Consider the following 246,281-nt stretch of genomic DNA (forward strand, 5'->3'; position numbering starts at 1 on the left):
CTGGGATCAGCAGGTGACAAGTCTGGCCTATTAGTGACTACTGTAATTTAGCAGTAACTGCTGTCCCTACAGGACCTACTATGCCCGCAGAGCAACAAGCAGTGATGTCATCACTCTCACTGCTGATGTCATCATGCCTTACATTGTACCTGACACATTCTTTTTTGGGTCGGAGTCTATCAGTGCGGCACATGGAGAATTGGCGACCTTTGCCCCCTCTTCCAGTAGCTCCACATCTGTCAGATTGAGGGCTATCTCCTGGGTACAGCTCCCTCTTCAGATCACACACAGTGTCACTTTGATTCAGATATGGGCTCTGGCTTGGTTGGGGAAGCCGTTCTTTTGGTGTTTTTCAGGTCGTCTAGGGTCATTGTTGTGGTAAAAAGTGAAGATCCTCTTAATTTTCAACTTTTCAGCAGAAAACCTGGAGGTTTTCATGTAAAATTGACTAATATTTGAAAATCTTCATAATTTCCTCCCCCTTAACTAAAGCTCCAGTTTCAGCTGCTGAAACACAGCCCAAAAGCACAATGATGCCTCCACCATGCCTCACTGTGGGGATGGTGTTCTTTTAGTGATGCTCAATGTACGCTTTGTGTCAAACAAACCTTATATAAATATGGCCAAAGAGTTCTCCTATGGTCTCATCAGACCATAACACATTCCATGCATGCTTTTGATAGACATGATGTAGGTTTTGGTGAATTTCCTGCAGCTCCTTTAATGTTGCTGTTGGCCTCTTGGCAGCCTCCAGGACCAATCTTTTTATTATCTTTCATTAATTTTTGAGGGACATCCAGTTTTAAGTAATGTCACTGCTGTGCCAAATGTAAGCCCCTTCTTGGTGACGTCTTCACAGTGTCCATGGTAGATCTAATGCCTTGAAAATGTTTTTCTACTTCCTCCTGACTGGTAACTTTCCACAGTGAGATCCTTTTCTGTGCTGTCAGTTGTTTATGGACCAGAAAATGTCAGGAACATCCTCCTAAAACAGCAAAACTTTCTCTGGGGTTAATCAGAATCCCTGTACATAATCTTAGCCGTGCACGGACTACTATTTAATACGAGGGCAAATGCGATTGGCGAATTCCGAACACACCCACATCCCCAATTATAAGAGGGTGTTCACACTTATGCAACCACGTTATTTAAGTTTTGTTCTTTTTATTATCGCCCAGTGGTTTGTTTTTTTTCAGTGGATTTGTAGAGATTATGGGTGACATTAAAGGTGGAAAATGTTCTGAAATGATTTCTTTTCGGCTGATTTTTTTTTATAAGACAAGAAAACAGAATTTTAACAAGGGAGTGTAGACTTTTTATATCCACTGTATATCACTCTCCTGTATGGGAGAGTGATGATGATGAGAAACCCGTTGAATAATGAGGAATCGGTGGAGAAATCTTCTGTCATTTATTTATTGCAATCTCCAATCACAGTTTTAGAAAACGAAAGTGCAGGAGTGGGTGACTCCGGGGGACAGGTGACTCCAGGGAATAAGTGACTCTGGGTACCGGGTGACTCTGGGGGACAAGTGACTCCCGGGGACAAGTGACTCCGGAGAACGGGTGACTCTCGGGGACAAGTGACTCCTGGGGACAAGTGACTCTGGGGACCGGCTGACTCTGGGCACAAGTAACTCCCGGGGACAAGTAACTCTGGAGAACGGGTGACTCACGGGGACAAGTGACTCTGGGGACCGGGTGACTCTGGGGACAAGTAAACTCCCGAGGACAAGTGAATTTGGGGACCGGATGACTCTGGGGGACAAGTGACTCCCGGGGACAAGTGACTCTGGGGAATGAGTCACTCTGGGGGACAAATGATCCCACGGGCAGGTGACTCGGGAGGGAGGGTGACTCCGGGTGACAAGTGACTTCAGGGGGGTGAGTAACTCCAGAGAGCAGCAGGTGACACTGGGAGGCGAGTGATTCTGGGGTACAAGTGGCTCTGTGGGGGGCTGGTGACTCCAGGGGCCAGATGACTTTGTAGGACAAGTGACATCAGGGGGTGGATGCCTCCAGAGGACAATTGACTCTGGTGATTTCAAGGGGTGGGTGACTCCAGTTGATACTAGATAATGGATGTTCCCTGAGGGGGACGCACTCCGAGGCCCTGGGCAGGGGACACATGTTTTGGGGGCTCGACACAGGGAACTGTGTATTTAGCGATGGATATCACATATAAGGTGCCTAATACATGAGACATCCAGAGACAGAGCGAGAGAGAGAGAGTGCTTAGAGTCCCAGGAGTATCAGAAAACGACAAAGAGGGAGACAGATAGAGATGAGACAGACAGGGAATACACATGGAGAAGAGAGATGTAAGAAAAGAGGCCACACAGTGTATAGACAGCCATGTAGACAGAAGACTGCCTGCACGCCTGGGGGCCGCCATGTTGTGGCGTGACATCTCTATTTGTATAAGAGGTGCACGCGGCTTCCATCACAGCTGTTCCTGCCCAATTTGTCACCCCCTTCGGCCACCAGACATCTGGCAAGAGGGAGTCCGGGCTGGTAGAGAGAGGAGACAGCCCCCGTGGAGTTAGGATAGTGATTGTCGGAGCAGTTTTCCCGCGCCGTCACTGACTGTTTCCTGCGGGAGCGCAGCTGCTGGCGCAACTCCATGACCCGCTCTTCTTTCTGCATGGAAGGGAAAAGGTAACAGTGATACCGAGCTGACGGTGGCGGACAATGTGGCAAACATTAAATCTTTGCTTAAAATACCGCCCCCCCGATAAAGGACGGTCCCGGAGGCTAGTCACTGACATGAGCACCAACCGTAGCACCGATGACTATGCATGCCTCTGTGCGTCCCCATAAGATTAGTGAAAGCAGAAAAGGCAACCCAAATTTTCAGTATCTCACAATGTTCAAGATCTCTGCTTGCTGTAATTGCATGGAAATAATCTGCAAAGATGGCGGCCCTTGTCCATATACATAATGATATTGATTAGACAGAGGGTGGTCCGCTCCACTGGGGACCCCCCTTTATAATAGAGGTCTTCTCCATACCACGTGGGACTCATTAGAATGGCCGCCATGTGACACTACATTGCTGCCATCGGCGTCTACCGGCAAAATCATCTGCTTGCTTTAGTTATCGAAAGTGAGACCAGGGCCAAATCTGCCGCAGTGCCGCGTTCTTGAGGGGGTGGTCTCTGATGAGGAGGCTAAAAGTCACGCAAGCAGAGATCTTACAGAACGATACGACCAATATAGAAAAGCACAAGACGGTGAGCGCATAACGTCCGAGCCGTCACCTCCGCGATGATCCTGCCCAGCTCCTGGTTCTCTCTCTCCAGCAGCCGTGATTTCTCCTCCTCGTTATTGTTGGTGGACGATCCGGTCTTCAGCGTGTCCTGCTGCTCCGACTGCCATTCCCCTCGAGTAATGAGACGTCTCATCTGCAGATACAAAAGATATCGGGGCTGAAGAGACATCTTGAGACTCCATCAGACAGACAGATTGCGTTGCTGATGTAGTTTCTTCCAAGGGTCGTGCTGGAACAGGAGAGAATCCTCCCCAAAACCGTCACTATAAAGTGACACTGGGGCAGATTATCTGTATTCTGTGGCATTAAATTATTCCTGTCCACACGTTGGGAGACATTTACCCTTTTTTTGCACCTATGAACCTGTGTAAGGCCTTGATTCTGTGTGAAGAGCTGTGGTTTTTATTGATACCATTTTGCAGTATGTACAACGTTCCAATGGAGCCAATGCAAACTCACAGCAGCAATCGTGCCATTGTCACTCCTCTCCCTGCTGTTATAGCATGAAGCCGACTGTTTACTACAGCTGGCATCCCATGGGTGTGGAGCTGCCCGGCTCATGATACAACGGCACCTGATGTCTGACGTTCCTACACTGGACCTTCCTATAGGCTGCAATAACGACACGCTTTACGGCACTACAGCTGCCACCTGACATTGAGCAGAATGCTGGACAATAGAAGACCATATTTGACTTATAACACCTCAGGGATCAATGTTCATATAGCAATTAGCTTAAGAAATTAAATTATGTATAAAATAAAAGAAAATGTTATATCAAAAGGAAGTCATTTCCAAAACGCGCGTCGGGGTTCAGAGGTACAGGTACAGGTACAGATCTCCATTGTTTAATTGTTTTTGCATTTAGCACAATGCACTTTGGGTACTATATGGAGTTTCTGTTGCTTATTTTTTTTACATTGCTGCACTTTAATTGTCTCTAAAAGGGTTTTTCTCCTTTTTACTTATTGATTTAATGATATTTATTAATAATTAATGTTCTCTATTTAAAAAAAAAAAAAAATAATAATAATAATTTTTTCACTTAATCTTTGGAGATTTATAATACCCTTACTAGGATCCCACATATCTCCATTATATATGGCCTAATATATTGTTGTGGATTCTTTTTATCCTCGGGTCCACCATCTATACTATTGATTAGATTTGCAGTTTTCATTTTTTTTAACATTTTTAGCTTGTATAATTTGTCCTGATACGTGCACACAATTTCTTTTAGTTATCTAAATAAAGATACATATTTTAATTATAGAATCTTGTCTGGACTTTCATGGTTTTTCCATAGTTTTGGTGGATGGTTTCTTCCCATATTTGAGCTATTTCCGCAAATAGCGGCTCTGTTATATGAGGTTTTGAGGTTCCGTTAAAAACACGCAAGTGAGAAACCATACGCAGAAACAGAAAGATTCTACCATTTCCTTTTTAAAAAAGCACAGAGACCCCGAGCTGAGCCGTGTAAACTGAAGCTCATGCATTATTCTCCAGCACATCTAAGAGGTGTCAGGGTTGTTCCTGCTCAGCGCTCTGAAGATTTCTTGATTTGTGGACATCAAGATTTATATGACGGCAATAAACCAAGAGTTAAATGTGTCTGACGGGAGATGAAGTAATATAGACAGGAACATGAGAACACGATGCGGCCTGCGCTGCGCACTCCTGTACAATTGATCTGCAGCTTATTCCAATCCTCCTGTGATTTCCTGACATCACGTTCCAAACCACTTGTCTGCCTGAGCGATGAGTGAGGTGTAACTATAGATCCGTACTGCCGGCACCAAACCCGACCATTAGCATTGTTACTGCAGGAGAGCGATTCTCTGCTTATACCACCATGCTAGTTATTGGGGCAGCACATAAAATCTGCAGCACATCCTCACATATATGATGTAAATGATGCTCCAGAGCTGCACTCACTATTCTGCTGGTGCAGTCACTGTGTACATACATTACATTACTGATCCTGAGTTACATCCTGTATTATACCCAGAGCTGCACTCACTATTCTGCTGGTGCAGTCACTGTGTACATACATTACATTACTGATCCTGAGTTACATCCTGTATTATACTCCAGAGCTGCACTCACTATTCTGCTGGTGCAGTCACTGTGTACATACATTAGATTACTGATCCTGAGTTACATCCTGTATTATACTCCAGAGCTGCGCTCACTATTCTGCTGGTGCAGTCACTGTGTACATACATTACATTACTGATCCTGAGTTACCTCCTGTATTATACTCCAGAGCTGCACTCACTATTCTGCTGGTGCAGTCACTGTGTACATACATTAGATTACTGATCCTGAGTTACATCCTGTATTATACTCCAGAGCTGCGCTCACTATTCTGCTGGTGCAGTCACTGTGTACATACATTAGATTACTGATCCTGAGTTACATCCTGTATTATACTCCAGAGCTGTGCTCACTATTCTACTGGTGCAGTCACTGTGTACATACATTACATTACTGATCCTGAGTTACCTCCTGTATTATACTCCAGAGCTGCACTCACTATTCTGCTGGTGCAGTCACTGTGTACATATATATTACATTACGGATCCTGAGTTACATCCTGTATTATACTCCAGAGCTGCACTCATTATTCTGCTGGTGCAGTCACGGTGTACATACATTACATTACTGATCCTGAGTTTCACCCTGTATTATACCCCAGAGCTGCACTCACTATTCTGCTGGTGCAGTCACTGTGTACATATATATTACATTACTGATCCTGAGTTACCTCCTGGATTATACTCCAGAGCTGCACTCACTATTCTGCTGGTGCAGTCACTGTGTACATACATTACATTACTGACCCTGAGTTACATCCTGTATTATACCCCAGAGCTGCACTCACTATTCTGCTGGTGCAGTCACTGTGTACATACATTACATTACTGATCCTGAGTTACCTCCTGTATTATACCCCAGAGCTGCACTCACTATTCTGCTGGTGCAGTCACTGTGTACATACATTACATTACTGACCCTGAGTTACATCCTGTATTATACCCCAGAGCTACACTCACTATTCTGCTGGTGCAGTCACTGTGTACATACATTACATTACTGATCCTGAGTTACCTCCTGTATTATACTCCAGAGCTGCACTCACTATTCTGCTGGTGCAGTCACTGTGTACATACATTACATTACTGACCCTGAGTTACATCCTGTATTATACCCCAGAGCTACACTCACTATTCTGCTGGTGCAGTCACTGTGTACATACATTACATTACTGATCCTGAGTTACCTCCTGTATTATACCCCAGAGCTGCACTCACTATTCTGCTGGTGCAGTCACTGTGTACATACATTACATTACTGATCCTGAGTTACCTCCTGTATTATACCCCAGAGCTGCACTCACTATTCTGCTGGTGCAGTCACTGTGTACATACATTACATTACTGATCCTGGGTTACATCCTGTATTATACCCCAGAGCTGCACTCACTATTCTGCTGGTGTAGTCATTGTGTACATACATTACATTACTGATCCTCAGTTACATCCTGTATTATACCCCAGATCTGCACTCACTATTCTGCTGGTGCACTCACTGTGTACATACATTACATTACTGATCCTGAGTTACCTCCTGTATTATACCCCAGAGCTGCACTCACTATTCTGCTGGTGCAGTCACTGTCTACATACATTACATTACTGATCCTGAGTTACCTCCTGTATTATACCCCAGAGCTGCACTCACTATTCTGCTGGTGCAGTCACTGTGTATATACATTACTGATCCTGAGTTACCTCCTGTATTATACCCCAGAGCTGCACTCACTATTCTGCTGGTGCAGTCACTGTGTACATACATTACATTACTGATCCTGAGTTACATCCTGTATTATACCCCAGAGCTGCACTCACTATTCTGCTGGTGCAGTCACTGTGTACATACATTACATTACTGATCCTGAGTTACATCCTGTATTATACCCCAGAGCTGCACTCACTATTCTGCTGGTGCAGTCACTGTGTACATACACTTGTGCTCAAACGTTTACATACCCCGGCAGAATTTTTGCTTTCTTGGCCATTTTTCAGAGAATGTGAATGATAACACCAAAACTTTTTCTCCACTCATGGTCAGTGGTTGGGTGAAGCCATTTATTGTCAAACTACTGTGTTTTTTCTTTTTCCCCGGCCTACTAGATGGTAAGTAACACATCCAGACAGTTTGAGTCTGAGCTTGTCACCATCCAGAATTGTGAATGCTGCTCTGGAGAATAATACAGAATGTATCTCAGGAATCGTTATAGTGAGGATTTGAGGAGAGAGGTTGATAAACGACCATATCTGAAAAGGTTTCTCACCTTTGGAACAAATAATACAACCAGTGTGATGTAGGCTGAAAAGACGATGGCCAGCGAAGAGAAAGCGAAGGAGGCGTCTTGTTGACTGCTGAGGATCATGGTGACTGGCGCCGTGATCAGACACAGGACCTGCAGAATAACATGGCAGGTGAGGACGTGAATGGTGGGTGTCTGCGAGGGCTTCATTCATGCCAATCAACCAGGAGGCCACAATAAGACCATACATGACCCCTCATTGCAGTAGGGGCCGCAGACCGTAGATTTAGGATCTTGTAGACTGAATTTAGTAGATTTATGATTTAATTTAATATTTGCAAAAACGAGTCTTTTCTATGGAGGATCAGCGATTCAACGTGACAACGAGCTTCAACCCGAGAGCTGTGGAATCTAAGACAACCGGTTATGTGAGAGGCTGGAAAAATGAGCGGATTAAGAAATCTCAGAGTGAGGTGTATGGTGCAACGGGACATATTTTGGATTACACCCAAGGGGAGTGATGCATATACTTTATACATAATATACTTTATACATTTGTGTTTTCATTGGGTGCAAGCCATAATCATCGACATTAACAGAAATAAACACGTGAAATAGATCACTCTGTGTGTAATGACTCTATAGAATATAGGAGTTTCACTTTTTGTATTGAAGAACGGAAATAAATTCACTTTTTGATGATATTCTAATTTTGGGAGAAGCACATGTATTTATATATACAGTACAGACCAAAAGTTTGGACACACCTTCTCATTTAAAGATTTTTCTGTATTTTCATGACTATGAAAATTGTACTTTCACACTGAAGGCATCAAAACTATGAATTACCACATGTGGAATTATATACTTAACAAAAAAGTGTGAAACAACTGAAATTATGTCTTATATTCTAGGTTCTTCAAAGTAGCCACCTTTTGCTTTGATGACTGCTTTGCACACTCTTGGCATTCTCTTGATGAGCTTCAAGAGGTAGTCACCGGGAATGGTCTTCCAACAATCTTGAAGGAGTTCCCAGAGATGCTTAACACTTGTTGGCCCTTTTGCCTTCACTCTGGGGTCCAGCTCACCCCAAACCATCTCGGTTGGGTTCAGGTCTGGTGACTTTGGAGGCCAGGTCATCTGGTGTAGCACCCCATCACTCTCCTTCTTGGTCAAATAGCCCTTACACAGCCTGGAGGTGTGTTTGGGGTCATTGTCCTGTTAAAAAAATAAATGATGGTCCAACTAAACGCAAACCGGACGGAATAGCATGCCGCTGCAAGATGCTGTGGTAGCCATGCTGGTTCAGTATGCCTTCAATTTTGAATAAATCCCCAACAGTATCACCAGCAAAGCACCCCCACACCATCACACCTCCTCCTCCATGCTTCACGGTGGGAACCTGGCATGTAGAGTCCATCCATTCACCTTTTCTGCGTCGCACAAAGACACGATGGTTGGAACCAAAGATCTCAAATTTGGACTCATCAGAGCAAAGCACAGATTTCCACTGGTCTAATGTCCATTCCTTGTGTTCTTTAGCCCAAACAAGTCTCTTCTGCTTGTTGCCTGTCCTTAGCAGTGGTTTCCTAGCAGCTATTTTACCATGAAGGCCTGCTGCACAAAGTCTCCTCTTAACAGTTGTTGTAGAGATGTGTCTGCTGCTAGAACTCTGTGTGGCATTGAGCGGCTGTTACCCTGCGATTTCTGAGGCTGGTGACTCGGATAAACTTATCCTCAGAAGCAGAGGTGACTCTTGGTCTTTCTTTCCTGGGGCGGTCCTCATGTGAGCCAGTTTCTTTGTAGCGCTTGATGGTTTTTGCAACTGCACTTGCGGACACTTCCAAAGTTTGCCCAATTTTTCGGACTGACTGACCTTAATTTCTTAAAGTAATGATGGCCACTCGTTTTTCTTTACTTAGCTGCTTTTTTCTTGCCATAATACAAATTCTAACAGTCTATTCAGTATGACTATCAGCTGTGTATCCACCAGACTTCTGCTCAACACAACTGATGGTCCCAAACCCATTTATAAGGCAAGAAATCCCTCTTATTAAACCTGACAGGGCACACCTGTGAAGAGAAAACCATTCCCGGTGACTACCTTTTGAAGCTCATCAAGAGAATGCCAAGAGTGTGCAAAGCAGTCATCAAAGCAAAAGGTGGCTACTTTGAAGAACCTAGATTATAAGACACAATTTAAGTTGTTTCACACTTTTTTGTTAAGTATATAATTCCACATGTGTTACTTCATAGTTTTGATGCCTTCAGTGTGAATTTACAGTTTTAAGGGTATGTGCACACGTTGCGGATTCTCTGCGGATCCGCAGCATTTTTTGCGGTGCAGAAACGCTGCAGATCCGCAATTGATTTACAGTACAATGTAAATCAATGAGAAAAAAAAATGCTGTGCACACTTTGCGGAAAATCCGCTGCAGAAACGCTGCGGTTTAAAAGAAGTAGCATGTCACTTCTTTTTTGTGAATATGCAGCGTTTTTGTACCCATTCCATTATAGAAAATTGCAGGGGTTAAAAACGCAGCAAATCCGCAAGAAAACCGCCACAAAACCGCACAAAAAAACGCGACAAATCCGCAGGTGCGTTTTCTGCCAGGAGAATCAGAATCTGCACCAGAAATTCCTAAGCCTAATCCGCACATAGCCTTATAGTCATGAAAATACATAAAAATCTTTAAATGAGAAGATGTGTCCAAACTTTTGGTCTGTGCTGTATATATATAGGACTGTAAGTAATTTTAGGCAAGTGGGGAAAAAATGCCGCAAAGTAATAATGCTTTCATGAAAAGAAGTGATAATAATTTATTTGTGTCAATTAAAACAAGCAAAGTGAATGAACAAAATAGAAATCTACATCCCATCAATATTTAGTGACTGCACATTGTCTTCAAAACAGCATTAATTCTTTTAGGTGGGCTTGTCACAAAGTCAGGGATTTTGTAGGACTATGTAGGTGAAAACACAGTAATTTTCAGAAACAGAAGCAGCTTTGTAGGAGACTTCAAAACTGGGTGAGGAACAGACAAACTGTCACAATGGTGAGGTTGTGGAAGACAGTATCATGATTATGATAAAAACTAGAAAGATAATGAGCGCAAAATGGTATTATCTGGGTTAAAAACTAAAAAATTAAACCAAGGAATATGCTCACCTTCAACGGTTGTGAAGGGCACAATTCCTGTGAACACTGAAGAGACTCGCTGCTGAAGATCCACAAAGAGACATGAAGTATCACAGGTCATAAACCATAGCAATACTGGGCATAGCACCAAGACACAAGGTAGTTATATTGCATCAGCAATGTCTCTCACAGACGTGGGTTTCTAAACGTACTAGTCAATCTCTTTTGAAGACGCACCAAGAGATTGGCAACCTTGAGGGCCATAGATGCAGTGGTTGGCCAATGAAACTTAGTGCAGCAGGTGAGACACATGTTATTTGTCTTCATAATAGGAAGATGTCCAGCAGTGCCATCAGCTCAGAACTGGCAGCAAATGGTCAGACCCAGCCTCACCCATGTACTGAGGAATATGGCCAACAGTGATTTTTATGAGAGATGTACAAAAATTAAATTTTGTACATAGGAACAAGGCCAAGTGACACAACTATGCACGAAAAGATAAGTGTGACAAATGTGACAAAGCAGATTGTTCTTAGAAGGGCTCAAGAACGGCACGATAATGAGGGTCTGCAAGAAGAGTGATGGACGGTGGAGGGTCGTGCCAAGTTTTTGGCTGCATTTCAACAAATATAGTTTGGGATTTGGTCAGGATTAAGAAATCCCGATAGATTCTTATCCATCATGTAATACCACCAGGAGGCATCTGATCGGCTCCAAATTTATCCTGCAGCCGGACAACGACCTCCAACATCGTGCCAATGTCAGTAAGAACGAGGAGTCCTGGGGGTGATGATCCGGCCGCACAGAGCCTTGATGACACTTCATCCAGTCTGTCTGGAATCACATGAAGAGATGGAAGGATCCGCACAAGCCTCATACACAGAAGATCTGGGGTCAGGCCTCTGAGATGTTTGGAACAACCTCCTGCCGAGATCCTCCATATATAATGTACAAGTGATGAGAAAAAGTGATGATGTTAAAGAGCGGTCCCCCAATACTGATGGGATTTACATTTCTCTTTTGCTCTTTCACTTTCCATGTTGTTAATTGATTCAAACAAACTATCAACATTTCAGTTTTTTAAAACATTCTTACTTTGCAAACGTTTTAGGCAGGTGTGGAAAAAAATATCATGTACATTACGCATGTATTACAAACATATACAGATAATAAAGCTGCTATTTTTTTTGACAAACCCAAGTATTTTTCAGTGCTCAGTGTTCATTCTCTGCAAACCATCAGACGGGCAATTTTCGGGTGGATTGATTTCCTATTGATCCCTGTGACACTTGGTTATTTCTCTGCTCACCGATAACTCGAGGACAGACGCGGTGACATCGGTACAGATGATTTCTAGTCCCATTTCCTACACTAGACGGTAAAAAGAACGAACACACCTCATTTTCTTGCTCTCGATACTCACAGCTACATTGTATATGGCCATCCCCACCGCACGGTGGTCATTGATTTTCTCAGTGGAGACGCTCTTTGTTTCGTAAGCTAGAAAGATACCGAGCAAGAGCAGGAGACCCTTGGAGCCGTACACAATACCTGGGAACAAGAAGAAAAGCGATGAAGATGTAAAAGATTGAAGAAGATCCGGGACGTAGAGAAGACGAAGAACAAAGGAACGGTGCAAAATAACACAAGCGTCACAGTGATACGATGGTATCTCGTCGCGGAGAATGAACTCTTCTGCCCATCGTGGATTATCGGCCGATCACGTGATGACAGTGATGCATAATTACAGACACGGTAAGGCCCAAAATTGGGGCAATTAAGCCTCGTTCCCACAATCCCATCACCCCAAGACAAAACGCCCACTTTATGGATCCATGTAGAAAAGCCGCGGAGACACCATCACGTGTTTCTCAACGCAAGCAATAAATAGCCAGGTCTTTCACCGGGAAGGAACAACCACGGGAAGGGCAGCATCCAAAAAGGAAAACCACCTATGCCAAAACATGGTTTCCATCCACAGACAGCTGTTTCGGGGTATTTGCCCCTCATCAGTGTGGAGTAGGAAACTGGCTATTAGGAGCAGTGCCTAGTAAAAGGACTATAGACATAAGGATGAATGACCTCGGGGAGGTCAAAACATCCAACACCGCGGAGACACCATCACGTGTTTCTCAACGCAGTGATCCAGAACACTGCTCCCATCGCTTGCGTTGAGAAACACGTGATGGTGTCTCCGCGGCTTTTCTACATGCATTTGCATATTTCCCATAAGGGATGGGGGCAGTGTTCTGGATCACTGCGTTGAGAAACACGTGATGGTGTCTCCACGGTGTTGGATGTTTTGATCTCCCCGAGGTCATCCATCCTTATGTTTATAGTCACTTTATGGATCCAATCATGGGATTGTAATTCTTCTCTGTTGACCCCAGAAACTATCCACATGAATGGCTGATCCTCACCGAGCCACGTGTTCATCTTCACAGAGCTGCAGTGCTCCAGCTGAGGCAGGATGAGGACATCAAGGTCTCCCCGGGGTTCTTCTTTAGTGAACTCCTAGGATGGACGAAGAATAATGTACATTTATGCAAGAGACAATATTTCAAAATCCTTTTATTAAAAAAAACAAACATGTCCTTAATAGGTCCTGGTTCTCCTTGCGAAGATCCGGCAGCTCCGGCAATGCTTTCTGGAGAAAAATGCTAATTAGCTCTACTTTATAAGAAAGAATCGGTTTTCTAGTGTCACCTGTAGGTCAACATAGGGCAAATTTGCAATTGTAAAATTACAGAAATTTTACTAGAATGAAATTGAATCTGTTTTTTTTGGAACATATATGGTTGGACAGATTCAGATTGGGAAGGTCTCATGAGTTCTGGAGACTTGGGGAAAGGGTGAAATACTGCCTTGGTCGGACTGCATGGGTGTAAATTGTAATTTTTCCAACTGTCCTATTCATTTGATTGGGGCTTGCCCCCTCTATAGGGAACTACACCCACTGAAATAAGTGGTCGATACACGACGCATGGACAGAAAGCATCTTATGAAGGCCGTCTCACCTCAATAGTGCGCTGCAGGGGATCCACTATTTGCCAGATCCCAAAGGTTATTACATCCAGGCCGAGGAGTAGTCCAACTGTACTATACAGCTTCCAGGGCTCCAGGGTCTGTGACTGCTGTTAGTAGCAATAATAAGAAATTCCAAACGTAAAACATAGGAATAATGACCCAATAATAGCACACGTATGTCATATCATGTTATATCATCTCCTTATCTTGTTTTGAATGTCCGAGCACAGATGAAACCATGTAAACAATGGATAAAAGTGGAATAAGCAGGGGCGGAGTTATTCTCTAAGCAGGGGAGGAGCATAATCACCTAATTTGTCTCATTTTTGGAAGAGGGAATGGAGCTAGAATTATTATTTTGGTGTATTATAATTCCCCTTCACCCTGGCAGTAAGGAGAGTACAAGAAGAATGTGTTTTTCCTACTTAAGAATTGGCCCTTAAGGTTATACTATAATAGGGCAGTAATGTACAGTGCAATGATTTATAAATATAATATCAATGTTAACTCAGATACGTATTACTGCAGAGCGATTAATATACTATATCAGAAGCATTGGTTATCAACTCAAAATGCAGATAATTATCACAAGCTCAGACAACATGTGTCGCCCCCCAGTGGCCGTTTCAGTAATTTCTGAAAATTAGATGATTATTGTACATTGGGAAGATAAAGGGCCATGTCTGGCCTGTTCATGACCCTTGAAGCCGGGACCTCCAGTGGATTTTCATCTTTCTCAGTAATCACTAGAATCCATTAGACAAATGACTATGAGTGGAGTGATTAATTATCCATCTTTTCTTTTTTAATATATATTAGAATGTTTTTTTTTGTTTTTTTTTAAATATATATATATATATATATATATATATAATTATTTCTTCCCTTGATGAGACCTGAGATGCCATTATTGCCCGATACATCTGGGTAACAGCCCGAATATGAATACTTATTAATATGATGATATCCTCTGTGCTGCTGACAGGGGCTGTGGTATCCCGCTGCCTACCTATGTGAGGTGTGCTGACAGAATCGGGTTAAGAAGTGCGCTGTGCGATCAAGCACGACAGTTTCGCTCTGCTACGTCTAGATTTCTGCAGACAGACCTGACCTAGGGCTTCCTACTAGACATCCACAAGTGTAAAGGACCAGAGCATCGATTCCAGGTGAGCTGTCACATCGGGGCATTCTGGATAAACCGCTAATATGAGATCAGGGCGAGCGGAAAACACGTTAACTACATTGTAGGAATGCGATCCACCCTTTTCTGCCACAATTCTGGCATGCCTTTCCCATTGATTACAATGGGTAAACCTGCCCTCTGTGTCCTTTTTGTGCTGCTTCCTGCCCGACAACTTTAAGACTGAGATTAGTGAAACACCCTGCTACCTCTCCTCTATTAATACGTATACGAATGGGACCAGAGGGCCCTCAACCATTATTATAGGGTCGGTCTGGGTTCAGTTTTTAAGGATGGAAGAAAAAGTTTGACATTCAGGCCAGTCTTTTTCCATTGTAAAAAACGGACACCAAACAGACCCCATAATAATCATTGATGCCCCTCTGCTTCTGTTTGCATAACTGATGGAACAGGTGACTTACTCTGATTGTTCTACAAAATAAGACCCAAGTACCTTTCTTCGCCTTAGATAGTGGAAAATAAAAGTTGTTATACGTCGCTGCCTTCCAGCAGAAGTATAAATGTCGGGAAACACGCGGAAGCCCAGGACCCAAACACGGCAGAGATACGCGGCTCACGGTGTGCACTGTGCTGTGCTGGTCAGTGCCGCTAACAACAAGGACGGAACAACATACGGGAGATTTATCGAAAAATCAACAGTAATGGCCTGTTTGGCTGCTAAAGGAAACTGAATCTTTTACTGATGAGGGGCAGAGATCTGATGGTCTTCTAAAATAGAGGGCAAATCTCCCCAGAAATGCTTTTTCTACATTTTTGTAACCTGTATGACAATTGTCCCTAATTTGTTGGAACTGTCCAGAGATTTCAGAATTACAAATGCAGCGTCCCACAAAAAAGTGACAATGTTCTCATAAACAATGTCGGGTTGCAGAGGGACCGGATTTGAACAAAAAACGTCATTACGCTTCCAGTGTTGGTCACTAAGATCTAATGTATGTATAAACAGGGGGTCGGTCTGGGGGCTGAGCTTGGTATAAATGGGGGGGGTCTTGGGTCTGTAAGAAAGGCGGTCTGGTCTGTTTGTATGTCTATACACAGGGTCTCAGTCTAGGGTTTGCATCTTTTTTTTGGCCACAGTTACCAGCATTGGGGCTAGCAATTTAAGGGGCGCTATTCTCCCAACTGGAAACGCCCTAATCTCAAGCAAACAAACTCACTTTGGGGGAGATCTCATAAACGTCACCCCTATTGATCCCAGGACACCACAAATCTTGGGATGTAGTTTCTGAAAAACTGGGATATTCCCGACAAATTTTGTCCAGTAGCCATGTATGAGTGCATTAGGAATTTAGTCTAAGATCCATATTTACTTCAGAGACTATGTTTCGGGGGTCTCCCGCAGGGGTGGACATACCATTAGTGCAACCTTTACAGACACACAGGGGCCCAAAAGGTAAGGGGGCCCATTTCCACATCTAAAACAGGTGGAATTTTGCATTCTGATGAATTATTGGACCACAAAGGCACCATATACCGTTCTTGCACAGGGGTCCTCTTCTGCCTACATTTGCTAGTGGTCTCCCTTGTACATTTTTTGGGATCTAGAGCATAGTATATACTTATTTATACTTTGATTAATCCTTTATTGCAGAGTATAGCAGGACTGAACATGTACATTTGGTCACTTAGGGTGCTAGTTTGCTGTGGCGAAACTTGAATCTTGTGGCACTGGGCCCCAATGCAAAAGCTCCAATGGAGCCACAAATTATTTCAAGTCTTTAATAGTAATGGTCTTTCCATATGAAGCAAAAGGTCCTTTTGGGCCGCCCTAAACTTCAGGGCCTGCCCGGGTGCAACCCCAGGTGCAGCTATTATAGTTACGTACCTGCTAGATTGTATAGAATTGAAGGATATAATAATAATAATTTTATTTCTATAGCACCAACATATTCTGCAGCACTTTACATTTTGGTGTACACATATATACAACCAGGCGGTACACTAGGGGTCGGGGGCTTACATTTTAGGAGTCTGGTCTGCAGTGAGTGATGAAGGGGTCATACGTATTAGTATGACTTGTGCTCATATTCCATAATTTGGGGACGCATCTATTTAATTGAACACAGTATAAGACCAAAACTGCCACCGTCCTAATTCCAAAAGATGTCAACCTTAATGGAGGGGTTCAGAATCATTTTCACTGTTAGGCCCTAGAATCCTCATTCTACTGCAGCTTAACCTTGTTGTCCATGGCAACCAATCACACGTCAGCTTTCATTTTAGAAACCACTCTGGAGAAATGAAAGTTGTGCTGTGATTGGTTGCTATGGGTAACAAGTCCAGTTTCTGAGGCCTAGTAAAAAGCATTAAAGCCTGCCGTCCAGTCCATATAAATGTATATAATTTAATGTATAATCTTTATCAGCATAAAATATGAAAACCCTAATGTACAGAAATGTGGAACATCTTGTCCGTAATGTATTTTTTCGTATAATTGGAAGCTCTGCGGATGCATTATCCCGAGCCCGGGCCCCGCAGACAGGAGTTGTGTTTTATAAGAAGTTGCTCTGTGGATTAGGTGCTGCAGATTACATTCCTCTGAGATTCATCAAACAGCCCAAAAACATTATCTTAAAGATGACAACTACAGTGTAATGAAAAAAAGCAAAATCGGAGATTTATGACCCTATAAGAGCGCGGCACGGCCTGGGATAAGGCGCAACAAACTGGGAGCCGCTTACCAAAATACATTAATAACGGCACAAGACAAAGTGGCCGTCGTACGGGAAATGAGGACATTAGTGAGATAAGCCGTTATAAATCACCGCTATCCTAATAACCTGGAATCCTGCGCTCCGGCCTGCAGACATGGCGGCTGCGATAAGGATTTTAAGATTGAGCAGGTTATATACACTGCTCCGAGGCCACGTATATAATCTGTAGTATTACCGCCATATACTGGTATATTGTCCGGTTACCTGTCTGGTTTATGTATGTACAATCGTTATTACTCAAGGTGCACGGGATATTGTCCAGGATATTAATTAGTCATGGAAACCTCAAAATGCAGATTGTCACTACCAAGGTCAAATTATAGGGTGGGCACAGAGGGTGCGTCCCATTACCATAATTGTCAGAAACTTAGAATTAGGCAGATATTTGCTAAGAATAAAATTACATATCCCCCCAAAAAGGCAGGCAGTATTATAGCAGTTACAGTGGGTACGGAAAGTATTCAGACCCCTTTAAATTTTTCACTCTTTGTTTCATTGCAGCCATTTGGTAAATTCAAAAAAGTTCACTTTTTCCTCATTAATTTACACTCTGTACCCCATCTTGACTGAAAAAAAAAACAGAAATGTAGATTTTTTTTGCAAATTTATTTAAACAGAAAAATTGAAATATCACATGGTCATAATTATTCAGACCCTTCGCTCAGACACTCATATGTACGGTAAGTCACGTGCTGTCCATTTCCTTGTGATCCTCCTTGGGATGGTTCCACTCCTTCATTGGAGTCGAGCTGTATTTAATTAAACTGATAGGACTTGATTTGGAAAGGTGCACACCTGTCTGTATAAGACCTCACAGCTCACAGTGCATGTCAGACCAAATGAGAATCATGAGGTCAAAGGAACTGGCCAAGAAGCTAAGAGACAGAACTGTGGCAAGGCACAAATCTGGCCAAGGTTACAACAGAATTTCTGCAGTTCTCAAAGTTACTAAGAGCACAGTGGCCTCCTGTTATGGACCTGGTGGTTAGGAGCACCCGGCACGACCTGATAGTTAAACTGACACAGGACTAGCTCTGGGATGTGGGAGCTCTGCTGACCGCAACCCCTAATCCTATCACAACAACTAGAAATAGCCGTGGAGCGTTCCTGACTCTCCCTAGACGCCTCTTCACAGCCTAAGAGCTAGCTAGCCCTAGAAATAGAAAATAAAGCCTACCTTGCCTCAGAGAAATTCCCCAAAGGAAAAGGCAGCCCCCCACATATATTGACTGTGAGTAAAGATGAAAGTCACAAAGGCAGAAATGAAAACAGGTTTCAGCAAAGGGAGGCCAGACTTACTAAACAGACAGAGGATAGGAAAGGTATCTTTGCGGTCAGCACAAAAAACTACAAAAGACCATGCAGAGTGTGCAAAAAGACCTCCGCACCGACTAACGGTGCGGAGATGCCACTCTGCATTCCAGAGCTTCCAGCTAGTAAGGCAAAATCATGATATCCAGCTGGACAAGGCAACAATGAACAAATAATAACTGGCAGGAACTTAGCTTCTGCTGGAGCAGACAGGTCACCAGAAAGATCCAAGAGCGAACTGAACAAATGCAGGAACATTGACAGCTGGCATGGAGTAACGATCTGAGTGGAGTTAAATAGAGCAGCCAACCAAAGGATAAATCACGTCACCTGTGGAAGGAACCTCAGAAGCAGCAGCTCCACTCACAGCCACCAGAGGGAGTCCATGGACAGAACTCGTCGAAGTACCATTCACGACCACAGGAGGGAGTTCGATAACAGAATTCACAACAGCCTCCATAATCCTTAAATGGAAGAAATTTGGGACCAGCAGAAGTCTTCCTAGACCAGGCCATCCAGCCACACTGAGCAATCGTGGGAGAAGAGCCTTGGTGAGAGAGGTAAAGAAGAACCCCAAGATCACTGTGGCTGAGCTCCAGAGATGCAGTAGGGAGATGGGAGAAAGTCCCACAAAGTCAACTATTACTTCAGCCCTCCGCCAGTCAGGGCTTCATGGCAGAGTGGCCTGACGGAAGCCCCTCCTCAGTACAAGACACATGAAAGCCTACATAGAGTTTGCTAAAAAACACATGAAGGACTCCCTGACTATGAGAAATAAGATTCTCTGGTCTGATGAGATGAAGATAGACCTTTTTGGTGATAATTCTAAGTGGTATGTGTGGAGAAAACCATGCACTGCTCATCACCTGCACAGTACAATCCCAACAGTGAAACATGGTGGTGGCAGCATCATGCTATGGGGTATTTTCAGCTGCAGGGACAGGACGACTGGTTGTCATTGAAGGAAACATGAATGCGGCCAAGTACAGAGATATCCTGGATGAAGACGTCTTCAGACTTGGCTGAAGATTCACCTTCCAACAAGACAATGACCCTAAACACACAGCTAAAATAACAAAGGAATGGCTTCAGAACAACTCTGTGACCATTCTTGACCGGCCCAGCCAGAGCCCTGACCTAAACCCAATTGAGCATCTCTGGATAAACCTGAAAATGGCGTCCACCAACGTTAACCATCCAACCTGACGGAACTGGAGAGGATCTGCAAGGAAGAATGGCCGAGGATCCCCAAATCCAGGGGGAAAACTTCCCAAGTAGACTCATGGCTGTACTAGCTCAAAAGGTGCTTCTACTCAATACTGAGCAAAGGGGCTGAAGACTTATGACCATGTGATATTTCAGTTTTTCCTTTTTTATAAATTTGTAAAAATTTCTACATTTCTGTTTTTTTTCAGTCAAGATGGGAGGCAGAGTGTACATTAATGAGAAAAAATGAACTTTTTTGAATTTACCAAATGGCTGCAATAAAGCAGAGAGTGAAAAATGTAAAGAGGTCTGAATACTTTCCGTACCCACTGTGTATTCTTGTACATAACAGCAGTATTATAGTAGTTATATTCTTGTACATAGGAGCAGTATTATTGTAATTATATTCTTGCACATAGGAGCAGTATTACAGTAGTTACTTTCTTGTACATAGGTGGTCAGTATTATAATAGTTATATTCTTGCATATTGGGGAATAGTATTATAGTAGTTATATTTTTGTACATAGGAGCAGTATTATCTATATATATAATCGTCTAAGGGTCACTACCGTCTGTCTGTCTGTCACGGAAATCCCCCGTCGCTGATTGGTCGCGGCCGCGAATTCGCCCCTTCTTACTCTCTGTCAGTGCCCCCTCCAGTCAGCGCTCACACAGAGTTAATGGCTGCGTTACACCGCGTTATGCCGCGATGTAACGCAGGCCGTTAACACTGCTACTAACCCTGTGTGACCAACTTTTTACTATTGATGCTGCCTCCATAGTAAAAAGATCTAATATAAAAAATAATAAACAAAATAAAAAATCATTATATACTCGCCATCCGTCGCCTTTCCCGCTGCTCCTCGCGACGCTCCTGTCCATGCATTGCGGTCTCACGAGATGATAACGTAGCGGTCTTGCGAGACCGCTACTTCATCATCTCGCGAGACCGCAATGCATTCTTGGGACCAGAGCGTCGCGAGGAGCATCGGTAAACGCCTGGGCTGGATCCGGAGCCGACGGAAGGTGAGTATACAACTATTTTTTATTTTAATTCTTTTTTTTAACAGGGATATGGTACCCACATTGCTATATACTACATAGGCTATGTTAGATGGGCTGTGTTATATACTGTGTCATATACTACGTCTCTGTGCTATATACTACGTGGCTGTGGTATATATTATGTGGCTGGGCAATATACTACATCGCTGTGGGCTGTGTTATATACTGCGTAAGCTGTGTTATATACTACGTGGCTGTGCTATATACTACGTGGCTGTGGTATATATTACGTGGCTGTGCAATATACTACATTGAGGTGCTCTATACTATGTGGCCTGTGTTATATATTGCATGGGCTGTGTTATATACTACGTGGCTGTGCTATATACTACGTGGCTGTGCAATATGTTATGTGGCTGTGAAATATATTACGTGGCTGTGCAATACATTACGTGGCTGGGCAATATACTACATGGGCGCTGTTATATACTGCATGGGCTGTGTTATATACTGCGTGGGCTGTGTTATATTCTACATCTCTGTGCTATATACTACGTGGCTGTGGTATATATTACGTAGCTGGGCAATATACTATATCGCTGTGCTCTATACTACGTGGCATGTGTTATATACTGCATGGGCTGTGTAATATACTACGTCTCTGTACTATATACTACGTGGCTGTGCTATATACTATGTGGCTGTGCAATATATTATGTGGCTGTGCAATATATTACGTGGCTGTGCAATATATTACGTGGCTGGGCAAAATACTACGTGTCTGTGCTATATACTATGGGGGCTGTGCTATATACTACGTGGGCTGTGCTATATACTACGTGGGATGTGTTATATACTACGTGGGATGTATGCTACTTGGCTGTGCTATATTTCTCTGCTGTATCTGTGCATCATGAATCGTGGTATGTGTTAAAGAAAGGGGCCCACTGAGACTCTTTCGCCCTCAAAAACCTGGAGCAGGCCCTGGCTTCACTGATTGTTCGTGGCCGGGCATGACCAATCAGCGACAGGTGCAGTCCGGCAGCGAATTGACGAGGAATTTGAACCACGCTTCGCTATTTGGTCGCGCCCGGCCGGCCAAATCCTGTGTATAAATTGCATTATTCTGAAAACTGTACATACACAGGATCAGTATTACAGTAGTTATACTCTTGGACATATGGGCAGTATTATAGTAGTTATATTCTTATACATAGGGAGCAGTATTATAGTAGTTATATTCTTGTATATAGGAGCAGTATAATAGTAGTTATATTCTTGTACATAGGGGGCAGTATTATAGTAGTTCTATTCTTATACATAGGGGCAGTATTATAGTAGTTATATTCTTGTACATAGGAGCAGTATTATAGTAGTTATATTCTTGTACATAGGGGGCAGTATTATAGTAGTTATATTCTTGTAAATAGAGGCAGTATTATAGTAGTTATATTCTTGTACATAGGAGCAGTATTATAGTAGTTATATTCTTGTACATAGGAGCAGTATTATAGTAGTTATATTCTTGTGCATAGGAGCAGTATTATAGTAGTTCTATTCTTATACATAGGGGCAGTATTATAGTAGTTATATTCTTGTACATAGGAGCAGTATTATAGTAGTTCTATTCTTATACATAGGGATCAGTATTATAGTAGTTATATTTTGTACATAGGAGCAGTATTACAGTAGTTATATTCTTGTACATAGGAGCAGTATTATAGCAGTTATATTTTGCACATAGGGGTGGTATTATAGGAATTATTTTATTATACATAGAGGCAGTTTTTTAGTAGTTATAGTCTTGTATATATCAGAGGCAGCATTGTAGTTCTATTCTTTTCGATGTTATAGCAGCATTAAAATAGGTAAAGAAGACATATTTATTTCAGTTTCTCAGGAAAATAGCAGGATTTTGAGAACTATGTCTAAAGCAGATACGATCTCCTCCCCCCACATTATTGGCAGCTCATTAAAATTTAATTACCCAGCAGGGGGCGCCACTGAGGAGATATTTCTCCTGTGCTAGAGAGAATAGAGAATCTGTGCAGCACAGTGTGGCAGATGTGAATAATAAAACAAATGCGGTATATTTACTGCACCCACAGTTGGGATTGAAGTTGCACTTTCATAATGATTTAAAGGGCAAGGCGCGCACTCTATAACAATTAAGAGGCTGATCATCAGTAATTGGTTGTCAGGGTTTTTTTTCCCACTGTGCCAAAATATATCAATCGTAAAGATTGCGGCAGATGCCGCAGCACAAAAGGATTCAATAGAAACCAACAGCTCAGCAACTGTTTCATAGATTGGTAATAATAGCCCAGGATCCTAGCGCACTAGCCGCCCCCCCACCACACAATCCGCTCCGAGGCGGAGGCAGCAGATCGTTACCGCGGCTGAATGTATCACCAGAGGAATGGAAGAAATTGGACAGAGATAAGAGAAGATGGAGACACACGAGGCCCCTGACTGTACAGCATGACCAGAGGGGACAGACTCGAGATCGGATGATGCCAGCGTACCAGACGCCGTGTGCCGCAACCAGCTGTTATTTGTCAAACTCCATCCCGAGAACCGTTCTTCTATATTAAGTCTGATCGCCGTCATTTCCTCCGCTATCCGTCCTCATGATGAGGTGCGGCGCTAATGATCCTCAATCTATACACCATGGAGATGCGGAGGGGGGGATGCAGATGCACGTGTGAAGCTCCTGCATTGCGTTGCTGTCTGTTACCATGGAAACACGATGCAAAAGGAAAATATAGCTCGTCGCCAACCAGCCGCCCCCCCCAATGCTTCTCAATTTGCCTCAATAGTCTGATTCCTCCTGTCATCCTCATCTCGCCATGCCCGTCAGTACCACACAGATCCAAGAGAAGAGACAGAGAGGATCGCATTTAAAGCGGACCTGTCACCGCGTCAGAAGCCGCCAGTTTCTGCTCTTATTTCCTTCCCGCTGCTCCCCTGACTATTCTGTTTTTTACCCTTTCTAAATCCACCGTACAGTCCCGGAGATACGGGCCTTTTTTAGTTAGCGCCAATTTTTATTGCCTTTAGGAATTGGGCGTGGCTCGCAGGGTAATTTATGCAAAACAAGCAAAATACACACCCCCAAGGAATAATGTCGGCCATGCCCCCTTTAATAAATACCAGAATTAATGGCGCTAAATAAAAAGGATCATATTTCTGGAACCGGATTAAAAAAAACTAAATAAAGAACATGTAATCAGGGGAATAAAATAAGCGGAAAAACCGCCCACTTTAGATGTGGTGACAGCTCTTCTTAAAAGGGCGACTTCAATGATTTTTTTCCCAATTATATAGAAGGAAATAATGGTGTTCTCATTAGGTTTCTTCTCCAGATATGGATGTTACTGGGGAAACGAGAATTTGCTCAGGTCCTTATGGCTCCCCAGTAATTCCTTAGGCTCAATTCCCTCTTTCTTAAAGGTAAAGTGTCATCATCTATCCTAATTGGCCCCCTAAAGTGCCAATTACGGGACTAAAATAGCTTCCCGCTCTCTGGGTTAGATGACATATTTCTTACAGATTAACTCCTTAGAAACATAAGAAGCTCAGGTCCTTGGGAGTCCGGAGCGAGGATGGACACACGTTCATGCAATGGCTTTTTGGGGGCCATTTACGGCGTGTAATTGCTCCTGATACAAGATGATTTCATGCACACAGCCATAATTGTGGGTCGGAGTTGCACTGGTCGATACTACGACACTTGAGCTTAGCAGAAAAGATTTGTCCTGCTTTAGCCCGGCGTCCGGTCCTCCGTGAGCTGTCTTTACATATGGCGCTGCCATCATGGGTGCCTCTTACATTTACTTGGCCCCGAGTCGTCATTACGCCGTGGGTGTGATATATGTCATGACAGCGTGTGAGACCTATACGTTCACAAGAGACAGCGTCCCAATCCCGACTGTGGAAGTGAAACCAAATTTATTCTACCATACACCAAAGTGACAACGTTTCAACCTTCAAAAGGTCTTTATCAAGTGATTGATAAAATCCTTCTAAAGATCGAAACGTTGTCACGTTTGTGTATTGCGGAATACATTTCGTTTTACCGTCACCCGGGATTTGGACGCTCTCTTGTGAATGTACTGGACTATCTTCAGGTGGGTTCCTTAGAGTTTCTGACCTTGCGATCTCATTACAGAGTGCTGACGAATGCCTTTTTTTTCCTAGCGTGTGAGAGCTGGAGACTAGTGCCGAGAATGCCGGGCCGAGGAGAAACAACAAAATACACAAAAATATGGAAGATGAGAACAAGAAAAGTTCTGCTCAACATCTCTGTCCCACCCTCAGGAATGACGCCATATCGTGAGGAGCTGCCCACTTTTGGGTGTGATTTTTATAATTTTGGGACTAGGAAACGCCTGAATTTAGGTCTGTTGGTAATTATGTAAGTACCTGACTGGTGGAGGGACCCTAAAAGAACCCGTGACCCCAACATTTTAGTGCTAAAACTGCTAAAAAAGGAAATCACTGAATCCTCACCCATCCCTTGTAGATTGTGAGCCCTCGCGGGCAGGGTCCTCTCTCCTCCTGTACCAGTCGTGCCTTATGTTGTTTAAGATTACTGTACTTGTTTTTTATTATGTATACCTCACATGTAAAGCGCCATGGAATAAATGGCGCTATAATAAATAATAGTAATAATAATAATTGAGCTCCTCTAAATAGAGGGAGAAATCAGAATGCGCTAGTATAAAACATTGCACGGAGCAGCAGAGGCGTAAAGGTAGCAGTCTCATCTGAGAGGTGGTCTCCATTGGGCCCTAATACCCTTCTGTTAATTAAGAAGACATCAGTATTATAACTGGTACATGGTAGAAAGGGGTCCTCTTGGAAGTTTTGCGGTAGGGCCAAGAGCTCCATGTTACCCCCTCTGCAGATAAGCCACCATAGCAGCAAGTCTCAGAATTGTGAGAAGCCATCACCACCAGCCTTGCTCTGGATCAGCTCTTGGAAACCTGACGCTCGTTCATCACTGCCGTTTTATAAGCGCCCTCTAATGTTATTCTCCTTTCTGACCCAAGGCGTTCAATGTCCAATATGTAAACCTACACCCCCGCACCCCCGACTCAATCGTCATTTCATCAGGATCTGCTGACGTTGCCCGCTCCACTGATTCACCACAGGAGATGCCTCGCTGGAGACACGGCCTTCTCTCTGTAATGAGAGGGGGCGGCTGCTTCATCTTCTAATATTATTATAATTGTTATTAAGTCCCTGTATGTCTGTAGGGCAGACAGTCCCGTGCGGAGGATTTATGGGCTCTGGATCAGTGGAGCTTACAATTGAAGTCTTCCACATCGCGCTTTGGAAAGACAATTTATATGAAGTCAATCAGCTTTTCAGGATTTTTTGGGCCTATCTGGAGGAAACCCTCGGGGACATCCCATAACGACGCAATGAGAATATACAATATATTATAATGTGCAAATACCCCGGATTCAGTACTGGAAAGAGTGAGGGTGATGCAAAAGTCAATGACGCTTCATTAACTACCGCAGTGTAATCATGGACACCAGTAGGCTGGCAACTAAACTGGTGAACACCCGGCTAAGGCTTTCATGAGTAAAAGGACACTCGGACATTAGGAGCTTAGGAAGTCTGAGCCCCAAACTACCAGATACCAGGGAATATGGCACCAAACCATTGACATCAAGGGAATAGAGTCCCTGATTTAAAATTCAATTTACTGGTGGTGAAAGGTGTGTGACACCAGTTTTCGGGTGTCCAAATTACTGGACATAAAAAAAGACAATGAGACCTCATAGAATGGTGCACTAGATCAATAGATCCTAAACTAGAGAACTCCAGAATCAGGACTATCCAACCAGTGGACACAAGGGAAATGGACACCAGTAAATAGGACACAATTGTTGCATCAGCAGACTATAAACTACTGGGCACCATGACGGAGGAACTAAATAAGCGAACACCAGAATCTAGGTCACGAATCCAGTGTGCACAAGGGAATGGTGCTCGAAACCAGTGGATACCAGTAAATGTGGCATTACATAAGCAGATCCAGCACCAAAAACTTAGGGAACTAAACATCTGGACACCAGAATCTGAGCCACCACACCAGTATCTATAAGGGAATGAGGCACCAAACCAGTGGACACCAGTAAATGAGATACTTGATCATTGGACACTACACCATTGGGTACAAAAGGATTTATAACCATAGATAGTTGGACACCAGAATTTGGGCAACTAAACCATTAGCCATAATTAAATGAGGAACTTAACTACTGAACAACATAGACTAAGGGAATAGACAAGTAAATGAATAAAACTGGGTCACCAAACTGTCCACTAAATGGGGCATTGAATCACCTGATCCTAAACCACCGAGCCACAAGGACTGAGAAAGCAGGTAAGTGTACATTAATGTCAGGGCCAACAAACCAGTGGACAAATGTATTGAGTCATTATACCAATTGAAACCAGTAAGTGAGACACTAAATCACAATATCAGTAGAAATTAAACCACTGGGCACCAAGGATTAAGAAACTACACTTAGAGGACACCATAATCTGGGTGAACAAACCAGTGAGCACAGGGGAATGAAGGACCAAACCAGTCTAGCACAAAAGTACCAATGAAGCACCAAACCCAGTCATGGAGTGCTTAATCACACATTCTTAAACTCACGGAACAAAGAACTTAGGGAATTAGACAACCGTACACTAGAAACATAGAAGAGGATTCTTTACTGTTAGGGCAGTGAGAATCTGGAATTGCTTGCCTGAGGATGTGGTGATGGCGAACTCAGTCGAGGGGTTCAAGAGAGGCCTGGATGTCTTCCTGGAGCAGAACAATATTGTATCATACAATTATTAGGTTCTGTAGAAGGACGTAGATCTGGGGATTTATTATGATGGAATATAGGCTGAACTGGATGGACAAATGTCTTTTTTCGGCCTTACTAACTATGTTACTATGTTACTATGTTACTAAAATGGACCTCCAAATTGGTGGACACCAATAAATGTGGCACTGGATCATTAAATCCCAATAAAATGGGAACAAAGAAGTTAGGGAACTAGACATCTTGACACCAGCATATGGGCTATCAAACCAACATACATGAAGGAAAGAGCCACTAAACTGTTGAAAACCATTAAATGAGACACTAAATCATTGGACATTAAACCATTGGGCACCAAGAAATTAATTAGCTGGACAACTGGATACCTTCATTTGGCAACCAATCTATGAGACATAAATGAAGAGGCAAAAAAACATTAGACACCAAGAACTAGACAAGTAAACACCAGAAACCCCAAATTCCATCCTCAACCAGTAGACAACTAGAATAGAATCTGTGAGACCAGACCTTTGGACATACCACATAGTGAGGAAAGAAACAAGCAGGCATCATAATGTGGGCCACTTCCCTGCTGAACAACAGTGAATGGGACACTTAATCACTAGATCCCCAAACCCTGGGGACCAGGGAATGAAAAACTAAACAAGTGGACACCATATTCTGGGCCACCAAATCAGTGAACACAAGGACGTGAATCACTAAATCACGCGATACCAGTAAACTGGAAAACAGACCAGTACACAGTAAACTACTGGGCACGAAGGACTGAGGAACTAGCCAACTGGACACCATAATATAGGTCACCAAACCAGTGTACACTAGATCAGTAGATTCAAAACCACTGAGCACCATGTACTGAGGATTGAGCCAACTGGGCACCGAAATTTGGTTAATTCAACCATTAGACATGAGGGAATGAGGCACCAATCCATGGTACCTCATGGACTGAGAAAGTAGACAAGTAAACAACAGAATATGGGCTACCACACTGGTGGACACCAGTAAATGAGACACTAAATCACCAGATTCTAAATCATTGGATGCTAGGGACTGAGAAAGGAGGTAAGTGGACAACTGAATCTAGGACATCAAGCCAGTGGACCCAAGGAAATGATGCACCAAAATGTTAGACATCAGTAAATGGGACACTAGATCATTGGACACTAAACACCAAGAAAATAAAGAACTCAGCAACTGGGTGCAGAACTTGGACAACCAAACTGCGAGACATAAGGGAATGAGGCACCAACACACTGGATACCATGAACTGAGGAACTAGACAACTGGGCATCAGAATGTGGTCCACCAAACTAGTGGATACAATGGAATGAGGTATGAAACCACTGGACACCACAGACTGATTGGGGACTGATTGTTCTGCACATCAGGGACCATAGCGCTAACCACGCAACCCAAGGCACCAGTTTAACGACACGAGAAATATCCTGGACTAGAGCTATGGTGATAGGTGCTCATATGTCTTCTCCCGGCAATGTCCCTTAATCTTTCTAGGTCTCGTTCTCCCCTTCTCACATCCCAGTTATGGTCCCGCGGCTCCCCACGGACCTATAGTATTGTTATAAGATATCGGAAGAGATGCATTATCTCATTAATAAGTAAACATTTGTCTCATCTTTGATCTAACGAGCTGAATCCTTGCCAAAAACAATATATATATATTCATATATTAATAAAAACGTGAAGTTCTCCAGAGAATACTGAGATTCCTACAAAGCAATTGTATAAATAATTGTCGGTTTCACTTGTCCTCAACCACAACAAACCATTAACCTGTAGGACACGAGACGGCATGAAAACAGGCCGAGAACCACGTAGATTTACGAGAGTTCTGCCCCGTCATGGCCTCTGGTGATCCCTTCTAAAAGATGGCAGTGAGCCCCCATGTCGTTGACTCCTGACTCACACCTGGACCCAATGGTCTTCTACTGGGATAGACGCCGCCATCATCGGCCATCATGTTTTGTTTTGAAGGATTCCAGTATATTCGCCTCAGTGGACGATGTACATTATTCACGCCGTGCCCCAACCGAGGGCATCTGGCCTATGATATACGCTGATAACGACATTATAGAGACCACCACCGACATAAGGCCAGGTTAATTCTCCACACAGGCCGCACATAATAAAATAATCACATCCCCACAGTCACACGTCGTTCTGCCAGCCGTGAAATTATATCAATTTTCCATGTATTTAGCATAATTACCAGCAAGACCATCATTAAAAAAAAAACCCCTTCATGCAATTAAAATTAGCCAACGCGTCAACCTTCACTTGTATCTCTAGTTATTGCACATATTAAATACATCCAGGTAGTGGGAGGCACTGCAGCACCACATGGTAAAAGAAACAAAAAACGTGAAAAACTGCATGCTAACACATAAAGTAACCAAAAAAATGCAAAAAACATTTGCGTCCTTGGCTCACAAGAGGAGATGAAACACATGGATGTCATTTCTTACAGTCTAGATATTTGTATTGAGATATAAGAAACATAAACAAGAAATATCAAGACAACATCGCCACCTAGTGGCCAAATTCTCAGGAAATTCTAAATTCATTTTTCATATTTTGCTTCGGGGGCCCTCAAGATTTGGACTGAGCCACATAACCCCAGCGGTCGTCCCCCGTCCCTTGCAGATGATTACATATTATTAGGGTTATTGTCTCCTTACCTTCCTCCTCTCCTTTTTGTCGTCCTTTTTGGTGAATGCCGTATGGATCCACCAGATCTTGGTGAACATGCTGCCGTACGCCAGGCTGAATCCGAGACCCAGGAGCCAGAGACGGGCCTGGGGGGCGCAGAAGAAGATAGCGGAGGTGAAGGAGGCGACCAAAGGAGATTTCAGCTATCACTGTTGACCTGTGACTCTACAATTTCCAGCATGCCTTGACTGCCATTAACGGGGTATTCTCATCTCCAAAATGCCAGTCCTCCATCCTCGCACTAGTTGCCCCCTAACCTCCATCCTATGTCTTGTAGGAGACGAAGGCGGCCTCATCCTCCGCTTGCCAAAGCTCCCAGCAATAGATGGGCATGCCCCCTCCAGGTTGAGTCCTTCGCAGCTGACCTCCCTCTCCCCATCACACTCATTGTGTCCTCTTACCTGGCACACCAGCGGGAAATGCCACGTCTCAATGTGATGTCCATCGAGACCAAGAGGGAAGACAGCGGCGAGCGCCAGAATGCACCCGGCGGCCGTCACGTCGTTCAGATGGGGCTGTGAGTTTTGGATGTACCTGCAGGGAAGAGACAGACCCACATGAGATTCCTCAGACCTGTCACTCAAGTGCTCCGTAGAGCGTTGTCCCCTTTTAGTATATAAAAAAATTCACCAGTGGAATATACGGATGTAGCAGAGCCGGGTCTGTCATCTCGCTTTTAAGCCCTGTATCATTTTTGCATTGCATCTTTGCTTAGTGCTACATTGGCTCCAAATGGGTTTGTCACACAGCTTTCCGAGAGTCCTGAATGGCACTTTATTTGCCTTCAAAGAGGCTGGGAAAGCTGGGTGAACGTCACCTGTGCAGACTGCCAATCACAGCCACACTGTGTCACCCAGCTTTCTAAGCTGCCCTCTCCAAGTGAAATTTAAAAAAAATGCAAAAATAGAATAGTTTATGTCTTTATCCAGACAGGATAAGATTACTGCTGGGAGCGGCTTTCCGCTCTACAGAATGTTTCCATTCATTGGCAGCAAGCAGAGTTCTGGAATAAGTCTAGTAGAAAGTTGGAAAACTGTTCATGATTCCGTTATTAACCCTGCTGTTCTGTTCGGTCTGGGGAGACCTATTTTGAACTTTGGTATTTTTTGGGGTGTTCAAGATGCGGTTCTGAAACTTGTGGTTGATTGACTTAAATGAGGATGGGTCGGTCGGCCACGGGTTTCAGAGCCGCATCTTGAATATTTTAAAGAATATTGAAGTTCAAAGTCGGTCATTTTTGACCAACAGAACAGCAGGGTTAAAGGGGTGATACGAAATATAAGACTTATGACCGGTAAATGAGGGTACGAGCGGTGGGGGGTCCAAAAGCTGGAAGACCCACCAATCCCAAGAATGGGGGTCCCAAAGTCATGTATGAATGGAGCAATAGTGCACAGGCCTGAAAACTTCTCCATTCACTTCAATGGGACCACCGCTCCCACAGGCAGTGGATGGGGTGGTGGTCACACATAACAGAGCGGAAGGAGGAGGAAGACGCCTACAAAAGCAGCACAGCATGGGGACACCACAAGTACCACCTAGACGTGCGGTGTGGACCCTCACTATGGTGCCAGCTTGGTGGAGTACGAGGACTGGGGGCCAACGTCTCATTTCATCCCAGACTCACCTCACGTGACTATTGTAGATGTTGAAGGACAGACAGACAAATCCCAAGAGAATCCCGAGCCCCGCAAGAACGGACACAGAAATGAAGAGTTTCTGAGAGACGTATCGGAAAGTGATGATCACCTTGGTGTGATCAGCAGGAGGAGAACCACCTACAAAGGCAGGAAAGAGAGGGTGAGAAAGACGAGGTCGGGGGAGAACGTGAGGGGAGAAAGACGAGGCCGGAGAGAATGTGAGGGAGAAAGACGATGCAGGGGGAGAACGTGAGGAGAAAAAGACGAGGCAGGGGGAGAATGTGAGGGGAGAAAGATAATGCAGGGGGAGAGCGTGAGGGGAGAAAGACGAGGCCGGGGGAGAACCTGAGGGGAGAAAGACGAGGCCGGAGAGAACGTGAGGGAGAAAGATGAGGCCGGGGAGAACGTGAGGGGAGAAAGACGAGGCAGGGGGAGAATGTGAGGGGAGAAAGATGAAGCCGGGGAGAACGTGAGGAGAGAATGACGAGGCCGGCGGAGAACGTGAGGGGAGAAAGACGAGGCCGAAGAGAACGTGAGGGAGAAAGACGATGCAAGGGGAGAACGTGAGGAGAGAAAGACGAGGCAGGGGGAGAATGTGAGGGGAGAAAGATGAAGCCGAGGAGAACGTGAGGAGAGAAAGACGAGGCCGGGGGAAGAACGTGAGGGAAGAAAGACTATGCAGGGGGAGAACGTGAGGAGAGAAAGACGAGACCGGGGAGAATGTGAGGGGAGAAAGACGAGGCCGGGGAAAAAGTGAGGGGAGAAAGATGATGCAGGGGGAGAAGGTGAGGAGGGAAAGACGAAGCCGGGGTAGAACGTAAAGGAAAAAGATGAGGCCGGGGGAGAACATGAGGGGAGAACGTGAGAGGAGAAAGACAAGGCAGGGAGAGAACGTGAGGGGAGAAAGACTAGGCCGGAGGAGAACGTGAGGAGAGAAAGACAAAGCCGGGGGAGAACGTGAAAGAAAAACACGAGGCCGGGGGAGAACATGAAGGGAGAATGACGAGGCCGGGGGAGAACGTGAGGGGAGAAAGACGAGTCAGGGTGAGAACATGAGGGAGAACGTGAGGAGGGACCAAAATAATCTCTGCTGATAATATATTTGTACAAAGTGTGAGAAGGTGAAATTAGAGGGACAGAAATAATCCCAAGTGATAATGTATGTATGACATGTGTTAGGAGGATGACGAAGAGGGATCGAAATATAATCCCTGGTGATAACACACAGGAAGGAGAAATATAATAGGCCACATCTTGGTCATTGCGTTCTGGTGTCTCCTGCAGTCCCATTTACCCTGGTGTATAACATTCGGCCCCATTAACACCCCCAGGAGTATAACATCCGACCCCAATACCCCCCAGTGAGATATTATCCAACCCCATCTCCCTAGTGATATAACTTCCAGCCCCTTTTTCACCCCCAGATGTATGGCATCTGACCCCACTTCCTCCCATGTGTAACATCGGGCCCCATTGCCCCCCAATGAAAGAACATCCAGTCTGTTGCCCCAAGGGTATAACCTTCAGCCCCCCGCCATGTTGTTTGCCCTTACTAAACGTGACATATCAGCCGATGGTGCAGAGCTCACTATACCAGCACGGTCCTGCAATAGGAGCCACCAGGGGAACAAGTCCGTCCATGACATTTCTTCCTCCTGAATCTTCCCCCATCACCTGTGAGTAATATTATTGAAAAGTGGAAGGAACCGCAGCAACTCAGCCACGAAGTGCAGACCCTGTAACATTACAGAGCGGGGGGCCGAATGCTAAGGTGCAGAGAGAAGAAAAGTCACCAACACTCTGCTGACCCCATAACTACAGAGTCCAGACCTCCTCTGGTATCAGCATAAATGCTGCGCCCCCGCCGGGAGCTTCATGGCCGAGTAGCTGCAGACAGCCGTACATCACCAAGCACAATGGCGAGTGTCAGATGGAGTGGTGTAAAGCCGCCACCACTGGACTCTGGAGGAGACGTGTTCTGTGCAGTGACGGATCACACTTCTCTGCGTCTGATGGAGGAGTCTGGGTTTGGGTTCAGGAGACTGGATTTGGTGATTCCAGGAGGTCATTACCCCTGACTGCTTTGTGTTGCTGTACAGATTGTGGAGGAGGATGGTGCTATGGGGTCGTTATTATGGCTCCACCTCAGCCCCTTAGTTCCAGAATTTGGATATAGAATGCGAGGTCATGAAAACTCCTATGGGTATAATGTGGAGGAATATCAATACTTGTGAGCTATACCGTGACAGAGAGGGACCAGGCAATCATGGCGTCTGGTTATCTGAACTTCTGAACTGGCTAGAACTGCTTCACTATCATACTAAACAGTGTAGGTTTTCTTTGATTTGGCAGTGCTAGGGTTAATCAGTTCAGTTAATCTCCTGGAGCTCTCCATCATGAATTGCCTCATTTGTTCTGTGCTGGACACTCCCCTCTGGCATATATGCCTGCCTCTGGCATTTGAGAATTGCCAGTGAAAGTTAATTCTGCCTGGTTTGGAGTTGTTCGGGTGTTTCTGTGTGGAGTTTGTTTGTGTGTTCATCCTCTCCGATTTGTTTTCACCTACTTTACACTCCTCTGTGTTCCACCCTGTTGTTTGGTGAGTGTATTTTGTATAATTGCAGTTTTCATTTATCCCTGTTTGTCTTCCCTGGTCTGTTTGGTTAGTGTAATCCTATACACTTCAGCCTCACGCCATCCTAGGTAGAGGAGGGAGCAAATAATGGTAAGTCAGGAGCATAGCAGGGCACGTGACCCCAGCGTCTCCAACTTCAGGGGTAATCTGGGGGACAGGGATAGGCTAGGGAGATCCCTAATGTGAGGGATAGGGAAGGAGTTCCTTTCCCCGACAAATCCTGCAACAGTACTGTGATAAAATATATAAATAAATATAAAGGGACGGATACAATCCCTGGTGATAGTATACATTTAATAAGTGTAAGGTGCTCAAGAGAGAGGAGCAAATTGGATAAAAAGGTGTCAAGTGGACTTGAAAGGGCTATTAAGACAGATCCGAGAGTAAGGTCCGGTTTGAGCACTCACCTATCCACTTGTCATTGTTATACCATGAGAGGTTGTCCTTTGTGCTGTCATAATAACCAATCTTCTTGTAGAGTCCACCTGGAACACAAAGGACCCCGTATTATATGAACATATTAAGGAATTTTCTCTAGAGCACCAACAATGAACGGTTACTCCAGTATGAACCACCATTGGCTTTAAGGCTATGATGGATGAAAGGAGATATCACTCATTGGCGTCCATTATAAAATATAAGCTGTTACAAAATGTGCATGAGACCAACTGCAAAAATGATTTTTAGCCCCAAATACGTGCAGTTAAATAAAAAAAATAATAATTGTCTACAAAGATGGACAACTTCATCAAGGTGGCCTTATTCTACAAAGGACTGTTCTATGATTTTATAATCAGTCCTTAGTAAAGATGATGAAGTTTATGGCCAGCGTCACATACCTTGTAGCTGTTCAATAAGTGTCCAGGCCATACGTGACCCACTTGCATCAAAGACTACGTGACCCTGGAAACAGATGGAAAGAATAGGTGATAAAATACGAAGAAGACGCCAATCTGATGTGTGCTGGTTTATATGATCACCAGTGTGCACAGAGATCGGCGGCTGCATACGCCACAAGGATGAGTTATTCCCAGGCACAACCAGACGGTCGGCAAATGCATGTTATAAAGAACGGATCAATAACCTAGAACATGCAGTTTTTGTGACTTATTGATCCATCCATCATGGAATTTATATGAAGAATATGAAAAAAAAGGTGTGTGCACTGACCAGGTCTCTCCGCACAGTCATGCGGTTTTTATAAGAGAATTTAATTGTGAGGCAAATGCGCAGTCTTCGAAGGTATAATTTTTTTTCTTGGTCTACAAATATGAGAATGTAATCTAGGAGTAAGCTCAGCATTTGGGCCAATGGGCAGTGTCCAGAGGCCTGGCAACTGAGAAGGCCCATTGTTCCTATCGTCTGAATAGCCCAGGTGGTCCTAGGGTTGCCCTGTTCTTGGGTGAAGCAATTTTGGAAAAGGACCATTGCCTGTTTACGTATGAGGGAAAATATATGCTGAGATCACTACAGATGCATCCAGCAAACCAACACTTGGGTATCAAGAGTATGTTTTCCTGGAGAGAACCATTAAATGTTAAAAAATTGAACTAATAAAACTAAAGAATTCGAAATCAGCATGGCTTCATAAATGTCAATGAAACTTTGGACTCCTATTGCAAACATGGCAATATTGACTTCCTCGTAAAAATCAATGGCGCTTGAATAGATGCTAAGTATTCATCAGCTCCGTACAATACCATGAAGTCAAGATGAGCGCCATGAAATGCCATAGTTTAAACGGTGATGTGCCTATTTGAAGATCATAGCGTAGAAGATTGTGCTACATCATTTGGCAGTCCAAGAACAAAGCAGATCTTCAATTCCAATGAAGGAGACATTATTTATCCGCAAAATATGATGTATATAAAGAGATAAGCATAGAAGAGAAAAGCCTCAATATAAAAAAAGAAACAAAAATAATAAACGGAGGAGACTCACTGAAACGCCATCAAAGGAGGATGAATTCATGGCCTTGTAGATCTCCCGGCTGATGTTATCATTGTTATAGTTGAAGTCTTCTAGTCGGAGACCTTTCTTTGATAACTCATAAGCTGTTTTATTAAGGGCAAGTGCAAGCGCCCAGATAGCATCATAAGCAAGAGGAGCCTCCTGAAGACCTCCGACCCCTTCTGGGTCCTTGCCAAGACGTTTCTGAAGCTTGTCCATAAACTCCTGGGATGTCTACAAGAAGAAGACCACACTTGAGTCAAAAAGATTGCAGATTAATTAAAGGGTGAAATAGAAGTATATGGAGGCCATAGTTACCATATTGGATATACCACGGGTATTTTCTGGGTTCAACATGACTATTTCTGTGGTTACATGACCCTCAACGGCCCGAGTCATCTCCTCCACCGTGCAGTTTATAGCTGGATCCGGTGTCTTGAACCAGTTATCGGCGTACCAACCAATCAGAAACCAGACGTACTTCTTACCAAAGAGACGCTCTTTGTAGACCTAAAAGAAGGAGATTTTTGTTTTAAATTTAAGACAACTAAAAAAAAACTATGGTTGAGCAAGAATAAACGTAGGGGAAAAAAAGTGGACTACACACAAGTCCAAAAGAATAGTCTAAACAAAATTCTTAAAGATCAGATTTTGAGAGCTAATGTAAATAACATGACAAAGAGATGAAGGTGTTGACTTGTCTCCAACTTTTCCCCAGATTTTAATCAGATTGATTATTTTGTCACGGAAGCCACACCGAGCAACACACATGGTACCTACAGGACCTGCTGCTAGAATCTTGGTGAAAACACCACTCTAGAGGTTTTGTGATGCCCATGCCTCAAGTGGTGGCCTACTTAATATTGGGTATTTAGTTTCAATGTATTGTCCGAATGGTGTATACATTATGTTGTCAGAATTTTTTTTTTTATTTTTGGAGGAAATTCTCTTATTTTCTTAAACCATACATACAGAAAACCAAAGAACTGGAGCTACAAGAAGGTGGCAATGTTGAACCGTTTCAAGATGAAGACAAAAAAAATGTTGTTCTAATAATAACCAAAGCAAACACCTCTCAGGAAATAAGTAATGTCTAATTTTACCTCACAAAAGACCTTCCGTGCCTCGGTTTCATAGAACAATCCAACGATTATTCTAGCATCTTGTCTCTGAAATATAAGATAAGAATGATAAGTTAGAAGCTAAATATTGGAACGAAAACTGAACGGAGAAAATGAGGAGAGAAAGCGAGAAGAGACTGTCACACGGAATAGGGCTGAGTACAGTACTGACCAGGAAAGGAGTCAATTATTGTGCTCCAGTCCTACCCATTGACCAAAGGTGAGTCTCCCAAAAAGGACAATCACTTCTAATTCCTACCAGCAAGAAGTTCCCAAGTGACAATGAGTACGACAGTCCATACCTTGAGATTTTTTACTGGAACAGTGGGGTCAGAGAAGAAGCTCTGGCGGAACGTGATTTCAATGCCGGCTTCCTTCACTCGTTCCTCTAGGTCATCCAGAGTCTGGACAGAAAGGGAAGGAATTAATCAGCAAGGCCAAATGAAAGGTGGAACACGTATTATAATTACAATGGCCTGGGGGACTATTCAAGAACAGCTTCGGACTATTAAGATGATAATGAGCTTCATGATATTATAAGACGGCCATTGTGATACGTTCTCACCTAGATTTGAAGCCTTGGAGATCTACCGATGCTTCATTCAAGTTTAGAAACACTGAGGAACTTTAGTGGCTAAATGATTTGGACTTAATTATTTTTTTAATATCGTGTTCGTATAATTTCATAAAAGCATCTAATAAAACTTTAGGGGTGGATAATGGCACATTGGGCTAGCTTTCATGTTATGTGTTTAGGCAGCTTTGGACCCTCAGGCCAGCTGCATATGGTACTTGGCAAGAGCGGGATTCACAAGTAGGATGTAGCCACCCATAGTGAAAGTTGGTGGTACTTTTGGTAGTATAACATGTAAATATTAAAATATGACTTCAGACTTTTTAGACAGAAACATATAAAAACATATGTAGAATAACACATTTTTAAGGATTTTTTCCTCTAGAGAGACTTGGGTTACACAATGATATTTTTTCTGATATTTTTTGGTAATCTTTACTCACAGAAGTAAAGACCTCAGTCGTTTGCTGAATGGTCGCAATCTTAGTCCATCCCCACTTTTTGAAGAGTTGGACCCTGGTAGGATTGTGCAAGGTTGCAGATGGATGTGTGCGGAAGAAGGTCGGGAATCTTTGACGGTTAGAGAGCGCCGGTGAACTGGAGCCATAAGAAAGCTGGAGGGTGAGGAGATCAATTATATGAGATTAGGTACACTCATGGGGGGTGTTGGAGAAGAGAAAGAGAATGATTATGGTTATGGTGAAGAGTAAAATGGTGAAAATGAGAGAAGAAAGATAAAATCAGTAATAACACATCATTGTAGAATATAGTTAATATACTGAAAGGAAGTTAGAGAGTAATCGAGCAATAGGAGAGCAAAGAAAAGAGATAGAAAAGAAAGGTAAGCAAATAGAGAAAGAGAAAGGAAGAAATATCGAAAAAGAAATAATGAATGAAAGGAAGTCAGCGAATAATCAAGTAATAGGAGAACAAAGAAAGAGATAAAGGAAAGAGCGACAAAGGAAGAAATAAAGAAATATAGAAAAATAAATAATGAGTGAAAGAGAGAAGAAAAAGGAGGGAGAAGAAAAAGAAAAAAGAAAGATCAAAATGAAAGAAAAGAGAAAAGAATCTAAAAAGACAGACTGTAAGGACGCAGGGAAAGAGATGAAGAATAGTTAACACACTGTAAAAAAATAAAACTAGAACAAAGGCAAAACAAAATGATGAGATGTGAAGAATACCATAGAAAGTAAGATGAATAGTAGGAAGGTGCAGAGGGATAAATGGGGCTGTCGAGGAGGCAGCGGAAGATAATGAAAGAAGAGTAGCGGGTGACAGGGGCTAATTAGGGGCAGAAGAACAAGAACTAGAAGAAGGATGAACAAGAGAAGAAAAATAAGAGAGCAGCAGACTGGAGAAAACAAAAAAAGAGAATCAAGATAAGGAGATCAGAGGAACCAAAGAGAAGATCAGTGGAAGAAGATCAACACCAGTGGTAAACCACTGCGGATGGACGGGAGCCCAGGAGAAGAGGAGAAGTGGAGGAATGAGGGAAAGAAGAAGAAACCAAGAGACCTGGCGGCTGAATGGTGAAGAAAAGAGGGAAAACAAAGAAAGTGCTGGAGTGGCCAGAGAAGCTCCTCACCACAATGAGATGCCACATGCGGGCCGCCTCTGCCACCAGAGTGGAGACACTGCTGCACCCTGGCATCAGCATGATCTTTATGGGGTCATTGTACAGCAACTCATACAGGTGGCGCGTTGCCTGGCCGGGGTCACACTAGAGAGGGCAGACAAATATGAGACGGCAGAATTAGAGTCGAAGCTCTGACTGTCACAACTAAACTGATAGAAAGTGGATGATGAGAGTGCTCTCCCTCCTCAGCCTCTCCTGCTGCCTTCCATCTCCTGTTTTTGTCTCTCTCCCCATCTGTCTCTTTCTCTCCCCCCTCTCTGCCCATTCCTCTCTCTCACTCTCTCAATCTATCTCTTTTCTCCGGAATATTTTACCCTTTCCTCCGTTGCCGTGGTAACAGTGAGAGAGCTGAGTGGAATAATGAGAGCGCAGGGGGTAATCCTGTGAGAGAGCCTGGCTGCACCCCCTGCGCTCCCTCTCCCCCCTCAGAGATAGTCTTAGTAAAGGTCACACAGTCTGTCCAAGCCCCCCTGTGGTGGTCTCACTCCTGTCACAGCTGTCTCTCACTTTTCCCCTGCGGTCTTCCATCCTGTCACTCTCGCCACCTCCTCCTCCTCACTTTCTCTTTTGCACTTTTGTTCTTCATCCTTCTCACTTTTATTTTGGCATCTTTTATGCTTTCTTTGCTTTATTTTTTTAGTCACTGCCTAATGAAGCAGTCTCTCCAGTAGTATCTCTTATAGTCAATGTTCACCTCTGTCACCCACAGCCTGTCGGGGTGTCCAGGACCGGACCGTACAGGTGTATATATACAGGTGTGCCACAAGAGACTGGTAACCACTTATCACCACCGTAAATCCTTCACCCACCAGCACCACCACAACCACCTCTGCCACCACCTCTACCAATACCACCGCCACCACCACCAATACCACCACCACCCCATTACCAGCACTCACCTGGCTGTCATGGTGAATAAGTCTAAGTTCATACTCCGGCAATATATCCCTTCTGTTGTTGACGTCCTCCAGGGCCATCTGTGCGGCTGGGTGACAGGCCTGTCCCCCAGGCCATCCCCCACTCATGGGGAAGAGAGCGCCCACGTGCAAGGCTTTCTTACCTGAGACCGCATCACAGAGCAAGAGAGTCAGCACAGGCACACAGAGAGACAGAGACATGGCCAGTGGGGGAGACATCATCATTGGGGAAGTGGGGAGAACAAGGGTAACAGGAGGCCGGAGAGATTGGGTATAGGGGGAGACATCGTATACGCAGACACAGGGAAAAGAAGTGCGAGAGGGTTAAAAGGTGCGAGAGTGCAAGTGATGGGGACAAGAGAGCGCAAGCAAAACACACCAAAAAATATTAAACAGATGGCAAAGACGTTAAGGCACAAAGATCAACAGGAAGCAGAAAGAACAGGTGGAATCATGAGACTGACAGGCACACGAGAGTGCAATTAGACTGTCAGGAAGGAGCGATGTACTGAATGGAATGCCTGGGATCAGTGAATGGAAAAGAATGGAAAAGAGAAATCCAGAGAGATAGCCAGTGACTAAATTAGACAGGCAGTGTCAGTGTGCAGCAAGACAGCCCACGGATGTGGCAGGAGAGCACCGCAGCATCTGCACGATTCCTGATTTAATTCTGCAGTCTAGAGAACGACAGAGAGATGGAGAGAGGGAGCAGGAGGAGGAGACGCAATGATGTCACCCACGCCGAAGGGAGCGAGGGATTACAAAGAGAATGGGAAATGAGAGAGGGGGGAGAGAAAAAGATGGGGCTGCGATAGGGGCAGAGGGAGAGCAATGGATACAGGACCGAGGTGTCAAACAGATGACAGGTGACGGCGAAGAAGGGAGTATGACACCATGCAAGCGCAGGTAGCAAAACATACAGAGACAGATGCAGCAGTGCGAAATGCGTTGACTAACTCTTTGCAGCTACATAATTTGTGCATCCTTCTTTCTCTCCAAGTTAAGGTAACACAGCACCAAAAATGTCATCATGAGTAATGACAAACTCTGCTTTGGTATAAACCTATTAGTGCAAAGACCAAAAGAAACAACGTAAGCCAAGAAAAAGCTCTAAAAATGTGGTAGTGAGTAGATGAAATCAACGCAAAGACCCTGAGAGTCTAGACTAAGCCCCCAAAAACACAGGAGAACTCATAAAAAATGAAGATACATAAAGATGAAACTAGAAAAAGCATACAAGTCACTGAAGATGTGTTATAGCCCTCAAAATATTGTAACATGGACATCAAGTAGACTGGATCCTTGAATAGATCCAGAAGAACCTTCCGCTTTACTTCTCACCAAGGACCAGACTAAAGCTTTATCTTATTTTGGGCACTTGGACAAAGAGTGAATGAGGAAGAAGACACAACCAGAAAAATGTTCACTATACAAAGCAGAACTCATTCTGATCAAATGAAGGAAAGGAGGAAATCGTTGTCCAGGGTTGTCCACCGATATCCAAGACCTCAAGAAATGACACAACTTTCAAGAGACTCCAGTACCTGAAATACTATATCCAGACACAATATCCCATAACCAACTCTTGAGACGGTGGAGTTGTGGAGACTCTCAATATAATAAGTCATGAATAGACCGCTGTAACATCTGAAGACAGACGAATGACCAACCAGGAGAAAACCTCACTCGTATAGCCACAGTGAAACTAAGAAGCATTAGACGACAGGGCAGAGAGGGGACTATGATATAGAAGAAACTAAACAACTCATTATTGTGGAAAAGAAGTGGAAGAGTAAGCAAAATAAGAAGAGGTAGCGAGAGAAGACACGAAACAAGAGGAAATAAAAAAATATGTGGAAAAAGAGGAGAAATTGCAGGAAATATAAAGGAGGTAATGATGCAAAACTGATGAAAAATGAAAAAAAGAGATAAAAGAGGTAGAGTGAGAAAAAAAGGGGGTGCAGAAAAAAATGGACCATAATGATGAAGAAGAAGAAAGGACCGGAAAGGGGAAGACGACGTTGGAGAAAAAGAGAAAGAAGGGGTTAAGAATAGGAAGAGAAACAGAGAGAGACGACGACGATGATGATGATGATGATGATGATGATGATGATGAAAATGAAAGGAAAGCAGTAAAAGTAAAGGATGAATGAGGAGAGGCAAAAAAGGAGAAAATGTAAGGAAAAATAGGAAGGCGAATAGGATGAGGAATTGTGGAAAGAGGATAGAAAGGAGGGAACTAATAGGAGAAAAATAGGAAGCAGATGAAAGAGGTGAGAACACCATGAAGATAAATAACTAATGGTAAAGACGAAGAAAAAGATGGTAGAAAAGATAAAAGAAAAAAGGATTGAAACTTAAACTGGGCAAATAAAATAGTAAATAAGTGGATGAGAAAAGGAAGATGGATGATAAAAATAAGAAGGGAAGGAAGCGGAAGAATGAGAAGAGTAAGACAAGGAAGAAAAAGAGAAAAGGAATGGCAAAAGAAGAGGAAAAACAAGAAGACAAGGATGACAAGGAAGAAAACAAACAGAGAAGGGAATAAAGAAAAGAAATAAGAGAAAGATGGAGAAGAACGAGAGGAGCAAAAGATTAATAAAGGAACGGAATGAAATTAAAAAGATGCATGAAAGCAAAAATAGGAAGAAGTTTATAAAGGGAAGAAGTGGAAGATGAAGAGTAAAAGGATGATAAAGTAAACAAGTGGACGATGGAGAAGAACAAGGCAACGAGAACAATTAAAGGAAAAAAGATGAAGAAAAGGATGAAATAACAATAGAGCAAGATGAAAAAATGAGAGTGAGAATGGTGGTAGAAATATTCATATATTTGTAGGAAATCATAGAAATCTTGATCCTGAAAGTTCAGCAAATCCCTTCTGTAAACACCAAGAAGCTGATGCCAGATGTCAGTAAATAGTTTACATGACTCTTGGTAAAATATAGAAGAAAACTGTAAAGACAATTCTATGTCGAAGATGGGGAAGGGTCTGGAATGGTGGGAAACCACGAAAAGAGGCACGAGAGAACCACAAGAACCAGCACTGGCGATACAGCAGATTAATGAAGTGACGGGGCCTGGAAGTATCTGCTCCCCATACATGTGTGCCCCCTCCCAATCGTTCTCCTTCATTCAATTTGTATTTAGGTCAAAGGGATTTTTGCAGAATCTTCTACAATCTCTGTACACGGAGGGAAGTAAGGAGTGTTACTGGGACAAGACTAGAAAGTGATGTGGAAAGAAAGACGACCAAAGGGGACCAACCAGACAGACAACATCAGTGCTCCAAATCCTGCTGGGGCTTGTGGTTACCATAAAGAATGAAGTCTAGTGCCACAATGTCTATTATCTTCAAAAGGACAAGAAAAGACGAGGGAGAGCAACTACCGGGAATCCCACACAGTCACTACCCTGATTGCAAAGTCATGGACATCACAACATGCTACATACTGCTGTCACATTAATTGCTGAAGATCTTACACCAATGTATGTCTACAGGAGCAGCATTATAGTAGCTATATTCTTGTACATAGGAGCAGTATTATAGTAGCTATATTCTTGTACATAGGAGCAGTATTATAGTAGTTATATTCTTGTACATAGGGGCAGTATTATAGTAGTTATATTCTTGTACATAGGAGCAGTATTATAGTAGTTATATTCTTGTACATAGGGGCAGTATTATAGTAGTTATATTCTTATACATAGGAGCAGTATTATAGTAGTTATATTCTTATACATAGGAGCAGTATTATAGTAGTTATATTCTTGTACATAGGGGCAGTATTATAGTAGTTATATTCTTATACATAGGGGCAGTATAATTGTAGTTATATTCTTGTATATAGAGGCAGTATTATAGTAGTTATATTCTTGTACACAGGAGCAGCATTATAGTAGTTATATTCTTGTACATTGGGGGCGGTATTATAGTAGTTATATTCTTGTACATAGGAGCAGTATTATAGTAGTTATATTCTTATACATAGGAGCAGTATTATAGTACTTATATTCTTGTACATAGGAGCAGTATTATAGTAGTTATATTCTTATACATAGGAGCAGTATTATAGTAGTTATATTCTTATACATAGGAGCAGTATTATAGTATTTATATTCTTGTACATAGGAGCAGTATTATAGTAGTTATATTCTTGTACATAGGAGGCGGTATTATAATAGTTATATTCTTGTATATAGGGGCAGTATTATAGTAGTTATATTCTTGCACATAGAGGGCAGTATTTTAGTAGTTATATTCTTGTACATAGAGGGCAGTATTGTAGTTATATTCTTGTACATACGGGGCAGTATTATATTAGTTATATTCTTGTACAAAGGAGCAGAATTATAGTAGTTATATTCTTGTACATAGGAGCAGTATTATAGTAGTTACATTCTTGTATATAGGAGCAGTATTATAGTAGTTATATCCTTGTACATAGGGAGCAGTATTATAGTAGTTATATTCTTGTACATAGGAGCAGTATTATAGTAGTTATATTCTTGTACATAGGGGCAGTATTATAGTAGTTATATTCTTGTACATAGGGGCAGTATTATAGTAGTTATATTCTTGTACATAGGAGCAGTATTATAGTAGTTATATTCTTGTACATAGGGGCAGTATTATAGTAGAGCAAAAAAAGGAGAGAAGCCAGCGCAGCCTAAGGTTAAGACGCAATACATAAAGTGCAAATGCACATATTAATTTCTAACTGTATTTTCAAAATGAGACATTTAGCAAACAATTGATCAATTCTTTGAGCCACCCCGCCTCTTCACGGCAATCTCATATTGGGGCAGTCCTACACTACGTTTTTTATATAAGTAAGTGGCTGACCACCACTGTTGCCGTGCGCCGCGCCTGGTTATGTGCGCCATTCTTTCTGTGTCTCAGTGATTGATAGGCTGCTGTTCACATACAGCAGCCCTGCCCTGCCTCAGGCTTTGTTTAATTATGCACCTGTGCCTCAGCCTGTTTCACTCTTCATCTGTGGCTCTAGATGAGCAGTGTGGAGGTTGGATCCGAAAAATGTCTGTCTGGACCTGGTCAACCTTTATCCTCGCTTGCCTACTCTGGCGCCATGGGGGTGACTCAGTATATGCTCCAGGTACAGCATGTTTTTAATGTGGTCTTGCATTTAGTTCATTTAGGAGGCCTTTATGGCACAGCGAATATAAAAAACGTAGTGTAGGACTGCCCCAATATGAGATTGCCGTGAAGAGGCGGGGTGGCTCAAAGAATTGATCAATTGTTTGCTAAATGTCTCATTTTGATAATACAGTTAGAAATTAATATGTGCATTTGCACTTTATGTATTGCGTCTTAACCTTAGGCTGCGCTGGCTTCTCCCCTTTTTTTGCTCCAGTATTATAGTAGTTATATTCTTGTACATAGGGGCAGTATTATAGTAGTTATATTCTTGTACATAGGGGCAGTATTATAGTAGTTATATTCTTGTATATAGGGGGCAGTATTATAGTAGTTATGTTCTTGTACATAGGAGCAGTATTATAATAGTTATATTCTTGTACATAGGAGCAGTATTATAGTAGTTATATTCTTGTACATAGGGGCAGGGCCGCCATCAGGGCATGACAGCCGTGACTGGCGTATGGGGCCCGGTGAGCAGAGGGGGCCCGCATCGGGCCCCGTCTCATCTGGTCACCGGGCCCCCCCTGCAGGCGCTGCGGCAGCGGCACACTATTGACGTGCGGGCCCGCGCCCGCACGTCAATAGTTAACAGCCGCCAGCCAGTCTGAGGCTGGCGGCTGAATAGGGCTGCAGTGCGCACTCGCCGCCGCCGGCGTCTGACGTCATTGTCAGCCGCCGGGCCCGGCGGCGAGTGCGTCTGTGTGGAGCCTGGAGAGGGAGCTTCACCCGGCGCTGGAGCTTGGCCAGGTAAGAAGTTGTGTTTTTTTTTTTTCTTTGAGAGCTGCTGCGATCCAGGGGGGCCCGGGGGGCAGGATGATGGACACACAGGGGCAGAAATGCTGGACACAGGGGCAGAATGGTGGACACAGTGGGGCAGAATGGTGGACACACAGGGGCAGAAATGCTGGACACAGTGGGGCAGAATGGTGGACACAGTGGGGCAGAATGGTGGACACACAGGGGCAGAAATGCTGGACACAGTGGGGCAGAATGGTGGACACACAGGGGCAGAATGGTGGACACACAGGGGCAGAATGGTGGACACACAGGGGCAGAATGGTGGACACACAGGGGCAGAATGGTGGACACACAGGGGCAGAATGCTGGACACACAGGGGCAGAAATGCTGGACACAGTGGGGCAGAATGGTGGACACACAGGGGCAGAATGGTGGACACACAGGGGCAGAATGGTGGACACAGTGGGGCAGAATGCTGGACACACAGGGGCAGAAATGCCGGACACAGTGGGGCAGAATGGTGGACACAGTGGGGCAGAATGCTGGACACAGTGGGGCAGAAATGCTGGACACAGTGGGGCAGAAATGCTGGACACAGTGGGACAGAATGGTGGACACACAGGGGCAGAATGGTGGACACAGTGGGGCAGAATGCTGGACACAGTGACACAGGGGCAGAAATGCCGGACACAGTGGGGCAGAATGGTGGACACAGTGGGGCAGAATGCTGGACACAGTGGGGCAGAAATGTGGACACACAGGGGCAGAAATGCTGGACACAGTGGGGCAGAAATGCTGGACACAGTGGGGCAGAAATGCTGGACACAGTGGGGCAGAAATGCTGGACACAGTGGGGCAGAAATGCTGGACACAGTGGGGCAGGATGCTGGACACAATGGGGGCAGGATGCTGGACACAGTGGGGCAGAAATGCTGGACACAGTGGGGCAGAAATGCTGGACACAGGGGCAGAAATGCTGGACACAGTGGGACAGAATGGTGGACACACACAGGGGCAGAATGCTGGGCAGAAATGCTGGACACAGTGGGGCAGAATGCTGGACACACAGGGGCAGAAATGCTGGACACAGTGGGGCAGAAATGCTGGACACAGTGGGGCAAAAATGCTGGACACAGGGGCAGAAATGCTGGACACAGTGGGACAGAATGGTGGACACACACAGGGGCAGAAATGCTGGACACACAGTGGGGCAGAATGCTGGACACAGTGGGGCAGAATGCTGGACACACAGGGGCAGAAATGCTGGACACAGGGGCAGAAATGCTGGACACAGGGGCAGAAATGCTGGACACAGTGGGGCAGAATGCTGGACACACAGTGGGGCAGAATGCTGGACACACAGTGGGGCAGAATGCTGGACACACAGTGGGGCAGAATGCTGGAGACAGGGGCAGAAATGCTGGACACAGTGACAGGGGCAGAATGCTGGACATTGGGGCAGAATGCTGGACACAGTGGGGCAGAAATGCTGGACACAGTGACAGGGGCAGAATGCTGGACACAGTGACAGGTGCAGAATGCTGGACACAGGGGCAGACTGTGAGACCCAAGGGCAGAATGCGAGACACGGGGCAGAATGGAGATACGGGGCATGATTGGAGACACGGGGCAGGATGAGAGACATGGGGCATGACTGGAGACAGATGGGGCAGGATTGGAGACAGATGGGGCAGAATGGAGACACAGGGGGCATGATTGGAGACAAGTGTCAGGATTGCAGACATGGGGGCATGGTTGGAGACATAGGAGGCAGAATGGAGACATGGGGCATGACTGGAGACACTGGGGGCAGAATTGGAGACAGATCGTGCAGGATCATGGGGCAGGATGGAGACAGATGGGGCAGGATGGAGAGATCACATGGGGCGATCATATGGGGCAGGATAAGGAGATCATATGGGGCAGAATGGATACTCATGAGGGCAGGATGGGAGAATATCTGGCTGACGCCAGGAATGAGACACACGGGGCCAGGCTGGGTGATATTATTAATACCATAGGGGCTAATTTAGGGATATTATTACTGCAGTGATGTATTTATTTTATTTTTTGAGTATACTGTTTTAAATGGGGGGCGGTCCTGTTACTGTATAGAGTGATACTATGTCGCCTTCTTCATGTGGTGTAATGTAGAAGTTGTGAAAAATTAAGTAATGTGTTCTGCAAGCGGAGCTCGAGATAACTGTGTTATTTCCTGCAGAGAGAAGTCCTGGCTGGATGAAATGATGGCGGTCTGTGCTGGATGAAAGATGAAGGACTTCACCTAGAGACGTCACTGGTGAGTCAGTGTGTTACCTATACACTGACACTATACACTGTATACAGAGCTCCTGTGTATAATTTCACTAGTGATCACTATATTATCTGTACACAGACACTGCATACTAAGTACAGATCTCCTGTGTATAATGGCACTTATGGTGATAGTATGGTGCTTTTTAAAAAATTACTGATCAGAATTGTAGTATTCAGTCACTATGTGGTGGTAATATGTGGTCTGGACATGGTGTTGTGGTATTTGTTCCTTGTATGTGATATTATTCGATCACTGTGGTGGTAATATGTCATCTGGTCATAGTGCTGTGGTATTTGTTCCTTGTATGTAGTATTATAGGTCATTAATTATTAATTAATATGTGCATTTGCACTTTATGTATTGCGTCTTAACCTTAGGCTGCGCTGGCTTCTCCCCTTTTTTGCTCCAGTATTATAGTAGTTATATTCTTGTACATAGGGGCAGTATTATAGTAGTTATATTCTTGTACATAGGGGCAGTATTATAGTAGTTATATTCTTGTATATAGGGGGCAGTATTATAGTAGTTATGTTCTTGTACATAGGAGCAGTATTATAATAGTTATATTCTTGTACATAGGAGCAGTATTATAGTAGTTATATTCTTGTACATAGGGGCAGGGCCGCCATCAGGGCATGACAGCCGTGACTGGCGTATGGGGCCCGGTGAGCAGAGGGGGCCCGCATCGGGCCCCGTCTCATCTGGTCACCGGGCCCCCCCTGCAGGCGCTGCGGCAGCGGCACACTATTGACGTGCGGGCCCGCGCCCGCACGTCAATAGTTAACAGCCGCCAGCCAGTCTGAGGCTGGCGGCTGAATAGGGCCGCAGTGCGCACTCGCCGCCGCCGGCGTCTGACGTCATTGTCAGCCGCCGGGCCCGGCGGCGAGTGCGTCTGTGTGGAGCCTGGAGAGGGAGCTTCACCCGGCGCTGGAGCTTGGCCAGGTAAGAAGTTGTGTTTTTTTTTTTTCTTTGAGAGCTGCTGCGATCCAGGGGAGCCCGGGGGGCAGGATGATGGACACACAGGGGCAGAAATGCTGGACACAGGGGCAGAATGGTGGACACACAGGGGCAGAATGGTGGACACACAGGGGCAGAATGGTGGACACACAGGGGCAGAATGGTGGACACACAGGGGCAGAATGGTGGACACACAGGGGCAGAATGCTGGACACACAGGGGCAGAAATGCTGGACACAGTGGGGCAGAATGGTGGACACACAGGGGCAGAATGGTGGACACACAGGGGCAGAATGGTGGACACAGTGGGGCAGAATGCTGGACACACAGGGGCAGAAATGCCGGACACAGTGGGGCAGAATGGTGGACACAGTGGGGCAGAATGCTGGACACAGTGGGGCAGAAATGCTGGACACAGTGGGGCAGAAATGCTGGACACAGTGGGACAGAATGGTGGACACACAGGGGCAGAATGGTGGACACAGTGGGGCAGAATGCTGGACACAGTGACACAGGGGCAGAAATGCCGGACACAGTGGGGCAGAATGGTGGACACAGTGGGGCAGAATGCTGGACACAGTGGGGCAGAAATGTGGACACACAGGGGCAGAAATGCTGGACACAGTGGGGCAGAAATGCTGGACACAGTGGGGCAGAAATGCTGGACACAGTGGGGCAGAAATGCTGGACACAGTGGGGCAGAAATGCTGGACACAGTGGGGCAGGATGCTGGACACAATGGGGGCAGGATGCTGGACACAGTGGGGCAGAAATGCTGGACACAGTGGGGCAGAAATGCTGGACACAGGGGCAGAAATGCTGGACACAGTGGGACAGAATGGTGGACACACACAGGGGCAGAATGCTGGACACACAGTGGGGCAGAAATGCTGGACACAGTGGGGCAGAATGCTGGACACACAGGGGCAGAAATGCTGGACACAGTGGGGCAGAAATGCTGGACACAGTGGGGCAAAAATGCTGGACACAGGGGCAGAAATGCTGGACACAGTGGGACAGAATGGTGGACACACACAGGGGCAGAAATGCTGGACACACAGTGGGGCAGAATGCTGGACACAGTGGGGCAGAATGCTGGACACACAGGGGCAGAAATGCTGGACACAGGGGCAGAAATGCTGGACACAGGGGCAGAAATGCTGGACACAGTGGGGCAGAATGCTGGACACACAGTGGGGCAGAATGCTGGACACACAGTGGGGCAGAATGCTGGACACACAGTGGGGCAGAATGCTGGAGACAGGGGCAGAAATGCTGGACACAGTGACAGGGGCAGAATGCTGGACATTGGGGCAGAATGCTGGACACAGTGGGGCAGAAATGCTGGACACAGTGACAGGGGCAGAATGCTGGACACAGTGACAGGTGCAGAATGCTGGACACAGGGGCAGACTGTGAGACCCAAGGGCAGAATGCGAGACACGGGGCAGAATGGAGATACGGGGCATGATTGGAGACACGGGGCAGGATGAGAGACATGGGGGCATGACTGGAGACAGATGGGGCAGGATTGGAGACAGATGGGGCAGAATGGAGACACAGGGGGCATGATTGGAGACAAGTGTCAGGATTGCAGACATGGGGGCATGGTTGGAGACATAGGGGGCAGAATGGAGACATGGGGCATGACTGGAGACACTGGGGGCAGAATTGGAGACAGATCGTGCAGGATCATGGGGCAGGATGGAGACAGATGGGGCAGGATGGAGAGATCACATGGGGCGATCATATGGGGCAGGATAAGGAGATCATATGGGGCAGAATGGATACTCATGAGGGCAGGATGGGAGAATATCTGGCTGACGCCAGGAATGAGACACACGGGGCCAGGCTGGGTGATATTATTAATACCATAGGGGCTAATTTAGGGATATTATTACTGCAGTGATGTATTTATTTTATTTTTTGAGTATACTGTTTTAAATGGGGGGCGGTCCTGTTACTGTATAGAGTGATACTATGTCGCCTTCTTCATGTGGTGTAATGTAGAAGTTGTGAAAAATTAAGTAATGTGTTCTGCAAGCGGAGCTCGAGATAACTGTGTTATTTCCTGCAGAGAGAAGTCCTGGCTGGATGAAATGATGGCGGTCTGTGCTGGATGAAAGATGAAGGACTTCACCTAGAGACGTCACTGGTGAGTCAGTGTGTTACCTATACACTGACACTATACACTGTATACAGAGCTCCTGTGTATAATTTCACTAGTGATCACTATATTATCTGTACACAGACACTGCATACTAAGTACAGATCTCCTGTGTATAATGGCACTTATGGTGATAGTATGGTGCTTTTTTAAAAATTACTGATCAGAATTGTAGTATTCAGTCACTATGTGGTGGTAATATGTGGTCTGGACATGGTGTTGTGGTATTTGTTCCTTGTATGTGATATTATTCGATCACTGTGGTGGTAATATGCGGTCTGGTCATGGTGTTGTGGTATTTGTTCCTTGTATGTGATATTATTCGATCACTGTGGTGGTAATATGTCATCTGGTCATGGTGTTGTGGTATTTGTTCCTTCTATGTGATATTATTGGGCATTTTAAAAATTGAAAAATAAATAAAAATATACCTAAATTGTATTGCATATTTTAACAAATATTTAATAGGTTACAGCAGAGTAGGGCCCGGCCAAAAGTGTCTACCGTGTTATGGTGGCGGCTTAAAAAATCTTTTGGCCAAAACACAAGCTGCCTGCTATATGTGTGATCTGGTGATGGGAACTGTTAATGTGTGATTGGTGAGAAGTGGAGTTTTTCCAAGAGAGAGCGGTGGGACTGTGGACAGTTCGAGGGGTGGAGCCTGGAGGCGGGGCTGGGTTGGAGCCTGGGCGGAGTCTCAAGGGGGCCCCGAAAATTTTGCCAGTATGGGGCCCCGAAATTTCTAGTGGCAGCCCTGCATAGGGGCAGTATTATAGTAGTTATATTCTTGTACATAGGGGGCAGTATTATAGTAGTTATATTCTTGTACATAGGAGCAGTATTATAGTAGTTATATTCTTGTACATAGGGGGCAGTATTATAGTAGTTATATTCTTGTACATAGGGGCAGTATTATAGTAGTTATATTCTTGTACATGGGAGCAGTATTATAGTAGTTATATTCTTGTACATAGGAGCAGAATTATAGTAGTTATATTCTTGTACAGAGGGGCAGTATTATAGTAGTTATATTCTTGTACATGGGAGCAGTATTATAGTAGTTATATTCTTGTACTTAGGAGCAGTATTATAGTAATTATATTCTTGTACATAGGAGCAGTATTATAGTAGTTATATTCTTGAACATAGGAGCAGTATTATAGTGGTTATATTCTTGTACATAGGAGCAGTATTATAGTAGTTATATTCTTGTACATAGGAGCAGAATTATAGTGGTTATATTCTTGTACAGAGGGGCAGTATTATAGTAGTTATATTCTTGTACTTAGGAGCAGTATTATAGTAGTTATATTCTTGTACATAGGGGGCAGTATTATAGTAGTTATATTCTTGTACTTAGGAGCAGTATTATAGTAGTTATATTCTTGTACATAGGAGCAGTATTCTAGTAGTTATATTCTTGTACATAGGGGGCAGTATTATAGTAGTTATATTCTTGTACTTAGGAGCAGTATTATAGTAGTTATATTCTTGTACATAGGGGGCAGTATTCTAGTAGTTATATTCTTGTACATAGGAGCAGTATTATAGTAGTTATATTCTTGTACATAGGAGCAGTATTCTAGTAGTTATATTCTTGTACATAGGGGGCAGTATTATAGTAGTTATATTCTTGTACTTAGGAGCAGTATTATAGTAGTTATATTCTTGTACATAGGGGGCAGTATTATAGTAGTTATATTCTTGTACTTAGGAGCAGTATTATAGTAGTTATATTCTTGTACTTAGGAGCAGTATTATAGTAGTTATATTCTTGTACATAGGGGGCAGTATTATAGTAGTTATATTCTTGTACTTAGGAGCAGTATTATAGTAGTTATATTCTTGTACATAGGGGGCAGTATTATAGTAGTTATATTCTTGTACTTAGGAGCAGTATTATAGTAGTTATATTCTTGTACTTAGGAGCAGTATTATAGTAGTTATATTCTTGTACATAGGAGCAGTATTATAGTAGTTATATTCTTGTACATAGGGGCAGTATTATAGTAGTTATATTCTTGTACATAGGAGCAGTATTATAGTAGTTATATTCTTGAACATAGGAGCAGTATTATAGTAGTTATATTCTTGTGCATAGGAGCAGTATTATAGTAGTTATATTCTTGTACATAGGGGCAGCATTATAGTAGATATATTCTTGTACATAGGAGCAGTATTATAGTAGTTATATTCTTGAACATAGGAGCAGTATTATAGTAGTTATATTCTTGAACATAGGAGCAGTATTATAGTAGTTATATTCTTGTGCATAGGAGCAGTATTATAGTAGTTATATTCTTGTACATAGGGGCAGCATTATAGTAGTTATATTCTTGTACATAGGAGCAGTATTATAGTAGTTATATTCTTGAACATAGGAGCAGTATTATAGTAGTTATATTCTTGTACATGGGAGCAGTATTATAGTAGTTATATTCTTGTACATAGGGGCAGTTTAATAGTGGTTATATTCTTGTATATACTGGCAGTAATATATTAATAATAATTATCATTATTAGAATTGGAAGGACATGAAATCTCTGCTCCATCATTGGAGTATCTGATATTTAGTAAAAAACTGTGATTTTAATATTAGCTGTGACTGGAATTACCCTTTAAACCATTAGAGGAACTCTCCATTATAGAGCAGTCCTTGTGTGCAGAGTCGCTCCGCTCTACTGTCTGCCATTCCCCGTGCGTCACACAGCAGCAGGGGTTAATTACTAATTAATTACTGAGACATATTTGCTGCGGGTTGTTGAGTGCTGCTTTACAGCAGAGAGGTGAAGACCACAGGCAGCCATGTTTGCCATTGGGGGGTGTAATAACCGGCCGGGCTGGGGAGTATTGGGCCTGTAAAATGGCTTCTAGTTCTGGAAACTGACAGCTTCTGCAATGTGTGAGTGCTGCCAGCGTGTTACACACATGTAACCTGCAGCCAATAAAACACTAAAAAGCATTACGTGACCTGAAAATGCACCGGCATAAAAATGCATAAAATGCCCCGGTACCAGCAACTGGAAATGGGCCACATGCCGCAGAAGCCGAGCAGCCATGTGCTCAGCTATGAATATCTGTCCCTGGATGGTGGAGCAGGAACACATAGTGATACCGACGCTCTCCACAGGAAACACAGATTACTGCCATAGTGGGCCTCAATGATCAAAACAGAAAGCAAAACTGCCTTTTGTTGCTCGTAGCAACCAATCAGAGCACAGCTTTCACTTCCCAAACAGCTTTGGTAAAATGAAAGCTGCACTATGATTGGTTGTTGTGGTCAACAATGGCAGGTCTCTTTTTACAGAGGGGATTTGCACCAAAATTCAGAGTTTTTTTTTAAGAGTGATTTATCAATGAATTCCTGGTGGATAGAGGGTCCCAGGTTTACGTAGAGTCCAACTCACTTTTGATCTTCCTTTCTCAACTTTCAAGAGTTCTTTGGTCAACAGCGTTATATCTGGATTTTTTTTTTCAGGTTCGAGCTGTAGTTTTTATCATCACCATTTTGGGGTTTTTACGATCTCTTTTTATATATTTTTGTTTAGAAGTGACCATTTTAGTTCTTTTGACTGCTGACCATATTGTGTATTAGTTTGGACAGATACGCATGAGGTGACGCCAAATATGTTTATTACTATTTTTTAGGTTTAATTTAGATTTTGGGCAAAAAAAATAAATAAATAAATAAATATATATATATATATATATATATATATATATGTATATATATACAGTGGGGCAAAAAAGTATTTAGTCAGTCAGCAATAGTGCAAGTTCCACCACTTAAAAAGATGAGAGGCGTCTGTAATTTACATCATAGGTAGACCTCAACTATGGGAGACAAACTGAGAAAAAAAATCCAGAAAATCACATTGTCTGTTTTTTTAACAATTTATTTGCATATTATGGTGGAAAATAAGTATTTGGTCAGAAATAAACAATCAAGATTTCTGGCTCTCACAGACCTGTAACTTCTTCTTTAAGAGTCTCCTCTTTCCTCCACTCATTACCTGTAGTAATGGCACCTGTTTAAACTTGTTATCAGTATAAAAAGACACCTGTGCACACCCTCAAACAGTCTGACTCCAAACTCCACTATGGTGAAGACCAAAGAGCTGTCAAAGGACACCAGAAACAAAATTGTAGCCCTGCACCAGGCTGGGAAGACTGAATCTGCAATAGCCAACCAGCTTGGAGTGAAGAAATCAACAGTGGGAGCAATAGTTAGAAAATGGAAGACATACAAGACCACTGATAATCTCCCTCGATCAGGGGCTCCACGCAAAATCCCACCCCGTGGGGTCAGAATGATCACAAGAACGGTGAGCAAAAATCCCAGAACCACACGGGGGGACCTAGTGAATGAACTGCAGAGAGCTGGGACCAATGTAACAAGGCCTACCATAAGTAACACACTACGCCACCATGGACTCAGATCCTGCAGTGCCAGACGTGTCCCACTGCTTAAGCCAGTACATGTCCGGGCCCGTCTGAAGTTTGCTAGAGAGCATTTGGATGATCCAGAGGAGTTTTGGGAGAATGTCCTATGGTCTGATGAAACCAAACTGGAACTGTTTGGTAGAAACACAACTTGTTGTGTTTGGAGGAAAAAGAATACTGAGTTGCATCCATCAAACACCATACCTACTGTAAAGCATGGTGGTGGAAACATCATGCTTTGGGGCTGTTTCTCTGCAAAGGGGCCAGGATGACTGATCCGGGTACATGAAAGAATGAATGGGGCCATGTATCGTGAGATTTTGAGTGCAAACCTCCTTCCATCAGCAAGGGCATTGAAGATGAAACGTGGCTGGGTCTTTCAACATGACAATGATCCAAAGCACACCGCCAGGGCAACGAAGGAGTGGCTTCGTAAGAAGCATTTCAAGGTCCTGGAGTGGCCTAGCCAGTCTCCAGATCTCAACCCTATAGAAAACCTTTGGAGGGAGTTGAAAGTTCGTGTTGCCAAGCGAAAAGCCAAAAACATCACTACTCTAGAGGAGATCTGCATGGAGGAATGGGCCAACATACCAACAACAGTGTGTGGCAACCTTGTGAAGACTTACAGAAAACGTTTGACCTCTGTCATTGCCAACAAAGGATATATTACAAAGTATTGAGATGAAATTTTGTTTCTGACCAAATACTTATTTTCCACCATAATATGCAAATAAAATGTTAAAAAAACAGACAATGTGATTTTCTGGATTTTTTTTTCTCATTTTGTCTCCCATAGTTGAGGTCTACCTATGATGTAAATTACAGACGCCTCTCATCTTTTTAAGTGGTGGAACTTGCACTATTGCTGACTGACTAAATACTTTTTTGCCCCACTGTATATTCTACATTCTTTATTGGAATTGAACCAGGAATGACTAGATCGCCTGTATGATACACTGTCAAGGCGCCGTATAAATCGGACCGAAATATGCCCGCAGCGCACGGACTGGTAGCTCTCCTGAGCCAGGCATGACTGCGGCATGCATTTCTGTGTAGCTGTCACACTCGGGAGAGCCGCTGGCCAATCCGCGAATTGCAGGCAGATTTTGGCCCGATTTATACGGCTGTCTGACTTTGACCCAATACGGAAGAGCACTGTAAAATTACCGGTCTTCCATAAAGACCAGACACTCTCTGAGCTTCGTAGTTGTTCAAACTTGACCTTTTTTACGCCCCTCGCTGCTACAACAACCCATTGGCAAGTTGCAGTCATATTGTGGAGGAGCAGATGGACATCAGAAGAGACACCTCCTTCCATTTTCAACATTTTTAAATGCCTTTGTCACACTTGACTGTGGCATCTAAGAGGTTAAACTGTTGCGATTGGGTTTCGGCAGTATGACACAGCTCTGAAGCCCGCTTCACACATGTGCGCACAACCGCAGTACATTTATGGTGGAGGTCACAAATTCAAACCGGGTTCTTTGGAAGTCATGGGCCCCGTGCACTTGCCTTGGCTTGGCTTGTCACCGGCCCTACATTTTACTCCTAATGAATATGAAGCACCAGTCTTATAAATCTTCCACTATGTGTACTGGGCAGGGCGTAGGGGCAGAGAACAGGCAGGTATTGTCCATGCACCTGGCAGACAGGGTCGTTTCTACAGTTCAAGAGCACAGGTTTCGGTCTGAGGGCGTAATTCATGGGAACTGTCAGATATGAGGATTTTGGGTTGACGTCACCTAAATGGTTGGCAGCTAGTCCCATTTCTACTCTCTCTATGTATTATGAATACCATAGCTCAAGTAACTGCCCAACCCCCCAATTAAGTAACTACTCTCCCCCAAAAAGTAAGCAACATGAGCGGTGGTCTTCCTGCTGAGGCCACCAACGATCCAATACAACAGGAACACAAGGCCTGACATCGGGAACACAAGGCCAGACATCGGGAACACAAGCCCAGAAGAGAACACAAGCCCAGACCAAAAAGTCTTCATGTCAGGGCTCCTAAGCAAAAGGTGTATGTCCTACTTGCCCTAAAACACACCTGGTCCCACATCTCCAAGTTTGAGGTTCAGTTTAGGGGCAACTTTCTCAAAAATTGGTCAACACTTTTGGCAAAAAACAAAACAAAACATGTTTGAATAATTTTCTTTGGGAATATTTTCCCCCACTGTTTAGATCACAAAAAAATAGAGAAGTCCAATCCAACACTGGGTCTATGTATTCCATCGGAAGACTGGGGTAGTCAAGAAGGGTGTAATAATATTTGTATTGCAGGTGATGTTGGGTTAATGTCAACCAACTTCAGGGTGCAATTAGCACAAGGGGTATATTGAGTCTCTGGGGCGCAGCATTTGTGTGTGAGTATGTGGAGGTGAAGTAATGATCAGGACGCCATACACCAGGTCTTGCTGTTTTTGCAGCTCTATGATTTCGAGCTGAAATGAATCTTGGATTGTGATGAGCAGCTCGATTTCATTGGTTCCCCCGCGCGTCATCTGATACTGCAGCAAAAAGCTTTAAAGTCCTGGACTTACTGCATTATATCCAAGTGTAAGAACAAATGTAATGACATTAAAGCAGAAGTTCTTAACCCCGTCCTCCCAGGGACCCAACCAGACCGATTCCCGTACTGCAGGTAAGCTCAGACCAATGCATTTAAAGGGCAAGTCCACCAAGCAAAACACAGATTGTCCCTGCACAGTTTGCACCAGGAGATCCCTGCACTGCAGGTCGCTCTTTCTTTTAAAATATTTATATACATTTTTCCAGGATTCTCGAAATTTCGTGATCATATTAGGTGGAGGGAAGGAAGTTACTACCAGTCTTGGTGCTGATGATGGTGCACAGACAGGTTGTTGTAACTTGTGCAGTCTCCATAGCTGTCAGCATTAGAGAGGAGAAGTAACAGACTCAAGCATCAAATTTCCATTTTTGAAGAGCTGTGATGACTAAAACAAAGGAGTTGGATCCACAAGGATCCCACAATTAAGAAAAAATAGCAGAACTGTGTGAAATGGTCCAGAGGAAAGAAGACAATGAAGACAATGCTATCCTCACCTATGTAGAGTTTTGGGCTGATGCATGTGGCAATGCCGTACATACAAAAACACAAAGCCCATATGGGCCCGTATTATGGTCTCCTAAGCATTTCACGTGGCTTTAGGAGGGTCACATGGGCCATAGAAATGTTGAAAGTCTTCAAAAAGTGGTTCGGGCAAATTCCCACAGCTCATTTCCAAGGATTTTTTTGTACATCACTACTAAAAGATTCTCTTGGGTCCTCATTATGACCACAGTATTAGGCTATAATCTGGCCATTTCCCATTCGGACCTCATTATCACCACAGTATTGGGCTATATATCTGGCAATTGTACCTCCATCCCTCATTATAAGCACAGTATTAGACTATATATCCGGCCATTTCCCCTTCAGCCCTCATTATAAGCACAGTATGAGGCTATATATCTGCCATTTCCCCTTCGGCCCTCATTATCACCACAGTATTAGACTATATATCGGGCCATTTCTCCTTCGCTCCTCATTATAACCACAGTATTTGGCTATATTTCAGCCATTTCCCCTTCGTACCTCATTATAACCACAGTAATATTAAAAACATTAAAAAGCATAATAATAGGCTTGATATCTGGCCATTTCCCCTTCAGCCCCCATTTTACACACAATATTAAGCTATGTATCGTTCATTTCCCTTTGGTCCCCATTATAAAGCACAGTATTAGACTATATATCCGGCCATTTCCCCTTCAGCCCTCATTATATCCACAGTATTAGACTACATATCCGGCCATTTTCCCTTCGGCCCTCATTATAAGCACAGTATTAGTCTATATAGCGGCCATTTCCCCTTCAGCCCTCATTATAAGCACTGTATGAGGCTATATATCCGCCATTTCCCCTTCGGCCCTCATTATCACCACAGTATTAGACTATATATCGGGCCATTTCCCCTATGGCCCTTATTATAAAGCACAGGATTAGGCTATACATCTGTCTATTTCCCCTTCGGACCTTATTAGGCTATCTCAATATTAGGCTATATCTCTGGCCATTTCCCCTTCGGTCCTCATTATAACCACAGTAATAGACTATATATCACCCATTTCCCCTTTGGCCACATTATAAAGCACAGTATTAGGCTATATATTGCCCAATTCCCCTCATCCCCCATTATAACCTCAGTATGAGGCTATATATCGGCCATTTCCCCTTCGGCCCCCATTATAACCACTGTGTTAGGCTATGTATCATCCGTTTCCCCTTCGGCGGCGCCATTATAACCACAGTATGAGGCTATATATCGGCCATTTCCCCGTCGTCCCCCATTATAACCTCAGCATGAGGCTATATATTGGCCATTTCCCCTTCAGCCCCCATTATAACCACATTATCAGAATATATTTCCCCTTCAATCTTCATTATAAAGCACAGTATTAGGCTATATATCTGGCAATTTCCCTTTCGGCCCTCATTATTATTATTATTATTATTAATTATTTATATAGCACCATTAATTCCATGGCGCTGTACATGAGAAAGGGTTACATACAGAGTTATAGATATCGTTTACAGTAAACAAATTTACGGTGACAGACTGGTACAGAGGGGAGAGGACCCTGTCCTTGCGGACTTACATTCTATACAATCTGCAATAAGCTTCATGTGATTCACGACCTTTTTCTCTCCCGCAATCTTGCCTTCCTTGGCCTCACAGAAACATGGCTAACACCCTCTGACACCGCCTCCCCTGCTGCGCTGTGTTACGGAGGCCTCCACTTCACCCACACCCCTCGACCCGGCAACAAACATGGTGGAGGAGTGGGTCTTCTCCTTTCTTCAAACTGCACCTCTAACCCAATCCCACCTCTTCCCTCCCTTATCCTCCCCTCTTTTGAAGTCCATTCTGTCCGCATCTACTCTACCTCCAACCTCCAAGTGGCCGTCATATACCGACCTCCGGGCCCGGCCACTGCCTTTATTGACCAATTCTCCACCTGGCTTCTTCACTTTCTCTCTGCTGACACTCCCACCATCATCATGGGTGACTTCAACATCCCCATTGATACCCTTCAGTCAACAGCCTCCAAACTTCTGTCCCTTACCTCATCCTTTGGACTTACTCAGTGGTCCTCCGCAGCCACCCACACAGATGGGCATACACTAGACCTGGTATTCACCCATCTCTGCTCTCTATCTAACTTCACCACCTACCCTCTCCCTCTATCCGACCACCACCTGCTCACCTTCTCATCCCTGTCCTCCTCACCAATCATCCATATCCAGCAACATGCGCACCCACGCAGAAACCTTGCACACCTAGACACCCACACACTCTCTAACTCCATCCTACCACTGGCATCCATATTCTCACTCCACGACACAGACAGTGCTGCTGCTTTCTACAATGCCACTCTCGCATCAGCTATTGACACGGTTGCCCCTCTCGTCCATGGCAGAGCACGACGTATCAATAGACAACCTTGGCATAATAACACCACCAAAAAGCTAAGGCAAGTGTCCAGGGTTGCGGAGCGGCGTTGGAAGAGCACACACTCGCAAGACGACTTCACTGTATTCAAACAAGCAACACTCGCTTTTAAATCTGCACTCACCTCTGCTAAACAGGCCTACTTCACAACCCTCGTATCTTCCCTATCCCACAACCCCAAACAGTTATTCAAAACATTTAACTCCCTCCTCCGCCCCCCACTGCCCCCTCCAACCTCCCTCATCTCTGCTGAGGACTTTGCCACACACTTTAAAAATAAGATCGACCAGACAAGGCAAGACTTTATTGTTCAACCACCACAACCCCTTTGTATACCAGACCAATGCCCAAACCCCATAACCTCCCTATCCAACATCACTGAAGGGGGACTTAATTGTCTCTCCTCTCCAAATCCCACCTCACCACCTGTGCGCTTGACCCCATCCCATCCCACCTCCTCCCCAACCTCACCACCACACTTATCCCATCCCTAACCCACCTCTTCAACCTATCACTAACTTCTGGCACCTTCCCCTCTGCGTTCAAACATGCCACAATCACGCCTATCCTTAAAAAGCCAACCCTCGATCCAACTGCTATGTCCAGCTATCGCCCAATATCGCTGCTCCCATTTGCTTCCAAACTCCTGGAGCAGCACGTCCATGCTGAACTCTCCTCCCACCTCTCATCCAACTTGCTGAACTCTCCTCCCACCTCTCATCTAACTTGTTGTACGACAATCTACAATCTGGTTTCCGCCCCCATCACTCAACTGAGACTGCCCTGACCAAAATCACTAACGACCTACTTACCGCCAAAGCTACTGGACAATACTCTGTACTCCTCCTTCTAGACCTGTCCTCTGCTTTCGACACAGTTGACCACTGCCTCCTACTACAGATCCTCTCCTCCTTTGGCATCAAAGACCTCGCCCTATCCTGGATCGCCTCGTACCTTTCCAACCGCACATTCAGCGTTTCCCACTCCCATACTACCTCCTCATCCCACCCTCTCTCTGTTGGAGTCCCCCAAGGCTCTGTTCTAGGACCCCTACTCTTCTCAATCTATACACTTGGCTTGGGACAACTCATAAAGTCCCATGGATTCCAGTACCACCTCTATGCTGACGACACTCAGATCTACCTCTCTGGCCCAGACGTCACCGCTCTGCTGTCCAGAATCCCAGAGTGCCTATCAGCCATATCCTCCTTCTACTCCTCTCGCTTCCTCAAACTCAATGTGGACAAATCTGAACTCATCATCTTTCCTCCATCCCACAAATCTTCCTTACTTGACCTATCTATCGCAGTCAATGACATCATGCTTTCCCCTGTACCCGAAGTCCGCTGCCTCGGAGTAACCTTCGACTCTGCCCTGTCCTTCAAACCACACATCCAAGCTCTTTCCACCTCCTGTCGCCTCCAGCTCAAAAATATCTCCAGGATCCGTCCTTTCCTCAACCCCCAATCTACTAAAATGCTTGTGCACGCCCTCATCATTTCCCGCCTTGACTACTGCAACATCCTTTTCTGTGGCCTCCCTGCTAACACCCTTGCACCTCTCCAGTCAATCCTTAACTCTGCTGCCCGACTAATCCATCTCTCTCCTCGCTACTCCTCCGCTTCCCCCCTCTGCAAATCTCTTCACTGGCTCCCATTCCCTCAGCGTATCCAGTTCAAATTGCTAATATTGACCTACAAAGCCATCCACAACCTGTCTCCTCCATATATCTCTGAACTAATCTCTCGATATCTTCCCTCACGTGACCTCCGGTCCTCCCAAGACCTCCTTCTCTCCTCCACACTTATTCGCTCCTCATCCAATCGCCTCCAAGACTTCTCCCGAATATCCCTCATCCTCTGGAACTCTCTGCCCCAACATGTCCGACTATCAACCACAGTCGGATCCTTCAGACGGAACCTGAAAACTCATCTCTTCAGGAAAGCCTACAGCCTGCACTGACACCGCTGCTGCCTCATCACCAACGAAGCTACCGCCTCACCAACACCGGAGCTACCGCCTCACCAACACCGGAGCTACCGCCTCACCAACACCGGAGCTACCGCCTCACCAACACCGGAGCTCCTGCAACCCTCAACCTACTGTCTCCTTCCCCATAATCCTGTAGAATGTAAGCCCGCAAGGGCAGGGTCCTCGCCCCTCTGTATCAGTCCGTCATTGTTAGTTTGTTTACTGTATGTGATATTTGTAACTTGTATGTAACCCCTTCTCATGTACAGCACCATGGAATCAATGGTGCTATATAAATAAATAATAATAATAATACAATCAGCAGTAGCAGTCAGATGACAGGCCACAATAATAGTTGCAAATGATTCACAATTCTGCACCCTACATTGCACTCTATATCTTGTATTAGGTCTTTATATTGACTCAAAATTCACAGGAGATATTGAATACCATTTTAATGAACAGTAGGTGGTACGTTATTTATATTAGAACTACAGTATGAAGCTATATATTGGCCATTTCCCCTTCGGCCCTCATTATAACCACAATATTTCTGACCATTTCCCATTTGTCCTTCATTATAAAGCACAGTATTAAGGTACCTTCACACATAACGATTTAGTTAACGATATCGTTGCAACATCACGCTTTTTGTGACGTAGCAACGATCCCGCTAACGATCTCGTTATGTGTGACAGCGACCAACGATCAGGCCCCTGCTGGGAGATCGTTGGTCGCTGGGGAATGATCAGGACCTTTTTTTGGTCGCTGATCACCCGCTGTCATCGTTGGATCGGCGTGTGTGACGCCGATCCAGCGATGTGTTCACTTGTAACCAGGGTAAATATCGGGTTACTAAGTGCAGGGCCGCGCTTAGTAACCCGATATTTACCCTGGTTACCATTGTAAAAGTAAAAAAAAAAAACTGTACATACTCACATTCCGATGTCTGTGACGTCCCCCGGCGTCAGCTTCCCTGCACTGTGTCAGCGCCGGCCGTAAAGCAGAACACAGCGGTGACGTCAGTATTAGGCTATATACCTGGCCATTTCCCCTTCGGCCCTCATTATAAGCACAGTATTAGTCTATATAGTGGCCATTTCCCCTTCGGCCCTCATTATAAGCACAGTATTAGTCTATATAGTGGCCATTTCCCCTTCGGCCCTCATTATATCCACAGTATTAGTCTATATAGTGGCCATTTCCCCTTCGGCCCTCATTATAAGCACAGTATTAGTCTATATAGCAGCCATTTCCCCTTTGGCCCTCATTATAAGCACAGTATTAGTCTATATAGCAGCCATTTCCCCTTCTGCCCTCATTATAAGCACAGTATTAGTCTATATAGTGGCCATTTCCCCTTCGGCCCTCATTATAAGCACAGTATTAGTCTATATAGCAGCCATTTCCCCTTCGGCCCTCATTATAAGCACAGTATTAGTCTATATATATATATATATATATATATATATATATATATAACCATGTATAAGTATATAAGGGGACAATACAAATATCTCGCTGAGGATCTGTTTATACCAAGGAAGGTGATGGGCACAAGGGGGCATTCTTTGGGTCTGGAGGAGAGAAGGTTTTTCCACCAACATAGAAGAGGATTCTTTACTGTTAGGGCAGTGAGAATCTGGAATTGCTTGCCTGAGGAGGTGGTGATGGCGAACTCAGTCGAGGGGTTCAAGAGAGGCCTGGATGTCTTCCTGGAGCAGAACAATATTGTATCATACAATTAGGTTCTGTAGAAGGACGTAGATCTGGGGATTTATTATGATGGAATATAGGCTGAACTGGATGGACAAATGTCTTTTTTCGGCCTTACTAACTTTGTTACTATGCTACTATATAGCAGCCATTTCCCCTTCAGCCCTCATTATATCCACAGTATTAGTCTATATAGTGGCCATTTCCCCTTCGGCCCTCATTATAAGCACAGTATTAGTCTATATAGCAGCCATTTCCCCTTTGGCCCTCATTATAAGCACAGTATTAGTCTATATAGCAGCCATTTCCCCTTCTGCCCTCATTATAAGCACAGTATTAGTCTATATAGTGGCCATTTCCCCTTCGGCCCTCATTATAAGCACAGCATTAGTCTATATAGTGGCCATTTCCCCTTCAGCCCTCATTATAAGCACAGTATTAGTCTATATAGCAGCCATTTATCCTTCGGCCCTCATTATAAGCACGGTATTAAGCTATATACCTGGCCATTTCCCCTTCAGCCCTCATTATAAGCACAGTATTAGTCTATATAGCAGCCATTTCCCCTTCGGCCCTCATTATAAGCACAGTATTAGTCTATTTAGCAGCCATTTCCCCTTCAGCCCTCATTATAAGCACAGTATTAGTCTATATAGCAGCCATTTCCCCTTCTGCCCTCATTATAAGCACAGTATTAGTCTATATAGCAGCCATTTCCCCTTCTGCTCTCATTATAAGCACAGTATTAGTCTATATAGTGGCCATTTCCCCTTCGGCCCTCATTATAAGCACAGCGTTAGTCTATATAGTGGCCATTTCCCCTTCAGCCCTCATTATAAGCACAGTATTAGTCTATATAGCAGCCATTTCCCCTTCTGCCCTCATTATAAGCACAGTATTAGTCTATATAGTGGCCATTTCCCCTTCGGCCCTCATTATAAGCACAGCGTTAGTCTATATAGTGGCCATTTCCCCTTCAGCCCTCATTATAAGCACAGTATTAGTCTATATAGCAGCCATTTCCCCTTCTGCCCTCATTATAAGCACAGTATTAGTCTATATAGTGGCCATTTCCCCTTCGGCCCTCATTATAAGCACAGCATTAGTCTATATAGTGGCCATTTCCCCTTCAGCCCTCATTATATCCACAGTATTAGTCTATATAGCAGCCATTTCCCCTTTGGCCCTCATTATAAGCACAGTATTAGTCTATATAGTGGCCATTTCCCCTTTGGCCCTCATTATAAGCACAGTATTAGTCTATATAGTGGCCATTTCCCCTTCAGCCCTCATTATAAGCACAGTATTTGTCTATATAGCAGCCATTTCCCCTTCAGCCCTCATTATAAGCACAGTATTAGACTATATAGTGGCCATTTCCCCTTCAGCCCTCATTATATCCACAGTATTAGTCTATATAGCAGCCATTTCCCCTTCGGCCCTCATTATAAGCACAGTATTAGTCTATAGAGCAGCCATTTCCCCTTCGGCCCTCATTATAAGCACAGTATTAGTCTATATAGTGGCCATTTCCCCTTCTGCTCTCATTATATCCACAGTATTAGTCTATATAGCAGCCATTTCCCCTTCGGACCTCATTATAAGCACAGTATTAGTCTATATAGCGGCCATTTCCCCTTCGGCCTTCATTAGAACCACAGTATTAGTCTATATAGCGGCCATTTCCCCTTCGGCCCTCATTATAAGCACAGTATTAGTCTATATAGCAGCCATTTCTCCTTCGGCCCTCATTATAAGCACAGTATTAGTCTATATAGTGGCCATTTCCCCTTCTGCTCTCATTATATCCACAGTATTAGTCTATATAGCAGCCATTTCCCCTTCGGACCTCATTATAAGCACAGTATTAGTCTATATAGCAGCCATTTCCCCTTCGGCCCTCATTATAACCACAGTATTAGTCTATAGAGCAGCCATTTCCCCTTCGGCCCTCATTATAAGCACAGTATTAGTCTATATAGTGGCCATTTCCCCTTCTGCTCTCATTATATCCACAGTATTAGTCTATATAGCAGCCATTTCCCCTTCGGACCTCATTATAAGCACAGTATTAGTCTATATAGCGGCCATTTCCCCTTCGGCCTTCATTAGAACCACAGTATTAGTCTATATAGCGGCCATTTCCCCTTCGGCCCTCATTATAAGCACAGTATTAGTCTATATAGCAGCCATTTCTCCTTCGGCCCTCATTATAAGCACAGTATTAGTCTATATAGTGGCCATTTCCCCTTCTGCTCTCATTATATCCACAGTATTAGTCTATATAGCAGCCATTTCCCCTTCGGACCTCATTATAAGCACAGTATTAGTCTATATAGCAGCCATTTCCCCTTCGGCCCTCATTATAACCACAGTATTAGTCTATATAGCAGCCATTTCCCCTTCGGCCCTCATTATAACCACAGTATTATTCTATATAGTGGCCATTTCCCCTTCTGCTCTCATTATATCCACAGTATTAGTCTATATAGCAGCCATTTCCCCTTCGGACCTCATTATAAGCACAGTATTAGTCTATATAGCGGCCATTTCCCCTTCGGCCTTCATTAGAACCACAGTATTAGTCTATATAGCGGCCATTTCCCCTTCGGCCCTCATTATAAGCACAGTATCAGTCTATATAGCGGCCATTTCCCCTTCGGCCCTCATTATAAGCACAGTATTAGTCTATATAGCGGCCATTTCCCCTTCGGCCTTCATTAGAACACAGTATTTGGCTTTGTTTTCACAATTTTTTTGTGACACTGATTAACGACAAGTTCAGGAAACTCTATGTTATTGGGAAAGTCTTTTCCTGAAAAGTTTTACAAAAGTTTTTTTTTCAGTGCAGTGCAGATCCCATCAGGAACAGTATCCAAGACGCCACTTGGGACGTATTATTTTCCCCACCTGGTGCTTTTTAAACCTTATTCAGGAAACAAAAACACTCTCAAAACTTCACATATCAGCAGCAAATTGTTTTCAATATTAACAAGTTGACAACAGTTTTCAACAACCTTTGGAGTAACATTTCCAAAACTCTTAGAACAGTGGTCTCCAACCTGTGTGTCTCCAGCCGTTTAAAAAAAACAACTCTCCGCACGCCCAGACTGTCAATGACTGGGCACTGGGAGTTGTTGTCCCAAAATAACTGGCGAGACACAGACTGGAGATGGCCTTAGAGCATTAACAGGTGACATTGGGCCACCAGAGTAAAAATGGTCAACTGGGAATGTAAACCCGCTGGGAGCAGAGTCTAACTAATAGGTCCTTCATCCCTCCTAAAACCCTCGACAGGTGGTTCCCTAAGAGAATTAGCGGGTTTCTACGTTTTTGCTAGAAATTTCTGAAACGCCATTGAACTAGAGAACCCATGTGGCAAGGGTAGTGGTCGTCAGAGGTCATCATCAGGGCATGGTGGGCATAGAGCAAGACATGTATAAACTATGAGGAGCCTGGTCAGATGTTCTCCACGGCACACGGGAACCTAATGGACCTCTTTTGCCCAGACCCTAAGTGGTGTGGGAACCTTATGAGGCTTTGGACACTTGGCTATTGGCTGAAGACAGGAGCATGTCACCCCACACTGGCACGCGACCCAACATCAGAGCGGCACAATGCAGAACTTGAACAGAAACCTGACCATCGGGAGGGAGGATTGCTACGTGGAGGATCCTCGGGAACATTAGTGGTGGTTTCTTGACTAAACGTTCATTATTTCCAGAAAACACATGAACCCCAAAATCAATATTGACTTCAGAGCAGGGAACGTTCCTCCTGCGCTGACGTATCGTGCAGATGCTTTTGCAGAGTGAAAAGAAAAATGAATGGAATTGCTTCAATGAAATGCTCCATCAGGTCCATTATAGATGGATGTTAGCGAGAGGGGGGAGGTGGAACCAGATAGAACATTGCCCCCCAGACGCACGTGACCCGAGCTACGTTCTCTCCAGGAGCCGGTCACCCACGGGAATAAGACCATCCAATTAAATGAAAGACGAAAGAGGACGGCGTCTACATGTGTTTACGCGGACTGTGATCGCTGGGTTACAGGAAGGCGGACTACCGGGAGCAGCATGTGGCGAACAATAAATCACATATATATAGCTGCGGCCGGCAGGATGGAGGACGCGGGGCGGCGTTACTTAATTAGATCAGTGCTCTTCACATCCAGCCAAGGAGACGGAGAAGCCACTAATGGACGCTGCGTAGTAGGCCCCCCGATAGGCCCCGAATCCGCCGGGAGACATGTTTTATCTTTTTTTAATGGCCCGGTCTGAATCGCTCTCTACTTTTCTAGAATTACGCCATCAACCTCGGCCATTCTCAGCCCTCGATGATCCAACACCCGGGCAACTATGGGCAATTCTTGGCCGGTAATGGCCACCAGGACACGAGAAGTGTCCACCAGAAAAGAAAACTCAACCAAAAAACTTTGCAAATTAGGAAAATTAAGCCAGAAAAAAAAAACACAGGAAGTGCCGCCATATTGACATTTCCTATTCTCGCGACAACAAGAATGGCGGCAAGGATGTGACACAGGGCACATCGCCCCCTCCTGTTATCGGGGACACTAAACACATCCCAATAGCCAAGGAGCAAAAGCAGGCCAAAAATGAAAATAAAATAGCGCCACTCTTATTTACAGGCTGTGTCTGGTAGTGCAGCTCTTCCACATTCCCTTCAATACCGCAATACCAGATACAGCAAAAGCACAAGAATGGCGCCGTCTCTGGGATAAAAAAAAGCAGATCCTTTTCATTATCCAATATAAAGATTTAATTAACCCCTTCAGGACTGGGCCAATTTTTCCTCCGCTTCTTCTAAGAGCCGTAACTTTTTTACTATTTTTCCATCCCTGTAGTCGTACAAGGGCTTGTGGTTTTTTTTTTTGTTTGTTTGTTTTCATTTCTCGTATTTATAAAACTTTTTTTGTTACTTTTTTATCAGTTTTAGTATTTTTAAAACCATTAATTTAGATTTTTTTTGTTTTTAGTCCCCCTTGAGGACTTGAATCATTTGATCACTTATTCTATCTATACTGTAATACTTTATTATTGCGGTATACAGTACAGACCAAAAGTTTGGACACACCTTCTCATTTAAAGATTTTTCTGTATTTTCATGACTATGAAAATTGTACATTCACACTGAAGGCATCAAAACTATGAATTAACACATGTGGAATTATATACTTAACAAAAAAGTGTGAAACAACTGAAATTATGTCTTATATTCTAGGTTCTTCAAAGTAGCCACCTTTTGCTTTGATGACTGCTTTGCACACTCTTGGCATTCTCTTGAGGAGCTTCAGGAGGTAGTCACCGGGAATGGTCTTCCAACAATCTTGAAGGAGTTCCCAGAGATGCTTAGCATTTGTTGGCCCTTTTGCCTTCACTCTGCGGTCCAGCTCACCCCAAACCATCAGGTCATCTGGCGTAGCACCCCATCACTCTCCTTCTTGGTCAAATAGCCCTTACACAGCCTGGAGGTGTGTTTGAGGTCATTGTCCTGTTGAAAAATAAATGATGGTCCAACTAAACGCAAACCAGATGGAATAGCATGCTGCTGCAAGATGCTGTGGTAGCCATGCTGGTTCAGTATGCCTTCAATTTTTAATAAATCCCCAACAGTGTCACCAGCAAAGCACCCCCACACCATCACACCTCCTCCTCCATGTTTCACGGTGGGAACTAGGCATGTAGAGTCCATCCGTTCACCTTTTCTGCGTCGCACAAAGACACGGTGGTTGGGACCAAAGATCTCAAATTAGGACTGATCAGACCAAAGCACAGATTTCCACTGGTCTAATGTCCATTCCTTGTGCTCTTTAACCCACACAAGTCTCTTCTGCTTGTTACCTGTCCTTAGCAGTGGTTTCCTAGCAGCTATTTTACCATGAAGACCTGCTGCACAAAGTCTCCTCTTAACAGTTGTTGTAGAGATGTGTCTGCTGCTAGAACTCTGTGTGGTATTGACCTGGTCTGTAATCTGAGCTGCTGTTAACCTGCGATTTCTGAGGCTGGTGACTCGGATAAACTTATCCTCAGAAGCAGAGGTGACTCTTGGTCTTCCTTTCCTGGGGCAGTCCTCATGTGAGCCAGTTTCTTTGTAGCGCTTGATGGTTTTTGCAACTGCACTTGGGGACACTTTCAAAATTTTCCCAATTTTTCAGACTGACTGACCTTCATTTCTTAAAGTAATGATGGCCACTTGTTTTTTTTTACTTAGCTGCTTTTTTCTTGCCATAATACAAATTCTAACAGTCTATTCAGTAGGACTATCAGCTGTGTATCCACCAGACGACTGCTCAACACAACTGATGGTCCCAACCCCATTTATAAGGCAAGAAATCCCACTTATTAAACCTGACAGGGCACACCTGTGAAGAGAAAACCATTCCCGTGACTACCTCTTGAAGCTCATCAAGAGAATGCCAAGAGTGTGCAAAGCAGTCATCCAAGCAAAAGGTGGCTATTTTGAAGAACCTAGAATATAAGACATAATTTCAGTTGTTTCACACCTTTTTGTTAAGTATATACAGGTCCTTCTCAAAAAATTAGCATATAGTGTTAAATTTCATTATTTACCATAATGTAATGATTACAATTAAACTTTCATATATTATAGATTCATTATTCACCAACTGAAATTTGTCAGGTCTTTTATTGTTTTAATACTGATGATTTTGGCATACAACTCCTGATAACCCAAAAAACCTGTCTCAATAAATTAGCATATTTCACCCATCCAATCAAATAAAAGTGTTTTTTAATAACAAACAAAAAAACCATCAAATAATAATGTTCAGTTATGCACTCAATACTTGGTCGGGAATCCTTTGGCAGAAATGACTGCTTCAATGCGGCGTGGCATGGAGGCAATCAGCCTGTGACACTGCTGAGATGTTATGGAGGCCCAGGATGCTTCAATAGCGGCCTTAAGCTCATCCAGAGTGTTGGGTCTTGCGTCTCTCAACTTTCTCTTCACAATATCCCACAGATTCTCTATGGGGTTCAGGTCAGGAGAGTTGGCAGGCCAATTGAGCACAGTAATACCATGGTCAGTAAACCATTTACCAGTGGTTTTGGCACTGTGAGCAGGTGCCAGGTCGTGCTGAAAAATGAAATCTTCATCTCCATAAAGCATTTCAGCCGATGGAAGCATGAAGTGCTCCAAAATCTCCTGATAGCTAGCTGCATTGACCCTGCCCTTGATGAAACACAGTGGACCAACACCAGCAGCTGACATGGCACCCCACACCATCACTGACTGTGGGTACTTGACACTGGACTTCAGGCATTTTGGCATTTCCTTCTCCCCAGTCTTCCTCCAGACTCTGGCACCTTGATTTCCGAATGACATGCAAAATTTGCTTTCATCAGAAAAAAGTACTTGGGACCACTTAGCAACAGTCCAGTGCTGCTTCTCTGTAGCCCAGGTCAGGCGCCTCTGCCGCTGTTTATGGTTCAAAAGTGGCTTTACCTGGGGAATGCGGCACCTGTAGCCCATTTCCTGCACACGCCTGTGCACGGTGGCTCTGGATGTTTCCACACCAGACTCAGTCCACTGCTTCCTCAGGTTCCCCAAGGTCTGGAATCGGTCCTTCTCCACAATCTTCCTCAGGGTCCGGTCTCCTCTTCTCGTTGTACAGCGTTTTCTGCCACATTGTTTCCTTCCAACAGACTTACCATTGAGGTGCCTTGATACAGCACTCTGGGAACAGCCTATTTGTTGAGAAATTTCTTTCTGGGTCTTACCCTCTTGCTTGAGGGTGTCAATGATGGCCTTCTTGACATCTGTCAGGTCGCTAGTCTTACCCATGATGGGGGTTTTGAGTAATGAACCAGGCAGGGAGTTTATAAAAGCCTCAGGTATCTTTTGCATGTGTTTAGAGTTAATTAGTTGATTCAGAAGATTAGGGTAATAGGTCGTTTAGAGAACCTTTTCTTGATATGCTAATTTATTGAGACAGGTTTTTTGGGTTATCAGGAGTTGTATGCCAAAATCATCAGTATTAAAACAATAAAAGACCTGACAAATTTCAGTTGGTGGATAATGAATCTATAATATATGAAAGTTTAATTGTAATCATTACATTATGGCAAATAATGAAATTTAACACTATATGCTAATTTTTTGAGAAGGACCTGTAATTCCACATGTATTAATTCATAGTTTTGATGCCTTCAGTGTGAATGTACAATTTTCATAGTCATGAAAATACAGAAAAATCTTTAAATGAGAAGGTGTGTCCAAACTTTTGGTCTGTACTGTATATCTTTCTCCTATGCCTGGACTTCATAGGTGAGATGGCGGTGACAGGGGTGCTGACGGGAGGTCATGTGCGCGCACCCACAACAGACATACAGTATAAAGACTGCGGTCAGTGATTGGCAGCGGCATCAAAATGGTTAAACAGCTCCGCTCCAAGTCCATGCTTTTACAGAACGGCGCCGCCTATATGTATCAGGCCTTGGACTCTGAGTCGGCTCCATTCACCGCACGCTGCTGTAACGTATGCTTAACCCTATATGCAGCTGTGACTGGTCACTGTATGCCGGCGTTTGAGCACTACATGGCGGTATTATCACTGCACTGTATGACATTATTATTAAGGGGGAAAGAAATCATTTTTTAGTGGAAATCCTCTAGGAATTATGCCAATTTTTTGCCCCGATTATCTCTAGTGATTGGGGATTACGTAGCTTTAACTGTAAAGAACCCTTCTGAATATTGATGACGGAGCCGCGCTTCCTCCGCTCGCACATTACATCCCTGCTCAGCTGCATCGGTCTATGTATTAATAATTCACGCGGCCGTGATCTGGACTGACCCCGTACGTACGGTATATACACTGAGAACATCACATCTGAGACGGCGGCTTCTCCTGGCTGATTATATTTATCCATTATCACATCCCAAATATTCACCATACGGACGACCGCTAAATACTAATAAAGAGCAGAGCTGAAATCTCACCGCACACATTACATAACGGTCTACCATGAAATCCGCAGAATAGTGAGTGCCGCTCTGGGGTATAATACAGGATGTAACTCAGGATCAGTAATGTAATGTATGTACACAGTAACTGCACCAGCAGAATAGTGAGTGCAGCTCTGGAGTATAATACAGGATGTAACTCAGGATCAGTAATGTAATGTATGTACACAGTGACTGCACCAGCAGAATAGTGAGTGCAGCTCTGGAGTATAATACAGGATGTAACTCAGGATCAGTAAGGCTACGTTCACACTAGCGTTATGCTAGTGTGCGTCAGGTTAGCGTCGGGCGACGCAGCGGCGACGCACGCGTCATGCGCCCCTATACTTAACATGGGGGACGCATGCGTTTTTGTTTGTTGCGTTGTGCGACGCATGCGTCTTTTTTGCCGCAAGCGTCGGACCAAGAAAACGCAACAAGTTGCATTTTTCTTGCGTCCGATTTTCAGCAAAAAACGACGCATGCGTCGCAAAACGCAGCGTTTTTGCGTGCGTTTTGCCGTGTTTTTGCGTGCGTTGTGTCGTCGATGCAGCAGCGCACAACGCTAGTGTGAACGTAGCCTTATGTAATGTAAGTACACAGTGACTGCACCAGCAGAATAGTGAGTGCAGCTCTGGGGTATAATACAGGATGTAACTCAGGATCTGTAATGTAATGTATGTACACAGTGACTGCACCAGCAGAATAGTGAGTGCAGCTCTGGGGTATAATACAGGAGGTAACTCAGGGTCCGTAATGTGTGTACACAGTGACTGCACCAGCAGAATAGTGAGTGCAGCTCTGGGGTATAATACAGGATGTAACTCAGGATCTGTAATGTAATGTATGTACACAGTGACTGCACCGGCAGAATAGTGAGTGCAGCTCTAGAGTATAATACAGGATGTAACTTAGGATCAGTAATGTATGTACACAGTGACTGCACCAGCAGAATAGTGAGTGCAGCTCTGGAGTATAATACAGGAGGTAACTCAGGATCAGTAATGTAATGTATGTACACAGTGACGGTACCAGCAGAATAGTGAGTGCAGCTCTGGGGTATAATACAGGATGTAACTCAGGATCTGTAATGTAATGTATGTACACAGTGACTGCACCAGCAGAATAGTGAGTACAGCTCTGGGGTATAATACAGGATTTAACTCAGCATCAGTAATGTAATGTATGTACACAGTGACTGCACCAGCAGAATAGTGAGTGCAGCTCTGGAGTATTATACAGGATGTAACTCAGGATCAGTAATGTAATGTATGTACACAGTGACTGCACCAGCAGAATAGTGAATACAGCTCTGGAGTATAATACAGGAGGTAACTCAGGATCAGTAATGTAATGTATGTACTCAGTGACTGCACCAGCAGAATAGTGAGTGCAGCTCTGCAGTATAATACAGGAGGTAACTCAGGATCAGTAATGTAATGTATGTACACAGTGACTGCACCAGCAGAATAGTGAGTGCAGCTCTGGGGTATAATACAGGATGCAACTCAGGATCAGTAATGTAATGTACGTACACAGTGACTGCACCAGCAGAATAGTGAGTGCAGCTCTGGGGTATAATACAGGAGGTAACTCAGGATCAGTAATGTAATGTATGTACACAGTGACTGCACCAGCAGAATAGTGAATGCAGCTCTGGAGTATAATACAGGAGGTAACTCAGGGTCCGTAATGTGTGTACACAGTGACTGCACCAGCAGAATAGTGAGTGCAGCTCTGGGGTATAATACAGGAGGTAACTCAGGGTCCGTAATGTGTGTACACAGTGACTGCACCAGCAGAATAGTGAGTGCAGCTCTGGGGTATAATACAGGATGTAACTCAGGATCTGTAATGTAATGTATGTACACAGTGACTGCACCGGCAGAATAGTGAGTGCAGCTCTAGAGTATAATACAGGATGTAACTCAGGATCAGTAATGTATGTACACAGTGACTGCACCAGCAGAATAGTGAGTGCAGCTCTGGAGTATAATACAGGAGGTAACTCAGGATCAGTAATGTAATGTATGTACACAGTGACGGTACCAGCAGAATAGTGAGTGCAGCTCTGGGGTATAATACAGGATGTAACTCAGGATCTGTAATGTAATGTATGTACACAGTGACTGCACCAGCAGAATAGTGAGTACAGCTCTGGGGTATAATACAGGATTTAACTCAGCATCAGTAATGTAATGTATGTACACAGTGACTGCACCAGCAGAATAGTGAGTGCAGCTCTGGAGTATTATACAGGATGTAACTCAGGATCAGTAATGTAATGTATGTACACAGTGACTGCACCAGCAGAATAGTGAATACAGCTCTGGAGTATAATACAGGAGGTAACTCAGGATCAGTAATGTAATGTATGTACTCAGTGACTGCACCAGCAGAATAGTGAGTGCAGCTCTGCAGTATAATACAGGAGGTAACTCAGGATCAGTAATGTAATGTATGTACACAGTGACTGCACCAGCAGAATAGTGAGTGCAGCTCTGGGGTATAATACAGGATGCAACTCAGGATCAGTAATGTAATGTACGTACACAGTGACTGCACCAGCAGAATAGTGAGTGCAGCTCTGGGGTATAATACAGGAGGTAACTCAGGATCAGTAATGTAATGTATGTACACAGTGACTGCACCAGCAGAATAGTGAATGCAGCTCTGGAGTATAATACAGGAGGTAACTCAGAATCAGTAATGTAATGTATGTACTCAGTGACTGCACCAGCAGAATAGTGAGTGCAGCTCTGGAGTATAATACAGGAGGTAACTCAGGATCAGTAATGTAATGTATGTACACAGTGACTGCACCAGCAGAATAGTGAGTGCAGCTCTGGGGTATAATACAGGATGTAACTCAGGATCAGTAATGTAATGTATGTACACAGTGACTGCACCAGCAGAATAGTGAGTGCAGCTCTGGAGTATAATACAGGATGTAACTCAGGATCAGTAATGTAATGTATGTACACAGTGACTGCACCAGCAGAATAGTGAGTGCAGCTCTGGAGTATAATACAGGATGTAACTCAGGATCAGTAATGTATGTACACATTGACTGCACCAGCAGAATAGTGAGTGCAGCTCTGGAGTATAATACAGGATGTAACTCAGGATCAGCAATGTAATGTATGTACACAGTGGCTGCACCAGCACAATAGTGAGTGCAGCTCTGGAGTATAAATAAAGATTAATACAGGATGTAACTCAGGATCAGTAATGTATGTACACATTGACTGCACCAGCATAATAGTGAGTGCAGCTCTGCTCAGCTGTTGCTCTAGTAATTGTGGGTGCAGTCCCCACTGTTCCTGCTGTGTGCTCCTGAGAAACACCACCTCTCTACCTGGGGACCTGCTCTCTCTCTTATCCAGGGAAGGAGTGGGTTTCCTGGGATGAGCAATAGAGACAAGTCCCAGGCTTCTGTTTCCCGGACCAGGCTGGCGGGGGGCAGAAGGAACCAGCAACCGGCCTGCACACCAGAAGACTCGGGGGTGGGACGCTCCACCAGGAGTTGCAGCAATGCGGCTCCTACTCCCCCTGGGTCTACGGAGACCCAGAGTAGCCACAAGGCTTCCAACATGGAGGAGAAACCTGCAAGCATGCATGATGGCAGTCCTTACGGAGGAAAGCTGAGTGCTCACGGAGGTGAGGTCAACCTCACTGAATGTTAGGGGCTTCAGAGACCAGGAATTATGTGTTCACCTATGGCTCCCGAGTCATGAGCCACCTCCGTGAGTATGAAGAAGTGAATAAGATTATCAGAAGGCTTCGGGAGAAGTTGTGCTGCACAAACAACAAAGCTGCAGGTGCCTCCAAACCGAGGAAGACGCAACTCCAGGCGGAGGTAAAGAGACTGCAATATGAACTTATTGAGCTGCAGGATTAGCTCGCTGTATGAAGCCCGCTGCCCAGCCTCTGCTGTGGATCCGATGCAAATTCACGAGGAGAGTACAAAGTGAGGTAGGGAGGCGCAGAGCTCCATCTCTGCTTGTAGTAGTGGGGATGTAGCAGTAGGTGCATCAGCCAAGAGGTTGGCGGCGGGCATACGGTCAGGCCACGATACAGTGGTGCACACTTCAGTGGGGAGGCCCAGTGTCGGAGGCAGCTCCAGTAGCCTTGGCGCCCCTGAATGCTGTTGCTGCTGATCACTTCATTGAGAAGCTGCGGGAGTGTGAGGGGGTTGCTGGGGCTGGGAGTTCCAGCCCTCCCACCAAAAGCCTATTCTGTGTTGGCACCAATGGTCAGCAAGATCCTGATACTAAGGATCAGCAGCGCCTCACAGTAGCTAAGGATCAGCGGCTCCTAGTAGGAACTGTGAATCAGCGGAAATTACCAACTGATGGTGAGAGCACACTTAAGACCAGGTCACCTTCAGTTCTGTGGAGGAAACTGAGCCCCTTGTGCCTGATAATGGGGAGGTCAACATGTTACCCCCTGTTGTAACTGGCCCAGCAATACTGAATGTGGTGGTGGGTGTGAATGAGGAAAAGTCTGTGTCTAGTGGCATGGTTGCTGGTTTGTTTAATGGTGAGGGGGTTATGGAGGTGGGTAATACTGTTACTGTTCGACTTGATGTGGTCACTGGTCTGGTTGCCCCCCGATGGATGCAGCACCCATCAGGAGTTATGCCGCTGTCACCTCCGGGGGAAATAGGGTGTTCTCCTTGTCTTTGGGCAAGGGATGTTGCAGTGCCATCTCCTGGAGGCTCTAAGGAAGGGGGAGAGATAACTAATGGTAGAGGGTCGAGAGGTTGATCTAACCTTCTGGACAGGGAGGCATGGCCTCGGGGCCTTCCGAGAGCAAAATGGGGGGATACAGTGTGGTCCCTTCCAACAGCTGGGCTAGGCAGTGTGTGTAGGAATGTGGTCCGTCTTTGGTGGAGGGGCAGTGATGCGTGTCCTCCAAGGTCTAAGGTTGTGGAGCTCCTGCTGAAGATGGGCTTCAAGGCGATTGACATCTACACTTTGATACATCCTTTCCATTCCATGCCTGAGTTTGATGTCAGCTTTGTTCGGCCAGAGGGGCTTGAGCTCTTCTGGTCAAAATATGATTTGGCAAAAAATGAGCCTGGCTGGCGACACTTTGCCATTCAGGCGGTGTCTCGCCAAAACCAAGTCAAGAAAGTGACCATGATGACTTGTAACGAGTCGCTTTCTTATTAAGACATCATGATGTGGTTTGGCCGGTATGAAGAGGTGGTAGAGGTGCAAAAAAAACCCATGATGAGTTTGGTATCTGGTCAGGGGCCTGGACGTTTATGGTAAAACTTAAGCGTTCAGGTGGTACGGTTGCCCACATTCCATAAACTGCCTTCCTGGGTAGGGATCGTATCCTGGTCTTCTATCGGGGGCAGCCGAAGCTCTGTCATAGGTGCGGTGACCCCACACACTTCAGTGCAAACTGTACTCTGCAGAAATGTGCATTGTATGGGGATATCGTCCATCTTGCTGTATCTTGTGTAGAGATTAGGTGCCACCTGTATGGTGAGTTAGGTCACCCAATCAGCTGTTGTCCTCGCTCCTTCGCTAATGCAGTCGTGACCCCGGTGGAAGAAAGCGGTGAGGTCGCCACTTCCTCAGAGTCCTCCCATTATGAAAGTATGTATGAGGATAATATGTAGTGGCTAGAGTACAAGCATAAGCTCGGCACCAAAAAGAAGAGAAAAAAGGGAGATAAAACATCTCCCGCTCTGAATAAGGAAGGAAAAACTGACTCCCCTCTGGTTGGTCTTTCAAACCAGTTCCAAGCCCTTGAAAACATCTCTTCCTCTGAGGAGGAAGCTGAGGGTGAGGTTCCGGCTTCAGCGGGGCTTACAGGGGGTGCCGAGTCTCCTTCTTCTGGGAATACAATGTCCTTGGAGGGAGGAACTAGCCTAGAGTCTGGAGACGAGGACGATGAAAAGAAAAAACATGTGGGAATGGACACCTCTGTGTCGTTAAAGAGGGGGAAGAGTTCCTCCTCTGAGGCAGAGGATAAGGGGAGTGTGAAGAAGAATGTCATATAACTCAATCACCATTGATGGCGGTAACCACTCCGTTGACGCTGGCATCCATTAATTTTGTCAGCATAAAGTCAAAAACAGCCAGATATGTGGCCTTTGATGTTCTCAGCCTGGTTGAAGCTGACATTTTCTTTTTGCAAGAGACCAGGCAGCCAAACATGGCAGACATGTTTAAAGCTAAGAGGGAGTGAAGGCTGGGGCCCTTCTATTGGTCTCTTGCGGCAGAGCCCTATAACAGAGTTGCGGTCCTTTTCACTGCACTAGTGAAATGTCGACAGGTTATTGAGTTAGAAATGGGGAGGTGTCTGATCTTAGATGTCTTCATGAAGGAGCAAGAGCTCAGTATCATTAACATCTATCCAAATCTAAGTGGGACCGGAAGTGTCTCTTTATGAGGATCAAGCCCTACCTTTGGCAGGTTGTCTTTGGACAGGACTTCAACACTGTCACGAGGCCCCAAGATAGAGGAGGTTCCAGAGTCAAGCTGACTTATGATAGCGTCGCCATTAACAGTATACCTAGCTAGGCTCGCCTGGTGGATGTCCACATTCAGCACACCCCAGGCCACGAGGGGTCCACCAATCATAGAGGTAACTGTAGGTCCAGAATAGAAAGGTTTCATTTAAAGGAGGGAGCTATCTCTCCAGCAGTGTCTGTTGTTGAGGTGGAGTTCTCCGACAACTGTTTAATTTTGTTTTCTCTGAAATTTAAAGACACCCACCGGATGGGAAGAGGCTTTTGGAGGCTCTATTCGTCTCTCCTGGAAAAAGCGGAGATAAGACAGTCCTTTGAGGATTTTCTTGAGAGCCAGGTACCCTTACTCAATCTTTGTAATAGTAAGTCAGAGGGGTCGGAGATGTTCAAGAAAAGGGTGGCGGAATTCTTCCTCCAGCTTTCAAGCCTCAGAACTCTGAGCAGGAATCGCCTGTATCAGGGTCTGAGGAGAAAACTCGAGCATCTTGTCTCAACTGGAGATAACCTCGAGATTTCCAGAATTAAATCTTTGCTTATGAGGTGTCAGTATGATAGACACCTATTTTTGTTTTTTTAGAGGGATTACGGGAAGTACCGCTCGCCCAACCCTTACAGAAACTGCAAGATGTCAGTGAATAGTAAAGTAGTTACAGGACTGGTCGACAGTACGGGGTCCCTGAGGCGATCTAGATCAGGGATCCTGGAGGATGTCAGATCCTTCTACTCGCACCTCTTGGGGAAGAGGGATCTTGATTGCTATGAGATGTTGGCTTTCCTAGCTGAAGCCGTCCCCGAACCAGGGGTAGACCCTTCTCTTGATGTTTTGACAAAGATGATCAGGGAAGAGGAAGTTAAGTTGGTGATTGAAGGGCTTGCCCTAAACAAATCAACTGGTCAAGATGGCTTAACATCTGAGCTCTATAAGACCCTTAAGGATGTTTTGGTCCCCTCTTGACTGAGGTATTTAATGAGTGTCTTTCCACAGGAACTCTGCTGAAGTCAATGAGGAGGTCTGCCCTGATCATTTTGTCAAAGGGTAAGGACCCATCTTGCATTGAGAATTGGCATTGCATTGCGCTTCTCAATGCAGACAGGAAGGTCCTGGCAAAGGTGCTGTTTAATCGGCTGGTGAAATTTGCACCCTATCTCCTTTGAGAGGCCCAGCATTGCTGTTTCACGCCGCAGCACATTTAATGCTGTTCTGTGTCCGAGAGGCAGTGGAGCTGGTCACTAGAAGGGGTACAAGCTGTCACTGGACCAGGCAAAAGCATTTGATCGGGTTAATCATGAGTACCTTTGGTCTGTCCTTCTGAAATATAGCCTGCCAGGGGGAGAAGGCTGTTATTTGGCTTAAGACCTTGTATGGTGGGGCAGAGTTTCCTGCTTGTGGTTGGATTAGCAGCTCTTTTGAGGTTGGGTCTGATGTTTGCCAGGGTTGTCTCTTGAGCCCGCTGCAATTGACCCACTTCTTTGGAGGGTGGAGTGGACCGTTGGCCGTGATGGACCGGGTAACACCAGAAGCCACTCTGAGTGTTGATGTCACTGTTTTTGTTTCTTCTCACAAGGAGGCAGGGTGGCTGATGTCAAAGGTAGATCGCTACTTAGAGGCATCTGGGTCCAAGATCAACTGGGATAAGTGTGAGAGTCTCTGGCTGGGAGGAGATCCTGGTTTTGATTTCCTGGACACCCTTCCAGGAACCAAAGTCTCTGCAAAAGTCCTTGGCATTGAATTTGGCCAGAGGGATTACCCCAAACAAAATTAGGACAGCAGGCTAGAGATCGCCACTCAGAAGGTGAACCAATGGAAGGGTTGGTCTTTGATCCTAAAGGAAAGGGTAAACCTGATAAAAACTTACTGCTCCCTTTACTGATTTATCTGGGCAGTTTGTGCATCTTGCCGGAGCCTCTCTGGACTCGGATCTACAGTTTGTTCTTCCAACCGTTATGGGGGAATACTGAACCTGGTCAAGAGGGAGGTCACTTACTGTATGAGGGGACTAGGAGGGTTGGGTATGGACAACCCTGTGGTATTCCTTGTGGATACCTTCATTAAGATTAACATTGCAAACCTCTGGAAAGAGAAGGCTCATCCATGGGTATTCCCCTGTATGGGATGGTTTCAGCTTTTTTCCAGGAATGGGAGACAGGAGGGCAAGTGAAGGATCTTCGCACACCGCATGGACATCTTCCAGCTTACGCTACCTTGGTTCTGAAGGTAATTCGCCAGTGGGATCTGGGAATGTGGGAGATCTGGACTCTGCCAAAGAAACTTCTTGACAATAGGGTTCTGTTGACTCATTTCCAGAAGACTCTGGCACTTAGGGACCCAAGTCAGGATCTTGGCGTCGGTTTGCATCTTGTGAATTCTATCAGGATCCTCTCAAAGTTTTGGGACTTTGCTTGGCGCTGCTTCCATGGGAAATTGTGTGTAAGGGGCAATCTGAAGTGTAGGAACTGTCCTCGGAAGCATTGTGGTACCGTGCTGCAAAGCATGGACCACTTCCTGCTTCGTTGTCTTTTTAACACAGAGGTGTACAACAGGGTGGGGGGCCCTATTGGCTGGCCGGTCTCTATTATGCGGAATGGGCCTATGGAGCATTCGGAGACCTTGGTGGTCGGGACTGCTGCATCTTATTTCTAGTTAGCGCAGTGGTTAGGTATCACATGTGGAACGCACGGTGCTTAGTATCGACGCAATGGAAAATCCTCTCAGTGGAAGATGTGTTTAGGACCATACTAGGTGACCTGGTGAAGGTGCGCTCTCTGGAGTATGGGAGACTGGGCGCACGGAGGGCAGCTCTCCTCTGGAGGGGCTTTTCTTTTAGTGTGCCCTAGTCTGGTCATCTCCTTTCCTGGTGGTGGGCTGCTGCTGACACTGTAGATTTTTGTTTGATTATTATACAGTGATGTAGGGCTGCAGGCACCGAACTTCGGCTTTGTTACTTGTGGTTATTGTAGTGTGTGCTGCTGTACATAGGAATATAGATTTGGGTGTGTTAGGTTGGGTGGTGGGAAAAGGGGGGAGGTGGGATTATCTTGTGATACAATGGGGTGTTTGGGTGAAAACTGGCACTGCCTGATCTGACCTATGGATGTTGGACATGGACTGATCCATGAGACGCAGGACCAGCTCTTAGGTCAGTGCGGGGGTTGGGAATGGTGGGCTTGAGTGTGGGATGGTGGTTAGCCCTAGTCTTGTATATATTTGTAAAGTTTATGGTTACTTTACAAAATAAATAATTAAGTAAAAAAAAATAAGTTTATGTATAGTTTTAGTTTACTATTGTTTATTTTGCTATTATTTTGTTTGGTGGCCGGACCAGAAGGTGACAGTACCGTATTTTCCGGCGTATAAGACAACCCCCCAACTTTTCCAGTTAAATTATAAAATCTTCTTAAAAGTCGGGGGTCTTCTTATACGCTGTCATCTTACAGGGCAGGTGCGGACCAATCTGCATATGGTGGGGGGGGGAGTGGTCCCGATGATGAATGGAGGGGGCGTCTCACAGGGAAGGTGTAAGTAGAGTATCCCCCTATTACCTCATTGTGGCAGCGATGCTCTCTGCGGGTCTCTGTGCTGGGGGGTGGTGGTGGCTCTTTGTGCAAGGGCTCCGCTAGCATTTCCAAAAACGCCCAGAGGCCCGGCAGCTCCATTGCTGTGATGCGGTGGCCTCCGGGAAAATGGCCGCTGGAGTGGCCCTTTCTCTTCGTCATCGGGACCACTCCCCCCACCACCATATGCAAATTGGTCTCCACCCGCCCTGTAAGAGAACACCCAGCGTATAATATGACCCTCGATGTTTAAGATTTTCAGGGGTTAAAAGGTGGTCTTATACGCTGGAAAATACGGTAATTATTAGTTATTATCCTGTATATGTGTGAGAGGATAGAATGAGCGGCTGGACCAGTGTTCATTATAAAGATAATTTTCTGGTTTATATTTGCTTTGTTTCTGTTATTATTATGTCTTTCATTTTTATAATATAAAATCTACAGGATGTAACTCAGGATCAGTAATGTAATGTATGTACACAGTGACTGCACCAGCAGAATAGTGAGTGCAGCTCTGGAGTATAATACAGGATGTAACTCAGGATCAGTAATGTAATGTATGTACACAGTGACTGCACCAGCAGAATAGTGAGTGCAGCTCTGGGGTATAATACAGGATGTAACTCAGGATCAGTAATGTAATGTATGTACACAGTGACTGCACCAGCAGAATAGTGAGTGCAGCTCTGGAGTATAATACAGGATGTAACGCAGGATCAGTAATGTAATGTATGTACACAGTGACTGCACCAGCAGAATAGTGAGTGCAGCTCTGGAGTATAATACAGGATGTAACGCAGGATCAGTAATATAATGTATGTACACAGTGACTCCACCAGCAGAATAGTGAGTGCAGCTCTGGAGTATAATACAGGATGTAACTCAGGATCAGTAATGTATGTACACAGTGACTGCACCAGCAGAATAGTGAGTGCAGCTCTGGGGTATAATACAGGATGTAACTCAGGATCAGTAATGTATGTACACAGTGACTCCACCAGCAGAATAGTGAGTGCAGCTCTGGGGTATAATACAGGATGTAACTCAGGATCAGTAATGTAGTGTATGTACACAGTGACTGCACCAGCAGAATAGTGAGTGCAGCTCTGGAGTATAATACAGGATGTAACTCAGGATCAGTAATGTAATGTATGTACACAGTGACTGCACCAGCAGAATAGTGAGTGCAGCTCTGGAGTATAATACAGGATGTAACGCAGGATCAGTAATGTAATGTATGTACACAGTGACTGCACCAGCAGAATAGTGAGTGCAGCTCTGGGGTATAATACAGGATGTAACGCAGGATCAGTAATATAATGTATGTACACAGTGACTCCACCAGCAGAATAGTGAGTGCAGCTCTGGAGTATAATACAGGATGTAACTCAGGATCAGTAATGTATGTACACAGTGACTCCACCAGCAGAATAGTGAGTGCAGCTCTGGGGTATAATACAGGATGTAACTCAGGATCAGTAATGTAATGTATGTACACAGTGACTGCACCAGCAGAATAGTGAGTGGAGCTCAGGAGTATAATACAGGAGGTAACTCAAGATCAGTAATGTATGTACACAGTGACTCCACCAGCAGAATAGTGAGTGCAGCTCTGGAGTATAATACAGGAGGTAACTCAGGATCAGTAATGTAATGTATGTACACAGTGACTGCACCAGCAGAATAGTGAGTGCAGCTCTGGGGTATAATACAGGATGTAACTCAGGATCAGTAATGTAGTGTATGTACACAGTGACTCCACCAGCAGAATAGTGAGTGCAGCTCTGGGGTATAATACAGGATGTAACTCAGGATCAGTAATGTAATGTATGTACACAGTGACTGCACCAGCAAAATAGTGAGTGCAGCTCTGGAGTATAATACAGGAGGTAACTCAAGATCAGTAATGTAATGTATGTACACAGTGACTGCACCAGCAGAATAGTGAGTGCAGCTCTTGGGTATAATACAGGAGGTAACTCAGGATCAGTAATGTAATGTATGTACACAGTGACTCCACCAGCAGAATAGTGAGTGCAGCTCTGGAGTATAATACAGGAGGTAACTCAGGATCAGTAATGTAATGTATGTACACAGTGACTGCACCAGCAGAATAGTGAGTGCAGCTCTGGGGTATAATACAGGATGTAACTCAGGATCAGTAATGTAGTGTATGTACACAGTGACTCCACCAGCAGAATAGTGAGTGCAGCTCTGGGGTATAATGCAGGATGTAACTCAGGATCAGTAATGTAATGTATGTACACAGTGACTGCACCAGCAGAATAGTGAGTGCAGCTCTGGGGTATAATACAGGATGTAACTCAGGATCAGTAATGTAATGTATGTGCACAGTGACTGCATCAGCAGAATAGTGAGTGCAGCTCTGGGGTATAATACAGGATGTAACTCAGGGTCAGTAATGTAATGTATGTGCACAGTGACTGCACCAGCAGAATAGCGAGTGCAGCTCTGGGATATAATACAGGATGTAACTCAGGATCAATAATGTATGTACACAGTGACTGCACCAGCAGAATAGTGAGTGCAGCTCTGGGGTATAATACAGGATGTAACTCAGGATCAGTAATGTAATGTATGTACACAGTGTCTGCACCAGCAGAATAGTAAGTGCAGCTCTGGGGTATAATACAGGATGTAACTCAGGATCTGTAATGAAATGTATGTACACAGTGACTGCACCAGCAGAATAGTGAGTGCAGCTCTGGGGTATAATACAGGATGTAACTCAGGATCAGTAATGTAATGTATGTACACAGTGTCTGCACCAGCACAATAGTAAGTGCAGCTCTGGGGTATAATACAGGATGTAACTCAGGATTAGTAATGTAATGTATGTACACAGTGACTGCACCAGCAGAAAAGTGAGTGCAGCTCTGGGGTATAATACAGGATGTAACTCAGGATCAGTAATGTATATACCCAGTGACTGCACCAGCAGAATAGTGAGTGCAGCTCTGGGGTATAATACAGGATGTAACTCAGGATCAGTAATGTAATGTATGTACACAGTGACTGCGCCAGCAGAATAGTGAGTGCAGCTCTGGGGTATAATACAGGATGTAACTCAGGATGAGTAATGTAATGTATGTACACAGTGACTGCACCAGCAGAATAGTGAGTGCAGCTCTGGGGTATAATACAGGATGTAACTCAGGATCAGTAATGTATATACACAGTGACTGCACCAGCAGAATAGTGAGTGCAGCTCTGGGGTATAATACAGGATGTAACTCAGGATCAGTAATGTATATACACAGTGACTGCACCAGCAGAATAGTGAGTGCAGCTCTGGGGTATAATACAGGATGTAACTCAGGATCAGTAATGTAATGTATGTACACAGTGACTGCACCAGCAGAATAGTGAGTGCAGCTCTGGGGTATAATACGGATGTAACTCAGGATCAGTAATGTATGTACACAGTGACTGCATCAGCAGAATAGTGAGTGCAGCTCTGGAGTATAATACAGGATGTAACTCAGGATCAGTAATGTAATGTATGTACACAGTGACTGCACCAGCAGAATAGTGAGTGCAGCTCTGGGTATAATACAGGATGTAACTCAGGATCAGTAATGTAATGTATGTGCACAGTGACTGCATCAGCAGAATAGTGAGTGCAGCTCTGGGGTATAATACAGGATGTAACTGAGGGTCAGTAATGTATGTGCACAGTGACTGCACCAGCAGAATAGTGAGTGCAGCTCTGGGGTATAATACAGGATGTAACTCAGGATCAGTAATGTAATGTATGTACACAGTGACTGCATCAGCAGAATAGTGAGTGCAGGTCTGGGGTATAATACAGGATGTAACTCAGGGTCAGTAATGTAATGTATGTACACAGTGACTGCACCAGCAGAATAGTGAGTGCAGCTCTGGGGTATAATACAGGATGTAACTCAGGATAAGTAATGTATGTACACAGTGACTGCACCAGAATAGTGAGTGCAGCTCTGGGGTATAATACAGGATGTAACTCGGGATCAGTAATGTAATGTATGTACACAGTGACTGCACCAGCAGAATAGTGAGTGCAGCTCTGGAGTATAATACAGGATGTAACTCAGGATCAGTAATGTAATGTATGTACACAGTCACTGCACCAGCAGAATAGTGAGTGCAGCTCTGGGGTATAATACAGGATGTAACTCAGGATCAGTAATGTATATACACAGTGACTGCACCAGCAGAATAGTGAGTGCAGCTCTGGAGTATAATACAGGATGTAACTCAGGATCAGTAATGTAATGTATGTACACAGTAACTGCACCAGCAGAATAGTGAGTGCAGCTCTGGGGTATAATACAGGATGTAACTCAGGATCAGTAATGTAATGTATGTGCACAGTGACCGCACCAGCAGAATAGTGAGTGCAGCTCTGGAGTATAATACAGGATGTAACTCAGGATCAGTAATGTAATGTATGTACACAGTGACTGCACCAGCAGAATAGTGAGTGCAGCTCTGGGGTATAATACAGGATGTAACTCCGGATCAGTAATGTATATACACAGTGACTGCACCAGCAGAATAGTGAGTGCAGCTCTGGGGTATAATACAGGATGTAACTCAGGGTCAGTAATGTAATGTATGTGCACAGTGACTGCACCAGCAGAATAGCGAGTGCAGCTCTGGGATATAATACAGGATGTAACTCAGGATCAATAATGTATGTACACAGTGACTGCACCAGCAGAATAGTGAGTGCAGCTCTGGGGTATAATACAGGATGTAACTCAGGATCAGTAACGTAATGTATGTACACAGTGACTGCGCCAGCAGAATAGTGAGTGCAGCTCTGGGGTATAATACAGGATGTAACTCAGGATGAGTAATGTAATGTATGTACACAGTGACTGCACCAGCAGAATAGTGAGTACAGCTCTAGGGTATAATACAGGATGTAACTCAGGATGAGTAATGTAATGTATGTACACAGTGACTGCACCAGCAGAATAGTGAGTGTAGCTCTGGGGTATAATACAGGATGTAACTTAGGATCAGTAATGTAATGTATGTACACTGTGACTGCGCCAGCAGAATAGTGAGTGCAGCTCTGGGGTATAATACAGGATGTAACTCAGGATCAGTAATGTATATACACAGTGACTGCACCAGCAGAATAGTGAGTGCAGCTCTGGGGTATAATACAGGATGTAACTCAGGATCAGTAATGTAATGTATGTACACAGTGACTGCACCAGCAGAATAGTGAGTGCAGCTCTGGGGTATAATACGGATGTAACTCAGGATCAGTAATGTATGTACACAGTGACTGCATCAGCAGAATAGTGAGTGCAGCTCTGGGGTATAATACAGGATGTAACTCAGGATCAGTAATGTAATGTTTGTACACAGTGACTGCGCCAGCAGAATAGTGAGTGCAGCTCTGGGGTATAATACAGGATGTAACTCAGGATGAGTAATGTAATGTATGTACACAGTGACTGCACCAGCAGAATAGTGAGTACAGCTCTAGGGTATAATACAGGATGTAACTCAGGATGAGTAATGTAATGTATGTACACAGTGACTGCACCAGCAGAATAGTGAGTGCAGCTCTGGGGTATAATACAGGATGTAACTTAGGATCAGTAATGTAATGTATGTACACTGTGACTGCGCCAGCAGAATAGTGAGTGCAGCTCTGGGGTATAATACAGGATGTAACTCAGGATCAGTAATGTATATACACAGTGACTGCACCAGCAGAATAGTGAGTGCAGCTCTGGGGCATAATACAGGATGTAACTCAGGATCAGTAATGTAATGTATGTACACAGTGACTGCACCAGCAGAATAGTGAGTGCAGCTCTGGGGTATAATACGGATGTAACTCAGGATCAGTAATGTATGTACACAGTGACTGCACCAGCAGAATAGTGAGTGCAGCTCTGGGGTATAATACAGGATGTAACTCAGGATCAGTAATGTAATGTATGTACACAGTCACTGCACCAGCAGAATAGTGAGTGCAGCTCTGGGTATAATACAGGATGTAACTCAGGATCAGTAATGTAATGTATGTGCACAGTGACTGCATCACCAGAATAGTGAGTGCAGCTCTGGGGTATAATACAGGATGTAACTCAGGGTCAGTAATGTAATGTATGTGCACAGTGACTGCACCAGCAGAATAGTGAGTGCAGCTCTGGGGTATAATACAGGATGTAAATCAGGATCAGTAATGTAATGTATGTACACAGTGACTGCATCAGCAGAATAGTGAGTGCAGCTCTGGGGTATAATACAGGATGTAACTCAGGGTCAGTAATGTAATGTATGTACACAGTGACTGCACCAGCAGAATAGTGAGTGCAGCTCTGGGGTATAATACAGGATGTAACTCAGGATCAGTAATGTAATGTATGTACACAGTGACTGCGCCAGCAGAATAGTGAGTGCAGCTCTGGGGTATAATACAGGATGTAACTCAGGATCAGTAATGTATATACACAGTGACTGCACCAGCAGAATAGTGAGTGCAGTTCTGGGGTATAATACAGGATGTAACTCAGGATCAGTAATGTATATACACAGTGACTGCACCAGCAGAATAGTGAGTGCAGCTCTGGGGTATAATACAGGATGTAACTCAGGATCCGTAATGTAATGTATGTACACAGTGACTGCGCCAGCAGAATAGAGTGCAGCTCTGGGGTATAATACAGGATGTAACTCAGGATGAGTAATGTAATGTATGTACACAGTGACTGCACTAGCAGAATAGTGAGTACAGCTCTAGGGTATAATACAGGATGTAACTCAGGATGAGTAATGTAATGTATGTACACAGTGACTGCACCAGCAGAATAGTGAGTGTAGCTCTGGGGTATAATACAGGATGTAACTTAGGATCAGTAATGTAATGTATGTACACTGTGACTGCGCCAGCAGAATAGTGAGTGCAGCTCTGGGGTATAATACAGGATGTAACTCAGGATCAGTAATGTATATACACAGTGACTGCACCAGCAGAATAGTGAGTGCAGCTCTGGGGTATAATACAGGATGTAACTCAGGATCAGTAATGTAATGTATGTACACAGTGACTGCACCAGCAGAATAGTGAGTGCAGCTCTGGGGTATAATACGGATGTAACTCAGGATCAGTAATGTATGTACACAGTGACTGCATCAGCAGAATAGTGAGTGCAGCTCTGGAGTATAATACAGGATGTAACTCAGGATCAGTAATGTAATGTATGTACACAGTGACTGCACCAGCAGAATAGTGAGTGCAGCTCTGGGTATAATACAGGATGTAACTCAGGATCAGTAATGTAATGTATGTGCACAGTGACTGCATCAGCAGAATAGTGAGTGCAGCTCTGGGGTATAATACAGGATGTAACTCAGGGTCAGTAATGTAATGTATGTGCACAGTGACTGCACCAGCAGAATAGTGAGTGCAGCTCTGGGGTATAATACAGGATGTAACTCAGGATCAGTAATGTAATGTATGTACACAGTGACTGCATCAGCAGAATAGTGAGTGCAGCTCTGGGGTATAATACAGGATGTAACTCAGGGTCAGTAATGTAATGTATGTACACAGTGACTGCACCAGCAGAATAGTGAGTGCAGCTCTGGGGTATAATACAGGATGTAACTCAGGATCAGTAATGTAATGTATGTACACAGTGACTGCACCAGAATAGTGAGTGCAGCTCTGGGGTATAATACAGGATGTAACTCGGGATCAGTAATGTAATGTATGTACACAGTGACTGCACCAGCAGAATAGTGAGTGCAGCTCTGGAGCATAATACAGGATGTAACTCAGGATCAGTAATGTAATGTATGTACACAGTCACTGCACCAGCAGAATAGTGAGTGCAGCTCTGGGGTATAATACAGGATGTAACTCAGGATCAGTAATGTATATACACAGTGACTGCACCAGCAGAATAGTGAGTGCAGCTCTGGAGTATAATACAGGATGTAACTCAGGATCAGTAATGTAATGTATGTACACAATGACTGCACCAGCAGAATAGTAAGTGCAGCTCTGGGGTATAATACATGATGTAACTCAGGATCTGTAATGAAATGTATGTACACAGTGACTGCACCAGCAGAATAGTGAGTGCAGCTCTGGGGTATAATACAGGATGTAACTCAGGATCAGTAATGTATGTACACAGTGTCTGCACCAGCAGAATAGTAAGTGCAGCTCTGGGGTAAAATACAGGATGTAACTCAGGATTAGTAATGTAATGTATGTACACAGTGACTGCACCAGCAGAAAAGTGAGTGCAGCTCTGGGGTATAATACAGGATGTAACTCAGGATCAGTAATGTATATACCCAGTGACTGCACCAGCAGAATAGTGAGTGCAGCTCTGGGGTATAATACAGGATGTAACTCAGGATCAGTAATGTAATGTATGTACACAGTGACTGCGCCAGCAGAATAGTGAGTGCAGCTCTGGGGTATAATACAGGATGTAACTCAGGATGAGTAATGTAATGTATGTACACAGTGACTGCACCAGCAGAATAGTGAGTGCAGCTCTGGGGTATAATACAGGATGTAACTCAGGATCAGTAATGTATATACACAGTGACTGCACCAGCAGAATAGTGAGTGCAGCTCTGGGGTATAATACAGGATGTAACTCAGGATCAGTAATGTAATGTATGAACACAGTGACTGCGCCAGCAGAATAGTGAGTGCAGCTCTGGGGTATAATACAGGATGTAACTCAGGATGAGTAATGTAATGTAAGTACACAGTGAATGCACCAGCAGAATAGTGAGTACAGCTCTAGGGTATAATACAGGATGTAACTCAGGATGAGTAATGTAATGTATGTACACAGTGACTGCACCAGCAGAATAGTGAGTGTAGCTCTGGGGTATAATACAGGATGTAACTTAGGATCAGTAATGTATGTACACTGTGACTGCGCCAGCAGAATAGTGAGTGCAGCTCTGGGGTATAATACAGGATGTAACTCAGGATCAGTAATGTATATACACAGTGACTGCACCAGCAGAATAGTGAGTGCAGCTCTGGGGTATAATACAGGATGTAACTCAGGATCAGTAATGTAATGTATGTACACAGTGACTGCACCAGCAGAATAGTGAGTGCAGCTCTGGGGTATAATACGGATGTAACTCAGGATCAGTAATGTATGTACACAGTGACTGCATCAGCAGAATAGTGAGTGCAGCTCTGGAGTATAATACAGGATGTAACTCAGGGTCAGTAATGTATGTGCACAGTGACTGCACCAGCAGAATAGTGAGTGCAGCTCTGGGGTATAATACAGGATGTAACTCAGGATCAGTAATGTAATGTATGTACACAGTGACTGCATCAGCAGAATAGTGAGTGCAGCTCTGGGGTATAATACAGGATGTAACTCAGGGTCAGTAATGTAATGTATGTACACAATGACTGCACCAGCAGAATAGTGAGTGCAGCTCTGGGGTATAATACAGGATGTAACTCAGGATCAGTAATGTAATGTATGTACACAGTGACTGCACCAGAATAGTGAGTGCAGCTCTGGGGTATAATACAGGATGTAACTCGGGATCAGTAATGTAATGTATGTACACAGTGACTGCACCAGCAGAATAGTGAGTGCAGCTCTGGAGTATAATACAAGATGTAACTCAGGATCAGTAATGTAATGTATGTACACAGTCACTGCACCAGCAGAATAGTGAGTGCAGCTCTGGGGTATAATACAGGATGTAACTCAGGATCAGTAATGTATATACACAGTGACTGCACCAGCAGAATAGTGAGTGCAGCTCTGGAGTATAATACAGGATGTAACTCAGGATCGGTAATGTAATGTATGTACACAGTGACTGCACCAGCAGAATAGTGAGTGCAGCTCTGGGGTATGATACAGGATGTAACTCAGGATCAGTAATGTAATGTATGTGCACAGTGACTGCACCAGCAGAATAGTGAGTGCAGCTCTGGGGTATAATACAGGATGTAACTCAGGATGAGTAATGTAATGTATGTACACAGTGACTGCACCAGCAGAATAGTGAGTGTAGCTCTGGGGTATAATACAGGATGTAACTTAGGATCAGTAATGTATGTACACTGTGACTGCGCCAGCAGAATAGTGAGTGCAGCTCTGGGGTATAATACAGGATGTAACTCAGGATCAGTAATGTATATACACAGTGACTGCACCAGCAGAATAGTGAGTGCAGCTCTGGGGTATAATACAGGATGTAACTCAGGATCAGTAATGTAATGTATGTACACAGTGACTGCACCAGCAGAATAGTGAGTGCAGCTCTGGGGTATAATACGGATGTAACTCAGGATCAGTAATGTATGTACACAGTGACTGCATCAGCAGAATAGTGAGTGCAGCTCTGGAGTATAATACAGGATGTAACTCAGGGTCAGTAATGTATGTGCACAGTGACTGCACCAGCAGAATAGTGAGTGCAGCTCTGGGGTATAATACAGGATGTAACTCAGGATCAGTAATGTAATGTATGTACACAGTGACTGCATCAGCAGAATAGTGAGTGCAGCTCTGGGGTATAATACAGGATGTAACTCAGGGTCAGTAATGTAATGTATGTACACAGTGACTGCACCAGCAGAATAGTGAGTGCAGCTCTGGGGTATAATACAGGATGTAACTCAGGATCAGTAATGTAATGTATGTACACAGTGACTGCACCAGAATAGTGAGTGCAGCTCTGGGGTATAATACAGGATGTAACTCGGGATCAGTAATGTAATGTATGTACACAGTGACTGCACCAGCAGAATAGTAAGTGCAGCTCTGGAGTATAATACAGGATGTAACTCAGGATCAGTAATGTAATGTATGTACACAGTGACTGCACCAGCAGAATAGTGAGTGCAGCTCTGGGGTATAATACAGGATGTAACTCAGGATCAGTAATGTATATACACAGTGACTGCACCAGCAGAATAGTGAGTGCAGCTCTGGAGTATAATACAGGATGTAACTCAGGATCGGTAATGTAATGTATGTACACAGTGACTGCACCAGCAGAATAGTGAGTGCAGCTCTGGGGTATGATACAGGATGTTACTCAGGGTCAGTAATGTAATGTATGTGCACAGTGACTGCACCAGCAGAATAGTGAGTGCAGCTCTGGGGTATAATACAGGATGTAACTCAGGATCAGTAATGTAATGTATGTACACAGTGACTGCACCAGCAGAATAGTGAGTGCAGCTCTGGGGTATAATAAAGGATGTAACTCCGGATCAGTAATGTATGTACACAGTGACTGCACCAGCAGAATAGTGAGTGCAGCTCTGGAGTATAATACAGGATGTAACTCAGGATCAGTAATATAATGTATGTACACAGTCACTGCACCAGCAGAATAGTGAGTGCAGCTCTGGGGTATAATACAGGATGTAACTCGGGATCAGTAATGTAATGTATGTGCACAGTGACTGCACCAGCAGAATAGTGAGTGCAGCTCTGGGGTATAATACAGGATGTAACTCAGGATCAGTAATGTAATGTATGTACACAGTGACTGCACCAGCAGAATAGTGAGTGCAGCTCTGGGGTATAATACAGGATGTAACTCCGGATCAGTAATGTATATACACAGTGACTGCACCAGCAGAATAGTGAGTGCAGCTCTGGGGTATAATACAGGATGTAACTCAGGGTCAGTAATGTAATGTATGTGCACAGTGACTGCACCAGCAGAATAGCGAGTGCAGCTCTGGGATATAATACAGGATGTAACTCAGGATCAATAATGTATGTACACAGTGACTGCACCAGCAGAATAGTGAGTGCAGCTCTGGGGTATAATACAGGATGTAACTCAGGATCAGTAATGTAATGTATGTACACAGTGACTGCGCCAGCAGAATAGTGAGTGCAGCTCTGGGGTATAATACAGGATGTAACTCAGGATGAGTAATGTAATGTATGTACACAGTGACTGCACCAGCAGAATAGTGAGTACAGCTCTAGGGTATAATACAGGATGTAACTCAGGATGAGTAATGTAATGTATGTACACAGTGACTGCACCAGCAGAATAGTGAGTGTAGCTCTGGGGTATAATACAGGATGTAACTTAGGATCAGTAATGTAATGTATGTACACTGTGACTGCGCCAGCAGAATAGTGAGTGCAGCTCTGGGGTATAATACAGGATGTAACTCAGGATCAGTAATGTATATACACAGTGACTGCACCAGCAGAATAGTGAGTGCAGCTCTGGGGTATAATACAGGATGTAACTCAGGATCAGTAATGTATGTACACAGTGACTGCACCAGCAGAATAGTGAGTGCAGCTCTGGGGTATAATACGGATGTAACTCAGGATCAGTAATGTATGTACACAGTGACTGCATCAGCAGAATAGTGAGTGCAGCTCTGGGGTATAATACAGGATGTAACTCAGGATCAGTAATGTAATGTATGTACACAGTGACTGCACCAGCAGAATAGTGAGTGCAGCTCTGGGGTATAATACAGGATGTAACTCCGGATCAGTAATGTATATACACAGTGACTGCACCAGCAGAATAGTGAGTGCAGCTCTGGGGTATAATACAGGATGTAACTCAGGGTCAGTAATGTAATGTATGTGCACAGTGACTGCACCAGCAGAATAGCGAGTGCAGCTCTGGGATATAATACAGGATGTAACTCAGGATCAATAATGTATGTACACAGTGACTGCACCAGCAGAATAGTGAGTGCAGCTCTGGGGTATAACACAGGATGTAACTCAGGATCAGTAATGTAATGTATGTACACAGTGACTGCGCCAGCAGAATAGTGAGTGCAGCTCTGGGGTATAATACAGGATGTAACTCAGGATGAGTAGTGTAATGTATGTACACAGTGACTGCACCAGCAGAATAGTGAGTACAGCTCTAGGGTATAATACAGGATGTAACTCAGGATGAGTAATGTAATGTATGTACACAGTGACTGCACCAGCAGAATAGTGAGTGTAGCTCTGGGGTATAATACAGGATGTAACTTAGGATCAGTAATGTAATGTATGTACACTGTGACTGCGCCAGCAGAATAGTGAGTGCAGCTCTGGGGTATAATACAGGATGTAACTCAGGATCAGTAATGTATATACACAGTGACTGCACCAGCAGAATAGTGAGTGCAGCTCTGGGGTATAATACAGGATGTAACTCAGGATCAGTAATGTATGTACACAGTGACTGCACCAGCAGAATAGTGAGTGCAGCTCTGGGGTATAATACGGATGTAACTCAGGATCAGTAATGTATGTACACAGTGACTGCATCAGCAGAATAGTGAGTGCAGCTCTGGGTTATAATACAGGATGTAACTCAGGATCAGTAATGTAATGTATGTACACAGTGACTGCACCAGCAGAATAGTGAGTGCAGCTCTGGGGTATAATACAGGATGTTACTCCGGATCAGTAATGTATATACACAGTGACTGCACCAGCAGAATAGTGAGTGCAGCTCTGGGGTATAATACAGGATGTAACTCAGGGTCAGTAATGTAATGTATGTGCACAGTGACTGCACCAGCAGAATAGCGAGTGCAGCTCTGGGATATAATACAGGATGTAACTCAGGATCAATAATGTATGTACACAGTGACTGCACCAGCAGAATAGTGAGTGCAGCTCTGGGGTATAATACAGGATGTAACTCAGGATGAGTAATGTAATGTATGTACACAGTGACTGCACCAGCAGAATAGTGAGTACAGCTCTAGGGTATAATAAAGGATGTAACTCCGGATCAGTAATGTATGTACACAGTGACTGCACCAGCAGAATAGTGAGTGCAGCTCTGGAGTATAATACAGGATGTAACTCAGGATCAGTAATATAATGTATGTACACAGTCACTGCACCAGCAGAATAGTGAGTGCAGCTCTGGGGTATAATACAGGATGTAACTCGGGATCAGTAATGTAATGTATGTGCACAGTGACTGCACCAGCAGAATAGTGAGTGCAGCTCTGGGGTATAATACAGGATGTAACTCAGGATCAGTAATGTAATGTATGTACACAGTGACTGCACCAGCAGAATAGTGAGTGCAGCTCTGGGGTATAATACAGGATGTAACTCCGGATCAGTAATGTATATACACAGTGACTGCACCAGCAGAATAGTGAGTGCAGCTCTGGGGTATAATACAGGATGTAACTCAGGGTCAGTAATGTATGTGCACAGTGACTGCACCAGCAGAATAGCGAGTGCAGCTCTGGGATATAATACAGGATGTAACTCAGGATCAATAATGTATGTACACAGTGACTGCACCAGCAGAATAGTGAGTGCAGCTCTGGGGTATAATACGGATGTAACTCAGGATCAGTAATGTATGTACACAGTGACTGCATCAGCAGAATAGTGAGTGCAGCTCTGGAGTATAATACAGGATGTAACTCAGGATCAGTAATGTAATGTATGTACACAGTGACTGCACCAGCAGAATAGTGAGTGCAGCTCTGGGTATAATACAGGATGTAACTCAGGATCAGTAATGTAATGTATGTGCACAGTGACTGCATCAGCAGAATAGTGAGTGCAGCTCTGGGGTATAATACAGGATGTAACTCAGGGTCAGTAATGTAATGTATGTGCACAGTGACTGCACCAGCAGAATAGTGAGTGCAGCTCTGGGGTATAATACAGGATGTAACTCAGGATCAGTAATGTAATGTATGTACACAGTGACTGCATCAGCAGAATAGTGAGTGCAGCTCTGGGGTATAATACAGGATGTAACTCAGGGTCAGTAATGTAATGTATGTACACAGTGACTGCACCAGCAGAATAGTGAGTGCAGCTCTGGGGTATAATACAGGATGTAACTCAGGATCAGTAATGTAATGTATGTACACAGTGACTGCACCAGAATAGTGAGTGCAGCTCTGGGGTATAATACAGGATGTAACTCGGGATCAGTAATGTAATGTATGTACACAGTGACTGCACCAGCAGAATAGTGAGTGCAGCTCTGGAGCATAATACAGGATGTAACTCAGGATCAGTAATGTAATGTATGTACACAGTCACTGCACCAGCAGAATAGTGAGTGCAGCTCTGGGGTATAATACAGGATGTAACTCAGGATCAGTAATGTATATACACAGTGACTGCACCAGCAGAATAGTGAGTGCAGCTCTGGAGTATAATACAGGATGTAACTCAGGATCAGTAATGTAATGTATGTACACAATGACTGCACCAGCAGAATAGTAAGTGCAGCTCTGGGGTATAATACATGATGTAACTCAGGATCTGTAATGAAATGTATGTACACAGTGACTGCACCAGCAGAATAGTGAGTGCAGCTCTGGGGTATAATACAGGATGTAACTCAGGATCAGTAATGTATGTACACAGTGTCTGCACCAGCAGAATAGTAAGTGCAGCTCTGGGGTAAAATACAGGATGTAACTCAGGATTAGTAATGTAATGTATGTACACAGTGACTGCACCAGCAGAAAAGTGAGTGCAGCTCTGGGGTATAATACAGGATGTAACTCAGGATCAGTAATGTATATACCCAGTGACTGCACCAGCAGAATAGTGAGTGCAGCTCTGGGGTATAATACAGGATGTAACTCAGGATCAGTAATGTAATGTATGTACACAGTGACTGCGCCAGCAGAATAGTGAGTGCAGCTCTGGGGTATAATACAGGATGTAACTCAGGATGAGTAATGTAATGTATGTACACAGTGACTGCACCAGCAGAATAGTGAGTGCAGCTCTGGGGTATAATACAGGATGTAACTCAGGATCAGTAATGTATATACACAGTGACTGCACCAGCAGAATAGTGAGTGCAGCTCTGGGGTATAATACAGGATGTAACTCAGGATCAGTAATGTAATGTATGAACACAGTGACTGCGCCAGCAGAATAGTGAGTGCAGCTCTGGGGTATAATACAGGATGTAACTCAGGATGAGTAATGTAATGTATGTACACAGTGAATGCACCAGCAGAATAGTGAGTACAGCTCTAGGGTATAATACAGGATGTAACTCAGGATGAGTAATGTAATGTATGTACACAGTGACTGCACCAGCAGAATAGTGAGTGTAGCTCTGGGGTATAATACAGGATGTAACTTAGGATCAGTAATGTATGTACACTGTGACTGCGCCAGCAGAATAGTGAGTGCAGCTCTGGGGTATAATACAGGATGTAACTCAGGATCAGTAATGTATATACACAGTGACTGCACCAGCAGAATAGTGAGTGCAGCTCTGGGGTATAATACAGGATGTAACTCAGGATCAGTAATGTAATGTATGTACACAGTGACTGCACCAGCAGAATAGTGAGTGCAGCTCTGGGGTATAATACGGATGTAACTCAGGATCAGTAATGTATGTACACAGTGACTGCATCAGCAGAATAGTGAGTGCAGCTCTGGAGTATAATACAGGATGTAACTCAGGGTCAGTAATGTATGTGCACAGTGACTGCACCAGCAGAATAGTGAGTGCAGCTCTGGGGTATAATACAGGATGTAACTCAGGATCAGTAATGTAATGTATGTACACAGTGACTGCATCAGCAGAATAGTGAGTGCAGCTCTGGGGTATAATACAGGATGTAACTCAGGGTCAGTAATGTAATGTATGTACACAATGACTGCACCAGCAGAATAGTGAGTGCAGCTCTGGGGTATAATACAGGATGTAACTCAGGATCAGTAATGTAATGTATGTACACAGTGACTGCACCAGAATAGTGAGTGCAGCTCTGGGGTATAATACAGGATGTAACTCGGGATCAGTAATGTAATGTATGTACACAGTGACTGCACCAGCAGAATAGTGAGTGCAGCTCTGGAGTATAATACAGGATGTAACTCAGGATCAGTAATGTAATGTATGTACACAGTCACTGCACCAGCAGAATAGTGAGTGCAGCTCTGGGGTATAATACAGGATGTAACTCAGGATCAGTAATGTATATACACAGTGACTGCACCAGCAGAATAGTGAGTGCAGCTCTGGAGTATAATACAGGATGTAACTCAGGATCGGTAATGTAATGTATGTACACAGTGACTGCACCAGCAGAATAGTGAGTGCAGCTCTGGGGTATGATACAGGATGTAACTCAGGATCAGTAATGTAATGTATGTGCACAGTGACTGCACCAGCAGAATAGTGAGTGCAGCTCTGGGGTATAATACAGGATGTAACTCAGGATGAGTAATGTAATGTATGTACACAGTGACTGCACCAGCAGAATAGTGAGTGTAGCTCTGGGGTATAATACAGGATGTAACTTAGGATCAGTAATGTATGTACACTGTGACTGCGCCAGCAGAATAGTGAGTGCAGCTCTGGGGTATAATACAGGATGTAACTCAGGATCAGTAATGTATATACACAGTGACTGCACCAGCAGAATAGTGAGTGCAGCTCTGGGGTATAATACAGGATGTAACTCAGGATCAGTAATGTAATGTATGTACACAGTGACTGCACCAGCAGAATAGTGAGTGCAGCTCTGGGGTATAATACGGATGTAACTCAGGATCAGTAATGTATGTACACAGTGACTGCATCAGCAGAATAGTGAGTGCAGCTCTGGAGTATAATACAGGATGTAACTCAGGGTCAGTAATGTATGTGCACAGTGACTGCACCAGCAGAATAGTGAGTGCAGCTCTGGGGTATAATACAGGATGTAACTCAGGATCAGTAATGTAATGTATGTACACAGTGACTGCATCAGCAGAATAGTGAGTGCAGCTCTGGGGTATAATACAGGATGTAACTCAGGGTCAGTAATGTAATGTATGTACACAGTGACTGCACCAGCAGAATAGTGAGTGCAGCTCTGGGGTATAATACAGGATGTAACTCAGGATCAGTAATGTAATGTATGTACACAGTGACTGCACCAGAATAGTGAGTGCAGCTCTGGGGTATAATACAGGATGTAACTCGGGATCAGTAATGTAATGTATGTACACAGTGACTGCACCAGCAGAATAGTAAGTGCAGCTCTGGAGTATAATACAGGATGTAACTCAGGATCAGTAATGTAATGTATGTACACAGTGACTGCACCAGCAGAATAGTGAGTGCAGCTCTGGGGTATAATACAGGATGTAACTCAGGATCAGTAATGTATATACACAGTGACTGCACCAGCAGAATAGTGAGTGCAGCTCTGGAGTATAATACAGGATGTAACTCAGGATCGGTAATGTAATGTATGTACACAGTGACTGCACCAGCAGAATAGTGAGTGCAGCTCTGGGGTATGATACAGGATGTTACTCAGGGTCAGTAATGTAATGTATGTGCACAGTGACTGCACCAGCAGAATAGTGAGTGCAGCTCTGGGGTATAATACAGGATGTAACTCAGGATCAGTAATGTAATGTATGTACACAGTGACTGCACCAGCAGAATAGTGAGTGCAGCTCTGGGGTATAATAAAGGATGTAACTCCGGATCAGTAATGTATGTACACAGTGACTGCACCAGCAGAATAGTGAGTGCAGCTCTGGAGTATAATACAGGATGTAACTCAGGATCAGTAATATAATGTATGTACACAGTCACTGCACCAGCAGAATAGTGAGTGCAGCTCTGGGGTATAATACAGGATGTAACTCGGGATCAGTAATGTAATGTATGTGCACAGTGACTGCACCAGCAGAATAGTGAGTGCAGCTCTGGGGTATAATACAGGATGTAACTCAGGATCAGTAATGTAATGTATGTACACAGTGACTGCACCAGCAGAATAGTGAGTGCAGCTCTGGGGTATAATACAGGATGTAACTCCGGATCAGTAATGTATATACACAGTGACTGCACCAGCAGAATAGTGAGTGCAGCTCTGGGGTATAATACAGGATGTAACTCAGGGTCAGTAATGTAATGTATGTGCACAGTGACTGCACCAGCAGAATAGCGAGTGCAGCTCTGGGATATAATACAGGATGTAACTCAGGATCAATAATGTATGTACACAGTGACTGCACCAGCAGAATAGTGAGTGCAGCTCTGGGGTATAATACAGGATGTAACTCAGGATCAGTAATGTAATGTATGTACACAGTGACTGCGCCAGCAGAATAGTGAGTGCAGCTCTGGGGTATAATACAGGATGTAACTCAGGATGAGTAATGTAATGTATGTACACAGTGACTGCACCAGCAGAATAGTGAGTGTAGCTCTGGGGTATAATACAGGATGTAACTTAGGATCAGTAATGTAATGTATGTACACTGTGACTGCGCCAGCAGAATAGTGAGTGCAGCTCTGGGGTATAATACAGGATGTAACTCAGGATCAGTAATGTATATACACAGTGACTGCACCAGCAGAATAGTGAGTGCAGCTCTGGGGTATAATACAGGATGTAACTCAGGATCAGTAATGTATGTACACAGTGACTGCACCAGCAGAATAGTGAGTGCAGCTCTGGGGTATAATACGGATGTAACTCAGGATCAGTAATGTATGTACACAGTGACTGCATCAGCAGAATAGTGAGTGCAGCTCTGGGGTATAATACAGGATGTAACTCAGGATCAGTAATGTAATGTATGTACACAGTGACTGCACCAGCAGAATAGTGAGTGCAGCTCTGGGGTATAATACAGGATGTAACTCCGGATCAGTAATGTATATACACAGTGACTGCACCAGCAGAATAGTGAGTGCAGCTCTGGGGTATAATACAGGATGTAACTCAGGGTCAGTAATGTAATGTATGTGCACAGTGACTGCACCAGCAGAATAGCGAGTGCAGCTCTGGGATATAATACAGGATGTAACTCAGGATCAATAATGTATGTACACAGTGACTGCACCAGCAGAATAGTGAGTGCAGCTCTGGGGTATAACACAGGATGTAACTCAGGATCAGTAATGTAATGTATGTACACAGTGACTGCGCCAGCAGAATAGTGAGTGCAGCTCTGGGGTATAATACAGGATGTAACTCAGGATGAGTAGTGTAATGTATGTACACAGTGACTGCACCAGCAGAATAGTGAGTACAGCTCTAGGGTATAATACAGGATGTAACTCAGGATGAGTAATGTAATGTATGTACACAGTGACTGCACCAGCAGAATAGTGAGTGTAGCTCTGGGGTATAATACAGGATGTAACTTAGGATCAGTAATGTAATGTATGTACACAGTGACTGCACCAGCAGAATAGTGAGTACAGCTCTAGGGTATAATACAGGATGTAACTCAGGATGAGTAATGTAATGTATGTACACAGTGACTGCACCAGCAGAATAGTGAGTGCAGCTCTGGGGTATAATACAGGATGTAACTCAGGATCAGTAATGTATATACACAGTGACTGCACCAGCAGAATAGTGAGTGCAGCTCTGGGGTATAATACAGGATGTAACTCAGGATCAGTAATGTATGTACACAGTGACTGCACCAGCAGAATAGTGAGTGCAGCTCTGGGGTATAATACGGATGTAACTCAGGATCAGTAATGTATGTACACAGTGACTGCATCAGCAGAATAGTGAGTGCAGCTCTGGGTTATAATACAGGATGTAACTCAGGATCAGTAATGTAATGTATGTACACAGTGACTGCACCAGCAGAATAGTGAGTGCAGCTCTGGGGTATAATACAGGATGTTACTCCGGATCAGTAATGTATATACACAGTGACTGCACCAGCAGAATAGTGAGTGCAGCTCTGGGGTATAATACAGGATGTAACTCAGGGTCAGTAATGTAATGTATGTGCACAGTGACTGCACCAGCAGAATAGCGAGTGCAGCTCTGGGATATAATACAGGATGTAACTCAGGATCAATAATGTATGTACACAGTGACTGCACCAGCAGAATAGTGAGTGCAGCTCTGGGGTATAATACAGGATGTAACTCAGGATGAGTAATGTAATGTATGTACACAGTGACTGCACCAGCAGAATAGTGAGTACAGCTCTAGGGTATAATACAGGATGTAACTCAGGATGAGTAATGTAATGTATGTACACAGTGACTGCACCAGCAGAATAGTGAGTACAGCTCTAGGGTATAATACAGGATGTAACTCAGGATGAGTAATGTAATGTATGTACACAGTGACTGCACCAGCAGAATAGTGAGTGTAGCTCTGGGGTATAATACAGGATGTAACTAAGGATCAGTAATGTAATGTATGTACACTGTGACTGCGCCAGCAGAATAGTGAGTGCAGCTCTGGGGTATAATACAGGATGTAACTCAGGATCAGTAATGTATATACACAGTGACTACACCAGCAGAATAGTGAGTGCAGCTCTGGGGTATAATACAGGATGTAACTCAGGATCAGTAATGTATGTACACAGTGACTGCACCAGCAGAATAGTGAGTGCAGCTCTGGGGTATAATACGGATGTAACTCAGGATCAGTAATGTATGTACACAGTGACTGCATCAGCAGAATAGTGAGTGCAGCTCTGGGGTATAATACAGGATGTAACTCAGGATCAGTAATGTAATGTATGTACACAGTGACTGCGCCAGCAGAATAGTGAGTGCAGCTCTGGGGTATAATACAGGATGTAACTCAGGATGAGTAATGTAATGAATGTACACAGTGACTGCACCAGCAGAATAGTGAGTACAGCTCTAGGGTATAATACAGGATGTAACTCAGGATGAGTAATGTAATGTATGTACACAGTGACTGCACCAGCAGAATAGTGAGTGCAGCTCTGGGGTATAATACAGGATGTAACTTAGGATCAGTAATGTAATGTATGTACACTGTGACTGCGCCAGCAGAATAGTGAGTGCAGCTCTGGGGTATAATACAGGATGTAACTCAGGATCAGTAATGTAATGTATGTACACAGTGACTGCATCAGCAGAATAGTGAGTGCAGCTCTGGGGTATAATACAGGATGTAACTCAGGGTCAGTAATGTAATGTATGTACACAGTGACTGCACCAGCAGAATAGTGAGTGCAGCTCTGGGGTATAATACAGGATGTAACTCAGGATCAGTAATGTAATGTATGTACACAGTGACTGCACCAGAATAGTGAGTGCAGCTCTGGGGTATAATACAGGATGTAACTCGGGATCAGTAATGTAATGTATGTACACAGTGACTGCACCAGCAGAATAGTGAGTGCAGCTCTGGAGTATAATACAGGATGTAACTCAGGATCAGTAATGTAATGTATGTACACAGTCACTGCACCAGCAGAATAGTGAGTGCAGCTCTGGGGTATAATACAGGATGTAACTCAGGATCAGTAATGTATATACACAGTGACTGCACCAGCAGAATAGTGAGTGCAGCTCTGGAGTATAATACAGGATGTAACTCAGGATCGGTAATGTAATGTATGTACACAGTGACTGCACCAGCAGAATAGTGAGTGCAGCTCTGGGGTATGATACAGGATGTAACTCAGGATCAGTAATGTAATGTATGTGCACAGTGACTGCACCAGCAGAATAGTGAGTGCAGCTCTGGGGTATAATACAGGATGTAACTCAGGATCAGTAATGTAATGTATGTACACAGTGACTGCACCAGCAGAATAGTGAGTGCAGCTCTGGGGTATAATAAAGGATGTAACTCCGGATCAGTAATGTATGTACACAGTGACTGCACCAGCAGAATAGTGAGTGCAGCTCTGGAGTATAATACAGGATGTAACTCAGGATCAGTAATATAATGTATGTACACAGTCACTGCACCAGCAGAATAGTGAGTGCAGCTCTGGGGTATAATACAGGATGTAACTCGGGATCAGTAATGTAATGTATGTGCACAGTGACTGCACCAGCAGAATAGTGAGTGCAGCTCTGGGGTATAATACAGGATGTAACTCAGGATCAGTAATGTAATGTATGTACACAGTGACTGCACCAGCAGAATAGTGAGTGCAGCTCTGGGGTATAATACAGGATGTAACTCCGGATCAGTAATGTATATACACAGTGACTGCACCAGCAGAATAGTGAGTGCAGCTCTGGGGTATAATACAGGATGTAACTCAGGGTCAGTAATGTATGTGCACAGTGACTGCACCAGCAGAATAGCGAGTGCAGCTCTGGGATATAATACAGGATGTAACTCAGGATCAATAATGTATGTACACAGTGACTGCACCAGCAGAATAGTGAGTGCAGCTCTGGGGTATAATACAGGATGTAACTCAGGATCAGTAATGTAATGTATGTACACAGTGACTGCGCCAGCAGAATAGTGAGTGCAGCTCTGGGGTATAATACAGGATGTAACTCAGGATGAGTAATGTAATGTATGTACACAGTGACTGCACCAGCAGAATAGTGAGTACAGCTCTAGGGTATAATACAGGATGTAACTCAGGATGAGTAATGTAATGTATGTACACAGTGACTGCACCAGCAGAATAGTGAGTGTAGCTCTGGGGTATAATACAGGATGTAACTCAGGATCAGTAATGTATATACACAGTGACTGCACCAGCAGAATAGTGAGTGCAGCTCTGGGGTATAATACAGGATGTAACTCAGGATCAGTAATGTATGTACACAGTGACTGCACCAGCAGAATAGTGAGTGCAGCTCTGGGGTATAATACGGATGTAACTCAGGATCAGTAATGTATGTACACAGTGACTGCATCAGCAGAATAGTGAGTGCAGCTCTGGGGTATAATACAGGATGTAACTCAGGATCAGTAATGTAATGTATGTACACAGTGACTGCACCAGCAGAATAGTGAGTGCAGCTCTGGGGTATAATACAGGATGTAACTCCGGATCAGTAATGTATATACACAGTGACTGCACCAGCAGAATAGTGAGTGCAGCTCTGGGGTATAATACAGGATGTAACTCAGGGTCAGTAATGTAATGTATGTGCACAGTGACTGCACCAGCAGAATAGCGAGTGCAGCTCTGGGATATAATACAGGATGTAACTCAGGATCAATAATGTATGTACACAGTGACTGCACCAGCAGAATAGTGAGTGCAGCTCTGGGGTATAACACAGGATGTAACTCAGGATCAGTAATGTAATGTATGTACACAGTGACTGCGCCAGCAGAATAGTGAGTGCAGCTCTGGGGTATAATACAGGATGTAACTCAGGATGAGTAATGTAATGTATGTACACAGTGACTGCACCAGCAGAATAGTGAGTACAGCTCTAGGGTATAATACAGGATGTAACTCAGGATGAGTAATGTAATGTATGTACACAGTGACTGCACCAGCAGAATAGTGAGTGTAGCTCTGGGGTATAATACAGGATGTAACTTAGGATCAGTAATGTAATGTATGTACACTGTGACTGCGCCAGCAGAATAGTGAGTGCAGCTCTGGGGTATAATACAGGATGTAACTCAGGATCAGTAATGTATATACACAGTGACTGCACCAGCAGAATAGTGAGTGCAGCTCTGGGGTATAATACAGGATGTAACTCAGGATCAGTAATGTATGTACACAGTGACTGCACCAGCAGAATAGTGAGTGCAGCTCTTGGGTATAATACGGATGTAACTCAGGATCAGTAATGTATGTACACAGTGACTGCATCAGCAGAATAGTGAGTGCAGCTCTGGGTTATAATACAGGATGTAACTCAGGATCAGTAATGTAATGTATGTACACAGTGACTGCACCAGCAGAATAGTGAGTGCAGCTCTGGGGTATAATACAGGATGTAACTCCGGATCAGTAATGTATATACACAGTGACTGCACCAGCAGAATAGTGAGTGCAGCTCTGGGGTATAATACAGGATGTAACTCAGGGTCAGTAATGTAATGTATGTGCACAGTGACTGCACCAGCAGAATAGCGAGTGCAGCTCTGGGATATAATACAGGATGTAACTCAGGATCAATAATGTATGTACACAGTGACTGCACCAGCAGAATAGTGAGTGCAGCTCTGGGGTATAATACAGGATGTAACTCAGGATGAGTAATGTAATGTATGTACACAGTGACTGCACCAGCAGAATAGTGAGTACAGCTCTAGGGTATAATACAGGATGTAACTCAGGATGAGTAATGTAATGTATGTACACAGTGACTGCACCAGCAGAATAGTGAGTACAGCTCTAGGGTATAATACAGGATGTAACTCAGGATGAGTAATGTAATGTATGTACACAGTGACTGCACCAGCAGAATAGTGAGTGTAGCTCTGGGGTATAATACAGGATGTAACTTAGGATCAGTAATGTAATGTATGTACACTGTGACTGCGCCAGCAGAATAGTGAGTGCAGCTCTGGGGTATAATACAGGATGTAACTCAGGATCAGTAATGTATATACACAGTGACTACACCAGCAGAATAGTGAGTGCAGCTCTGGGGTATAATACAGGATGTAACTCAGGATCAGTAATGTATGTACACAGTGACTGCACCAGCAGAATAGTGAGTGCAGCTCTGGGGTATAATACGGATGTAACTCAGGATCAGTAATGTATGTACACAGTGACTGCATCAGCAGAATAGTGAGTGCAGCTCTGGGGTATAATACAGGATGTAACTCAGGATCAGTAATGTAATGTATGTACACAGTGACTGCGCCAGCAGAATAGTGAGTGCAGCTCTGGGGTATAATACAGGATGTAACTCAGGATGAGTAATGTAATGAATGTACACAGTGACTGCACCAGCAGAATAGTGAGTACAGCTCTAGGGTATAATACAGGATGTAACTCAGGATGAGTAATGTAATGTATGTACACAGTGACTGCACTAGCAGAATAGTGAGTGCAGCTCTGGGGTATAATACAGGATGTAATTTAGGATCAGTAATGTAATGTATGTACACTGTGACTGCGCCAGCAGAATAGTGAGTGCAGCTCTGGGGTATAATACAGGATGTAACTCAGGATCAGTAATGTAATGAATGTACACAGTGACTGCACCAGCAGAATAGTGAGTACAGCTCTAGGGTATAATACAGGATGTAACTCAGGATGAGTAATGTAATGTATGTACACAGTGACTGCACTAGCAGAATAGTGAGTGCAGCTCTGGGGTATAATACAGGATGTAATTTAGGATCAGTAATGTAATGTATGTACACAGTGACTGCACCTTCAGAGTAGTGAGTGCAGCTCAGCTGCTGCTCATTGTGTTGATTGTGGGTGCGGTCGCTGCTGAACCTGCAGTGTGCTCCTGAGCTCCAGAGAACCACCATCTCTCCACCCGGGGACCTGCTCTCTCTCTTACCCAGGGAGGGAGTGGGTTTCCTGGGATGAGTGAGGGAGCCAAGTCCCAGGCTTCTGCTTCCCGGACCAGGCTGGCGGGGGGCAGAAGGAACCAGCAACCAGCCTGCACATCAGAGGATTCGGGGGTGAGACGCTCCACCAGGAGTCGCAGCAATGTGGCTCCTACTCCCCCCAGGTCTGCAGAGACCCAGAGAAGCCGCAAGGCTTCCATGGAGGAGAAGCCTGCTAGCGTGCATGATAGCGGTCCTTCCGGAGGAAAGGTGAGTGCTCACGGAGGTGAGGCCGACCTCACTGAGGAGGGTTGGGCGCTGCAGAGACCCCGGGAGTCTGTGTCCACCTATGCCTCCCGGGTCATGAGCCACCTTCGTGAGTATGAAGATGCTAGCAAGACCTTGAGAAGGCTCCGGGAGGAGCTGCGCTGCACAAGCGCTAAAGCTGCAGGCGCCTCCAGACCCAGGAAGACGCAATTCCAGGCGGAGGTAAAGATTCTGAAGCTTGAAATTAATGACCTGGAGGTAAGAAAAACATTTATTCGAGAAAAAAGTGGACCATTTAAAGAAAAGCTTATAAATGAAGACAGATTCAGAGAAATGGCTGATAACAGAGAGCAAAGGCAGATGGGGCTGCAGCCTGAGTGCCAGGTGGATGATGATGATGATGAGGAGGAGGATGACCAGCAGAAAGCTCCACCTGGCAGCCCTCTTAGCCACTCAGAGGCCACGTGCAGCGAGCTCCCTGCTGGACAGGCGACAATGACATCTCGTCGCAGTTCTGCTGGCTCTGGGGAGGACAGTGACATCGGCCAGGGAGGGGCGCTAATGGCAGAGATCAAGCTGCTGGAGTCCCCAGTGTGCCTTCAGAACTTCCATCTTGGTGATGATTTACCAGAGGAGGCACCTGGGGGCCAGAAGAAAAAGGCAAAGAAAACCACCAAGCCAAAGCTGCAGGAAGCGGTAAGCTATGTATATGCCCCCCTCCCTGTACCCCCTGAGTCGGCTGCAGGGTCAGCTCGCTGTATAAGCCCCGTTGCCCAGCCCAGCCCGGGTTCTGCTGTGGATCCGGTGCAAAGGCGCGGGGAGATTACAGAGCACGGTAATGAGGCGCAGAGCTCCGTCTCTGCTTGTAGTAGCGGGGACGTAGCAGCAGGTGCATCAGCCGAAAGGCTGGACAGTGAGGGCGGCCCGGCGGCGGGCATACGATCAGGCCACGATACTGTGGTCCGCTCCTCAGTGGGAGGGGGGAGCGGCCCGGTGTCGGGGGCAGCTCCGGTAGCCTCGGTGCCCCTGAATGCTGTTGCCGCTGATCACTTAGTTGAGGGGCGGCGGCAGTGTGAGGGGGTTACCGGGGCTGGGAGTTCCGGTCTTCCCAAAGTCCTATTTTGTGTTGGTGCCGCTGGTCAACAAGATCCTGATGCTAAGGATCAGCGGTGCCCCACAGCAGCTAAAGATCAACGACGCCTGGTAGCAACCATGAAGCAGCGGAAAATATTAACTAATGATGCGGAGGGCACACAAAAAACCAGGGGTGAGGTCACCTCCAGTTCTGTGGAGGAGACTCAGCCCCTTGTGCCTGATGATGCGGAGGCCAAAGTGTCACCCCCTGTTGTCACTGGTCCAGCAGGAGTGAATGTGGTGGTGGGTATGGATGCAGAAAACTCTTTGTCTAGTGGTGTGGTTGCTGGTTTGGTAGAGGGTGAGGGGGTTATGGAGGTGGGTAATGGTGATGCTGATGGTGTGGATGTGGTCACTGGTCCGGTTGCCCCCCCGGTGGTGGCAGCGCCTGTCAGGAGTTATGCCGCTGTCACCTCCGGGGGAAATAGGGCATCCTCCTCGTCTCCGGGCTCTGGGGACGGCATGTTGCAACGGCGTCTCCTGGAGGCTCTAAAGAGGGGGGAGAGATCACTAATAGTAGAGGGTCGAGAGGTTGATCTATCCTTCTGGATAGAGAGGCATGGCCTCGGGGCCTTCCGAGAGCAAAGAGGGGGGGATACAGTGTGGTCCCTCCCAACAGCCGGGCCGGGTAGTGTGCGTAGGAATGTGGTCCGTCTTCAGTGGAGGGGCAATGATGCGTGTCCTCCAAGGTCTAAAGTTGTGGAGCTCCTGCTGAGGATGGGCTTTAGTGCGATTGACATCTACGCCTTGATACATCCCTATTCCACACCTAATTTTGATGTCAGCTTTGTTCGGCCGGAGGGGCTTGAGCTCTTCTGGTCGAACTATGAGTTGACAAAAAATGAGCCCGGCTGGCGAGACTTTGCCGTTCAGGTGGTGTCTCGCCAAAACCAAGTCAAGAAAGTGACCGTGATGACTTGTAACGAGTCACTTTCTTGTTATGACATCATGACGTGGCTTGGCCGGTATGGAGAGGTGGTAGAAATGCCAAAGAAAAACCGTGACGAGTTTGGTATCTGGTCAGGGGCCTGGACGTTTATGGTAAAACTTAAGCGTTCAGGTGGTACGGTTGCCCACATACCATCATCTGCCTTCCTGGGTAGGGATCGTATCCTGGTCTTCTACCAGGGGCAACCGAAGCTCTGTCACAAGTGCGGCGACCCCACACACTTCAGCGCAAACTGCACTGTGCAGAAGTTTGCATTGTGTGGGGATATCGGCCATCTTGCTGCATCTTGTGTGGAGATTAGGTGTCACCTGTGTGGTGAGTTAGGTCACCCATTCAGCCGTTGTCCTCGCTCCTTCGCTAATGCAGTCGTGACCCCGGTGGGAGAAAGCCGTGAGGCTGATTCTGCTGGGGAAGGGACTAGCAGGGGTGAGGGAGCTGAGGGGCCAAGGAAGAAAAGCAATAAAAAGACGCCTGCACAGCTAAGGCGTCTAGACAAGCGCAGACAGGATAGGGAGCTGGGCGAGCCTCGTACTACTGGGGCGGCCCCTGTCCTGGATGCCAGTCTTGCTGCTGAGGCCCCGAGGGATGATGAGTTGGATGAGGAGGTCAGGAGGATCCACAGGGAGGAAAGTGCCACTGCCTCAGAGTCCTCCCATTATGAAAGTATGGATGAGGATAATAGGCAGTGGCTAGAGGACAAGCGTAAGCTCGGCACCAAAAAGAAGAGAAAGAAGGGAGATAAAACATCTTCTCCCGCTCTGACCAAGGTACCTAAGGAAGGAAAAACCGACTCCCCTCTGGTTGGTCTTTCTAACCGGTTCCAAGCCCTTGAAAACATCTCTTCCTCTGAGGAGGAAGCTGAGGGTGAGGTTCTGGCTTCGGCGGGGCTCACAGGGGACGCCGAGTCTCCTCCTTCTGGGAATGTAAGATCCTTGGAAGGAGGGACTGGCCCAGAGTCCGGAGACGAGGACCAAAAAAATAAAAAACACGTGGGAATGGATACTTCATTGTCATTAAAGAGGGGGAAGGATTCCTCCTCTGAGGCAGAGGATAAGGGGAGTGGGAAAAAGAAAGCCATCTAACTCAATCACCAGTGATGGCGGTACCCACTCCGTTGACGCTGGCGTCCATTAATGTCGCCAGCATAAAGTCAAATACAGCTAGATTTGCGGCCTTTGATTTTCTCAGCCGGGTTGAAGCTGACATTTTCTTTTTGCAAGAGACCAGGCTGCCAAACATGGCAGATGTGTTTAAAGCTAAGAGGGAGTGGAGACTCGGGCCCTCCTATTGGTCTCTTGCGGCCGAGCCGTATAGCGGAGTGGCGGTCCTTTTTACCGCACCGGTGGAATGCCGACGGGTTATTGAGTTAGAAATGGGGAGGTGCCTGATCTTAGATGTCCTCATGAAGGGACAAGAGCTCCGGCTCATCAACATTTATGGTCCCCAATCTAAGTGGGACCGGAAGTGTCTCTTTATGAGGATCAAGCCCTACCTTTTTACAAGTCGGCAGGTTGTCTTTGGAGGGGACTTCAATGCTGTCACGAGGCCCCGAGATAGAGGAGGTTCCAGAGACAAGCTGACTTATGATAGCGTCGCCCTTAATAGTATAGCTAGTGAGGCTCGCCTGGTGGATGTCCACATTCGGCACACCCCAGGCCACGAGGGGTTCACCTATCATAGAGGTAACTGTAGGTCCAGAATAGATAGGTTTTATTTAAAGGAGGAAGCTGTCTCTTCAGCAGTGTCTGTTGTTGAGGTGGAGTTCTCCGACCACTGTTTAATTTTGTTTTCTCTGAATGTTACAGAGACCCTCCGGATGGGAAGAGGCTTTTGGAGGCTCAATTCGTCTCTCTTGGAAGAAGCGGAGATAAGACAGTCCTTTGAGGAATTTCTTCAGGGCCAGGTACCATTACTGGATCTTTGTAGTAGTAAGTCAGAGTGGTGGGAGATGTTTAAGGAAAGGGTGGCGAGATTCTTCCGCCAGCTCTCGAGCCTCAGGAGTCTGAACAGGTACCGTCTGTATCAGGGTCTGAGGAGGAAACTCGAGCATCTTGTCTCAACTGGAGGTAGCCGCGAGGAGATCTCCAGAGTGAAATCTTTGCTTATGAGGTGTCAGTACGATAGACACGCATCTTTGGTTTTTGAGAGGGATTACGGGAAGTACCGCTCGCCCGACCCTTACAGAAACTGCAGGATGTCAGTGAATAGTAAAGTGGTTACAGGACTGGTCGACACTGCGGGGTCCCTGAGACGATCCAGATCAGGGATCCTGGAGGTTGTCAGATCCTTCTACTCGCACCTCTTGGGGAAGAGGGATCTTGATTGGGATGAGATGTCGGCTTTCCTGGCTGAAGCTGTCCCCGAACCAGGGGTAGACCCCTCTCTTGACGTTTTGACAGAAATGATCAGGGAAGAGGAAGTTCAGTTGGCGATTGAAGGGCTTGCCCCCAAAAAATCGCCTGGTCCAGATGGCTTAACATCTGAATTCTATAAGACCTTTAAGGACGTTTTGGTTCCCCTCTTGACTGAGGTATTCAATGAGTGTCTTTCCTCGGGCATTCTGCCGAAGTCAATGAGGAGGTCTGCTCTGATCATCTTGTCAAAGGGTAAGGACCCGTCTTGCATTGGGAACTGGCGTCCCATAGCGCTTCTCAATGCAGACAGGAAGGTTCTGGCAAAGGTGCTGTTTAATCGGCTGGTGAAATTTGCACCCCGACTCCTTTCGGGGGCCCAGCATTGCTCTGTTCCAGGCCGCAGCACATTTAGTGCTGTGCTCAGTGTCCGAGAGGCAGTGGAGCAGGGTAGGGCTGGTCACTGGAAGGGGTACATGCTGTCACTGGACCAGGCAAAAGCGTTTGATCGGGTTGATCATGAGTACCTCTGGTTCGTCCTTCTGAGATATGGCCTGCCCGGGGGGTTTGTTGATTGGCTTAAGACCTTGTACAGTGGGGCAGAGAGTTTCCCGCTTGTGAATGGTTGGATTGGCAGCTCTTTTGAGGTTGGGTCCGGTGTTCGCCAGGGTTGTCCCTTGAGCCCGCTGCTGTACGTGTTTGCGATTGACCCTCTTCTTAGGAGGGTGGAGCGTGGACCGTTGGCCGGGATCGGGATGGACCGGGCAGCACCGGAAGCCACTCTGAGGGTGGTGGCGTATGCCGATGATGTCACTGTGTTTGTTTCCTCTCATGAGGAGGCAGGGTGGCTGATGTCAGAGGTAGATCGCTACTCGGAGGCATCCGGGTCCAAGATCAACCGGGATAAGTGTGAGAGTCTCTGGCTGGGAGGAGGAGATCCTGGTTTTGATCTCCCGGACACCCTTCCAGGACCCAAAGTCTCTGCAAAAGTCCTTGGCATCGAATTTGGCCAGGGGGATTACCCCAAACAAAATTGGGACAGCAGGCTAGAGATCGCCACTCAGAAGGTGAACCAATGGAAGGGTTGGTCTTTGACCCTAAGGGAAAGGGTAAACCTGATCAAAACTTACCTGCTCCCTTTACTGATTTATCTGGGCAGTGTATGCATCTTGCCGGAATCTCTCTGGACTCGGGTCTACAGTTTGTTCTTCCAACTGTTATGGGGGAATAGACTGAACCTGGTCAAGAGGGAGGTTACTTACCGTACGAGGAGACTAGGAGGGTTGGGTATGGTCAACCCTGTGGTATTCCTTGTGGATACCTTCATTAAGATCAATATCGCAAACCTCTGGAAAGAGAGGGCTCCTCCGTGGGTATTCTCCTGTAGGGGATGGTTTCAGCCTTTCTTCCAGGAATGGGAGACAGGAGGGCAAGTGAAGGATCTTCGCACACCGCATGGACATCTTCCGGCTTACGCTACCTTGGTTCTGAAGGTAATTCGTCGGTGGGGTCTGGGAATGTGGGAGATCAGGACTCTGCCAAGGAAACTCCTTGACAATAGGGTTCTGTTGACCCATTTCCAGAGGCCTCTGGCGCTCAGGGACTGCCCAAGTCGGGATCTTGGGGTGGGTTTGCATCTTTTGAATTCTATCAGGATCCCCTCGAAGTTTTGGGACTTAGCTTGGCGCTGCTTCCATGGGAAACTGTGTGTGAGGGACAATCTGAAGTGTAGGAGCTCTGAGGACAGGAATTGTCCTCGGGAGCATTGTGGTACCTTGCTGGAAAGCATGGACCACTTCCTGCTTCATTGTCCCTTCAACACAGAGGTGTACAACAGGGTGGGCGCCTTCATTGGCTGGTCTCGGCTGGCCGGTCTCTCCTATGCGGAATGGGCCTATGGAGCATTCGGAGACCTTGGTGGTCGGGACCGCTGCACCTTATTTCTAGTTAGCGCAGTGGTTAGGTATCACACGTGGAACGCACGGTGCTTAGTATCGACGCAACGAAAAATCCTCCCAGTGGAAGATGTGTTTAGGACCATACTCGGTGACCTGGTGAAGGTGCGCTCTCTGGAGTATGGGAGACTGGGCGCGCGGAGGGCCGCTCTCCTCTGGAGGGGCTTTTCTTTTAGTGTACCCTAGTCTGGTCATCTCCTTTCCTGGTGGTGGGCTGCTGCTGACACTGTAGATTTTTGTTTTGTTTGATCATTATACAGTGATGTAGGGCTGCAGGCGCCGAACTTGGGCTTCGTGATTTGTAATTATTGTGGTGTGTGCTGCTGTATATAATGTATATATTGTATATAGGGATATAGATTTGGGTGTAGGTGTTAGGTTGGGTGGTGGGAAAAGGGGGGAGGTGGGATTATCTTGTGGGACTATGGGACACTGGGTTGTTTGGGGGAAAACTGGCACTGCCTGATCTGGCCTATGGACGTTGGACATGGACTGAGGCATGAGACGCAGGACCAGCTCTCAGGTCAGTGCGGGGGGTTGGGAATGAAGGATAGCTTAGTATTGTATATATTTGTAGTTATTTTATTTAAAAAAAAAAGTTCATGTATATAGTTTTTGTTTGCCATTGTTTATTTTATTTGTTATTTTTGTTTGGTGACCGGACCAGAAGGTCAAAGTAGTTTTTCTGTATATACTGTATAATATGTGTGAGAGGAGAGAATGAGCGGCTGGACCAGTGTTCAGTATACTGATTATTTTCTGGCTAATATTTTTGTTATGTTTTCTGCTATTATTATTGTTATGTTTTTCATTTTTATAATAAAAGATCTACAGGATGTAACTCAGGATCAGTAATGTATATACACAGTGACTGCACCAGCAGAATAGTGAGTGCAGCTCTGGGGTATAATACAGGATGTAACTCCGGATCAGTAATGTATATACACAGTGACTGCACCAGCAGAATAGTGAGTGCAGCTCTGGGGTATAATACAGGATGTAACTCAGGGTCAGTAATGTAATGTATGTGCACAGTGACTGCACCAGCAGAATTGCGAGTGCAGCTCTGGGATATAATACAGGATGTAACTCAGGATCAATAATGTATGTACACAGTGACTGCACCAGCAGAATAGTGAGTGCAGCTCTGGGGTATAATACAGGATGTAACTCAGGATGAGTAATGTAATGTATGTACACAGTGACTGCACCAGCAGAATAGTGAGTACAGCTCTAGGGTATAATACAGGATGTAACTCAGGATGAGTAATGTAATGTATGTACACAGTGACTGCACCAGCAGAATAGTGAGTGTAGCTCTGGGGTATAATACAGGATGTAACTTAGGATCAGTAATGTAATGTATGTACACTGTGACTGCGCCAGCAGAATAGTGAGTGCAGCTCTGGGGTATAATACAGGATGTAACTCAGGATCAGTAATGTATATACACAGTGACTGCACCAGCAGAATAGTGAGTGCAGCTCTGGGGTATAATACAGGATGTAACTCAGGATCAGTAATGTAATGTATGTACACAGTGACTGCACCAGCAGAATAGTGAGTGCAGCTCTGGGGTATAATACGGATGTAACTCAGGATCAGTAATGTATGTACACAGTGACTGCACCAGCAGAATAGTGAGTGCAGCTCTGGGGTATAATACAGGATGTAACTCAGGGTCAGTAATGTAATGTATGTGCACAGTGACTGCACCAGCAGAATAGTGAGTGCAGCTCTGGGGTATAATACAGGATGTAACTCAGGATCAGTAATGTAATGTATGTACACAGTGACTGCATCAGCAGAATAGTGAGTGCAGCTCTGGGGTATAATACAGGATGTAACTCAGGGTCAGTAATGTAATGTATGTACACAGTGACTGCACCAGCAGAATAGTGAGTGCAGCTCTGGGGTATAATACAGGATGTAACTCAGGATCAGTAATGTAATGTATGTACACAGTGACTGCACCAGAATAGTGAGTGCAGCTCTGGGGTATAATACAGGATGTAACTCAGGATCTGTAATGTAATGTATGTACACAGTGACTGCACCAGCAGAATAGTGAGTGCAGCTCTGGAGTATAATACAGGATGTAAGTCAGGATCAGTAATGTAATGTATGTACACAGTCACAGTACCAGCAGAATAGTGAGTGCAGCTGTGAAGCATAAGGGAGTTTTCATTTTCCTGAAACCAGCACAGGTAACTGACAGCGATGGGAGTAGGAGTGCACAGATGGACAGTTTGTCTATTACATACAAGACATCAGCGACTATAGGAGATGAATACAGAGTAGAAAATCTTAAACTGCAACATTTCTGTACAGCAGTGTTCCCCTAGTCTGGTCCTCAAGAGCCACCAACAGGTCATGTTTTCAGGATTTCCTTAGTATTGCACAGGTCATTGAATGCTTGCCTGTCCAAGTGATGCAATTATCACCTGTGCAATACCAAGGAAATCCTGAAAACATGACCTGTTGGTGGCTCTTGAGGACCGGACTTGGGGAACACTGCTGTAGTGCAACATGCAATGGTCCAGAAATTCTGTTGGCCCGGACTCTCTACGGCAGACCTTCAGTTCCCGCCGGATAGCAGAGTTACATCTGTCAATGAACAGCCTCATTACTTTGCAAAAGGGACCATTCTTTTCAGACAATCCCTGGGCTGCGGTCTTCTGTGCGGACAACCTTCTGATGGACGTTGTGGTTTTCTTCTCCGCTTGCTGTCAGTGAACTGGAACATTTGCTATTGATATTTAGAGGCCGAGTAAAACTGATCGGTGCTGGGCTTAGAACAAGATGCGGATCTTATTAACTGGGACAGACTTGGTGTTTAGACTTAAAGGGAACCGGTCACCTGAATTTGGCGGGATCGGTTTTGGGTCATATGGGCGGAGTTTTCGGGTGTTTGTTTCACCCTTTCCTTACCTGCTGGCTGCATGCTGGCCGAAATATTGGACTGAAGTTCATTCTCTGTCCTCCGTAGTACACGCCTGCGCAAGGCAAGATTGAAAAAGGCGTGGGATCCCTCGACATTTTATTAACCAGCAGACGGAAAGCAGACAGCTAGGGACCGATGTTTACAACCTGGGAAGGGGGTATTGCCCATGGAGATTCCTAGGCTATCAATATCAGCTTACAGCTGTGCACTAAGCTTTACTGGTTATTAAAATAGGGGACCAGTTAAAAATAAAAAATTACATAGGATCCCCCTATAATTAATAGCCAGCAAAGGCTAGGCAGACAGAAGCGGGCTGCTATTAACAGGCTAGGAAGGGGGCCATGGATATTGGACCCCTCCCAGGCTAAAAATATCAGCTATAATTTTAATTCTGTTACAGGGGACATTGGCTTCAGTGGACTGGGTGAGGACGTGAGTATAGCTGGTTTGGTTTAATTTAGATTCATTCAAGGAGTCTGTGTCATTATAAAGGACTTTATTTTGGGTGTGGTATTTTATACAATATCACTATGGGGTTAGTATTGGGGGCATCTTATAGATGGCTCTCCATTACTAACCCCTGCGCTTGATGTCACCTGACAATACAAAGGTGACATCAATCCCCCCCAACTATCACCCCACTTGCCACCGCACCAGTACAAGTGGGAACAGCGAAACTAAGTGCCAGAATTGCCACATTTTATGCATTTCTGGGGCAGCTGAGAGCTGTTGTTTATAGCCAGGGAGGGGCCAATATCCATGCACCCTTCCTAGGCTATTAATATTAGTTTGCAGCTGTCTGCCTAGCCTTTGCTGGCTATTAAATTTAGAGAGACCCTACATCATTTTGTAGGGGGGAGTCTCTCAATTTAAAAGCCAGTAAATACCAAGTACAGAGCTGTGAGCTGATATTAATAGCCTGGGAAGCTCCATGGGTCTCAGCCCAGAACTGTCTGCTTTCCCTCTGCTGGTTAATAAAATGTTGGGGGATCCCACTCCTTTTTTTCTGAAAGGCATTTACAAAAAAAAAAAAAAGGTACAGTAAACTACATACAAAACACTGATTATATATCTCAGTCACATATATATATATATATTGTATCTACCTATATATCTATCTAATCTCTCTATATCTATCGCTATACCCTGAATAATGTTTCCATGGAAAACTATGTAAATGACAGAATTGCTCTATGTGAAAGCTCATGTTAAAATTGCTTTGCAATCAGATCACATTCACATGAAAATCGGATGTCATGTGTTACAAAAGTGTTACAAATCGAACTGTACTCGCATGAAAATTGCATGACACTCGTCCCACTTTTCCTTTTTTTTTCACAGTGATGGGTATAAGCCCTAAAATGAATTATATGCAGGGAAAATTTCCACCTGAGATTCTGGCGCCAAGTTCAGCTCTGCTACATCTGTGCAACTACCACCAGGACTCCACGATAAAAAGGACTAACAAAACGATAGAAAAACAATGAATGGAATGAAGCAAGACACGTGGGGAAGGACGCGCAGGACGCACGGACAGATGCACAGACACATGGGGAAGAACGCACAGGACGCACGGACAGATGCACAGACACATGGGGAAGAACGCACAGGACGCACGGACAGATGCACAGACACATGGGGAAGAACGCACAGGACGCACGGACAGATGCACAGACACATGGGGAAGAACGCACAGGACGCACGGACAGATGCACAGACACATGGGGAAGAACGCACAGGACGCACGGACAGATGCACAGACACATGGGGAAGAACGCACAGGACGCACGGACAGATGCACAGACACATGGGGAAGAACGCACAGGACGCACGGACAGATGCACAGACACGGAGGGAAGGACGCGCAGGACAGACAGACAGACTTACGTGACGTGTCCGGGCGTCTGACTGCAGCGGTAGCCAAAGAGACAAGAGACGACGGGTTAGAAAGTGACGGCGAAGTCATATTAGGAAGCCATAATGCCTTGTAATCTGGGGCCCCAACTACACCAGGGCCACAGTGAGTGACCAATCAGATCGCTGCTCTCATTCCCTAATGTGCCTTATTATGGAGAAAGCTGGAATTTGATTGGTTACTCGCCCCGCTCTGTCTCACTAGTGATGTCAGGACCCCAGGGCGAGTTCGGGGGCTTCTTAAAGGGATTCTAAAAGTGGAGGTGAAGTCAACCAGAACGTGTAGTGCTCCAGTTTCCAGCTTCTGAGCACCGATTTTTGTGACCGCAGCTGCAGGGAGACGGCAGCTTTTCTTACATTTGCTCCATGCGAAATAGATTAGTCATGCCTGCTCTATACGGCCAGGACAGGAGCAGACGTGACCAATCAATCCTGCAGGGATCACAGCTGTGCAAACCAGAGGAGCAACGTCCTGAGCCTAAATCTGATTATTACACGGCCTGCGGCTTCCCGGGCCAAGACAAAACTACAACTCCCAGCATGCCCTCTTAGACACAGGCTGTGACACATGCTGGAAACTGTAGTTTTGCACTCACTGGATCTGGAAAAGTGCTCCTCATCCTAGGCAGGCGTGGAAGAACCGGTGAATATTCTGTATATATTGTGCACTTATGTAATGGAATAATGTGAAGACACGAGACGACGCCGGCGGCTGACATCAGGTTTATTGCTGCTGCAAAAGAATAAACTGGAAAAGCAAAATAATCCCATTAGTCACAAAACTTACACCAGAGCGGCCCCTAGTGGTGACTGCAGGTTAGTGCAGGAGGGCGACACCTCCCAGAATAGCTACAACTCCCATTATCCCAGCTGAAAGCTCAGGTCAGATAATACTCAGCAGAGATCTTAAAAAGGGTGACAAATTGACACAAAATATGGCAGAAAAAAAAATCGATGAAATTGTCATTAGACGAGAAGAGACGGGAAAATACTGAAGTGTTATCACTATGGAGTCCCAGCTGCAGCGCTGCTGAGGGTCTGTGACAGTGGTGACCGGTCAGCCGCACACTGGATACGCTGGGGTCTTGTATGGTGCGGACCCGTCCTCTGCAGATCTGGGGGATCAGACGGAGTCACTCACCTGCTGACCACACGGGAGGAGATGAGGGTCCGCAGCAGGCCGCCATAGTGTCCGATGCCCCTCGCCCCTGGCACAATCATTCCCCAGGGTCATTGTAACAAAAGTCTGAGCCTTCTGAGCTGAGGGGGTTAATAACTGGTAGGAATAGTGAATGCTGTGGGGGGTCTCAGAGGGTAATGCATTTCTATTCCCGTCTTCTATGGGATGTGAAGCTAAAAGGGATTCTCCATACACAAGGAGATGACGAATATGATGGCTGGGGGTCTGACTGCGGAGACCCCCACTGACCCCGAGAGCGGGGCACACGCTCATCACCGCTCTCAGGATCGGTGGGGGTCTCAGCAGCCGGACCCGCAGGACATGTGCAAAAACAGAGATACACATAAATAATTTAGAGTGGTCCCAAGATGTAGTAAGCAGCCATACTGCCCCCCCCCCCCCCCACACACAAGTGTCCGCCGCTGCCCCACCACCACCCACACAAGTCTCCACCGCTGCCCCATCACCTCCCACACAAGTGTCCGTCGCTGCCCCACCACCTCCCACAAGCGTCCCCCAGACAACCCCCCAACTCACAAGTGTCCGCCGCTGCCCCACCACCTCCCACAAGCGTCCCCCAGACAACCCCCCAACTCACAAGTGTCCGCCGCTGCCCCACCACCTCCCACAAGCGTCCCCCACACAACCCCCCAACTCACAAGTGTCCGCCGCTGCCCCACCACCTCCCACACAAGTGTCCGCCGCTGCCCCACCACCTCCCACACAAGTGTCCGCCGCTGCCCCACCACCTCCCACACAAGTGTCCGCCGCTGCCCCATCACCTCCCACACAAGTGTCCGTCGCTGCCCCACCACCTCCCACAAGCGTCCCCCACACAACCCCCCAACTCACAAGTGTCCGCCGCTGCCCCACCACCTCCCACAAGCGTCCCCCAGACAACCCCCCAACTCACAAGTGTCCGCCGCTGCCCCACCACCTCCCACAAGCGTCCCCCACACAACCCCCCAACTCACAAGTGTCCGCCGCTGCCCCACCACCTCCCACACAAGTGTCCGCCGCTGCCCCACCACCTCCCACACAAGTGTCCGCCGCTGCCCCACCACCTCCCACAAGCGTCCCCCACACAACCCAACTCACAAGTGTCCGCCGCTGCCCCACCACCTCCCACAAGCGTCCCCCACACAACCCCCCAACTCACAAGTGTCCGCCGCTGCCCCACCACCTCCCACAAGCGTCCCCCACACAACCCCCCAACTCACAAGTGTCCGCCGCTGCCCCACCACCTCCCACACAAGTGTCCGCCGCTGCCCCACCACCTCCCACACAAGTGTCCGCCGCTGCCCCACCACCTCCCACAAGCGTCCCCCACACAACCCCCCAACTCACAAGTGTCCGCCGCTGCCCCACCACCTCCCACACAAGTGTCCGCCGCTGCCCCACCACCTCCCACACAAGTGTCCGCCGCTGCCCCACCACTTCCCACAAGCGTCCCCCACACAACCCCCTAACTCACAAGTGTCCGCCGCTGCCCCACCACCTCCCACACAAGTGTCCGCCGCTGCCCCACCACCTCCCACACAAGTGTCCGCCGCTGCCCCACCACTTCCCACAAGCGTCCCCCACACAACCCCATAACTCACAAGTGTCCGCCGCTGCCCCACCACCACCCGCACAAGTCTCCGCCACTGCCCCACCACCACACACAAGCGTCCCCCACACAACCCCCAACTCACAAGTGTCTGCCGCTGCCCCGCCACCACCCCACACCAGTGTCTGCCGCTGCCCCGCCACCACCCCACACCAGTGTCCGCCGCTGCCCCACCACCACCCACACGTGTCCCCCACGCAGCCCCCTCTCCATCTACGTGTAAGCCAATATCCCACAAGTGTCTGCCGCACTTCCCGCACCACCCACATGTGTTCGCTACGCAGCCCCCTACCCTCAAGTGTCAGCTACACTGTCATAATGCCTAAATCTAAAGGGCCCCAATGCAACGCCAGTAGCAGGGCCCCCCTGTATAATGTGGGCATCTTATGTCGCCTTCTGCCCCCACAACCACCAGGGCCTGAATGCAGTTTCTACATCTGCACTGTGACCCTCTCCCTACAAGTGTCAGCCCCCACTAGCCCACCAGGGGCACCACTCCTCTCCTTATCTCACCAGCGCTGCAGACTCGCCGCCCACTGTGGACTGCTACATGCGCCATTGTCTTGAGACGACAGATCATAGGTTCTCGCTGTTCTTCAGTCTGGAGATAGTGGCTGGAGTCGCACATCTGAGGGATTGGATGAATCGCCATGCATCTGTCTGGTCATGCTGGGACTTGTAGTTCCACAACAGATAGAACTACTGGCTGCAGAACACTGCATTCATCACCAGAGGGCAGCGACAAACCACCAAATCAGAGGAGAACTTAACAGGACGGGGGCGCGTATCACCAGTGCGAGGGCAGGAGCCCCGACATCACAGGGTGCACATATAATATGTAGTGAGCGTGAATGTAGAATACACAGAGGCTGAAGAAACAGAATTCTGCTGGAAAACTGCCGCATGCCGGCTACAGGGGGTGATTAGTTTTGTACTCGGGTCCAGTAATGGGCGTAGGTCGCTCTGAAAAAGATCTTTATGTTCAGAAATGTAAAAAAACAAATTAGTTGAACTCACTTTTATGTGGGGGGGGGGGGGGGGGGGTGAAAACTATTTCTAGGCCTCATGTGTCAAAGTTGTCCCTTAAAAAAACAAGCAAAAAGCTGCAGTGTCACATGATTGTTAGTCCTCGGGGGAGGAGCTCTGTCTTGTGTTTCTTGATTTGCCGTGTCATGCTCCGCCCCTGCAGCGCCGCACTAGGTGTAACAGTGACTCCATGTTACGCCGGAATCACACGTCCGTATATTTCCGGTACCGGAGATATCAGTGTCCATGTGTACTACTTGTGGCAACCGTGCGCTGCATTAGTACCACACGGACAGCCGCCGGGGAAGAAGCGCTACAGTAAGCGCTGTTCCCCGGTGGCTGGTGCTGAAGCCGGCTGTCATCATTCTCCCCTGCTCTGCCGGCAGAGGAGAATGATGAGAGCCGGCTTCAGCACCAGCCGCCGGGGAACAGCGCTTACAGTGGCGCTTCTTCCCCGGCAGCCGTCCGTGTCACACAGAGGACAAAGTGTGTTCTCCGTGGGCATGTGTGTGGGACGTTTTGCCGTCCATGCGGATGACAAAAACGGACATGTGCACATGTTTTGCCCACGGACACACGGTCTGTGGAAACACACTGACATGTGCACGTGTCTCCGGTACACGTGAAACCAGTCACCACACGTACCGGAGATACTGATGTGTGAAAGGGGCCTTACAAGGAATGGCTCCTTTAAGACATTTCTTGCAGCTTTAGAAAAAAAATAAAGAATAAATAAAAAGTTCTAGAACATTCCAATAAAAAAAAAAATAGTTGTCAACATCTCCGATTGCTGTCAGCAAATTGAACCAAAGAGATTTTTAGACTTTGGTTGAAAACTAAAATCAGTTCACTGACAACAAGTAGACATCCGAAAAAGAGTGTCATCATGCAATGGACAGATTAACCCTTCATAGTCGCCCCATCATGCCTCTTCCATGTCTCACCTTGGCAGGTGGGTTTGGGGTGGTCCCACTTCCCGGACTTTGTGCACATGCTATGGCTGGATCCTACCAGTAAGAAGCCGGGGTCACATCTGAATCGGACGTTCGTCCCCTCTATCGGGACGCGTCCCGCCATGTTGTGCTCTACGTCTCCATTCTCCAGCTTCAAGTGCATCCGAGGACAGGTGGGGACTGCGGAGGGAAGAGGAGCCATGAGCGCAGAGGAGCAGCAGAGTCAGGCCAGAGCCACGAGCCGGACCGGCCAGAAGACGGGCGAGCAGAAGGCAAACAGCGGCACACTGAGAAGTGCACAAAGCTAAGCAACTATAATCTAGGCAGCAGCGGAGCAACCTACAGCGGACCTTACTGTCAGAAACGGGATTGCCCCCCACCAATATCCATTTACAGCAGTGCAGCGATGGGACGCTGTATATCAGAGGAGTCTAGGACTCAGGATGGACAGCGACATCACCAACCCCAACTAGTAAACTCCGCCCCGACTGTGACATCACAAGCCGTCCCCAAAATAACACTGCCCTCTCACATTATGACATTTCTGTACTGCCCACCTGTGACATCACCAGCTTCCTACAGGTAACACCTCCTTGCCATAAAACACCGCCCCTCACTGTGTGACATCACCTGTCCTTCCCGGATAACACCGCCCCCACTGTGTGACATCACCTGTCCTTCCTGGATAACACCGTCCCCCACTGTGTGACATCCCCTGTCCTCCCCGGATAACACCGCCCCCACTGTGTGACATCACCTGTCCTCCCCGGATAACACCGCTCCTCACTGTGTGACATCATCTGTCCTCCCCGGATAACACCGCTCCTCACTGTGTGACATCATCTGTCCTTCCTGGATAACACCGCCCCTCACTGTGTGACATCACCTGTCCTTCCTGGATAACACCGCCCCCCACTGTGTGACATCACCTCTCCTTCTCGGATAACACCGCCCCTCACTGTGTGACATCACCTGTCCTTCCCGGATAACACCGCCCCTCACTGTGTGACATCACCTGTCCTTCCTGGATAACACCGCCCTCCACTGTGTGACATCACCTGTCCTTCCCGGATAACACCGCCCCCACTGTGTGACATCACCTGTCCTTCCTGGATAACACCGTCCCCCACTGTGTGACATCCCCTGTCCTTCCCGGATAACACCGCCCCCCACTGTGTGACATCACCTGTCCTTCCCGGATAACACCGCCCCCCACTGTGTGACATCACCTCTCCTTCTCGGATAACAGCGCCCCTCACTGTGTGACATCACCTGTCCTTCCCGGATAACACCGCCCCCCACTGTGTGACATCACCTGTCCTTCCTGGATAACACCGCCCCCCACTGTGTGACATCACCTGTCCTCCCCGGATAACACCGCCCCCCACTGTGTGACATCCCCTGTCCTTCCTGGATAACACCGCCCCTCACTGTGTGACATCACCTGTCCTTCCTGGATAACACCGTCCCCCACTGTGTGACATCCCCTGTCCTTCCTGGATAACACCGTCCCCCACTGTGTGACATCCCCTGTCCTTCCTGGATAACAGCGCCCCTCACTGTGTGACATCACCTGTCCTTCCTGGATAACACCGCCCCCCACTGTGTGACATCACCTGTCCTTCCTGGATAACACCGCCCCCCACTGTGTGACATCACCTGTCCTTCTCGGATAACACCGCCCCCCACTGTGTGACATCACCTGTCCTTCCTGGCCATAAAACACCGCCCCTCACTGTGTGACATCACCTGTCCTTCCTGGATAACACCGTCCCCCACTGTGTGACATCCCCTGTCCTTCCTGGATAACAGCGCCCCTCACTGTGTGACATCACCTGTCCTTCCTGGATAACACCGCCCCTCACTGTGTGACATCACCTGTCCTTCCCGGATAACACCGCCCCCCACTGTGTGACATCACCTGTCCTTCCTGGATAACACCGCCCCCCACTGTGTGACATCCCCTGTCCTTCCTGGATAACAGCGCCCCTCACTGTGTGACATCACCTGTCCTTCCCGGATAACACCGCCCCCACTGTGTGACATAACCTGTCCTTCCTGGATAACACCGTCCCCCACTGTGTGACATCCCCTGTCCTTCCTGGATAACACCGCCCCCACTGTGTGACATCACCTGTCCTTCCTGGATAACACCGCCCCCCACTGTGTGACATCATCTGTCCTTCCTGGATAACACCGCCCCCCACTGTGTGACATCCCCTGTCCTCCCCGGATAACACCGCCCTCCACTGTGTGACATCACCTGTCCTTGCTGGATAACACCGCCCCCCACTGTGTGACATCACCTGTCCTTCCTGGATAACACCGTCCCCCACTGTGTGACATCCCCTGTCCTCCCCGGATAACACCACCCCCACTGTGTGACATCACCTGTCCTTCCTGGATAACACCGTCCCCCACTGTGTGACATCCCCTGTCCTCCCCGGATAACACCGCCCCTCACTGTGTGACATCCCCTGTCCTTCCTGGATAACACCGCCCCCACTGTGTGACATCACCTGTCCTTCCTGGATAACACCACCCCCACTGTGTGACATCACCTGTCCTTGCTGGATAACACCGCCCTCCACTGTGTGACATCACCTGTCCTTCCTGGATAACACCGCCCCCACTGTGTGACATCCCCTGTCCTTCCTGGATAACACCGCCCCCACTGTGTGACATCACCTGTCCTTCCTGGATAACACCGCCCCTCACTGTGTGACATCACCTGTCCTTGCTGGATAACACCGCCCTCCACTGTGTGACATCACCTGTCCTTGCTGGATAACACCGCACCTCACTGTGTGACATCCCCTGTCCTTCCTGGATAACACCGCCCCCCACTGTGTGACATCACCTCTCCTTCTCGGATAACACCGCCCCTCACTGTGTGACATCACCTGTCCTTCCCGGATAACACCGCCCCTCACTGTGTGACATCACCTGTCCTTCCCAGATAACACCGCCCCCACTGTGTGACATCCCCTGTCCTTCCTGGATAACAGCGCCCCTCACTGTGTGACATCACCTGTCCTTCCTGGATAACACCGCCCCCCACTGTGTGACATCACCTGTCCTCCCCGGATAACACCGCTCCTCACTGTGTGACATCATCTGTCCTTCCTGGATAACACCGCCCCTCACTGTGTGACATCACCTGTCCTTCCTGGATAACACCGCCCTCCACTGTGTGACATCACCTGTCCTTGCTGGATAACACCGCACCTCACTGTGTGACATCACCTGTCCTTCCTGGATAACACCGTCCCCCACTGTGTGACATCCCCTGTCCTTCCTGGATAACAGCGCCCCTCACTGTGTGACATCACCTGTCCTTCCTGGATAACACCGCCCCCCACTGTGTGACATCACCTGTCCTTCCTGGATAACACCGCCCCCCACTGTGTGACATCACCTGTCCTTCTCGGATAACACCGCCCCCACTGTGTGACATCACCTGTCCTTCCTGGATAACACCGCCCCCCACTGTGTGACATCACCTGTCCTTCCTGGATAACACCGCCCCCCACTGTGTGACATCACCTGTCCTTCCTGGATAACACCGTCCCCCACTGTGTGACATCCCCTGTCCTTCCTGGATAACAGCGCCCCTCACTGTGTGACATCACCTGTCCTTCCTGGATAACACCGCCCCCCACTGTGTGACATCACCTGTCCTTCCTGGATAACACCGCCCCCCACTGTGTGACATCACCTGTCCTTCCTGGATAACACCGCCCCCCACTGTGTGACATCACCTGTCCTTCTCGGATAACACCGCCCCCACTGTGTGACATCACCTGTCCTTCCTGGCCATAAAACACCGCCCCTCACTGTGTGACATCACCTGTCCTTCCTGGATAACACCGCCCCTCACTGTGTGACATCACCTGTCCTTCCCGGATAACACCGCCCCCCACTGTGTGACATCACCTGTCCTTCCTGGATAACACCGCCCCCCACTGTGTGACATCACCTGTCCTTCCTGGATAACACCGTCCTCCACTGTGTGACATCACCTGTCCTTCCCGGATAACACCGCACCTCACTGTGTGACATCACCTGTCCTTCCTGGATAACACCGCCCCCCACTGTGTGACATCACCTGTCCTTCCCGGATAACACCGCCCCCCACTGTGTGACATCACCTGTCCTTCCTGCATAACACCGTCCCCACTGTGTGACATCCCCTGTCCTTCCTGGATAACACCGCCCCCCACTGTGTGACATCACCTGTCCTTCCTGGATAACACAGCCCCTCACTGTGTGACATCCCCTGTCCTTCCTGGATAACACCGTCCTCCACTGTGTGACATCAGCTGTCCTTGCTGGATAACACAGCCCCTCACTGTGTGACATCACCTGTCCTTGCTGGATAACACCGCCCCCACTGTGTGACATCACCTGTCCTTCCCGGATAACACCGCCCCCACTGTGTGACATCACCTGTCCTTCCCGGATAACACCGCCCCCACTGTGTGACATCACCTGTCCTTGCTGGATAACACAGCCCCTCACTGTGTGACATCACCTGTCCTTCCTGGATAACACCGCCCCCACTGTGTGACATCCCCTGTCCTTCCTGGATAACACCGCCCCCACTGTGTGACATCACCTGTCCTTCCTGGATAACACCGCCCCCACTGTGTGACATCACCTGTCCTTCCTGGATAACACCGTCCTCCACTGTGTGACATCACCTGTCCTTCCTGGATAACACCGCCCCCACTGTGTGACATCACCTGTCCTTGCTGGATAACACCGCCCCTCACTGTGTGACATCACCTGTCCTTCCTGGATAACACAGCCCCCACTGTGTGACATCACCTGTCCTTCCTGGATAACACCGCCCCCACTGTGTGACATCACCTGTCCTTCCTGGATAACACCGCCCCCACTGTGTGACATCACCTGTCCTTCCTGGATAACACAGCCCCTCACCGTGTGACATCACCTGTCCTTCCTGAATAACACTAAAAGCATTCCAACTAAAGAGACCCTTGTGGGGGGAGGCTCCTGCTGCAGACAGTTGCCTTACAGCTAGATCTTATCTGAGTCTCGTGAGGAGGGAAAAATGGATGGTCTGTCAGGACACAAATACCTTAGATTCCTGACAAATTTAATTGCAGATTTTTATCTACATTGCTCACAGATTTAATCTTTAAATTAGACAAAAGCAGAAGGTGATGGGGGCTGCGCACAGCGTCCTCCCTACATTTAGTGCGTACGTCTAAAAATCCTCTCACATACACACAATGTCTCCAGAGAAGCTCACTGCCCAAACTGAGGCCAAAAGTCTGCCCTCCGACCTCCACATGGGCAGAATACACTAACAATGAAGAAAGAGGAGGAGATGGCGCCACCTCCATAGAAACAGATACAGAAGCATCGCAGAGCAGGCAGAGGGAGCGCTGCCCTGCATCGGCCAGCAGAGGGAGCGCTGCCCTGCATCGGCCACAGCAGAGGGAGCGCTGCCCTGCATCGGCCACAGCAGAGGGAGCGCTGCCCTGCATCGGCCACAGCAGAGGGAGCGCTGCCCCGCATCGGCCACAGCAGAGGGAGCGCTGCCCCGCATCGGCCACAGCAGAGGGAGCGCTGCCCCGCATCGGCCACAGCAGAGGGAGCGCTGCCCCGCATCGGCCACAGCAGAGGGAGCGCTGCCCCGCATCGGCCACAGCAGAGGGAGCGCTGCCCCGCATCGGCCACAGCAGAGGGAGCGCTGCCCCGCATCAGCCAGCAGAGGGAGCGCTGCCCCGCATCAGCCAGCAGAGGGAGCGCTGCCCCGCATCAGCCAGCAGAGGGAGCGCTGCCCCGCATCAGCCAGCAGAGGGAGCGCTGCCCCGCATCAGCCAGCAGAGGGAGCGCTGCCCCGCATCAGCCAGCAGAGGGAGCGCTGCCCCGCATCAGCCAGCAGGGGGAGCGCTGCCCCGCATCAGCCAGCAGAGGGAGCGCTGCCCCGCATCAGCCAGCAGAGGGAGCGCTGCCCCGCATCGGCCAGCAAAGGGAGCGCTGCCCCTCTTATAGCTGTAGAGATCACACATCCAAAACTTACACGGGTCACTCGGCTTGTTGGGTGGCATGCAGCGGTGGCAGGCAGCGGTGGCGCACGGCTCCGCACCTTTAATGTCAGTGACACACAGATAATCTCCAAGACGTGGCAGCAGCTTCATCAAGTCTGATCAGAATGTTAAACTAAGAACCTCATGTTCAGTTTTGTAGACATTTGTTTAGTGGAATTAGATCAACGTATAGGTTTTGGATGTGTGGTCGCGGCTTTCTATACGCTATGGTATATTATATATGGTATACAGCTCCGTAAAAAATTAAGAGACCACCACATTAAATCCCGGTCATGGGCAGCCCAATCTCCAGACCTGAACCCCATTGACAACCTCGGGAATGTAATCAGGATGATAAATAGTCAGAAGCCATCAAACAAAGAAGAACTGCTGACATTATTGCACCAGAAGTAGTGTGAAAGACTGGTGGAAAGCTGCCAAGACGCATGAAGTCTGTGATTAAAAATCATGGTTATTCCACAAAATATTGATTTCTGAACTCTTCCTGAGTTAAAGCATTAGTGTTGTTGTTTCTAAATGATTATGAACTTGTTTTCTTTGCATTTCTGAGGTCTGAAAGCACTGGTTATTTTTTTTTTTTTAATTTTAACCATTTCTCCTTTTCAGAAAAAAAAAATACGAAATGTATTGCTTGGAACTTCGGAGACATGTTGTCAGAAGTTTATAGAATAAAAGAACAATTTACATTTTACTCAAAAATATACCTATAAAGAGAAAATCAGACGAACTGAACATTTTGCAGTGATCTCTTAATTTTTGCCAGAGCTGTATAGTGCGGCTCTACTCGCCCTCCGGCAGAGAGTATTCTCCACATCATCCAGCCCTGGATCCAGACATCTATCACTAGACCCGGGGAAGGACTGGGGGTGGGAGAGCCAGATCCAAGGACTGAGGGTGGGAGAGCCGGATCCAAGGACTGGGGGTGGGAGAGCCGGATCCAAGGACTGGGGGTGGGAGAGCCGGATCCAAGGACTGAAGGTGGGAGAGCCGGATCCAAGGACTGGGGGTGGGAGAGCCGGATCCAAGCACTGGGGGTGGGAGAGCCGGATCCAAGGACTGGAGGTGGGAGAGCCGGATCCAAGGACTGAAGGTGGGAGAGCCGGATCCAAGGACTGAAGGTGGGAGAGCCGGATCCAAGGACTGGGGGTGGGAGAGCCGGATCCAAGCACTGGGGGTGGGAGAGCCGGATCCAAGGACTGGAGGTGGGAGAGCCGGATCCAAGGACTGGGGGTGGGAGAGCCGGATCCAAGGACTGGGGGTGGGAGAGCCGGATCCAAGGACTGGAGGTGGGAGAGCCGGATCCAAGGACTGGAGGTGGGAGAGCCGGATCCAAGGACTGGGGGTGGGAGAGCCTGATCCAAGGAAACTGGGTGTGGGAGAGCCGGATCCAAGGACTGGGGGTGGGAGAGCCGGATCCAAGGACTGGGGGTGGGAGAGCCTGATCCAAGGAAACTGGGTGTGGGAGAGCCTGATCCAAGGAAACTGGGTGTGGGAGAGCCGGATCCAAGGACTGGGGGTGGGAGAGCCGGATCCAAGGACTGGAGGTGGGAGAGCCGGATCCAAGGACTGGGGGTGGCCCTCGGAGTTACACATTAGGTGCCGAGAATGGTGGGGGAGCAGAGCAGGGATCTGCTGACTTGTACTTACGGCAGCGGCTAGGTTTGTCCATATCCGTCCATGTCCCGTCCCGCTGGCACTTTCGTACTTTTGGCCCAGAAATCTCCCGCTCCCCTCGACAAACAAATTCAATCTCATAATCCACCGGGAGATATTCAACCGCTTTTACCTGAGAGAGAGTCAGGCCCCGGTAACGTATCCCCCCGTCCCGAGGGGGGTGTATGATACGGCAGCCTGCAACGACACAGAGGGGACAGCACAGCATGACATCCTGACATCCTCCTCTACAGCTGTGCGCAAAAGTTTACATACTCCAGGAGAATTTGGTTTCCTTGCCCTTTTTTTCAGAAGATATGAATTATAACACCAAAACTTTTTCTCCATTCATGGTTAGTGGTTGGGTGAAGCCATTTATTGTCAGACTGCTGTGTTTTCTCTTTTTAAATCATAATGACAACCCAAAACATCCAAATGACCCTGATCAAAAGTTCACACACCCTGGTGATTTTGGCCTGATAACATGCACAGAAGTTGACACAAATGGGGTGAATGGCTACTAAAGGTAACATCCTCACCTGTGACCTGTTAGCTTGTAATCAGTGTGTGTGCATGAAAGCCGACTGTTATGAAAGGTAATTCAGTACCACAATGGACATAGAGGTCAGCGCACATACAGTGACCTGGCAATAACCCAAAAAACAAGAACGAGCTCTGAGACGTGGGAACTCTGTTGACCTCAATCCCTAATGCTCTCCAACCACACTAAAGGCAGCCGTGGATTGCGCCTAACGCTCCCTATGCAACTCGGCACAGCCTGAGAAACTAGCTAGCCTGAAGATAGAAAATTAGCCTACCTTGCCTCAGAGAAATACCCCAAAGGAAAAGGCAGCCCCCACATATAATGACTGTGAGTTAAGATGAAAAGACAAACGTAGAGATGAAATAGATTTAGCAAAGTGAGGCCCAACTTTCTGAACAGAGCGAGGATAGGAAAGGTAACTTTGCGGTCAACACAAAACCCTACAAAAACCACGCAAAGGGGGCAAAAAGACCCTCCGTACCGAACTAACGGCACGGAGGTACACCCTCTGCGTCCCAGAGCTTCCAGCAAGCAGTAAAAAACAAATTGACAAGCTGGACAGAAAAAAACAGCAAACAAATAGCAAAGAGGAACTTAGCTATGCAGAGCAGCAGGCCACAGGAACGATCCAGGAGGAAACAGGTCCAATACTAGAACATTGACTGGAGGCCAGGATCAAAGCACTAGGTGGAGTTAAATAGAGCAGCACCTAACGACTTCACCACATCACCTGAGGAAGGAAACTCAGAAGCCGCAGTACCACTTTCCTCCACCAACGGAAGCTCACAGAGAGAACCAGCCGAAGTACCACTTGTGACCACAGGAGGGAGCTCTGCCACAGAATTCACAACAGCCGACTGAGTTTCTGGGATCCAGACAGACTCTTGCATCTTTCATCCAGCCACTGACGTTTCTGGATTGTGAGTCATGGTGAAAGCAAAAGAATTGTCAACGGATCTACGGGAAAAGGTAATTGAACTGTATAAAACAGGAAATGGATACAAAAAGATATCCAAGGAATTGATAATGCCAGTCAGCAGCGTTCACACTGTGATTAACAAATGGAAAATCAGGGCTCTGTAAAAACAAAACCACGGTCAGGTAGACCAACAAAAATGTCGTCTACAACTGCCAGGAAAATTGTTTGAGATGCAAAGAAAAACCCCAAAATGACATCAGCTGAAATACAGGACTCTCTGAAAACTAGCAGTGTGGCAGTTTCAAGATGTACAATAAGGAGGCATTTCAAGAAAAATGGGCTGCATGGTCGAGTCACCAGAAGTAAGCCATTACTGTGCAAATGCCACAAAGTATCTCGCCTACAATGTGCAAAACAGCACAGAGACAAGCCTCAAAACTTCTGGAACAAGGTAATTTGGAGTGATGAGACCAAAATTTAACTTTTTGGCCACAACCATACACGTTACATTTGGAGAGAGGTCAACAAGACCTATGATGAAAGGAACACCATTCCTACTGTAAAGCACGGAGGTGGATCGCTGATGTTTTGGGGATGTGTGAGCTACAAAGGCACAGGAAACTTGATCAATGTTGAAGGAAATATGAATGCAGCACGTTATCAGCAAATACTGGAGGCAAATTTACAATCATCAGCCCGGAAGCTGCGCATGGGACGTACTTGGACGTTTCAACATGACAACGATCCAAATCACAAGGCCAAGTCGACCTGTCATTTGGCTACAGCAGAACAAAGTGAAGCTTCTGGAGTGGCCATCTCAGTCTCCTGACCTCAGTATCATTGAGCCACTCTGGGGAGATCTCAAGCGCGCAGTTCATGCTAGACAGCCCAGGAATTTACAGGAATTGGAGGCTTTCTGCCAAGAAGAGTGGGCAGCTTTACCATCTGAGAAAATAAAGAACCTCATCCACAACTACCACAAAAGACTTCAAGCTGTCATTGATGTTAAAGGGGGCAATACACGGTATTAAGAAATGGGGTATGTGAACTTTTGATCAGGGTTATTTGGATGTTTCGGGTTGTCATTATGATTTAAAAAGAGAAAACACAGTAGTTTGTCAATAAATAGCTTCACCCGACCACTGACCATGAGTGGGGAAAAAGTTTTTGTGTCATCATTCATATTCTCTGAAAAAAAGCCAAGAAAGCAAAAATTCTGCCGGGGTATGTACATTTTTTAACACAACTGTATATTCCGACATCTCTATTCCCCCCGGCCCTTCTTCTATATCCTGACATCTCCATCACACCCCTGTGGTTCTCGTCTATATCCAGATATCGCTATCCCCGCGTCCTCCTCTATATCCTGACATCTTCATCACACCCCGGTTCATCTCTATATCCCAACATTTCTATCTCCCCTGGTCCTCCTGTATATCCCGACATTTCTATCTCCCCTGGTCCTCCTCTATGTCCCAACATCTCCATCACATCCCGGTTCTCCTCTACTGTATATTCGGACATCTCCATCACACCCAGGCCCATCGTAAGAAATCTGTGGTCCTCCAATATATCCCAACATCTCTATCCCTCCCGGTCCTCCTTTATATCCTGACACCACACCAAGGCCCATAGTCAGACATCTCCAACACACCCCGGTCCTTCTCTACACTCTATGTCACATCCGGACCCGCCTGTAGATCCCGACATCTCATCACCCGGCCGTCCTCTAGTCGGACACCTATGTCACATTCTGGCCCTCCTCTATAGTCTGACATCGCCATTCCCCCTGGTCCTCCTCTATATCCTGATATCTCTATTCTCCCTAATCCTCATCTTTATCCTGACATCTCCATTCCCCTCCCCTTGTCCTCCTCTCTATATCCTGACATCTTCATTCCCTCCTAGTCCTCCTCTCTATATCCTGACATCTCCATTCCCCTCCCCCATTTCTCCTCTATATCCATACATCTACACGCCCACCTGGTCCTCCTCTCTATATCCTGACATCATCCACTGCACCCCCCTTCATCCTCCCTATGTCCTGACATCTCCATTCCTCCCCACTGTCCTCCTCTATATCCATAAATCTTCACACCCTCCTGGTCCTCCTCTTCATATCCTGACATCTCAACTCTCTCCCTAGTCCACCTCTCTATGTCCTGACTTCTCCACTCCCCCCCGGTTCTCCTCTCTATATCATACACCTCCACTCCCTCATGGTCCTCCTCTTCATATCCTGACATCTCCTTTCTCCCTAGTCCACCTCTCTATGTCCTGACATCATCCACGCCCCCGCCACGGTTCTCCTCTCTACGTCCTGACACCTATGACATATGACATCATGTCTTGGTTCCACCTTCTTCAGATCTGACATTTGTCGGCCCCATCTGGAGCCTTCACCTGCGTCCTCGCATCTCACCTGTTGTGCTGTTATTCACTGATCCATAGACAGGAGACAGCAAGAGAGCGAAGAAAAGATGGAGGCTGCGAAACATCTGGAGGAAGAGATAGAGAATGAGAGTAAGAAAGTGATGATAGGAGAGAAAGAAGAGGAGGAAAATGGGAGATGGACACAAATGGAGATGCAGGTTTGCACAGGTTGGAGACAAGCAGGGTTAGATGGAGATTTTTGCAGGGAGTAAATACGGGTGTTGAAGACCCTCAGGCCGATAGTGCCAGGTCATAGCATGAGCTGAAGGGACAAACAATACCTTCCCAATATTCGCTCCCACAGAGTATGACACCATCTTGGATGCAGCCAGGGCCGGCCTTACGTAAGATGTCCGGTATGGGCCCTTTTATTAACCTCCCCCATATGGTATACTGACACATAGTGCACATGTAACAATACTATATAATGAGTCACTGTCAAATAGTGCCGCCATACACTAACCCAGAGGAATACATAATGCATATGTAAATCCCGCCATATTGTGCTCCAATTCCATCATACCGTGACCTTATAACATGAAGTCATGTAATGACAGCACCGTGTAAGGTCTTAAAAGGATAATCCGGTTCCGCTCAGGTCCTCAACCACGCTGTGACGTCGAACCTGAGTGCGCAGCGTGTACCGTCATCCTGTACCAATAGGACAAATGCGCAAAATCTGAGTCAGCGGACGTCTGTAGACGTCACATTACCGGAATACCCCTTTAATAACATGTGCCGCCCCCTGAGCAGGGACGACCGATGCCACCACACGGGTCGTACACCCCTCATCACGACTCCCACCCCCATCATGTAATCCTCCGGCAGGGACGTCACACTCACCTTTGTCTTTTTCGGTCTTTTACGCCGTACCGCAATCACATGCTCAGATTGACGTCCACGTCACATGATGAGCAACATGGAAACTGGGGAAAAAAAAAACGGAAGAAAGAGCGAGAAATGGGGTTTTTATTACTTCATCCATTTTCAGTAACTTCGCCAGTTTTCATGAATCCCGGACGCCCCTCTAGATTGGCGCGAGACGGCGACGCTGGCCACAACACGACGACATATCGCTGTATGCTGCTGCTCTATCGCAACATAAAGGTGCCGTATCGCAACCTGAAAATTATCACGAACGCAACCAGCGAGTTACAAATTGTCCCCCTGGTCCCGACTCGGCTCGCTTGCATGATATTGATGTCTAGCAGCAGTGTACAGAGAGTTTCATGGCGTGACCAAAGGCGCAATGTAGCACCTTCCTTAAAGCCTCTGTGCAGTGTGATGTGGAGAGTGCCCACTATAAACTACCTCTCCCAGAACCCCCTCCTTCTCCAGGTCAGAGTAGACACCCCCAGGGGAAGGGGGGGGTGCACAGACATAGTATGGCGATACTTAGATTATTGTAGTGGTATAGATCAATAAATGTGTTTTATCCGCTTCGGCCTGTGTTTAGGTTTATATCTGCTGCCCTAGAGTTTTGTTGCCCATAGCAACCAATCACAGCACAGCTTTCATTTTACCAGAGCTGTTTAAAAAAATGATAGCTGAACTCTGATTGGCTGCGATGGAGCACAGAGACAGTTTCTTTTTCGGATGGCACATATGAAGGTCCGGATGTATTGGCATTGTGTCGATGGGTAGGAAGCGGCCATTGTAACAGATATTGGCAAATATTCACGCGTCACCATTAGAGGTTTAATGGCTGGCACCTCTCAGAGAGGAGGACGGCTGTGCCCGTGTGCGCCAGAGAGGACAGGGCGACCATGAGGCACGCCGCCGTCTTACTGCCCAGGCGGTATCTACTGAGCATGTGCGACCTATCATTATAGAAGGACAGAGTATCCACGGGCGGCCAGATAAGAAAAGCCTCCGCCGTGCAGGTTTTATGGAGGGCATCGCACGTTTCTGGAAATCGATTGTTAATATTTTTACGATTGCTATTGTGGGAATAGCTGCACCTACAGTCTCCATCGGACGTTGTGATCGACGAGGGGGCGGCTGCAAGACCACCGAAGAGGCAGAACACGGCGGGGTCACACCAGTGCCACGGCGGGGTCACACCAGTGCCGCTCCGGTGATCCTACTGGTGGAAGGGTTCACCTGCACATCGCTATAGTCACCGAACAGTCGGGGGGCACAGAGGCAGCGAGCGCGGTGGTCCCTGCACCCAAACCCCACAGATCAAAAATTCAGACATGTCACGGAAAAAGTTGTATGAAACAATGTTGGGGGTAGTAGTCATTGTCCAATAGTAGAGCTGACCCTGGCTTCAGGTTCTCCTCGGCGGCGCAGGACACATCTCCACCCGTGTTTATCATGGCGGTAAATATCCGCCCAAGGACAAACGTCTCCGGTTGCACCACGGCTGGATACACGATCTACATCCGGACCGCTGCCAGCTACAATCATAACGGAGACCCCCGGGAACAGGATCGGAGGATCGCGCCTCCATGTCTGAGCGGAAGGGGGAACAAAGTGCAAGAAAAACAGACCTCCGTGACTCCGCCACACACGCACGCTCCTCTTACACTCCTGCGCACGCCTCTACTCCCAGTGAGGTATACATGTACACTGCCACACTACAGACCGTACACTGCCACGCCACAGACCATACACTGCCACGCTACAGATCGTACACTGCCACGCCACAGACCATACACTGCCACGCCACAGACCGTACATTGCCATGCCACAGACCGTACACTGCCACAGACCGTACACTGCCATGCCACTGACCATACACCGCCACAGACCGTACACTGCCATGCCACTGACCATACACCGCCACAGACCGTACACCGCCACGGACAGTAACTGCCACGCTACAGACCATACACCGCCACAGACCATACACCGCCACAGACCGTACACTGCCACGCCACAGACTGTACACTGCCACGCCACTGACCGTACACTGCCACGCCACAGACCGTACACTGCCACGCCACAGACCGTACACTGCCACGCCACGGACCATACACCTCCACAGACCGTACACTGCCATGCCACTGACCATACACCGCCACAGACCGTACACCGCCACGGACAGTAACTGCCACGCTACAGACCATACACCGCCACAGACCATAAACCGCCACAGACCGTACACTGCCACGCCACAGACTGTACACTGCCACGCCACTGACCGTACACTGCCATGCCACAGACCGTACACTGCCACGCCACAGATCGTACACTGCCACCCTACAGACCGTACACTGCCATGCCACAGACCGTACACTGCCATGCCACAGACCGTACACTGCCATGCCACAGACCGTACACCCCCACAGACCGTACACTGCCACGCCACAGACCGTACACTGCCATGCCACGGACCATACACGGCCACAGACCGTACACCGCCATGCTTACAGACCATACACTGCCATGCCACAGACCGTACACGGCCACGCTACAGACCGTACACGGCCACAGACCATACACCGCCACGCTACAGACCATACACCACCACAGACCATACACCGCCACGCTACAGACGGTACAATGCCATGCCACGGACCATACACTGCCACATTACAAACCGTATACTGCCACGTTACAGACCATACACTGCTACACCACACACTGCCACATTAGACAGTACACTGCCAAGCTACAAACTGTTCACTGCCACGTTAGACCATACACCACCACACCACAGACCGTACACTGCCACTGGACAAGAATTATATCGCTCCGAGATAACGTTAGTAAAATCACCAAAGTATATGAAGCAAGAATACACCGGAGTATTACAGGTCACCTATGTGATCTGTATACAGCATGTAAGCAGGGGTTGTGGTATATACCCTCTATACAGCAGGACCGCGTCACATGTAGTGTGTGGCCATAGTATAGAGCCTATACAGAAGGTGTAGTATATTCTATATACAGTGTAGTCAGAGTGTGTACACGATGTATATAGCATATGTCTACAGTAGCTTCCACGACCCATGTATATACCACTATGTATACAGTATATATCATAAACCATATATACCCACTCTGGTTGTACACAGTATATACCCGCTCTGGGTGTGCACAGTATATACCCGCTCTGGGTGTGCACAGTATATACCCGCTCTGGGTGTGCACAGTATATACCCGCTCTGGGTGTGCACAGTATATACCCGCTCTGGGTGTGCACAGTATATACCCGCTCTGGGTGTGCACAGTATATACCCGCTCTGGGTGTGCACAGTATATACCCGTTCTGGGTGTGCACAGTATATACCCGCTCTGGGTGTGCACAGTATATACCCGCTCTGGGTGTGCACAGTATATACCCGCTCTGGGTGTGCACAGTATATACCCGCTCTGGTTCTATACAGTATATACCTGCTCTGGGTGTGCACACTATATACCCGCTCTGGGTGTGCACAGTATATACCCACTCTGGTTCTATACAGTATATACCCGCTCTGGGTGCACACAGTATATACCCTCTCTGGTTCTATACAGTATATACCCGCTCTGGGTGTGCACAGTATATACCCGCTCTGGGTGTGCACAGTATATACCCGCTCTGGGTGTGCACAGTATATACCCGCTCTGGGTGTGCACAGTATATACCCGCTCTGGGTGTGCACAGTATATACCCGCTCTGGGTGTGCACAGTATATACCCGCTCTGGGTGTGCACAGTATATACCCGCTCTGGGTGTGCACAGTATATACCCGCTCTGGGTGTGCACAGTATATACCCGCTCTGGGTGTGCACAGTATATACCCGCTCTGGGTGTGCACAGTATATACCCGCTCTGGGTGTGCACAGTATATACCCGCTCTGGGTGTGCACAGTATATACCCGCTCTGGGTGTGCACAGTATATACCCGCTCTGGGTGTGCACAGTATATACCCGCTCTGGGTGTGCACAGTATATACCCACTCTGGTTCTATACAGTATATACCCGCTCTGGGTGCACACAGTATATACCCGCTCTGGGTGTGCACAGTATATACCCGCTCTGGGTGTGCACAGTATATACCCGCTCTGGGTGTGCACAGTATATACCCACTCTGGTTCTATACAGTATATACCCGCTCTGGGTGCACACAGTATATACCCTCTCTGGTTCTATACAGTATATACCCGCTCTGGGTGTGCACAGTATATACCCGCTCTGGGTGTGCACACTATATACCCGCTCTGGGTGTGCACACTATATACCCGCTCTGGGTGTGCACACTATATACCCGCTCTGGGTGTGCACACTATATACCCGCTCTGGGTGTGCACACTATATACCCGCTCTGGGTGTGCACACTATATACCCGCTCTGGGTGTGCACACTATATACCCGCTCTGGGTGTGCACACTATATACCCGCTCTGGGTGTGCACACTATATACCCGCTCTGGGTGTGCACACTATATACCCGCTCTGGGTGTGCACACTATATACCCGCTCTGGGTGTGCACAGTATATACCCGCTCTGGGTGTGCACAGTATATACCCGCTCTGGGTGTGCACAGTATATACCCGCTCTGGGTGTGCACAGTATATACCCGCTCTGGGTGTGCACAGTATATACCCGCTCTGGGTGTGCACAGTATATACCCGTTCTGGGTGTGCACAGTATATACCCGCTCTGGGTGTGCACAGTATATACCCGCTCTGGGTGTGCACAGTATATACCCGCTCTGGGTGTGCACAGTATATACCCGCTCTGGGTGTGCACAGTATATACCCGCTCTGGGTGTGCACAGTATATACCCGCTCTGGGTGTGCACAGTATATACCCGCTCTGGGTGTGCACAGTATATACCCGCTCTGGGTGTGCACAGTATATACCCGCTCTGGGTGTGCACAGTATATACCCGCTCTGGGTGTGCACAGTATATACCCACTCTGGTTCTATACAGTATATACCCGCTCTGGGTGCACACAGTATATACCCTCTCTGGTTCTATACAGTATATACCCGCTCTGGGTGTGCACAGTATATACCCGCTCTGGGTGTGCACAGTATATACCCGCTCTGGGTGTGCACAGTATATACCCGCTCTGGGTGTGCACAGTATATACCCGCTCTGGGTGTGCACAGTATATACCCGCTCTGGGTGTGCACAGTATATACCCGCTCTGGGTGTGCACAGTATATACCCGCTCTGGGTGTGCACAGTATATACCCGCTCTGGGTGTGCACAGTATATACCCGCTCTGGGTGTGCACAGTATATACCCACTCTGGTTCTATACAGTATATACCCGCTCTGGGTGCACACAGTATATACCCTCTCTGGTTCTATACAGTATATACCCGCTCTGGGTGTGCACAGTATATACCCGATTTTTCCAAAGCGTTTGATACCGTGCCGCACAAGAGGTTGGTACACAAAATGAGAATGCTTGGTCTGGGGGAAAATGTGTGTAAATGGGTTAGTAACTGGCTTAGTGATAGAAAGCAGAGGGTGGTTATAAATGGTATAGTCTCTAACTGGGTCGCTGTGACCAGTGGGGTACCGCAGGGGTCAGTATTGGGACCTGTTCTCTTCAACATATTCATTAATGATCTGGTAGAAGGTTTACACAGTAAAATATCGATATTTGCAGATGATACAAAACTATGTAAAGCAGTTAATACAAGAGAAGATAGCATTCTGCTACAGATGGATCTGGATAAGTTGGAAACTTGGGCTGAAAGGTGGCAGATGAGGTTTAACAATGATAAATGTAAGGTTATACACATGGGAAGAGGGAATCAATATCACCATTACACACTGAACGGGAAACCACTGGGTAAATCTGACAGGGAGAAGGACTTGGGGATCCTAGTTAATGATAAACTTACCTGGAGCAGCCAGTGCCAGGCAGCAGCTGCCAAGGCAAGCAGGATCATGGGGTGCATTAAAAGAGGTCTGGATACACATGATGAGAGCATTATACTGCCTCTGTACAAATCCCTAGTTAGACCGCACATGGAGTACTGTGTCCAGTTTTGGGCACCGGTGCTCAGGAAGGATATAATGGAACTAGAGAGAGTACAAAGGAGGGCAACAAAATTAATAAAGGGGATGGGAGAACTACAATACCCAGATAGATTAGCGAAATTAGGATTATTTAGTCTAGAAAAAAGACGACTGAGGGGCGATCTAATAACCATGTATAAGTATATAAGGGGACAATACAAATATCTCGCTGAGGATCTGTTTATACCAAGGAAGGTGACGGGCACAAGGGGGCATTCTTTGCGTCTGGAGGAGAGAAGGTTTTTCCACCAACATAGAAGAGGATTCTTTACTGTTAGGGCAGTGAGAATCTGGAATTGCTTGCCTGAGGAGGTGGTGATGGCGAACTCAGTCGAGGGGTTCAAGAGAGGCCTGGATGTCTTCCTGGAGCAGAACAATATTGTATCATACAATTATTAGGTTCTGTAGAAGGACGTAGATCTGGGTATTTATTATAATGGAATATAGGCTGAACTGGATGGACAAATGTCTTTTTTCGGCCTTACTAACTATGTTACTATGTTACTATGTTACCCGCTCTGGGTGTGCACAGTATATACCCGCTCTGGGTGTGCACAGTATATACCCGCTCTGGGTGTGCACAGTATATACCCGCTCTGGGTGTGCACAGTATATACCCGCTCTGGGTGTGCACAGTATATACCCGCTCTGGGTGTGCACAGTATATACCCGCTCTGGGTGTGCACAGTATATACCCGCTCTGGGTGTGCACAGTATATACCCGCTCTGGGTGTGCACAGTATATACCCGCTCTGGGTGTGCACAGTATATACCCGCTCTGGGTGTGCACAGTATATACCCGCTCTGGGTGTGCACAGTATATACCCGCTCTGGGTGTGCACAGTATATACCCGCTCTGGGTGTGCACAGTATATACCCGCTCTGGGTGTGCACAGTATATACCTGCTCTGGGTGTACACAGTATATACCTGCTCTGGTTGTATACAGTATATACCTGCTCTGGTTGTATACAGTATATACCTGCTCTGGGTGTGCACAGTATATACCTGCTCTGGTTGTATACAGTATATACCTGCTCTGGGTGTATACAGTATATACCCGCTCTGGGTGTATACAGTATATACCTGCTCTGGTTGTATACAGTATATACCTGCTCTGGTTGTATACAGTATATACCCGCTCTGGTTGTATACAGTATATACCTGCTCTGGTTGTATACAGTATATACCTGCTCTGGTTGTATACAGTATATACCTGCTCTGGTTGTATACAGTATATACCTGCACTGGTTGTATACAGTATATACCTGCTCTGGTTGTATACAGTATATACCTGCTCTGGGTGTATACAGTATATACCTGCTCTGGTTGTATACAGTATATACCTGCTCTGGTTGTATACAGTATATACCTGCTCTGGTTGTATACAGTATATACCCGCTCTGGGTGTGCACAGTATATACCTGCTCTGGTTGTATACAGTATATACCCGCTCTGGTTGTATACAGTATATACCTGCTCTGGTTGTATACAGTATATACCTGCTCTGGGTGTGGACGCTCCCGCCGTCTCCCCGGTCGCCGCCGTCTCTCGCTCCGGAAGTTGTGCTCGGTGCCGTCTCTCGCCGCCGTCTCCGCCTCTATGTGCTCGGCCTCATTGTCGGAGACTGTCTCCTGCGCTCTGTGTCAGGCCTCCTCCTCCATGCGATGGCTCAGCAGACAGGCTGTCTCTAGCTGCCCGGCTGTCTCATCCCGCTCCTCCTCCCCCTCTCTTTCTCTAGAGCTGTCTGTCTCTCTCCTCCCTTCTCTCCTCCCTCCTCCTCCTCCTCCTGTCTCTTTACATCAGCCTCCTCCCGAGAGACGGGCAGCCACACAGAGAGAGACGGGCAGCCACACAGAGAGAGACGGGCAGCCACACAGTCAGAGAGACGGGCAGCCACACAGTCAGAGAGACGGGCAGCCACACAGTCAGAGAGACGGGCAGCCACACAGTCAGAGAGACGGGCAGCCACACCGAGAGACGGGCAGCCACACAGAGAGAGACGGGCAGCCACACCGAGAGACGGGCAGCCACACCGAGAGACGGGCAGCCACAGTGAGAGACGGGCAGCCACACCGAGAGACGGGCAGCCACACCGAGAGACGGGCAGCCACAGTGAGAGACGGGCAGCCACAGTGAGAGACGGGCAGCCACACAGAGAGAGACGGGCAGCCACAGTGAGAGACGGGCAGCCACACTGAGAGACGGGCAGCCACACAGTCAGAGAGACGGGCAGCCACACCGAGAGACGGGCAGCCACACAGAGAGAGACGGGCAGCCACACCGAGAGACGGGCAGCCACACCGAGAGACGGGCAGCCACACAGAGAGAGACGGGCAGCCACAGTGAGAGACGGGCAGCCACACCGAGAGACGGGCAGCCACAGTGAGAGACGGGCAGCCACACCGAGAGACGGGCAGCCACAGTGAGAGACGGGCAGCCACAGTGAGAGACGGGCAGCCACAGTGAGAGACGGGCAGCCACAGTGAGAGACGGGCAGCCACAGTGAGAGACGGGCAGCCACACAGAGAGACGGGCAGCCACACAGAGAGACGGGCAGCCACAGTGAGAGACGGGCAGCCACACAGAGAGACGGGCAGCCACAGTGAGAGACGGGCAGCCACAGTGAGAGACGGGCAGCCACAGTGAGAGACGGGCAGCCACACAGAGAGACGGGCAGCCACAGTGAGAGACGGGCAGCCACACAGAGAGAGACGGGCAGCCACAGTGAGAGACGGGCAGCCACACTGAGAGACGGGCAGCCACACAGAGAGACGGGCAGCCACACCGAGAGACGGGCAGCCACAGTGAGAGACGAGCAGCCACAGCGAGAGACGGGCAGCCACACAGAGACGGGCAGCCACAGTGAGAGACGGGCAGCCACAGTGAGAGACGGGCAGCCACAGTGAGAGACGGGCAGCCACACAGAGAGACGGGCAGCCACAGCGAGAGACGGGCAGCCACACAGAGAGACGGGCAGCCACACCGAGAGACGGGCAGCCACACCGAGAGACGGGCAGTCACACCGAGAGACGGGCAGCCACACCGAGAGAGACGGGCAGCCACACCGAGAGAGACGGGCAGCCACAGTGAGAGACGGGCAGCCACACCGAGAGACGGGCAGCCACACAGAGACAGGCAGCCACACAGTCAGAGAGACGGGCAGCCACACTGAGAGACGGGCAGCCACACTGAGAGACGGGCAGCCACACAGAGACAGGCAGCCACAGTGAGAGAGAGGGGCAGCCACACAGAGAGACGGGCAGCCACACAGAGAGACGGGCAGCCACACAGAGAGACGGGCAGCCACACTGAGAGACGGGCAGCCACACAGAGACAGGCAGCCACACAGTCAGAGAGACGGGCAGCCACACTGAGAGACGGGCAGCCACACTGAGAGACGGGCAGCCACACTGAGAGACGGGCAGCCACAGTGAGAGAGACGGGCAGCCACACAGAGAGACGGGCAGCCACACAGAGAGACGGGCAGCCACAATGAGAGACGGGCAGCCACACAGAGAGACGGGCAGCCACACAGAGACGGGCAGCCACACAGAGAGACGGGCAGCCACACAGAGACGGGCAGCCACACAGAGACGGGCAGCTACACTGAGAGACGGGCAGCTACACAGAGAGACGGGCAACCACAGTGAGAGACGGGCAGCCACACAGAGAGACGGGCAGCCACACAGAGAGACGGGCAGCCACAGTGAGAGACGGGCAGCCACACAGAGAGACGGGCAGCCACAGTGAGAGACGGGCAGCCACAGTGAGAGACGGGCAGCCACAGTGAGAGACGGGCAGCCACAATGAGAGACGGGCAGCCACAGTGAGAGACGGGCAGCCACACAGAGAGAGACGGGCAGCCACAGTGAGAGACGGGCAGCCACACAGAGAGAGACGGGCAGCCACAGAGAGAGACGGGCAGCCACAGTGAGAGACGGGCAGCCACACAGAGAGACGGGCAACCACAGTGAGAGACGGGCAGCCACACAGAGAGACAGGCAGCCACACTGAGAGACGGGCAGCCACACAGAGAGACGGGCAGCCACAGTGAGAGACGGGCAGCCACAGTGAGAGACGGGCAGCCACACAGAGAGACGGGCAACCACAGTGAGAGACGGGCAGCCACACAGAGAGATGGGCAGCCACACAGAGAGACGGGCAGCCACACAGAGAGACGGGCAGCCACAGTGAGAGACGGGCAGCCACAGTGAGAGACGGGCAGCCACAGTGAGAGACGGGCAGCCACAGTGAGAGACGGGCAGCCACAATGAGACGGGCAGCCACAGTGAGAGACGGGCAGCCACAGTGAGAGACGGGCAGCCACACAGAGAGAGACGGGCAGCCACAGTGAGAGACGGGCAGCCACACAGAGAGACGGGCAACCACAGTGAGAGACGGGCAGCCACACAGAGAGACGGGCAGCCACAGTGAGAGACGGGCAGCCACAGTGAGAGACGGGCAGCCACACAGAGAGACGGGCAGCCACACAGAGACGGGCAGCCACAGTGAGAGACGGGCAGCCACAGTGAGAGACGGGCAGCCACACAGAGAGACAGGCAGCCACACCGAGAGACGGGCAGCCACACAGAGAGAGACGGGCAGCCACAGTGAGAGACGGGCAGCCACACAGAGAGAGACGGGCAGCCACAGTGAGAGACGGGCAGCCACACCGAGAGACGGGCAGCCACACCGAGAGACGGGCAGCCACAGTGAGAGACGGACAGCCACACTGAGAGACGGGCAGCCACACTGAGAGACGGGCAGCGACACAGAGAGACGGGCAGCCACACTGAGAGACGGGCAGCCTCAGTGAGAGAGACGGGCAACCACACTGAGAGACGGGCAGCCACACAGAGAGACGGGCAGCCACACAGAGAGACGGGCAGCCACAGAGAGACGGGCAACCACACAGAGAGAGACGGGCAGCCACACAGAGAGAGACGGGCAGCCACACAGAGAGAGACGGGCAGCCACACAGAGAGAGACGGGCAGCCACACAGAGAGAGACGGGCAGCCACACTGAGAGACGGGCAGCCACACTGAGAGACGGGCAGCCACACTGTGAGACGGGCAACCACACAGAGAGACGGGCAACCAGAGAGACGGGCAGCCACACAGAGAGACGGGCAGCCACACAGAGAGACGGGCAGCCACACAGAGAGACGGGCAACCACACAGAGAGACGGGCAACCAAAGAGACGGGCAGCCACACTGAGAGACGGGCAGCCACACTGAGACGGGCAGCCACACAGAGAGACGGGCAGCCACACAGAGAGACGGGAAGACACACAGAGACGGGCAACCACACAGAGAGACGGGCAGCCACACCGAGAGACGAGCAGCCACACAGAGAGAGACGGTCAGCCACACTGAGAGACGGTCAGCCACACTGAGAGACGGGCAACCACACAGAGAGACGGGCAACCAGAGAGACGGGCAGCCACACTGAGAGACGGGCAGCCACAGTGAGAGAGACGGGCAGCCACACAGAGACAGGCAGCCACACAGAGAGACGGGCAACCACACTGAGAGACGAACAGCCACACTGAGAGACGAGCAGCCACAGTGAGAGACGGGCAGCCACACAGAGAGAGACGGGCAGCCACACAGAGAGAGACGGGCAGCCACACTGAGAGACGGGCAGCCACACTGAGAGATGAGCAGCCACACTGAGAGACGAGCAGCCACACTGAGAGACAGGCAGCCACACTGAGAGACGGGCAGCCACACTGAGAGACGGGCAGCCACACTGAGGGACGGGCAGCTACACTGAGGGACAAGCGGTGATGCAGAGATGGTCTGCGAATAGAGGAGATTGTGGCTGCAGGAGCAAAATAGGTCCCCTAGTAAATGAGGGAAAAACAGGATATAAAAAATACATGCAGAGAGGAGGATATGGGGGATATACACTGCTCAAAAAAATAAAGGGAACACTAAAATCCCACATCCTAGATATCTCTGAATGAAATATTCCAGTTATAAATCTTTATTCACTACATAGTGGAATGTGTTCAGAACAATAAACCCTAAAAATGATCAACGTAAATCACAACTAATATCCCACGGAGGTCTGGAGTTGGAATGAGGCTCAAAATCAAAGTGGAAAATTAAGTTACAGGCTGATCCAACTTCAGTGGAAATGCCTCAAGACAAGGAAATGATGCTCAGTAGTGTGTGTGGCCTCCACGTGCCTGTATGACCTCCCTACAATGCCTTGGCATGCTCCTGATGAGGCGGCAGATGGTCTCCTGAGGGATCTCCTCCCAGACCTGGACTAACGCATTCGCCAACTCCAGGACAGTCTGTGGTGCAACGTGACGTTGGTGGATGGTGCGAGACATGATGTCCCAGATGTGCTCAATCGGATTCAGGTCTGGGGAATGGGCGGGCCAGTACATAGCTTCAATGCCTTCATCTTGCAGGAACTGCTGACACACTCCAGCCACATGAGGTCTGGCATTATCCTGCATTAGGAGGAACCCAGGGCCAACCGCACCAGCATATGGTCCCACAAGGGGTCTGAGGTTCTCATCTCGGTACCTAACGGCAGTCAGGCTATCTCTGGCGAGCACATGGAGGGCTGTGCGGCCCACCAAAGAAATGCCACCCCACACCATTACTGACCCACTACTAAACCGGTCACGGTGAAGGATGTTGCAGGCAGCAGATCGCTCTCCACGGCGTCTCCAGACTCTGTCACGTCTGTCACATGTGATCAGTGTGAACCAGCTTTCATCTGTGAAGAGCACAGGGGCGCCAGTGGTGAATTTGCCAATCCTGGCGCTCTGTGGCAAATGCCAATTGTCCTGCATGGTGTTGGGCTGTGAGCACAACCCCCATCTGTGGACATCGGGCCCTCAAGCCTTCCTCATGGAGTCGGTTTCTAACCGTTTGTGCAGACACATGCACATTTATGGCCTGCTGGAGGTCATTTTGCAGGGCTCTGGCAGTGCTCCTCCTGTTCCTCCTTGCACAAAGGCTGAGGTAGCGGTCCTGCTGCTGGGTTGTTGCCCTCCTACGGCCTCCTCCACATCTCCTGGTGTACTGGCATGTCTCCTGGTAGCGCCTCCAGCCTCTGGACACTACGGTGATAGACACAGCAAGCCATCTTGCCACAGCTCGCATTGATGTGCCATCCTGGATGAGCTGCACTACCTGAGCCACTTGTGTGGGTTGTAGAGTCCGTCTCATGCTACCACGAGTGTGAAAGCACAACCAACATTCAAAAGTGACCAAAACATCATCCAGAAAGCATTGGTACTGAGATGTGGTCTGTGGTCCCCACCTGCAGAACCACTCCTTTATTGAGGGGGTCTTGATAATTGCCAATAATTTCCACCTGTTGTCTATTCCATTTGCACAACAGCATGTGACATTGATTGTCAGTCAGTGTCGCTTCCTAAGTGGACAGTTTGATTTCACAGAAGTTTGATTTATTTGGAGTTATATTCTGGTGTTTATGTGTTCCCTTTATTTTTTTGGAGCAGGGTAGTATGCATACCCTGTGAACTTTTCCACATTTTGCCATGTTACACCCACAAACACAAATGTATTTTATGTGATGCTAACACAAAGTAGCAAGTATTTGTGACATGTAAAGGAAATGATACAGGGTTTTCTGAAAATTGTGAGGTGCATTTATATTCAGCCCCCTGGAGTCTGATACTCCTCCATAAAATTCTGAGTGACCAATTGTCTCCAGAAGTCACAAAATTAGTAGATTGCGTCCAACTGTGTGAAACTTCATCTCAGTAAAACTACAGCTGTTCTGTGGAGGCCTCAGAGGTTTGAAAACATTAGGGATTAACCCCTTCCCGACCTGTGACGCAGCATATGCGTCATGGTGGGATTTCTTTCCTGCAGGTCGGGTGACCGGGGTCACTGAAAGGTCACCCGACCCGCAGATACAGGAGGACTTGTACTTCACCCCGGTGGGGGGGTGGGCTTTGCCCCCCCTGTGGCTACAATCGCTCTGATTGGCTGTTGAAAGTGAAACAGCCAATCAGAGCAATTGTAATATTTCACCAATGAAACTTGGTGAAATATTACAATCCAGCAATGACCAATGCTGCAATATCATCGACCATGGCTGGAGACCGCGATTTGCCCCTGCCACCGACTGACAGCGGCGATCTGCTGCCACCGTCAGTCTTTCCTCTCCTCCGACCTGTCCTCCGCTGCCCTCCTCTTTCCTCTGTTCTGTCCTCCGCTCCCCCCGCGGTCCGATCCCACCCCCCGGTACCTCCCGAATCCCAGTGTCCATCCGTCTTCCCTCATGGGCGCCGCCTCTTCCGGCAGATTCATTAATTCATTCATTCCAGGTACATTTTGATTACTGTGATAGACAGTAATAAGTTCCCTGGGGGGTCTAGTTTCCAAAATGGAGTCACTAGTGCGGGAGCCCAATGTTTAGGCACACAAGGGCTCTCCATACGCTAACGATTGGAGCTAATTTTCCATTCAATAAGTCAAATGGCGCTCCTTCCATGAGAAATCGCTGGTCAATTTTTAACCCTTAACTTCCTAACAAAAAAAATTTTGCTTCCAAAATTGTGCCGATGTAAAGTAGACATGTGGGAAATGTTATTTATTAACTATTTTGTGTCACATAACTCTCTGGTTTACCAGAATAAAAATTCAAAATTTGAACATTGCGAAATTTTCAAAAATTTTGCCAAATTTTCGATTTTTTTTCACAAATAAATGCAAAAATTATTGATGTAAATTTACCACTAACATGAAGCCCAATATGTCACGAAAAAACAATCTCACAATCGCTAGGATCCGTTGAAGCGTTCCTGAGTTATAACCTCATAAAGGGACAGTGGTCAGAATTGCAAAAAACGGCCAGGTCATTAACATGACAGCATCATGTAAACCAAGGAGCCCACCAGACAGGTCAGGGATAAATAGTAACCCCCAAAGAATGAAATTGGACACAGGAACGTATCAAATAAATATTTATAATTAGAGCAATTCATAAAAACATAAAATACAAAAGGCAAAAAAGAAAATTTATAAAAAGGGGGAAGGAGAAAAGCGACATCTAAGTGCTAATAATTGTTAGCAACAACTGGTGCTAACAATTTTCTGGATTGACAGATCTCCATGTGTCACAGTAATGATGGACGATGGGTTCTCTTTGCTTCAGTGGTTCTTACCATATTGTGGCTTAGAACAGTTGTGTGGGGCTGTGGACCAACACCGCCTCTGCACATCACACCCAATGGTCGCACTTTCTGGTGGCCGACGGTGATTCCACCTAGAAACTCTTGACGAGACAACTGTCCATCGGAACAAATGTGTGACAACCTGATGAAGCGGTCATCAGAGTAATAGGGGGGTAAACGAGGAATCTGAACATGTACTTGCTCTCCTTCCATCTGGATTCTACTTGCCCATTATTTTGGTAGGCCTTGGCCCAGGAGTGGTAAGTCCGAGAGCGCGTGTTCCCATCTACAGGGGTTGACGGCAGATGGGCAAACACATTTTGATCAGACTGTACGACAAGACCCTCAAGTCTGTAAGTATAAAGTATATAGCTGTATACGATTCAGCTCGTAGTGCAGCTGTATAGGTTTGGCTATAGAATGTGAAGGTGTATGCAGAGTATATAGCTATATACACTGTGCTTCTCGCTGGTGATCCGCAGTCATAGGGTCGCCCTACGGACAATTCTCCATAGTTATCGTAGAGAGTGAGGGTTTTCCTCCTGTGCGATGGCGAAGGACGATGATATTCCTCACGTAGACACAGATCCACCAGATCACGCAGGAGAGCAGCGGTGACGGACCCTCGCCCCGATACCACCGCTCACTGGCACATTATTGGTCGCATAGTATAACAGTCCTCACGCGTCGCCGTAATATTTCGCCGTCTCACACGTGACGGATGGGACCTGCCGACAAAGAAAAGCCGCCGTCTGTATCGCTTTAAGGAGCCGATCCTGAATACCAGGAGACGGAGCTGTCAGTGTGCGGTACCACATCGCCCGCTGTGCCAGCCTGATCACTACCAGCTCCTGCTGCTCCTACACGCCGCCTCGCGCCTCTGGCGTCTTCACAAATGACCTTCCCTGCAGAGCCGCCGGTGCCCTCCGGGATGTGGGTCACTGTGTACAGATGTGATATATTCCATCTTACCTGCCCACGTGCAGCTTCTCAGAGCTAACGAGCAAAGATCCCGCTGCACCTTACAGAAAGCCGTCCACGCTGATACGATGCCCTGCACACTGTGGCGTGTATGTACAGCGTATTAATGTCTATGGGAGAGGGCAGTGATCCAACTCTATAGAAGGTCCGCACAACTGTGTGCCACATGTGTACACTAACCTACCCCTAGCGGGGGCTGGAGGCACCTATGAGACTGTCACATGCAGGCCGGAGACACAGAGCCGCTCTGAGCATTACCGTCCGTACTTGGACAGCAAAATACACGTGTGAAAGCAGTCTTATCAGAACAATGCTTCTTTCCCCACATATCAGCCACTTCTCTTCCCCAACTGTCCTCTGAACTCATCATTCACTGAAAAACTGCTAAAATCCATCTTAATCCAGACAAGTTGGACACCTCACTGAGAGATCAGATTACAGCTGCCTATTGAAATTGACGGAGAGGGGAGTAGCAAAGTGAGACACTGCAAATTTGTTTTATAAACCTGTGCGCTGGTTTCACAGCTACACTGATCAGTAATGATGTATAATGTCCTCCATGCTGCTTCATTCTAGTAAACTTTTTATCTCAGTCTAGTGTTGGATTCACAGCTACACTGATCAGTAATGATGTACAGTATGTCCTCCATACTGCTGCATTCTAGAAAGATTTTTATCTCAGTCCAGTGTTGGATTCATAGCTACACTCATCCATAATGATGCATAATGTTCTCCATACTGCTACATTCTAGTTTTTTTTCTCAGCCCAGTGCTGGATTCACAGCTACACTGGTCAGTAATGATGTATAACGTCCTCCATACTGGTTCATTCTAGTAAGCGTATTATCTCAGTCCAGTGTTGGATTCATAGCTACACTGATCATTAATGATGTATAATGTCCTCCATACTGCTGCATTCTAGTTTTATCTCAGCCCAGTGCTGGATTTACAGCTACACTGATTAGTAATGATGTACGACGTCCTCCATACTGCATTCTAGTAAGCTTTTTATCTCAGCCCAGAGCTGAATTCACAGCTACAATTCTTTGTACTGCTATACAATGTCCTATATGCTGCTGCTTCTGAACATCTGGAGCCAGGAAAGCAGGAATCTGTCAGTGTACCCACCCAAATACTTATTTTTTATTTGACTTTTCTCTGAAAATCCTGGCTTTACAGGAGCCGATGAAGGACAGAGATAGACGTTAAACAAGTAGATAGGAAGGTGCGCTGGACTGCTGGTCATGCGCTGAATGCCTGGGCTTAGTTTGCACAGTCCTTGTGTGCTGGCTACTTCCGACAGTCCCATAGAGAGAGGATGGGGTATAGATCAAGTATGTGCACATCTGGGCTGGAGAGGCCAGTTTTTGGGTTCTAGGGTGTCCTAACTTACTGGGTTAGGAATATCCCTTTACACAGTACCAATACAAGCCCAGTGACATGCTCGTTGTGTCCGGTGCACCGCGCCTGCTGCCGGTGGACTCCATAGTCCCTTTACTTCGTAGTGCAGATAGGCCGGCTCGGATCAGCTGCATGTTTGGCACCGCCATCTTATCACACGAAGGGGGGATGCGATGACCCCTGACATTCTTTTTTGCCTCTTTCATGTGGACTGGGCGTTAGACAGGTTGTCCGCTACTTATAAATATTGTAAGAAAGGTGCAATGGTGGTGCTAAAATCTACAATGAAAAACTCTTATTGTACTGCCGCCACTTCACAGTACTGCCGTCAGTGTCATACACTTCCGCTACCAGCAGAGGGCGTCAGGTGACCACTGCAGCCAAACAGTCACTACTGATTGGCTGCTGTCGTCACCTGACAGGCCGAAGACCAAGAGGCGACATCAGTAGCTGTAAGGAGCAGCAGTGGGGTCCATTACGGGGGTACATCTGTTTCAGCCCCCTCGTGGGCCCATGGTTAGTAGTAGGGGATAACCCTTAAACCCGAGGCTTCTTCACCTCAGTCAGTATAATAAGCATTTGTCAGGGGTCGGACCGCGTTACCCCACATCTGCCGTGGTCACATGACGAGCGCGGGGGTCTCAGCACTCTACAGCGACACCACAACGTATTTATTGAGAGTGACATAGCGCTGCATCAAACAGAGACAGTTCTCATAGCAGCGAGACGCGTCCTCCTCCTCCTCCATGTGGACGTCCATGTCCTCCATGCTGAAGAAACGTCCTCCTGTTCCGGCTACAAACACTTCCCTACTCCTAGAAGCTTTCTGCTGGAAAATGTCAATGGATTAGATTCAGGTTTGTGGCTTCTCCTCCCGGTTAGTTGTGTTACTCCCCTTCTCCACAACATCGCATGATCAATGAAGACCTCCATCTCTTCTAGCCTCGTCGCCCCCCCCCCACTAGTCTAACAGAACAAACCCCAGCCCCCTCCCCCAGCCCAGCCCAGCCCCCCCCCGGCTCACAGACTGACGCTCCTGTTATGTCTGAACAGCCCTGCGCTAGCTCTGCCCCCTCCTCGCTCCCGGCCGCTGCTGCTGTCGACCTCCTCGGGATCGGTGTCCCTCCCGTCCAAGCTGGTCACGTCGCTCAAACCTCTCAAGTGCTCCACAGAGTCGCTTTTCTGCAGATCGGACGCGATGGTCTGCAGGCTGAGGAGGGAGACCGTGTCTGCCGGCGGGCCCATTTCCCCTTCTATTATAGAGGTGGGGGCTTCGGCTCCGAGAGGTGGGGCCCGAAGTGTTAATAGGGGCCCGTGCGTGCGTCGGGCGTGGATCTCCTCGCTGATCAGCTCCAAATTACGCAGAGTCCCGGAATATCGCAGCTTTGCCTGAGACACCTTGACTTCCAGAGACGTGACCCGAGCCTTGTGTTCCTGCAAGACAATGGTAAAGATCGGGGTAAAGGGGTATCCCACTGCAAAATGTATAAGCACTGGACAGGTGACCGTTAGATCTATGGGGGTCCCATGGCTAGGACCCCCACTAATCACCAGAATGAGGGGCTGAATGTACAGAGGCTCCATTCACCCACAGAAGAGCTGGGAATGGTGGGGGTCTTACTGGCCGGACCCCGATTCAATGCTTATGGAGGTGATCATTTATGGGCTTACCCCTGCAACAATAAGGTAAGTATCCAGCCCGGACCTCGTCCTGCTCATACAGCTGCGGCCTGTGATAGCGCAGGAGCCATCAATATCATATGTACGCCCATCTTCCATGGCGCTAGGACATACGCTGGGGGTCCGAGCTCTTAACACTCCCCCACCCCCACACCGATCCTGAACATGAAGCGTTGCTCCCCCTTCTGAATAGCACAGGAGCAGCTATGCGAACAGCGAAGGACACAAAACCTCAGACGACCCGTCACTCGCCACAAATATTATTATTTTTACCTGATGTAAATGCCGCTGTTCTCCTGAATCCGGCGTTGTCTTTCTTTTTTTCCTGCGCCTTTCTGATCCTGAGATATGGCCTCCTCTTCCCTGTAGGTGAATCTAGCTTTGTTACCAAGTGGGCGTGGTCATCAACTTGTCAATGGACTCTTTTAAACAGACCACTCCCACTTGTCTAAAGAGAATATACAGGGAAAGAAGAGGCCCTATCTCAGGAACGGATAGGAGCAGGAAGAAAAGAAGCACAGCGCCGGATTCAGGAGAACAGCGGCGTTTACACCAGGTAAGAACATTTTATAGGAAGTGCCAGCTCCGCTATAAACAATCGCTGCGTCCCATATTTATTTTCAGGATCTCTGGGAGTCGGCCCCCCACGATCATAAAGTGCAAACGTACCCTATATATAATGGAAATGACCCTGTGTCTGTAGTCCGTTCAGCTTCTGAATGAAGAACGGTCACTGACAGCAAGCAGGGATCCTAGCACGAGCGTTATATCAGAAAGATGCAGAGGTTTTCTTACTGCAGCACTGGAGCTCCGATAACACAAGACTGGAGCGGCCCTTTAAGAACGGTATAAGATCCTGAGGCCTGGTACCGCTCGCAGAGACGTGATCGGCCCCGCAGGTGTAATGCTCTGTGGTTATGGGGGCGAGGCGCATCCTTCTCCGCCAGCCGAACAAATCCACGAGACCGCGCCGATCCGCTCTACTTATCTGCTTCCTCTGTGCCGGAGCCCGTACACTTAAGACTGGGGGAGGGGCAGGATCATAGGGAAACAGAAACGTGCTGCCGACCCCAGCCGGTGTACAGAAGCGAGGCTGGCCTGCAGATTTAGGGTCATTCTTTATGAGCGAGTGGGATGTTGGCGCTGCGCTGTGTCCACAACCTTACTATAGACCCACTTCATCTCATGAGGCACCGAGTGAGACACTGCAGCTGCATCCCCCTCCTCCCTCTCTATATCCGCTTTTCCACTAGATGGATTTTCCATGATTAATTCTTTGCCCTGTGGGGGTAACTCTCGCTTGCACAGACCTCCAAGAAGTGCTTGATGTCAACAAATGAAGATTGGTGAGAATAATATCAGTCCTGATTACATCCAGCGGCATGGCTCCTTACTAGAGAGCGTTCTAGTAACATAGTAACATAGTTAGTAAGGCCGAAAAAAGACATTTGTCCATCCAGTTCAGCCTATATTCCATCATAATAAATCCCCAGATCTACGTCCTTCTACAGAACCTAATAATTGTATGATACAATATTGTTCTGCTCCAGGAAGACATCCAGGCCTCTCTTGAACCCCTCGACTGAGTTCGCCATCACCACCTCCTCAGGCAAGCAATTCCAGATTCTCACTGCCCTAACAGTAAAGAATCCTCTTCTATGTTGGTGGAAAAACCTTCTCTCCTCCAGACGCAAAGAATGCCCCCTTGTGCCCGTCACCTTCCTTGGTATAAACAGATCTGATACACTGTAACAAACCATGCAGCTGCGGCAGCGTCACACTCAGAAAGCGCAGCCCTGGACTTTACATTAGAGACATCACTCACCTCCAGCACAGTATTAAACTGCGCCTTCAGCTCAAAGTATGGACGACTCTTGATGATGACGCGTTTCAAGCTTTTCTGCAACGTCTGAACTTTGGCTTCAGCTTCGTGACACTGACGCGTGACCCTCTGGTGCTCGTACTCACTGCGCAGCCGCTCCTCCTCGGCCTCGTTCACCTGTTACCAGAAGACAATAGGTAAGAGGAAAAACGGGAAGTCGACAATCCACAACGCTAACAAAATTCAGATTTGGTGGCTCAGCCTTTGGGTACGATGATCCCCAAGTCGTGCGCCCAAAGGCTGAGCAAGAGATCCCCAATCCTGTTATATGGCATAGCCAAATCCAAGCCAGCAATCACATGCCGTGTAAGCAATAATGCCAACCATGGTTACCACAGCCACATATCACAACGCTGCGCACGAACACTGTGCAACAAATGTGATGTGCGCAGCAAAGAGAACTTCACTTTGTATCCATTTTTCTGGAGAGATTAAGGTCACTCTGTTCATTTTTCTTTTTTGCTTCCTACTCTTCAGACCCATCTTCTCTGAGATTCCCGCTTGTGGGGCTGCAGACTCATAACTCAGTGGGCTTTTCCCGTGAGGATGCAGGGTCAGTGATAAGTTAGTGTTCCCTCTGGAACTGCAGACTTAAAGCTCATATAGTGTTCCCTCTGGAACTGCAGGCTCAGATATCAATGGGTTTCCCCTATGGAGCTGCAGGATTAGAGATCAGTGGGTTTTCCCTATGGAGCTGCAGGCTTAGAGATCAGTGGGGTTTCCTTATGGAGCTGCAGGATTAGAGATCAGTGGGGTTTCCTTATGGAGCTGCAGGATTAGAGATCAGTGGGGTTTCCTTATGGAGCTGCAGGATTAGAGATCAGTGGGGTTTCCCTATGGAGCTGCAGGATTAGAGATCAGTGGGGTTTCCCTATGGAGCTGCAGGATTAGAGATCAGTGGGTTTTCCCTATGGAGCTGCAGGATTAGAGATCAGTGGGTTTTCCCTATGGAGCTGCAGGATTAGAGATCATTGGGTTTTCCCTATGGGGCTGCAGGATTAGAGATCAGTGGGTTTTCCCTATGGAGCTGCAGGATTAGAGATCAGTGGGTTGTCCATGTGGAGCTGCAGGATTAGAGATCAGTGGGTTTTCCTTATGGAGCTGCAGGATTAGAGATCAGTGGGTTTTCCCTATGGAGCTGCAGGATTAGAGATCAGTGGGGTTTCCCTATGGAGCTGCAGGATTAGAGATCAGTGGGTTTTCCCTATGGAGCTGCAGGATTAGAGATCAGTGGGTTTTCCCTATGGGGCTGCAGGATTAGAGATCAGTGGGTTTTCCATGTGGAGCTGCAGGATAAGAGATCAGTGGGTTTTCCCTATGGAGCTGCAGGATTAGAGATCAGTGGGTTTTCCCTATAGAGTTGCAGGATAAGAGATCAGTGGGTTTTCCCTATGGAGCTGCAGGATTAGAGATCAGTGGGTTTTGCCTATGGAGCTGCAGGATTAGAGATCAGTGGGTTTTCCATGTGGAGCTGCAGGATTAGAGATCAGTGGGTTTTCCATGTGGAGCTGCAGGATAAGAGATCAGTGGGTTTTCCCTATGGAGCTGCAGGATTAGAGATCAGTGGGTTTTCCCTATAGAGTTGCAGGATAAGAGATCAGTGGGTTTTCCCTATGGAGCTGCAGGATTAGAGATCAGTGGGTTTTCCCTATGGAGCTGCAGGATTAGAGATCAGTGGGTTTTCCCTATGGAGCTGCAGGATTAGAGATCAGTGGGTTTTCCCTATAGAGTTGCAGGATTAGAGATCAGTGGGTTTTCCCTATGGAGCTGCAGGATTAGAGATCAGTGGGTTTTCCCTATAGAGTTGCAGGATAAGAGATCAGTGGGTTTTCCCTATAGAGTTGCAGGATAAGAGATCAGTGGGTTTTCCCTATGGAGCTGCAGGATTAGAGACCAGTGGGTTTTCCCTGAGTGCTCTCTCCCTCAGAGCACCAGCAATCACTACCAGCATCTCCTATTTAGCCTCCCAAGCAGCATAATCAACACTGCTCAGGAACATGGTACAACATGATATTAAAGTATTATGTGTACATCTGTCAAGGAGAAAAATATTTTTTGCTTTGTATTTATGTGCCTGGATAGGTAAAGGTAGCTCTTGGATTTCTGTTGTGCTTTCTATTTATAACACTCATTTTCTGTGAGATTCCCTTATGCATGTGGCTCAGTGGGCTGCAGGCTCAGAGTTCAGTGGGAATTCCATGTAGATTGGTAGGCTTAGAGCTCAGTGAGTGTTCATTGAGGGACCACAGGCTTTGAGCTCAGTTGGCGTCACCCGAAGAGTTGAGGGGTGAGAGCTTAGTAGGCATCACCTGAGAAGCCGCAGGCTGAGAGCTCAGTGGGCATCACCCCAGGAGCTGCAAACTGAGCAGTCAGTTGGCATCACCCAGGAGCTGCAAATGGAGCACTCAGTTGGCATCACCTAAAAGCTACAGGCTGAGAGCTCAGTGGGCATCACCCCAGGAGCTGCAAGCTGAGAGCTCAGTGGCGTCACCTGAGGAGCCACAGGCTGAGAGCTCAGTGGACATCACCCCAGGAGCTGCAAGCTGAGAGCTCAGTGGCGTCACCTGAGGAGCCACAGGCTGAGAGCTCAGTGGGCATCACCTGAGCTGCAAGCTGAGAGCTTAGTGGGCATCACCTGAGGAGCTGCAAGCTGAGATCCCAGTGGGCATCACCCCAGGAGCTGCAAGCTGAGGGCTCAGTGGGCATCACCTGAGAAGCCACAGGCTGAGAGCTCAGTGTGCATCACCCCAGGAGCTGCAAGCTAAGAGCCCAGTGGGCATCACCTGAGGAGGTGCAAACTGAGCGCTCAGTTGGCATCACCTAAAGAGCTGCAGGCTAAGAGCTCAGTGGGCATCACCTGCAGAGAGGAAGGCATCCCTATGTAGTTGTAGGCTGAAAGGATGATCTTTGTGGAAATGCAGACAGAACCCAATGGGGATCCACTGTGGAGCTGCAGGCCCAGAATCTGCTGGGCAATCTATGTAAAGCTGCAGGACCAAAGAACCGATGGCTTTACCCATAGGGCTGCACACTCAGTTCTCAGTGGTGATCCAGTGGTTGTTCCTTACAGACAAGGCTTGGTGTACAGAAGTCTACATAAAAGTTGAATATACAGAACATTAGAATATAGTTAATATAAACCATTAAAAAAGTTGTTGCAAATCTTACCATAACCTATAAGGGACCTGAGATGAGCGCGATCACTGCAGTATTCACTCTTACAGTAAAATTTGGGGATCTGAATTCATTACGTACAAAAAGTAGGTACAATCCCATAACCCTGGTGCGCCCTCCCCCGCTCTGACCTTGCAGGTTGCGTGGTTCAGCATTTCCTGCCATGTCGGGTCCAGCCTGTTCTTGTCGGCAGTGACTCCTTGCTCGGCCACAAACACCATCTCGCGGGCCGCGGCGTGCATGCTGACCGCCCTCTCGTACCGCAGAGCTGCGCTGTGCGTGTCCTGCTGAGCCTGAGATTAAAAATAAATCAGATGTTGGGTTATTCTCCAGTTTCTGGCCCTTTAACCTTCCACATTACTAGAAAATATTGGCGGATTGTGCAACTTTCCAAATAAATATAACAGTATTTTATAATAAGTCGTGCTGAAAGCCTACATCGCTTCGTACAATTGAATGCACTCTATTGCTTTCTGCTAGCAGTCAGCACACAGGCTATTATACACATACAGTATATACACGTGCATGGGGCGGACATTTCTGGGAACCATGAAAATTTAATTTCTCCTTCCGGTTAGTGGCTCCGAGTATAAACCTGCCGCTGATCATCCTCTCCCCTGGAGCCGAGGGGACGCTACCTCCTTGGCCAGTCTCCGGGCTTCATAGTACGGTCTGGCTTTTTCGATGCAGGCTCCAAGCTGAGTAGCCAAAGAGTTCAGGCGCCGGGCAGACTCGGTCAGTATTCGGCGGTAGGCAGTGCGGGCATCCTGCAGGGGGCAGCGTGCAAAAAGTCAGTGCTCTGCAGGCCGACGCCGAGATACAGAAGGATGGATGGCGGACAGCAGCACTTACGTCCAACTGCAGCTCCAGCTGGTTAATCTCCTCGCTCGCCTGGTTCAGACGCTCTAATTCTTCCTGAGGAACAAGACGAAAAATCAGCGGAGGAGACAGAGACCGAGGGGAAGGGGGAGCGTCAGAGCACTGGCGAAAATGATGACTGTCACAGCTGCACACGAGGGAGCAGACGGGGCTGCGCTGGGAGCACGGCGTCACCTGTGCTGGGGGCCCCCACGTAGTGGGACCCCGACAGATCAGATAAGGCATCTCTCCGACATACACCATCAATAGGCTGGGAGAGGATTGGGCAGCCAGGAGCCAAATATTAGGGCCGGGAATCAGTTCCCAATACCCGACCCCAACCCTCCGAGGGTGGGCAATACCCACTATCTATCCGTAGGTTTCATGTCTCACACCCGTGCACCCCAACCGCAACAGCCTCCGCACGCAGGAGCGGTCACTGATTATCGTCCTTCCCATCATCTTCCTCCAGCAAGTGCCGACTACAAGGATAACCAAGGACATTATACAGAAGCCGATTCTATAATGTTGATGTCACCAGTGCCCATTGCTCTGGGCATCACTGGGTCCCAGTAATCAGACATGGGTGGGGATTCCTTTAGTATTCTGCACCCCTTTTATGGGACCATTGGGAAGTAAATATACCTGTATCCTGGGGTCCAGCTCCTCCTCCACTTCTCCCTCGTCTTTCTTCCCCTCCCTGGTGCTGCTGGTGGCTTTCTTGATCTCGGCCTCTCCATGTCCCGGCAGCTCCACATGGATGCTTCTCTCCCCCTCAGCTCCAGGCGTGGGCAGCCTCTCCCCACTGGGGGGTCCTTGTGTGACCTCCATAACGGGCAGCTCAGCCGTGCATGGTACCGCGACAACTGCAAAACAGGAAAGCAGGAAAGGTACCAAGCTGGCGGGGTGTAACCAAAACTGTGTAATGGTGGACATCTCCAACCATCACCACCCCAACATCTACATGGACCCCTCGCTCCTCCACAGATCCAACGCACTGATTATTATATACTTACGAGTACAGGCGGCTCCTAGTGATCCCCTCCCCCACTGTATACGGATGTCCTCCAGTACAGGCGGCTCCTAGTGACCCCCTCCCCATTGTATACGGATGTCCTCCAGTACAGGCGGCTCCTAGTGATCCCCTCCCCATTGTATGTGGATGTCCTCCAGTACAGGCGGCTCCTAGTGACCCCCTCCCCATTGTATACGGATGTCCTCCAGTACAGTCGGCTCCTAGTTACCCCCTCCCCCACTGTATACGGATGTCCTCCAGTACAGGCGGCTCCTAGTTACCCCCTCCCCCATTGTATACGGATGTCCTCCAGTACAGGCGGCTCCTAGTGATCCCCTCCCCCACTGTATACGGATGTCCTCCAGTACAGTCGGCTCCTAGTTACCCCCTCCCCCATTGTATACGGATGTCCTCCAGTACAGGCGGCTCCTAGTGATCCCCTCCCCATTGTATACGGATGTCCTCCAGTACAGTCGGCTCCTAGTTACCCCCTCCCCCACTGTATACGGATGTCCTCCAGTACAGGCGGCTCCTAGTTACCCCCTCCCCCATTGTATACGGATGTCCTCCAGTACAGGCGGCTCCTAGTGATCCCCTCCCCCACTGTATACGGATGTCCTCCAGTACAGTCGGCTCCTAGTTACCCCCTCCCCCATTGTATACGGATGTCCTCCAGTACAGGCGGCTCCTAGTGATCCCCTCCCCATTGTATACGGATGTCCTCCAGTACAGTCGGCTCCTAGTGACCCCTCCCCCATTGTATACGGATGTCCTCCAGTACAGTCGGCTCCTAGTGACCCCTCCCCCATTGTATACAGATGTCCTCCAGTACAGGCGGCTCCTAGTGACCCCCTCCCCCATTGTATATGGATGTCCTCCAGTACAGGCGGCTCCTAGTGATCCCCTCCCCCATTGTATACGGATGTCCTCCAGTACAGGCGGCTCCTAGTGACCCCCTCCCCCACTGTATACGGATGTCCTCCAGTACAGGCGGCTCCTAGTGATCCCCTCCCCCACTGTATACGGATGTCCTCCAGTACAGGCGGCTCCTAGTGATCCCCTCCCCCACTGTATACGGATGTCTTCCAGTACAGTCGGCTCCTAGTGACTCCCATTGTATACAGCTGTCGTCCAGTACAGGCGGCTCCTAGTGATCCCCTCCCCCATTGTATACGGATGTCCTCCAGTATAGGCGGCTCCTAGTGACCCCCTCCCCCACTGTATACCGATGTCCTCCAGTACAGGCGGCTCCAAGTGACCCCCTCCACCATTGTATACGGATGTTCTCCAATACAGTCGGCTCCTAGTTACCCCCTCCCCCGTTGTATACAGATATCCTCCAGTACAGTTGGCTCCTAGTGACCCCCTCCCCCACTGTATACGGATGTCCTCCAGTACAGGCGGCTCCTAGTTACCCCCTCCCCCACTGTATATGTATATCCTCCAGTACAGTCGGCTCCTAGTGACCTCCTCCACCATTGTATATGTATATCCTCCAGTACAGTCGGCTCCTAGTGACCTCCTCCCCCATTGTATACAGATATCCTCCAGTACAGGCGGCTCCTAGTGATCTCCTCCCCCATTGTATACGGATGTCCTCCAGTACAGGCGGCTCCAAGTGACCCCTCCCCCATTGTATGTGGATGTCCTCCAGTACAGGCGGCTCCTAGTGACCTCCTCCCCCATTGTATATGGATGTCGTCCAGTACAGGCGGCTCCTAGTGATCCCCTCCCCCACTGTATACGGATGTCCTCCAGTACAGGCGGCTCCTAGTGATCCCCTCCCCCACTGTATACGGATGTCTTCCAGTACAGTCGGCTCCTAGTGACTCCCATTGTATACAGCTGTCGTCCAGTACAGGCGGCTCCTAGTGATCCCCTCCCCCATTGTATACGGATGTCCTCCAGTATAGGCGGCTCCTAGTGACCCCCTCCCCCACTGTATACCGATGTCCTCCAGTACAGGCGGCTCCAAGTGACCCCCTCCACCATTGTATACGGATGTTCTCCAATACAGTCGGCTCCTAGTTACCCCCTCCCCCGTTGTATACAGATATCCTCCAGTACAGTTGGCTCCTAGTGACCCCCTCCCCCACTGTATACGGATGTCCTCCAGTACAGGCGGCTCCTAGTTACCCCCTCCCCCACTGTATATGTATATCCTCCAGTACAGTCGGCTCCTAGTGACCTCCTCCACCATTGTATATGTATATCCTCCAGTACAGTCGGCTCCTAGTGACCTCCTCCCCCATTGTATACAGATATCCTCCAGTACAGGCGGCTCCTAGTGATCTCCTCCCCCATTGTATACGGATGTCCTCCAGTACAGGCGGCTCCAAGTGACCCCTCCCCCATTGTATGTGGATGTCCTCCAGTACAGGCGGCTCCTAGTGACCTCCTCCCCCATTGTATATGGATGTCGTCCAGTACAGGCGGCTCCTAGTGACTTCCTCCCCCACTGTATACAGATGTCCTCCAGTACAGTCGGCTCCTAGTTACCCCCTCCCCCACTGTATACGGATATCCTCCAGTACAGTCGGCTCCTAGTGACCCACTCCCCCATTGTATATGGATGTCCTCCAGTACAGGCGGCTCCTAGTGACTTCCTCCCCCACTGTATATGGATGTCCTCCAGTACAGTCGGCTCCTAGTGATCCCCTCCCCCACTGTATACGGATATCCTCCAGTACAGGCATCTCCTAGTTACCCCCTCCCCCACTGTATACAGATATCCTTCAGTACAGTCGGCTCCTAGTTACCCCCTCCCCCACTGTATACAGATATCCTTCAGTACAGTCGGCTCCTAGTTACCCCCTCCCCCATTGTATACTGATGTCCTCCAGTACAGGCGGCTCCTAGTGACCCCCTCCCCCACAGTTAAACATGGATTTCTCCTCTATGCACACATAAAGCCAAACACAGAAATAAGTAGTTAAAGGAGAAATGCATTGTGGGAGCTCACTAATAGTTGAACTGGAACACCTTGTCAAGAGGTCATGTGAGGAAACACCAGCCGTGAGGAAGTGTCTGTGACCATCAGGTGTTTTCAGAGGCAGTGTCAGTGCACAACTCCATACAGGGCTGCGTCTATTCCACTACTGTCCTAAGCCAGACTATCGCAGGAAGCACACGGTGACCATCCATCATTGCTGCTAGTCATGAAGGTCCATCCATTCTGGAAAATCGCTAGAACCGTGAAAGTATCCTCTAGTGCAGTCATGACAACCATCAAGCACTAAGATTAAACTGTTGCAGAAAAGAAAGACCAAGAATGACCTCTGCTGCAGAGGATAAGTTCATCAGAGTTTCCTGCATCAGACAAAGCACATTGACAGCGCCTCAGATAACGGCCCTCATGAATGATGCACAAACATCAAGTATCAGACACTTCTTAACATCAGCTGTCCAGAGGAGACTGCGAGAAGCCGCTACTGAGGACAACAAACAAGAAGAGACTTGTATGGACCGAGCAACACAAGGACCGGACATCAGAGCACTGGAATCTGAGCACTGGAATCTGTACTGGGGTCTGAGGAGCCAAAAAGGGAGATTTTTTGGAGCAACCATCTTGTCTTTGTGAGATGCAGAGAAGGTCAACAGATGCTTCCTGTGTGTCTTGTGCCCACGTGAAGCATGGAGGGAGGTGTTATTGTGGGGGGCCCTGCTGGTGATGATGGGGGGTTCTGCTGGTGATGCTGTGGATGATTTATTCCAAATTCAAGGAACTTCCCCAGTATATTGACCACGCTCTGCAGTACCCGCCATCACATCCAGGAATCTGAGGAGTAACGTCTTCTGCACCTTCTCACCGGTTTTGCTGCCTTTAGTCTGAATCTACGACGTGCACATTCCAATAAAGCCACTGTGTGAGCAGGTGCATGTACTGTACACGGAGGTCTCCAGCAGTCACTATATACTGGGGGGTCTCCAGCAGTCACTATATACTGGGGGGGGGGGGGTCTCCAGCAGTCACTATATACTGGGGGGGGGGGTCTCCAGCAGTCACTATATACTAGGGGGGTCTCCAGCAGTCACTATATACTGGGGGGGTCTCCAGCAGTCACTATATACTAGGGGGGGGGTCTCCAGCAGTCACTATATACTGGGGGGTCTCCAGCAGTCACTATATACTGGGGGGGGGGGTCTCCAGCAGTCACTATATACTGGGAAGGGGGGTCTCCAGCAGTCACTATATACTAGGGGGGGGGTCTCCAGCAGTCACTATATACTGGGGGGTCTCCAGCAGTCACTATATACTGGGGGGGGGGGGTCTCCAGCAGTCACTATATACTGGGGAGGGGGGGTCTCCAGCAGTCACTATATACTAGGGGGGTCTCCAGCAGTCACTATATACTGGGGGGGGTCTCCAGCAGTCACTATATACTGGGGGGGGGGTCTTCAGCAGTCACTATATACTAGGGGGGTCTCCAGCAGTCACTATATACTAGGGGGTCTCCAGCAGTCACTATATACTGAGGGGGTCTCCAGCAGTCACTATATACTAGGGGGTCTCCAGCAGTCACTATATACTGGGGGGGTCTCCAGCAGTCACTATATACTGGGGGGGTCTCCAGCAGTCACTATATACTGAGGGGGCTGCTGCGTTCACTATACACGGGTCTCCAGCAGTCCCTATATACTGGGGGGGGGGGTCTCCAGCAGTCACTATATACTGGGGGGGGGGGGGGTCTCCAGCAGTCACTATATACTGGGGGGGGGGTTCCCCAGCAGTCACTATATACTAGGGGGGTCTCCAGCAGTCACTATATACTGGGGGGGTCTCCAGCAGTCACTATATACTAGGGGGGTCTCCAGCAGTCACTATATACTGGGGGGGTCTCCAGCAGTCACTATATACTGGGGGGGTCTCCAGGAGTCACTATATACTGGGGGGGTCTCCAGCAGTCACTATATACTGGGGGGGCTGCAGCGTTCACTATACACGGGGGTCTCCAGCTTTCACTATATACCCGGGGGGGGGGGGGGGAAGGGGGGGGTGTCTCCAGCAATCACTATATACTGGGGGCGGGTCTCCAGCTGTCGCTATATATTAGGGGGTCTCCAGCCGTCACTATATACTGGGGAGGTCTCCAGCCGTCATTATATACTGGGGGGGGGGGGGCTGCAGCATTCACTATACACAGGGGGGTCTTCAGCTGTCACTATATACTGGGGGGGTCGCCAGCAGTCACTATATACTGGGGGGGGGTCTCCAGCTGTCACTATATACGGGGGAGGTCTCCAGCCGTCACTATATACTGGGGGGGTCTCCAGCCGTCACTATATACTGGGGGGGGGGGTCTCCAGCCGTCACTATATACGGGGGAGGTCTCCAGCCGTCACTATATACTGGGGGGGTCTCCAGCCGTCACTATATACTGGGGGGGTCTCCAGCCGTCACTATATACTGGGGGGGGGGGGTCTCCAGCCGTCACTATATACTGGGGGGGTCTCCAGCCGTCACTATATACTGGGGGGGTCTCCAGCCGTCACTATATACTGGGGGGGTCTCCAGCCGTCACTATATACTAGGGGGGTCTCCAGCTGTCACTATATACTGGGGAGGTCTCCAGCTGTCACTATATACTAGGGGGGTCTCTGGCTATTATGGGGTACTCTGTAGTCGTAGTGTACAGGGTCTCTGGTTATTATGGGGGTCTCTGGCAGTCACTATATACTGGGGGGGGGTCTCCAGCTGTCACTATATACTAGGGGGGTCTCTGGCTATTATGGGGGTCCTCTGTAGTCACAGTGTACAGGGTCTCTGGCTATTATGGGGGTCTCTGACAGGCACTATATACTAGGGGGGTCTCTGGCTATTATGGGGGTCCTCTGTAGTCACAGTGTACAGGGTCTCTGGTTATTATGGGGGTCTCTGACAGGCACTATATACTAGGGGGGTCTCTGGCTATTATGGGGGTCCTCTGTAGTCACAGTGTACAGGGTCTCTGGCTATTATGGGGGTCCTCTGTAGTCGTAGTGTACAGGGTCTCTGGCTATTATGGGGGTCTCTGGCAGGCACTATATACTAGGGGGGTCTCTGGCTATTATGGGGGTCCTCTGTAGTCGTAGTGTACAGGGTCTCTGGCAGTCACTATATACTAGGGGGGGTCTGTGGCTATTATGGGGGTCCTCTGTAGTCACAGTGTACAGGGTCTCTGGCTATTATGGTGGTCCTTTGTAGTTGCAGTATACAGGGTCTCCAGCTGTCACTATATACAGGGGGGTCTCTGGCTATTATGGGGGTCCTCTGTAGTCGTAGTGTACAGGGTCTCTGGTTATTATGGGGGTCTCTGGCAGTCACTATATACTAGGGGGGTCTCTGGCTATTATGGGGGTCCTCTGTAGTCGTAGTGTACAGGGTCTCTGGTTATTATGGGGGTCTCTGGCAGTCACTATATACTAGGGGGGTCTCTGTAGTCGTAGTGTACAGGGTCTCTGGTTATTATGGGGGTCTCTGGCAGGCACTATATACTAGGGGGGTCTCTGTAGTCACAGTGTACAGGGTCTCTGGCTATTATGGTGGTCCTTTGTAGTTGCAGTATACAGGGTCTCCAGCTGTCACTATATACAGGGGAGTCTCTGGTTACTATGGGGGTCTCCAGCAATCGCTGTGGACAGGGGGACTCAGTTGCTATATATGGGGGTCTCTGGTTATTATGGGGGTCTCCAGCTGTCACTATATACAGGGGGGTCTCTGGCTATTATGGGGGTCCTCTGTAGTCGTAGTGTACAGGGTCTCTGGTTATTATGGGGGTCTCTGGCAGTCACTATATACTAGGGGGGTCTCTGTAGTCACAGTGTACAGGGTCTCTGGTTATTATGGGGGTCTCTGGCAGTCACTATATACTAGGGGGGTCTCTGTAGTCACAGTGTACAGGGTCTCTGGCTATTATGGTGGTCCTTTGTAGTTGCAGTATACAGGGTCGGGTCTCTGGCTATTATGAGGGTCCTCAGTAATTCAGCCCTGGTTGTGACTGTAGCACCGGAGCTGGCAATGCTAGGACTTGTAGTTCCCCGGCCCCTGCCTCACAGCTGATGCCCCCGGGCCCTGCCCGCCAGTGAAAGCCATACACCCACCTGCGCCCGCTTCTTAGGCCATCCCAGGTCAGAACTCCGCGGTGACGTCACGGAGCGGTGAATGACGTCACTCTGCCCGCCGGTGCCGTGTTGTGCTTGCACCCAGTTGCCTGGGATCTAGGCGGCGTCCGGTCACCCGGAACCGGAAGTGCGACCGGGGTTCTCCTCCGTACGGCAAGATGGCGGAGCCCCGTGTGAGCCCCGTACAGCGGAGACCGCGGCCGAGACACAGACCCCAGAGATGTCAGACGTGACCCCCGGGGAGAGCGTCAGCGCCTGTTACCATAGAAACCGCCCGCCATGTTTCCTCCACCGGCTGCTGCGTCTGTGAGAACTACAACTCCTATAATGCCTCCTGTCACTCACAAAGAAGCTGTATCTAATCCTGATACATAAAGAAGCTGTATCTAATCCTGATACATAAAGAAGCTGTATCTAATCCTGATCCATAAAGAAGCTGTATCTAATCCTGATACATAAAGAAGCTGTATCTAATCCTGATATATAAAGAAGCTGTATCTAATCCTGTGATATATAAAGAAGCTGTATCTAATTATGAGATATATAAAGAAGCTGTATCTAATCCTGTGATATATAAAGAAGCTGTATCTAATCCTGTGATACATAAAGAAGCTGTATCTAATCCTGTGATACATAAAGAAGCTGTATCTAATCCTGTGATACATAAAGAAGCTGTATCTAATCCTGTGATACATAAAGAAGCTGTATCTAATCCTGATACATAAAGAAGCTGTATCTAATCCTGATACATAAAGAAGCTGTATCTAATCCTGTGATATATAAAGAAGCTGTATCTAATCCTGTGATATATAAAGAAGCTGTATCTAATCCTGTGATACATAAAGAAGCTGTATCTAATCCTGATACATAAAGAAGCTGTATCTAATCCTGATACATAAAGAAGCTGTATCTAATCCTGTGATATATAAAGAAGCTGTATCTAATCCTGTGATATATAAAGAAGCTGTATCTAATCCTGTGATATATAAAGAAGCTGTATCTAATCCTGTGATATATAAAGAAGCTGTATCTAATCCTGATACATAAAGAAGCTGTATCTAATCCTGTGATACATAAAGAAGCTGTATCTAATCCTGTGATACATAAAGAAGCTGTATCTAATCCTGATACATAAAGAAGCTGTATCTAATCCTGATACATAAAGAAGCTGTATCTAATCCTGATACATAAAGAAGCTGTATCTAATCCTGATACATAAAGAAGCTGTATCTAATCCTGTGATATATAAAGAAGCTGTATCTAATCCTGTGATATATAAAGAAGCTGTATCTAATCCTGATACATAAAGAAGCTGTATCTAATCCTGATACATAAAGAAGCTGTATCTAATCCTGATACATAAAGAAGCTGTATCTAATCCTGATACATAAAGAAGCTGTATCTAATCCTGATACATAAAGAAGCTGTATCTAATCCTGATACATAAAGAAGCTGTATCTAATCCTGTGATATATAAAGAAGCTGTATCTAATCCTGTGATACATAAAGAAGCTGTATCTAATCCTGTGATATATAAAGAAGCTGTATCTAATCCTGTGATATATAAAGAAGCTGTATCTAATCCTGTGATACATAAAGAAGCTGTATCTAATCCTGATACATAAAGAAGCTGTATCTAATCCTGATACATAAAGAAGCTGTATCTAATCCTGATACATAAAGAAGCTGTATCTAATCCTGATACATAAAGAAGCTGTATCTAATCCTGTGATATATAAAGAAGCTGTATCTAATCCTGTGATATATAAAGAAGCTGTATCTAATCCTGTGATACATAAAGAAGCTGTATCTAATCCTGTGATATATAAAGAAGCTGTATCTAATCCTGTGATATATAAAGAAGCTGTATCTAATCCTGTGATACATAAAGAAGCTGTATCTAATCCTGATACATAAAGAAGCTGTATCTAATCCTGATACATAAAGAAGCTGTATCTAATCCTGATACATAAAGAAGCTGTATCTAATCCTGTGATATATAAAGAAGCTGTATCTAATCCTGATACATAAAGAAGCTGTATCTAATCCTGTGATACATAAAGAAGCTGTATCTAATCCTGATACATAAAGAAGCTGTATCTAATCCTGATACATAAAGAAGCTGTATCTAATCCTGTGATACATAAAGAAGCTGTATCTAATCCTGATACATAAAGAAGCTGTATCTAATCCTGTGATACATAAAGAAGCTGTATCTAATCCTGATACATAAAGAAGCTGTATCTAATCCTGTGATATATAAAGAAGCTGTATCTAATCCTGTGATATATAAAGAAGCTGTATCTAATCCTGTGATACATAAAGAAGCTGTATCTAATCCTGATACATAAAGAAGCTGTATCTAATCCTGTGATACATAAAGAAGCTGTATCTAATCCTGATACATAAAGAAGCTGTATCTAATCCTGTGATATATAAAGAAGCTGTATCTAATCCTGTGATATATAAAGAAGCTGTATCTAATCCTGATACATAAAGAAGCTGTATCTAATCCTGATACATAAAGAAGCTGTATCTAATCCTGATACATAAAGAAGCTGTATCTAATCCTGTGATATATAAAGAAGCTGTATCTAATCCTGTGATATATAAAGAAGCTGTATCTAATCCTGTGATACATAAAGAAGCTGTATCTAATCCTGATACATAAAGAAGCTGTATCTAATCCTGTGATACATAAAGAAGCTGTATCTAATCCTGATACATAAAGAAGCTGTATCTAATCCTCTAGTACACAAAGAAGCTGTATCTAATCCTGATACATAAAGAAGCTGTATCTAATCCTGATACATAAAGAAGCTGTATCTAATCCTGTGATACATAAAGAAGCTGTATCTAATCCTGATACATAAAGAAGCTGTATCTAATCCTGATACATAAAGAAGCTGTATCTAATCCTGATATATAAAGAAGCTGTATCTAATCCTGATACATAAAGAAGCTGTATCTAATCCTGTGATACATAAAGAAGCTGTATCTAATCCTGATACATAAAGAAGCTGTATCTAATCCTGATACATAAAGAAGCTGTATCTAATCCTGTGATACATAAAGAAGCTGTATCTAATCCTGATACATAAAGAAGCTGTATCTAATCCTGTGATACATAAAGAAGCTGTATCTAATCCTGATACATAAAGAAGCTGTATCTAATCCTGTGATATATAAAGAAGCTGTATCTAATCCTGATACATAAAGAAGCTGTATCTAATCCTGTGATATATAAAGAAGCTGTATCTAATCCTGTGATATATAAAGAAGCTGTATCTAATCCTGATACATAAAGAAGCTGTATCTAATCCTGATACATAAAGAAGCTGTATCTAATCCTGTGATATATAAAGAAGCTGTATCTAATCCTGTGATATATAAAGAAGCTGTATCTAATCCTGTGATACATAAAGAAGCTGTATCTAATCCTGATACATAAAGAAGCTGTATCTAATCCTGTGATACATAAAGAAGCTGTATCTAATCCTGATACATAAAGAAGCTGTATCTAATCCTGTGATACATAAAGAAGCTGTATCTAATCCTGATACATAAAGAAGCTGTATCTAATCCTGTGATATATAAAGAAGCTGTATCTAATCCTGTGATATATAAAGAAGCTGTATCTAATCCTGTGATATATAAAGAAGCTGTATCTAATCCTGTGATACATAAAGAAGCTGTATCTAATCCTGATACATAAAGAAGCTGTATCTAATCCTGTGATACATAAAGAAGCTGTATCTAATCCTGATACATAAAGAAGCTGTATCTAATCCTGTGATACATAAAGAAGCTGTATCTAATCCTGATACATAAAGAAGCTGTATCTAATCCTGTGATATATAAAGAAGCTGTATCTAATCCTGTGATATATAAAGAAGCTGTATCTAATCCTGATACATAAAGAAGCTGTATCTAATCCTGATACATAAAGAAGCTGTATCTAATCCTGTGATATATAAAGAAGCTGTATCTAATCCTGTGATATATAAAGAAGCTGTATCTAATCCTGTGATACATAAAGAAGCTGTATCTAATCCTGATACATAAAGAAGCTGTATCTAATCCTGTGATACATAAAGAAGCTGTATCTAATCCTGATACATAAAGAAGCTGTATCTAATCCTGTGATATATAAAGAAGCTGTATCTAATCCTGATACATAAAGAAGCTGTATCTAATCCTGTGATATATAAAGAAGCTGTATCTAATCCTGTGATATATAAAGAAGCTGTATCTAATCCTGATACATAAAGAAGCTGTATCTAATCCTGATACATAAAGAAGCTGTATCTAATCCTGTGATATATAAAGAAGCTGTATCTAATCCTGTGATATATAAAGAAGCTGTATCTAATCCTGTGATACATAAAGAAGCTGTATCTAATCCTGATACATAAAGAAGCTGTATCTAATCCTGTGATACATAAAGAAGCTGTATCTAATCCTGATACATAAAGAAGCTGTATCTAATCCTGTGATACATAAAGAAGCTGTATCTAATCCTGATACATAAAGAAGCTGTATCTAATCCTGTGATATATAAAGAAGCTTTATCTAATCCTGTGATATATAAAGAAGCTGTATCTAATCCTGATACATAAAGAAGCTGTATCTAATCCTGTGATATATAAAGAAGCTGTATCTAATCCTGTGATATATAAAGAAGCTGTATCTAATCCTGTGATACATAAAGAAGCTGTATCTAATCCTGATACATAAAGAAGCTGTATCTAATCCTGTGATACATAAAGAAGCTGTATCTAATCCTGATACATAAAGAAGCTGTATCTAATCCTGTGATACATAAAGAAGCTGTATCTAATCCTGATACATAAAGAAGCTGTATCTAATCCTGTGATATAGAAAGAAGCTGTATCTAATCCTGTGATATATAAAGAAGCTGTATCTAATCCTGATACATAAAGAAGCTGTATCTAATCCTGATACATAAAGAAGCTGTATCTAATCCTGTGATATATAAAGAAGCTGTATCTAATCCTGTGATATATAAAGAAGCTGTATCTAATCCTGTGATACATAAAGAAGCTGTATCTAATCCTGATACATAAAGAAGCTGTATCTAATCCTGTGATACATAAAGAAGCTGTATCTAATCCTGATACATAAAGAAGCTGTATCTAATCCTGTGATACATAAAGAAGCTGTATCTAATCCTGATACATAAAGAAGCTGTATCTAATCCTGTGATATATAAAGAAGCTGTATCTAATCCTGTGATATATAAAGAAGCTGTATCTAATCCTGATACATAAAGAAGCTGTATCTAATCCTGTGATATATAAAGAAGCTGTATCTAATCCTGATACATAAAGAAGCTGTATCTAATCCTGTGATACATAAAGAAGCTGTATCTAATCCTGATACATAAAGAAGCTGTATCTAATCCTGTGATACATAAAGAAGCTGTATCTAATCCTGATACATAAAGAAGCTGTATCTAATCCTCTAGTACACAAAGAAGCTGTATCTAATCCTGATACATAAAGAAGCTGTATCTAATCCTGATACATAAAGAAGCTGTATCTAATCCTCTAGTACACAAAGAAGCTGTATCTAAGTCTGTGTCACACATGAAGGTGTATCTGCGTCACACTCAGCGTCGGGAAATACGGTCCGTATTTTACATGCGTAATACGCAGAAAAGTCCCCAAAATAGTGATCCGTATGTAATCTGTAGGCAGGGTGTGGCAGCGTATTTTGCGCATGTAAACTTCCGTATGGCATCCGTACAGCGAGATTTTCTCGCCGGCTTTCAAAATGGATATAGAATTGATCCATGGGCTCAAATATTCATGAAAACATATATACAGTCTATATATATAATTGCCTAAGGGTTTTTCCGTCTGTCTGTCTGTCTGTCTTTCTGTCTGTCTGTCCTGGAAATCCCGGCTCTCTGATTGGTCGAGGCCGCCAGGCCTCGACCAATCAGAGACCGGCACAGCATCGACGTAGAAATCCCGCGTCTCTGATTGGTCGAGGCCGCCAGTCTGATTGACACTTCTATATTGATCAGTCCTCCTGACACTTCTATATTGATCAGTCCTCCTGACACTTCAATATTGATCAGTCCTCCTGATACCTCTATATTGATCAGTCCTCCTGACACTTCTATATTGATCAGTCCTCCTGACACTTCAATATTGATCAGTCCTCCTGACACTTCTATATTGATCAGTCCTCCTGATACTTCTATATTGATCAGTCCTCCTGACACTTCTATATTGATCAGTCCTCCTGATACCTCTATATTGATCAGTCCTCCTGATACCTCTATATTGATCAGTCCTCCTGATACTTCAATATTGATCAGTCCTCCTGACACTTCTATATTGATCAGTCCTCCTGACATTCTGTATTGATCAGTCCTCCTGACACTTCTATATTGATCAGTCCTCCTGACACTTCTATATTGATCAGTCCTCCTGACACTTCTATATTGATCAGTCCTCCTGATACCTCTATATTGATCAGTCCTCCTGATACCTCTATATTGATCAGTCCTCCTGACACTTCTATATTGATCAGTCCTCCTGACACTTCTATATTGATCAGTCCTCCTGATACCTCTATATTGATCAGTCCTCCTGATACCTCTATATTGATCAGTCCTCCTGACACTTCTATATTGATCAGTCCTCCTGACACTTCAATATTGATCAGTCCTCCTGACACTTCTATATTGATCAGTCCTCCTGACATTCTGTATTGATCAGTCCTCCTGACACTTCTATATTGATCAGTCCTCCTGATACTTCTATATTGATCAGTCCTCCTGACACTTCTATATTGATCAGTCCTCCTGATACCTCTATATTGATCAGTCCTCCTGATACCTCTATATTGATCAGTCCTCCTGACACTTCTATATTGATCAGTCCTCCTGACACTTCAATATTGATCAGTCCTCCTGACACTTCTATATTGATCAGTCCTCCTGACACTTCTATATTGATCAGTCCTCCTGATACCTCTATATTGATCAGTCCTCCTGATACCTCTATATTGATCAGTCCTCCTGACACTTCTATATTGATCAGTCCTCCTGACACTTCAATATTGATCAGTCCTCCTGACACTTCTATATTGATCAGTCCTCCTGACACTTCTATATTGATCAGTCCTCCTGATACCTCTATATTGATCAGTCCTCCTGACACTTCTATATTGATCAGTCCTCCTGATACCTCTATATTGATCAGTCCTCCTGACACTTCAATATTGATCAGTCCTCCTGACACTTCTATATTGATCAGTCCTCCTGATACCTCTATATTGATCAGTCCTCCTGACACTTCTATATTGATCAGTCCTCCTGACATTCTATATTGATCAGTCCTCCTGACACTTCTATATTGATCAGTCCTCCTGACACTTCTATATTGATCAGTCCTCCTGATACCTCTATATTGATCAGTCCTCCTGACACTTCTATATTGATCAGTCCTCCTGATACCTCTATATTGATCAGTCCTCCTGACACTTCTATATTGATCAGTCCTCCTGACACTTCTATATTGATCAGTCCTCCTGACACTTTTATATTGATCAGTCCTCCTGACACTTCTATATTGATCAGTCCTCCTGACACTTCTATATTGATCAGTCCTCCTGATACCTCTATATTGATCAGTCCTCCTGACACTTCTATATTGATCAGTCCTCCTGACAATTCTGTATTGATCAGTCCTCCTGACACTTCTGTATTGATCAGTCCTCCTGACACTTCTGTATTGATCAGTCCTCCTGACACTTCTATATTGATCAGTCCTCCTGACACTTCTATATGATCAGTCCTCCTGACACCTCTATATTGATCAGTCCTCCTGACACTTCTATATTGATCAGTCCTCCTGACACTTTTATATTGATCAGTCCTCCTGACACTTTTATATTGATCAGTCCTCCTGACACTTCAATATTGATCAGTCCTCCTGACACTTCTATATTGATCAGTCCTCCTGACACTTTTATATTGATCAGTCCTCCTGACACTTTTATATTGATCAGTCCTCCTGACACTTCAATATTGATCAGTCCTCCTGACACTTCTATATTGATCAGTCCTCCTGACACTTCTATATTGATCAGTCCTCCTGACACTTTTATATTGATCAGTCCTCCTGACACTTTTATATTGATCAGTCCTCCTGACACTTCAATATTGATCAGTCCTCCTGACACTTCTATATTGATCAGTCCTCCTGACACTTTTATATTGATCAGTCCTCCTGACACTTTTATATTGATCAGTCCTCCTGACACTTCAATATTGATCAGTCCTCCTGATACCTCTATATTGATCAGTCCTCCTGACACTTCTATATTGATCAGTCCTCCTGACACTTCTACATTGATCAGTCCTCCTGACACTTCTATATTGATCAGTCCTCCTGATACCTCTATATTGATCAGTCCTCCTGACACTTCTATATTGATCAGTCCTCCTGACACTTCAATATTGATCAGTCCTCCTGACACTTCTATATTGATCAGTCCTCCTGACACTTCTATATTGATCAGTCCTCCTGACACCTCTATATTGATCAGTCCTCCTGACACTTCAATATTGATCAGTCCTCCTGACACTTCTATATTGATCAGTCCTCCTGACACTTCTATATTGATCAGTCCTCCTGATACCTCTATATTGATCAGTCCTCCTGACACTTCTATATTGATCAGTCCTCCTGACACTTCTGTATTGATCAGTCCTCCTAACACTTCTATATTGATCAGTCCTCCTGACACTTCTATATTGATCAGTCCTCCTGACACTTCTATATTGATCAGTCCTCCTGACACTTCTATATTGATCAGTCCTCCTGACACTTCTATATTGATCAGTCCTCCTGACACTTCTATATTGATCAGTCCTCCTGATACCTCTATATTGATCAGTCCTCCTGACACCTCTATATTGATCAGTCCTCCTGACACCTCTATATTGATCAGTCCTCCTGACACTTCTATATTGATCAGTCCTCCTGACACTTCTATATTGATCAGTCCTCCTGACACTTCTATATTGATCAGTCCTCCTGATACCTCTATATTGATCAGTCCTCCTGACACTTCTATATTGATCAGTCCTCCTGACACTTCTATATTGATCAGTCCTCCTGATACCTCTATATTGATCAGTCCTCCTGACACTTCTATATTGATCAGTCCTCCTGATACCTCTATATTGATCAGTCCTCCTGACACTTCTATATTGATCAGTCCTCCTGACACTTCTATATTGATCAGTCCTCCTGACACTTCTATATTGATCAGTCCTCCTGACACTTCTATATTGATCAGTCCTCCTGACACTTCTATATTGATCAGTCCTCCTGACACTTCTATATTGATCAGTCCTCCTGACACTTCAATATTGATCAGTCCTCCTGACACTTCTATATTGATCAGTCCTCCTGACACTTTTATATTGATCAGTCCTCCTGACACTTCAATATTGATCAGTCCTCCTGATACCTCTATATTGATCAGTCCTCCTGACACTTCTATATTGATCAGTCCTCCTGACACTTCTATATTGATCAGTCCTCCTGACACTTCTATATTGATCAGTCCTCCTGACATTCTATATTGATCAGTCCTCCTGACACTTCTATATTGATCAGTCCTCCTGATACCTCTATATTGATCAGTCCTCCTGACACTTCTATATTGATCAGTCCTCCTGACACTTTTATATTGATCAGTCCTCCTGACACTTTTATATTGATCAGTCCTCCTGACACTTCTATATTGATCAGTCCTCCTGACATTCTATATTGATCAGTCCTCCTGACACTTCTATATTGATCAGTCCTCCTGATACCTCTATATTGATCAGTCCTCCTGACACTTCTATATTGATCAGTCCTCCTGACACTTTTATATTGATCAGTCCTCCTGACACTTTTATATTGATCAGTCCTCCTGACACTTCAATATTGATCAGTCCTCCTGACACTTCTATATTGATCAGTCCTCCTGACACTTCTACATTGATCAGTCCTCCTGACACTTCTTTATTGATAAATCCTCCTGACACTTCTATATTGATCAGTCCTCCTGACACTTCTATATTGATCAGTCCTCCTGACACTTCAATATTGATCAGTCCTCCTGACACTTCTATATTGATCAGTCCTCCTGACACTTTTATATTGATCAGTCCTCCTGACACTTCAATATTGATCAGTCCTCCTGATACCTCTATATTGATCAGTCCTCCTGACACTTCTATATTGATCAGTCCTCCTGACACTTCTGTATTGATCAGTCCTCCTGACACTTCTATATTGATCAGTCCTCCTGACATTCTATATTGATCAGTCCTCCTGACACTTCTATATTGATCAGTCCTCCTGATACCTCTATATTGATCAGTCCTCCTGACACTTCTATATTGATCAGTCCTCCTGACACTTTTATATTGATCAGTCCTCCTGACACTTTTATATTGATCAGTCCTCCTGACACTTCAATATTGATCAGTCCTCCTGACACTTCTATATTGATCAGTCCTCCTGACACTTCTACATTGATCAGTCCTCCTGACACTTCTATATTGATCAGTCCTCCTGACACTTCTATATTGATCAGTCCTCCTGACACTTCTTTATTGATAAATCCTCCTGACACTTCTGTATTGATCAGTCCTCCTGATACCTCTATATTGATCAGTCCTCCTGACACTTCAATATTGATCAGTCCTCCTGACACTTCTATATTGATCAGTCCTCCTGACACCTCTATATTGATCAGTCCTCCTGACACTTCAATATTGATCAGTCCTCCTGACACTTCTATATTGATCAGTCCTCCTGATACCTCTATATTGATCAGTCCTCCTGACACTTCTATATTGATCAGTCCTCCTGATACCTCTATATTGATCAGTCCTCCTGACACTTCTATATTGATCAGTCCTCCTGACACTTCTATATTGATCAGTCCTCCTGACACTTCTATATTGATCAGTCCTCCTGACACTTCTATATTGATCAGTCCTCCTAACACTTCTATATTGATCAGTCCTCCTGATACCTCTATATTGATCAGTCCTCCTGACACTTCTGTATTGATCAGTCCTCCTGACACTTCTATATTGATCAGTCCTCCTGACACTTCTATATTGATCAGTCCTCCTGACACTTCTATATTGATCAGTCCTCCTAACACTTCTATATTGATCAGTCCTCCTGACACTTCTATATTGATCAGTCCTCCTGACACTTCTGTATTGATCAGTCCTCCTAACACTTCTATATTGATCAGTCCTCCTGACACTTCTATATTGATCAGTCCTCCTGACACTTCTATATTGATCAGTCCTCCTGACACTTCTATATTGATCAGTCCTCCTGACACCTCTATATTGATCAGTCCTCCTGACTCTTCTATATTGATCAGTCCTCCTGACACTTCTATATTGATCAGTCCTCCTGACACTTCTATATTGATCAGTCCTCCTGACACTTCTATATTGATCAGTCCTCCTGACACTTCTATATTGATCAGTCCTCCTGACACCTCTATATTGATCAGTCCTCCTGACACTTCTATATTGATCAGTCCTCCTGACACTTCTATATTGATCAGTCCTCCTGACACTTCTATATTGATCAGTCCTCCTGACACTTCTATATTGATCAGTCCTCCTGACACTTCTATATTGATCAGTCCTCCTGACACCTCTATATTGATCAGTCCTCCTGACACCTCTATATTGATCAGTCCTCCTGACACTTCTATATTGATCAGTCCTCCTGATACTTCTATACTGATCAGTCCTCCTGACACTTCTATATTGATCAGTCCTCCTGACACTTCTATATTGATCAGTCCTCCTGACACTTCTATATTGATCAGTCCTCCTGACACTTCTATATTGATCAGTCCTCCTGACACTTCTATATTGATCAGTCCTCCTGACACCTCTATATTGATCAGTCCTCCTGACACTTCTATATTGATCAGTCCTCCTGACACTTCTATATTGATCAGTCCTCCTGACACTTCTATATTGATCAGTCCTCCTGACACTTCTATATTGATCAGTCATCCTGACACTTCTGTATTGATCAGTCCTCCTGACACTTCTATATTGATCAGTCCTCCTGACACTTCTGTATTGATCAGTCCTCCTGACACTTCTGTATTGATCAGTCCTCCTGACACTTCTATATTGATCAGTCCTCCTGACACTTCTATATTGATCAGTCCTCCTGACACTTCTATATTGATCAGTCCTCCTGACACTTCTATATTGATCAGTCCTCCTGACACTTCTATATTGATCAGTCCTCCTGACATTCTATATTGATCAGTCCTCCTGACACTTCTATATTGATCAGTCCTCCTGATACCTCTATATTGATCAGTCCTCCTGACACTTCTATATTGATCAGTCCTCCTGACACTTTTATATTGATCAATCCTCCTGACACTTTTATATTGATCAGTCCTCCTGACACTTCTATATTGATCAGTCCTCCTGACACTTCTATATTGATCAGTCCTCCTGACACTTTTATATTGATCAGTCCTCCTGACACTTCTATATTGATCAGTCCTCCTGACACTTCTATATTGATCAGTCCTCCTGATACCTCTATATTGATCAGTCCTCCTGACACGTCTATATTGATCAGTCCTCCTGACACGTCTATATTGATCAGTCCTCCTGACACTTCTATATTGATCAGTCCTCCTGACACTTCTATATGATCAGTCCTCCTGACACTTCTATATTGATCAGTCCTCCTGACACTTCTATATTGATCAGTCCTCCTGACACTTCTATATTGATCAGTCCTCCTGATACCTCTATATTGATCAGTCCTCCTGACACTTCTATATTGATCAGTCCTCCTGACACTTCTATATTGATCAGTCCTCCTGACACTTCTATATTGATCAGTCCTCCTGACACTTCAATATTGATCAGTCCTCCTGACACTTCTATATTGATCAGTCCTCCTGACACTTTTATATTGATCAGTCCTCCTGACACTTCAATATTGATCAGTCCTCCTGATACCTCTATATTGATCAGTCCTCCTGACATTCTACATTGATCAGTCCTCCTGACACTTCTATATTGATCAGTCCTCCTGACACCTCTATATTGATCAGTCCTCCTGACATTCTATATTGATCAGTCCTCCTGACATTCTATATTGATCAGTCCTCCTGACACTTCTATATTGATCAGTCCTCCTGACACTTCTATATTGATCAGTCCTCCTGACACTTCTATATTGATCAGTCCTCCTGACACCTCTATATTGATCAGTCCTCCTGACACTTCTATATTTATCAGTCCTCCTGACACTTCTATATTGATCAGTCCTCCTGACACTTTTATATTGATCAGTCCTCCTGACACTTCTATATTGATCAGTCCTCCTGACACTTCTATATTGATCAGTCCTCCTGACACTTCTGTATTGATCAGTCCTCCTGATACCTCTATATTGATCAGTCCTCCTGACACTTCTATATTGATCAGTCCTCCTGACACTTCAATATTGATCAGTCCTCCTGACACTTCTATATTGATCAGTCCTCCTGACACTTCTATATTGATCAATCCTCCTGACACTTCTATATTGATCAGTCCTCCTGACACTTCAATATTGATCAGTCCTCCTGACACTTCTATATTGATCAATCCTCCTGACACTTCTATATTGATCAGTCCTCCTGACACTTCTATATTGATCAGTCCTCCTGACACTTCTGTATTGATCAGTCCTCCTGATACCTCTATATTGATCAGTCCTCCTGACACTTCTATATTGATCAGTCCTCCTGACACTTCTATATTGATCAGTCCTCCTGACACTTCTATATTGATCAGTCCTCCTGACACTTCTATATTGATCAGTCCTCCTGACATTCTATATTGATCAGTCCTCCTGAAACTTCTATATTGATCAGTCCTCCTGACACTTCTATATTGATCAGTCCTCCTGACACCTCTATATTGATCAGTCCTCCTGACACCTCTATATTGATCAGTCCTCCTGAAACCTCTTTATTGATAAATCCTCCTGACACTTCTGTATTGATCAGTCCTCCTGATACCTCTATATTGATAAATCCTCCTGACACTTCTATATTGATCAGTTTTCCTCACACTTCTATATTGATCAGTCCTCCTGACACTTCTATATTGATCAGTCCTCCTGACATTCTATATTGATCAGTCCTCCTGACACTTCTATATTGATCAGTCCTCCTGACACCTCTATATTGATCAGTCCTCCTGACACTTCTATATTGATCAGTCCTCCTGATACCTCTATATTGATCAGTCCTCCTGACACTTCTATATTGATCAGTCCTCCTGACACTTCTATATTGATCAGTCCTCCTGACACTTCTATATTGATCAGTCCTCCTGACACTTCTATATTGATCAGTCCTCCTGACATTCTATATTGATCAGTCCTCCTGACACTTCTATATTGATCAGTCCTCCTGATACCTCTATATTGATCAGTCCTCCTGACACTTCTATATTGATCAGTCCTCCTGACACTTTTATATTGATCAGTCCTCCTGACACTTTTATATTGATCAGTCCTCCTGACACTTCAATATTGATCAGTCCTCCTGACACTTCTATATTGATCAGTCCTCCTGACACTTCTACATTGATCAGTCCTCCTGACACTTCTATATTGATCAGTCCTCCTGACACTTCTATATTGATCAGTCCTCCTGACACTTCTTTATTGATAAATCCTCCTGACACTTCTGTATTGATCAGTCCTCCTCATACCTCTATATTGATCAGTCCTCCTGACACTTCAATATTGATCAGTCCTCCTGACACTTCTATATTGATCAGTCCTCCTGACACCTCTATATTGATCAGTCCTCCTGACACTTCAATATTGATCAGTCCTCCTGACACTTCTATATTGATCAGTCCTCCTGATACCTCTATATTGATCAGTCCTCCTGACACTTCTATATTGATCAGTCCTCCTGATACCTCTATATTGATCAGTCCTCCTGACACTTCTATATTGATCAGTCCTCCTGACACTTCTATATTGATCAGTCCTCCTGACACTTCTATATTGATCAGTCCTCCTGACACTTCTATATTGATCAGTCCTCCTAACACTTCTATATTGATCAGTCCTCCTGATACCTCTATATTGATCAGTCCTCCTGACACTTCTGTATTGATCAGTCCTCCTGACACTTCTATATTGATCAGTCCTCCTGACACTTCTATATTGATCAGTCCTCCTGACACTTCTATATTGATCAGTCCTCCTAACACTTCTATATTGATCAGTCCTCCTGACACTTCTATATTGATCAGTCCTCCTGACACTTCTGTATTGATCAGTCCTCCTAACACTTCTATATTGATCAGTCCTCCTGACACTTCTATATTGATCAGTCCTCCTGACACTTCTATATTGATCAGTCCTCCTGACACCTCTATATTGATCAGTCCTCCTGACTCTTCTATATTGATCAGTCCTCCTGACACTTCTATATTGATCAGTCCTCCTGACACTTCTATATTGATCAGTCCTCCTGACACTTCTATATTGATCAGTCCTCCTGATACCTCTATATTGATCAGTCCTCCTGACACTTCTATATTGATCAGTCCTCCTGATACCTCTATATTGATCAGTCCTCCTGACACTTCTATATTGATCAGTCCTCCTGACACTTCTATATTGATCAGTCCTCCTGATACCTCTATATTGATCAGTCCTCCTGACACTTCTATATTGATCAGTCCTCCTGATACCTCTATATTGATCAGTCCTCCTGACACTTCTATATTGATCAGTCCTCCTGACACTTCTATATTGATCAGTCCTCCTGACACTTCTATATTGATCAGTCCTCCTGACACTTCTATATTGATCAGTCCTCCTGACACTTCTATATTGATCAGTCCTCCTGACACTTCTATATTGATCAGTCCTCCTGACACTTCAATATTGATCAGTCCTCCTGACACTTCTATATTGATCAGTCCTCCTGACACTTCAATATTGATCAGTCCTCCTGATACCTCTATATTGATCAGTCCTCCTGACACTTCTATATTGATCAGTCCTCCTGACACTTCTATATTGATCAGTCCTCCTGACACTTCTATATTGATCAGTCCTCCTGACATTCTATATTGATCAGTCCTCCTGACACTTCTATATTGATCAGTCCTCCTGATACCTCTATATTGATCAGTCCTCCTGACACTTCTATATTGATCAGTCCTCCTGACACTTTTATATTGATCAGTCCTCCTGACACTTTTATATTGATCAGTCCTCCTGACACTTCTATATTGATCAGTCCTCCTGACATTCTATATTGATCAGTCCTCCTGACACTTCTATATTGATCAGTCCTCCTGATACCTCTATATTGATCAGTCCTCCTGACACTTCTATATTGATCAGTCCTCCTGACACTTTTATATTGATCAGTCCTCCTGACACTTTTATATTGATCAGTCCTCCTGACACTTCAATATTGATCAGTCCTCCTGACACTTCTATATTGATCAGTCCTCCTGACACTTCTACATTGATCAGTCCTCCTGACACTTCTTTATTGATAAATCCTCCTGACACTTCTATATTGATCAGTCCTCCTGACACTTCTATATTGATAAATCCTCCTGACACTTCTATATTGATCAGTCCTCCTGACACTTCTATATTGATCAGTCCTCCTGACACTTCAATATTGATCAGTCCTCCTGACACTTCTATATTGATCAGTCCTCCTGACACTTTTATATTGATCAGTCCTCCTGACACTTCTATATTGATCAGTCCTCCTGACACTTCAATATTGATCAGTCCTCCTGAAACTTCTATATTGATCAGTCCTCCTGACACTTCTGTATTGATCAGTCCTCCTGACACTTCTGTATTGATCAGTCCTCCTGATACCTCTATATTGATCAGTCCTCCTGACACTTCAATATTGATCAGTCCTCCTGACACTTCTATATTGATCAGTCCTCCTGACACTTCTGTATTGATCAGTCCTCCTGATACCTCTATATTGATCAGTCCTCCTGACACTTCTGTATTGATCAGTCCTCCTGATACCTCTATATTGATCAGTCCTCCTGACACTTCTATATTGATCAGTCCTCCTGACACTTCTATATTGATCAGTCCTCCTGACACTTCTATATTGATCAGTCCTCCTGACACTTCTATATTGATCAGTCCTCCTGACACTTCTATATTGATCAGTCATCCTGACACTTCTGTATTGATCAGTCCTCCTGACACTTCTATATTGATCAGTCCTCCTGACACTTCTGTATTGATCAGTCCTCCTGACACTTCTGTATTGATCAGTCCTCCTGACACTTCTATATTGATCAGTCCTCCTGACACTTCTATATTGATCAGTCCTCCTGACACTTCTATATTGATCAGTCCTCCTGACACTTCTATATTGATCAGTCCTCCTGACACTTCTATATTGATCAGTCCTCCTGATACCTCTATATTGATCAGTCCTCCTGACACTTCTATATTGATCAGTCCTCCTGACACTTTTATATTGATCAGTCCTCCTGACACTTTTATATTGATCAGTCCTCCTGACACTTCTATATTGATCAGTCCTCCTGACACTTCTATATTGATCAGTCCTCCTGACACTTTTATATTGATCAGTCCTCCTGACACTTCTCTATTGATCAGTCCTCCTGACACTTCTATATTGATCAGTCCTCCTGATACCTCTATATTGATCAGTCCTCCTGACACGTCTATATTGATCAGTCCTCCTGACACGTCTATATTGATCAGTCCTCCTGACACTTCTATATTGATCAGTCCTCCTGACACTTCTATATGATCAGTCCTCCTGACACTTCTATATTGATCAGTCCTCCTGACACTTCAATATTGATCAGTCCTCCTGACACTTCTATATTGATCAGTCCTCCTGACACTTTTATATTGATCAGTCCTCCTGACACTTCAATATTGATCAGTCCTCCTGATACCTCTATATTGATCAGTCCTCCTGACATTCTACATTGATCAGTCCTCCTGACACTTCTATATTGATCAGTCCTCCTGACACCTCTATATTGATCAGTCCTCCTGACACCTCTATATTGATCAGTCCTCCTGACATTCTATATTGATCAGTCCTCCTGACATTCTATATTGATCAGTCCTCCTGACACTTCTATATTGATCAGTCCTCCTGACATTCTATATTGATCAGTCCTCCTGACACTTCTATATTTATCAGTCCTCCTGACACTTCTATATTGATCAGTCCTCCTGACACTTTTATATTGATCAGTCCTCCTGACACTTCTATATTGATCAGTCCTCCTGACACTTCTATATTGATCAGTCCTCCTGATACCTCTATATTGATCAGTCCTCCTGACACTTCTATATTGATCAGTCCTCCTGACACTTCTGTATTGATCAGTCCTCCTGATACCTCTATATTGATCAGTCCTCCTGACACTTCTATATTGATCAGTCCTCCTGACACCTCTATATTGATCAGTCCTCCTGACATTCTATATTGATCAGTCCTCCTGACATTCTATATTGATCAGTCCTCCTGACACTTCTATATTGATCAGTCCTCCTGACACTTCTATATTGATCAGTCCTCCTGACATTCTATATTGATCAGTCCTCCTGACACTTCTATATTTATCAGTCCTCCTGACACTTCTATATTGATCAGTCCTCCTGACACTTTTATATTGATCAGTCCTCCTGACACTTCTATATTGATCAGTCCTCCTGACACTTCTATATTGATCAGTCCTCCTGACACTTCTATATTGATCAGTCCTCCTGACACTTCTATATTGATCAGTCCTCCTGACACTTCTATATTGATCAGTCCTCCTGACACTTCTATATTGATCAGTCCTCCTGACACTTCTATATTGATCAGTCCTCCTGACACTTCTATATTGATCAGTCCTCCTGACACTTCTATATTGATCAGTCCTCCTGACACTTCTATATTGATCAGTCCTCCTGACACCTCTATATTGATCAGTCCTCCTGACACTTCTATATTGATCAGTCCTCCTGACACTTCTATATTGATCAGTCCTCCTGACACTTCTATATTGATCAGTCCTCCTGACACTTCTATATTGATCAGTCCTCCTGACACCTCTATATTGATCAGTCCTCCTGACACCTCTATATTGATCAGTCCTCCTGACACTTCTATATTGATCAGTCCTCCTGATACTTCTATACTGATCAGTCCTCCTGACACTTCTATATTGATCAGTCCTCCTGACACTTCTATATTGATCAGTCCTCCTGACACTTCTATATTGATCAGTCCTCCTGACACTTCTATATTGATCAGTCCTCCTGACACTTCTATATTGATCAGTCCTCCTGACACCTCTATATTGATCAGTCCTCCTGACACTTCTATATTGATCAGTCCTCCTGACACTTCTATATTGATCAGTCCTCCTGACACTTCTATATTGATCAGTCCTCCTGACACTTCTATATTGATCAGTCATCCTGACACTTCTGTATTGATCAGTCCTCCTGACACTTCTATATTGATCAGTCCTCCTGACACTTCTGTATTGATCAGTCCTCCTGACACTTCTGTATTGATCAGTCCTCCTGACACTTCTATATTGATCAGTCCTCCTGACACTTCTATATTGATCAGTCCTCCTGACACTTCTATATTGATCAGTCCTCCTGACACTTCTATATTGATCAGTCCTCCTGACACTTCTATATTGATCAGTCCTCCTGACATTCTATATTGATCAGTCCTCCTGACACTTCTATATTGATCAGTCCTCCTGATACCTCTATATTGATCAGTCCTCCTGACACTTCTATATTGATCAGTCCTCCTGACACTTTTATATTGATCAATCCTCCTGACACTTTTATATTGATCAGTCCTCCTGACACTTCTATATTGATCAGTCCTCCTGACACTTCTATATTGATCAGTCCTCCTGACACTTTTATATTGATCAGTCCTCCTGACACTTCTATATTGATCAGTCCTCCTGACACTTCTATATTGATCAGTCCTCCTGATACCTCTATATTGATCAGTCCTCCTGACACGTCTATATTGATCAGTCCTCCTGACACGTCTATATTGATCAGTCCTCCTGACACTTCTATATTGATCAGTCCTCCTGACACTTCTATATGATCAGTCCTCCTGACACTTCTATATTGATCAGTCCTCCTGACACTTCTATATTGATCAGTCCTCCTGACACTTCTATATTGATCAGTCCTCCTGATACCTCTATATTGATCAGTCCTCCTGACACTTCTATATTGATCAGTCCTCCTGACACTTCTATATTGATCAGTCCTCCTGACACTTCTATATTGATCAGTCCTCCTGACACTTCAATATTGATCAGTCCTCCTGACACTTCTATATTGATCAGTCCTCCTGACACTTTTATATTGATCAGTCCTCCTGACACTTCAATATTGATCAGTCCTCCTGATACCTCTATATTGATCAGTCCTCCTGACATTCTACATTGATCAGTCCTCCTGACACTTCTATATTGATCAGTCCTCCTGACACCTCTATATTGATCAGTCCTCCTGACATTCTATATTGATCAGTCCTCCTGACATTCTATATTGATCAGTCCTCCTGACACTTCTATATTGATCAGTCCTCCTGACACTTCTATATTGATCAGTCCTCCTGACACTTCTATATTGATCAGTCCTCCTGACACCTCTATATTGATCAGTCCTCCTGACACTTCTATATTTATCAGTCCTCCTGACACTTCTATATTGATCAGTCCTCCTGACACTTTTATATTGATCAGTCCTCCTGACACTTCTATATTGATCAGTCCTCCTGACACTTCTATATTGATCAGTCCTCCTGACACTTCTGTATTGATCAGTCCTCCTGATACCTCTATATTGATCAGTCCTCCTGACACTTCTATATTGATCAGTCCTCCTGACACTTCAATATTGATCAGTCCTCCTGACACTTCTATATTGATCAGTCCTCCTGACACTTCTATATTGATCAATCCTCCTGACACTTCTATATTGATCAGTCCTCCTGACACTTCAATATTGATCAGTCCTCCTGACACTTCTATATTGATCAATCCTCCTGACACTTCTATATTGATCAGTCCTCCTGACACTTCTATATTGATCAGTCCTCCTGACACTTCTGTATTGATCAGTCCTCCTGATACCTCTATATTGATCAGTCCTCCTGACACTTCTATATTGATCAGTCCTCCTGACACTTCTATATTGATCAGTCCTCCTGACACTTCTATATTGATCAGTCCTCCTGACACTTCTATATTGATCAGTCCTCCTGACATTCTATATTGATCAGTCCTCCTGAAACTTCTATATTGATCAGTCCTCCTGACACTTCTATATTGATCAGTCCTCCTGACACCTCTATATTGATCAGTCCTCCTGACACCTCTATATTGATCAGTCCTCCTGAAACCTCTTTATTGATAAATCCTCCTGACACTTCTGTATTGATCAGTCCTCCTGATACCTCTATATTGATAAATCCTCCTGACACTTCTATATTGATCAGTTTTCCTCACACTTCTATATTGATCAGTCCTCCTGACACTTCTATATTGATCAGTCCTCCTGACATTCTATATTGATCAGTCCTCCTGACACTTCTATATTGATCAGTCCTCCTGACACCTCTATATTGATCAGTCCTCCTGACACTTCTATATTGATCAGTCCTCCTGATACCTCTATATTGATCAGTCCTCCTGACACTTCTATATTGATCAGTCCTCCTGACACTTCTATATTGATCAGTCCTCCTGACACTTCTATATTGATCAGTCCTCCTGACACTTCTATATTGATCAGTCCTCCTGACACTTCTATATTGATCAGTCCTCCTGACACTTCTATATTGATCAGTCCTCCTGACACTTCTATATTGATCAGTCCTCCTGACACTTCTGTATTGATCAGTCCTCCTGACACTTCTATATTGATCAGTCCTCCTGACACTTCTATATTGATCAGTCCTCCTGACACTTCTATATTGATCAGTCCTCCTGACACTTCTATATTGATCAGTCCTCCTGACACTTCTATATTGATCAGTCCTCCTGACATTCTATATTGATCAGTCCTCCTGACACTTCTATATTGATCAGTCCTCCTGATACCTCTATATTGATCAGTCCTCCTGACACTTCTATATTGATCAGTCCTCCTGACACTTTTATATTGATCAGTCCTCCTGACACATTTATATTGATCAGTCCTCCTGACACTTCTATATTGATCAGTCCTCCTGACACTTCTATATTGATCAGTCCTCCTGACACTTTTATATTGATCAGTCCTCCTGACACTTCTATATTGATCAGTCCTCCTGACACTTCTATATTGATCAGTCCTCCTGATACCTCTATATTGATCAGTCCTCCTGACACGTCTATATTGATCAGTCCTCCTGACACTTCTGTATTGATCAGTCCTCCTGACACTTCTGTATTGATCAGTCCTCCTGACACTTCTATATTGATCAGTCCTCCTGACACTTCTATATTGATCAGTCCTCCTGACACTTCTATATTGATCAGTCCTCCTGACACTTCTATATTGATCAGTCCTCCTGACACTTCTATATTGATCAGTCCTCCTGACATTCTATATTGATCAGTCCTCCTGACACTTCTATATTGATCAGTCCTCCTGATACCTCTATATTGATCAGTCCTCCTGACACTTCTATATTGATCAGTCCTCCTGACACTTTTATATTGATCAATCCTCCTGACACTTTTATATTGATCAGTCCTCCTGACACTTCTATATTGATCAGTCCTCCTGACACTTCTATATTGATCAGTCCTCCTGACACTTTTATATTGATCAGTCCTCCTGACACTTCTATATTGATCAGTCCTCCTGACACTTCTATATTGATCAGTCCTCCTGATACCTCTATATTGATCAGTCCTCCTGACACGTCTATATTGATCAGTCCTCCTGACACGTCTATATTGATCAGTCCTCCTGACACTTCTATATTGATCAGTCCTCCTGACACTTCTATATGATCAGTCCTCCTGACACTTCTATATTGATCAGTCCTCCTGACACTTCTATATTGATCAGTCCTCCTGACACTTCTATATTGATCAGTCCTCCTGATACCTCTATATTGATCAGTCCTCCTGACACTTCTATATTGATCAGTCCTCCTGACACTTCTATATTGATCAGTCCTCCTGACACTTCTATATTGATCAGTCCTCCTGACACTTCAATATTGATCAGTCCTCCTGACACTTCTATATTGATCAGTCCTCCTGACACTTTTATATTGATCAGTCCTCCTGACACTTCAATATTGATCAGTCCTCCTGATACCTCTATATTGATCAGTCCTCCTGACATTCTACATTGATCAGTCCTCCTGACACTTCTATATTGATCAGTCCTCCTGACACCTCTATATTGATCAGTCCTCCTGACATTCTATATTGATCAGTCCTCCTGACATTCTATATTGATCAGTCCTCCTGACACTTCTATATTGATCAGTCCTCCTGACACTTCTATATTGATCAGTCCTCCTGACACTTCTATATTGATCAGTCCTCCTGACACCTCTATATTGATCAGTCCTCCTGACACTTCTATATTTATCAGTCCTCCTGACACTTCTATATTGATCAGTCCTCCTGACACTTTTATATTGATCAGTCCTCCTGACACTTCTATATTGATCAGTCCTCCTGACACTTCTATATTGATCAGTCCTCCTGACACTTCTGTATTGATCAGTCCTCCTGATACCTCTATATTGATCAGTCCTCCTGACACTTCTATATTGATCAGTCCTCCTGACACTTCAATATTGATCAGTCCTCCTGACACTTCTATATTGATCAGTCCTCCTGACACTTCTATATTGATCAATCCTCCTGACACTTCTATATTGATCAGTCCTCCTGACACTTCAATATTGATCAGTCCTCCTGACACTTCTATATTGATCAATCCTCCTGACACTTCTATATTGATCAGTCCTCCTGACACTTCTATATTGATCAGTCCTCCTGACACTTCTGTATTGATCAGTCCTCCTGATACCTCTATATTGATCAGTCCTCCTGACACTTCTATATTGATCAGTCCTCCTGACACTTCTATATTGATCAGTCCTCCTGACACTTCTATATTGATCAGTCCTCCTGACACTTCTATATTGATCAGTCCTCCTGACATTCTATATTGATCAGTCCTCCTGAAACTTCTATATTGATCAGTCCTCCTGACACTTCTATATTGATCAGTCCTCCTGACACCTCTATATTGATCAGTCCTCCTGACACCTCTATATTGATCAGTCCTCCTGAAACCTCTTTATTGATAAATCCTCCTGACACTTCTGTATTGATCAGTCCTCCTGATACCTCTATATTGATAAATCCTCCTGACACTTCTATATTGATCAGTTTTCCTCACACTTCTATATTGATCAGTCCTCCTGACACTTCTATATTGATCAGTCCTCCTGACATTCTATATTGATCAGTCCTCCTGACACTTCTATATTGATCAGTCCTCCTGACACCTCTATATTGATCAGTCCTCCTGACACTTCTATATTGATCAGTCCTCCTGATACCTCTATATTGATCAGTCCTCCTGACACTTCTATATTGATCAGTCCTCCTGACACTTCTATATTGATCAGTCCTCCTGACACTTCTATATTGATCAGTCCTCCTGACACTTCTATATTGATCAGTCCTCCTGACACTTCTATATTGATCAGTCCTCCTGACACTTCTATATTGATCAGTCCTCCTGACACTTCTATATTGATCAGTCCTCCTGACACTTCTGTATTGATCAGTCCTCCTGACACTTCTATATTGATCAGTCCTCCTGACACTTCTATATTGATCAGTCCTCCTGACACTTCTATATTGATCAGTCCTCCTGACACTTCTATATTGATCAGTCCTCCTGACACTTCTATATTGATCAGTCCTCCTGACATTCTATATTGATCAGTCCTCCTGACACTTCTATATTGATCAGTCCTCCTGATACCTCTATATTGATCAGTCCTCCTGACACTTCTATATTGATCAGTCCTCCTGACACTTTTATATTGATCAGTCCTCCTGACACATTTATATTGATCAGTCCTCCTGACACTTCTATATTGATCAGTCCTCCTGACACTTCTATATTGATCAGTCCTCCTGACACTTTTATATTGATCAGTCCTCCTGACACTTCTATATTGATCAGTCCTCCTGACACTTCTATATTGATCAGTCCTCCTGATACCTCTATATTGATCAGTCCTCCTGACACGTCTATATTGATCAGTCCTCCTGACACGTCTATATTGATCAGTCCTCCTGACACTTCTATATTGATCAGTCCTCCTGACACTTCTATATGATCAGTCCTCCTGACACTTCTATATTGATCAGTCCTCCTGACACTTCTATATTGATCAGTCCTCCTGACACTTCTATATTGATCAGTCCTCCTGACACTTCAATATTGATCAGTCCTCCTGACACTTCTATATTGATCAGTCCTCCTGACACTTTTATATTGATCAGTCCTCCTGACACTTCAATATTGATCAGTCCTCCTGATACCTCTATATTGATCAGTCCTCCTGACATTCTACATTGATCAGTCCTCCTGACACTTCTATATTGATCAGTCCTCCTGACACCTCTATATTGATCAGTCCTCCTGACATTCTATATTGATCAGTCCTCCTGACACCTCTATATTGATCAGTCCTCCTGACACCTCTATATTGATCAGTCCTCCTGACATTCTATATTGATCAGTCCTCCTGACACTTCTATATTGATCAGTCCTCCTGACACTTCTATATTGATCAGTCCTCCTGACACTTCTATATTGATCAGTCCTCCTGACATTCTATATTGATCAGTCCTCCTGACACTTCTATATTTATCAGTCCTCCTGACACTTCTATATTGATCAGTCCTCCTGACACTTTTATATTGATCAGTCCTCCTGACACTTCTATATTGATCAGTCCTCCTGACACTTCTATATTGATCAGTCCTCCTGACACTTCTGTATTGATCAGTCCTCCTGATACCTCTATATTGATCAGTCCTCCTGACACTTCTGTATTGATCAGTCCTCCTGATACCTCTATATTGATCAGTCCTCCTGACACTTCTATATTGATCAGTCCTCCTGACACTTCTATATTGATCAGTCCTCCTGACACTTCTATATTGATCAGTCCTCCTGACACTTCTATATTGATCAGTCCTCCTGACACTTCTATATTGATCAGTCCTCCTGACACTTCTATATTGATCAGTCCTCCTGACACTTCTATATTGATCAGTCCTCCTGACACTTCTATATTGATCAGTCCTCCTGACACTTCTATATTGATCAGTCATCCTGACACTTCTGTATTGATCAGTCCTCCTGACACTTCTGTATTGATCAGTCCTCCTGACACTTCTGTATTGATCAGTCCTCCTGACACTTCTGTATTGATCAGTCCTCCTGACACTTCTATATTGATCAGTCCTCCTGACACTTCTATATTGATCAGTCCTCCTGACACTTCTATATTGATCAGTCCTCCTGACACTTCTATATTGATCAGTCCTCCTGACACTTCTATATTGATCAGTCCTCCTGACATTCTATATTGATCAGTCCTCCTGACACTTCTATATTGATCAGTCCTCCTGATACCTCTATATTGATCAGTCCTCCTGACACTTCTATATTGATCAGTCCTCCTGACACTTTTATATTGATCAGTCCTCCTGACACTTTTATATTGATCAGTCCTCCTGACACTTCTATATTGATCAGTCCTCCTGACACTTCTATATTGATCAGTCCTCCTGACACTTTTATATTGATCAGTCCTCCTGACACTTCTATATTGATCAGTCCTCCTGACACTTCTATATTGATCAGTCCTCCTGATACCTCTATATTGATCAGTCCTCCTGACACGTCTATATTGATCAGTCCTCCTGACACGTCTATATTGATCAGTCCTCCTGACACTTCTATATTGATCAGTCCTCCTGACACTTCTATATGATCAGTCCTCCTGACACTTCTATATTGATCAGTCCTCCTGACACTTCTATATTGATCAGTCCTCCTGACACTTCTATATTGATCAGTCCTCCTGATACCTCTATATTGATCAGTCCTCCTGACACTTCTATATTGATCAGTCCTCCTGACACTTCTATATTGATCAGTCCTCCTGACACTTCTATATTGATCAGTCCTCCTGACACTTCAATATTGATCAGTCCTCCTGACACTTCTATATTGATCAGTCCTCCTGACACTTCTATATTGATCAGTCCTCCTGACACTTTTATATTGATCAGTCCTCCTGACACTTCAATATTGATCAGTCCTCCTGATACCTCTATATTGATCAGTCCTCCTGACATTCTACATTGATCAGTCCTCCTGACACTTCTATATTGATCAGTCCTCCTGACACCTCTATATTGATCAGTCCTCCTGACATTCTATATTGATCAGTCCTCCTGACATTCTATATTGATCAGTCCTCCTGACACTTCTATATTGATCAGTCCTCCTGACACTTCTATATTGATCAGTCCTCCTGACATTCTATATTGATCAGTCCTCCTGACACTTCTATATTTATCAGTCCTCCTGACACTTCTATATTGATCAGTCCTCCTGACACTTTTATATTGATCAGTCCTCCTGACACTTCTATATTGATCAGTCCTCCTGACACTTCTATATTGATCAGTCCTCCTGACACTTCTGTATTGATCAGTCCTCCTGATACCTCTATATTGATCAGTCCTCCTGACACTTCTATATTGATCAGTCCTCCTGACACTTCAATATTGATCAGTCCTCCTGACACTTCTATATTGATCAGTCCTCCTGACACTTCTATATTGATCAATCCTCCTGACACTTCTATATTGATCAGTCCTCCTGACACTTCAATATTGATCAGTCCTCCTGACACTTCTATATTGATCAATCCTCCTGACACTTCTATATTGATCAGTCCTCCTGACACTTCTATATTGATCAGTCCTCCTGACACTTCTGTATTGATCAGTCCTCCTGATACCTCTATATTGATCAGTCCTCCTGACACTTCTATATTGATCAGTCCTCCTGACACTTCTATATTGATCAGTCCTCCTGACACTTCTATATTGATCAGTCCTCCTGACACTTCTATATTGATCAGTCCTCCTGACATTCTATATTGATCAGTCCTCCTGAAACTTCTATATTGATCAGTCCTCCTGACACCTCTATATTGATCAGTCCTCCTGACACCTCTATATTGATCAGTCCTCCTGACACCTCTTTATTGATAAATCCTCCTGACACTTCTGTATTGATCAGTCCTCCTGATACCTCTATATTGATAAATCCTCCTGACACTTCTATATTGATCAGTTTTCCTCACACTTCTATATTGATCAGTCCTCCTGACACTTCTATATTGATCAGTCCTCCTGACATTCTATATTGATCAGTCCTCCTGACACTTCTATATTGATCAGTCCTCCTGACACCTCTATATTGATCAGTCCTCCTGACACTTCTATATTGATCAGTCCTCCTGATACCTCTATATTGATCAGTCCTCCTGACACTTCTATATTGATCAGTCCTCCTGACACTTCTATATTGATCAGTCCTCCTGACACTTCTATATTGATCAGTCCTCCTGACACTTCTATATTGATCAGTCCTCCTGACACTTCTATATTGATCAGTCCTCCTGACACTTCTATATTGATCAGTCCTCCTGACACTTCTATATTGATCAGTCCTCCTGACACTTGACGATGATGTCATAAAGGACGTAGATATCCCGCGTCTCTGATTCAGCGACGGGCACAGTATCGACGTAGATGTCATAATGGTTGCCATGGCGACGATGATGTCATAAAGGTTGCCTCGACCAATCAGCGACGGGCACAGTCTGCCGTGAATTCTGGAATCATCATTGTCCATATACTACGGGGACATGCATATTCTAGAATACCCGATGCGTTAGAATCGGGCCACAATCTAGTCTATATATATAATTGTCTAAGGGTTTTTCCGTCTGTCTGTCTGTCTGTCTTTCTGTCTGTCTGTCCTGGAAATCCCGGCTCTCTGATTGGTCGAGGCCGCCAGGCCTCGACCAATCAGAGACCGGCACAGCATCGACGTAGAAATCCCGCGTCTCTGATTGGTCGAGGCCGCCAGTCTGATTGACACTTCTATATTGATCAGTCCTCCTGACACTTCTGTATTGATCAGTCCTCCTGACACTTCTGTATTGATCAGTCCTCCTGACACTTCTATATTGATCAGTCCTCCTGACACTTCTATATTGATCAGTCCTCCTGACATTCTGTATTGATCAGTCCTCCTGATACCTCTATATTGATCAGTCCTCCTGACACTTCTATATTGATCAGTCCTCCTGATACCTCTATATTGATCAGTCCTCCTGACACTTCTATATTGATCAGTCCTCCTGACACTTTTATATTGATCAGTCCTCCTGATACCTCTATATTGATCAGTCCTCCTGATACCTCTATATTGATCAGTCCTCCTGACACTTCTATATTGATCAGTCCTCCTGATACCTCTATATTGATCAGTCCTCCTGACACTTCTATATTGATCAGTCCTCCTGACACTTCTATATTGATCAGTCCTCCTGACACTTCAATATTGATCAGTCCTCCTGATACCTCTATTTTGATCAGTCCTCCTGACACTTCTATATTGAGGAGGACTGATCAATATAGAAGTGTCAGGAGGACTGATCAATATAGAATGTCAGGAGGACTGATCAATATAGAAGTGTCAGGAGGACTGATCAATATAGAGGTATCAGGAGGACTGATCAATATAGAAGTGTCAGGAGGACTGATCAATATAGAAGTGTCAGGAGGACTGATCAATATAGAAGTGTCAGGAGGACTGATCATATAGAAGTGTCAGGAGGACTGATCAATATAGAAGTGTCAGGAGGACTGATCAATATAGAAGTGTCAGGAGGACTGATCAATATAGACGTGTCAGGAGGACTGATCAATATAGAAGTGTCAGGAGGACTGATCAATATTGAAGTGTCAGGAGGACTGATCAATATAGACGTGTCAGGAGGACTGATCAATATAGAAGTGTCAGGAGGACTGATCAATATAGAAGTGTCAGGAGGACTGATCAATATAGACGTGTCAGGAGGACTGATCAATATAGAAGTGTCAGGAGGACTGATCAATATTGAAGTGTCAGGAGGACTGATCAATATTGAAGTGTCAGGAGGACTGATCAATATAGAAGTGTCAGGAGGACTGATCAATATAGAAGTGTCAGGAGGACTGATCAATATAGAAGTGTCAGGAGGACTGATCAATATAGAAGTGTCAGGAGGACTGATCAATATAGAAGTGTCAGGAGGACTGATCAATATAGACGTGTCAGGAGGACTGATCAATATAGAAGTGTCAGGAGGACTGATCAATATTGAAGTGTCAGGAGGACTGATCAATATTGAAGTGTCAGGAGGACTGATCAATATAGAAGTGTCAGGAGGACTGATCAATATAGACGTGTCAGGAGGACTGATCAATATAGACGTGTCAGGAGGACTGATCAATATAGACGTGTCAGGAGGACTGATCAATATAGAGGTATCAGGAGGACTGATCAATATAGAAGTGTCAGGAGGACTGATCAATATAGAAGTGTCAGGAGGACTGATCAATATAAAAGTGTCAGGAGGACTGATCAATATAAAAGTGTCAGGAGGACTGATCAATATAGAAGTGTCAGGAGGACTGATCAATATAGAGGTATCAGGAGGACTGATCAATATAGAAGTGTCAGGAGGACTGATCAATATAGAATGTCAGGAGGACTGATCAATATAGAAGTGTCAGGAGGACTGATCAATATAGAAGTGTCAGGAGGACTGATCAATATAGAAGTGTCAGGAGGACTGATCAATACAGAAGTGTCAGGAGGACTGATCAATACAGAAGTGTCAGGAGGACTGATCAATATAGAAGTGTCAGGAGGACTGATCAATATAGAAGTGTCAGGAGGACTGATCAATATAGAAGTGTCAGGAGGACTGATCAATATAGAAGTGTCAGGAGGACTGATCAATATAGAAGTGTCAGGAGGACTGATCAATATAGAAGTGTCAGGAGGACTGATCAATATAGAAGTGTCAGGAGGACTGATCAATATTGAAGTGTCAGGAGGACTGATCAATATTGAAGTGTCAGGAGGACTGATCAATATTGAAGTGTCAGGAGGACTGATCAATATTGAAGTGTCAGGAGGACTGATCAATATAGAAGTGTCAGGAGGACTGATCAATATTAAAGTGTCAGGAGGACTGATCAATATAGAAGTGTCAGGAGGACTGATCAATATAGAGGTATCAGGAGGACTGATCAATATAGAAGTGTCAGGAGGACTGATCAATACAGAATGTCAGGAGGACTGATCAATATAGAAGTGTCAGGAGGACTGATCAATATAGAAGTGTCAGGAGGACTGATCAATATAGAAGTGTCAGGAGGACTGATCAATATAGAGGTATCAGGAGGACTGATCAATATTGAAGTGTCAGGAGGACTGATCAATATAGAAGTGTCAGGAGGACTGATCAATATAGAGGTGTCAGGAGGACTGATCAATATTGAAGTGTCAGGAGGACTGATCAATATAGAAGTGTCAGGAGGACTGATCAATATAGAAGTGTCAGGAGGACTGATCAATATAGAAGTGTCAGGAGGACTGATCAATATAGAATGTCAGGAGGACTGATCAATATAGAAGTGTCAGGAGGACTGATCAATATAGAAGTGTCAGGAGGACTGATCAATATAGAAGTGTCAGGAGGACTGATCAATATAGAAGTGTCAGGAGGACTGATCAATATAGAAGTGTTAGGAGGACTGATCAATACAGAAGTGTCAGGAGGACTGATCAATACAGAAGTGTCAGCAGGACTGATCAATATAGAAGTGTCAGGAGGACTGATCAATATAGAAGTGTCAGGAGGACTGATCAATATAGAAGTGTCAGGAGGACTGATCAATATAGAAGTGTCAGGAGGACTGATCAATATAGAAGTGTCAGGAGGACTGATCAATATAGAAGTGTCAGGAGGGCTGATCAATATAGAAGTGTCAGGAGGACTGATCAATATTAAAGTGTCAGGAGGACTGATCAATATTGAAGTGTCAGGAGGACTGATCAATATAGAAGTGTCAGGAGGACTGATCAATATAAAAGTGTCAGGAGGACTGATCAATATAGAAGTGTCAGGAGGACTGATCAATATAGAAGTGTCAGGAGGACTGATCAATATAGAGGTATCAGGAGGACTGATCAATATAGAAGTGTCAGGAGGACTGATCAATATAGAGGTATCAGGAGGACTGATCAATATAGAAGTGTCAGGAGGACTGATCAATATAGAGGTGTCAGGAGGACTGATCAATATAGAAGTGTCAGGAGGACTGATCAATATAGAATGTCAGGAGGACTGATCAATATAGAAGTGTCAGGAGGACTGATCAATATAGAAGTGTGAGGAAAACTGATCAATATAGAAGTGTCAGGAGGATTTATCAATATAGAGGTATCAGGAGGACTGATCAATATAGAAGTGTCAGGAGGATTTATCAATATAGAAGTGTCAGGAGGACTGATCAATATAGAAGTGTCAGGAGGATTTATCAATATAGAGGTGTCAGGAGGACTGATCAATATAGAAGTTTCAGGAGGACTGATCAATATAGAATGTCAGGAGGACTGATCAATACAGAAGTGTCAGGAGGACTGATCAATATAGAAGTGTCAGGAGGACTGATCAATATAGAAGTGTCAGGAGGACTGATCAATATAGAAGTGTCAGGAGGACTGATCAATATAGAAGTGTCAGGAGGACTGATCAATATAGAAGTGTCAGGAGGACTGATCAATATAAAAGTGTCAGGAGGACTGATCAATATAGAAGTGTCAGGAGGACTGATAAATATAGAAGTGTCAGGAGGACTGATCAATATTGAAGTGTCAGGAGGACTGATCAATATAGAAGTGTCAGGAGGACTGATCAATATAGAAGTGTCAGGAGGACTGATCAATATAGAAGTGTCAGGAGGACTGATCAATATAGAAGTGTCAGGAGGACTGATCAATATAAAAGTGTCAGGAGGACTGATCAATATAGAAGTGTCAGGAGGACTGATAAATATAGAAGTGTCAGGAGGACTGATCAATATTGAAGTGTCAGGAGGACTGATCAATATAGAAGTGTCAGGAGGACTGATCAATATAGAAGTGTCAGGAGGACTGATCAATATTAAAGTGTCAGGAGGACTGATCAATATAGAAGTGTCAGGAGGACTGATAAATATTGAAGTGTCAGGAGGACTGATCAATATAGAAGTGTCAGGAGGACTGATCAATATAGAAGTGTCAGGAGGACTGATCAACATAGAAGTGTCAGGAGGACTGATCAATATAGAAGTGTCAGGAGGACTGATCAATATAGAAGTGTCAGGAGGACTGATCAATATAGAAGTGTCAGGAGGACTGATCAATATAGAGGTATCAGGAGGACTGATCAATATTAAAGTGTCAGGAGGACTGATCAATATAGAAGTGTCAGGAGGACTGATCAATATAGAGGTATCAGGAGGACTGATCAATATAGAAGTGTCAGGAGGACTGATCAATATAGAAGTGTCAGGAGGACTGATCAATATAGAAGTGTCAGGAGGACTGATCAATATAGAAGTGTCAGGAGGACTGATCAATATAGAAGTTTCAGGAGGACTGATCAATATAGAAGTGTCAGGAGGACTGATCAATATAGAAGTGTCAGGAGGACTGATAAATATAGAAGTGTCAGGAGGACTGATCAATATTGAAGTGTCAGGAGGACTGATCAATATAGAAGTGTCAGGAGGACTGATCAATATAGAAGTGTCAGGAGGACTGATCAATATAGAAGTGTCAGGAGGACTGATCAATATTAAAGTGTCAGGAGGACTGATCAATATAGAAGTGTCAGGAGGACTGATAAATATTGAAGTGTCAGGAGGACTGATCAATATAGAAGTGTCAGGAGGACTGATCAATATTAAAGTGTCAGGAGGACTGATCAATATAGAAGTGTCAGGAGGACTGATCAATATAGAGGTATCAGGAGGACTGATCAATATAGAAGTGTCAGGAGGACTGATCAATATAGAAGTGTCAGGAGGACTGATAAATATAGAAGTGTCAGGAGGACTGATCAATATAGAAGTGTCAGGAGGACTGATCAATATAGAGGTGTCAGGAGGACTGATCAATATAGAAGTGTCAGGAGGACTGATCAATATAGAAGTGTCAGGAGGACTGATCAATGTAGAATGTCAGGAGGACTGATCAATATAAAAGTGTCAGGAGGACTGATCAATATAGAAGTGTCAGGAGGACTGATCAATGTAGAATGTCAGGAGGACTGATCAATATAAAAGTGTCAGGAGGACTGATCAATATTGAAGTGTCAGGAGGACTGATCAATATAAAAGTGTCAGGAGGACTGATCAATATAAAAGTGTCAGGAGGACTGATCAATATAGAAGTGTCAGGAGGACTGATCAATATAAAAGTGTCAGGAGGACTGATCAATATAGAGGTATCAGGAGGACTGATCAATATTGAAGTGTCAGGAGGACTGATCAATATAGAATGTCAGGAGGACTGATCAATATAGAAGTGTCAGGAGGACTGATCAATATAGACGTGTCAGGAGGACTGATCAATATAAAAGTGTCAGGAGGACTGATCAATATAGAGGTATCAGGAGGACTGATCAATATTGAAGTGTCAGGAGGACTGATCAATATAGAATGTCAGGAGGACTGATCAATATAGAAGTGTCAGGAGGACTGATCAATATAGACGTGTCAGGAGGACTGATCAATATAGAGGTATCAGGAGGACTGATCAATATTGAAGTGTCAATATTCTCACGCCTGCCTTATTAGAAAACACCAGTGATTGTCTTACCGCTGTCTCTAGCATCATGTCCTCCCTCTATCTGAAACTAAACCTGTCAAAAACTGAACTCCTCGTATTCTCTCCCTCTACTAACCTACCTTTGCCTGACATTGCCATCTCCGTTTGCGGTTCCACCATTACTCCAAAGCAACATGCCCGCTGCCTTGGGGTCATCCTTGATTCCGAGCTTTCATTCACCCCCCACATCCGATCACTGGCTCGCTCTTCTTACCTGCATCTCAAAAACATTTCTAGAATTCGCCCTTTTCTTACTTTCGACTCTGCAAAAACTCTTACTGTTTCACTTATTCATTCTCGTCTGGACTATTGTAACTCTCTACTAATCGGCCTCCCTCTTACCAAACTCTCCCCGCTCCAATCTGTCCTGAATGCTGCTGCCAGGATCATATTCCTCACCAACCGTTACACCGATGCCTCTACCTTGTGCCAGTCATTACACTGGTTACCCATCCACTCAAGAATCCAGTACAAAACTACTACCCTCATCCACAAAGCACTCCATGGCTCAGCACCACCCTACATCTCCTCTCTGGTCTCAGTCTACCACCCTACCCGTGCCCTCCGCTCCGCTGATGACCTCAGGTTAGCATCCTCAATAATCAGAACCTCCCACTCCCGTCTCCAAGACTTTACACGTGCTGCGCCATTCTTTGGAATGCACTACCTAGGATAATACGATTAATCCCCAATCCCCACAGTTTTAAGCGTGCCCTAAAAACTCATTTGTTCAGACTGGCCTACCGCCTCAATGCATTAACCTAACGATCCCTGTGTGGCCTATATTAAAAAAAAAAAAAAAAAAATTAATTAACTGGTTCATGCAGCTTTACATGAACACCCAAGCCTTACACTATGGCTGGTCCGAATAACTATAGCAATTGTTACCATCCACCTCTCGTGTCTCCCCTTTTCCTCATAGTTTGTAAGCTTACGAGCAGCAGGGCCCTCACTCCTCTTGGTATCTGTTTTGAACTGTATTTCTGTTATGCTGTAATGTCTATTGTATGTACAAGTCCCCTCTATAATTTGTAAAGCGCTGCGGAATATGTTGGCGCTATATAAATAAAAATTATTATTATTATTATAAGTGTCAGGAGGACTGATCAATATAAAAGTGTCAGGAGGACTGATCAATATAGAGGTATCAGGAGGACTGATCAATATTGAAGTGTCAGGAGGACTGATCAATATAGAATGTCAGGAGGACTGATCAATATAGAAGTGTCAGGAGGACTGATCAATATAGAAGTGTCAGGAGGACTGATCAATATAGAGGTATCAGGAGGACTGATCAATATAGAAGTGTCAGGAGGACTGATCAATATAGAAGTGTCAGGAGGACTGATCAATACAGAAGTGTCAGGAGGACTGATCAATACAGAAGTGTCAGGAGGACTGATCAATATTGAAGTGTCAGGAGGACTGATCAATATAGAAGTGTCAGGAGGACTGATCAATATTGAAGTGTCAGGAGGACTGATCAATATAAAAGTGTCAGGAGGACTGATCAATATAGAGGTATCAGGAGGACTGATCAATATTGAAGTGTCAGGAGGACTGATAAATATAGAAGTGTCAGGAGGACTGATCAATATAGAAGTGTCAGGAGGACTGATCAATATAGAAGTGTCAGGAGGACTGATCAATATAGAAGTGTCAGGAGGACTGATCAATATAGAGGTATCAGGAGGACTGATCAATATTGAAGTGTCAGGAGGACTGATCAATATAGAAGTGTCAGGAGGACTGATCAATATAAAAGTGTCAGGAGGACTGATCAATATAGAAGTGTCAGGAGGACTGATCAATATAGAAGTGTCAATCAGACTGGCGGCCTCGACCAATCAGAGACGCGGGATTTCTACGTCGATGCTGTGCCGGTCTCTGATTGGTCGAGGCCTGGCGGCCTCGACCAATCAGAGAGCCGGGATTTCCAGGACAGACAGACAGACAGACAGACGGAAAAACCCTTAGACAATTATATATATAGATATATAGATATATACAGTGGGGCAAAAAAGTATTTAGTCAGTCAGCAATAGTGCAAGTTCCACCACTTAAAAAGATGAGAGGCATCTGTAATTTACATCATAGGTAGACCTCAACTATGGGAGACAAACTGAGAAAACAAAATCCAGAAAATCACATTGTCTGTTTTTTTAACATTTTATTTGCATATTATGGTGGAAAATAAGTATTTGGTCAGAAACAAAATTTCATCTCAATACTTTGTAATATATCCTTTGTTGGCAATGACAGAGGTCAAACGTTTTCTGTAAGTCTTCACAAGGTTGCCACACACTGTTGTTGGTATGTTGGCACATTCCTCCATGCAGATCTCCTCTAGAGCAGTGATGTTTTTGGCTTTTCGCTTGGCAACACGGACTTTCAACTCCCTCCAAAGGTTTTCTATAGGGTTGAGATCTGGAGACTGGCTAGGCCACTCCAGGACCTTGAAATGCTTCTTACGAAGCCACTCCTTCGTTGCCCTGGCGGTGTGCTTTGGATCATTGTCATGTTGAAAGACCCAGCCACGTTTCATCTTCAATGCCCTTGCTGATGGAAGGAGGTTTGCACTCAAAATCTCACGATACATGGCCCCATTCATTCTTTCATGTACCCGGATCAGTCGTCCTGGCCCCTTTGCAGAGAAACAGCCCCAAAGCATGATGTTTCCACCACCATGCTTTACAGTAGGTATGGTGTTTGATGGATGCAACTCAGTATTCTTTTTCCTCCAAACACGACAAGTTGTGTTTCTGCCAAACAGTTCCAGTTTGGTTTCATCAGACCATAGGACATTCTCCCAAAACTCCTCTGGATCATCCAAATGCTCTCTAGCAAACTTCAGACGGGCCCGGACATGTACTGGCTTAAGCAGTGGGACACGTCTGGCACTGCAGGATCTGAGTCCATGGTGGCGTAGTGTGTTACTTATGGTAGGCCTTGTTACATTGGTCCCAGCTCTCTGCAGTTCATTCACTAGGTCCCCCCGCGTGGTTCTGGGATTTTTGCTCACCGTTCTTGTGATCATTCTGACCCCACGGGGTGGGATTTTGCGTGGAGCCCCAGATCGAGGGAGATTATCAGTGGTCTTGTATGTCTTCCATTTTCTAATTATTGCTCCCACTGTTGATTTCTTCACTCCAAGCTGGTTGGCTATTGCAGATTCAGTCTTCCCAGCCTGGTGCAGGGCTACAATTTTGTTTCTGGTGTCCTTTGACAGCTCTTTGGTCTTCACCATAGTGGAGTTTGGAGTCAGACTGTTTGAGGGTGTGCACAGGTGTCTTTTTATACTGATAACAAGTTTAAACAGGTGCCATTACTACAGGTAATGAGTGGAGGAAAGAGGAGACTCTTAAAGAAGAAGTTACAGGTCTGTGAGAGCCAGAAATCTTGATTGTTTGCTTCTGACCAAATACTTATTTTCCACCATAATATGCAAATAAATTGTTAAAAAAACAGACAATGTGATTTTCTGGATTTTTTTTTCTCAGTTTGTCTCCCATAGTTGAGGTCTACCTATGATGTAAATTACAGACGCCTCTCATCTTTTTAAGTGGTGGAACTTGCACTATTGCTGACTGACTAAATACTTTTTTGCCCCACTGTATATATATATATATATATATATACTAGATTGTGGCCCGATTGATCAGTCCTCCTGACACGTCTATATTGATCAGTCCTCCTGACACTTCTATATTGATCAGTCCTCCTGACACTTCTATATTGATCAGTCCTCCTGACACTTCTATATTGATCAGTCCTCCTGACACTTGACGATGATGTCATAAAGGACGTAGATATCCCGCGTCTCTGATTCAGCGACGGGCACAGTATCGACGTAGATGTCATAATGGTTGCCATGGCGACGATGATGTCATAAAGGTTGCCTCGACCAATCAGCGACGGGCACAGTCTGCCGTGAATTCTGGAATCATCATTGTCCATATACTACGGGGACATGCATATTCTAGAATACCCGATGCGTTAGAATCGGGCCACAATCTAGTCTATATATATAATTGCCTAAGGGTTTTTCCGTCTGTCTGTCTGTCCTGGAAATCCCGGCTCTCTGATTGGTCAAGGCCGCCAGGCCTCGACCAATCAAAGACGGGCACAGCGACGATGATGTCATAAAGGACGTAGAAATCCCGCGTCTGATTGGTCGAGGCCGCTAGGCCTCAACCAATCAGCAACGGGAACAGCGACGATGATGTCATAAAGGACGTAGACATCTCACGTTTCTGATTCAGCGACGGGCACAGTATCGACGTAGATGTCATAATGGTTGCCATGGCGACGATGATGTCATAAAGGTTGCCTCGACCAATCACCGACGGGCACAGTGTGCCGCGAATTCTGGAATCATCATTGTCCATTTACTACGGGGACATGCATATTCTAGAATACCCGATGCGTTAGAATCGGGCCACAATCTAGTCTATATATATAATTGTCTAAGGGTTTTTCCGTCTGTCTGTCTGTCTGTCTTTCTGTCTGTCTGTCCTGGAAATCCCACATCCCTGATTGGTCGATGCCGCCAGGCCTCGACCAATCAGCGACGGGCACAGTATCGACGTAGAAATCCCGCGTCTCTGATTGGTCGAGGCCGCGCGGCCTCGACCAATCAGCGACGGGCACAGCGACGATGATGTCATAATGGTTGCCATGGCGACGATGATCTCATAAAGGTTGCCTCGACCAATCAGCGACGGGCACAGTCTGCCGCGAATTCTGGAATCATCATTGTCCATATACTACGGGGACATGCATATTCTAGAATACCCGATGCGTTAGAATCGGGCCACAGTCTAGTATATATATATATATATATATATATATATATATGTCAGTGAGACACATATATATATTTAATGCAGCGCTAGATAGCAGAAAAGCCGGTAATTCAATTGTCGGCTTTTGCTATCTCCCTCCCAAACCCGACAGGATATGAGACATGGTTACATACAGTAAACCATCTCATATCCCTTATTTTATTACATATTCCTCATTAGTAATGTTAGTAATAATAATAATCTTTATTTTTATATAGCGCTAACATATTTCGCAGCGCTTTATACACATTATCATCACTGTCCCCGATGGGGCTCACAATCTAAATTCCCTATCAGTATGTCTTTGGAATGTGGGAGGAAACCGGAGAACCCGGCGGAAACCCACGCAAACACGGAGAGAACATACAAACTCTTTGCAGATGTCGTCCTGGGTGGGATTAGAACCCAGGACCCCAGCGCTGCAAGGCTGCAGTGCTAACCACTGTGTATGTAGTGTGTATGTGCAAAATTTGGGCGTTCTAGCTATTAAAAGAAAGGGTTAAATCACGGAAAAAAATGGCATGGGCTCCCGCACAATTTTCTCCGCCAGAATGGTAAAGCCAGTGACTGAGGGCAGATATTAATAGCATGGAGAGGGTCCACGGTTATTGCCCCCCCCCCCCAGCTAAAAACATCTGCCCCCAGCCACCCCAGAAAAGGCGCATCTGGAAGATGCGCCTATTCTGGCACTTGGCCACTCTCTTCCCATTCCCGTGTAGCGGTGGGATATGGGGTAATGAAGGGTTAATGCCACCTTGCTATTGTAAGGTGACATTAAGCTGGTTAATAATAGAGAGGTCTCAATAAGACACCTATCCATTATTAATCCAATAGTAGTAAATGGTTAATAAAACACACACATTACGGAAAATGTATTTTATTGAAATAAAGACACTTTGAGTTATAATAGTTTATTATACTCTCAATCCAATTGAAGACCTTTGTCACCTGAAACAAAGTGAAAATAAAAAATCAACAATATCCCATACCTTCCGTTATTCAGTCTCGTCCCACGCTGTAAATCCATCAGAAGGGGTTAAATAATTTTACAAGCAGGAGCTCTGCTAATGCAGCCGCCCCTGCCTGTAAAAACTGGGGAATGAATGGGAAAAAGGGGAACGTACTGTAGCTACCTAGACTTGCGGTGCTGCGCCCCCTGCTGGCATAACCTCATATGAACCCGAGGGTGGGAAGTTTTCTGAATATTTTCTCACGCTCGAGTTCATCTGAGGGTATGCCAGCAGGGGACGCAGCACCGCAAGTCTAGGTAGCTACAGTACGTTACCCTTCTTCCCATTCATTCCCCAGTTTTTACAGGCAGGGGCGGCTGCATTAGCAGGCTCCTGCTTGTAAAATTATTTAACCCCTTCAGATGGATTTTCAGCATGGGGCAAGACTGAACGACAGAAGGTATGGGATATTGTTGATTTTTTATTTTCACTTTGTTTCAGGTGACAAGGGTCTTCAATTAGATTGAGAGTATAATAAACTATTACAACACCCTGTCTTTATTTCATTAAAATACTTTTTTCCTAATGTGTGTGTGTTTTATTAACCATTTCATACTATTGGATTAATAATGGAGAGGTGTCTTATTGACGCCTCTCCATTATTAACCAGCTTAATGTCACCTTACAATAGCAAGGTGACATTAACCCTTCATTACCCCATATCCCACCGCTACACGGGAATGGGAAGAGAGTGGCCAAGTGCCAGAATAGGCGCATCTTCCAGATGTGCCTTTTCTGGGGTGGCTGGGGGCAGATGTTTTTAGCCGGGGGGGGGGGGGCCAATAACCATGGACCCTCTCCAGGCTATTAATATCTGCCCTCAGTCACTGGCTTTACTACTCTGGCGGAGAAAATTGCGCAGGAGCCCACGCCAATTTTTCCGTGATTTAACCCTTTATTTTAATAGAGCCCCCAAATTTTGAACACAGACACTTGGAACATTAGTAGTCAGGACTATGTACAAAAATAAGGGATATGAAATTGTTTACTGTAAGTAATCATGTCTCATATCCTGTCGGGTTTGGGAAGGAGAAATGAAAAGCCAGCAATTGAATTACCGGCTTTTCTGCTATCTAGCACTGTATGAAATATTAATATATATATATATACAGTGGGGCAAAAAAGTATTTAGTCAGTCAGCAATAGTGCAAGTTCCACCACTTAAAAAGATGAGAGGCGTCTGTAATTTACATCATAGGTAGACCTCAACTATGGGAGACAAACTGAGAAAAAAAATCCAGAAAATCACATTGTCTGTTTTTTTAACATTTTATTTGCATATTATGGTGGAAAATAAGTATTTGGTCAGAAACAAGCAATAAAGATTTCTGGCTCTCACAGACCTGAAACTTCTTCTTTAAGAGTCTCCTCTTTCCTCCACTCATTACCTGTAGTAATGGCACCTGTTTAAACTTGTTATCAGTATAAAAAGACACCTGTGCACACCCTCAAACAGTCTGACTCCAAACTCCACTATGGTGAAGACCAAAGAGCTGTCAAAGGACACCAGAAACAAAAATGTAGCCCTGCACCAGGCTGGGAAGACTGAATCTGCAATAGCCAACCAGCTTGGAGTGAAGAAATCAACAGTGGGAGCAATAATTAGAAAATGGAAGACATACAAGACCACTGATAATCTCCCTCGATCTGGGGCTCCACGCAAAATCCCACCCCGTGGGGTCAGAATGATCACAAGAATGGGGAGCAAAAATCCCAGAACCACGTGGGGGGACCTAGTGAATGAACTGCAGAGAGCTGGGACCAATGTAACAAGGCCTACCATAAGTAACACACTACGCCACCATGGACTCAGATCCTGCAGTGCCAGACGTGTCCCACTGCTTAAGCCAGTACATGTCCGGGCCCGTCTGAAGTTTGCTAGAGAGCATTTGGATGATCCAGAGGAGTTTTGGGAGAATGTCCTATGGTCTGATGAAACCAAACTGGAACTGTTTGGTAGAAACACAACTTGTCGTGTTTGGAGGAAAAAGAATACTGAGTTGCATCCATCAAACACCATACCTACTGTAAAGCATGGTGGTGGAAACATCATGCTTTGGGGCTGTTTCTCTGCAAAGGGGCCAGGACGACTGATCCGGGTACATGAAAGAATGAATGGGGCCATGTATCGTGAGATTTTGAGTGCAAACCTCCTTCCATCAGCAAGGGCATTGAAGATGAAACGTGGCTGGGTCTTTCAACATGGCAATGATCCAAAGCACACCGCCATGGCAACGAAGGAGTGGCTTCGTAAGAAGCATTTCAAGGTCCTGGAGTGGCCTAGCCAGTCTCCAGATCTTAACCCTATAGAAAACCTTTGGAGGGAGTTGAAAGTCCGTGTTGCCAAGCGAAAAGCCAAAAACATCACTGCTCTAGAGGAGATCTGCATGGAGGAATGGGCCAACATACCAACAACAGTGTGTGGCAACCTTGTGAAGACTTACAGAAAACGTTTGACCTCTGTGATTGCCAACAAAGGATATATTACAAAGTATTGAGATGAAATTTTGTTTCTGACCAAATACTTATTTTCCACCATAATATGCAAATAAAATGTTAAAAAAACAGACAATGTGATTTTCTGGATTTTTTTTTCTCAGTTTGTCTCCCATAGTTGAGGTCTACCTATGATGTAAATTACAGACGCCTCTCATCTTTTTAAGTGGTGGAACTTGCACTATTGCTGACTGACTAAATACTTTTTTGCCCCACTGTATGTCTCATATATATATATATATATATATACCTATTCTGTGTGTAGACATTTATTTTAGCTATTTTATTCTAACCTGTCAGTGTGATTTTACTGTACACCGCACTGAATTGCCGGCTTTTCTATAGGACACCGCTGCGTATTTCTCGCAAGTCACACTCTTGGTCCGTGTGTAATCCGTATTTTTCTCGCCCCCATAGACTTTTGGCGATTGTTTGGGCGCAATACGGTGACAAACGCAGCATGCTGCGATTTTCTACATCCGTACAAGACCGTATAATACGGATGCGTAAAAAACGGCAGATAGGAGCTGCCCCATAGAAAATCATTGGTCCGTGTGCAATGCGTATTTTCTGCGCCTCTCATACGTGGACCCGTAAAACCCGCTAGTGTGATGCTGGCATAATCCTGTGATACACAAAGAAGCTGTATCTAATCCTGTGTCACACATGAAGCTGTATCTAATCCTGTGATACACAAATAAGCTGTATCTAATCCTGTGCCACACATGAAGCTGTATCTAATCCTGTGTCACACATGAAGCTGTAACTAATCTTGTGTTACACAAAGAAGCTGTATCTAATACTGCGGAGCTGTATCTGAGCTTAATATGTGAAATAAAAAGTAACACACATTGTGAACATTTCTCACTACCAAGATATATTGGCTTCTTCTTTGCGACGGTGCATTTCCAGCCCCCCCCTCTCACACACACACACACACACACACACACACCACCATCGGCTACGGAGGTGGTCTCTGCCACGTTCTCCGGCTCCCACATTGTTACGGAGGTGGTCTCTGCTACGTTCTCCGGCTCCCCGCAGTGTTACGGAGGTGGTCTCTGCGACGTTCTCCGGCTCCCACATTGTTACGGAGGTGGTCTCTGCCACGTTCTCCGGCTCCCACATTGTTACGGAGGTGGTCTCTGCTACGTTCTCCGGCTCCCCGCAGTGTTATGGAGGTGGTCTCTGCCACGTTCTCCGGCTCCCCACAGGGTTAAGGAGGTGGTCTCTGCCACGTTCTCTGGCTCCCCAGTGTTACGGAGGTGGTCTCTGACACGTTCTCCGGTTCCCCACAGTGTTACGGAGGTGGTCTCTGCCACGTTCTCCGGCTCCCCAGTGTTACGGAGGTGGTCTCTGCCACGTTCTCCAGCTCCCCAGTGTTACGGAGGTGGTCTCTGCCATGTTCTCCGGCTCCCCAGTGTTACAGGGGTGGTCTCTGCCACGTTCTCCAGCTCCCCAGTGTTGCGGAGGTGGTCTCTGCCATGTTCTCCGGCTCACCACATTGTTACGGAGGTGGTCTCTGCCATGTTCTCCGGCTCCCCAGTGTTACGGAGGTGGTCTCTGCCATGTTCTCCGGCAACCCACATTGTTACGGAGGTGGTCTCTGCCACGTTCTCCGGCTCCCCAGTATTACGGGGGTGGTCTCTGCCACGTTCTCCAGCTCCCCACAGTGTTAAGGAGGTGGTCTCTGCCACGTTCTCTGGCTTCCCAGTGTTACGGAGGTGGTCTCTGCCACGTTCCCGGCTCCCCAGTGTTACGGAGGTGGTCTCTGCCATGTTCTCCGGCTCCCCAGTGTTACGGAGGTGGTCTCTGCCACGTTCTCTGGCTCCCCAGTGTTACGGAGGTGGTCTCTGCCACGTTCTCCGGTTCCCCAGTGTTACGGAGGTGGTCTCTGCCACGTTCTCCGGCTCCCCAGTGTTACGGAGGTGGTCTCTGCCATGTTCTCCGGCAACCCACATTGTTACGGAGGTGGTCTCTGCCACGTTCTCCGGCTCCCCACAGGGTTAAGGAGGTGGTCTCTGCCACGTTCTCTGGCTCCCCAGTGTTACGGAGGTGGTCTCTGATACGTTCTCCGGTTCCCCACAGTGTTACGGAGGTGGTCTCTGCCACGTTCTCCGGCTCCCCAGTGTTACGGAGGTGGTCTCTGCCACGTTCTCCAGCTCCCCAGTGTTACGGAGGTGGTCTCTGCCATGTTCTCCGGCTCCCCAGTGTTACAGGGGTGGTCTCTGCCACGTTCTCCGGCTCCCCAGTGTTGCGGAGGTGGTCTCTGCCATGTTCTCCGGCTCACCACATTGTTACGGAGGTGGTCTCTGCCATGTTCTCCGGCTCCCCAGTGTTACGGAGGTGGTCTCTGCCATGTTCTCCGGCAACCCACATTGTTACGGAGGTGGTCTCTGCCACGTTCTCCGGCTCCCCAGTATTACGGGGGTGGTCTCTGCCACGTTCTCCGGCTCCCCACAGTGTTAAGGAGGTGGTCTCTGCCATGTTCTCTGGCTCCCCAGTGTTACGGAGGTGGTCTCTGCCACGTTCTCCGGCTCCCCAGTGTTGCGGAGGTGGTCTCTGCCATGTTCTCCGGCTCACCACATTGTTACGGAGGTGGTCTCTGCCATGTTCTCCGGCTCCCCAGTGTTACGGAGGTGGTCTCTGCCATGTTCTCCGGCAACCCACATTGTTACGGAGGTGGTCTCTGCCACGTTCTCCGGCTCCCCACAGTGTTATGGAGGTGGTCTCTGCCACGTTCTCCGGCTCCCCAGTATTACGGGGGTGGTCTCTGCCACGTTCTCCGGCTCCCCACAGTGTTAAGGAGGTGGTCTCTGCCACGTTCTCTGGCTCCCCAGTGTTACGGAGGTGGTCTCTGCCACGTTCTCCGGTTCCCCACAGTGTTACGGAGGTGGTCTCTGCCACGTTCCCGGCTCCCCAGTGTTACGGAGGTGGTCTCTGCCATGTTCTCCGGCTCCCCAGTGTTACGGAGGTGGTCTCTGCCACGTTCTCTGGCTCCCCAGTGTTACGGAGGTGGTCTCTGCCACTTTCTCCGGTTCCCCAGTGTTACGGAGGTGGTCTCTGCCACGTTCTCCGGCTCCCCAGTGTTACGGAGGTGGTCTCTGCCACGTTCTCCGGCTCCCCAGTGTTACGGAGGTGGTCTCTGCCATGTTCTCCGCCTCCCCACATTGTTACGGAGGTGGTCTCTGCCATGTTCTCTGGCTCCCCAGTGTTACGGAGGTGGTCTCTGCCATGTTCTCCGGCAACCCACATTGTTACGGAGGTGGTCTCTGCCACGTTCTCCGGCTCCCCAGTATTACGGGGGTGGTCTCTGCCACGTTCTACGGCTCCCCACATTGTTATGGAGGTGGTCTCTGCCATGTTCTCCGGCTCCCCACATTGTTATGGAGGTGGTCTCTGCCATGTTCTCTAGCTGCCCACAGTGTTACGGAGGTGGTCTCTGCCATGTTCTCCGGCTCCCCAGTGTTACGGAGGTGGTCTCTGCCACGTTCTCCGGTTCCCCACAGTGTTACGGAGGTGGTCTCTGCCACGTTCTCCGGCTCCCCAGTGTTACGGAGGTGGTCTCTGCCACGTTCTCCAGCTCCCCAGTGTTACGGAGGTGGTCTCTGCCATGTTCTCCGGCTCCCCAGTGTTACAGGGGTGGTCTCTGCCACGTTCTCCGGCTCCCCAGTGTTGCGGAGGTGGTCTCTGCCATGTTCTCCGGCTCACCACATTGTTACGGAGGTGGTCTCTGCCATGTTCTCCGGCTCCCCAGTGTTACGGAGGTGGTCTCTGCCATGTTCTCCGGCAACCCACATTGTTACGGAGGTGGTCTCTGCCACGTTCTCCGGCTCCCCAGTATTACGGGGGTGGTCTCTGCCACGTTCTCCGGCTCCCCACAGTGTTAAGGAGGTGGTCTCTGCCACGTTCTCTCGCTCCCCAGTGTTACGGAGGTGGTCTCTGCCACGTTCTCCGGTTCCCCACAGTGTTACGGAGGTGGTCTCTGCCACGTTCCCGGCTCCCCAGTGTTACGGAGGTGGTCTCTGCCATGTTCTCCGGCTCCCCAGTGTTACGGAGGTGGTCTCTGCCACGTTCTCTGGCTCCCCAGTGTTACGGAGGTGGTCTCTGCCACGTTCTCCGGTTCCCCAGTGTTACGGAGGTGGTCTCTGCCACGTTCTCTGGCTCCCCAGTGTTACGGAGGTGGTCTCTGCCACGTTCTCCGGCTCCCCAGTGTTACGGAGGTGGTCTCTGCCATGTTCTCCGGCTCCCCAGTGTTACGGGGGTGGTCTCTGCCACGTTCTCCGGCTCCCCAGTGTTGCGGAGGTGGTCTCTGCCATGTTCTCCACCTCCCCACATTGTTACGGAGGTGGTCTCTGCCATGTTCTCTGGCTCCCCAGTGTTACGGAGGTGGTCTCTGCCATGTTCTCCGGCAACCCACATTGTTACGGAGGTGGTCTCTGCCACGTTCTCCGGCTCCACAGTATTACGGGGGTGGTCTCTGCCACGTTCTATGGCTCCCCACATTGTTATGGAGGTGGTCTCTGCCATGTTCTCCGGCTCCCCACATTGTTATGGAGGTGGTCTCTGCCATGTTCTCCAGCTCCCCACAGTGTTACGGAGGTGGTCTCTGCCACGTTCTCCGGCTCCCCACAGTGTTACGGAGGTGGTCTCTGCCACGTTCTCCGGCTCCCCAGTGTTACGGAGGGGGTCTCTGCCACGTTCTCCGGTTCCCCACATTGTTACGGAGGTGGTCTCTGCCATGTTCTCCGGCTCCCCAGTGTTACGGAGGTGGTCTCTGCCATGTTCTCCGGCTCCCCACATTGTTACGGAGGTGGTCTCTGCCATGTTCTCCGGCTCCCCAGTGTTACGGAGGTGGTCTCTGCCATGTTCTCCGGCTCCCCACATTGTTACGGAGGTGGTCTCTGCCATGTTCTCCAGCTCCCCACATTGTTACGGAGGTGGTCTCTGCCACGTTCTCCGGCTCCCCAGTATTACGGGGGTGGTCTCTGCCACGTTCTCCGGCTCCCCACAGTGTTAAGGAGGTGGTCTCTGCCACGTTCTCTGGCTCCCCAGTGTTACGGAGGTGGTCTCTGTCACGTTCTCCGGTTCCCCACAGTGTTACGGAGGTGGTCTCTGCCACGTTCCCGGCTCCCCAGTGTTACGGAGGTGGTCTCTGCCATGTTCTCCGGCTCCCCAGTGTTACGGAGGTGGTCTCTGCCACGTTCTCCGGCTCCCCACATTCTTACGGGGGTGGTCTCTGCCACGTTCTACGGCTCCCCACATTGTTATGGAGGTGGTCTCTGCCATGTTCTCCGGCTCCCCACATTGTTATGGAGGTGGTCTCTGCCATGTTCTCCAGCTCCCCACAGTGTTACGGAGGTGGTCTCTGCCATGTTCTCCGGCTCCCCACAGTGTTACGGAGGTGGTCTCTGCCACGTTCTCCGGCTCCCCAGTGTTACGGAGGGGGTCTCTGCCACGTTCTCCGGTTCCCCACATTGTTACGGAGGTGGTCTCTGCCATGTTCTCCGGCTCCCCAGTGTTACGGAGGTGGTCTCTGCCATGTTCTCCGGCTCCCCACATTGTTACGGAGGTGGTCTCTGCCATGTTCTCCGGCTCCCCAGTGTTACGGAGGTGGTCTCTGCCATGTTCTCCGACTCCCCACATTGTTACGGAGGTGGTCTCTGCCATGTTCTCCGGCTCCCCACATTGTTACGGAGGTGGTCTCTGCCACGTTCTCCGGCTCCCCAGTATTACGGGGGTGGTCTCTGCCACGTTCTCCGGCTCCCCACAGTGTTAAGGAGGTGGTCTCTGCCACGTTCTCTGGCTCCCCAGTGTTACGGAGGTGGTCTCTGCCACGTTCTCCGGTTCCCCACAGTGTTACGGAGGTGGTCTCTGCCACGTTCCCGGCTCCCCAGTGTTACGGAGGTGGTCTCTGCCATGTTCTCCGGCTCCCCAGTGTTACGGAGGTGGTCTCTGCCACGTTCTCTGGCTCCCCAGTGTTACGGAGGTGGTCTCTGCCACGTTCTCCGGTTCCCCAGTGTTACGGAGGTGGTCTCTGCCACGTTCTCCGGCTCCCCAGTGTTACGGAGGTGGTCTCTGCCACGTTCTCCGGCTCCCCAGTGTTACGGAGGTGGTCTCTGCCATGTTCTCCGGCTCCCCAGTGTTACAGGGGTGGTCTCTGCCACGTTCTCCGGCTCCCCAGTGTTGCGGAGGTGGTCTCTGCCATGTTCTCCGGCTCCCCAGTGTTACGGAGGTGGTCTCTGCCACGTTCTCCGGCTCCCCAGTGTTACGGAGGTGGTCTCTGCCATGTTCTCCGGCTCCCCACATTGTTACGGAGGTGGTCTCTGCCATGTTCTCTGGCTCCCCAGTGTTACGGAGGTGGTCTCTGCCATGTTCTCCGGCAACCCACATTGTTACGGAGGTGGTCTCTGCCACGTTCTCCGGCTCCCCAGTATTACGGGGGTGGTCTCTGCCACGTTCTACGGCTCCCCACATTGTTATGGAGGTGGTCTCTGCCACGTTCTCTGGCTCCCCACATTGTTATGGAGGTGGTCTCTGCCATGTTCTCTGGCTCCCCACAGTGTTACGGAGGTGGTCTCTGCCATGTTCTCCGGCTCCCCAGTGTTACGGAGGTGGTCTCTGCCACATTCTCCGGTTCCCCAGTGTTATGGAGGTGGTCTCTGCCACGTTCTCCGGCTCCCCAGTGTTATGGAGGTGGTCTCTGCCATGTTCTCCAGCTCCCCACAGTGTTACGGAGGTGGTCTCTGCCACGTTCTCCGGCTCCCCACAGTGTTACGGAGGTGGTCTCTGCCACGTTCTCCGGCTCCCCAGTGTTACGGAGGGGGTCTCTGCCACGTTCTCCGGTTCCCCACATTGTTACGGAGGTGGTCTCTGCCATGTTCTCCGGCTCCCCAGTGTTACGGAGGTGGTCTCTGCCATGTTCTCCGGCTCCCCACATTGTTACGGAAGTGGTCTCTGCCATGTTCTCCGGCTCCCCAGTGTTACGGAGGTGGTCTCTGCCATGTTCTCCGGCTCCCCACATTGTTACGGAGGTGGTCTCTGCCACGTTCTCCGGCTCCCCAGTATTACGGGGGTGGTCTCTGCCACGTTCTCCGGCTCCCCACAGTGTTAAGGAGGTGGTCTCTGCCACGTTCTCTGGCTCCCCAGTGTTACGGAGGTGGTCTCTGCCACGTTCTCCGGTTCCCCACAGTGTTACGGAGGTGGTCTCTGCCACGTTCCCGGCTCCCCAGTGTTACGGAGGTGGTCTCTGCCATGTTCTCCGGCTCCCCAGTGTTACGGAGGTGGTCTCTGCCACGTTCTCTGGCTCCCCAGTGTTACGGAGGTGGTCTCTGCCACGTTCTCCGGTTCCCCAGTGTTACGGAGGTGGTCTCTGCCACGTTCTCCGGCTCCCCAGTGTTACGGAGGTGGTCTCTGCCACGTTCTCCGGCTCCCCAGTGTTACGGAGGTGGTCTCTGCCACGTTCTCTGGCTCCCCAGTGTTACGGAGGTGGTCTCTGCCACGTTCTCCGGTTCCCCAGTGTTACGGAGGTGGTCTCTGCCACGTTCTCCGGCTCCCCAGTGTTACGGAGGTGGTCTCTGCCATGTTCTCCGGCTCCCCAGTGTTACGGGGGTGGTCTCTGCCACGTTCTCCGGCTCCCCAGTGTTGCGGAGGTGGTCTCTGCCATGTTCTCCGGCTCCCCAGTGTTACGGAGGTGGTCTCTGCCACGTTCTCCGGCTCCCCAGTGTTACGGAGGTGGTCTCTGCCATGTTCTCCGGCTCCCCACATTGTTACGGAGGTGGTCTCTGCCATGTTCTCTGGCTCCCCAGTGTTACGGAGGTGGTCTCTGCCATGTTCTCCGGCAACCCACATTGTTACGGAGGTGGTCTCTGCCACGTTCTCCGGCTCCCCAGTATTACGGGGGTGGTCTCTGCCACGTTCTACGGCTCCCCACATTGTTATGGAGGTGGTCTCTGCCACGTTCTCTGGCTCCCCACATTGTTATGGAGGTGGTCTCTGCCATGTTCTCTGGCTCCCCACAGTGTTACGGAGGTGGTCTCTGCCATGTTCTCCGGCTCCCCAGTGTTACGGAGGTGGTCTCTGCCACATTCTCCGGTTCCCCAGTGTTATGGAGGTGGTCTCTGCCACGTTCTCCGGCTCCCCAGTGTTATGGAGGTGGTCTCTGCCATGTTCTCCAGCTCCCCACAGTGTTACGGAGGTGGTCTCTGCCACGTTCTCCGGCTCCCCACAGTGTTACGGAGGTGGTCTCTGCCACGTTCTCCGGCTCCCCAGTGTTACGGAGGGGGTCTCTGCCACGTTCTCCGGTTCCCCACATTGTTACGGAGGTGGTCTCTGCCATGTTCTCCGGCTCCCCAGTGTTACGGAGGTGGTCTCTGCCATGTTCTCCGGCTCCCCACATTGTTACGGAGGTGGTCTGTGCCATGTTCTCCGGCTCCCCAGTGTTACGGAGGTGGTCTCTGCCATGTTCTCCGGCTCCCCACATTGTTACGGAGGTGGTCTCTGCCATGTTCTCCGGCTCCCCACATTGTTACGGAGGTAGCTCTGCCACGTTCTCCGGCTCCCCACAGTGTTATGGAGGTGGTCTCTGCAACGTTCTCCGGCTCCCCACATTGTTACGGAGGTGGTCTCTGCCATGTTCTCCGGCTCCCCAGTGTTACGGAGGTGGTCTCTGCCATGTTCTCCGGCTCCCCACATTGTTACGGAGGTGGTCTCTGCCATGTTCTCCGGCTCCCCACATTGTTACGGAGGTGGTCTCTGCCATGTTCTCCGGCTCCCCACATTCTTACGGAGGTGGTCTCTGCCATGTTCTCCGGCTCCCCACATTCTTACGGAGGTGGTCTCTGCCACGTTCTCCGGCTCCCCACAGTGTTATGGAGGTGGTCTCTGCAACGTTCTCCGGCTCCCCACATTGTTACGAAGGTGGTCTCTGCCATGTTCTCCGGCTCCCCACATTGTTACGGAGGTGGTCTCTGCCATGTTCTCCGGCTCCCACAGTGTTACGGGGATCGTCTCTGCCATGTTCTACAGCTCCCCAGAGTGTTACGGGGATGGTCTCTGCCATGTTCCACGGCTCCTTAGAATGTTACAGAGGTGGTCTCTCAGGGCAGGTGGTCTCTGCCATATGCTCCAGGGCTTGGCGCAGCTGAGCTAAGGCTGAAGTCATAAGCCGTACCCAGACTGACTCTGGGCTCCGGCCGCACATCAATAACCTCATGTGTAGAGAACCCTGCGACACCTAGGCAATACAATCTGTACAGACTGTGAGAGACTCGTGTGAACCCTGCCTTACGCCCCTCCCCAGGTACAGCGATGAACAAACTCAAATCCTACACAAGACCAAAAAAGAGTAAATGTCCAACTAATTTTCATCCAATATAAATATTTTATTAATACATCCAAAATGGGCATGGGCTTCTTCCGGAAGAAGCCCACGCTAAGCGCGTTGGGGCTGCTGTGGAGCGCACACTGACAGATATTATTATGGGTAAGTTGTAGCGTCCTGTTTAGGGGTCCATTAAACATTCCTTTTCCATTAGGCTCCATAGAGGATTTGAGATTAGCCTCTTATATGTGGATATGGTGGCCATCGTATTTTCATCAGTTCCCAGCCCTATTTTTGTGACATATTTACTGCAAGGGATACTTTTGAATATGGATGATATCCCTGTTAGGTATGCTCACTTGCCTGGTCTGTTACTTCAGTTGTGTTGCTCCTTCCCCTCATGAGTTATTGTTTTCACCTTTCATGTCTGTTGTACATTGTCTTAAATTTTGGATGTATTAATAAAATATTTATATTGGATGAAAATTAGTTGGACATTTACTCCTTTTTGGTCTTGTGTAGGATTTATGTTAATTTGGAGTGTCCTGTGATATCTATCAGCAGTCAACAGTCTATCAATGTGGCAGTTTGCCCCTTGGATATATTTCTGCATATTTCAGTGGTTTTTCTATTAGATGAACTAACACATCAGCCAAGCTGCAGCCAATCAGTGAGTTAAGCAACGCAGCGCAAGATGACCGCACGAGCCGCAGCACTCACTGATCGGCAGCTGCGCTGTCACCATGATGTCATCACTGCAAACAATGACAGACACCAAGACTCTGCACTGGACCAGGGGAGGATGAGCAAGGTAAAAAAAAAAAGTCAAGAGAAGCACACGGAAAGATACAGCATAACAATCTCACCAAAAAAACTCCGACAAACACCCAGGGTGGCGGAGCAGCGTTGGGAAAAAAAACACGCCTGCCAGGCGACTTCACCACTTTCAAACAAGCTACACTTGCCTTCAAACTAGGCCTCACTTCTGCTAAACAGACCTATTTCACTAACCTTGTATCTTCTCTATCCAACAACCAAAAACTGTTCAGCACATTTAACTCTCTCCTCCGCCCGCCACTGCCACCTCCAACTCCCCTCATCTCTTCTGAGGACTTTGCCACCTACTTCAAAACCAAGGTCGACCAAAGAAGGCAAACCTTTACTGTTCCACCACCCCAACCACTCCATATACCAGACCTCTGCCCTTCCCTAATAACCTCCCTCCAACATCACTGAAGAACTTACTCGCCTCCTTTCCAAATCTCACACCACCTGTGTACTTGACCCCATCCCTTCCCACCTGCTTCCCAACCTCACTAACACGATCATTTCAGCCCTAACCCATCTCTTCAACCTATCGCTATCTTCTGGTACTTTCCCCTTTGCCTTCAAAACATGCCACCATCACACCCATCCTCAAAAAAGCTAACCTTGACCCAACTGCTATGCCCAGCTATCGCCCCATATCACTGCTCCTGTTTGCTTCCAAACGCCTTGAGCAGCATGTCCACGCTCCTTTCCTCCCACCTCCCATCTCTCTCCTTGACAACCTCCAATCTGGCTTCCGCCCCCACCACTCCACCGCAACTGCTCTGACCAAAATACTAATGACTTACAGCCAAAGCTAACAGTTCTCCACCTGTCCTCTGCTTTCGACACAGTTGACCACTGACTACTGCTAGATTCTTTCTTCCCTCGGCATCAAAGGCCTCGCCCTGTCCTGGATTGCCTCATACCTTTTCGACCGCACATTTTGCGTTTCCCACTCCCACACCACCTTCTCACCCCGCCCCCTCTCTGTTGGGAGTCCCTCAAGGCTCTGTCCTAGGGCCCCTACTTTTTTCCATCTATACCCTTGGCCTAGGACAACTCAAAGTCCCATGGACTCCAGTACCACCTGTATGCGGATGACACTCAGATCTACCTCTCTGGCCCAGATGTCACCTCTCTTCTGTCCAGAATCCCTGAGTGTCTGTCAGCCATATCCTCCTCCTTGAACTCTCGCTTCCTAAAACTCAATGTAGAGAAAACTGAACTCATCATCTTTCCCCCATCTCGCGTATCCCTACCTGATCTATCTATTATGGTAAACGGCATCACGCTCTCTCCCGCACCTGAAATCCGCTTCCTTGGGTTAACTTTTGGTTCTGCTCTGTCCGTCAAACCGCACGTCCAAACTCTTGCCACCAACTCAAAAATATTGCCAGAATCCGTCCCTTCCTCAGCCCAGAATCTACTAAAACTCTTGTGCATGCCCTCTTCATCTCCCGCCTCGATTACTGCAACAACCTCCTCTGTTGCCTCCCCACTAACTCCCTTGCACCACTCCAGTCTGTCCTCAACTCTGCTGCCCGGATAATCCACCTCTCTCCTCGCTACTCCCCTGCTTCTCCCCTCTGCAAATCTCTTCACTGGCTCCCAATTCCCCAACGAATCCAGTTCAAACTACTAACACTGATCTACAAAGCCATCCACAACCTGTCCCCTCCCTATAGCTCTGAACTAATCTCCCAATATCTTCCCTCACGTAATCTCCGATCCTCCCAAGACCTCCTACTCTCCTCCACACTTATTCGTTCCTCACACAACCGCCTCCAAAATTTCTCCCGAATATCCCCCATCCTCTGGAATACCATGCCTCAACACGTCCGATTATCTACCACCCTCAGACGGAACCTGAAAACCCATCTCTTCAGGAAAGCCTACAGCCTGCAATAACCATTCTGCCACCACCACCTGAGCTGCCGCCACGTCACCAACCACCCGAGCTGCCGCCACGTCACCAACCACCAGAGCTGCCGCCACGTCACCAACCACCAGAGCTGCCGCCACGTCACCAACCACCAGAGCTGCCGCCACGTCACCAACCACCAGAGCTGCCGCCATGTCACCAACCACCAGAGCTGCCGCCTCACCAACCAGAGCTACAGCACACCGACCTCCCGTCTCTTCCCCATTATCCCTAAGAATGTAAGTCCGCAAGGACAGTGTCCTCTCCCCTCTGTACCAGCCTGTCATTGTAAATTTGTTTACTGTAAATAATATTTATAAACCTGTATGTAACCCCTTTTCACACGTACAGCACCATAGAATTAATGGTGCTATATAAATAAATACAGCAGCATTAAATGTTCCTACAGATAAAGATGGCGGCAGAGATCACAGAACACCGCCAGCTGCATTACCTGCACATGGCAGACAGAGGAGACCGTCACCAGATTCCTGAGGGGGCCGGGACCAAAACCCCTTTGGTGACTGCAGGAGACCTGATGGCCACCGGTGCTGAGGGTTCAGTTGGCTGTAAGGTGGAGACTAAAAGCTAAAGATCTCCAAGTCCGAACCCTAAGGTGTCCTCCTCTACTACCCCAAAAGCACAAGGAATATGAGCAAAACCACAAACAAGGCGCAGAAGGTTTGGGATTGTGTGTAGCGTGAAATACCAAAGGTACTTTTCTGGCCAATGGATCAGGGGTCTGTTTGGAGGAAGAATAAAAACGCGAGGCCTCCAAGCGCCGCCCCGGCTGCTCATCATGGAGGGGCGAGTAATACCGACACTGCAGCAGTCAGTGACAACTTCAAATTAATTTGCAGAACCCTCTTGTTATATTTTGTTCAGCGATTTACATTGTTTTATTGCAAACAGCAGAATGTTTGTAACTTTTGCTGCTAATCTAAATATTAAAGAGGGGGAAAGGATCATTTTAGTTATTAGTGTACAGATGTCCACGTCCTGCTGATTCTGATCCCACATTTGCCATTTGTTGCGTACACTGAAGACCCGGACGGGAGCTCGAGTTGCTCACATCATCCCCTCTCCAGGATCACAGACCTTGGGGAGCCCAGTACCCATGTAGCAAAAAAGCCTACGTTCGGCTGCCCCTATGACCTGTGGGAGAGCGGTCCAGGGTGGCCACAATCTTATGACCCCCCCGATCCTTCCACAAAGTACACAGACACGCGGTGACAGAAATATCTTTTAATTGACGTGAAGCATGAGCAGACGGCTCGAATTAACGGTTGGATTTGGCGACTCTCTCCAGTTCATCTTTCTTCTTGATGGCGTAGGAGTTGGATGAGCCCTGGAATGAGAGAACAGAGAATGGCGGTCATCCCATGTCACCCCCACATCTCACAACCCAGTCACCTGCGTTTCTGCAGATAATGGCGGCACTCACCTTGGCGGCGTTGATGAGCTCGTCGGCCACACATTCGGCGATGGTCTTAATGTTCCTGAAGGCGGCTTCACGAGCCCCGGTACAGAGGAGCCAGATGGCCTGAAGGAAACGCAGAAATGTCAGAAGAGAAGTCACATCGACATGCAGAGACCCCACCGAGACCACCAAACCTCGTACATAACCATGGACTCTGACCGAAGAGCAACTGAGAGCTTTAACCCCTGCCGTGCATGTAAAGAGCCACCTGTACAGCTGAGTCCAGATCGCCGAAATACTGTTCTTGGTCAACAGCAATCATGGAAATCAGTGGTTATGCTCTTCTCTTACCAACGCAACTATGACTTCAGGGTATCAATGGTTGCTATGGTAGCCAAGGAGCCAACACTGTGGCAGCCGGGGCTGCCATCTCCAAACAGGCAAGTCCTTCTCGATGGTATAAGACGCCCACATCTATCGCACAGAAGCTGCCCGGTCCCATCACCAGTCCCTGTATGTCAGCTCCAGGCTCAGCAGGAGCATCACCAACCTGGGGGGTCACCTCTGCAGTCAATGAATGGCATCAGTGTCTCCAGGTGAACAGGGACTAACAGGGTTGCAAGGCAGCACCAGCATGATAGTGCTGGGTATGTCGAATGTTAACCCTCGTACGCATGCCCATCCCTGCAGTACCTGGTTGACTCTTCGGAGGGGGGACACGTCCACAGCCTGTCTCCTCACTGTTCCAGCTCTGCCGATACGGGTGGAGTCTTCTCTGGGACCGCTGTTGATGATGGCGTTCACCAGCACTTGCAGAGGGTTCTAGTAAAGAGATGGATGCATTAGTGTCAGTACCTGTGCGGCAGGACTCCACTCACAACCGCAGATCTCCTCATAGGCATCAGATTTATGCATCTACTTCACCCAATCCTAACAAGATCTACTGGATCACAGGCAGACTGATGGCTCATCTACATCGGAAGGAGATGGGAGCAAAGGCTTCAACCCCACATCTGTGTAACCTGGAGTTACTCTACAGAGACGCACAGACCCTTAAGCAACCGCCATCACTTGCCGTACACCCAGGAGCCTCCATATATACCCGGGGCCTATGGCACAGACAGAAGCCTCCAAAAGGAGCTGGATGCCAAAGTGCAGATGTGAATGAGACCCAAACTGTGCCATTATCAACCGGAATATGGCCTCCTCGAATGTGCAGCAGCGCAGGGACACAAGTGGCTGACACCAGATACCGACAGGAACACTAACATTACTTCTGACCACAAGATTCCTATAAAGTCGCAGGAAAATCCTACACAGCCTCAACATTAATAGTCCAGTCTATATACATTGTTAGACCCATGAAGCCTGGGGTGGAGGGACCGCTTTCCCCTGGATAGTCGCACAAGCTCTCCTGCTTTATCCCAAGTCTACAGCGCTTATGATAACCGGGTGCGGCGCTGAGCAATACACCTGGTACAGAGCGGCAGGACTCCTGTGGTACCAGAGACCACTTCTAGTCATGGTCACAATCTTTTGGCCAAGGGAAAGGTTTTAAAATCTGGTAACAATGGAAGTCCTAACTAATCTAAAGATCCCCCCCAATTCAGACTGGAACCACTGGTGGGAAATAGCCTGTCAGACACTTACACATTGGGAGTTGTCCAGCCCGAGCCCCCGGGGTCACAAGCAGAGGTGATTCCTCCCCATAAATGTAATATTACAGAGGAATTTATCAGAAAGCAGCAACATGCTTAACATTTTCTTTATGATCAGAGGAAAACCCATGAGCAAAGAAAGGCCTGCAAAATACCGGCCACCAAACCCCAGCCGGGATAGCATCACCATCCCCTGCCGCACCCCCACATAAGCTCACGTAGGAATCTGAACATTATTGTTCTTCCCCCGGCGTTTCTATAGCACTCTATTATTCCCTGTTGTCAGCCAGTCCTCACCTCTCCGGTCAGCAGGTGAATGATCTCGAAGGCGTGCTTCACAATCCTGACGGTCATCAGCTTCTTGCCGTTGTTCCTCCCGTGCATCATCAGGGAGTTTGTAAGACGCTCCACAATAGGACACTGAGCCTTGCGGAAACGCTTCGCAGCATAGCGCCCTGAGCTGTGAGGCAGAAACTTGGCGTATTTCTCCTTTACCGCAATATAATCCTAAAAAATAAGGGGGACAGTACGGAGTGAGCAGAAAATTACCACAACCTGCAGGAATAATCCCGACAAATACAGGTTACCCCATTGTGATAACGGTCAGACTCCTTATGGCTGTATATAGAGGGGATGAAAGCCCACGTCGGGCGATGTCAGTCGCTCCGTGCAGAAGCAAGAGGCGCTGAACACCCCATTAAATCCAGTGATTTGCTGGTCAACATTGTGGGACGATCACAGAAGTCACTGTCCCCCCGACTGCAGAGACCCCCACAAGACTTCTAGCTGCTATTCACCTGCAGGGAGATGTCGCTGATCTGGACGTCATCTGTACTCCATTTCCCAAACAGTTTAATTTCAGGGGTCTCGGACCCGACAGGAGCGATTTCCCAATCTGCCATTCTGTAAATAAGAAGAAAAGGAAATGACATCTACCGAATATACAGGAACAAGCAGCGAAGGCGCAGAGGTGGTAAAATATCATCTAATGGCCCCGAGAGCGGCGGCTGCATCACCGATGCAGATAGGACACAGCCGGGGACCAAGGAGGATGTAACAATGGCAGCATTAATGCACAACCGCATGAGACGCCCACATCGGATCACTACACGACCCATACAGACGGACCACCAATCTGAGCAGTAACGGTACCGTCACATTTAGCGACGCTGCAGCGATATAGACGATGCCGATCGCTGCAGCGTCGCTGTTTAGGTCGTTGTGTGGTCGCTGGAGAGCTTTCACACAGACAGCTCTCCAGCGACCAACGATGCCGAAGTCCCCGGGTCACCAGGGTAAACATAGGGTTACTAAGCGCAGGGCCGCGCTTAGTAACCCGATGTTTACCCTGGTTACCATTGTAAAAGTTAAAAAAAAAAAAAAAAAACACTACATACTTACATTCCGGTGTCTGTCCCTCGGCGTCAGCTTCCCTGCACTGTGTCAGCGCCTGCCGGCCGTAAAGCAGAGCACAGCGGTGACGTCACCACTGTGCTCTGCTTTACGGCCGGCGCTGACAGTCAGTGCAGGGAAGCTGACGCCGGGGGACGTGACAGACATCGGAATGTGAGTATGTACTTTTTTTTTTTTTTTTTCACTTTTACAATGGTAACCAGGGTAAACATCGGGTTACTAAGCGCGGCCCTGCGCTCAGTAACCCGATATTTACCCTGGTTACAGGTGAACACATCGCTGGATCGGCGTCACACACGCCGATCCAGCGATGACAGCGGGTGATCAGCGACCAAAAAAAAGGTCCTGATCATTCCCAGCGACCAACGATCTCCCAGCAGGGGCCTGATCGCTGGTCGCTGTCACACATAACGATTTCGTTAACGATATCGTTGCTAGGTCACAAAAAGTAAAGATATCATTAACGAAATCATTATGTGTGGAGGTACCTTAAAGACCACCTGACAAGGATCTAAAGATACTGAAGCCTCAGACGGTTTTCTGGTGGATGGGGTAAACCAGAGCGCAGATTACGGCACGGACTAAACACAATCCATATCTCACATGTGAAAGTATCGAAACCTGGAGATAATCGGAGTCCAGTGGATTCTGCTGCAAATCTACAGTAAAGCAGAGCCCCGGCTCACGGATTCAATCCCTGAAGCTGCTGTGAAGAGCCGAATGCAGCCGCATAGAGCGAACGCCGCAGCGATCAGCGTGTCACTGACCCCATCCTAACAGGGACACGTGTGCCCAACTCTGTGGCCAGATCCCGAGTGATCTACAAGAGGATCAGGTGATAACTAAACCCAACACTCGGGGCCTTAATGGCTGCAGGAGACCTTCCACCGCTGCCGATACAGGGAGTCTCCACATACGCAGGCTGACCGGATCACGCAGGCTGACCGGATCACGCAGGCTGACCGGATCACGCAGGCTGACTAGATCCACGAGTACACAGCCACAGAGCCCACACAGGGGCAACCTGCACCAGAACAAGGCCGCTGTAATCGCCTAGGGGCCCCGCTGCCTCCATGTTAGGGGACAATTATTAGCCACTCCAGAGATCAGGCCGCACAGCAGCTGCGCTGTCGGTACAGTGTGTCAGGCGGAGCTGTGGGACTGGACGGATCTCAAGGCCGCACATGTGACCCCAGTGTATACAGGGTCCGTGCACACCGTGCGGGTCCGGCATGACGCGCTCACTACAGTCCACACACTCTGCACATGTGCGGCCGCCATGGCTCCATGTATCCACTCCCAGGGGTCTAACATGACGGATTTTCTCTCCACATGTGCCCCGACCACTCCCCGCTGTTCGCCCGGCTATACCCGCCGTTACCGCCCGCTGTTCCCCCGTTACCACTCACGTGTGAAGTCGCCTAAGTCCTAACCGGTCGGCGCTCAGAGCGGAAAGAGGCCGGGGCGGGGTCTCCTGCTCAGATATACAGGGGCCCACACTTCCGCTTGGGCCTGGAACGCAGCCTCTCGCCCTCACCTCAGAAGACGGCACGCACCGTGTAAAAGATAGGACGTTGACACGTAGACGCCATTTTTACTGAGGGCAAACTTTTTAACGTCACTTCCGGCCACCATTGCTTAAAAGGGAAAGGTGTTAATTTAGACATAGCGCTGAAGGGGAAGACGACATGTTAAGTGCTGGCGAAGCGGCGTGGGCTGAGTCCTGACACGTGACGTACGCCATCTTGGCCATGAATGAACTTTATTGAGATTGTGCAGCAGCTGCTGTGAACACTACTAACACGTGACTCCCTGGCGCTATAAATGCGGTGTTTGCGCGCCTGAAGTGCCAGTTTTCAATTTTCATTGAGTAACGGAGACGGTGGCCATGTGGGTCATGCAGGCCTGAGGCTGTGCTGGTTCTGGACGGCTCCCATCATTGTTAGTAATGTGTTAGTCTCTGAGTTTCTGAAATCCCCCATTCAGTTCCATATATTCAGTTTAGAAGTGTTCTTTTTTCTGTCACATGAGGGAAAAATATAAAAAAGAAAATTCCACAAGCGAAGTTGAGCGATTTCTGACACGTTTTCCGCTTGATAAACTTGTCATTTTAAACGCTGCCGTAACTTTACCTGTGGGTGTAGGATTGGTGACCTGCGGGGGGCGCAGTGACCACCAACGGGGCGGCACAAGATGGCGGCACTAGATGTGACTGGTGGGCACTGACCGCTGCGTTCCAGTGGAGAATGACGTCAGCCGCGGACGTCTCTGATACATGGCGACTGCCGGTGAAGTGTGGATGAGCCCGGCCTGAAGTGATGGCTGTAGAGGGCCCATCTTGTATGTACATGGCCATAGTCTGCGGATGCGCCATACGTGTCTGGAGACAGCCATACTGCCCACGTTCGTTCCCCCTTGCTATGTTGAGAACTGTGACATGCATTAATATTGTGTGTTGCCCAACAGTAGGGCGAGTCATAGTTAAGTTTGGGACTAGCCCAGAGTGAGAGGGGCTAAGCTGAAGGACAGAGACAGTTTCCTGTCAGAAGAGCCCAGTGTGTGTAGAAAGCAGACCTGAGATCTGATGAGCAGTGCTGCGTGACGTGGGTGACCCTAACGAGAGGAGACGGAGGATAGTGAGGTCCTAGCAGAAGAGAAGTGGCCGATCAGAGATGACACCTAGCAGCCCGGCCTATAACTCACAGAGGTAACGGCCTAGATGGGACAGAATACCTAAAATGAAGAGAGTGCCCTAGGCAGGAGGAGCAGAGCGTCAGAGACTGGGGAGACAAGTAGCGGCCATACTGGCAATATGGTGCCTGAGAAGGAGACTAGAGACTGTGGGTGGACAATGCTCCGTATTGTGAAGTTGTGCCCCCGCTAGCTTCTGTCCTTTAGTAAAAAGTTTATTATTGATTGGTGGTCTCCCTCATCTGGTCCTGGCAAAGCCAAGTCATCTGTACCATGCGGCCTGCAAGGGTGTAGCGCCCCCATAGCACAAGTCCACACGCCCAGCCAGGACCCCGCACCTTCATATAACCGGGTGGAAGAGATGAGGACCTCACCACTGTTGCCGCCCCGCGCCACGTCACATCTCCACTTTTTTTAAATGGCAGTTTTTAAGCTTGTATAATAAAGGCACGATTCTCGGGGTTTTTTATTTATTTTTTCCTGAAGACTTTCCTACATATTATTATTATTATGGAAATCATCTCCCAATCTCTTCATACCATGCACTGTCCTCCCTCCCCCACTGCATCTAGTTCACTCTCTGACTTTGAACCAGTTACAGAAGAAGAAGTAAGCAGGCTCCTTGCATCTTCTCGCCCGACCACTTGCACCAGTGACCCCATTCCGTCACATTTCCTCCAGTCCCTTTCCCCGGCTGTCACCTCTCACCTAACAAAAATATTCAACCTTTCCCTCACTTCCGGTATTTTTCCCTCCTCATTTAAGCATGCCATCATACATCCATTACTTAAAAAACCATCCCTCGACCAAAACTGTGCCGCTAATTATAGACCTGTCTCTAATCTTCCATTCATCTCTAAACTCCTCGAACGCCTGGTCCACTCCCGTCTTACCCGCTATCTCTCAGATAACTCTCTTCTCGACCCTCTTCAATCTGGTTTCCGCTCTTTACACTCTACTGAAACTGCCCTCACTAAAGTCTCTAATGACCTACTAACAGCTAAATCTAATGGTCACTACTCCATGCTAATTCTCTTGGATCTCTCTGCAGCATTCGATACTGTGGATCATCAGCTCCTCCTCACTATGCTCCGCTCCATCGGCCTCAAGGACACCGTTCTCTCCTGGTTCTCCTCCTATCTCTCTGACCGATCCTTCACTGTATGTTTCGCTGGTTCCTCCTCCTCTCACCTTCCCCTTACTGTTGGGGTTCCTCAAGGATCAGTCCTAGGCCCCCTCCTCTTCTCTTTGTATACTGCCCCTATTGGACAAACAATCAGTAGATTTGGCTTCCAGTACCATCTCTATGCTGACGACACCCAACTATACACTTCTTCTCCTGATCTCACGCCTGCCTTATTAGAAAACACCAGTGATTGTCTTACCGCTGTCTCTAGCATCATGTCCTCCCTCTATCTGAAACTAAACCTGTCAAAAACTGAACTCCTCGTGTTTTCTCCCTCTACTAACCTACCTTTGCCTGACATTGCCATCTCCGTGTGCGGTTCCACCATTACTCCAAAGCAACATGCCCGCTGCCTTGGGGTCATCCTTGATTCTGACCTTTCATTCACCCCCCACATCCGATCACTGGCTCGCTCTTCTTACCTGCATCTCAAAAACATTTCTAGAATTCGCCCTTTTCTTACTTTCGACTCTGCAAAAACTCTTACTGTTTCACTTATTCATTCTCGTCTGGACTATTGTAACTCTCTACTAATCGGCCTCCCTCTTACCAAACTCTCCCCGCTCCAATCTGTCCTGAATGCTGCTGCCAGGATCATATTCCTCACCAACCGTTACACCGATGCCTCTACCTTGTGCCAGTCATTACACTGGTTACCCATCCACTCAAGAATCCAGTACAAAACTACTACCCTCATCCACAAAGCACTCCATGGCTCAGCACCACCCTACATCTCCTCTCTGGTCTCAGTCTACCACCCTACCCGTGCCCTCCGCTCCGCTGATGACCTCAGGTTAGCATCCTCAATAATCAGAACCTCCCACTCCCGTCTCCAAGACTTTACACGTGCTGCGCCGATTCTTTGGAATGCACTACCTAGGATAATACGATTAATCCCCAATCCCCACAGTTTTAAGCGTGCCCTAAAAACTCATTTGTTCAGACTGGCCTACCGCCTCAATGCATTAACCTAACGATCCCTGTGTGGCCTATATTAAAAAAAAAAAAAAAAAAAATTAATTAACTGGTTCATGCAGCTTTACATGAACACCCAAGCCTTACACTATGGCTGGTCCGAATAACTATAGCAATTGTTACCATCCACCTCTCGTGTCTCCCCTTTTCCTCATAGTTTGTAAGCTTACGAGCAGGGCCCTCACTCCTCTTGGTATCTGTTTTGAACTGTATTTCTGTTATGCTGTAATGTCTATTGTATGTACAAGTCCCCTCTATAATTTGTAAAGCGCTGCGGAATATGTTGGCGCTATATAAATAAAAATTATTATTATTATTATTATTATTTATTATTATAGCGCCATTTATTCCATGGCGCTTTACATGTGAGGAGGGGTATACATAATAAACAAGTACAATAATCTTGAACAATACAAGTCACAACTGGTACAGGAGGAGAGAGGACCCTGCCCGCGAGGGCTCACAATCTACAAGGGATGGGTGAGGATACAGTAGGTAGGGTAGAGCTGGCCGTGCAGCGGTTTGGTCGATCGGTGGTTACTGCAGGTTGTAGGCTTGTCGGAAGAGGTGGGTCTTCAGGTTCTTTTTGAAGGTTTCGATGGTACATATGATAAACCTCTCAGTGTAGGTGTAGGTATTGCCATTATGAGAAATACTATCATGGGTTCGGTCATCTGTTGTGATATATAATAGTTTATGTTGTAAATATGTTTCTGGGAAGAGGCATTCGTGAAATTAGTATTTTGTTGTAACACAAGCATGATTCGGTTACTGTCATTCAAAATTGTATTTTACTACAAAGTACGTAGCGGATATTTGAGTTCTGCTACAATTCACATGGTAGCGACCATTATTTATATGGATGGACCTGTAAGCCTACTTTCACACTAGCGTCGGAATCTCCCCGTCGCAATGCGTCGGGCAGAGATTCCGACGCTAGCGTTTAACGCACTGCACAACGGAGGCAGCGGATGCATTTCTCCGGCGCATCCGCTGCCCCATTGTGAGGTGCGGGGAGGTGGGGGCGGAGTTCCGGCCGCGCATGCACGGTCGGAAAAAGCGGTCCGTCAGGAGCAAAAAACGTTACATGTAGCGTTTTTTGCTCCCGACGGTCCGCCAAAGCACGACGCATCCGTCACACGACGGATGCGACGTGTGGCAATCCGTTGCAATGCGTCGTCAATACAAGTCTATGGGGAAAAAGCGCATCCTGCAAGCACTTTTGCAGGATGCGTTTTTTCTGCAAAACGACGCATTGTGATGGATTGCAGAAAACGCTAGTGTGAAAGTAGCCTAAGACTCTTTTTGTGTTGGTGATCATTATTTGTATGATGATTTTTAAGACTCACCGCAAGGTTCTACCAATGTGAATGACGGTCTCATGATTTATACAACATTGAATATAGATGCTTGCAGTAAAAAAAGAATTCATGAAATATTTGCAGGCTTTTGTAAATATCATAGCGGATGGTTATATATCGCTCATTTTATTCTGTTATAAAGTTTGCAGCAGTCCCGCCATAATATGGTAAAACTACTTTCAAACTTGCGTCGTTTGGGCTCCGTCGCAATGCTTCGTTTTGGGAAAAAAACGCATCCTGCAAATGTGCCCATAGGATGCGTTTTTTCCCCATAGACTTGTATTGCCGATGGATCGCAACGTATGGCCATACGTCACGTCCGTCGTACACTGGATGCGTCGTGTTTTGGCGGACCGTCACGAAAAAACGTTCAAGGGATCGTTTTTTCGTACGTCGGATTCTGAATTTCCTACCGCGCATGCGCAGCTGGAACTCTGCCCCCTCCTCCCTGGGACTTTAGAATGGGCAGTTTATGCGTTGAAAAACTGTATCCGCTGCCCACCTTGTGCCGAATTTTCACAACGTCCGTCGCGCCGACGCATTGTGACAGCCGCCAGACGACGCAAGTGTGAAAGAAGCCTAAGATGCTCCATACTACTCCTTACACTTTAGCTGCATATGTTGTCATCATATGACGCGCAGTACTGGATCCCTACCGGAATCCTATTGGTCATCTGAGTAGTTAAATTCTATGACGCCCTTTCCATACACACGCTCATAGGAAGAAGCATAACGCGAAACGCGCGTCGAGCATCCGAAGGTTCAGCGTGTCACTCGGCACCATACCAGGGAAGCTGGGCATTCACCAAGGTAACATGTATTGATTGGGACTCTTATTTTTAGCGAGTTAATTAACAGTATTCATCATGATACATCAGATGGTGCACCGTTAAAACTCATAGTGGATTGATTGGGGTCTCTTCACCTTCAGCAAACCGTCTGGCATTGTTCATGATCAGCGTGGCTGCAGTGCATTTAGGATTTTGGGAGTAGATTCATTTTGTGTAGTCGAGTTACTACAAAAGCCTAACCATGACGTACAAAGCCATCCACAACCTGTCTCCTCCATACATCTGTGACCTCGTCTCCCGGTACTTTCCTGCACGCAACCTCCGATCCTCACAGGATCTCCTTCTCTACTCCCCTCTTATCTCTTCCCACAATCGTATACAAGATTTCTCTCGCGTATCACCCTACTCTGGAACTCTCTACCACAACACATCAGACTCTCGCCTACCATCGAAACCTTCAAAAAGAACCTGAAGACCCACCTCTTCCGACAAGCCTACAACCTGCAGTAACCACCGACCGACCAACCAAACCGCTGCATGACCAGCTCTATCCTCGTCTACTGTATCCTCACCCATCCCTTGTAGATTGTGAGCCCTCGCTGGCAGGGTCCTCTCTCCTCCTGTACCAGTCTTGACTTGTATTGTTTAAGATTATTGTACTTTTTATTATGTATACCCCTCCTTACATGTAAAGCGCCATGGAATAAATGGCACTATAATAATAAATGATAATAATATATGTATGATTTCTCTGATCGCCCATGACGGCACCACGGAGAGGGGATCCGCCCACCAAGGACAGGAAACCTACGGATAAAAAGGCGGTACCACTCTCCTGCATCAGTTGGTTTCCTGTCCTTGATGGGAGACCTACGGACTTACCGATTCAACGTTGGAATTCCGGGGCCAACCAGTCCGACTCAGGCAGCTGGGGTCCCTCTGCCTTGGCTGGGGTGGTGACCCGAAGCACCACCGCTGGGGGCTAGTGGGCCTTTAGGGTGAGTGGGGGAGGTGATAAGGAGTTCGCGGTCACCTCCCCAGGTAAGATGCAGCAGCGGCAACATCCAGGGGGGTCCCTCTGTGGTTGCGGGAGGTGCGGCGCGGCCCTCCCCTAGCACGCGTCAGCCTGCACACTGCACGCCATCGGGCATGCAGAGCCGCGCGGTAGGGTCTGCATAGGACCGGGGGTGCCGGTCAGCAGCGCCATATCTGCACTCCGGGCGGCCATCTTGAGAGTACGGCGCATGCCCGGAGTTACGCTGGTCTCGCGAGACGCTGGGGCTTGGATCTGCGCAGGCGCCGCTGGAACCCGACTGCACAGGCGTCGGCGTTCGGCGCTCCTCGCCGTTGTCTGGACGCCACTGCGCAGGCGACGCCGATCTGACGCTTGGGCGTTGCAAAGGCGCCGCAGAAGCGTCTGCGCAGGCGCCGGCGTTCAACGCTCCTCGCCGTCGGCTGAGCGCTACTGCGCAGGCGCCGGGGAAAAAGAAAAAAAAAAAAGCGGCGGGAGCTTTAAAAGGGAGGATTTACTTCCTCCCAGTGGCTCTGCAGTATATCGGAAGAGCCTTAGGAGCTACTAGTTGTCGCAGCATCAAGCGCAGCACGCGTTATTGGCAGTGACAGCAGACCAGCAGCAGTATGAGCGACCCGGCATCTCCCTTGCCTGAGTCACCTCCACCTATAGCATCGCCTAAGCAGCAGCAGCAGCAGCAAAAAAGGCGACAACCGAAAGGTCACCAGGACACCATCAAAGAACGCCAAAGGTCTCAACACAGCAAGGAGTCCAGCACGGCGTCGGGGAAAAAGCCAGAGGCAGAGAATCCCCAACCGGTATTTGTGGGTCCTGGAGGTGGTAAGTTGATCTTCGTGAAAGTTAGAGACAGTAAGATTATTATTTGTCTCTTTTAGGGGAGGAAAAGCGTAGGTAAAACAAAGCACAAAGCCTGTGCCATCTGTAAAGAGGATCTTCCACCCGCATGGGAGAAGCAGCTATGTAATTCCTGCATACAGCAGACGGTATCTGAAAGCCTGCCCGGGTTTGCAACAGATCTTAAAAACCTGATTAAAGAGCAGGTGGAAGACACCTTTAGATCCCTTAAAAGGGGAAAAAAACAGAGAAGGACCAGACACAGGTCCCCGTCCCCAGTCTCTAAATCTGACAGCGATAGCGCGATTTCAGCATCCTCCGACTCCTCCTCCTCATCCTCATCATCCACTTCTTCCTCATGAGGTCACAATTGTTTCCCGCTAGAGGACACCGATGGCCTCATAAAGGCAGTGAGGAGTACTATGGGATTAGTAGACTCCCACCATAAAAAGTCAGCACAAGACATCATGTTTGGGGGCTTAGAACAAAAAAAGAGAAGAGCTTTCCCGCTTAATGAAGCAATTGCAGCGTTAATTAAAAAGGAATGGAAAAAACCCATGAAAAAGACTCTCCTAACCCCAAAAAGGAAATACCCCTTCGAGGATGAATCCTGCTCCTTTTGGGAAAAAGCCCCCAAATTAGATGTAGCAATAGCTAAAGCATCAAAAAAATTCGCTCTCCCGTTTGAGGACATGGGGGTCCTAAAAGACCCTATGGACAAGAAGGCGGACGCCTTCCTCAAGGGCTCTTGGGAGTCAGCGGGAGGAGGCCTGAAACCGGCAGTGGCAGCAGCTTGCACATCCCGCTCCCTAATGATCTGGTTAAATCAACTAGAGGGTCAATTAAAGGGGAAAACTTCCTGAGACTCGATGCTGAAGACATTACCTGTAATAAGGGGAGCGGCGGCTTTTCTGGCTGACGCCTCGGCAGACTCTCAGATTAGCTGCCAGGTCAGCAGTGTTTGCTAATGCGGCCAGGCGTGCCCTCTGGCTTAAGAATTGGCCTGGCGATCTGCAAACAAAAACAAAACTGTGTACTATCCCCTGCGAAGGGGAGTTTTTGTTCGGTTCCACATTAGACGACATCTTGGAAAAAGCCGGGGACAAGAAAAAGTCCTTTCCCTCTCTAGGTCTCCCCTCTTACCGGAAGCCCTTTCGGAACAACAGGTTTTTCCGCAAGAACCCTGGGAGAGGCCAGGGAAAGTGGGAGGATAAGAGGAACAAAAACAAGGGGTTCATCTTTAACAAAAACCCCAGCGATAACAAGAAACCTTCTCAATGAAGGTTCGCCCCAGGTGGGAGGGAGGTTATCTCTCTTTCTTCCAGCCTGGAAAAAGATTACCTCCAGTCAATGGATTCTGAACATTATAGAATCAGGCCTGAGGCTGACATTCAAAAGATGCCCCCGTCCCTCTTTTACGATGACATCTATAAGATCTTCGGCAGAAGAACAGCTGGCACTGGAAAACGAGGTCATCGAGTTAGTAAAAAAGGGTGTACTCCTGGAGGTTCCCCCACAAGAAAGAGGGCAAGGGTACTATTCCCCTCTATTCCTGAGGAAGAAACCAGACGGTTCCTTCAGGACTATTATAAATCTAAAGAAACTAAACGATTACCTGGAGGTTCAAGCATTCAAGATGGAAACGATAAAATCATCCACCAAGATGTTGTTTCCCCAATGCTTCATGGTGGACCTGGACCTAAAGGACGCATATTATCACGTCCCAATATACAAGGATCACCAGAGATTCCTCAGGATGGCAGTTCACATCAGGGGAGTCCTAAAACACTTCCAATTTTCAGCCCTACCATTTGGTCTTGCCATAGCCCCGAGGGTTTTCACAAAGCTGATAGCAGAGGTAATGGCTCACCTCAGGGAAGAAAATACCCTAATTGTTCCATATCTGGACGATTTCTTGGTGATAGGCTCCTCCCCGCAACATTGCGAGGACCAACTGGCAATAGTGATGCATTCTTTAAAGGAATTGGGCTGGCTAATAAACATGGGAAAGTCCAGACTAATGCCTTCTCAGGTCCAGGAGTACCTGGGTCTCTCTCTAGACTCCAAAAAGATGGAATGTCGGCTCCCGGAGAACAAGATACAAAAACTAAGGAGTTTAGTATCGAGAACCCAATCTCTCCCCTCCATAACACTCCGTCAGGCCATGTCCCTCTTAGGCTCTATGACCTCTTGCATCCCCGCAGTCCAGTGGGCCCAATTACATTCAAGAGAACTTCAATGGCAGATATTGTCGGAGCAAATCCATCTAGGAAGGCATTTAGACGGGCAGTTAACTCTATCTCCTCGCACCAATCACTCTCTGACATGGTGAAAATCGCAGGAAAATCTTTCCCAGGGAGTCCCGTGGGTAATTCAGATCTCGAAAGTCCTGACTACGGACGCAAGCCCTTCAGAGTGGGGGGCTCATCTGGGCGACCTAGTAACCCAGGGCACTTGGTCTCCGTCTACAGTGAACAAATCCTCCAACATGAAGGAGCTCCTTGCAGTAAAATTTGCCCTTCAGGAATTCTTGGGGGTCCTTCACTCTCACCATGTAAGAGTAATGTCGGACAATCGGGTGGTAGTATCTTACCTAAATCACCAGGGGGGTACCCGTTCCAAAAATCTAATGGAAGTGACCAAATCAATCCTGCAAATAGCCGAGAGCAACCTCTTATCCCTAACAAGCCTACACATAAGGGGAGTAGACAACTACAAAGCAGACTTCCTCAGCCGGTCCAGTCTAAAACAGGGGGAATGGGAACTAAATCAGGCGGTATTCACCCAGATCACAGAAAGATGGGGTGTTCCCAAAATAGATCTCTTTGCGAGTCATCTAAACAAAAAAGTAGCCTCCTTTTGCTCCCTATCTCCCCTGGGGAACCCAGTAGCTGTGGACGCCTTCCTGATATCTTGGGGTCACCATCTGATCTATGCCTTCCCTCCTCTTATTCTGATTCCAGCAGTGCTGAGGAAGATTCGGGAGGACGGGGCGCTGGTCATCTTAATTGCCCCGTTCTGGCCGAAGAGACCTTGGTTCTCATGGATGAGGAAGTTATCAATATCCGACCCTTGGGTATTACCAGACCTCCAAGATCTGTTGTCACAGGGCCCAGTCTGTCATCCGCAGGTCAAGAACTTGCACTTGACAGCTTGGCTCTTGAAAGGAAATTACTAGAAAGCAGTGGGTTCTCTCCGGGCTTAATCTCAACTCTGTTACAAAGTAGGAAGCCTGTTACAACAAAACAATATGGCAAGATATGGAAAAAGTTTCTGTCATCATCAGGTGCAAAAATAGGGAAAGAAATTCCCCTTAATTCCATATTAGAGTTCCTACAAAACGGGTTGGAGATGGGTTTAGCCACTAACACCCTAAAAGTTCACGTGGCGGCTTTGGGAGCCCTATTCAATTTTGATTTAGCCTCAAATAGGTGGGTCTCTAGATTCATCAGGGCGGCAGGAAGATCAAGACCTCTTCCAGTAAAAGTTGTTCCTCAATGGGACTTAAACTTGGTCCTTAAAGCCCTGACTAGTTCTCCATTTGAACCATTACACGAATCTACAATAAAAAACCTATCTCTCAAAACAGCTCTATTAGTCGCCCTTACTTCTGCCCGTAGGGTTAGCGATTTACAGGCTCTCTCAGCTAACCCTCCC

General features: G+C 46.6%; 3 protein-coding genes across 6 annotated transcripts; all 3 read right to left on the reverse strand.

Annotated features, from left to right (window-relative positions):
• Window positions 1-1,396: 1,396 nt before the first annotated feature.
• GABBR1 (gamma-aminobutyric acid type B receptor subunit 1) lies at window positions 1,397-148,269 on the reverse strand. Of its 4 annotated transcripts, none has more exons than XM_069746228.1 (24): window positions 147,878-148,269; window positions 140,243-140,325; window positions 139,389-139,464; window positions 135,498-135,701; window positions 127,759-127,947; window positions 122,973-122,993; window positions 41,254-41,414; window positions 40,304-40,438; window positions 39,159-39,329; window positions 38,444-38,545; window positions 38,124-38,189; window positions 37,339-37,530; window positions 37,012-37,254; window positions 35,910-35,973; window positions 35,478-35,555; window positions 32,423-32,573; window positions 31,197-31,329; window positions 30,765-30,881; window positions 13,761-13,877; window positions 13,164-13,257; window positions 12,167-12,294; window positions 7,629-7,757; window positions 3,261-3,404; window positions 1,397-2,640 (listed from the first exon to the last, which is right to left on the reverse strand). In XM_069746228.1, exons 3-24 carry the CDS (start codon window positions 139,462-139,464, stop codon window positions 2,413-2,415), a joined length of 2,943 nt encoding a protein of 980 aa, XP_069602329.1. In that variant the 5' UTR covers window positions 140,243-140,325; window positions 147,878-148,269; the 3' UTR covers window positions 1,397-2,412. The 4 variants fall into 4 exon arrangements, with proteins under 4 accessions (XP_069602329.1, XP_069602330.1, XP_069602331.1 ...); XM_069746229.1 differs by having other exon boundaries at window positions 147,852-148,089; XM_069746230.1 differs by lacking the exon at window positions 122,973-122,993 and having other exon boundaries at window positions 147,878-148,114.
• A 10,320-nt stretch (window positions 148,270-158,589) lies between these two features.
• SH3BP5L (SH3 binding domain protein 5 like) lies at window positions 158,590-173,999 on the reverse strand. Its single transcript, XM_069746232.1, has 7 exons — window positions 173,623-173,999; window positions 166,173-166,393; window positions 165,522-165,584; window positions 165,308-165,436; window positions 164,801-164,962; window positions 161,439-161,612; window positions 158,590-159,367 (listed from the first exon to the last, which is right to left on the reverse strand). Exons 2-7 carry the CDS (start codon window positions 166,356-166,358, stop codon window positions 158,954-158,956), a joined length of 1,128 nt encoding a protein of 375 aa, XP_069602333.1. The 5' UTR covers window positions 166,359-166,393; window positions 173,623-173,999; the 3' UTR covers window positions 158,590-158,953.
• A 56,493-nt stretch (window positions 174,000-230,492) lies between these two features.
• Window positions 230,493-235,309, reverse strand: RPS5 (ribosomal protein S5). Its single transcript, XM_069746233.1, has 6 exons — window positions 235,163-235,309; window positions 233,138-233,243; window positions 232,638-232,847; window positions 231,376-231,504; window positions 230,707-230,805; window positions 230,493-230,610 (listed from the first exon to the last, which is right to left on the reverse strand). Exons 2-6 carry the CDS (start codon window positions 233,240-233,242, stop codon window positions 230,542-230,544), a joined length of 612 nt encoding a protein of 203 aa, XP_069602334.1. The 5' UTR covers window position 233,243; window positions 235,163-235,309; the 3' UTR covers window positions 230,493-230,541.
• Window positions 235,310-246,281: the final 10,972 nt, after the last annotated feature.

This window comes from Ranitomeya imitator, chromosome 2 (assembly GCF_032444005.1).
Source record: "Ranitomeya imitator isolate aRanImi1 chromosome 2, aRanImi1.pri, whole genome shotgun sequence".
Lineage (NCBI taxonomy): Eukaryota > Metazoa > Chordata > Amphibia > Anura > Dendrobatidae > Ranitomeya > Ranitomeya imitator.

Excerpts from the sequence above, each read along its gene's own strand:
- RPS5 (XM_069746233.1), bottom strand. The coding sequence starts at position 233,242 with ATGGCAGATTGGGAAATCGCTCCTGTCGGGTCCGAGACCCCTGAAATT. Across the intron at positions 231,505-232,637 it reads TTCACCTGCTGACCGGAGAG|AACCCTCTGCAAGTGCTGGT; the intron begins GTGAGGACTGGC and ends TCTCTTTACTAG. Across the intron at positions 230,806-231,375 it reads CCCTCCGAAGAGTCAACCAG|GCCATCTGGCTCCTCTGTAC; the intron begins GTACTGCAGGGA and ends CGTTTCCTTCAG.
- SH3BP5L (XM_069746232.1), bottom strand. The coding sequence starts at position 166,358 with ATGGAGGTCACACAAGGACCCCCCAGTGGGGAGAGGCTGCCCACGCCT. Across the intron at positions 165,585-166,172 it reads AGCTGGACCCCAGGATACAG|GAAGAATTAGAGCGTCTGAA; the intron begins GTATATTTACTT and ends CTTGTTCCTCAG. Across the intron at positions 159,368-161,438 it reads AGTTTAATACTGTGCTGGAG|GAACACAAGGCTCGGGTCAC; the intron begins GTGAGTGATGTC and ends ATTGTCTTGCAG.
- GABBR1 (XM_069746228.1), bottom strand. The coding sequence starts at position 139,464 with ATGTTTCGCAGCCTCCATCTTTTCTTCGCTCTCTTGCTGTCTCCTGTC. Across the intron at positions 127,948-135,497 it reads GGACAAACCTAGCCGCTGCC|TCCCCACCTGTCCTCGGATG; the intron begins GTAAGTACAAGT and ends TTCCCTCCGCAG. Across the intron at positions 39,330-40,303 it reads GCATGTGGCATCTCATTGTG|CTTTCTTATGGCTCCAGTTC; the intron begins GTGAGGAGCTTC and ends CTCACCCTCCAG.